At 48.9% G+C, this 267,459-nt stretch overlaps 104 protein-coding genes and 1 non-coding gene across 105 annotated transcripts in view; 45 read left to right on the top strand and 60 right to left on the bottom strand.

Moving 5' to 3' along the window:
* The window catches only part of LTR64_005270 (uncharacterized protein), a gene marked incomplete at both ends in the record, with an annotated part of 747 nt that extends 438 nt beyond the window's left edge, over window positions 1-309 (bottom strand). The window contains one exon of the mRNA XM_064899609.1: window positions 1-309. This exon is cut by the window's left edge and continues 438 nt beyond it. Within this exon, the coding sequence (XP_064752921.1) occupies window positions 1-309 (309 nt within the window).
* A 698-nt stretch (window positions 310-1,007) lies between these two features.
* On the top strand, window positions 1,008-3,788 carry STE11 (ATP binding; the record flags this gene model as incomplete). The annotated part of the gene is made up of 1 exon (XM_064899608.1): window positions 1,008-3,788. One exon carries the CDS (start codon window positions 1,008-1,010, stop codon window positions 3,786-3,788), a length of 2,781 nt encoding a protein of 926 aa, XP_064752920.1.
* A 408-nt stretch (window positions 3,789-4,196) lies between these two features.
* On the bottom strand, window positions 4,197-5,183 carry LTR64_005268 (uncharacterized protein; the record flags this gene model as incomplete). Its single annotated transcript, XM_064899607.1, has 1 exon — window positions 4,197-5,183. One exon carries the CDS (start codon window positions 5,181-5,183, stop codon window positions 4,197-4,199), a length of 987 nt encoding a protein of 328 aa, XP_064752919.1.
* Window positions 5,184-5,667: 484 nt separating this feature from the next.
* LTR64_005267 (uncharacterized protein) lies at window positions 5,668-6,262 on the top strand (the record flags this gene model as incomplete). The annotated part of the gene is made up of 2 exons (XM_064899606.1): window positions 5,668-5,766; window positions 5,813-6,262. The coding sequence occupies 2 exons, from the start codon at window positions 5,668-5,670 to the stop codon at window positions 6,260-6,262; spliced, it is 549 nt and encodes a 182-aa protein (XP_064752918.1).
* Window positions 6,263-7,011: 749 nt separating this feature from the next.
* Window positions 7,012-7,548, bottom strand: rps23 (ribosomal protein S23; the record flags this gene model as incomplete). Its single annotated transcript, XM_064899605.1, has 2 exons — window positions 7,012-7,190; window positions 7,287-7,548. 2 exons carry the CDS (start codon window positions 7,546-7,548, stop codon window positions 7,012-7,014), a joined length of 441 nt encoding a protein of 146 aa, XP_064752917.1.
* A 405-nt stretch (window positions 7,549-7,953) lies between these two features.
* Window positions 7,954-9,045, top strand: LTR64_005265 (uncharacterized protein; the record flags this gene model as incomplete). The annotated part of the gene is made up of 1 exon (XM_064899604.1): window positions 7,954-9,045. One exon carries the CDS (start codon window positions 7,954-7,956, stop codon window positions 9,043-9,045), a length of 1,092 nt encoding a protein of 363 aa, XP_064752916.1.
* A 127-nt stretch (window positions 9,046-9,172) lies between these two features.
* On the bottom strand, window positions 9,173-9,958 carry LTR64_005264 (uncharacterized protein; the record flags this gene model as incomplete). The annotated part of the gene is made up of 1 exon (XM_064899603.1): window positions 9,173-9,958. One exon carries the CDS (start codon window positions 9,956-9,958, stop codon window positions 9,173-9,175), a length of 786 nt encoding a protein of 261 aa, XP_064752915.1.
* A 523-nt stretch (window positions 9,959-10,481) lies between these two features.
* LTR64_005263 (uncharacterized protein) lies at window positions 10,482-11,119 on the top strand (the record flags this gene model as incomplete). Its single annotated transcript, XM_064899602.1, has 2 exons — window positions 10,482-10,563; window positions 10,623-11,119. The coding sequence occupies 2 exons, from the start codon at window positions 10,482-10,484 to the stop codon at window positions 11,117-11,119; spliced, it is 579 nt and encodes a 192-aa protein (XP_064752914.1).
* Window positions 11,120-13,056: 1,937 nt separating this feature from the next.
* PRE5 (Proteasome subunit alpha type-6) lies at window positions 13,057-13,949 on the top strand (the record flags this gene model as incomplete). Its single annotated transcript, XM_064899601.1, has 3 exons — window positions 13,057-13,137; window positions 13,191-13,259; window positions 13,317-13,949. 3 exons carry the CDS (start codon window positions 13,057-13,059, stop codon window positions 13,947-13,949), a joined length of 783 nt encoding a protein of 260 aa, XP_064752913.1.
* Window positions 13,950-14,076: 127 nt separating this feature from the next.
* Window positions 14,077-14,867, bottom strand: LTR64_005261 (uncharacterized protein; the record flags this gene model as incomplete). The annotated part of the gene is made up of 2 exons (XM_064899600.1): window positions 14,077-14,774; window positions 14,822-14,867. 2 exons carry the CDS (start codon window positions 14,865-14,867, stop codon window positions 14,077-14,079), a joined length of 744 nt encoding a protein of 247 aa, XP_064752912.1.
* Window positions 14,868-16,354: 1,487 nt separating this feature from the next.
* Window positions 16,355-16,669, bottom strand: LTR64_005260 (uncharacterized protein; the record flags this gene model as incomplete). The annotated part of the gene is made up of 1 exon (XM_064899599.1): window positions 16,355-16,669. The coding sequence occupies one exon, from the start codon at window positions 16,667-16,669 to the stop codon at window positions 16,355-16,357; it is 315 nt and encodes a 104-aa protein (XP_064752911.1).
* A 30-nt stretch (window positions 16,670-16,699) lies between these two features.
* Window positions 16,700-18,346, top strand: LTR64_005259 (uncharacterized protein; the record flags this gene model as incomplete). Its single annotated transcript, XM_064899598.1, has 3 exons — window positions 16,700-16,887; window positions 16,940-17,124; window positions 17,226-18,346. 3 exons carry the CDS (start codon window positions 16,700-16,702, stop codon window positions 18,344-18,346), a joined length of 1,494 nt encoding a protein of 497 aa, XP_064752910.1.
* A 622-nt stretch (window positions 18,347-18,968) lies between these two features.
* On the top strand, window positions 18,969-19,765 carry LTR64_005258 (uncharacterized protein; the record flags this gene model as incomplete). The annotated part of the gene is given in 2 exon segments (XM_064899597.1): window positions 18,969-19,718; window positions 19,733-19,765. The coding sequence occupies 2 exon segments, from the start codon at window positions 18,969-18,971 to the stop codon at window positions 19,763-19,765; spliced, it is 783 nt and encodes a 260-aa protein (XP_064752909.1).
* A 607-nt stretch (window positions 19,766-20,372) lies between these two features.
* On the top strand, window positions 20,373-21,319 carry LTR64_005257 (uncharacterized protein; the record flags this gene model as incomplete). The annotated part of the gene is made up of 2 exons (XM_064899596.1): window positions 20,373-20,550; window positions 20,604-21,319. 2 exons carry the CDS (start codon window positions 20,373-20,375, stop codon window positions 21,317-21,319), a joined length of 894 nt encoding a protein of 297 aa, XP_064752908.1.
* A 540-nt stretch (window positions 21,320-21,859) lies between these two features.
* Window positions 21,860-23,008, top strand: LTR64_005256 (uncharacterized protein; the record flags this gene model as incomplete). The annotated part of the gene is made up of 2 exons (XM_064899595.1): window positions 21,860-22,325; window positions 22,374-23,008. 2 exons carry the CDS (start codon window positions 21,860-21,862, stop codon window positions 23,006-23,008), a joined length of 1,101 nt encoding a protein of 366 aa, XP_064752907.1.
* A 626-nt stretch (window positions 23,009-23,634) lies between these two features.
* Window positions 23,635-24,411, bottom strand: LTR64_005255 (uncharacterized protein; the record flags this gene model as incomplete). Its single annotated transcript, XM_064899594.1, has 1 exon — window positions 23,635-24,411. The coding sequence occupies one exon, from the start codon at window positions 24,409-24,411 to the stop codon at window positions 23,635-23,637; it is 777 nt and encodes a 258-aa protein (XP_064752906.1).
* Window positions 24,412-25,068: 657 nt separating this feature from the next.
* On the top strand, window positions 25,069-25,913 carry LTR64_005254 (uncharacterized protein; the record flags this gene model as incomplete). Its single annotated transcript, XM_064899593.1, has 2 exons — window positions 25,069-25,164; window positions 25,254-25,913. The coding sequence occupies 2 exons, from the start codon at window positions 25,069-25,071 to the stop codon at window positions 25,911-25,913; spliced, it is 756 nt and encodes a 251-aa protein (XP_064752905.1).
* Window positions 25,914-26,099: 186 nt separating this feature from the next.
* Window positions 26,100-26,828, top strand: LTR64_005253 (uncharacterized protein; the record flags this gene model as incomplete). Its single annotated transcript, XM_064899592.1, has 1 exon — window positions 26,100-26,828. One exon carries the CDS (start codon window positions 26,100-26,102, stop codon window positions 26,826-26,828), a length of 729 nt encoding a protein of 242 aa, XP_064752904.1.
* A 521-nt stretch (window positions 26,829-27,349) lies between these two features.
* LTR64_005252 (uncharacterized protein) lies at window positions 27,350-27,574 on the top strand (the record flags this gene model as incomplete). Its single annotated transcript, XM_064899591.1, has 1 exon — window positions 27,350-27,574. The coding sequence occupies one exon, from the start codon at window positions 27,350-27,352 to the stop codon at window positions 27,572-27,574; it is 225 nt and encodes a 74-aa protein (XP_064752903.1).
* A 177-nt stretch (window positions 27,575-27,751) lies between these two features.
* LTR64_005251 (uncharacterized protein) lies at window positions 27,752-28,129 on the bottom strand (the record flags this gene model as incomplete). Its single annotated transcript, XM_064899590.1, has 1 exon — window positions 27,752-28,129. One exon carries the CDS (start codon window positions 28,127-28,129, stop codon window positions 27,752-27,754), a length of 378 nt encoding a protein of 125 aa, XP_064752902.1.
* Window positions 28,130-28,862: 733 nt separating this feature from the next.
* Window positions 28,863-29,645, bottom strand: LTR64_005250 (uncharacterized protein; the record flags this gene model as incomplete). Its single annotated transcript, XM_064899589.1, has 2 exons — window positions 28,863-28,955; window positions 29,007-29,645. 2 exons carry the CDS (start codon window positions 29,643-29,645, stop codon window positions 28,863-28,865), a joined length of 732 nt encoding a protein of 243 aa, XP_064752901.1.
* Window positions 29,646-30,264: 619 nt separating this feature from the next.
* LTR64_005249 (uncharacterized protein) lies at window positions 30,265-31,438 on the bottom strand (the record flags this gene model as incomplete). The annotated part of the gene is made up of 2 exons (XM_064899588.1): window positions 30,265-31,165; window positions 31,320-31,438. 2 exons carry the CDS (start codon window positions 31,436-31,438, stop codon window positions 30,265-30,267), a joined length of 1,020 nt encoding a protein of 339 aa, XP_064752900.1.
* A 9,565-nt stretch (window positions 31,439-41,003) lies between these two features.
* On the top strand, window positions 41,004-43,432 carry KIN3_2 (G2-specific serine/threonine protein kinase; the record flags this gene model as incomplete). The annotated part of the gene is made up of 3 exons (XM_064899587.1): window positions 41,004-41,055; window positions 41,102-41,154; window positions 41,201-43,432. The coding sequence occupies 3 exons, from the start codon at window positions 41,004-41,006 to the stop codon at window positions 43,430-43,432; spliced, it is 2,337 nt and encodes a 778-aa protein (XP_064752899.1).
* A 664-nt stretch (window positions 43,433-44,096) lies between these two features.
* Window positions 44,097-45,419, bottom strand: LTR64_005247 (uncharacterized protein; the record flags this gene model as incomplete). The annotated part of the gene is made up of 1 exon (XM_064899586.1): window positions 44,097-45,419. The coding sequence occupies one exon, from the start codon at window positions 45,417-45,419 to the stop codon at window positions 44,097-44,099; it is 1,323 nt and encodes a 440-aa protein (XP_064752898.1).
* A 1,503-nt stretch (window positions 45,420-46,922) lies between these two features.
* LTR64_005246 (uncharacterized protein) lies at window positions 46,923-47,303 on the top strand (the record flags this gene model as incomplete). The annotated part of the gene is made up of 2 exons (XM_064899585.1): window positions 46,923-47,000; window positions 47,052-47,303. The coding sequence occupies 2 exons, from the start codon at window positions 46,923-46,925 to the stop codon at window positions 47,301-47,303; spliced, it is 330 nt and encodes a 109-aa protein (XP_064752897.1).
* A 1,376-nt stretch (window positions 47,304-48,679) lies between these two features.
* Window positions 48,680-50,606, top strand: SUB2 (Suppressor of the cold-sensitive snRNP biogenesis mutant brr1-1; the record flags this gene model as incomplete). Its single annotated transcript, XM_064899584.1, has 4 exons — window positions 48,680-48,917; window positions 49,429-49,839; window positions 49,889-50,249; window positions 50,300-50,606. 4 exons carry the CDS (start codon window positions 48,680-48,682, stop codon window positions 50,604-50,606), a joined length of 1,317 nt encoding a protein of 438 aa, XP_064752896.1.
* Window positions 50,607-51,418: 812 nt separating this feature from the next.
* Window positions 51,419-52,441, bottom strand: LTR64_005244 (uncharacterized protein; the record flags this gene model as incomplete). Its single annotated transcript, XM_064899583.1, has 1 exon — window positions 51,419-52,441. One exon carries the CDS (start codon window positions 52,439-52,441, stop codon window positions 51,419-51,421), a length of 1,023 nt encoding a protein of 340 aa, XP_064752895.1.
* A 2,593-nt stretch (window positions 52,442-55,034) lies between these two features.
* On the top strand, window positions 55,035-55,541 carry LTR64_005243 (uncharacterized protein; the record flags this gene model as incomplete). The annotated part of the gene is made up of 2 exons (XM_064899582.1): window positions 55,035-55,104; window positions 55,234-55,541. 2 exons carry the CDS (start codon window positions 55,035-55,037, stop codon window positions 55,539-55,541), a joined length of 378 nt encoding a protein of 125 aa, XP_064752894.1.
* Window positions 55,542-57,615: 2,074 nt separating this feature from the next.
* Window positions 57,616-58,918, top strand: LTR64_005242 (uncharacterized protein; the record flags this gene model as incomplete). Its single annotated transcript, XM_064899581.1, has 2 exons — window positions 57,616-58,540; window positions 58,623-58,918. The coding sequence occupies 2 exons, from the start codon at window positions 57,616-57,618 to the stop codon at window positions 58,916-58,918; spliced, it is 1,221 nt and encodes a 406-aa protein (XP_064752893.1).
* A 773-nt stretch (window positions 58,919-59,691) lies between these two features.
* LTR64_005241 (uncharacterized protein) lies at window positions 59,692-60,780 on the top strand (the record flags this gene model as incomplete). The annotated part of the gene is made up of 2 exons (XM_064899580.1): window positions 59,692-60,502; window positions 60,560-60,780. 2 exons carry the CDS (start codon window positions 59,692-59,694, stop codon window positions 60,778-60,780), a joined length of 1,032 nt encoding a protein of 343 aa, XP_064752892.1.
* A 149-nt stretch (window positions 60,781-60,929) lies between these two features.
* LTR64_005240 (uncharacterized protein) lies at window positions 60,930-61,860 on the bottom strand (the record flags this gene model as incomplete). Its single annotated transcript, XM_064899579.1, has 2 exons — window positions 60,930-61,747; window positions 61,794-61,860. The coding sequence occupies 2 exons, from the start codon at window positions 61,858-61,860 to the stop codon at window positions 60,930-60,932; spliced, it is 885 nt and encodes a 294-aa protein (XP_064752891.1).
* A 440-nt stretch (window positions 61,861-62,300) lies between these two features.
* On the top strand, window positions 62,301-63,922 carry LTR64_005239 (uncharacterized protein; the record flags this gene model as incomplete). Its single annotated transcript, XM_064899578.1, has 2 exons — window positions 62,301-62,392; window positions 62,536-63,922. 2 exons carry the CDS (start codon window positions 62,301-62,303, stop codon window positions 63,920-63,922), a joined length of 1,479 nt encoding a protein of 492 aa, XP_064752890.1.
* A 212-nt stretch (window positions 63,923-64,134) lies between these two features.
* Window positions 64,135-69,570, bottom strand: LTR64_005238 (uncharacterized protein; the record flags this gene model as incomplete). The annotated part of the gene is made up of 2 exons (XM_064899577.1): window positions 64,135-69,139; window positions 69,242-69,570. The coding sequence occupies 2 exons, from the start codon at window positions 69,568-69,570 to the stop codon at window positions 64,135-64,137; spliced, it is 5,334 nt and encodes a 1,777-aa protein (XP_064752889.1).
* Window positions 69,571-69,907: 337 nt separating this feature from the next.
* Window positions 69,908-72,708, bottom strand: LTR64_005237 (uncharacterized protein; the record flags this gene model as incomplete). Its single annotated transcript, XM_064899576.1, has 4 exons — window positions 69,908-71,889; window positions 71,936-72,297; window positions 72,347-72,474; window positions 72,523-72,708. The coding sequence occupies 4 exons, from the start codon at window positions 72,706-72,708 to the stop codon at window positions 69,908-69,910; spliced, it is 2,658 nt and encodes an 885-aa protein (XP_064752888.1).
* A 1,655-nt stretch (window positions 72,709-74,363) lies between these two features.
* Window positions 74,364-76,476, bottom strand: LTR64_005236 (uncharacterized protein; the record flags this gene model as incomplete). Its single annotated transcript, XM_064899575.1, has 4 exons — window positions 74,364-75,551; window positions 75,603-75,983; window positions 76,034-76,119; window positions 76,290-76,476. 4 exons carry the CDS (start codon window positions 76,474-76,476, stop codon window positions 74,364-74,366), a joined length of 1,842 nt encoding a protein of 613 aa, XP_064752887.1.
* Window positions 76,477-79,572: 3,096 nt separating this feature from the next.
* On the top strand, window positions 79,573-80,096 carry LTR64_005235 (uncharacterized protein; the record flags this gene model as incomplete). The annotated part of the gene is made up of 2 exons (XM_064899574.1): window positions 79,573-79,933; window positions 80,002-80,096. The coding sequence occupies 2 exons, from the start codon at window positions 79,573-79,575 to the stop codon at window positions 80,094-80,096; spliced, it is 456 nt and encodes a 151-aa protein (XP_064752886.1).
* A 652-nt stretch (window positions 80,097-80,748) lies between these two features.
* LTR64_005234 (uncharacterized protein) lies at window positions 80,749-85,557 on the bottom strand (the record flags this gene model as incomplete). Its single annotated transcript, XM_064899573.1, has 3 exons — window positions 80,749-81,915; window positions 81,971-82,200; window positions 82,245-85,557. 3 exons carry the CDS (start codon window positions 85,555-85,557, stop codon window positions 80,749-80,751), a joined length of 4,710 nt encoding a protein of 1,569 aa, XP_064752885.1.
* Window positions 85,558-86,339: 782 nt separating this feature from the next.
* Window positions 86,340-88,022, top strand: GSH2 (Glutathione synthetase; the record flags this gene model as incomplete). Its single annotated transcript, XM_064899572.1, has 2 exons — window positions 86,340-86,641; window positions 86,708-88,022. 2 exons carry the CDS (start codon window positions 86,340-86,342, stop codon window positions 88,020-88,022), a joined length of 1,617 nt encoding a protein of 538 aa, XP_064752884.1.
* A 472-nt stretch (window positions 88,023-88,494) lies between these two features.
* LTR64_005232 lies at window positions 88,495-88,583 on the top strand. The gene has a single exon. It is a non-coding gene; the product is annotated as a tRNA-Gly (tRNA).
* Window positions 88,584-88,904: 321 nt separating this feature from the next.
* On the bottom strand, window positions 88,905-90,292 carry APM4 (clathrin associated protein complex medium subunit; the record flags this gene model as incomplete). The annotated part of the gene is made up of 2 exons (XM_064899571.1): window positions 88,905-89,908; window positions 89,956-90,292. The coding sequence occupies 2 exons, from the start codon at window positions 90,290-90,292 to the stop codon at window positions 88,905-88,907; spliced, it is 1,341 nt and encodes a 446-aa protein (XP_064752883.1).
* A 289-nt stretch (window positions 90,293-90,581) lies between these two features.
* LTR64_005230 (uncharacterized protein) lies at window positions 90,582-91,263 on the top strand (the record flags this gene model as incomplete). Its single annotated transcript, XM_064899570.1, has 2 exons — window positions 90,582-90,995; window positions 91,042-91,263. 2 exons carry the CDS (start codon window positions 90,582-90,584, stop codon window positions 91,261-91,263), a joined length of 636 nt encoding a protein of 211 aa, XP_064752882.1.
* Window positions 91,264-91,513: 250 nt separating this feature from the next.
* On the bottom strand, window positions 91,514-92,688 carry LTR64_005229 (uncharacterized protein; the record flags this gene model as incomplete). Its single annotated transcript, XM_064899569.1, has 4 exons — window positions 91,514-92,250; window positions 92,303-92,423; window positions 92,482-92,592; window positions 92,644-92,688. 4 exons carry the CDS (start codon window positions 92,686-92,688, stop codon window positions 91,514-91,516), a joined length of 1,014 nt encoding a protein of 337 aa, XP_064752881.1.
* A 2,915-nt stretch (window positions 92,689-95,603) lies between these two features.
* LTR64_005228 (uncharacterized protein) lies at window positions 95,604-97,262 on the top strand (the record flags this gene model as incomplete). Its single annotated transcript, XM_064899568.1, has 2 exons — window positions 95,604-96,213; window positions 96,310-97,262. 2 exons carry the CDS (start codon window positions 95,604-95,606, stop codon window positions 97,260-97,262), a joined length of 1,563 nt encoding a protein of 520 aa, XP_064752880.1.
* Window positions 97,263-98,396: 1,134 nt separating this feature from the next.
* On the bottom strand, window positions 98,397-99,164 carry LTR64_005227 (uncharacterized protein; the record flags this gene model as incomplete). The annotated part of the gene is made up of 1 exon (XM_064899567.1): window positions 98,397-99,164. One exon carries the CDS (start codon window positions 99,162-99,164, stop codon window positions 98,397-98,399), a length of 768 nt encoding a protein of 255 aa, XP_064752879.1.
* Window positions 99,165-100,265: 1,101 nt separating this feature from the next.
* Window positions 100,266-101,276, top strand: LTR64_005226 (uncharacterized protein; the record flags this gene model as incomplete). Its single annotated transcript, XM_064899566.1, has 1 exon — window positions 100,266-101,276. One exon carries the CDS (start codon window positions 100,266-100,268, stop codon window positions 101,274-101,276), a length of 1,011 nt encoding a protein of 336 aa, XP_064752878.1.
* Window positions 101,277-102,736: 1,460 nt separating this feature from the next.
* LTR64_005225 (uncharacterized protein) lies at window positions 102,737-105,667 on the bottom strand (the record flags this gene model as incomplete). The annotated part of the gene is made up of 1 exon (XM_064899565.1): window positions 102,737-105,667. The coding sequence occupies one exon, from the start codon at window positions 105,665-105,667 to the stop codon at window positions 102,737-102,739; it is 2,931 nt and encodes a 976-aa protein (XP_064752877.1).
* Window positions 105,668-106,823: 1,156 nt separating this feature from the next.
* Window positions 106,824-107,457, bottom strand: LTR64_005224 (uncharacterized protein; the record flags this gene model as incomplete). Its single annotated transcript, XM_064899564.1, has 3 exons — window positions 106,824-106,976; window positions 107,029-107,229; window positions 107,362-107,457. The coding sequence occupies 3 exons, from the start codon at window positions 107,455-107,457 to the stop codon at window positions 106,824-106,826; spliced, it is 450 nt and encodes a 149-aa protein (XP_064752876.1).
* A 539-nt stretch (window positions 107,458-107,996) lies between these two features.
* On the bottom strand, window positions 107,997-109,098 carry RMP1 (Ribonuclease MRP protein subunit rmp1; the record flags this gene model as incomplete). The annotated part of the gene is made up of 2 exons (XM_064899563.1): window positions 107,997-109,019; window positions 109,075-109,098. 2 exons carry the CDS (start codon window positions 109,096-109,098, stop codon window positions 107,997-107,999), a joined length of 1,047 nt encoding a protein of 348 aa, XP_064752875.1.
* Window positions 109,099-109,976: 878 nt separating this feature from the next.
* Window positions 109,977-111,302, bottom strand: kes1_1 (Oxysterol-binding protein 4; the record flags this gene model as incomplete). The annotated part of the gene is made up of 2 exons (XM_064899562.1): window positions 109,977-111,122; window positions 111,153-111,302. The coding sequence occupies 2 exons, from the start codon at window positions 111,300-111,302 to the stop codon at window positions 109,977-109,979; spliced, it is 1,296 nt and encodes a 431-aa protein (XP_064752874.1).
* A 571-nt stretch (window positions 111,303-111,873) lies between these two features.
* On the bottom strand, window positions 111,874-112,676 carry LTR64_005221 (uncharacterized protein; the record flags this gene model as incomplete). The annotated part of the gene is made up of 2 exons (XM_064899561.1): window positions 111,874-112,064; window positions 112,142-112,676. 2 exons carry the CDS (start codon window positions 112,674-112,676, stop codon window positions 111,874-111,876), a joined length of 726 nt encoding a protein of 241 aa, XP_064752873.1.
* A 190-nt stretch (window positions 112,677-112,866) lies between these two features.
* On the bottom strand, window positions 112,867-113,624 carry LTR64_005220 (uncharacterized protein; the record flags this gene model as incomplete). The annotated part of the gene is made up of 2 exons (XM_064899560.1): window positions 112,867-113,177; window positions 113,225-113,624. 2 exons carry the CDS (start codon window positions 113,622-113,624, stop codon window positions 112,867-112,869), a joined length of 711 nt encoding a protein of 236 aa, XP_064752872.1.
* A 157-nt stretch (window positions 113,625-113,781) lies between these two features.
* On the bottom strand, window positions 113,782-114,414 carry LTR64_005219 (uncharacterized protein; the record flags this gene model as incomplete). Its single annotated transcript, XM_064899559.1, has 1 exon — window positions 113,782-114,414. The coding sequence occupies one exon, from the start codon at window positions 114,412-114,414 to the stop codon at window positions 113,782-113,784; it is 633 nt and encodes a 210-aa protein (XP_064752871.1).
* A 371-nt stretch (window positions 114,415-114,785) lies between these two features.
* LTR64_005218 (uncharacterized protein) lies at window positions 114,786-115,826 on the bottom strand (the record flags this gene model as incomplete). The annotated part of the gene is made up of 2 exons (XM_064899558.1): window positions 114,786-115,258; window positions 115,655-115,826. The coding sequence occupies 2 exons, from the start codon at window positions 115,824-115,826 to the stop codon at window positions 114,786-114,788; spliced, it is 645 nt and encodes a 214-aa protein (XP_064752870.1).
* Window positions 115,827-115,832: 6 nt separating this feature from the next.
* Window positions 115,833-118,763, bottom strand: CSE1 (importin-alpha export receptor; the record flags this gene model as incomplete). Its single annotated transcript, XM_064899557.1, has 2 exons — window positions 115,833-118,648; window positions 118,697-118,763. The coding sequence occupies 2 exons, from the start codon at window positions 118,761-118,763 to the stop codon at window positions 115,833-115,835; spliced, it is 2,883 nt and encodes a 960-aa protein (XP_064752869.1).
* Window positions 118,764-119,974: 1,211 nt separating this feature from the next.
* On the top strand, window positions 119,975-124,180 carry TSC2 (Tuberous sclerosis 2-like protein; the record flags this gene model as incomplete). Its single annotated transcript, XM_064899556.1, has 2 exons — window positions 119,975-121,832; window positions 121,896-124,180. 2 exons carry the CDS (start codon window positions 119,975-119,977, stop codon window positions 124,178-124,180), a joined length of 4,143 nt encoding a protein of 1,380 aa, XP_064752868.1.
* Window positions 124,181-124,681: 501 nt separating this feature from the next.
* GYP7 (GTPase activating protein) lies at window positions 124,682-127,264 on the top strand (the record flags this gene model as incomplete). The annotated part of the gene is made up of 2 exons (XM_064899555.1): window positions 124,682-126,197; window positions 126,267-127,264. 2 exons carry the CDS (start codon window positions 124,682-124,684, stop codon window positions 127,262-127,264), a joined length of 2,514 nt encoding a protein of 837 aa, XP_064752867.1.
* An 8,089-nt stretch (window positions 127,265-135,353) lies between these two features.
* On the top strand, window positions 135,354-136,493 carry LTR64_005214 (uncharacterized protein; the record flags this gene model as incomplete). The annotated part of the gene is made up of 1 exon (XM_064899554.1): window positions 135,354-136,493. One exon carries the CDS (start codon window positions 135,354-135,356, stop codon window positions 136,491-136,493), a length of 1,140 nt encoding a protein of 379 aa, XP_064752866.1.
* Window positions 136,494-136,560: 67 nt separating this feature from the next.
* Window positions 136,561-137,450, bottom strand: LTR64_005213 (uncharacterized protein; the record flags this gene model as incomplete). Its single annotated transcript, XM_064899553.1, is given in 2 exon segments — window positions 136,561-136,617; window positions 136,629-137,450. The coding sequence occupies 2 exon segments, from the start codon at window positions 137,448-137,450 to the stop codon at window positions 136,561-136,563; spliced, it is 879 nt and encodes a 292-aa protein (XP_064752865.1).
* Window positions 137,451-138,083: 633 nt separating this feature from the next.
* CDC11 (Cell division control protein 11) lies at window positions 138,084-139,432 on the top strand (the record flags this gene model as incomplete). The annotated part of the gene is made up of 5 exons (XM_064899552.1): window positions 138,084-138,104; window positions 138,170-138,245; window positions 138,293-138,409; window positions 138,458-139,148; window positions 139,195-139,432. 5 exons carry the CDS (start codon window positions 138,084-138,086, stop codon window positions 139,430-139,432), a joined length of 1,143 nt encoding a protein of 380 aa, XP_064752864.1.
* A 691-nt stretch (window positions 139,433-140,123) lies between these two features.
* Window positions 140,124-141,075, top strand: LTR64_005211 (uncharacterized protein; the record flags this gene model as incomplete). The annotated part of the gene is made up of 2 exons (XM_064899551.1): window positions 140,124-140,556; window positions 140,612-141,075. 2 exons carry the CDS (start codon window positions 140,124-140,126, stop codon window positions 141,073-141,075), a joined length of 897 nt encoding a protein of 298 aa, XP_064752863.1.
* Window positions 141,076-141,573: 498 nt separating this feature from the next.
* LTR64_005210 (uncharacterized protein) lies at window positions 141,574-143,231 on the top strand (the record flags this gene model as incomplete). The annotated part of the gene is made up of 3 exons (XM_064899550.1): window positions 141,574-141,655; window positions 141,900-142,260; window positions 142,310-143,231. 3 exons carry the CDS (start codon window positions 141,574-141,576, stop codon window positions 143,229-143,231), a joined length of 1,365 nt encoding a protein of 454 aa, XP_064752862.1.
* A 1,080-nt stretch (window positions 143,232-144,311) lies between these two features.
* On the top strand, window positions 144,312-146,122 carry LTR64_005209 (uncharacterized protein; the record flags this gene model as incomplete). Its single annotated transcript, XM_064899549.1, has 2 exons — window positions 144,312-145,318; window positions 145,366-146,122. 2 exons carry the CDS (start codon window positions 144,312-144,314, stop codon window positions 146,120-146,122), a joined length of 1,764 nt encoding a protein of 587 aa, XP_064752861.1.
* Window positions 146,123-147,805: 1,683 nt separating this feature from the next.
* On the bottom strand, window positions 147,806-149,221 carry LTR64_005208 (uncharacterized protein; the record flags this gene model as incomplete). The annotated part of the gene is made up of 3 exons (XM_064899548.1): window positions 147,806-148,115; window positions 148,167-148,780; window positions 148,835-149,221. 3 exons carry the CDS (start codon window positions 149,219-149,221, stop codon window positions 147,806-147,808), a joined length of 1,311 nt encoding a protein of 436 aa, XP_064752860.1.
* A 1,305-nt stretch (window positions 149,222-150,526) lies between these two features.
* LTR64_005207 (uncharacterized protein) lies at window positions 150,527-153,119 on the top strand (the record flags this gene model as incomplete). The annotated part of the gene is made up of 2 exons (XM_064899547.1): window positions 150,527-150,972; window positions 151,022-153,119. 2 exons carry the CDS (start codon window positions 150,527-150,529, stop codon window positions 153,117-153,119), a joined length of 2,544 nt encoding a protein of 847 aa, XP_064752859.1.
* Window positions 153,120-153,574: 455 nt separating this feature from the next.
* On the bottom strand, window positions 153,575-155,053 carry LTR64_005206 (uncharacterized protein; the record flags this gene model as incomplete). The annotated part of the gene is made up of 1 exon (XM_064899546.1): window positions 153,575-155,053. The coding sequence occupies one exon, from the start codon at window positions 155,051-155,053 to the stop codon at window positions 153,575-153,577; it is 1,479 nt and encodes a 492-aa protein (XP_064752858.1).
* Window positions 155,054-155,761: 708 nt separating this feature from the next.
* Window positions 155,762-157,248, bottom strand: LTR64_005205 (uncharacterized protein; the record flags this gene model as incomplete). Its single annotated transcript, XM_064899545.1, has 2 exons — window positions 155,762-155,769; window positions 155,841-157,248. The coding sequence occupies 2 exons, from the start codon at window positions 157,246-157,248 to the stop codon at window positions 155,762-155,764; spliced, it is 1,416 nt and encodes a 471-aa protein (XP_064752857.1).
* A 1,038-nt stretch (window positions 157,249-158,286) lies between these two features.
* AFG3 (AAA ATPase afg3) lies at window positions 158,287-161,118 on the bottom strand (the record flags this gene model as incomplete). Its single annotated transcript, XM_064899544.1, is given in 2 exon segments — window positions 158,287-159,620; window positions 159,636-161,118. 2 exon segments carry the CDS (start codon window positions 161,116-161,118, stop codon window positions 158,287-158,289), a joined length of 2,817 nt encoding a protein of 938 aa, XP_064752856.1.
* A 400-nt stretch (window positions 161,119-161,518) lies between these two features.
* On the bottom strand, window positions 161,519-163,674 carry LTR64_005203 (uncharacterized protein; the record flags this gene model as incomplete). The annotated part of the gene is made up of 2 exons (XM_064899543.1): window positions 161,519-163,474; window positions 163,522-163,674. 2 exons carry the CDS (start codon window positions 163,672-163,674, stop codon window positions 161,519-161,521), a joined length of 2,109 nt encoding a protein of 702 aa, XP_064752855.1.
* Window positions 163,675-164,341: 667 nt separating this feature from the next.
* LTR64_005202 (uncharacterized protein) lies at window positions 164,342-165,154 on the bottom strand (the record flags this gene model as incomplete). The annotated part of the gene is made up of 2 exons (XM_064899542.1): window positions 164,342-164,950; window positions 165,005-165,154. 2 exons carry the CDS (start codon window positions 165,152-165,154, stop codon window positions 164,342-164,344), a joined length of 759 nt encoding a protein of 252 aa, XP_064752854.1.
* Window positions 165,155-166,265: 1,111 nt separating this feature from the next.
* Window positions 166,266-169,049, bottom strand: LTR64_005201 (uncharacterized protein; the record flags this gene model as incomplete). Its single annotated transcript, XM_064899541.1, has 1 exon — window positions 166,266-169,049. The coding sequence occupies one exon, from the start codon at window positions 169,047-169,049 to the stop codon at window positions 166,266-166,268; it is 2,784 nt and encodes a 927-aa protein (XP_064752853.1).
* Window positions 169,050-177,062: 8,013 nt separating this feature from the next.
* Window positions 177,063-177,728, top strand: LTR64_005200 (uncharacterized protein; the record flags this gene model as incomplete). Its single annotated transcript, XM_064899540.1, has 3 exons — window positions 177,063-177,198; window positions 177,258-177,473; window positions 177,541-177,728. The coding sequence occupies 3 exons, from the start codon at window positions 177,063-177,065 to the stop codon at window positions 177,726-177,728; spliced, it is 540 nt and encodes a 179-aa protein (XP_064752852.1).
* A 1,081-nt stretch (window positions 177,729-178,809) lies between these two features.
* LTR64_005199 (uncharacterized protein) lies at window positions 178,810-179,706 on the bottom strand (the record flags this gene model as incomplete). Its single annotated transcript, XM_064899539.1, has 2 exons — window positions 178,810-179,072; window positions 179,094-179,706. 2 exons carry the CDS (start codon window positions 179,704-179,706, stop codon window positions 178,810-178,812), a joined length of 876 nt encoding a protein of 291 aa, XP_064752851.1.
* Window positions 179,707-182,802: 3,096 nt separating this feature from the next.
* LTR64_005198 (uncharacterized protein) lies at window positions 182,803-183,631 on the bottom strand (the record flags this gene model as incomplete). Its single annotated transcript, XM_064899538.1, has 2 exons — window positions 182,803-183,473; window positions 183,547-183,631. 2 exons carry the CDS (start codon window positions 183,629-183,631, stop codon window positions 182,803-182,805), a joined length of 756 nt encoding a protein of 251 aa, XP_064752850.1.
* A 1,302-nt stretch (window positions 183,632-184,933) lies between these two features.
* RFC4 (replication factor C subunit 4) lies at window positions 184,934-185,873 on the bottom strand (the record flags this gene model as incomplete). The annotated part of the gene is made up of 3 exons (XM_064899537.1): window positions 184,934-185,360; window positions 185,407-185,727; window positions 185,773-185,873. 3 exons carry the CDS (start codon window positions 185,871-185,873, stop codon window positions 184,934-184,936), a joined length of 849 nt encoding a protein of 282 aa, XP_064752849.1.
* Window positions 185,874-186,317: 444 nt separating this feature from the next.
* LTR64_005196 (uncharacterized protein) lies at window positions 186,318-188,077 on the bottom strand (the record flags this gene model as incomplete). The annotated part of the gene is made up of 2 exons (XM_064899536.1): window positions 186,318-187,825; window positions 187,954-188,077. The coding sequence occupies 2 exons, from the start codon at window positions 188,075-188,077 to the stop codon at window positions 186,318-186,320; spliced, it is 1,632 nt and encodes a 543-aa protein (XP_064752848.1).
* Window positions 188,078-188,706: 629 nt separating this feature from the next.
* LTR64_005195 (uncharacterized protein) lies at window positions 188,707-190,940 on the bottom strand (the record flags this gene model as incomplete). Its single annotated transcript, XM_064899535.1, has 2 exons — window positions 188,707-190,425; window positions 190,614-190,940. 2 exons carry the CDS (start codon window positions 190,938-190,940, stop codon window positions 188,707-188,709), a joined length of 2,046 nt encoding a protein of 681 aa, XP_064752847.1.
* Window positions 190,941-191,694: 754 nt separating this feature from the next.
* Window positions 191,695-192,213, bottom strand: LTR64_005194 (uncharacterized protein; the record flags this gene model as incomplete). Its single annotated transcript, XM_064899534.1, has 3 exons — window positions 191,695-191,726; window positions 191,780-191,880; window positions 191,930-192,213. 3 exons carry the CDS (start codon window positions 192,211-192,213, stop codon window positions 191,695-191,697), a joined length of 417 nt encoding a protein of 138 aa, XP_064752846.1.
* A 440-nt stretch (window positions 192,214-192,653) lies between these two features.
* Window positions 192,654-194,193, bottom strand: LTR64_005193 (uncharacterized protein; the record flags this gene model as incomplete). The annotated part of the gene is made up of 3 exons (XM_064899533.1): window positions 192,654-192,825; window positions 192,928-193,244; window positions 193,288-194,193. The coding sequence occupies 3 exons, from the start codon at window positions 194,191-194,193 to the stop codon at window positions 192,654-192,656; spliced, it is 1,395 nt and encodes a 464-aa protein (XP_064752845.1).
* A 3,222-nt stretch (window positions 194,194-197,415) lies between these two features.
* On the bottom strand, window positions 197,416-198,999 carry LTR64_005191 (uncharacterized protein; the record flags this gene model as incomplete). Its single annotated transcript, XM_064899532.1, has 2 exons — window positions 197,416-197,541; window positions 197,593-198,999. 2 exons carry the CDS (start codon window positions 198,997-198,999, stop codon window positions 197,416-197,418), a joined length of 1,533 nt encoding a protein of 510 aa, XP_064752844.1.
* A 1,548-nt stretch (window positions 199,000-200,547) lies between these two features.
* On the bottom strand, window positions 200,548-202,338 carry LTR64_005190 (uncharacterized protein; the record flags this gene model as incomplete). Its single annotated transcript, XM_064899531.1, has 3 exons — window positions 200,548-201,518; window positions 201,571-202,021; window positions 202,069-202,338. 3 exons carry the CDS (start codon window positions 202,336-202,338, stop codon window positions 200,548-200,550), a joined length of 1,692 nt encoding a protein of 563 aa, XP_064752843.1.
* Window positions 202,339-202,763: 425 nt separating this feature from the next.
* LTR64_005189 (uncharacterized protein) lies at window positions 202,764-203,846 on the bottom strand (the record flags this gene model as incomplete). The annotated part of the gene is made up of 2 exons (XM_064899530.1): window positions 202,764-203,515; window positions 203,564-203,846. The coding sequence occupies 2 exons, from the start codon at window positions 203,844-203,846 to the stop codon at window positions 202,764-202,766; spliced, it is 1,035 nt and encodes a 344-aa protein (XP_064752842.1).
* A 2,222-nt stretch (window positions 203,847-206,068) lies between these two features.
* LTR64_005188 (uncharacterized protein) lies at window positions 206,069-209,218 on the top strand (the record flags this gene model as incomplete). The annotated part of the gene is made up of 2 exons (XM_064899529.1): window positions 206,069-206,134; window positions 206,180-209,218. 2 exons carry the CDS (start codon window positions 206,069-206,071, stop codon window positions 209,216-209,218), a joined length of 3,105 nt encoding a protein of 1,034 aa, XP_064752841.1.
* A 737-nt stretch (window positions 209,219-209,955) lies between these two features.
* ECM42 (Arginine biosynthesis bifunctional protein ArgJ, mitochondrial) lies at window positions 209,956-211,377 on the top strand (the record flags this gene model as incomplete). The annotated part of the gene is made up of 1 exon (XM_064899528.1): window positions 209,956-211,377. The coding sequence occupies one exon, from the start codon at window positions 209,956-209,958 to the stop codon at window positions 211,375-211,377; it is 1,422 nt and encodes a 473-aa protein (XP_064752840.1).
* A 2,806-nt stretch (window positions 211,378-214,183) lies between these two features.
* ELOF1 (Transcription elongation factor 1) lies at window positions 214,184-214,470 on the bottom strand (the record flags this gene model as incomplete). The annotated part of the gene is made up of 2 exons (XM_064899527.1): window positions 214,184-214,425; window positions 214,449-214,470. The coding sequence occupies 2 exons, from the start codon at window positions 214,468-214,470 to the stop codon at window positions 214,184-214,186; spliced, it is 264 nt and encodes an 87-aa protein (XP_064752839.1).
* Window positions 214,471-215,095: 625 nt separating this feature from the next.
* On the top strand, window positions 215,096-216,673 carry URC1 (putative GTP cyclohydrolase; the record flags this gene model as incomplete). Its single annotated transcript, XM_064899526.1, has 2 exons — window positions 215,096-216,293; window positions 216,315-216,673. The coding sequence occupies 2 exons, from the start codon at window positions 215,096-215,098 to the stop codon at window positions 216,671-216,673; spliced, it is 1,557 nt and encodes a 518-aa protein (XP_064752838.1).
* A 1,905-nt stretch (window positions 216,674-218,578) lies between these two features.
* On the bottom strand, window positions 218,579-219,108 carry cyp1 (Peptidyl-prolyl cis-trans isomerase-like 1; the record flags this gene model as incomplete). The annotated part of the gene is made up of 2 exons (XM_064899525.1): window positions 218,579-219,031; window positions 219,076-219,108. 2 exons carry the CDS (start codon window positions 219,106-219,108, stop codon window positions 218,579-218,581), a joined length of 486 nt encoding a protein of 161 aa, XP_064752837.1.
* A 183-nt stretch (window positions 219,109-219,291) lies between these two features.
* LTR64_005183 (uncharacterized protein) lies at window positions 219,292-220,204 on the bottom strand (the record flags this gene model as incomplete). Its single annotated transcript, XM_064899524.1, has 2 exons — window positions 219,292-219,937; window positions 219,981-220,204. 2 exons carry the CDS (start codon window positions 220,202-220,204, stop codon window positions 219,292-219,294), a joined length of 870 nt encoding a protein of 289 aa, XP_064752836.1.
* A 2,527-nt stretch (window positions 220,205-222,731) lies between these two features.
* LTR64_005182 (uncharacterized protein) lies at window positions 222,732-224,462 on the top strand (the record flags this gene model as incomplete). Its single annotated transcript, XM_064899523.1, has 1 exon — window positions 222,732-224,462. One exon carries the CDS (start codon window positions 222,732-222,734, stop codon window positions 224,460-224,462), a length of 1,731 nt encoding a protein of 576 aa, XP_064752835.1.
* A 627-nt stretch (window positions 224,463-225,089) lies between these two features.
* LTR64_005181 (uncharacterized protein) lies at window positions 225,090-225,953 on the bottom strand (the record flags this gene model as incomplete). Its single annotated transcript, XM_064899522.1, has 1 exon — window positions 225,090-225,953. The coding sequence occupies one exon, from the start codon at window positions 225,951-225,953 to the stop codon at window positions 225,090-225,092; it is 864 nt and encodes a 287-aa protein (XP_064752834.1).
* Window positions 225,954-226,793: 840 nt separating this feature from the next.
* HAM1 (nucleoside triphosphate pyrophosphohydrolase ham1) lies at window positions 226,794-227,379 on the top strand (the record flags this gene model as incomplete). Its single annotated transcript, XM_064899521.1, has 2 exons — window positions 226,794-227,062; window positions 227,112-227,379. The coding sequence occupies 2 exons, from the start codon at window positions 226,794-226,796 to the stop codon at window positions 227,377-227,379; spliced, it is 537 nt and encodes a 178-aa protein (XP_064752833.1).
* An 875-nt stretch (window positions 227,380-228,254) lies between these two features.
* Window positions 228,255-228,983, bottom strand: FAP7 (factor activating pos9; the record flags this gene model as incomplete). The annotated part of the gene is made up of 2 exons (XM_064899520.1): window positions 228,255-228,867; window positions 228,931-228,983. 2 exons carry the CDS (start codon window positions 228,981-228,983, stop codon window positions 228,255-228,257), a joined length of 666 nt encoding a protein of 221 aa, XP_064752832.1.
* Window positions 228,984-232,950: 3,967 nt separating this feature from the next.
* LTR64_005178 (uncharacterized protein) lies at window positions 232,951-233,975 on the bottom strand (the record flags this gene model as incomplete). The annotated part of the gene is made up of 3 exons (XM_064899519.1): window positions 232,951-232,968; window positions 233,031-233,097; window positions 233,155-233,975. The coding sequence occupies 3 exons, from the start codon at window positions 233,973-233,975 to the stop codon at window positions 232,951-232,953; spliced, it is 906 nt and encodes a 301-aa protein (XP_064752831.1).
* Window positions 233,976-234,600: 625 nt separating this feature from the next.
* On the bottom strand, window positions 234,601-235,776 carry LTR64_005177 (uncharacterized protein; the record flags this gene model as incomplete). Its single annotated transcript, XM_064899518.1, has 1 exon — window positions 234,601-235,776. One exon carries the CDS (start codon window positions 235,774-235,776, stop codon window positions 234,601-234,603), a length of 1,176 nt encoding a protein of 391 aa, XP_064752830.1.
* Window positions 235,777-236,787: 1,011 nt separating this feature from the next.
* On the bottom strand, window positions 236,788-237,158 carry LTR64_005176 (uncharacterized protein; the record flags this gene model as incomplete). Its single annotated transcript, XM_064899517.1, has 2 exons — window positions 236,788-236,996; window positions 237,047-237,158. 2 exons carry the CDS (start codon window positions 237,156-237,158, stop codon window positions 236,788-236,790), a joined length of 321 nt encoding a protein of 106 aa, XP_064752829.1.
* Window positions 237,159-238,231: 1,073 nt separating this feature from the next.
* Window positions 238,232-239,717, top strand: LTR64_005175 (uncharacterized protein; the record flags this gene model as incomplete). Its single annotated transcript, XM_064899516.1, has 2 exons — window positions 238,232-239,179; window positions 239,226-239,717. 2 exons carry the CDS (start codon window positions 238,232-238,234, stop codon window positions 239,715-239,717), a joined length of 1,440 nt encoding a protein of 479 aa, XP_064752828.1.
* An 833-nt stretch (window positions 239,718-240,550) lies between these two features.
* Window positions 240,551-241,780, bottom strand: LTR64_005174 (uncharacterized protein; the record flags this gene model as incomplete). The annotated part of the gene is made up of 1 exon (XM_064899515.1): window positions 240,551-241,780. The coding sequence occupies one exon, from the start codon at window positions 241,778-241,780 to the stop codon at window positions 240,551-240,553; it is 1,230 nt and encodes a 409-aa protein (XP_064752827.1).
* Window positions 241,781-243,161: 1,381 nt separating this feature from the next.
* On the top strand, window positions 243,162-244,887 carry LTR64_005173 (uncharacterized protein; the record flags this gene model as incomplete). The annotated part of the gene is made up of 4 exons (XM_064899514.1): window positions 243,162-243,357; window positions 243,402-243,664; window positions 243,708-244,433; window positions 244,483-244,887. 4 exons carry the CDS (start codon window positions 243,162-243,164, stop codon window positions 244,885-244,887), a joined length of 1,590 nt encoding a protein of 529 aa, XP_064752826.1.
* Window positions 244,888-247,059: 2,172 nt separating this feature from the next.
* Window positions 247,060-250,051, top strand: LTR64_005172 (uncharacterized protein; the record flags this gene model as incomplete). Its single annotated transcript, XM_064899513.1, has 2 exons — window positions 247,060-247,087; window positions 247,131-250,051. 2 exons carry the CDS (start codon window positions 247,060-247,062, stop codon window positions 250,049-250,051), a joined length of 2,949 nt encoding a protein of 982 aa, XP_064752825.1.
* Window positions 250,052-250,810: 759 nt separating this feature from the next.
* Window positions 250,811-252,733, bottom strand: LTR64_005171 (uncharacterized protein; the record flags this gene model as incomplete). The annotated part of the gene is made up of 2 exons (XM_064899512.1): window positions 250,811-251,876; window positions 251,928-252,733. The coding sequence occupies 2 exons, from the start codon at window positions 252,731-252,733 to the stop codon at window positions 250,811-250,813; spliced, it is 1,872 nt and encodes a 623-aa protein (XP_064752824.1).
* A 748-nt stretch (window positions 252,734-253,481) lies between these two features.
* Window positions 253,482-255,869, top strand: LTR64_005170 (uncharacterized protein; the record flags this gene model as incomplete). Its single annotated transcript, XM_064899511.1, has 4 exons — window positions 253,482-253,820; window positions 253,985-255,646; window positions 255,691-255,756; window positions 255,801-255,869. 4 exons carry the CDS (start codon window positions 253,482-253,484, stop codon window positions 255,867-255,869), a joined length of 2,136 nt encoding a protein of 711 aa, XP_064752823.1.
* Window positions 255,870-255,956: 87 nt separating this feature from the next.
* Window positions 255,957-257,145, bottom strand: LTR64_005169 (uncharacterized protein; the record flags this gene model as incomplete). Its single annotated transcript, XM_064899510.1, has 2 exons — window positions 255,957-256,705; window positions 256,749-257,145. 2 exons carry the CDS (start codon window positions 257,143-257,145, stop codon window positions 255,957-255,959), a joined length of 1,146 nt encoding a protein of 381 aa, XP_064752822.1.
* An 860-nt stretch (window positions 257,146-258,005) lies between these two features.
* Window positions 258,006-259,763, bottom strand: LTR64_005168 (uncharacterized protein; the record flags this gene model as incomplete). Its single annotated transcript, XM_064899509.1, has 3 exons — window positions 258,006-259,111; window positions 259,189-259,350; window positions 259,397-259,763. The coding sequence occupies 3 exons, from the start codon at window positions 259,761-259,763 to the stop codon at window positions 258,006-258,008; spliced, it is 1,635 nt and encodes a 544-aa protein (XP_064752821.1).
* Window positions 259,764-260,199: 436 nt separating this feature from the next.
* On the bottom strand, window positions 260,200-260,722 carry LTR64_005167 (uncharacterized protein; the record flags this gene model as incomplete). The annotated part of the gene is made up of 2 exons (XM_064899508.1): window positions 260,200-260,519; window positions 260,563-260,722. The coding sequence occupies 2 exons, from the start codon at window positions 260,720-260,722 to the stop codon at window positions 260,200-260,202; spliced, it is 480 nt and encodes a 159-aa protein (XP_064752820.1).
* Window positions 260,723-262,051: 1,329 nt separating this feature from the next.
* Window positions 262,052-263,072, top strand: LTR64_005166 (uncharacterized protein; the record flags this gene model as incomplete). The annotated part of the gene is made up of 3 exons (XM_064899507.1): window positions 262,052-262,112; window positions 262,160-262,252; window positions 262,297-263,072. 3 exons carry the CDS (start codon window positions 262,052-262,054, stop codon window positions 263,070-263,072), a joined length of 930 nt encoding a protein of 309 aa, XP_064752819.1.
* A 1,734-nt stretch (window positions 263,073-264,806) lies between these two features.
* Window positions 264,807-266,501, top strand: LTR64_005165 (uncharacterized protein; the record flags this gene model as incomplete). The annotated part of the gene is made up of 1 exon (XM_064899506.1): window positions 264,807-266,501. The coding sequence occupies one exon, from the start codon at window positions 264,807-264,809 to the stop codon at window positions 266,499-266,501; it is 1,695 nt and encodes a 564-aa protein (XP_064752818.1).
* Between the last annotated feature and the right edge of the window lie 958 nt (window positions 266,502-267,459).

Below are 267,459 nucleotides of genomic sequence, written 5' to 3'. Positions count from 1 at the left end.
TGCTAGCTCTTCTCTGACAGGATTGTGGTGTTCATCAATATGCAAAGTAAGGTAATGAGCGGAGGGGAAGTTCTTGCCACATGAGGAGCAGCGGTTAGTATGCTCTTTCGCGTAATGGACATCAAACTCTCGAGTCGACGCGAAGGACAAAAGGTCATGGGGTGGAAGGGAGCACTGCATTCTGTAGCTGTCAGCATGAACATGTTCTTCTTCAAGCTCTATGATTTTAGCAGGCGAAGAGGCGGTCTGCAGGACGTCCTCTTGGCTGGGCGTGGGAGCATCATCTTCGTCGCGCAATCGCTTGCCCATTGATTCCTGAGAAGAGAACGATTACCCACGATCGTCGTACCGTGTCGTGGAGTTCAGCTTCTATGTAAACATGCATTGAGGACGCAGATGATGATCTTGTTTACCATTCACTGGCAGAACGCATAGTTGTGCCAGAATCAAACGAATTGGTATAGGAAGGCATACACGCACAACTGAAGAAGAGGAAGGTGCATGTCGGAATGTGTTTCACATGCAAATTGCCGCCAGTAACAGCTATCGGAGCCCCGATACAAGCAGGAAGTTTTGGAGGACTAAAATGCCAACCCCACTTGAGGACCCCTGGCACATGTTTGTGCTACACGTTTCAGAGTGGTACAGTACGAGTAGTCGACGAGGACATGAGCAAGAACATCCTCGACCTCGGAAATTCCCATTGTTGTTGCTGTACAGGCGGTCGACAGGTACATGCTGCTCTTCCCTGGACTCCCGTTGTGACTGTCTTCGTCAACATAGTAATCCTGTGCAATCTGCTGGCCAGTGCACACAACGAAAATACTCGACTGTCGACAGTAATCTTTCCAACAATCTCTGAGACACCTGCCATTATCCGGAACATTGTACTCGTCCGGCTCATCATTCCTATGATTAGAAAATGACAACCACGTCTGACAAACAATATCCCTGATCATTCGTTCTGTCACTTTCGAAATCACGGCAACAGCCTGTCGGCCACAGGCATGGCAATGCTGGCCTCGAAGAGTCCCTACGGAACGCCTGTCAATGGTGGAAACAATCAAAAACTACCAACAAGAACTTTCTCCGAAACTTCTCTGCGCGTGCAACAATCTACGAGCACACATCAAGACAATCTCTTCATGTCGCCTACCAATTCCGAGTTCTCCGACCACTACGATGGCTTAAATTCAGTAAGAGCATGGGATGAAAAGAGAGTAGGAGAATGGCTGCACTCCATAAGATGTGGTCAGTACGAAAGATTATTCGAGGAGAACAATTTCACAGGTGAGAGTCTGCTGGAATGCGATCAGTCCATCTTGACCGATATGGGCATCAAAAAGATCGGAGATCGAGTGCGTATAAATGTTGCCATCAAGCAATTGAGGAATAGGTCTCTGGCCGCTCGAAACCAGCATCGCAATCGAGAATCAATGGCTGCCCTGGATGCCTTGACCTCAATGGCTGCGGATCCCTCAAAACCACAACCACGACTCGGCAACAAACGTCTGGAGAGCAGCGCGTTGAAAAATAGCTCCCGACCCTCCTCCCCACTGGCAGAGACACATCTTGGTGGACTTCGTTCCCGCTATGCTATACCGAGTCCGGCTGATAGTTCCAAGCGTGAGGCTATCAATAATGGCTATTTCAGCCAACCCAACTCGGCTTCTTCTGTCAATGGCAGAAGACCCGAAACACCCCAGATAGTCGTACAGAGCTCAAGCAACATTGGCAAGAGCCATCTGAGACAAAACTCGAGCATAGACGGCCTTACAGCTGGCGGTCTTCCAAGTAATTCACCAGTCATCAAGATTGTCCACAACGGCGGCCAAACCAAAGTCGTCAACGTTAAGTTCTGCAAGTCTGCAGACGAAGTCACTATGACCGTATTGAAGAAATTGCTTATTCCAGAAAAGCACTTCCGCAACTACTGCTGTTATGTTCTTGAAGGGCTAGAACCTAAACAAGCTAATTGTCGTCGTATTACGGATGATGAGCTTATGGCTATATGTGGTGATGCCTCTAGATCTGAACGCAACAGACTTATTCTACGGAAGATCAACGACGGACTGCCTGACCTGGATGAGGTCAAGAAAGCCGCCAAACTAGCTGTTGATGAGAATCAGGCTTTGCATGCGAATGCATTGAACGCTACAAACATGCGAAATCAGATAAAATTACAGCAGCTGACGGGTGAATCATGGTCCAATATTCAGGCACCTTTATCACCAGGCCCAATGACCGAACGTCATGTAGAGATCTTACAACGGGCAGACGAACTCGAAAGGGCTGAAGCTGTTCCTCCAAGGCCTTCCAGAGAGGATGAAAATTCGACCATCCGATCCTTCTTTGGAGGCCGTCCTCCTAGTGAGATGATTGTGAATGAACTGACGACATACTTTCCTGGACATCAGAAAGAAGACATTGAGAAGACGATGAGGATGTCTGTCCGTCGCTCCCAACGTTTGAGTCGTGCCGCCAGTAGGCTGAGTGTGGTCAGCAATGCTAGTCTAGCATCCAGCCTACAAGATGCACCGCCCGTCCCTAAGATACCCTCGATCGCGGATCAATGGTTGACAAAGCCGGGCGAAGCTGGTATTGGTGCCAAACCGAGACCATTGTCGGTTTCACGTTTGTACAACCCTTACCGAGACTCTATTGCATCGTCGGCACTGGCACCACTTCAGGAAGAGTCACCAATTTCGCCTACTGAGCCAAACAGAAAGTCTTATGTGTCGTTCGCCGATAGTACTGACTCGCTGCATCTCGATGGACAAAGCTACTTTGAGGAGTCTCCAGTCGGTACTGAAAATCTGAATGAGCGCTTGTCCATGATGGTCGCTGAGGATGGCGAAGAAGCTGATCCTGAACTAGCTAATTTCCTTCGCGGCAACAACTTTGACAAGAACAATTGGATGAAGGGTGACCTTATTGGCGAAGGTTCGTTCGGCTCGGTGTACCTTGCCCTTCATGCTATCACCGGTGAACTCATGGCAGTCAAACAGGTTGAATTACCTGACGTCGGTAAGGGTACTGAGTCCGACAAGAAGAAGCAGTCCATGGTCAATGCCCTCAAACTGGAGATCGAGCTCCTGCAAGGTCTTCACCACGTACACATTGTACAATACCTCGGCACTTCTTCTGACGAGACTCATCTCAACATTTTCCTCGAGTACGTGCCAGGTGGCAGTATAGCAGCTATGCTCAAGCAATACAATACCTTTCCTGAACCACTGACAAGGAATTTTACACGCCAGATCCTCGATGGCTTATCGTATCTGCACAGCCGTAACATCATCCACCGAGACATCAAAGGCGCCAATATCCTTGTTGATAATCGTGGTGCAGTGAAGATCTCGGATTTTGGTGTCTCCAAACAGACGACCAGCAACCTCACCAACCCTTCATCACTTAGCACTACTGTCCCCGTAGGGCCACTTGGTGGACCAGGGACAAGGACCTCTCTCCAAGGCTCCGTCTTCTGGATGGCACCTGAAGTGGTCCGGCAAACTGGTCAATCTATCAAGTCTGACATTTGGTCCGTTGGCTGCTTGATTGTTGAGATGTTCACCGGCTCGCGACCATTCCCAAGCATGACAACACTGCAGACTCTATTCGCTGTTGGCAGTCAGGGTGAGAAGCCACAGATTCCTGATGTGGCCAGTCCAGACGCGAGGCGTTTCCTCGATCTTTGTTTCGAGGTTGACCAGACCAAACGGCCAACTGCGACTGAATTGTTGAAGGAGTCATTTTGTGCGCAGAGTATCGGCATGGTGACGCACTGAGATCAACGACTTAGTATGTATGTGTTAGATTTATTGTGGGGGCTGGCTATGCGCGTGTATAGTTGCGAGATCTATTCCTGGCGAAGACGATCTTAGCATATGCGTTTGTGATTCAGGCGTTATTATGGTGTCGAGATGGATGGCTATCATGAACAAGTTAAATGAGCTCAAGCTAATGTGATGTTAGCAAGCAAATGTAATATTATGTGCAAATATGAGAAAAGGCGTTCTTACAGAAATACGTAGCTCTAGGAGCACATAGGTAACACAGAAGGCATGAAATCATAATATCTCAAAGTCGATGTAATATCTCGCGTGTCCTATCGACCTCGACTTAGCATGTTGATCTATATCCCAAAAATAACGCAGGTGGCAAGAGCGCAAGGCAAGGCAGGCAGGTAGGTCAGGTCATACATGATTCTCCGTCTGCTCGATATCCGCAATATGCAAGTAGATGCTCCTGTAATCCTTCCCCTTGACCCTTGGATCCTCGTTTGCTTCCGCCAATACCTTGAGTACCGTATCTCGTAGCACGCTCTTCGCCCCGACCTGCTCGCCGAGCTGCAGTGCCATTTCTACCACGCCTTTGCACAGCTCGATACTGAACCCGCCCTCGAAATCTTTACTCGTTGATGCATTCTCAGTGACGCCCTTGACGGGATTCTCTGAGCTGGAATTATAGCATCGTCCCGTGCTGACGTTGATGACACTCGCGAGAGTTTTGGGATTGAGGCCGTAAAGGCGGCCCATATTGAAGGCTTCGGAAACGCCAAGCATAGACACGAAGCCGAGATAATTGTTTATTTGCTTTGTTGCGAGGCCGGCACCCTGTTTGCCGCAGTGGTAAATGTTTTGTTTCTTGCCCATTGTTTCGGCGAGGGGGCGGACTTGGTTGAAGAGGGAGTCGGAGCCGCCGATCATGAAGGTCAGGGTCCCGGCGACGGCGCCGTTGTAGCCACCGCTGACGGGGGCGTCAACGAAGGAGTGTCCTTTCGAGGTGACGAGGTCGTTCATGGAGTTGCTGGTTGCGACGTCGATGGTGCTGCATTCCATGAAGAGTATCTTACGTTGAGAGGAGTCCGGAACGCCAGCGAGGAGACCAGTAGACGGATCTGTGAAGACCTGGCGGACGTGACGGCCGACAGGGAGCATGGTCAGGATGATATCGGCTTGTTGAGCTATTTCTTTGGCTGTGCCGACGCTTGAGATGTTCTCGTTGGGTTGTGTCTCGGCAAGGAATTTTTTGACAGCTGAGTCATTGATCTCGTTGATGATGAGCTTGGACTGTTTTGGTATTCGACGACGGAGGTTTTGTGCCATTGGGTAGCCCATTACACCTACTCCAACCCAACCGTAAGTTACGGCTGGCAGATTCCATTCTTGTTCCTCTGTCATAGCTGCTGTTTAGTCAGTCGACCTGCTGATCAGCTTTAAGTTTAACGTTTGATATTGTAGATTCTCAAGTACAAATGCATGGTTCTTATGGTACTTTCCATCTTATGAACAGCCAAGTCTGTGGTTGGAGTCAGCACACGATATTGCGTGAGCCCCAAACAATCCACGGGCCTCATTGTCATTTGCACGGTCCGTGAGGAATTGTTGTGTGTTGTTATCTTGAACGGGATCGTGGCTCACGAATATTGGAGGTTGGTGGAGATATTTTATGCTCCCCTCATGGATACAAAATGAGAAATTCATATCACGATGTCACCGAAATGTCCTTTTGGAGTTTGGAGAAGAACGTCTTCCGCTCTCGGCAGGAAATTGTCAGTTTCAAGCATAGAAGAGCATTCTTGGTTTTTCTTTACAGAACGGATATCGACAGAATCCAACAATACGTTGTCAAGCTTGCGAGGAATTGCTGGATCATCTAAGCAAGATGGGTGACAAGTTTGAACAGACTGACCGATTCGTGCAAGGGTTGCAAATCCGTAAAGAGGTTTTGGGGGATACTTATGTGGATAAAGCTTTGGAAGGGGTAAGATTCCACTGTGTGGAAAGTCTTCTTGGCTGATAGAAAGCAGATCAACAACCCGTTACAAAAGTCGCATCAGCAGTATATCACTGAGGAGTGGTCCAAATGGGGTCGACCAGGCTTGACTCGAAAACAGAGATCTCTTCTCAATATTGGCATTCTGATGACATTGAACCGAAGCACTGAATTAAGAGTTCACATACGAGGAGCACTGAGAAATGGGTTGACTGAGGAGGAGATTACTGAGGCAATCACTCATACAATGATGTACTCTGGTGTACCCGCTGGTGTAGAGGCGAGCAAAGTCGCTGCAGGAGTTATCAAAGAGATGAGGGATAACGGGGAACTTGACAGTGACAATGCACAAGCTGGGCAGGACCTGGGCCAGAACGCGAAGCAGGCACCTCCTACCCAGGAGGTAAGGCACGATGGAGAGCTCAACGACGCCAAGTTGAAAGCTGGGCAGGATGGTGGAGAGGAGGCACCGCTCGCCAGCTAAGTGTAATCGGTAATGAGACTGCTACTGGAACCTGTGAAGCAAGCTCGTGATCGTGATCGTGATCGTGATCGTGATCAGGTCGTCGTAACTTGTGAAATCACGCAACCGAGGTTCAGGTCGATAGCTTCGTGGGGACCATATCGAGTTATTATCTAGAGTACGAACGCCCTGGAACATAAGAATCCGGAAAGGATCGAGAACACGAACTGTGAAGAACAGGGTTTGCATAGCCATGCAAAAGCTTCAAGCTCAAATGGTGTTCAGGTATCACCTTTATACGGCGTATCACAAAGCCATGAGTAGCAGAAGCATGAGAACGTATTCTCTCTATCGTCTTCGTGACACTAAGTAATAAGCACAGGCAAGGGAAAGGGTAGATTTGATGCTGGACAACGATACAAGCTGCTCCCCCAGTGTTTTTCTCTCCAACATTAAAGCAGCAAAAGTGCAGTACGGAAGGTATGAACCAGGAGACCAGTAGGCATGAACGAATTGTATCAGCTGAACCTTCATTCATTGATCGGTGCCATACTCGTGAATTTCTTTGACCACATGAACAGCTTGATACTTGTACTCTGTGCCTCTCAACTGTATTCTAGCTTAATGCTATTTCCCCATCCTGAAGTACACATCCAGGTGGCGGAGGGCCTCCTCATTCGGAATATAGATTTAGACCTTTCTTCGTAGGGCTCGCAATCGAATGTGTAGAGGTTGGCATCGTGAATTCCTTGATTGTTGGTGTAAATCGTCTACGATCTTGGCTTCTCCTTCTTCTCCTTCCACAGAGCACTCAGGCCGACACCAGAAACCTTGACAACCTTGAATCGCACACCGGGAATATCACCCTTGGCCTTGCCTTTTCGACCGAAACCAGCAAGCAGCACCTCATCGTTCTCGTCCACGAAGTTCAGGCAACCGTCATTTGGCACTGTAAAAGTACATTGTTAGCATTTTACTCTGCTGCTTGCCATATTCTTCTCTTCTCGAGCGCTAATACCACCCTTTCGAATATTCGTTCACGTACCGAAAGCAGTAACCTTCTTGCCGTTCTTGATCAACTGAACTCTCACACATTTTCGAATAGCAGAATTAGGTTGCTTGGCCTCGACACCAACTTTTTCTAGGACAATTCCCTTGGCGTGTGACGAGCCACCGAATGGTGAGGACTTGTAGGCGGTACCGAGCAGTCGCTTCTTGTAGTGCAAGTCAGCCCATCGACCGTCCTTTCGGGCTTGGACGAGTTTTCGAGCAGCGTTAAGACCGCGTGGCTTTCCTCGGTTGGTCATATCTGCGAATCGCTGTCAGCAACTTCGGTGAAATAAAGATTATGGTTGACGTACTGGCTGTGTGTATGGAATGGCAACAGGAAAGATAGCGACAATTTCATGTAGTCGTCAAGGTCTCCAAAATTCGCGATCGCACGACTTGCTTGGCAGGCCTCTCAAGAAAGAAGGTCAACCGGCCGCAGTTTCCTGACGTGCCTGACCACGACCCTGTAGTGTCGTCAATTGCTGCTTCAAACCATGATTCCGTTTCTTAAACCGGCTATGTTCTTGCTCCGCACGCCTGCAACCTGCTGCCTCATCTCGGAACCACAGTAAATCAGCAGTTTGGCAACACAACTTACCATGCCGAGCTAATCGAAGAAGTGGCCAGAGCCGACAGGCTCTGCAAGTCTACTACCAGCAGTGATGGTGTTAAAAGATGACTCGCCACGGCAATTTCAGGCCAAACCGAATAAGCTTGAACTACCTACACCGTCGACAGCTCGTGGTCCCAGATCACCCAACCCGTCGCATCTATTGCCTGCAACAGCCCTCTTTCATGGTCCTCATTCTCGAAATGCTTCTCATACCTCTTTGTCTCGCTCGCGCGACGATCGTCCCAATGACCCATCTACACCTATTGATCGGAACCGTGACCGTGATCAACCACAACATCTCCCGCGTGCTCGTCCACCCACTTCCTCCTTCTCGGGTCCTCGACCAAGTCTCATAGCAGCAAGCCCTAAAAACAATGCGCCTGGAGGAGGTCAAACTGGTGCCTCTGCTGTGCGCCCCAAACCCGGTGCTACTATCTCATCAAAGAAAGAAGATGACTTCCGTGCTGATGCTGTTTGGGCTGAGATGCAGAGGACACTGGCTGATGTAGAGCTTAGCGCCATGAACAGCAGCCATGTCTTTGGTCAGCAGCACGCGAGAGCGCTCGAGGATCTGAGGACTGCTCAGCTAGGTCTGGCACAGGCGTGGGCAAAGAGTGAGGCAGATGAGATGGTCGACGAGGAGTTTGGTGGAGACGAGGGAGAAACGAGTGCTGTAGGCACGATGAGAGGCGGCATTTTTGGCGGTACTCCAGCTCGAGAGAAGTCCGGACATAGCAGACATGCTAGCACGGCTTCTAATGCGAGCAGAAGTGGAAACCTTGAAGAGGAAACAGAAAGAGACATCCGACTTGCGCGACGTAGAAGAGAGGCGAACGACCGGTATTTCAAACAGGTCAATAAAGGTGTTCTAGACGTGGTGAAGAAATTGGACGAGGTAGCAAATGCAATGAGACAAGTCGAGAAGGAGAGTCGTGAACTCTGGAACGAGACTTCTGGGAGTGGAAGCGAGGATCTGGGCGATGTGACGGAAACGGACCAGAGCACACAGCAACAAACGAAAAACAAAGATATTGAAAGACCTGGCGGAAGAAGTAGAGCAGAAACGGCAGAAAGTCAGATTTTCAGTCTTAGGACAGAGACAACTGACGCTCTCAGCGATAGTCCAGAATCGAAGAGATAATGTATTCAGCACTCCTCTGCAGGTCAATTGTTACCCGTGTCTGTTCTCCTAGTATCCAGCACGTTCACGATGAGAGGGTGCTGCTCTGCTATCTTTCGCAGGCCACATTTTGTCTTCCACGAATCGATTATACTTCAATGCCGAGAGCATCGACTCCATGCGTTACCAGCCTGTTACGGTTCTCCTGCCATCTCAGCCAAGCCAGACCTTGCAGAAGAGCATCTGACATGTCATCTAATTTCTCTAAAGTTGGGGCCTTTTTGGAGCCCGCTGCTCGAGACCCTTTCGCTCCAAAGCCATCCACAGTGTTACGAACGTCCTCGTGAAGGGAGAAGCTGGCGGTCTTCGCGCCTACGGACTTCAACATGTCATTCACGAGAGCGATCTTTGCGACTTTAGCTGCTTTGCCAGTGGCCGGAACGTCTTCGTCAGTGAACCAGAACTTGTTGACCCTCATAGGCAGTACTTGCTCAACCGTCGTACCAAGCAAGAGTTTCTCTTCTACTAAAGTTCGAAAGGTGGCATGAAGCATGGATTCAAGCATGCCTACTCTCAGAGACCACTCTTGAACAGCTGAATGTCCACCACTACGAAATCGTTGTCGCTCGATAAGGATGTGTGTTGGCTTCAGACTGGCGCAATACTTGGCGAAGCGGTACGCATGTCCAGCTAACACAATTGGCTCAAAGCTTTCGTCTGTTGCAACAGTAGCGATCATACTGTCAACTATCGATGGTGTTTGGCTTCGTATCGTGTCTCCCTCATTGTAATCCATGGCTTGAGACTGAGGTGACATTAGGTCTGTCCTCTGCCAATGACACAATATTGGCTTCTCATATTTTAGAGGTGTGTTTTTAAGCTCTTCCGTCATTTTGCAAGTAAGGAAAGCGTAGGCAAGATTCCGGATGCCCATATCGATAGACAATACTCGAAGCTCCCGAGCACTATAACTTGGGCAATGTTTTGCATGTTTTGTGGCAATATCATTTATACTGGCCAGAATCTCAGGCTTTGTGCCAGAAAGTGGTCCACCTATGAGTGTAGCGATCCTGTGTAGTCGAGCTCTCTTGAGCGAGGTCAAGAGCCTGGATGATTCCCGTAGTTGTCCACTCAAGGCTCTCATCTGATACTGCGATCATCGCGAGCTTGTTGGAAGATATATCAAAGGAACCAACTGTCATGAACACAATTGACATACGGGGCGGAAACATGTCTAAGGCGTGAGTGAACGGCGCTGAGATTGGAAGTACGGTTGCGCACTTCACCCAACGATAATTTGAATAAAACTGACACAATTGCGAACGTAGTCGCGTGAAGGAAACGAAGACTATTCACGTTCCCGGCACTTTCTATGTTGACACTGCAATGTTTACTGTGTTCTTCCTCGACTTCTTACTGATTGTGAACCTTTGCCTTATCGCTGAGTCAGGGCAGCAATGTCGGTCGAAGGTGACAAGCTACAACCATCACCATTAAGTCGAGCAGAGGGTCTTTTACTTCACGCAAACACTCCAAAAGGTAGGCCTCAATCATTAATATTATTGATTGGCACAGAAATATTATTTTCAGTACTACAGGTAGGCTATGGCAGTACTATTGGCATCTAACTCAGCAAATATGTCCAGGTCGAGGAGTCTTTGCTTCACAAACAATTCCAAAAGGAACTGTCATTGATGTGAGCCCAGTGCTCGTGTTCAACAAAGACGAAGTCGAGCTACACACAAGTCAGACAATTTTGCAACATTATACCTATTACTGGCCAGATCCGGCTGGAGGAGCTCAAACACAAGCGATTGCGCTGGGCCTCGGATCTATGTTCAACCATTCGACCAAGAAGCAAAACGTAATATGGTCGAGAAATATCGCAGCAGGAACTATCATCTACACTGCACACCGAGACATCTTGCGTGGCGAAGAGCTGTGCATCTCTTATGGTAATGCTCGGTTGTGGTTTAAGGACGCTGATCTTGAGAACGAAACAACTGATCTGAAGGGCAAAGATGAGATTACTCAAAGTGGACTTGACATCTTTATGGTTGGCTCTTCAGATGAGGATGATTCTACACAACGTTGATCTTACAAACCCTAAGCCATTGAACCGAGTCGAAGAACTTTCCAAGAGTATGTGTGCAGAAGAACATTTTCTACCGCGGCTACCTGAATATAAGTTGGCCAACCATCCCTTTTATCTAATCCAAACATTTCATATGCACATGCATATTGTGTTGGCGTCCATGCATAGCTCTCGACCTGTTGGAGACACTATTTCGCCAGCTAAGGTATGCCCACTTTATAAGTTCCATAATCACGAACAAAGCGAACCAGGTTATCAAACGTCCTAGCATTTTGAGTGAATACGATCGGCTTATTCTTGGAAGCAGCAGGAAATAACCTCACGTGTGGGAACCCCCGAATGCCGCGATCTGGCAGATCATTTTCATCGTACATGACTTTGGCCATCGTCGCCTTCATGTTCATCGTGTTTGACGATTACTGGAAACGGCCATCTGTGTTCAATATGGACGGCGATTAGAGAACGAATTTGATCAGTGAGGAATGGTCAGCATTCATCAACGAAACCGAGGTTCCAGCAACGCAATACCAGTATGAAGTTCATGATAAGCCACATTACGACTGGATGGTTGGAGCCATAGCATCGACGATCGTTTGCATTCTCTGTGTTGCCGTCCTGTTGGGGTTTCTGAGAGCTTGGCGGACCTGTGTCTTTTGACCCTATCGAGATGGCCGCTGCTTTCCAAGCTACGGCGATTGTCGGTTAATACTAGGGTGGTGGTTCCGCACACGAGGTCGTGATACAACTTGGCCACGAGCGCGTACATCATATAGTGGGAGGCAAATTTTGGCGCTTCGAACAAGCATGAGGTTGCTGATAGCCAGAGGTGAAACGCGGCTGATCGTTGAACTCACAATGCTTGAAACGGAGATATTCCCAATTTATTGTACATAAATTGTTACTGTCCACGCTGTAACGAAATCAAATATCCCTCGTTCGCTCGCTCAAAAGTCTTGCTCCTCCTTGAAGAACTGGGTAAAACTGATAATTGTGCCATAAATGAGAAGACCACTGCACATTTGTTAGCATTCTCGTATCCTCCTTACCTCCTGCTCGTAACGTACCCTATTATACTCATTGCCATGGCCGGAACCTGAATCAACGCACAATGCGCCAGCAGTACCGGTAATGCTACACCACAAACCCAATCAGCACACGTCCACCTACACAACCAGCATATTCTCTCAGAGTCAACTTACCAACACCCATAACGACCAGAAACCCCGTACAGAACCTTCCAAAATCAACCACCGCATACCCTCCCTCGCCCATGAAATCATCTGGATTCGCGCATTTCGAACATATCCAGTTGGGCAGTGGAGCGATCACATAAGTCGCTACGACTAGTAGGGTGAGGAAGTTGTGGAAGAGGGCGGCGCTGAGGATTACGAGGAGGAAGCCGATTGCTAGGACCTGCGAGGATGTGTGAGTGAGTGGGTGTGAGTAGGTTAGGGCATGGTGGGTGTGGTGCGTACGAAGGACAGGGCGATGATGGTCTTGAGACCCGCTGCTGCCATGGCAGGGTTGGATATTGGGATGTGCTGCGCTGAGTGTAGGAAGACGAAGACTTGTAGAGGAGAATGCACAGTATTAGGGATTAGTATAACAATATCGTTGTTGTTTTAATGGTCAAGAGAATGAATGGCAGTGACCTGGCCCAGCATCGCAGCTTCCGCCCGTTCGCTCGCTCGCTTCAATGTGGCTGGCTCACAGCTGCTAGGGTTCCGCCGCAATCGTGAGCTCCGGAGCGTCATTGCAATGATTCGTGACTGCCTGAGGCAACATTCAGTCTGCTGCGTACGCGACGAAGCCTGAGCAGTCAAATAGCCAACTACTGAATATCTTACCAGCGTCGCATCTTCCAGTCTCGTGGAGATCTACAGATTATACACAAGAGGTGTTTTTTCTGTATCCCGTGGTATAGACTACACGTCAAAATGTTTCGAAACAACTACGACAACGATGCAGTCACCTTTTCACCTCAAGGCCGCATATTCCAGGTCGAATATGCTCAAGAGGTAAGGACGAGCGACATACTATGGACCGAAACAGACCTAACCTCACCGTCCAGGCAGTCAAGCAAGGTTCAGTAGTAGTCGGCCTTGTCTCCAAGAAGCATGTCGTCCTCACAGCACTGAAGGTATGCATGAGCAGAAACCAGTCTCATCTACACAAACACTAACACCACAACCTACAGCGAAACGCCGAAGAGCTCTCCTCCTACCAAAAAAAGATCATCGGCATAGACGACCACCTAGGCGTCGCCCTCGCCGGTCTCGCCTCCGACGCTCGCGTTCTTTCCAACTTCATGAAGCAGCAATCTCTCGCCAGCAGATTATCCTACGGCCGAGCCATCCCAGTCGAGCGAATAGTGAACATGATCGGAGACCGGGCACAGACTTCCACACAACACTACGGTAAACGTCCTTACGGAGTCGGATTACTGGTTGCGGGTGTAGATGAGCTGGGCCCTCATTTGTTCGAGTTCAGCCCGAGCGGCATGACGCAGGAAATGCTGGCTTGCGCTATTGGGGCGAGGAGTCAGATGGCTAGGACCTATCTGGAGAGGCATCTGGATAAGTTTGCCGACTGCAGTAGGGACGAATTGATCAAACATGGTCTATTGGCTTTGAAGGAGAGTCTGGCACAGGACAAGGAGTTGACGGTGGAGAATACGAGTTTAGCAGTCATCGGGATTGGTGAAAAGGATGGGAAGAAGAAGGTGGAGAATTTCAAGATGTATGATGGGCAGGAGGTTGGACCTCTGCTGGAAGCCAATGTTGAGACGACGTCGGCTGAGCAGGGAGATGCTATGGAGACAGATTCGTAATGAGAAGATTTCCAAAAGACATGTTACGGCAAGGCGTTTGAGGCGTAGGAAGAGGGCGCCAAATGTTAAATTGACGACGAGGGCAGGCTCTATAGATTGAATGTCTATTTACAGTCTAAGACGTCCTTTACTCCTTCGTCCAGTCCAGGTTGAAGCGTCCTTGGGCAACCTTGTAGTCCTGCAGCGCTGCCAGGACTTGACTCGGGTCCTTGACCTCGACCAAGATGTCAGCGTTACCAGGTGCGACAAAACCTTCACTGATACTTCTTCTGACCCATTGCAGCAGTCCATCCCAATACCCATCCACGTTCACTACTATGATGGGCATTTTGTGAATTCCCAGCTGGTTCCAAGTGACCATCTCCATTACTTCCTCGATTGTGCCATAGCCACCAGCCAATGCCACAAACCCCGATCCTGGCCCACCAGCAACCACACGGTCTGCCATCATGCGTTTGCGAGCGTGCATATCCTGGACGATTATGGTGTTTCCAAACTCTGATTGCGGTATAGTATCAGCTGTGTTTGTTCTCTTCAATTGGTCTTTTGGCATCACACGTTCGGCCTGCTTGACATCTGCGCCTGGTCCGGGTGAAGGGCTGTCGTTGCGTAGGCTTGGGTCTTTCTCGGTGCGGATCAACGCGCGAGGGATTATGCCGTCGACGCTGTCGGGACCTGAGCCGGCCACGAAGGTCTTTGCAATTTCTCCCATGATGCCCATGGTTCCACCACCGTAGACTAACTTGTAGCCTGCATCGGATAGAGAAGTGGATAGATCGCGAGCAGATGCCAAGTGTGCTGGATTCTTGCCTGGTGAGGATGCGCCTGGGATGGGTCAGCTTGTTGGAGGTGTAGATGGACATGGTGCTTACAGAAGATGCAGACTACAGGCTGCTTTGCTCCATTGCCTGCAGACATTTTGAACAGCGTTCCGTCTGTGACTGCTGGGCTCACAATCACCCTCGATATCGATATGGAGTTCTATCAGAAGTTGTGTATCTTGAACTTCGTTGCTGTGCTTGTGATCAGGTTGACTCTTCCCAGTGCAGTCGATGCAACCTGTCGCGATCAGAATATCTGGATTGTGTTTTGTTCGAGGAAATGGGCACGAAAACAACGATATGCGATCCAAGAACGAATGTGAAACTGCCAAACAGAAATGGAATGCTCGTGACACTTACTTGCACTTGGTGTAAGCACCGATCCGCCCACTGCGGCTATATGACCATGTTACTTGATCGTGCCGTCGAAGTGGGCTTGTTTTGGCATTACGACATTCCCACTTAACACGTGGCCGTACTCTTCTCCACGACAAGGACAGACAGTTGGTCAAATGCAGTGAACTGGCATGATAGCAGACACTGCCGCCATCGACGACGAAGAAGACGCGACTTGTTCTGTTTGGTGCATCGTCCGTATGGATAGTTCAGATTTTGGGAAAGCGACGCGTCCATGGCTCTATTGGACTGTCTCTTTAACTGCCCCAAATCGGGGCGTGGGGATCGACCGACCGCGCGATGAAAAGCTGATTACGGGCAAGCGTGGTCTACATACACTTTGCGATTGAGACATGTCGACCAGCAAGTGCGGGAAGCAGAATCTCAAGAGGTCTGTCGCTGCACGGAATAAGCGACTGAAGGACAAACATGCTGTGTTCGATGTTGTTGCTCTTAATTTAGCGACCAGGTTCGTCACTGGTGGCTCCCAGGGCTTAGGAGGCCCCATCGAGTCTTCTTCTAGCACACTTTGACGCTATCGCTTTCTCTGCATCAGCAATCACCCTCTATCAACAAGAAAGGCACTGGCATACAATATCCTTGTCTGCTCGCAGCTTAGAGCTACTCTTAGACATTGCAGTAAATCACCCTCTCGCTCGCAACAAGCGAGCAGGTAAGCAAACCTGCATGCCTGGTTGGTGACCTAGACGAGTTCTCGTGTTAAGGTCGAGACCATGACTTGCATGGCTTGACATGGCTTCTGATCCTCTCAAAAGAGTTCAGCCCGTCCCAAGACAGGCCTGGCAGTTCCGAGTGGGCACAAAAACTCATGCTTACGTTTCTTTCAATTGGTCACTCGAAGTCCTGATACCTTGTCAGTGCAGCCTAAGACCACAGAACCTTTCCTTTCTGAGCTCGTCTCTGGCTAAGCACTTCGCTAGCGTGATGGCTCGGAAATATCGGTGGTGTTGATGGCTTGACTTCCCACGCCGCTTATCTCTGTATCGCCCATGCTTGAGGCTGACAAAAGGCACCATGTCCCAGCCGTGCTACATCGTCGTCGACCTCATCTTCTAACCTCGTCCTGCAGCGTTCAGCCTACTGAGGCAATCACACAATCTATACCGATACCATGGCAATTCTGTATCGGTATTTGATTTGTGCCGTATTTGTTTCCTCCATTCACGCTCAGGTCGTGTCGAGCGTGGTATCTGGCGTCAACTCGGTCGTATCGTCGGTGGTTTCTGATGCCTCGAGTGTGGTCTCCTCAGTGTTGTCCAGCGCAACTTCAGCAGTCGCCTCAGTAACCTCAGTGGCATCGTCTGCCTCCTCTGCTGCCTCTTCAGCTGCTGCCGCAGGCAGCTCGTCAGCAGCTTCCTCCTTGTCGTCCGTCGCTTCCTCCGCCAATTCGGTAGCCAGCAGTATATCTTCAGCCGCTTCCTCGACATCAGCATCGGTAGCCTCGTCCGTCTCCTCGGTTGTTTCCTCTGCATGTAAGTACATCCTCGAAATGTTGCGTGAAAACCGGAGACCATGCGTGATGTGGTGGGTAAAGTTGCTGCAGAGTATAACACTTCAGACAGCTATTTCAAGCTCAACGGTCACCACACGCGCCACGTCGAGCTCGACAACTACCGTTCTTCCCACTTCGTCTTCCGTGGTCACCACCCCCTCATCTGTGGTGACCACAACTGCCCCATCCACTACTGCGTCTTCCCCGAGTTCGTCTACTGTCATAAGTAGCTCAACTGAGACGTCTACTATAGCCAGCAGTACTGCTACACCATCTTCCGTTCCTACCACCGCAGCAACATCCAGTCCTGCACCAACGACTTCAAGCTCAAATGTAGTGGTCTCCTCAAGTACGTCGATCGCACCTTCATCGTCCCCCGGACCTTCCACGACTCCTGCTCCCGTTCCGACGAGTTCGGCAGTACCGAGTTCTGAGGTTCAGAGTTGTATGTTTGCCATATTTCATGACTTGTATGACATGGCGGACTCGAGATTCGACACAGTTGTTGTTTTCCAGTCAGAGACATGTGCTAACAACTGTACCTAGCTTCCGCACCTGCCTCCGTCTCATCCCCCGCATCTGCCGCCTCCTCTGCAGCCTCTTCGTCCTCGCGGGCTGCCTCATCTTCGTCACGACCTTCGTCTACGTCCTCCCAAAGCTCGATATATGTGTACTCGTCCGTAACATCCTCAGTGTCACTACAATCCACCGTCTACTCAACCAACGCCGTCGTCCTCACCACTCAGGCAGATGGCCAGACAAGTCAAATCACCCAAGTCACAGTTATACAGACAGTCGTCCCTGCAACCACAGTTTACGGTACCACTGTAGTTTCCACCACCGAGTCGCCCACAGGCATCGCAGGTCTGCAAGCACAAGGCTTGTCAGGCGATGGAAGTGGTGGACTATCTACTGGTGCAAAAGCTGGTATTGGAGCAGGCGTTGGTGTCGCAGTCGTCGCAGCGGCAATAATTGGCGCTGTCTACGCAATGCGACGACGTAAACAGAATCATATTGCCGAGGAAGACCGATATCCTCCTTCTTCGGTGCCATCATTCTACGGCGGTGTGGGAGGACTTGGAAAGACGCCATCACGCTATACAGAGTCAGAGATGGGTGGACGTTCTCCGCCAATGCGAGAAGCAGACCCGATGGCTAGGTACGCCAATCCTGGAGCGAGCACTCAAAGAACCACTTTACCACCAGGTTCGAGAACCTCAGACATTTCGAGTGTCTCAGGTAGTGAGCCTACAACATACAGACCAGGCCCAGGCATGGGTGCAATAACAGAACAACAACATTCTCAAAGACATAGTGAGCTTCCGGAACAAGACGTGCCTCGGCCGCAGCACCACGACTACATCGTCCCTGCTGCTGGCTATACTGACACAGCTGGAAATCCCTTTCACGAAAAAAGTGGTGGAGATACACCAAGCTTGTACTCAGAAGATGGTGCAAACGAAGGCGGTGTTGCACGTCATCCCAGTCACCATCAGACAGGCTCGCCTGCATTGGAATTGCCTGGTGAGAGCACAGCCGGAGGAAGTAGCACACTAATAGGGTCTGGACAAGGATATCGAGGCATGGATCAGGAACAGCCGTTACATACTCGGTCGCAGATGCAAAAGTCGCCGCCACGGACGTTCGATCCGAGTCATAATTTCTAATGAGCTGTGAAATGAATGAAATGTGGATGAAGTAAGCCTTAATGCTATAATGAATGTGTACGGCAAAAATAAAAGTCTTGCTCACAAATAGCCTGTTGCTCATCGTGCCATTCTTTGCTCGACCATGACCAACGACTTGCTTTCTCTTGACTTCCTGATGCAGACTCATAGGCAGTATAAGATGAACTAATGCGCGGAACTTTGTATGGCATGATTGTGAATGCCTGAACTACCTCTGGCGGAACATACCGCTCGCAGCTTCCTGATCTGCACACCACAAATCATGGTTCTACTGTACCACTACACAGTGTACCTCGGGTTGTAATAAATATGTTCTTCGCCCAAGATACTGGTCATGCCGCTTCAGCGCGTCTCTCATAGCAAGTCTCGATATGGCTGCATGCAATGCAAGCAGCGTCGTCTGAAGGTCAAGCCCTGTCCTCTCAGCCACTTTCCAATTCACTGAGATTAGACATAGTGTGATGAGCTACAACCACGATGTAGACGATGCGATCAGGCCGGTAGGGTATGCAGCTTCACAGAGCAGCAAAGGCCTGACTCAGTCCCTGACAGCGACACTATCGCTAACATTGAGGACATGTTCTTGCTTCACAATTTCATAATGTCCTCGAAGTCGTTCACTGTGGATGATTCACCGTCTGTGACAGCCCATGAAAGCCCGATCGCAGTCGCGTTCAAGCATCATTATCTTTTGCATGCAATACTTGGTCTTTCAGCACTTCAATTGTACACGACTGATCGTGCCCAATCAAAGTGGTATCAGCAAGCAACCTCGCATCAAGACGCGGCAATTCGACAAGCCAGACCTCACCTCTCACACACTGCTCCGGAACATGCCGAAGCGATCTTCTGGTTCTCATCTTTTACCTCAATGTTTGCCCTTGCAGAACCTCCTATACGTCCGTCACAAGAAGGCCAGATGAAGCTCGACGCCACGAAGGAACTTCTTCACGCCTTTGGCCTCGCTCGTGGTATTAGAACGATTACGCACTCCCTACCTGAAGATTGCGACATAGCCAAAGCCACAGCACCAGAGCTCTGGCAGGATAACCGGGATGAGTTGAGACCAACGTTGAGAGAGGACTACCCAGCCTTGTTGCAGCTCGAGGAGTTCATCGAAGGTAATTGCGAAGATAGTGAGCAGCTCTTTGTGTGCCTGACTCATGCTGAGGAGCTCCTGCTGTTCATCGCCGTGCTACAACATGCTCCGACGAATAGGAAGGCAACACATCTTATCATGTCCTGGTGCATGGGTCTTCCAGCAATGTTCCTTGACATGTGCAGCAAGAAAGTCTCTGCAGCAGTTGCAACTCTGGCATTCTATGGAGTGGCTATGCATACACGGCAGGAGGTATGGTTCTTCAGAGGTTGGCCAGAGATATTGCTCACGGAGTGTGAAGAGACCTTGAAAGACAAGAACGTGCAATATGGAACTTTGCTGGACTGGCCGAGAATAATGATCCGTGGGGCTTGACGAGAAACAAGCAATTGTGTGGTGTAGGTAGCTGCACTCTCTTTGACGTCCACCATTAACAGTCCATGACTTGCGACCGGGGGCAACGCAATCGTCTACGAAGGGCCGCATTATCTGAGCATCTCAGCCTCTTGACGCGTCACGAAAACCCTCTACCAGGATACCCTTTACATCAAGTATAGCTAGTGAGTGTCGTTGAGGCTCAATGCTTTCCAATTCAAGATATCTGGTGGAGTCTTGGCTCTCGTATGAATACGAGTGGGGGTCGATCGTGTCTTCGGAATCACTTCGGAACCAATTAACTTGTCTCTTTGGAGCATTGCAGGTTCGTTCGGCATGCTGGTGCCAATGCAACGAGAAATAGGCTGATTGACATGCACAGCACATACACGATGGTATATCTAAGTCGAAACGTCGCGATGAACTGCAGAGTCGAAAATATCTCAACTCATCTAGAAGCAAAACCACCTGATTCAATCCTCCGCTTACACAAACTCGTCCATATCATTCACGATCAACAACACTTTGAAGATGAGCTTGATCGTCAGCAATGGAACTGCCGAAGGGACGATATTGTACCAATACAACCCTTCAGACACAGCAGGATACGCTTTTGTGGCTCTCTTCAGCATCACAACGATCATTCACATTGTCCTTATGCTGTGGTATCGTTCTTGGTACTTCATCCCAATGATACTCGGCGGCATCAGTATGTCTCTCACCTATCCTCATCCAAACCTCATGGCTGACACAATACCACAGTGGAAGCGGGAGGTTATTATGGCCGAGCCTGGAACCACGATAATCCAAAACAAATCAAAGCATACGTCCTCTACCTCCTCCTCACCCTCTCTGCACCACCCTTCATTGCAGCAACCATATACATGGCCCTCACAAGGATCATGACAACTCTTCGCGCCGCACATCTCAGCATATTCAACGTACGCTTCCTGACTACCACTTTCGTCGTTATCGATATAATTTGCTTCCTCGCCTTTCTTGGTGGTGCAGGAATGCAAATCGCTGCTTCGGCAAGCTTGCAGAGTGCAGGACGCAAAGTCGTGCTGGCTGGACTGGGCTTTCAGATCATCTGTTTCTTGTTCTTCGTCTATATCGCGATCCGTTTCCACAAACGCAATCTTCGCGGTCCTGGTCCGCTTGCTGAAGTGCAAGGGGTAAAGTGGAGGAAACATTCATGGGCATTGTATCTAGCTTGTTTGTTCATGTTGGTGAGGAACATCTTCAGAATTGCAGAGTACACGCAGGGTCACGAAGGGGTGATTGCGCGTCATGAGTGGTTCATATACACGTTTGATGCTACGATGATGTGGTTGGTGATGGTTGTGTATGCAACCGTGCATCCTGGTCGACTTGTTAGACAGGTCAGAAAAGCAGAGAAGCAAGGCGAGATGATAGACGGGCAAGAACTGGATGGGGTGGAGAAAGAGCAAGATGCGGGTAGACAACAGTGGTCATAAATTAATTTGGAGCAGTTTCTGAAGAGTGGTTGTTTCCAGAATACTTTTCCAGAAGACGTTGGTGCTGATAGCTTGCGCTATCGCAATGAGGGTTTTGATATATCGATCGTGTAGTCTATAGCTTTTGCTGCACATGAAAGAATTGACCTGCTGCCACATTTCGAACGAGTGCTGCGCTATTCGGCCGCTACCTCGCAGCTAATGCCGGTCTACGGCTTCTGGCGCTTTCCTCTGCACGAATGGAGTTCATTGGCCATTGAGACGTCAACAATTCTTACAGCAGGTGGTGTGGAGGGTGGCTGATGCTTTTTGTGGTCTAGACGTGGACTTTGGTGACGGGTGCGTGCCATGCTCTCTGACCATAAAGCGACTAGAGGGAAATCCAGTATCGATATGCCGTGAGCTTCGTAACGAACGTTAGATGTGCTTGTTTCAATACCAGACGTCTGTGTTTGGATAGTTGATCACGAATAGGCTGGCCTAATCTCTGAACCTATTTATACCTCCACAACGTGCGTTGCCTTAGCCAGTCATTGAGATATGGCCGATATGGAGTCGATACCGAGTGAACACCTGAAGAGCAACGAATACAGCATCATCGGTGGTATAGGCAAGGGTAATTCTTCCAAGGTCTACATCGCGCGTGAGAAGACAGGCCAGACAGCATGCCGCCGGAATCTTGTGGCTCTGAAGGTATTGTATCCAGATGAAGACGAGTTCGTGACCCTCGAGGAACGTATTGCCAGGGGGGAACTTCCGCACCTTATCAGACATTCGTGCGAGCAAGTGCTTCTGCCCACCAAGCTTGTTGTTTTTGCTACGCCTGGCGGTGCATCAGAAACCCCTCAGCAAACACTGGTCATGCCAACCATAGGAGGACCGAGCATATTTGAATATGCTCGAGGTCGCGATTGTGGTCGAGTGCCTCTTCCTATGGCGGTATTAGCCATTGAGGATGCCATATCAGCATTAAAGTTTCTGCATAAACACGACATAGGACATGGGGGTAAGTGATTGGAGCTTATCGTTGAAATCCAGGGCTGACCGCTTATAGACTTTCATAATCGCAACCTTTTACTGCTGCCATCGAGCCCTATCTCACAGTGGTCAGACGAGCAGCTCCAGACTTACATGAGCAGCCGGCCGTTGCATGTACATGCAGCTGAACTTGGACCAAAACATATGAGCAGCACAATGTCTTTCTTTGCCGAGAACGATATCAGTTTCAATGGCAGGATCTTTTTGGTTGATTTTGGAAGTGCCTATCAGGGACAAGGTCCAGAGTGGCTGATAGATGACGCTCGTTTCGTCACGAATGCACCAGAAAGGCTCGAAGGGCACGCTTGGGGTTTGCCATCTGACATATGGTCACTTGGAACCACAATCATCGAAATTCTGACTGGGACAGAGATCTTCCGACCAGAAATTAACCGCTATCCAGGTCCTTGTGATTTCGGCCGCGATGAAGTTAGAGAACGAATCTATGAGCTGCTCCCACCATGGCGGTGGGAGCCGAACGAGCTGAAGTCAGAGATGAGAAGCTTGTGGCCACCAGAGCTATCGATCGCCTCTTGCACGCAGTTGAAGAATATGCTAGAAAAGATGTTGCTGCTTGAACCTGCACAAAGGTTAAGTATCACTGAGGTTGCAGAAATATGGCGCTCAATCAGAGAGGGTTTGAAGCTCTGAAGAGCAGCTCGCTTTGAAAATGAAAAATAGAGCTATAGTATCTGTTCATATCCAAGTTGATTGAGGCACTGCCAACCTGGAATGTATTACGAACTTAGTGAGAACCGGAAGGCAAGATCGTGTCGGTGAGTTTCAGCTTGAACACGTCTGGCGCGTGTCTGGCACGCGTCCAGTCGGACGCTCTCTCTGATCATGCATTGGCCGATAATCGTGCCATTGTGATGCGCCATGCCTTCGTCAAAATTTACATTGTACAACCAAATGGGTATGATGCACACATCAATGCTTGCTTGTCACGAGAGTCTTGCGGCACCTGCGGGCCGAGGAGTTTTGTCAATATCTTGATGAAGTGGACATGGGTCAATACGTGATCGCAGTGAATTTGATCGACCGGCTCTACGCGTTCAGTCCATATTCTGTGGAATTTACTACGACGGGAGGTATGCATCCATCTGTCAGACAAAAGCACTATTATATGCGAATTTCGTGTCAACCTACAGCAAGAGCTCGACAATGCTCAAGCTCCCACAATTCAAGCATGCTTCTAACTTATAACTCAAGAATCATTCGACCGCATTGGGGTGATAACAACGATGATGATAGCTGCAAAGAGGCAGTCAATTTCTTCAAAGTGTCATTGTCAGTTTTAGCTTGTCTCCTTGAACTATATCGTCCTTCATGCTGACCAATATCTCCATATCCCACGGACCATACCTCCCTCCAAGCCATTCCCTACGCTCACTAGCTAGCCAAACAATAGTGTCACCAGCTATATCTGGACTGTCAGGCAAAAGATCACGTACTGCTTTTGGTGCGTCTTTGGTGATCCTAGTTTTGATCGCACCAGGATTGACACAGAAGGTCAAAAGCCCTTCATTACCATAATCCAGATACAGTGACTCGGTCCACCTCAATCCGGCAAGCTTCGAACATCGATAACTCCCATTCCTAGGTTTAGCGCTCAAAGCGCCCGAAGACGAGACGTTGATCATTGTACACAATCCACTGTAGTGTTCACGAGTTGAAAGCATCAAGGGCAGGAACGATTGTATCATGTTTAAGAGCCCGCGAACATTCACCTCCCATGTACGCCAATACATTTCCGGATCCGAGTCCAGAATTCGTTGATCTGGTTCCATGTGGGCTGCACTGTTCACAACGACATCGAGGTGCCCATTGAAGGCACGCGATATCTCGTCATGCATTTCCATAACACTGTCTCGATCCGCGATATCGACTTTATAACCCAAAGTAAAAGGTGCCGCTCGTCCAGCTTGCAAGGCAGCTTTTTTGATCTTCGCCACTGAATCATCCGAAACACCATGCAGGTCGGCCACCGCTATCGCAGATGCACCTGCACGAGCAAAGGCGATGGCTGTGGCGTGCCCAACGCCGTCCTCCATGCTGCTCCAGTGACTAGAACACATTTGCCATCTAAATCTAGTTTAGAGGTGAGATGTAGTCGTAGGTCGTAGAATGGCGTTTTGCTATGAAATCCTGTTGCGACATGGTCATCCACCAGAGTTGTACCTACCGTAATCTTGCATCGAAGATCATGACCACTATTACTTGTCGTCTGTTCAAGGTATGTTTTTATGGTGAATCGATCGGCTGGTTGATGCCAGTAATAACGACCTCCTGTACTCGAGTACCTCTTTCGGCTTGATACGGTGAGCGGCACGAACAAAATCTGCACAATCGCGTCGTGGGCTTTCGTGTCTTCCTATTTTCATTCAATACGAGCCTTCGACGTGGTCCAACATATGATGCGGGCCTCGAGTGTTACTAAAACTACGTATCATCTGGCTCACGACGTGTAAAACGGGTCACACTTAAGTCTTACAATGTTCGTCGTACCATGCGGACAACAAGGCCATAAATCGGTTAAGTCAATGCTGCTGCTGTTATTCATACCAGCATTCCATGAACGCCCTGCCTAATGTGAGCCGTGCGCAACGAGGTTTTCGAACTTCTACTACTTTTTCGTGTGCAAATGGCTACTGATATGCATGCTTCGAAACCAACTGGCAGCAACAACCGCAGCTCTGCTCTCCACCACAATGGACCCCAATCTCATTTCTATGCTGACTCCTCCGTTTGAGAACATCGATCTCAGGAAGTTAATACCTTTGGTAACAGCAGCGGGCTCACTGTATGTACGTGGTATCCTATACAGGTGGGAGGCCTTATCCAGAACCACAAGCGTATCCGGTCGAGACGATCCTTCGGCTAACGTGAAAACTAGTACACTTGGAGTCATGTATGGAGTATAATTGTCTCAATCACTAGCTACTGGACATGTACCGTCGAAGTACAGTCTCACGACCCAGCGTTCAAGTATCTTACATACTGGCTCGTCACTCACAGAGAAAAAATCTATTCCACATCATTCGTCGCCAGTCGCGATGGACCACCTGCGCTGCCTTGGACTGGTCCCAGTGATGATGAACCCATTCTCGGAGCTCAAGACGAGGATGAAGAAGAAGATGATCTTTCACTGGCTGCCCAGGACTTCGATGCATATTGGGTGAAACGTATCGCTCGTGACAAGTCTCGACCTATAGCATACAGTCCCGGCAATGGGAGCCATTATGTCAAGTTTGGTAGGTCGTTCCTTAAATTACGCCGCAAAGGCGATCTCTCAGGACTGGGGCTGGGAAATATCTGGTTGACATGCCTCGGAAGAGACGGTGGCGTTCTCAAGAGACTGTTGACTGAAGCGCAGATAGCATACCTTGAGCGCGATGGCAAGCAGACGTCAATTTTTAGCAACCAGCAGTCGGAATGGGTACAATCGACAAGCCGTCCACCACGGGACTTGGCCACAATTGTGCTTGCTGATGTCCAGAAGAAGGCCATCATCGAGGACATCAAGGAGTACCTTCACCCATTGACTAAGAAATAGTACCGCGACCATGCCATACCGTACCGGCGGGGCTATCTCCTATCTGGTCCGCCAGGTACCGGAAAGACCTCGCTCTGTTTTGCCTTGGCAGGTTTCTTCCAGCTTCCGCTCTATATCGCAAGTCTTACCTCCATCCCGGACGAAAGTGGACTAAGCGAATTGTTTGCTGTTTTGCCGGAAAGATCGATGATTCTTCTGGAAGATATCGATGCTGCGGGCATTACTGAAATCCGAGCACCAGTAGGCGATGCGGCCTCAGAAGCTGCAAGGAAATTTGCAGAACACCGCCATAAAGAGAAAGAGTCACGTATCCCACTTTCAGCCTTGCTAAATGCAATAGATGGCATTCTGTCGGGTGAAGGTCGAATCCTCCTGATGACCACAAATCACGTAGAGCAGCTTGACCCTGCTCTTTCTCGTCCTGGACGTATAGATATGACCGTCCACTTCGAGAACATCACCACCAAATCAGCCATGGAATACTTTCAAACCTTTCACAATACGACAGCCACGTTTAACACCACCTCAGAGAGCATCAAAAAGTATCAGGCTCGAAAGCTCTCGAGTTTCGACTACCCGGAGACCGAGGAGGAAGTGGCTCAGCTCGCTCGCATATCTGCTAAGAAGATCCCAAATGGTGAATTTAGCCCAGCAGAGTTGCAGGGATATCTTCTGCTGCACAAGTACAGACCCGACAAGGCTATTCTCGGAGCTGAAGAGTGGATCAAAGAAGTACGATTGGATAGGAAGTTGAAGATGGGACCAATGGCAGCGACTGAGAAGAGTGAAGAGCTGGTAGAGCCGGTTGAGACGATTGAAGTGACACCACCCTACGAGGAGGATGTAAGACAACGCCGAAGTACAAGAGCAAGGAGTAAGAGTGTGAAGTCAAGGTCTAGACGTAAAGCTATCTGAACTGGTGTTTGACGAAAACTCTGAAAAGTAGGCAAATCGTTGAACTGTCCTAGTAGTGGTTTACTGTAGCGTGTAGCAGATAGGGCAGGGTTCTCTCGGCGTTCTTCCTGGTAGACTATTTTTTATGGTCTGTTAGACAGATACTGTAAGACCTGTTGTAGTCATGACTTCTTCTCAACGAAATTCATCTTACCATTTATTGTGTTCAAGACTAACTAGACAGTGCTCGGAAGTGCCTAATTGCTTTCAGCAATATCTCTCTCAGGCTCTTCAGGCATCAAGTTAGTGCCTAGAAAGCTTGAAGGCCAGACGGCAAGCATGCAAGTTCTGCTTCCTTTCATGCACGACGCTAAATAGCAAACAAGGCCTTACGTTGCGTTCCCCAAGTCGTTGGAAATTTTCAACAAGGTCCCTGCTTTCAAACTCGACCCGCAACAAGTGACGCAGAGCAAATCACCATGCAAGTCGCAGCTTTTCTGTCAGACTTGAAGTCTTTGAGCGCGTGTAGTCACGAGGCAGCGATGGATCTGGTCTCGAAGCACAAATTGGCAGGAAAGATGGGCGAGGAAGCTGCTTCTGGTAGTGATCAGTCGAATGTTAGTGACGATATGCAGAGAGCGAACGAGTTGCTGTCATTACACCAGAATGTCAAGATGAAGCACGTTGAGCAAGGATTTGATCCGGAGCTTACGAAGGCGAGGCAGGAAATTGCCCATATTCTCAGGAAACTTGAACAGGATCGATGAGGAATTTGGTATTAGGTGTGCCGTGGAAGGCTGTCTTTTAAGAATATCCCTAGGTGCACGAGTGTTCTCCTCAATTCAATTCAAGGCCAGCCAACTTGTTTTGACAATATTGCCGATTCGCTCATCAATTTGCTACACCTCACTGCTCCTCTCAGCACGATCTTCTTACCCTTCCGATCACGCCTCTGGATGAATCCAAGGATACACAAGATCCGCCAACGTACTTCCCAGAAACATCCTCAGCACGAACTTCGGCAGCAATAGTCTCCTCAATATCGATTTGACCTTGTCCTTCTTTCCTTTCGGCTTGTCATCTTGAGGGAAGGCTTGGGTAGCAAAGATGAAGGCTTGACGCATGATTTCGCCTGGTGACAAGATACCTGCGGGCATGGCCAACTGTTGTGTCGCTAGGTTGCCGGCATTCTGATCGACTTGATTTTGTGCAGCTGCGGCACCTTCTAGGATCTGAGCTAGAGGTACTGTAGATTGTCCAGGACTCGAAGCTCCACTAAGTGTAATGCCTGGCCAGGCTGGTGTGATTTGTGGACTTGCCATTGCTGGTGTTGTTTTGGCGGGCAGTGCTTGGTCTACGGATTGACTTTGACGGAGTGAAGGAAACATGAAGGACGCTCTGAGCATTAGACTTCTGTTCTTCGACGATGTTGAACTTTGGATGGATGCTGCTTTTAAGATGCTTATTGGGATATGTTGTTAAGAGAGCAAAGGACACCTCAACCTGAAGCAGAGGATATGCTGCTGCGGAGCTCGCGTGGAAAGTGCCATCGAATCTGTCTCGTGAACCTATTCTATTTAATACAACCAATTCTGGAAGTTGCGATATGGTAAGTGTGCGGCATATACTCTCACAGTCAATTCCACAAACATGTTAAGTCGGCCATGAACTTTTCTTTCACCTGCGCTGAAAGAAGTGGTGCGACCCAACTTTCAGACGTCAAAAAGTCTTCCTAAGCGTCGCACTGACATTGAGCAGTACAGGCACAGGGTCAGAGCTCAATTGCTAGCTGAGAATAAACCAACTGGCGATGGGTTAGGAATCATCAAGAAAGAGGTGCTATTTTGGAAATAACTCATAAGAGCGCCAATATCTACGACTAGTCCAAGCCTACGACAATCAGACCCGAGTATTTACTTCAAAAGTGGTTCGTTGTTCACATATCTTTCAGTCTGCTCGGCCGTGCTGCCCGGCAGGAAATGCTGTCGAGTGTACCGCCCCCGAGCCACTGCCCTCTCGAATCTGTGTCACCGTTGACATATGTGAGCTGCCTCGTTATTCGAGGGCCAGGACCTTGTCAAAGCCGTCGTTGTCCTCAGACTCGCTCACAATCGCTTTGCGTCGTTCTAAGTCGATATAGCAGGTGGCCTGTAGCACTATCAGAATAAGATAAGACGTTTTCTCTGAGGGAACACCTACATATCTGGGATAGTACACCTTGGGAGACGGATCCATTACCCCACCCCAGTCGTGGATGTTCACTTTCATCACAATTCGTACATCTTTCACGGCTGATGCATTTGCAGCAGTTTTTTCAAGCTTCAAGATAGAGATGAGATAGTTTGCAAGCTCTTCGGCGTTCATAGACGAGGTTTGCGTAGGAAGATCTTTGGCTCCAGGAATCTTGGTGAACACCCGTGAATAGTACCTCTTGAGTTTAGGGAACAGCGGAGGGCGCGACGTGGAAACGCCAAAGCCGGGTCCCTGAATTGCTTCAATTACTTCGAGATTATCCCTGCTAAATTTACTGACACACTCGCTCAGAAACATCAACGTGTTCTGTTCTGTGATAGTGTATTGTGTGCTCTTGCAGTACTCAATCCTTGCTTCCAGGTACAATAATCTGCAGGTCAGGAGCAAATGCCAGTGATCAGAGACAGTGAAGGCGTCGTGCTGGCCTCTGACAACTGCTCGCTTTGGATCAGCTCGATCAGTGGGATAGAAGAAGATCTTGGAGCCACTGAAGACGTATTTGCAGATGCGCAGCCGTAATTCTGGAGCGATTGTCAATAGACCTGGAGTTGGTCTGCCTGGATTAGGTGGATGCGATAGATCCATGCTGTCGAAGCTGCGAAGGAGATGTACGGCAAGAAGGTGTTCCTTTGGCAAACATCAAGGAGACTAGACGCCTTCTACAAGGTGATGAAGGTGATCACTGTCCGTGGTAAATGATTGGGACCTGCAGCAAGAGGGAAGACCGCATCCGGGTCACCTCAACGTGTGCAGGCTGCTACACTGAAAGAGGGTACGCGCATGCATGTACCGTTTGTCAAACTAGCACTTCAGGTAAAGTGCCTGGCAACGGTAGCTTAGTAAACACAGTCTCTAGTAATAAGTGAGCATCACTTTTAGTGTAATGCCCACACCACGCTGCTGAAATTTGGGCAGAGAGAGAGAGTGAAGGTTGCAAGAGTACCTAACCAGCAGCTGGCTACATCACCAACAACATAATACTTCTAGAACGTAGGACGCATTGATTACCCAGAGAATGAATGCCTGCATATACAAACCCTTCAAAATCGCCAACCATCATCATGTACTCGTGCTGGCAGCAATTATTCAAGCCTTGCCAGCCATGTATTGTTCTCCATGTCCAGTGATACACCACCTCATCCTGAAATCTCAACGATCAAATCATTTTCGTTAGTGCCTCGGTCGACGCCTCAGACAAGTCCTTCTAGGTCTCGCTAACTTCGCCAACGCCAGTGTTGAGCTCGATGGTGTCTTCGCCATTTCCTTCGTTGACAGTATCGCCCACGCCCTCGTCGACCTTAGCTTCAGCACCATCCTCAGCCTTTTCCTCCTCAATAGCATCCTCAGTTGGGGCAGCTCGTGCAGGGACGTTGACCTTGACTTCAGTGTCCTTGGTTGACTTGGATGGTTTTCGAGAATGTGTCTTGCCCTTGGTCTTGGGAGCAGCCTCAACCCCAGAACCTTCATCGTCCTTGGTTTCGTCTTCCTCCTTCTCGACTTCTGCAACCTGCTTTGCTTTGGCAGTTTTGGCTTTGCCCTTTGGTGCTGTAGTCTTCTTAGGGGCCTCCTTGACAGGCTTCTTTGGTTCGGGCTCAGAAGCAGAATCATCCGCTTCAGCTCCCTTCTTCTTATCAACCTTCTTGGCAGTGCCTTTCTTGGTGGCAGCTGGCTTTGGCTCCTTCTTTCCAGGGCGAGGAGGAGCCGGCTGCATCTCGATGTCGGATTCGCCAGAAGACTCATTGGAAGAAGGTTCAGAGCTGTCAGGTGAAATAGGCTTGGCTTCAGGCTTCTTTGTGGCCTTGGTAGTCTTCTTAGGAGCAGGAGCAGCTTTGGTAGTCTTTTGTTTCTTCTTTGGTGACTCAGGCTGGGAGTGCTCTGATCCATCTTCGGCAGCGTCAGACTGCTGGACCTCCACTTCGTCTTCGGCATCGGAGGTGGGTGGTACTTCCACCTTCTTGGCAGGAGCTTTTCGTTTCGTGCCAGTCGTTTTTGGAGCCTTCTCAGTGGCCTTGGCCTTGGCTTTGGCAGCGGGCTTCTTCTCTGTGTCAGCCTTGTTGCCTGCCTCGCCTACTCCAAGCTTCCTCATGAGATCGCGAAACTTGTTTCTAAGAGTCAGGTTAGTAGCTACCATGGGACTGCAGATGGATTTAAGCAACAACGATGTCGTCTTCGTGACGGTGCAGCATGAGCGAGTGCTCCAAGCAATGCTTATCGTTGCATTGGTGTGTAATGAGAAGGATCAGCAGGAAGTTGACTTACTTGGAACCACCAACGCTCATACCAGTCTCCTCAGCCACTTTGTCGAAGTCGACATTAGGTTTCTCCTTGAGATTCCTAAAGCAGGCGGCGAAAAAGGCATCTGATTCGAGAGGAGCCATCTTGACTAGAAGCACAGTCGACGCTGTGGGTTGTGTATTTGCGCTTCAGCTAAGATTAAGTACCTGATCCGTAAGATACGGAGAGCCTAAAGACTGAAGGAATTAAATACCTTGAGATGATCGAAAGTTTGGATGCGGAAATGTTAATCGATCTGTCAGTAGATCGGGTTGTGAAAGATGCAATGTTGGAAATGTTATGTGAAAGAAAATATTGCGACAATGTGGGAAATGCGCGTCCTTATGTAGGCTCCAGCGTCTCAGAGATGCGAGAAGATCATGCTAGAGTCATGCGGCCGCATGCTTTGAAGTGTGTGTTTGCTGAGTGTTTCTTCACTTTCAACACACTATCGACATGAAATCCAATTTCTCCACATTGCAGACATGGTGGTATCGCCTAGCATGTGACATTTGTCCCTGTCGCTATTTGTGTCATGTTTCTTTACCTGATAGCCTCGATTATGCGCCAGCATATGCTGGAATTGGCAGCTCGAGGTTGTTTTTTCCTGAGTTGTCTTCCTGTTACCAAGTCAACATGTATACCAGATGAGCGACCACGGCGTCCGGCCACCAGTATGCGGTTTTTTTCCTTTGCTATAGTATGCAGCATGTTTCTGTAGGACCTGATTTGGCTTGAGTTCTAATTAGTGGTAAGCTGTATAAGATATCGCTATTTTAGAAAAGGTCAGGTGTATTGCTTGCCACCATTAGCTCTGAGCGCCTGTACCCAGCAATGTCCACATAACCCTGAGGCGTGCAGTCGTCCCAATAGATATCCTGTGCTTCGAGGTACGATCAGATCTTCATGTCATGACAGGGAAAGCACCAAGTAATAAATTGTCTGGTGTCTCATTCTGTTCGGTTAGTATGCACAGTGCTGGCAGTTCATTTGAAGTTGCTTCGACAAGATAGGTAATTCCACATCCGTGACTCATGCTGCCATCAATTACACCCTTCTGTATGCCCAATCAGTGGGATGTCTGACAAGGCACTCTTCCGCACGCAATGCGACTTCCTGATTCATTCTGACATTTCCTCGCGACGTACCGTGTCGTTCGTAGACGGATCAGGTCGACATGCTACCTTCATGTACCAGTAGAGTCCTCTCCCTTGTGAGTCACGCCCGTCGGAGCTTGTCCCACTACACAACAAAGAACCAGAGTGAAGGTATTGGCTTGGAGTCGTGGTTTAGCGTGGCTTTAGGTTCTTGGCAGCTCGGTGGAATATTGATCCGTCTCGACCGTCCGACCACGTTGTTTTAAAAATACAGCAAGTATATCTTTTGATATAGGTTAGAGCGGAAGCATTTCATTGACCTCAATGTGTGAGACTCGGAAGCCATAGAGTTGAGGCAATTATTCTGAATACCTACAAAACACAACAACATGCGTTCAGCCATGCACGGCACGGCAAGAAGACGTTTCAAGCTGGTCAAAGTTGCAAACACGTCAATCATAGCTCAAGCTGAATGAAGGGTTACCACCATTCGCCTATCGCTCCACTACGATATTCCTCTCTGGTCTTCTGCCTACCTATGCAGGGAGTCGTGACCTTACAGGACCCCTTCCAATGTAAGCACACGCTGCAGGATAGCTCAGCAGTGTCTCACCAGGCGACGAAAGTCGCAGAAAACCTCTTGCCCTGGTCCGCTGAATGACAAATAGCTACCTGGTACATTTCAGCCTCTCCACGTGATACATTCGTCTTCGATTGAAAGCTGTAAGGCAAGCTGTGTTATGCGCTTGTATCCATCCGAAAATATGGCACGCCTGAACCAATATATGCAGATAGCGTAGCCCAATCACGAGTATGGAGGGACAGGTGCTTCGCCTATCAACCACTATCAACCAACGGTCCAATGATCGGAGATCCAGCTGGTGTCCGTGGCTCGCAACAAAGGTCATCAGCAATGTCGCCGACGATGTTCGTCCGGTACTAATCCAAGGACACCTGGCGTTAATACGTACCAAGTAATCAGGATCTTCTCGGGAAGCTGAGTATTCTCTCAAGAAACAAAGTGAGCCAACGAAATTTCGTCTGAAATCCTCGTTGACGAATTGCTCACCATCCGACTATCGACCTGCTGCTTTGTAGCAGACTCATTTCGTCGTCGCTGATGCAGCCTCTCGCCGACAAGAACTCGTCTCGGCTGTGGCATAAATTATTAGCCTGGATAGAATGCCCAGTCCGTCTTGGCAATCGCTATGAAAAACGTGTTGCCATGATCGACACGATGCAGATCTCCAGAAACACGGCGTAGTCAGCCCAGGCAAAACCAGGTATTGTAACCGAGACACTGGTCGATCTTCGTTCAAGCACGCTTTCCTGGCGCGTCGCGATATTTGTCGATCACTTCAATCTAATTTCAACCTTATTTTCCATCGTTCTTTTGTAATTATCAAGCTAGAACGTTTTGGGTAGTTGCTCATCGAATTGCTTGATTTTCAGCCGTGAGCTGGGAAGCATCAGGTGATTCAGCAGTTGGAGTTCGCGTCGAGTTCGAGTAGTTTGAAGAATGATCCGTGGAGTTGAAGGACGAAAAGTATACTCGTAGCTGTAAGCCACGTTGCAGCTGTCGTTAGCAATCCAGATCAACAGGTTGACAGCCCTTGTTCACTCGCCAACATACTTTCGGCAATAAAGTTCGCTTGTCGAAAGTCTGTCTTTGTCAATTTCAACAAATACGGAGATCTTCCATCGAGTCAATCGGAACATTGAGCTTCGAGGTAACCATCAGACAAACTGTGCGAAAATACGAGCCTCCAGTTTCAGTGACGACCCAGCGATCGTTGCACCGCCTTCTCACCCGCAAGCTTCCTAGGTTAGACTTCGGCTATGCAGGTCGCGACCGCCATTCCTAATTGGTGCTGCTCGAGCTGATCTTCGTGCCTAAAACGGCAAGCGTATATCACTGCATGCTTGTCGTTTACTGGTACATCAGACCACTTCTTTTGCCCGTTTGTGACAAGCTTCGTACGTGATCTGCTGCTGGACAACGTGGTAAATGGATACGATTTGCGTGAGCTCCCGAATTGACATGGTTAATGAATTTATGCGAGCTCAAAACGCTGACTCGAGCTCACTTGGGGTTAGTGGATATTCCTGTCTGCTCGAAGTGGTGCTCAAGATGAATTTGGCAGCGCCTCAAGGGATTGTGCGTGGTTGACACCTCAATCTATACCCTGTCCAACGACTCCTGGCCCATGACTGCCAATTCCCCGGTTACTGCCGCTGCGGCAGTCATGAGTTGACCTTTGAGGCCTCCTCGATCCACGAGTCATGCTATTTGCCTCACAATTTTTTGTGCGATCCTGCGTACGGAATTAGTACCGACCTAGAACGGAGGACTCGGCATAGTAGAATGTAGTGACCAGACGGAGGAGCTGGGAGAAGCGCTCTGTGATAATCACTGATCAATAGTGTGAAATTTGGTGCGTAACTAATAGAACACATCTGGGACCATTCCTCAACCAGATGATCTTGAGCAAAATCGCGTCCAAGCGATACAATGTTCCCCAACACCATGCTAAAACAATTTTCTGCGAAGATTGCTCTTCTCGCTCAATGACGTGATGCAATAATAGACGTGTAATCGTAAAACCGTGCCTTCTGTGCTGTGCTCCCCTCCTCATATGCTACCGTAACCATATTGCTGCTTCACCTGTAATTCATGAGGCACTCGGACTTAGACCGTCAGTGCTCGAAGTGTCTATACCGTGACAACCCTTCTCGTGTCTCTTCATGTTGCTTCTGACGCTGAAGAACTTGCCACAACCATCGTACTTGCATTTGAATGGCTTCTCGCCTGTATGAGAATAAGTATGGATCTTCAAAGAACTTGGTCTCGAAAAAGCCTTCTGGCATGTCAGACACTGATAGCGGTCTGTTGAAGGTGGGTACAACGAGGAACTAGTTGGATAGTGGTGGTGGTATTGTGTCGGTACCATCTGAGGACCAATATGTGGTAACTGAGTAGGAGAGGGTATTGGTGGAGGGAAGTCTGTCGGTAATGGTTTCTGCTGCAAGAGCCCTAAACGCGGCGTGCTCTCTAACGGATCAGGATAAGTAGGTTGGGATTTAGCGGCCACAGACGAAGCTGATTCATCGGAAAGGCGTCGCGACGATACTGGAGAAGTTGAACCACGCCACTGCGACGGCTCTGGTACAGGAGGATAGGAGGATTTTTGTGTCGCATACGTGCCAGAGTGAGTTGCCAATGTGCTCATTGGCGGTTGGCCATTCACATTTGGGGAATGTGAACCTGATCGGGGCATGAAATCGAAGCTTGATGTTCCTGGTAGAGGTGGCGTTGGAGGAAGAGTTCTTCTTGGGCTGCCGGATGCAGATAATCTTTCTGGTGTGGTTGGTGGTGAACCAGCAGGTGATCGGTGATGCTCAGAAATGGGTGAGCGTGATTGCACTACTAGCTTGTCAGTATGCATGTCGCATGATATACTTCTTCTGCTTACCGTGCTCTGCCTGTTTATCGACCTGCTCTATCAGACTTGAGATTGAAGGAAGTGAAGGTCTAGGAAGACCACCTCTCTCCATCATTGGGAATGATTGTAGATCTCTGCTTTCGTGGAGGATGTTGTGAGGGAAAGAGAAAGCTCTGGGACTCAATACTGCTGCCATAACAGTTCAATGTGCACTTGCTAGCTTATGCGGCTGATTTCGAACTTGCTGTGCTGTGAAGTAGTGTCTAGCCTTGGCGGTTGGTTCCTTGTACCGTGCGTAGCCTTGTGCTTTACAGGAGCTCAAAGCCGGCGAAGGCGTAAGAATTAGAAGATCTTGAGCAAAAGGCCGTGATCGAATTGAATAGTTGTACTCAGAAGTGACGTTGGTGAACGATGTTCGAGTACAGCCTAGGCTAAAAGACTTGAGATGGAGGCAAATAAGGGTCGATCCAATCAACGTTGGTCTAATGAGCGGCGCGGTCTGCACGCAAAAGTCCCAAGCGATACTGGTTGATGCTGTTGAGGTAGATAGTCAGGTACAGGGTATGTAGTTGAGGTTACGGAAAGATCGAACATTCAGAAGGAGGGGAGTGTGACCACATTATGCACTGGAAAGAGACTTTGGGTTGTAAACTGCCCCAAGAGTGTCTCAATCTGAATGGGGTATCTTTTTGAACAAGCGACACTTCCCTGGTTTCGCTGGAAGGAGAATTGCGAGATCAGGTCAGACAAGGTAAGCGTGGATCAGCATGATGGGATGACATCTGGAGAGAGAGAGCCAAGTAAGGTTCAATGATGTGCAGACGAGACGAAGGTCGAAGTGGGTAGCCAAAATGTGAAGGAACAAGGGAGGCCTGCTAACGTTACACATCACCACTAAGGAATGACGGCCCTCGAGTTCGACAGGCACAGCGCCGCCAAAGCAAGCAGTGAAAGGCGTCCACAGCGGTTAATAACGATGTCATGCGATGAAGGCAAATTATCAGATTTCATGCTGATTGGCTTGCATAGACGATGGCTGTTACGACAGGGCCAACACGCGGCAGCCCATGCGGAAATGTCAGAGACGCCACACACGCCAACTGTATTTAATCGATCCTGGTTCTGCCACTCGTAAGCTTGTGAATTCAACGCTGTATTCAGAAATTAAGCAGACGCCGGCTGAACCTTTGTCTGTACCAATTCGCCTAAACATTCTCTTTTCGAGAAACGGGGTGACACATCCCGTATCGACTGTGCTGGTGTTCCGAATGTGATATTACGGCCACGCAGTAAAAAGCATCACTTCGAGTGCGATCACTGTTACACTAGGCTGCCTATTCATCCCTTGCCAATGCTCGCGAACTTGGCTGAGGTTCCTGCTCTGTCGTCGACCCTTTGTCCTTGACGAAGTGCTTTGAGAATATGTGGTCCAAAGAGTCCGAGATCCATACTATCGTGGGTTAGGCGCATTACTGTGCCTTCCCACAATATGTGCTTTGCAATTTGAGCACACGCCGATCAGTCAAGTGCTTCTAACCTTAGCGTCTTCTGTCGATATCTCTACCAACTCAGTTTGCGTGCTATCGTTCATTCGGTCGTGCTGCTGTTTCAGGTCGTAGTCTGGCTTTATGTATGTCACTTTCGACCTCTTCCGCAAAACTTACTGCACGGTATCCAGGCTTAAGTTAAACTATCGTGCTTCTCGAATTCCTTTGGACTCCGAAAGGACTGGATGCTTATGAGTGTCGGAGTTACTGTCTCAATCTACGTTTAACATATTTACGTAGCATATCACGACTGAAACGAGACTGCTTTGTGCAATATTTGCTCGGTTTTAGGCATACGGGTCACTCGATTACTGTAAAGAGAAGGAGCTCGGTGTGATAGGCTGCAGAGCAAGGTCCACGATCTTGGTAAGTCGACTGCAATAAGCTTTCGGTGGTGTCTGGGATCCTAAACGATGACAAGTGATCGTCTCTCGCGTAACCCGTTTGAGCTTGCAAGCCTTGTTCGATTCGCTTGAGCTTGCAGATCAACCGCGCGATCTGCAACAGTCGGGCTGGGAGCCGGGAACGTGGCTCTTGTGACGCTCAGGAGGATCCTGCCACTCGATGTAGCTTCGTTGGTTGCGAACTGTTTACGACTGCTCAGTACACGACCGAAGATGGACGCATGAGCATGGAGTTGGTGTTTGGGCCACCTATGACCACACCGATACTAGCCATCTGTTAGATGTCGAGATAGATTTTTGATGATTCCCCAAGTCAGATGAAGGTGCAGCCAAGGAGGACTGCATGACAGGGACAACGAGATCAAGGCAGCCACGTTCAAGCCACGGTAAGAACAGCCAAAGCTCGTATTTTTCTCGAAGTGCCGCATGGAGAAAGGAGATCTCGCAGTAATCCACAACTAGATTGCTAGTGCTAGCCTCCTGAAGATTACCCAGTTGTTCTGATAACTGAGGCTGATATCGTCAAAACCTCGTCCTGTCGTCCCTTCTTTTCCTGTGATATTGAGGTGTTCTGATAGTTGTTAAAGGTAAGCCAAAGTCTGTACATTCGAACTCGTGCTGCGCTAATTGGACGATACATAACGGAAAGCATCAGCTGAGGCTACTTCTTGGGCTTCCAAGATTTGATGAAAGGACCGCCAGTTGATTCAGAGTGATTGGTGGAGTCGATCATCTGCGTATTGGTGTGGCACCGACGCAAGCCACGAACACATGGCAGCCACGTCGATCTGCGTTGTTAGCGCGATATCAGAACATAGAGGTCGAGCTAGTCGTTTTAAAGCAAGCGTAAACAGAACTTTTCAGGTGCCCATTTTCGTCTACCGGGAGTTTGAGCATCCGCAAAGCATACTCTCCTTGCAAGAAATGCTTCGCCGGATTTACCGGATTCGTATTCGCAAGCTCGAGATTGACACTCCACTGTCAGCGATGCTCGCCCATTACGGCAACTCGAATTGACTCGAAATCAATCAGGGAATCCATGACCAGGTAGCTATTTTCGATATAGATACGGCGTTCAATTTTGAATCTTTCTAAGCAAGCAATACAAGTACTTTGAACTGACACGATTTGAGGTGACGCGGATGGATGGCATGACAGATCCACATTCGAAAGATAGTGTCGGAGCGCCCGTTAAAGCCAGACTATCGAAACGATGTGGAGCTATCCGATCTGCAGGTGGACTTTTGTGGGAGCAACTTCGACCAGCTGGCGTTAGGGAGTCATTGTATTGACGCTGAATTCGGCTGAAAGTCTGAAAGCGGCTTATTTCAGACGGTCTTCAACGAGAGACGCGATGCGGCACTGATCTGCCCAGGTTCTAGAATCCTGGCTAGCTTCGTGCTTTCACCATTCATGGTAAGGCTTTACCGCATCATCACTCATGACAGCTTGCTGCAGGAAGGTTCTGTCAATCGCGTGTTCGATTGCAGGCCATGCGGCAGACTTCTGACATCGTGATTATCAAAGCTCTGACACTTGACACCTGCATATACATGAACATTTTCCGAAAAAGCGTTTGCAGCCTGGGTGAAAGTAAATATATCATGGTTTGTTGTCGCAGGCTGATCTGATGCCTCAAGCACGCATGACACTTCGTCGAGCAGCATGGTGAATGCCCGTTCTCGAGCTTTGCACCAGGATGCTTGTAGATCTCTATGTCACAAAATCGCTTCCGAAGCCAAACTACCGACGAGGTCATCTGTGCCATGGTCCAGGAACACGCCTCGACGAATTTAAGACGAAGCCTATGCAGTATTTTCGATTGATATATTTGTATCCATGTAAATTGGAAACTTGTCTTTTGTAGATTGTCAGAATGCCTGCGACTTATTGCTTGTTTGGTTTGAGCAGAGAGCAGGCACTGCATGCTGATAGTCTCGCAGGGGGTTTGTTCGCCTCGAAACTTGGTCCGTTGCAATGCAATGGTGCTGTCTCATACAGCGCGAAGATGACCAAGCCGGACGAGAACATTACTCGACTTTCTGTGCAGTCCACTCATGTCACTACAGCGAACCTCGTCCAGGAACAACATCGCTGTTTCGAATGCCTAGCTGGTGGCATTAAAGGCCGCCTAGTTCTGAGAGCTGGCTAACAGACAGTACCTGCTATAGCCCTCGGCCATCATATCTTCTAATAAACTGCCTAAAATACGAATTCAGTCTTGCCATGTGTCAGTGTTTGAATCAATATTACTATGCGCAAACTCTGTCTGTGCATTGCAGACGTCCTTGACTTCTCGATCATGTCTAGCAATATCGTACTCATCCACTCGCGCAAAGAGCACACAAGTTAGTGGGTTGTTGGTTGTGGTGAATCGGGAAGGTGACTCCCATATGCAAAGTCAGCAGAATAACATGCTATGACTTCTGGAACGAACATCAGGCGTTGTGTAATTTTCCCTGACCTTCAAGCCATTCAGGTCGTGCCTGCCCAAACTTATTACAAGATTCTTCCTACTTCATTCTGTGTTCCGCCAGGTTAGTCACTGACCTTATTTTCCAATCACACGTCAAACCTGCATTTTGATGTGTCATGGTTCTCAATCGCGCATTAAAATGTGGCATCGTCGATCGTGGTCTCACTCGTTTGGCCAATTTATTTATCGCTACACGATTTGCTCACAAAGAATACATCATGAAGGCTGAAACCACCAGAAAATTCTCCTGCAGGTCCTCTGCATCTGAGGGAGAAAGACCTCGTCGCAGTAGCAATCAATAAACACAGGAATACATTGCACAATCCTCCCTCACCATTCTCAACATGAGGTTGTTCAAAGACATCAGTCACACAACCATTACGACTCAACTCGATACTGGCCGCCCCGACCATGTCTTCAGTCGATGAGAGGTGGCAAGGCTATGCACAAGAAGAAGCGACCACGATCCACCATGTCGATTACATCACCTCATCAACCTGGTCGGTCGCCTTGCCAACGGTGCATTATGCCCAATCCGTCACTAGTCAACATTTTCGTTCTGCAGCTTGGCTGTGGTTCAATCTGTGACTGCTAGCCTTCCGCTCAAGCCACCCTCACATCCAACTTTTCAACGCTGGTGGTGATTCGAGTCAGTCCGGGCAGGGTAGGTCTTACTTGGTACTTCACCATCCAACATACAATATGGCATCCAAGCAAGGAGAATCCGATAAATATGAGGTGTTGGAGACTATTGGTATGTGCATATTGAGCATGGTCTGGACATGGCTGAGACGTGACAGGACGAGGTGCCTTCGGGACCATCAGGAAGGTTAGAAGAAAGGAAGACAACAAGGTAAGTACCGTCGTTCACCGCACGTTTCACGACTGATCACGTATAGATATTGTGCAGGAAGGAAGTCAACTACGTAAAGATGTCCGGTAAAGAACGAGATCAACTGGAAGCTGAACTCAAGATCCTCGCATCCCTGAAGAATCCTTACATCGTCGAGTACGTCCACCGGGAACATATAAGGCAGACGCAAGAATTATATATCTACATGGAGTATTGTGGTGGTGGAGACCTTGGAGCTCTGATTACTGAGTTGAGAAACAAGGGCAAGATTGCGAAGGAGGACTTCGTATGGAGGATACTTAGTCAGTTGCTGGCCGCACTATACCGTTGCCATTACGGCGTTGACTCACCCGAGCCTGGTGATTCAGCTAGACCCAACGATTCAAAACTGCTGTCATCTCGGACGAGCTCAACGATCCTTCACCGAGACCTGAAACCAGAGAACATATTCTTAGACGGAGACAAGTCGGTCAAGCTCGGAGATTTTGGATTGTCGAAGATTATGCAATCGCACGATTTTGCTTCCACCTATGTCGGCACGCCGTTCTACATGTCACCAGAGATCTGTGCAGCAGAGAAATATACTCTAAAGTCAGACATCTGGGCTGTGGGCTGTATCATATACGAACTCTGCACGAAAGAGCCTCCATTCAACGCGCAGACACACCTGCAGCTGGTCAACAAAATTCGCAAGGGAGATGTGGCACCTCTTCCAAAAGAGTACTCGAAGGAGCTGAACGAGGTTGTCAAGAGCTGTCTGTTAACCAACCCCTTTCATAGACCTGATACGGAGAAACTCCTCAATCATCCATTTGTGTGGATGGCTCGAAAGCAGCAAGAGTGCCTCAAGATTACACGATCAGTTTGCACCGAGAAAGAGACACTACAAACGCAATTTAAGAAATTGCAAGAACAGGTCGCTGAGCTCGAAGCTGACAAGATCACAATGAGGGCCGACCTAGAGGCTCAGATACGTCGTGAGTGGGAGGTTCGAGCTCGACTTGAAATCGATCGACAAGTGGAAAAAGACAGACAGGAGATCATGACGACCCTCCAAGCTCAATTCGAGCACGAGGTCAACAAACGAGTCAAGGAGCAGCTGGCAAAAGCCGCCAGCTCTGTAGAATCGATGGTCGTGCCCAAGGAGAATGCAGATCGAAATATGCATAAGGAGCAACACAACCATCATTCGTCCACAAATACTGCTGAAGAGACAGACTGGACAAACACTACTGATCTGACTGAACTATCTGATCTCTCTATCCACTCTCCATCAACATCGACCTCGAAACCAGCATCTAGGAAGGCGAAGACGCCGTTCGCTAGATCGAAGACTGCTTTTGATTCACCAGCAGACATCCAGATGGCTGATCCCTCACCAATGTCGATCACGTCTCTCAATCTTTCGCCTCGTCGTCAAACATCGGACAGTAACAAATTGAGTGGCAAGAACCTATTCAGCAAGATCGCGACAAACAAAGCACGACTTGCTATTCCAGATGATCTCGATGAGGACAAGGAGAATGACCTTGTGGATTCGGACGATGAAATTATCCCCGACCTTCCTAGCCCAACAAGGCCTAAGCTCCAGAACACTGACCCTTTCAAGATGCCACCACCTGTGAACATGCCTCCCTCAAGGGCTAGACCAGGGATGCAGCGACAACATACTATTGCGAGCACCAACAGACTCGTCACCAAACCAACCTTGTTCCCAACCACCAACAGCTCAGCGACAGCTACACAGCTGCGTGCTGGTTTCGCCGCGACGCAGAACACTCAACCAAGTCAGCTCCCACGTAGTGCCACAGAAGGTGATCTGTCGCGCAAGCCATCGAGCCCAACACAGTCTGCCAAGCGTAGACTCAGCAAGATTCCCAGCAGAGCCGACCTTGCAGCAGAGAACCTGATGCAAGCCTCAATAGCAGTGTCAAATGCAGCCGAGCGTAGTACATCGCCGATTCGTCGTGCAGCAACCATCACGAACGGAAACCCGAGCACCAAGCTCGTATCCAAAATCGGTGGTGGTACACGGGGTGGCTTGAACGACAATGCTCAGCAAGTCAACATCGTCGCCGGCCGAACACGGGTTGAGCTCGCACAGGCGCGGGCCGGAGGACGTCCTATGACTGCAGAGTGTCCACCAAGCGGTGGTATTAGGGTGATCGAGAAGGAACTACCGCCAGTGCCTGTCTGGGATCCAGAGGTGTTGGGCGAAGATGCGATGCCTAGTCCGTTTCTCAAACGAGAGATCAGGATCATTAAGGGGTTACGGTGACACTATACCTGGAATACAAGCTATTCAATGCATTGGAAAGGTTTCTGCATGGCGAGGCGTTAGTGGGACTGGGGAAAGCCGAGGACATCAACGGGTTCCCTGCATATTGCTTTACTGTATAGATACCATCAGACAAGGCGTGATATACAAGGAAAGAAAGTGTGCATTTCCTTTGTGGCTGGGCACGCATGATGCGAGAAACGACAATGAAGGATGAGGTATAGACTTGCAGTACAGTAGATGCAGATGGAGAATGAGAACTGTATGCAAATATGCCGATTCTCGAAATTTCTCCTATAATCCTCGCAAATCTGGAGATCTGACCATCAAACAGGGTTTGCTAACCAGGCTTTCAACACTTGACACAGAGTTGTCCTGCGAAAAGCTATTCGTGTCGTGGGATAGAAGCGTTACACATGCAAGAAGCACGAAAATAATGTGGCGAAAGACTCAATATATACCATGGCAGCTTTATATGGTAGCTCGGGTTTATGTTTGGTAATCAGAGTACAGTGGTGAACAAAAGTCTATAGTAAGACAAGACAGGAACACAACAGTTTCGAAAAGATTTCTTGCTGTTTCTTCCATATTTGTATTTTTTTGGTGGGTAGTAAAGTCATAATATTTGTCGACGTAAAAAAGTGGTGTCTATTCAAACAAAGTCTCATAATAAATCCTCATCTATGACCTCCTCCATCTGTACCTGTCTCGTAGGAGGTGGAGGTGTCGACGCCCTCCTGACGATGGTTACGGCTTCTGGTTGCGGTACGGCGCTTCTTCTGGCTGCTTCCTCGTCCAGCCGAACTGCTTCGAGGAAAGAAGGGGTGGGTTGTGATCGAGGAGGAATGGTCAGGCGATATGCCTCGAGCTCTTCGTCGGGAATGACTTCTGTCGCGTCGCTCCGGAAGGAAGCGTTGAGACTGGGTGGGCGGGATAAGGGGTCTATGGCGAAGTCTCGAATCCGCGGCTGGTAGGGGTCATGTTCTTGATTTGGTTGCGGGTCTTTGGCGTCTTCTTCGATTGAGTTCTGGTATTCATCCGGTTCCTCAAGCACTTCTGTATGAAATGAGTCTTCTGCTTCGGCGGGATCGTCCGCCACCTTTCTGTAAAAGGGATCGTCCGCCTGGTCAGCATCTTGCATGGCCATCTCGCGCTCGAAGGCTTCCTCTTCATCCTTGAGTCGCTGTAGGTCATTTATGTTCTTGGGCGCATATTGGGAGAATTTGGGAACGGATTGTGCTGCTTGCGTGGACGGTCCACCGGGAACATTGGACTGAATATAGCCTTCCTGTTCTAGTCTATCCAGCTCTTCTGGTTCGAGTAACTGACCAGTAGAGCCTCGAACGGCTTCTTGTTTTCTTTTTACAATATTTGGCACGAATCTGCTCACGGCTTCTTTCTTAAGATCGCGAATCTGGGGTGCACTCTCGTAGGTCGTCTTTGCTTGCGCTGGTTCAGCAGGGGCATTGTAGGTACGTGATCCAGATCCAAAGTTTACGGTTGGATTCTGCCTGTTGCGCTTGAATTCGTTAGGTATAGGAGGTGGGGTGTCTTCGGGCCAGGGAATATTGCGAACAGATTCATCCGTATCGCTGGACTCATTCCCCGAACCTTCTCTGCGTTCGTTGTGCTTTCTCTCCCCATCGCGGTGTCTTTTACCTAGGGTACTTTGAGGTATGTCACTCCTCTGTGGCCGAGAACTCTGAAAGGGTGCCTTGTCGCCGAGTGTCTCTCTTGCTTTGTTGACCGCTTTCAGGTCTCTTTCTAAGTCGGCTAAGATGGCCTTCTCTCTGGGCTTAATGTCGCCTGCAGCTTCAAGCGCCTTGAGGTCGTCGATCTGGCGCTGTATACTATTAGGATTGCGCCGAGCTAGCTTTTCATTGCGGCGCGCTTGTAATTCGGCCTTTCCTTTCTTCAGCGCTTTGGCCTTCTCTAGCTTGCGCTGCTGTTGAGCAGGGTTAATTGATTTTTCTTTATCCTTGGGCATTTTTGAGCAACAAAGTAGGTTGTGATTATGCAGTTCGCGTCCAATACCGCGCGACAATCGTGTGATGAAAAGGACGATGGATGCGCAGGACGACCTTGTGATCAAAACCTAAGTGTCAACAGGTCACCAGTTCCAACTTTGTGTAGCGATGTTTAGGCAGTTATCGCGGTAGCCTTAGGCCTGGTGTCGCATGGAGCAATTGGCAGGTGTCAAGATTGTGTTAGCTCGTATGCACGGCAGTTGCGATCTGAATCTGCGCCTGTCGAAGAGTTGTTCCAGTCGTGACTTCCTCTTCTCCTAAGTCGCGAAAATTGCTTGAGTTGAGTCAAGGAAGGAGCGGATGACGCCGACACGATGCACATTCCAAATTTACAGGCGTGACAGAGGCAGCCGATCCTCCCTATTTGAGGCGCAACTTGAGTTGTTCAGGCGTCCGTAATAATCTTTCTTACAAGACCGACCCATCGTTGTAATACAACAGCAACATCCTTGGGCACGAACACTCACCTTTGCTATAGTCCGTGTTCCTGCATGGATTGGTCGTGCAAACCTAAAGGCAAGCATTACAAGGCACTCTGGCAGGTCTCCGTACAAGGGCGACAACCCCGCTATCTCGCGTCAAAAGTGCTGTTGGGTTCGGTGATGGAGGCACTCGAGAGCACCCTCAACCACTTACAGAAAATCTCCCATGCAGAAGGTTGCATAGGTTGCATATCTAGCGATGCACGCTCTTTATTCTGCTTCGTCTCTTGCAAGGCTTCTATCAACTGCTGTTAACCCTCGACCCCTCAGTCTTCTCCCTTCACTGTCCTCTTCCTTTCTCTGTCGCAGGCGATGAAACAGCCCTGCGGGCGTCATTCTGGTTGTTTTCTTGCTGATTGCTGCTTCATGAGCCGCTCTGCCGTCTTCCCACCCGCTGTTTGATCCTGTCTAAACTCGCTCCCGACCACACTCATCTTTACCCGCCCGGAGATCGCTTACCTCACAATTATTTCTCCGCTAGACGTTTCGAATTCCCTCAAAGACAAACGATCCTGATCTAATTCTGCAAGCGCTGGGAAGCTCATCGAATGCGCTGCCTCAGTCTGCTTGCTACCATGACCAGGCTTAACCCTACACCCATATCACATAACCCTATCGCCTTTCAGATACTCTCCAACCGTTTCTGAAAGTCTGGAGAACAAACCTATCAGCTTTGGAGATCGACTTGTTATGTCAATATCTGTTGCAAGGCACTTCTTCACGAGCCCGCCGCAATTTATACTGGCTCCAGCTGCTGCCATTCGACAGTAAATGTCCGCAGCGGCATCCATACCAGACACCAATTTAGGACTGACACAATCCGAATTACTCTTGTTGAGACAACAAAGCGAAGTCGCTGCTCAAAGTCGTGCAGGAGGAAGCGCCATGGCAGAAAGAGGTCGTGGCACCAGTAGGCATTCTCAGCCTAGTTCGAGGGCCGCTAGTGCTGCTAGCAGCCATAGTATACAGGGAAGGATTACAATGGATTCGAACAGTCTTGGCCGAATAGAAGGAGCCTTGAACAATTTGATGCGCCAGATTACAGCGCGCATATCGCAGGTAAGTTTGGACTGGCGCCGCTTGGACAAAACGCGCTGATAGATGTTCTAGTTAGAGGAGGCAGCAGACCAATCAGTACAGGCCAGCCAACGTGGAGCTGCTAATACTATGCAAGGTGCTGACGAGCAAATCGCCAGAACCAAGCGAATCATGCAGGAAATGGACAAACTCGACGCGAAACTAGAAGAAGTCGACCATGTTTGTGACGTCGTCAGGAAACTCAAGAAGCGATGTGATGCGGCTGGGGGTCGCCTCGACAATATCGCCGTGGCCAGAGCCTCACAACAGCCTCGCCCACGTTGATAATTTACATCACTCATCCTACATCGAGAGTCAACGAGAAGGTAATACCTCAGTGGTTCTACAACATGTGAAAGTGGTCGCAGCATCTGGAGAATCACTTCGATTCATGTTTAACGTAATATCGGCGAATTAAACAGGTACAGCCTCACGGCAGGGGATTTGCGATATCATTTTCTTACTGTAAGATATTTTTCAGGACAATACGGGACCAAGGGAATGGCTAAAAGTGAGGCGTTCAACGTATCGGGCGTTCGACAACGCGATCGGCAACAAGACTGTGATACAGTTCGTCTGCTAGGGCATGGCGGTAGGCTATGCCATGACATTATCACGAATTATGATACAGGACAGTCAAGGTTATTTCTGGATGGATATGCTCATCAAATCACGAATCGAAATGAATAGCACTTGAGCCGAAGCATATCTTCCAGTTAGTTGTTATGTCATGGACAACAGTTCAAGAACTATTGGCACAACAGCATCCTTCCCTTTGATACCTTGAAAACCAGTGTTGGAAAGCGTTGCTGACATGAGTTCACATCACAACATACTGACTACGTCCCAGGTCGAGATTGCTTCTTGACTCCCAGTATTCGCATCCCAACTGGAAAGCGCTTTTCAGTGCCACAAGTTCGGCATCTCACAACCAGAATATCAGCCCAAGGCTTCGCACAACCTTTGCTTTTGTTCTCAACACTTTCAATCGAGGTGACGCCATCTAATTGAATCTCATCACACCCTTTACAGACAGTGCGCTTGATCTCCTTTTGTAGCCGGATGACCGACTTACGACTAACACCCTTCAGCTGAGAGACAAGGTATCTTGTCTGTTCGTGATCTGGCTCGGCGTCTCCACTAGTAGGTGGATTGTTTTCCGTAAGGCTGTCGTCTGGAATGCTCTGATTAGCAGTTGAGGTCGAGGCACTTGAGAAGTACAATGCTGCCTTGTGCAGATAGGCTAGTCGTAGATGGACATTCCTTTGTGGTATTGATCCTTTAGTCTTTTTGCTTTTAGCCATTCGAGGTTTGAGTTTGATGATACAGATTCCTGTTGCACATCCGCAATTGTATAGTGTTGATCGTAAAGTTCCTTCAAAGGAATGCAAACGAGGCTGAAACTTCTTGGGGCTCAGGCATTTCTCGCTAACAGCATCACGTGAAGCGGCTAGCTATTTCGGGAGAAGCCGCATACGTTCCTGCCTTCTTCGCTCATCGTCCAAAACATTTCCTCCTCCACTTCTTTCAGCCTCGAAAGTCGACTCCCTCTATCCAACAACTTTATTTCTTCCATAATTGACACCTCACTTCATCTTTTCCAACTACTCCAACACGTTTGCGATCACAACTGCGAATAAAAAGCACAACCTTTTGTAAACATGTCTACCGAAGAGGATCTTATTGATTATTCCGACGAAGAACTTGAGACAACCAAGGCCCCAGCCGCAACGAACGGCGCCGCGAAGAAGGGCGATCTTACTGTGACTGGCGCAAAAGGTGATGCAAAGGCCAAAGGCAGCTATGTCGGCATTCACGCTACTGGTTTCCGCGACTTCCTGCTGAAGGGCGAACTTCTACGAGCCATTACAGACTGCGGTTTCGAACATCCATCGGAGGGTTAGTCATTCCAATCACTACATCTAGCAAATCTTTCCCTACCTTCCTGCGGAATGTTCGTCCATCTCCAAGATAGCTCAGATTCAGAAGAGAAGAGAAGAAAAATCTATACCCGACCTCAAGTGAAGCGTCAAGAGAATAAGAAAAATATGGACCACAAGTATACTCCGCGCACATAGTTGCGCGACTCGCAAGATCCGAGCATGAGAGGCTTAAAAGCTCAATGCAGGCAATCTACGGCTCGACCGCTCTTGCAAGGACGAGCACAGGGATGTAGCCATGGCTGCAGTGCAGCTTTTGGCTCTCCATTTGCTTCTGAGTCCTCCGCAGATCGGTCGAATCCACTACATATGTACGAAAAGAGATGGAGCATTTGTTGCACCATATGGTTTACAGTTACCGGCATGGACTTCTCATCTGGCTTGAGGGGATGGACGAACAGCTTCTGCGTTGCGATGCATTCATTACAAATTCCTTACGAGCAAAGTCTAACATTATTCGCAACCTACAGTCCAGCAAACCTGCATTCCGCAAGCCCTACTCAACACCGACATCCTTTGCCAGGCAAAGTCTGGTTTGGGTAAGACCGCCGTCTTCGTCCTTACTACCCTCCACGCCTTGGAGCCAGTACCTGGAGAATGCTCGATCCTCGTAATGTGCCACACTCGAGAGTTGGCATATCAGATTAAGAACGAGTATGCTCGATTTAGCAAATACCTTCCTGAGGTGAAGACTGCTGTCTTTTATGGTGGTACTCCAATGGCAAAGGACCTCGAACTGTTGAAAAACAAAGAGCAATACCCCAATATCATTGTTGGAACTCCAGGTCGTCTCAATGCTCTTGTCAGAGACAAAGCTCTGTCTCTGAGAAACATCAAGCACTTCGTTCTCGATGAGTGCGACAAGATGTTGGATCAAATCGGTAAGTGGTCTCCGCTGCCAAATCTGATAATCACTAATCACATTGCCAGACATGCGCCGCGATGTTCAAGAAATCTTCCGAGCCACGCCTACCGAGAAACAAGTCATGATGTTCAGCGCGACTCTATCCCAAGAGATTCGACCAATTTGCAAGAAGTTCATGAGAAACCCTATGGAAGTATACGTCGACGACGAAACGAAGCTCACCCTGCACGGTTTGCAACAATACTTCATTAAGCTTGGTGAGGGTGAGAAGAATCGAAAGCTCAACGAATTACTTGATACTTTGGAGTTCAACCAAGTCATCATCTTCGTCAAGAGCACTCTCCGAGCCACCGAGCTCGACAAGCTACTACGAGATTGCAACTTCCCTTCGATTGCGGTCCACTCTGGAGTAACACAGGAAGAGCGGTAAGTACTCCTGAACAATCAACTCGCAATCATGACTGACACTCCTTCAGTATCAAACGCTACAAAGAGTTCAAAGAGTTCAACAAGCGTATCTGCGTCGCGACTGACGTCTTCGGTCGAGGTATTGATATTGAACGCATCAACCTCGCCATTAACTACGATCTCCCTGCTGATGCCGACTCCTATCTTCACCGAGTCGGTCGAGCTGGTCGCTTTGGTACCAAGGGGTTGAGTATTAGCTTCGTCAGTGGTGAGCAAGATGAGAATGTCCTAGCCGAAATTGAGAAGAGATTCGATGCGAAGGTTCCGCAATATCCTGAAGGAGGTGTAGACAGCAGTACCTACATGCAGGCTTAGATAACTCAGATTGACCGCAGGGATAACGGAGGATATGTATGCGACGTTCTGGCTGCGAACGTGGCTCAGAATAACAAGTCTTACGTTTCGGACGGCGCAGACAACGCACGGAGACGACATCGGGAGAGAATCTTGAGCAGAAAAGACATGCAATATTTGCTGTTTACTTATGAGGGAATACTGCTGCATGGGAATTTCAGTGTGACAAGGCAGCAATGTACCCGGCGCGCTTGTAGTCGTGCTGCAGAAGAAAAGAATCACATCGCGTCCTATCTCGAGCTTACAGCTATCTTCTCATTGCTTCTTCATTATTGCTGTGCCGATCGGTAGCCGACCTGGCTACAGAATCGACATGTGGCCAGCCATCACGAGACCGGGTTCTTTCAAGGCTACCACTCAACGAAGCCAGCAGGTCTCACTTGGAAGAACGAATGATGAACTTCGAATACAGCAAACAAGACCAAGAAGTCAAGCGTAGAAACGTCAATGCAGGAGAAAGTATTCTGTTGAAAAAGACGGTGCATGTTCAACAGCACTCTGGCATCAGCTGGAGGTTGTGATAAACATCGTCAAAGTCATTGGTATTGGCACTATAACAACAAAGATAGAAAAAGCTCTGTAAATGCAGTATACGTAAGGAGCTACTTATTTCCTAAACACTTGCTGTAGGCAGACATACGCTGAAGCTCAGTGGTGGTAAATGGCTAGTGTAAGGACTGTGAACGTTGAGCGACATACGTTGTAGCTCGAGAAGGATACGGAACGGTCATTCAGCGTGAGCTGCTGCACTTGAGGGAGAACAATGCTCTTGATTACTCCTGAGATGAACACTGTCGGATATCTTGGTCGGGTTCGACAAGAAGAGGAAATGAAGAGCGTGTAAAAGACTTCCTATCTGTCTCGATCTCGGTCTCGGTCTCGATCTTGTCTGTTTGCTCCTTGATCTCTGAAACTTTACCCTTGCCCTTGCTTCTGGCCTTGCCTTTGTCTTTGCGCTGACGTCGACCCCTGCTCCGAGTGCTGGTTTTGTTGTAACTTGATGTTGAACCCTCGTCGCTGTGCTGGCTGGAAGCAGGACTGTTTGCTAAGGCACGTTTGCTCTTTCGTTCCTTATGCTCGTCATACAGTCTGGATATTTTGTCCATTTTGTTGCGAGAGTGATGCCACTTTTCGGTGTCCACAGATTTAACCGAGACTAGGGATTCTGCACGGCTGGCTGTAGGACTCTCCAGGTGACTATCCAGTGTAAAAGACATATTTGACTTCTCGTTGAACGGTTGGTTTGAGATCATGATTTTGTTCTCGTATTTGCAAGAATGAAGCTCGCTCTGCGTACATCGCTCAACGAGTGTCCATTCTCCATCATCCTCTCCCTTCTCCTTCAAGTAGGCAACGTTCGCACATTCGAGATGAGTACCAAACGTCGTGCTTGGATAATCCGAAGTCGTGATCCAGGAAAAGACTTTGCCCTTCGAGTATTTGCGGTCTGCTTCGTCTTCGGCCTCGCGCTTCTGGCATAGGCTGCAGGTGCAGTCATCCCGATGTAGGTCATGAATTGAATGGTTTGCCGAAGTATTGCTGCTTCCGGTGCTATCTGTTGATCTGCTACGGCACATTTCCACGGCTTCTTCGAGTGATCTGAGCCTCCTCCGAGATTCTCCAAGTGTCGACCTTGAGTACCTCGCTTCACTGGCCACACTTCTCGAACGGTAATTGATGGATGAATTATATGGATCCAGGGAGGAGCTGGGTTCATCGTCTTGCTGGTCCCAGCAGTACGAGCACAAAGCGGGGCTGACGGATTGTGCACCCCATCGTTTAATGGCCGTAGACATTGTCCTCCAGGCTTTGTTCTCCCTTCTTGCCTGACCGCAGTAAGCGTATTCTTCGTTGTTGTAGGTATCATCCGTTCTACGATATTCGCGACAGAAAGAATATGGTCGAGTGATCTTGTAACACATTATTGAGGACTGGAAGGGCCGTATAGTTATTTATGCACAATGGTTGCTGAATATGGGATGGACAGGTGAGCTTGGGTTGGGTTTTATAGTAAGATCTAGGACCGACCCTGTTTGTATGTCGTTGGAGCTGTAGGCGTCTTGCCCACGAATTTGTGCACGCAATCTAGTGCGTGGGACATTAACGTCTTTGCCCACGTCGTCCAAAATGATCCGACAAGCTTCAATAGACGTAGCCTCCATCATTGCTCATCTCGAGATTGTGGTGCTGTTGATGTGACCGTCGTAGTTTCCTGACTATATAGTTCAGACGAGTAACAGCTGTAATCAAGCAGGAATTACGCCATATCTTAGATCATCACAACAACCATTCCAACATCACCTTCGCTGGTTGTTATCTTTTCCAGAAAGCAACCTGTACATCTCCTGCGTTTGAGCAAGCATCCGTAATGCTTCAATTGCCGACCTGTCACTCACCTACCCCGACCACGTTGTGCAACTTAGCACGCCCAAACAGCATACGTCAACGTAAGCTACACAGATGCTAGACCAACAGGCAGTAGTGGCCAGGGTCACTGAGTAATGACCGAAAGTGCTGTGGGTGTCCAGTCCGTAGCTTCGTTTGTAAGCCTTTCACAGGTGATACGGCGAGTGACAGAGGTCATCGTTTTCGAAGACAACCAGATAATATGCGGAAATAGCCATGCCGCCATCGTCACTACCGCAACTCTTGTGGAGGAGGAATCTTAGTGACTAGTAGTATACGTCTTGGATTCTGGGAATGTCAACAAAGTGCATACGTAGACTTCGTGGCGACAATACTGGTCGCTTCTATGCGTGTGTGAGACAATCCTTTTGTCGAGAGTCCTACTTGCAATGGTTCTTCTCTCAAGTACCAGATACCTTTTAGGTTATCCCCTAAGTATTTGATTAGATGCAGTCAACAATGAAAAATGTAGTTAGGTACGCAGATCTGTCGTTCGGAGCAGATAAAGTCAACAGCTTCATGTTGTGTAGCGTGACCAGGATGAGGAATCTCATCACTAGCTCTAGACGACCTCTATGACCAGAAGCTAACGCGTCGGACGCGTCTCGTTTTGTCCTTCACATCGCCCACCCCACCATCACGAAAACGATACAGAATTATTTGCGGAATGCCTGAACACCATCTGACAGTCACCAAAGAAGCCAAGGAACTATATCCCAGGAATGCTAAGGGATTTTTAGTCAACATGGCCGGGTTCAGAAAATAGAAGAGGGAGATATTTGGCATTAGTGAGGACGAAGAACAGCTTGTCAGGGAACGCTTACCCAGTGATAACCAGTTGACAGGATATTTCAATAGTTGTTTGGATTCTCACAACCCGAAAATAGTGGTGGTACAAGAAGAACGAGTGTTTCAGGATCTCGTAAGGATTTGCCGCGATCGTGGGCGTTATAGAGGACCACACATTTTGGACCTCAATATCACGGCTTGTGACGACCAACATGTTTTCTATTCTGAGGCATGAATGTATGCATTCTCCCAAGGTGACCGGCGAGTATTTGGTGAAAGGCAAGCCTCGCCACGCGTGAATGGAAATGGACAGGATGACCAAGGGAACCAACCAACTCTGGTGGACAACGCAACTGTTGATCAGGGCGTGCTGCTTATGGACAACAGTGCGTTGCCGCACAGCTCGACTTCCACGATTCGGTCTCCAAGCGAAAACGTATCGCAAGTTGAAGAGAACAATGCCCAATCACTGTCTAAATGCCCCCGTCTATTACATCCCACAGCAGCGGCGGGCGCCGCCTGCCAGTGTGAGCACTTGCAGAAAGTGGTCGAAAACCTCAAACATGAGATACGGCGACAGCGAGAACAGTACGAGCGCGAAGCCACCTTTTGGAAGGACTCATATCATCGAGTCTTTTATGATGAAAACTTCGGCGCCTAGATCGTCAAGATGAAAGATGATTGAAGATTGTAATAACACATACGCTGAGTGACTATACACCAGACAAACCTTGACACATAGTCACGACTTCCCATCAAAACAAGCCTGAGTAGAAGCGATGATATTCGGTGCCGCACGTAACCTCTTACCCGAAGGGGAGGTGTGTTTGGAACAGCAACATGACCGCAGCCATGACCGAGCATTGCGTCAGGGAGATCGATTTCAAAATGAGCCAGACTCATCTGCGGGGTTGATGATCTGCCACTAAAAGCTTTCCCCATCCTTACAACCGGCGGTACCATCGGCATCCTGTTGACGATGTTACTGCGGGCACTTTGCACACAAATCATAGTCACGGCTCAATGGGATAGGTCAGTATGACTCCGACCAGAAGCGGCGATCGTGGAATAGATAAGGTCGGAGTGGCTGTGGTTGTGAAGTGATTTTGTACTCCTATCGAAATTCTGAATCTGCTGCAAGGGAAGAGCCATTCAAAGCATTTTTACCAGCGGACCAATACACAAAACTTCAAAATGTCTACCACAGGATCCTGCGCGTGCGGAGCCATCAAGTACGAATACACTGGCGAACCAGCAGTAACAGGTGAGTCCCATCAGCGAGCAGCAGCACTGCGCATATACAATTGCTGTCTCTCGCATTATTACATTCAAGAACACATACTGACGTTAGTCGAAGCTTTGTGCCACTGCATTGATTGCCAGAAATGGACAGGCGGGCCATACACCTCAAACGTCGTTGTCCCACGAACAAACTTCAAGGTCACCAGCGGGACACCTAAGACCTGGGATGCCAAGGGCAACTCAGGCAAGATCAACAAGCACTTCTTCTGCGGCACTTGCGGATCTGGCTTGTATACTGAGCTCGAAGTCATGCCTGAAATGACTTGTGTCAAGGCGGGTGGTTTAGATGGTGGTGCCGCAAGCCTGGGTGGAAAGGTCGGTGTCGAGTTCTACACCAAGGATCGTGTCTCTTATCTCCAAGGAATTGATGGGGCCAAGCAGGAGCCAGTCTTTGGCTGAGTTTCGAGTGAATGCTGAAAGCTGAGATGAATAGGGATGGGTGTAGATAGAGATGTTGCCAAGTCAAATGGGCTCTCACGCTCCGAGATACAGATACCCCATCGGAGATATGAAGACAGTATTTCCAAACCCGTCCTTGAGGGACACGTAAACGTATTGCTCTTTCTGCTCATTCCTGCACCAGTGACATGTAGCCCAGATGCTCCATCTTATGAAATGTAATGCACCTCATGGGCAGCGACCTCGATACACTGCCGTCGACACTATTATAAGAATCTACCTGCTGCTTCGAGCTTGCATCTGTACGAGCCTTCATGAGCTTGAACACATCCTCAACCCTGCACTTTGCTTACTCAACTCCCAAAATGGCATAGTGCGAATATGCGGGCTGCGAGTACGCGACCGGCCGAGTCAACGCGTTGTCCCTCAATCGCTTAACGAGCGCATTCTCATGCTCAATTTCACATCGCAACAAATAACGAAACCACGATTCATGCTCACTTCTTGCTACGACAACATATCTGGAAGCCGTTCGCAAAATTGGGAAGGTTTGCGCACTACCTAAAACGTCCAGTGCAGCCATATCCGAGCGCCAGACTAGCTCTGATATCACTCTTTGTACTCATTCTTATAGACCAGTCACTGCAGCGTCTTCAATTGCTGCAAAGATCGCGCAACCACACTCATCGAGCTAGCCGATCAACTTTAAGCTCGTCTGCAACCCACTTCGAATTGAGACGTCCATTCGAATCGCTAGGCTTTTGCCCAGCCCGATTCAGGCGAATGAGCCATGGCGCAAACAAAACAAGTGAGGCGTAAATCAGGTGTAGGCCCATCAGCGACACCACGCCATACCAAAGCGCCTAGGAAGAGCTTGGGAGGAAAATCAACACCAGGCACGTCAAGCAAAGCACCAAGACGCAGAGCACAACGTGAGTCCTGCCTGTGAAGTCCTCAGGCGACGTACTAATCCACCTTGAACAGCCGGCGATCCAATACCGCAGCACAGGCCCCGCCGCTACAAGCCTGGGACCGTCGCCCTTCGCGAGATCAGACGATACCAACAATCGACCGACCTGCTACTTCTCAAAATGCCCTTTCAGCGCCTAGTGCGCGAAATATGTCAATACATCCTCCCCTTCGAGGTTGCGAGGGAGATGCGCTGGCAAAGTCAGGCCATCATGGCTCTCCAGGAAGCCAGCGAGGCGTTCCTGGTCCATCTCTTCGAAGACACGAATCTTTGCGCTATACATGCTAAGAGAGTCACAATTATGCAGAAAGACATGCAGCTTGCGAGGCGCCTGAGAGGGGCTTGGGGTGGTTTGGGGTGATCGGCCTGAAAAAGAGAAGAAATAGATCGAAACTTTACCTGCACTTGCAGGCGAGCCACGTTGCAAGAACTACATGTTATCTGATCACACAGCTTGACAACCAGAGGAACACTTGAGCATGAATTGGACATGGCATGGATAAGAATCCGGACGTACGCTGCATTTCTACTCAGCATTTGCTATCACACGACATAGTTGAATGTGCGAGCAACAAACGATCAAGCTCAGCCAGGCAGGCTCAATGGAAATTCACACCCTCCGGCTCTCTAGAACCGCTACAATCTCCGACGCGGTGGCCTGCTCTAGCAACGTGAGTTAGCAGACTTCAGCACACATCTCACACCTGCGCACACATGAAAGCAGCAGCTAACTGGCTCGATGTTCTAGTGGAATTGGCACTCTCTTGCAGATTGAACCACCTTGTCAGCACGTTTGCTGCCACTCACAACTGGCCTGTTTGCGCTCTGAAAGCTAACCGACAGATAGTGAAGCAGCATATATTCTTCGCCAGGGTCGTACCAATGCTGAACCTCCGCTATTCCAGTGATAAGAAGTGTAAATTAGCTGGGTACTCTCTCGTCACTGTCAGTCCGTGCTGAACAAGTCTAATCATCACGTCAAGGATGAAGGAGCCAGGTAAAAGGCAGTCGCCTGTGCGACAAAGCTTGAGACTGCAGCAAAAAGCAAAGAAAAGTGAGGCCGATGCAAAGTCAATCGAGCAATTCTCAACCGGGACTTCAGCAATGGATCAACACCAGCGTTTGATCGAGCCAGAAGACGCAGGAGTGGTCGATGTCCCAGACACAACTCAGAACTCATCTTCTCCTCTTTGTCTCATGGATCTACCAGTCGAAGTGCGAATGATAATCTTGCGCTATTTGCTGAAAGGCAGCTTCGAAGACTGTCACAACGGATTTCTATTCGAGATTCCGACCTGGCTACTTGACTCTTCGGGTCAACTGAGAATGTTGGAATACTTTGACTACGAGGACTACCTACGTCGACCATCGACAAGCACCCGACAGTTTAGCTTGACTCCCAGTGTTTTGAGGACATGCAAGCAGTTGGAACAGGAGGGTGTCGACGTGCTTTACAAAGAGAATGCAGTCGGAATTACGTTCTTGTACCAATTTTTCGATGAAGAACAGTCAGACGTTGGATTCTACTATCGTTCATACTGTTTAGGTGAGCCAACACTCGAGAAGGCGTTCCAGAGGTATCCGAAGCTTAAGAAAATCGAGAAATGGCATTGTAGGATCCACGTGGGCACTACAACTCAGCCAGCAGAGCGATCCTCGCTCTACAGCATTCGGTACATAGTCAGAGAGCTGAGACGCCTGCCTACACTCAGAGAACTTCAAGTATCTTGGGTCAATGCTGCAGCAGACGCGACCAAAACCGACTATGCCCGGCTTCATACTGCTGAGCACGCCATAGCCTTCTTTCACTCCGTACCTTGCAAGACCTTCAAGGTGGAGACGGATCATCCTTTGAGAGATGGCTTTATTGAAGAAGTCCGTCGATACCAGACTCAGATCTCACAAGGTCCTTCCGAACAATCTGCCGCTGTTATGAATTCCTCTTCAAGTGTTGCAGACTTTGTTTTCACGATCAACCTGGAACTAGTTCGGGAGTACCTCGGCGTGACTCGCCGCCCTATTACTTTAGGTCCATCAGCTATCCAGATTCCACGCGGCTGCAATCAAGCCCTATTGCCCATCCTTTATATGGCGCACTTCTGCGAGTCCAGAACTCCACATGTATCACGAATTGACAGAGTTTCGTCGCAAGGTCGAAATTGACAAATGCTACGTAAAGCTCAAGGAATTGTACGAAATAACCATCAAGGAGGTCAAAGTTGTTGCTGTGCCATGCGAGCACATAAGGGACGGAAGCATGGGCACTTCCGAATGGCTCCAGCACAATCAGCAACTTCTGGAAAGGTTCAACGATGAACTGGAGGGGGCATTGAAGAACTTTCCGCACGTCGAGCAAGAGAAAGAGAGTCCTGTGCCAGCTAAGTGCCATCTCTCATCGCAAAGCTAGGACGAAGGCCAGCGCGAAAGCAGACCCGTCAGGGACTTGAGCATCAGACCAATGGTCACAGCGCTAGTGTCGCAGATTGACTAATAAATTCGTGCAGAGAGAGGTGGCATCAAGCACAGTTGTTGTTTGACTTGGAAATGTTGGAAGACGTAGCCATCAAAGCACGACCTCGAACCTCTACATTGCCGTTACTTTGGTAATCGACCCAAAACTTTCAGACAATGTTCAATACACAACATCTCAACCGGTCGGATCCGCATAGATTCGCGTCATGTCTCCCGATTAAAACGAACGTGATAGAGAGTTCCTCAAACTCATCAAGAATTCCACAGGCGTCAAAAGTGGATTCCTTCTTTCCTTGTTCTCCCCCACAAAACCAACCACCCCTCTTGTTCTTCCCCATGCTCTATTTGTGATTGTTTGAGGTCCACTTGTTCCCCCGATCGATTCTCGACCACTACTCGCGATGTCTTATGCGTCTCGGGATATCAAAGACGATGTCACAGAGACATTCTAGAACATGAACCCATGTGGATCGGTTTCTCCGACAACACTTCTGAGCTCTGGATTTCGAGCTTTGCGAGGTGGGATGAAGGCCGAGGAGGGGACTGTCAAGAAAGGTAAATTGAATGTCGTGGACGTGATACACTTCCTGTTTCTCTCGAGATGAACGACGCGCTTCGTAGGCAGAAAATTACTATTGACTTCCATCTTGACCAGTAAGTAGACTCAAAACAATCACACAGAACACGTAGCAAAGCCAAACCTCTACCATGAGAGTCGTCCGCGTGGTAGGCTACCACCAAAACCTCAAACTCGAAGAAGCACCAGAACCCGAAATCACCTCTCCCCTCGATGTCATCGTCAAAATCGGCGCTGCAGGCGTCTGCAGAACGGACATCCACATCCTCGAAGGTCAATGGGAAGACAAAGCCAACGTCAAACTTCCCTACACCATCGGACACGAGAATGCCGGCTGGGTGCATGCCAAAGGCGACGGTGTGACTAATGTCGAGGTAGGAGATAAAGTCATCCTGCATCCACTTGTGACTTGCGGTCTATGCCGAGCATGCCGTTTTGGTGACGATGTGCACTGCGAGAACAGCACTTTCCCGGGCATTAACGTCGATGGTGGGTATGCTGAGTACCTTAAAACTGGTGCCAGGAGCGTGATCAAGCTTGATCCGAGCCTGGAGCCGTCCGATGTCGCTGCTCTTGCGGATGCTGGATTGACTGCGTACCATGCTGTTGCTAAAGCGGCGCGGAAACTGAGACCAGGCAATTTCTGCGTCATCATTGGAGCGGGTGGCTTAGGACATATTGGGATTCAGGTCATGAAGGCGATTAGTGGTGCCACACTTGTAGTCATTGATCGGAATGAAGCTGCGTTGAAGCTTGCGAAGGATCTTGGTGCTGATCATGTTGTGCTAGGTAAGGAGGATGGTAGCTTTGTGAAGGAGGTGATGGATTTGACGGGTGGTAAGGGTGCTGAAGCTATTATTGATTTTGTTGCTGAGGGTGGCTCGACGAGTACTGGTGTGAAGATGATCAGACGAGCTGGAGATTACTATGTTGTTGGCTATGGTAAGTGGAGGCCTATTCCTGGAGATTAAGTCTTTTTGTACTAACGGTATATCACAGGCGAGAATATCAATGTACCAACCATTGACATCATTTCTACCGAGATCAACTTTATTGGCAATCTGGTCGGCTCGTACAACGACCTTGCTGAGCTCATGATTTTGGCTGCTCAGGGTAAGGTCAAGCTTCATACGAGCATCTACAAGCTCGAGGACTTCCAGAAGGCCATCGACGACCTTTCGGCTGGTAAGGTTCGAGGCCGAGCAATTCTTGTGCCGTAAGGGACAGGATACTACGAGAAGTCTTTCGATAATGCTGAGGATGTTCAAAGAACGGAAGTTGTAGTAAAACCTCGTCGTCCACGATGCATTCATGTGAACCACGTATTGCTTGAGTTGTGCTTGAAGGAGGCGTGACATATAAAATTTTTCTAGCTAGCAGCACGATCTTCTTCCTTCTTCTCTGCCGAGACACCAAAGCCGCTCATTGCCTTCAGTAGTTTAGCCATCACCATGTCCTCATTCGCCTCACCCACAATATCAACGGCAGCTTTGAGAAGAGTCCCTTCCGCTTCACTATACTTGCCTTCGACTGAGTATATCAGTTGTCCATTTCGTCTGCTGTCAGCGAATAAAATAGCCACGGACCTGGCCACCACTGCGGGAGTTTGTGTGCCTATACCCGCAACCTTCTCGATGAACCCTTCAGGTACAAGGCCAGTAGTCGTCCACGAGGGTGCAATGGCATTCAACCGGATTGGAATGTCGGGCTGTAATATCGGCACCAGTCCGCGCATCAGTCCCAACACGCCATGTTTTGCAGTAGTGTAGTCAACGGCCCGAAATCTCTGGAAACTCGATGCGGAGGCTGTAAGGACGATACTTCCACCTGAGTCCTGTCTCCGCATATAGTGGATGGCAAGTGCTACAGTATTCACGACAGCTTTCAGGTTGATATCGAGGACGAGATGTGTTGGCTCTAACAAGTCACCGTTCTCGTCCAGTTTTTCGTCGAGGTATGTGGTACGACCGGAGATGCCAGCGTTGGCGAACACGCCGTCGATCTTGTTGTGCTTGGATTTTGCAAGTTTGAAAAGAGCAGATAGGTTTGCCCAGGATGTGACGTCTGTTCGAAGAGATGTGAGGCGTTCGTGCTCGATGGGCAGCTCGTTCATGTCGCCAGCTACGACATAGGCGCCCTTTTCGAGCAGGAGCTTCGTGGTGCCCAAGCCAATGCCAGAGGCAGCGCCTGGATTTGTTTAGTAGTGAAGATTGATTGTGCATGGGAGAATCACCTGTGATCAGTATCGTTTGACCTCTCAAGCTAGATAAATCTTCGTCGTGGATCTCGAAGGCGGCCATCGTTAAGGTAGTGCTGCTGTTCGAGGCTCATTAGGCTAGACTCACATCAGTCGTGTAGCTGGCAGCATCAATCGAGTCTGTCTCTATTGTAAGCTGTGGGACAATGACAAGGGCTGTATCATAGCAAGTAGCATTCTATTCTCCTCACTTCGCTTCCAGTTACCGAGGTTGGAGCTATGAAGCTGAGATCCAAGTCTGGGTATGTCTATAGCTAAAGCTCGTGAACGCGGTGTTTGCCCTGGAGCAGTTCAACGACAATACCAAAAGCATTATTTCCTGTTCAACCAGCGACATCAGTTGCAAGGACTCGCTCATTGAGAACATTGTATGTATCGACCTCAACGAGTTGACATCTTGGCAAAGCGCGAAAATATCGAGATCCTGCAAGCTGGACATCGCGACAACATGAACAATGGCATTCCTGCAAATCACTGACAATAATGTCCGATGCATATGAAGTGGAAGCGAATCCGAGGAAGTCGCGAAGGAGGAGGAAAAGAAGCTCCTTTCCTAAACGCGTAACCCCGAAAAGGTAGGTATGATGTAATTACGTGTAAAAAGCTCTAACCCCGTTGCTCAAAACTCTATTCAGCTTCTGATTTGAGGACCAAAAAAAGCTTCTCGTATTTGCACTGAGCCATGCAATAGGCGTAAATACAATATGCTTACCAACAGCTGCCAGATCGGCGCTCTTCTGGCCCTGACAGCCACGACACTCGCTTACCAGGACCAAATACCTATACGACCTCTCGACCATTCACAAGGATACCAATTCAATCCGCTCCTTCACCTCCCAGGAACATCACCTTATTTCGACGCTGTTGGCTTTGGGCTTCAACACAAAGCTCCAGATGGATGTACCGTCAACGCAGCTTCATATTTAATCCGTCACGGAGCGATCTACGCCAACGATGATGAATATGAAGAATTCATCAAACCGTTTCTCTACAAGCATGAGAAGCACAGGGGCGGGTTTTCAGGTCCACTAGAGTTTCTCAACAAGTGGCAATCCCCTATTGATGAAGACAATCTTGAAGAACTCACTCCATCCGGCGCCAATGACTCTGTCAAAGTCGGTGCACACATTGCTAGACGTTATCCCGAACTTGCTAAAACAGTGAGCCGAGTCGTGGCTGATACTAAACCTCGCACTTTTGATACAGCCAAATCGTTCATTAAGGAATATCCGAAATCTGAAGATATTGAGATTGTCCGCTTCAACAAGAAGCAGCTTAACAATGGCACACGAGCTCTTCTCCCTCACAAGGCATGCAGCATATTCTCCAAATCACCTGGTGCTGATGAGCAGAATGCGTTCCTCGACGTCTACGGTTCTCGTGCTGCAGACCGCTTGAGCCCCTACACTCCAGACGACTACAAGCTTGACCCAAAAGATATCCTAGCCTTACAATCTATCTGCGGCTACGAGACTGGCATCACAGGCCACACATCCCCAGCTTGTTCAGTCTTCACCGATGCCGAATGGATGTCCTACGAATACATGTGGGACATGAAATACGCATACATGGTCGGACCACTCAACAAACTCTCAAACTACCTTGGCATGCCCTGGCTGACCGCCCAAGCCGACCTCTTCGACGCCATCGATGGCGAAAACAATTCTGGCGCAGTTCTCGACGACGATGACAACACCGACCCCCTCACCGGCTGGCCAAAATCCCAACGTCTGTTCCTCTCCTTCACTCATCGCGAAGTACCGCCCGTCGTCGCAACTGCCCTCGGCCTCTTCAACAACAGCGCCTCATGCGGCTTTGACGAGTTCCCAACCTCTCACATCAACTGGGCCCGAAGTTGGCGTATGTCCGACCTCATCCCCTTCCTTGGCCATGTTGGCATGGAGAAGATGATCTGTAATAGACCTGGGGCACCGGGTCAGAGTGGTGAGTATATACGATTCATCGCGAATACTGCACCGAGACCTCTGCCATTTTGCCAGAGTGGACCTGGCGCGAGTTGTCCGTTTGAAGAGTTCAAGGAGATTATTAAGGCAGGAAATGAGAAGTATGGAGACTTTGACGGTGTTTGTGAGAATGATAAATAGGTGACGGACGCCATTTGATGTGGATGACATCATCTGAAGCCTCTATCATCTGCTTGTATACTAAAATCTAGAATTCAAGGTGTCCCGTGTACCTGTACACTTCATAGAAAAGAGCACCTTGTAGCAACCACGACGAGATTTCCATCCAATCACGCATATACAATATCAGACACAGACCTTTCAACCATCAGAGACGTCCATAGCTCTTCCCATTAAGCCTTCTTCTGAGTGCTCTCCATCAACCAAGAAGGAATCTGTGGACCTCCACGCCTACCTCTACCCCCTCTACCTCCTCCACCTCCTCTGCCTCCCCTATTACTGTCTCCATGTCCGCCTCTATTTGCATTGCCACCATCTTTCTTCACTTCTTCCTTGGCTTTGGCACCATGACCCTTTTGTCCCTGCTTGCTCTTCTCCTTCTGCTTTCTCTCGTTCTCCTCCCAGATCTTCTCCTGCCGCTCCCTATACTTCCTCTCCTTTCTCTCCTTCGCCTGCTTCACGTCTTCTTCCTGCACTTTCTTCACTGTTTCTTGGGTGGCCGGAACGTTCTCTAGCGGCTCTTGTACCGACTTCGGTTGCACTTCGGTTTCATTCTCCGCTTCATCGTTCACTTCGTCAGCCCAGCTTGACGCCATCAGCTGTAACTTTGGCTTTGCTTCCGGCTTGACAGACTCAAGTTTCGACTCATCAAACGATATTCCAAGTCCGGTATTTGATGATTCATTGTTGAGGCTGGAGAGATTTGCGTCCGGCTTGGTGAAATGGACTTCGTTGCTGGTTAAAGCATTGCTGGACGGACCATCATTTGTCAGGACTTCGCTCTGCTTTCGTTGCTGCTGTCCCGCTCGATCTGCCTGCTTGTGCTCTTCTTGCACCTCCCGCTGTTTTTCGAACATCACCTGAAAGTCCTTCTCATGGTTGGGATTGGGAAGCTCTTGTGGTTTGTTGAATTCTCCTGCATCGACAAGCTCTTGCAACCAGGGCGCAAACTTTCCTGGCTGTTTCTTGCTGCTAGGTTGAGGATTGAGCGTGAGCGGCGATGGTCGGTTCTTGCGAGGACCAATCGGTGCTTTTGACGGAGTTGACCATCTTGATTCTTGCATTCCACAACTGGATTTACATGGCTTTGTGCTGGTTCCTTGGTAATTATTATCAACGATGGGCTTTGTCTCTGGTGACGGTGATTGTGATACAGGAGTTTCTGACTCTGAGGACGGCGCCATCTCTTCTGGTATTGAGCCGATGGGTGGTTGAGGCGATGATTGATGACCAGGGGTTTGAGAAGGAAGATTAACCAGAATTTGAGTAGGATTCTCAATCGGTGGTGGAGAATTAATAACAAGTGCTCGAGGCAATGGTTCAACAGGTGGTTGGGGTGACGATTGAGCGTTCGTTGGCTGTGAAAACACATCCTCCTGTACTTGTGGTGGCACTGCTGTATCACTTCCAGTAAGTGTGTCGAACCGATCGAATGTGTCGAATTGAACAGGTGTGTTAGCAGCTGACTCAGACGCTGCTAGTGATTTATTCGCATCACGTTCTTCTTCTTTTTTCGAGAAGTTATGCTTGCAATTATCCGCCATGTGTCCTGCGTGTCTACATATCGTGCAGTAACGCTGATAATTCAGAGACTTCTCCACAGGGCATTTTTTGTAGTTGTGCACTAATGTGCGACAGAACAAACACCGATCTTGATTCTGCAGTATCCGAGCGGTCTCCCGTGTCAGTGGCGTAAAATTATCCCGAAGGATATCCATTCCTACGAGGTGATCTGCCTCTCCCTGTAACGAGTAATACAAACCGTTCGGGTTAGGTGCCCCTTTTTTGCCTCTCTTCATACGCTCTTCGAGCCAGGTTTTGATGTTACCTCGCTCGTAGAAGCCATAGACCCACGCACTGTCAGCATCTTTCTCCGTGTATTCACCTGTGTCAAAGGTATAAGATGTTGACGGAGTAGCAACTGTCGCGACTTCTAACCGCTTTTCTAGAGGCGATAGCTCCCTCTCTACCCGCCGTAGGCCTTCCAGCCCACCGAACAGATCCTCATTTCTGTTCTGCACTCTTTCCATAACTGGTAAAGGTTGACCGTGCTCATCTCTGGTCCGAGGCGACGTGACACGAGGTTGCCTGTAGGTTGTTCCACGCGGTGTCCCTCGAGGGATTGGTGTCCCACGAGGCACCCACTCTGAATCGTAGGAGCATACACTACCAAGTGGGGTGGCGACTTGCTCCGTGTCCTTATCGTTCTGAGCATTATTAGAGCCTTGGTTCTGCTGCTCGGTATGGTTCACTTCCGTGCCTTCGTCATGCGAATGACCTCTACCAGACTTATCAGCAGGAGTGATGCGGGAGAAGAGTGATTGGCTTGGAGGAAGGTCAGGGATAGGTTCTCCTCCTTCATCGTCGCCGTCGCTGTCGTCGTCATCGTTATCTTCAGTATCAGAACTCTCATCCTCCCATTCCGAACTTTCTCCTTTCTCTTTATCTGCCTTGGCTCGATCAAGTGCATCCTTCAGTAGGACAATCTGCTGTTCTGCTTCCCCAAGCTGCCTTTCCGATTCCTCAATCTGACGAGACAAAATCTCCTCCCTGGCGATTTGATGCTTAACCACTCCCAACGACTCTCCGTGGATCGGCATGTCACTGCGGCTCATTGCAATTTCATGTTCAAGCTCCTCGACACGAGTCCGCAGCTTTGTAACCTCTGCGTCGAGATCATCACGGTCCTTTTTGAGCACGTTCTGTTCAATTTGGTGCAATTTGTACTCTTCAACCCGAGTTTTCTCGCGGTCGAAGCCCTCTTGCACTGTCCTTTCTGCTTTCTTGAGGAAGAACTCAAGGCGATTCCTTTCCTGCTGAAGCGTGTCGTAAGTAGCTTGCAATTTCCCAAGCTGTTTCTGCAATTTCAAGCATCGCTTCTCGCAAGTCTGGTCGCCAGGCTGATGTTTGAATATCTCCAACTGCTTCTGGAGGTTTTCGCATGTCTTTTTGCTTTGAGCTTTCTCGTGCTCGAGTTCGTTCTTGCTGTCTTGCAGCTGGCGCTCTGCAGCGTATCGCTCCCCAGTAGACCCGACCAAGGCGTTCTGGGTAATGCCGAGCCTGTGTTGGAGTTCGACAATTTGCTTCTCTAGGTCTGCCCCATGCTTCTTACAGGTCTCAAGATCCTGCTTATACTCTTGCCTTCGAAGCTTCAATCTATCATTGTCTCTCCGAAGCTTGTCATTGTCTTTGTTCAGTGCATCCCTTTCATCACAAGTCTCTGCATGTGCATGTTTCTCAGCTTTCAGCAGCTCATCTTCCCTCATCAGAGAGTCTCTCCACCCTCCTGTCTCCTTCTCACGCTGCCAGTTTGTGAGGTCGAGCCTCTCTTGCATATGGGCCTCTCTCGCTCTGCTAGCCCTCAGATCGTTCACAAGATTTTCGTCCGCTAAATTCTGCCCAGCGCCTTCATCAGTCATAGGAGACGTCGCAACTTTAGGAGTCCCGTGAACGATATCGTAATGATGGTGGAGAAAAGGCTCGTTTCCGCGTATGTCACAATCTTTGTGCGGGCACTGCTGCAATCCGTCGTCGTCGTCAATTCCAGCTTTTGAAGTGCTGAGCGGATGTTGCGATTCTGGGTAAGATCTGTCTCCTAGAATGGCAGCTGCTGTATCCCCAACTTTCAACTCTTCCATCGCTGACCTCGACACGTCAATCTGCTTGTCGCGCGATTCCAGTTGATCCTCGCATTTTTGCACTGCTGTCTTCTTCCTATCCAACTCACCCTCGAGGTCGGAAACTTGTCGCAAGTAACTGTCCTCGGTTTTCGGGTTCAGAAAGACCTTCGAGGCGCGATCATTTTCGTGCTTGACCTCCCTTTCAAGCTTTACGATTCGTTTCTCAAGTTTGGACTTGTCCTCCGAACATGCTGTGAGGTCCCGGCGAGTATCTTCGATCTTGATTCGCTCCTCGTCAAGCTGTCGCTGTATTTCTGGTGTAGAGGCATCTTGCGATGGTTCAGCTTGCTGTGTGAATTTCTTCAGACTTGTGAGATCATCTTCCGGCTGGACACGTAGTTGCTGTTCTGCTTCAATAAGCTCTGTGCGCTGCTCAAGTTCGTGTTTGTGTCGGCTGATCACATCTTTGAGCGTCTGGATCGTTTGTCGCTGAGTGTTGAGGTCAAGCTCGTTTTTGATTCCTCGTATACGATCGATGAACTCTTTGCGTTCCTCTTCGATGTGATCACGTTCTTGCGCAAGCGCCTTCTCTAGACTTTGCACTTTTCCACGCAAAATCATCTCCTCAGCATTGCAATCTCGTCCTTCGTTCGCAAGCTGGAGTTCCAGTGATGCTCGCTCCTTCCTCAGAACATCTTGCTCCTCCACTACTTTTGCTTGCTTATTGCCATCCTGGCCAGACAGCTGCCCTCGACAGTCTGCAAGGTCTTCTTCCAATTTCTTGACCTTTGCCCGCTCTTGTTCAGTTAGGCGTACGTTGTGGTCCCGAGCAAGTTGGGCTTCACGAAGCTGTTGCTCTGTTGCTGCTAGACGGCGGACCTGCTCCTGCACACTTCGTGCCGCGTCATCATGTTCTGACGGCTCTCTATCAGGATCGATCTGCTCGCGGACTTTCTGTCTCTGCAGCACGTCATTGCTTTGCACCAAAGTAGTATTGGTTGTCGTGAGGGGTTGATTCTTTCTGGTCAAAGATTCCACTTTCTCTTCTGCTGACATCCACTTTCTCCGGAAGTCTGTTACTTGTATGCGAAGCTCCTTCGACCCTGTTTTTGGATATAGCCGTCGAAAAGTTCTAAGTCCCGTTTGTGGCTCATCATTAGTGTACACAAGATTCACATTTGATTCGCGTAGCTGGTGCAATTCTTCTTGGAGATCTTTACCATGCTTCTCGCAATCTTCCAACTCTTTTTTCGCATCACTCAAGAGTTTCTCCTGATGCTTCCCAAACTCCTTGCATCTTTCGAGGTCTTCTCTCGTCTCCTGCAGTTCTTCCCGAAGGACATCTCGACGGTGTCTGAGTCTCCTCTCGTCTCTTTGACTAGTCTCAAGATTCAGCTGTGATGTTCTCCATTTCCAAAACAACCACCAGATCCAGGATAGGAGCAGAGCAACGATGGCCAGCAGGGTCCAGAAAATGTGCCAGCAATAACTGAAATTGATACACCAAAGTGCCGTGGCGAGGTGGTATGTTCCCAACCCCAGCCAAAACAACATAAAGCTGAACAAGTTGTGTAGCCATGGATATCTGCACTCCAAATCCTGAAAGTAAAGCAGTAGCCAAGCCCAACAGCTGTACCATAGACTTCGCCTGTGGTCGTACGTAGTGTCGTCTGTAGCAACAGGAACACCAAACACCACGAGGTCCGTGGTATTATTGCATTCGCTGGAAGCGTTGGGGTCAATCGTGGAGAACCCATCGGCAATCCATTGCTGCCATGCAGCTGCAGCCGTGATTCTTTCAGTCTCTATTTTCCGTACGTCTTCTGCTCTAAAAACGTTTGAGTGGGTGCTGTGCTCCCATGATGGAGCCGGTGGAGACCATGCAACAAGACCAGTCGAAGGAACCATTACCACGCCTAGAAAGAGAAGTGATAGGGCACTGAGGACTGATAATATAGCATGGTTAGCTATCAACGACGGTATTGGCATGTTGGATCAGGTCTTTGAGGGATATCAAGTATGATAGTTAGAAAGCCACATGGCGTACTGTTGCAAAAAGGTGTTTCACCACTCGCTTCTTCGGAGTCCTCACTATTGCCCGTCGTTCCGCAAGCAGGGATACCTGAGTTGGTACAAAGAAGGCCAGAAACAATGAAGAATATTGAGGAGGAGAACGGGTATCGTAATTGAAGCTTGTACCTGCGATTCGCTTGCTTGCCACAAGGAAACAATAATTCTCAGACGCTCAATACCTACCTTGGCCATGTTGTACATTCCTGTCATCGTTAGCATACACGGCTTGTACAGCCCTATCCTTTATCGATATTTATTGCATGTTGTTGCCATTGTTAAGCATCGCATCGTTGCCATCGAGGTTCTGGTAGCCTTGATTGTTCAAATCAGTCCATATGTCCCACTCGAAGGTCATCGGCATTTGCCACAGATCTTGTGGTACGAAAGGCTGTTGGAAAGAAGTACCGAAAGCGACGGGAGACATTGTTGTTGATGGTACATTCCCAAGAAAAGGTGCATCCATGCTGGGAGCTGTTGTGAATGCTTCAGCATAATTTGAAAGGGGAAAGCCTGTTGTTGACGTTGGTGTTTCCGCTGTAAACCGTTGTTGGTTTCCCGGTCCTGATTGAGGTGATCTTTGCGCTGCCATATTCGAGGTGTTGCTACTTCCTAAGGCGGATCCACCTACTGAGGCACGTGATTTTGGAGGAGTCATTGGCCTCGTCATATTCTGTGCCAAGGCTTGAGCTTGGGCCATTGCTCTTTGTCCGGCTGCTAGACTCTGTTGTTCTTCGGGCAACATCTTTCGCTTGCGCTTCATGCCCTCTTTCTCTGCTTTATCTAGACAAAGCCGTGCTATTCTTGTAAATTCTGAACAGATTGCCCACATTCGCTTGAATGAGCCCGTACCCTCCTCAGCAGTCACATTTGACAGGAAGTTGACGACCAGATCCATCAGCTTGACATCTGTTCTCGCTCTAGCATCTTGGGGGTTCTGTAATATGTTGGCGAAAATGGTGACCAAAGCTGATACTGGGAAGTAGATCACCAACCAGACACAAGCGAAATCACTCTGTGGGATATACTTGATGAGGTGAATTGACGCTCGAGCCGCTTGCACACAGAGTGCTGCAGAGGAGAAGACTCGAGGGTTCAAAGGCTTTGCATTCAAACCAGAGATGGCATAGTCTGCGAGACGACTAGTCCAGTATCCGTGGTGGACTGACATGCGGTGTATCGTCGCTAGGCAATTGTAGTATGAGAAGTGCAGTACCACAATATGTACTACTAGCGGGGTGTGTGATGCTTTGATTTCATGCTCAGGCCGAAAGTCGATAGGAATCTTGTCCTTCCAATCTTCAAGCTCCTTGTCGAGGTCGCCTATTGTGTTTAGTAATTCACCGTCACTCTGTTTTGATGCTTCAACCGAGTATAGTCTTTTGTAGACTCTGCTGCTTATGGTAGCAAACTCGCACATGAGCCTGAAGAGGTTGACCTTGCCTTTGCCATCGGCCAGGGGGATATTGCCAACGTTATCCGGTGGATCCTCTGAAGGTAACTCGACATTCATATCGTCATCGTCTTGAGCCGTCGGGCGACCAGATCGCAGACAAGTATCCTTGTCCAGTATGTAAGCCAACCAAAAGACCCGCTTGCGTTGTTCTGCCTCTATTGGGTTCAGATTGAAACTTGCACCTCTTTTGTGTAGACCAATGCTGTGAGATAAACGAAGTGCTGCGGATATGAGAAAGAATGAAGGTTGTGGGTTTGCAGTACCACACATGAAGAAAGCACATCCTACCAGCGCTTGTACCGCAAGCAGGTCCGCGTTGGCCATGAGGAGTTCGGTGAGTACTGCCAACGCATTCTTCAGATAAAGCCAAGCCTTTTGGTCGTCCTCTTGTGGTACGACCTGACTCATAACTCGCAATCTGTACGCAATTGCCAAGGCGATATTCATACACGCCCACCAACTGCTGCTTTGGTATGGGTCATTTGTATACTGTTTCTCGGCAAGGTGCATGAAGGTCGGTTCGTGGAAAAGTGGAAACATGCAGTTGAAGTTTTCGAAATAGTCTTTGAAGAGAGACATGGCCTCATCCCTGGGTGGAAGTGGTCTGAAAATACGTCGCATGAAGAGGTCGCCGAAGATTTCTGGTTTCCAGTACATCCATTTCTTCTCGTCTTCTTCGTTCACGGCATTCTGTATCGTCTCTTGGAAGGAATTATCGCCAGTCTTCTCGTTCACCCACTCGATGCCTTTCTGGGAGAAAATGGAAAACGCCGAAGACGAACCTGTTCAGCATCAGAAACTATCGACCCGAGAGCAGAAATAACGAACCAATATATCGTGTTTCACCACTACCATTTGTGACTAGAGAGCACATCATATCAGATATGCTTTCTACGTCGGCAGTCTTGGGACTATTACTGCTAGGCGAGGTCACAGAATCCTGAGGAGTTGCCACTGTATGTTGAGGAGTACCAATCCGCGAATCTTGCTGCTGCGAGGAAGGGGTGGCTGTATCGTGGATCTGCCTCGGAGATGATGGTTTGACTGCTTGCGACTTCTTCTCAGCCAGACGTCTTTCAATCGCGCCAAGGTCGCTACGACCGGCCTCTTCATCAGTGATCAAGCCAGATATCTTGAGTAATTGTTCCATCCGGCCAAGACGATTTTCGAGGCCCTCGATGTATTTCGCGCTACAGGTATAAGCATTGTGCAATATGGTTCTTCTTCTGCTCGACTTACCCTTTCGGTGGATTGCGTTTCTTTTCGATGTGTGTAAATATGCATTCTGTCTTGTAGTTTGTACAGTGACCGCATTTTGGAAGCCTGCCATCACATTTGATTTTCTTCTTTCTGCACATGTCGCAGGCCTACAAGGACATCAGTCATGTACGCGATCGGAACAAGGTGGTACTGACACGAGCGATGCGCCGACGCTTAGGATCATTGTCATCCAAACCATCGCCATTCACGTCAAAATAATTTCCAGACGGAAGCACTTGCGGTATTAAATTCCCGCTCGCATCGTACGCGTTGAAAATTGGGTTCGAGTCACCAGGAGTAGCATCTGGATAATTGTTCATATCGTAGGTGAAACCATCCATGTTTGCAGAATGGTCCATAACGACTCGCAGGGTTCATACCAATGCCGATCGATGTAAGCGCTCATGCCGAGAAACTGAAGCTGTTGTATTAACGTCACCAAAGCAAGTGTACTGGCAGCTGTTATAGACAAGGACTGGACAATAGGGCGATGGATTTAGGCCCCCGATGATCGAGACTGGTAGTCGATTTGCAACTGTACCGCGATCTGGTGCAGAGCAGCGACCTCCAACACGAACACGTCTATGCTCAATTTCGACAGGAAAACGAGAGGATGGGTTCAACTCAAAGCCAGAAGATGCAAGCGACTCGTGAGAGACGTGAGATTATCGATGTCGGGTATGCATCTACCACTTCATTAATTTACATGTAGGTTCCTCAGAAAGTACGAGAGGCATGATGCCTCCGATTTCTGGTCATCCAAAACAGCAACTATGACATGATCATCCGGAAAAAAAGGCTCCGTGTGGTTCGCCGAACCTGCCTCAGAAAGACCGAGCGTTCGATATACTTTACTGAGCACCAACCAGCTGCACATCAGAACCTGGAAGATGTGGTAGGTTTTTGCCGTTTTTGCCATGACTCGAAATTCGGGCCTGCCAAGTTCTTGAAAATGTTTCTTCTACTCGAGTAGTCAACCTAGAATAGCATTGAACGATGTGTCATCACAAGATGCTCACCAGGTCTTGTCCATCTTCGTTAGGAAAGTCCGACAGGTACAGTCAGCAATAACGACACTTTCCTGAAGTCCAAGACCCTGTTACCATCCTTTGACTACGATCTCAGACTATCGGAAATTGTTAGGTGACACACTGCATTGCAGGTGGAGCCACAAACAACTAAACTCGGTCTGCTTGAACACGGACGAGGAGGAATGGAGCCTTCGTCCATGGACGGAGTTAAGCCCACGACCCAGCTCCTAAAGGCCGGATACGTGTGGCTTTCCTGCTAGCTATTGGCATCTGGACGTGAAAGAGATTTCTCTCTACTGAAGCAGCGTAGTCACAATGCTGAAGCAAAGATTGCACGAGGACGAGGTCTTGCTCAAACAACGACTTTGAGGGTCGATTGGGGCGCCACGGCAGCCCGCGGACCCCTGCGCGCATTCAGGGTCCTTGAACGGACCACAAATCGCTATCTCGGCCGATTGAATTTCCAAGAGGTCGTCTTACACGTGCTGAAGATGACTCAGCTAGTACCTTCCATGCATCTGGACGTTAGTCACGAGCGAACCTTCCCAGATCCCCCTGCAAGTGCATGTGCGATGTTCAGGGTATACAAGGAGATGCAGGATCAAAGGACAGATGCATGGAAGTGGACTGAAATTGATTGTTTACTCAATGCTGATGATGTGATCTCTATATCCCACGGGCTCTCCGACACGGGCAGCAGCGTGACCTTCTCCAGCCACCGACTGTAGATGTTGGACGATCGCAATAACTCCTTGCAATTACCTAGTATTATATACCCACAAGAAAGCCAGGCCATGCTGATAGGCAAATCTATATACGTGCATTGCAAAATCGCTCACTCGAGCAGCTGGTCGAGGTCAAAAACAAAATGCTCTGAAATACAAAAATATCCTAGCTGTAGGCAAACATGTCCAATTTGCAGATCGTCAGAAAGTCTGAGGAGTCTCCTGCCATTTTGGCTTTGTTCAGTTTTGCGGAACTTCAAGAGCCGTGACGAAGCGTTCAGGCTGAGGTCGGCCCGCGTGCAGACTCTTGTGTGTATTGCTCAGAGAAAGCTTCTCGGCCTCCATAGCTAGACCTTTGCTAGCATCACTGGCAACGACGACGTCCGGATGTGGTAATGCGCCGTTTGCTGTAGCGGGTATGGTGACAGTAGATTCGAGCTCAAGCTTGCGAGCAATGGCCCGGCTGACCTCGGCTGTATGCGCAGATAGTGGACCAGGCTGAGTGTGGCCAGGAGGAGCCGCCGATATGTCGTTCATAGTCGTGGATTGGGACGAGACGAACGTGGCTGCAGCAGTCTCTGCTGCTGAGGCGCCTGTACCATGCGCTCTTGACTCGTAAGTCTCGAGCTGCTCGGTTGGTGCCGAGGTGGGTAACGATACTGAAGGGGATGCTTGTGGAGGTGCGACCTGTTCGGCGGACTTAGTAGGACTGATGTATTCAGCTGTTGTTGCGGGCAGTGCTGCCTGGTTACTGGGCAAGTGGACTTGCAAATCGGCCATAGGTGCAGTTCGGATTTCTGCCGTCGGTATATGAGAGGGTGCTTGTTGCTCTCGCGCTGGCGGTGGTTGAGCATGCCTGGTTGCGCCAGCACTAGCAGATACAGTTGCTCCTGTTCCAGGAGAAGGTAATGTCGATTGCCTGTCCTCCTCCGGTAGTGGACTCGGTGAAGGCTTCGAGATATGGCCGTTCGCGGTTGGATTTGTAGCAACATCCAAGCTCTTTTTACGACCGCTTGAGACAACGGAAAGCCTTTTATCGGGGTGGACAGGCGCCTCTGTGTAATCGGCAGCGTAGACAATAGGCTTCTTTTCAGCGATTTCTCTATCACTTCTTCTGAGCTTGCCGTTTTCTGAGCCGACCACGACTCGTTCACCATTCAGCCACAGAGCTGGACCTTTGACCCAACCTTTATTACCATCTCGTTCAAGAGCAGCACGAGTTTCAGCGTCAAGGTTCGGTATATCGCCCCACTGCCAGTCTAACTGACCTCCATATTTTTTCGGTATCGATGTAGGGTCCATGAACTTCTCCAGAGTTGGCGTGACCTCAGCTTTGCTTAAGATGAATATTTTGGAGACAGTAACGGGATCGAACCAGCGCTTGATCCAGCTCCATACGGTTGGAAAGAAACTTGGCGCACCAATGATCTGTGCTTGTTAGCAGGAGGTATTCGCTGACTTGTCCAAGTCTATACTCACAAAGATGCGGTCCAATGTTTCTGGGTAGTGAGCAGTCGCAAGGACACTAGCGTCTTGCATGTGGTTTTTGAGATTCCAGAATTGCCTTAGACTAACACCATGGATATCGACGATGTTGGTAGAATTCGTCACAGGTATTTCAGGCTTCGGTCTCTCCAACGTTGAGACAAATGGGAGGATGAAGTTGAGTAGGTTGTGGTAAAGAGCAAAAAGTGGAAGAAGCTTCGGGGCAGTAGAGAGGTCTTTGTGGTTGGGCAGCTTCGCCTTGTACGCAGCTGACTCTTTCTGGTATTTGTCGACGCTCTTAGTATCCAAGCCCTTGATTTCGTAGACGTAGACAGGAATTCCTCGACGGTCGCGATGGCCGGTCCATTGCGGGTACTGGCTCCAGTCAGCGCGAGTTCTTGCATTTCATAGCAAATCGAGCTTACCAGCGTCCTTGCTCTTTCGAAGAAATCAACGTCAAAGTGCTCGTAGAGTTCCTCAACGCGTTGCTCTTTCATCCATTTTTCAGTATCTGTAAATTGTACGATTGCGCCTGTTATGTCGAACTTTCGAGCTCGTAAATACCGTCTGCATTCAAGTCAGCTCTAACATCTCCAGGCCGCTCGGCAGCCAGGAATCCCTACAGCAGTGTGCCATCGTCGTGTGTAGGCTTTCCATTCACTCCATCCGGGCTCCACCAACCGTCTTTCTGTAGCCTTTCTTTGAATTCGTCGAGCAACGAGGCCTGATGCTCTGAGAGATGGTTCAGCACACCAGTTCGAGTATTCGTAGTTGTGATCTGGGCCAGGTCCGGAGGTGCTAGACCAGACCCATTGGTCTGACCTGATTTCTGCGACGAGCCGGTAAGAGTTCGATACAGCTGGGCCATTGCGATTCGAGTCAATAGGAAGAGCGCAAAGCAATTCTCAGACACGTAAAGCACGGAGGCTGAGTAAAGATAGCACAACGAGGCACGGAGCGCACGCTGTCAGTAATGAGAGCTTGGCCGACATGGACGAGTAACGAGACCCGACTTCCATCTGCACAATTCTTTCTGACGGTCGAAGATCATGGCTTACATCCGTTACTCATCCATGACATAGTCAGGACGCGTGCCGACCGAGCTGGGATTGGGCACCTAAGCTGTCCAGGGGACGCCACTGCACAATTTTAGCTTTGACTTGCACCAAACTCGGGAGCCAACTTGCCTTGAAGCCGACTTATCCAGGCTCGTCCAAACTCCCTTCCGTATACAAAAGTGAGGTCTTTGTTTTCCTCACCGCTGTCACATCACAAGATCGACGCTGAACGTGGTTTCCTCACCATTACGAAAGGCATATATGCGATATCAGCTGTCTTACCCATCATGTCGGTGTCACATCTCAGACCTGCCTTTGTGACCTGGCTATCTGATTAGGCCGTCCGCGCCGACCTGCTTATCAAAGCCTGGTTTACGAATACGGCAAGCTCGAGCAGAGGAGGCCTTAGCTCAAACACCTGACCGCTACTAACTCTGGAGAAGCATAAGGTAACGGCCGTACTTTGATCACGAGCCTTAGTACTGATGGTCTACTAGTATTGTGAAACAATGGCCGTCTGCAAGGTGCAAATGAAAGCGAGTACTATTGTGGTTCTCGTAGGAGCACCCTCTCTGGCTCTCTTGCGATTTCACCTTGAACCTACCTAGATAGTATGCACTTCTGTCTATTTCTATTCACCTAATTCAATCGTGACTCTATCACAGTCTATTTGCAGATCCCATTGTCACAATAGCCTGTGTCGGAGGAGATACAGGTATCAGCGACGCCGTACCAGCACCTACTTTGACTTCCCACTGAATCGTTGATCGAACGACATTCCTCGATGCACCACTAGTATCTATCCAGCTCCCTTCACCATCAGCCGGACTAACTGTCACTGTCACACCGCGAATTCCAGCCACGAGCTTGCGGTTGCTGTCTCAGTGCGCATATTGCACTGCTTGCACGATTTAATCGCACTCTAGGGATTGGCAGTGAAAGCTTGCAGGAAGGTATCAGGGGAAAAGACCCGGAAGCTTCAACCCAAGCTGAGATGTAACACTCAAACGCGGGATCGTTTGATGAAGTTGAGGTCTAGCCATTGGTAATTGTGGTTTTGCGAACAGGCTTCGTGTTAGCCGACATTAGACACTGCCTATTCTCTTCAGCTACAGCGAAATCTAGGCTGTTCTGTATATGCTCTATGCTTATCAAAAAGCTTCTAAGATAGGTGCTTGAGTATTTTTATGAATGCCCTTGAAATTGTATGTCTGTAGATATCAAGAGCGTTTGACTTCCGCGACCACAGGCCCAGACTTTCTTTTGTTACAAGACAGATCCATCACTCGCGTTGCTTGGACCAGGACGGCATCTATGCGAAAGACTGATGTAGTGTATCTGCGACTCTCGTAGAGGTTTGGTGTAGTAGTAGTGGTCTTGTGCGTTGATTGTGATCGTTGATCATGTGAGTACGAGAAATTGCAAATTTATTGATTGAGGACAACGAAGTTTTACCTGGGGCCTCGAAAAAGCCTACAGCGGCGCCCATATCTCTAGCCACGATCCTCTGTCCACGTTGATATATCGAAATTCCAGAGCAATGTGAGCCTCAAGAGGCAGGATGGCTCGACATACCTCCCTTGCACCACTATGCAACGTGCTTGTCTCTTCAAAACAATTATTAGCGTATCGTGGTCAACAAGATCAGCCTGCTCAAGCAAACACCGCTATCTTTCAAGTATCTCTGGTCACTCGAACGGCAGGTATCCTCCTTCGACTGCCCCAGGAAGTCATCGCGATCTCAATCATCTTGCTTCAACGACATCTCATCGCCGACTCCGATACTGATTTACTGAAAATCGCCGATTATAGTGCAGAATCGAATTTGATTAGAGCTTCTTCAGGAGCTGTTTATCTAGCAGCAAAAGACTCGTTCTATCACCTTTCCCCACGATCAGTCATTAATGTCTACGGACTCTTGACTTCGACAACAAGTTCGCCTTTGCGGTTCATCTCTTCCTCCGGCCACCCATCCGACGATTCCCCAGATCCCAACACATATCTTGTCTCCGAAGGCACATATCAGAGACGACGAGAGCAGCTGTTCATCGCGGAAAAGAGTATCCTCGTCTCCCTTGGCTTCGACACCAAAGTCGTGCTACCATACACCTTCGCCCTAACCTATCTTCAAGCTCTATCCGCTTCGACTAAGGACCTCGCAGAGAGGACACTGGCGCATCTCAACACAGCCTTGCTCAGTCCTCAGTTCTTGTATTTGACCCATCAACCCAATCAGCTAGCTGTCGCAGCTATTTATCTGGCCGCGCGTGACCATGGCATTGTATTGGTGGACGAAGAAGTACCCTGGTGGGAAGTCTTCGATGTGGGAAGAGAAGAACTTGGCTTCTTGGTGCTCAGCCTCGCGAGCATTGAGAGTTTCGCTAAAGCTCAAGAACTTGATGGATCATGACGGCCACAATAGAGAATTCAGGTGCAATCTTGGTAAACAGGTGTCGACTGATGAAGTTCCATGTACAAGGTCCAGAAGCCGCCAGATCTCAGAAGTTGCTCTACTGCTCTCTGTTTTGCTCTCGAACATTCAATTCTGACAGACATGACCCTCCTTTGTCGTGGTTTCAGCACTAAAACAGCTGCAAGCAAACATTGTCTCAAACTGTCTTGTACAGAGCAGAGACCGTTGCAGAACCATCCGGAATTAATGTGCTCGGACGGGAAGACCGACATGCTATTGAGCTCACGTCTCTTTGTTTCTCTTATGCATGAGAGACAACTTAGAGGATGGCTATAGCAAGCACAACTGCTGCTCTGCTTTCACACCTCCCCTTGCACACACAATACTACCCAACCTCGAAGACAAGTCCACTTCAACAATCTCCTACAAGGTCCATTCAGCAAGTCAAACGCCCAGCAGAAACTTCATCTTTGCTCAACCACGAATACCAGAGATGACCTTGGCAAAGATCATCGAAATCACTCACACGGTCATCATGTCCTTGATCATCACCTACTTCCTCACGTCGAACTCATCAGAGATGCTTGGAATAACCGCCGTCACCACCTACTTCAGCATCAGGTTCACCAGGGAGGTCTTCCAGCAGCAAAGCAACAATAATACCGGTCGAGCAGCATCCCAGCGTCAACCCTGCAAAGACTTTCTTTACGCAGTCTCCACTCGCTTCCTGGTTACCCTCGTCATCATTGGAAGCATCACACGCCCCAAGACAACATATGGCATAATTCTTGCTATTCTACTTTTGCAAATCTATCAGAGGTGGACAGAGAAGCCCGGAAATGTTGGCGCTCGTGGTACGTTCAACCTGCACTTTGCAGTGCAAAGTCCTGAGGCTAGTACTCGTGCTGACTCTTTTTGTTAGACCCATCACGGTTCCCAACTGTTGTGCCGGATGATAATGTACTTGAGTATCATCACGATTTCCACAATCTGATTGAGGCTGAAGGGGAGGAATGATTCTATCCGTGCATCATCGAGGGGAGGGGCTGAAGAAGGAGGAGCGTAGGAAGGAGTGGGACCTTTAATGCAATACACGTCAATCGCACCAATCGCAGAGTGTGTTCAGACTATGGCTTGAAGATGAGGCAGGAACACAAGGCTCGCGCAGTAGGGGCAATTCAGATGAGAACAACAATACGGACAACAAGCACAAACACGCATCTGGACATGCTTGCTGCATTCTGAGAAGTCAATGTCTCTAAAATCAATACCACTGTCTCCTTCTCATCAGATATCATCGTGATTGACTCTGTAGTTGTTCTATGATCAAAATGCACTCTCTTTTCAAGTTCAAAGGAGGGATAGAGCGATGATAGCTCAACTCTGTTTCCATGCGGTTCCATGCGTGGCTTCTTAAAGTTATCAAACCATCTCTGTACGCTCAGCAGTCAAAGCTCAACAAAAGTCCCACAGTGTCGTCACGTTTGTTGCTATACAACACATCGCGCCGCAATATTTATGACTAGTCATGATCCCACTTTGATCTTGGTGTGCAGCTGCCTCTTGGTTACTTAGGAAACGCTTGTTCTCCGGATTGTAGTCGTCTGGCTTGCCAGCATTCTCGACATCAGCCTCGGCTTCTTAGCTGTCACCCACAGGTACGACTGTCTTATTGTCCTTGTTTCTTGTTCTCACCATTTTTCATCGTCGGAGTAGCCTTGATGTTTTCATCCAAGTGCTTCTCGGTCTGAGTCACACCATTTCTCAGAATCTCGTCTTCACGCGTCCTTGCATTAGGCCCTATTTGCGGAATGAGCCATGGCATCGAAACCGAACCCGGACGCCAGTTGCCTTTTTCATCCCTTGCTCTGCCAACGGGCGCTTGTGCAGCATCTGCTCGTCCATACTTCGCTCGGTGTTGTTCCATCTTGACCGTGTATTTGGCCGGGTCAGTTCGTCGAAGACGTTCGAGTTCAACTTCGTGCTCGAGCTCGATTTTCTCTTTGTCATCGATAACGTCGTCTTCATCCTCACGTTGAAACGTCTCGGTCAAGACTAGATTACGAATTGCGTCTGGAGCTTGATCGATAATGCGGTCGAGGAGTGCGTCTTTTCCTCTGCACTCGGAGAGGTCTACTTGCTCTGCCTCCTTTGGTTCGAAAATGTAGTCCTCCATCTTCTTTGACCCATGACGAATAACGTTCTTCTGATCGACGACGCGCGAGAAGAGTTGAGTTTTGAAGATGGATTTGTTGTACAAGGCTTCTTCGAAAGTTCCGCCTGCGCGAAAACGGTAGACAAAGACGGGTCTCTTCTGACCAAGTCGATACGCTCGACCAATGGCTTGTTCCTCCCAGCTAGGATTGAAACCAAAATCGTAGATGATGACTCTGGTAGCGCCCTGAAGATTCAAGCCTAGACCACCGGCGCGAGTAGAGATAAGAAAGACCTTGTATTCGGCAGTCTCGTTGAAGACCTTGGTTGCATTTTGTCGCTGTCCAACGTTTGTGCTACCATCTATTCGCAAATGCCGGCATTGCATATCCTCGAGCATGTGTTGAAGGAAATTCAACGTAGGAATGCTATGAGAGAATATTAAGACTTTCTCATCTTGTGCAATGCTCTCTTCGATCAAAAGTTGCGTCACCATAGAGCGTGTCGACAAGGTAGGGTCTTCGAGCTGGTTGAGCATGCCAATGGACTGGAAAAGCTCTAAGAACTTAGGCAATAGTGCCTCCATTGATGAGCCTTGAACATCGAGGTTCTCAGGTAGATCTAAATCCTCATTATCGCCACCAACATAATTAGTATTGAACTCATCCGATTCGCTCCTTTCCTGATCATCATTAGCCTCGTCCTTGTGGTCAAGAACGATTTCGCCGTAGACTTACCCTCAACTTCATAACCAAGCACGAAGGGTGGTTACAAAGCCACGACAATATCGCGAGCCACTGCCACAACTGTGCGGTGTTCGACTTGGGTTTCTTACCATCAATTGAGCTGACACCAGAAAGAATGTGCTGGGCCATCATTGTGTATATTTCTTGTTGAAGAGCCGTAAGAGGGACAGTGATGAAAAATTCTGTCTTTTGAGGCATATCCTTCGCGATGGCAGATATATCTACCAGGTTAGCATGGAAGCATCATACAGAGTTTAGTACACACCTTTTCGATCGATCTTTGGTCCTAGGTCTCGTTTGAGGACGTAGAGCTTCTTAACCGAATTTCTCTTGTCATACTTGCTGCTCTCAGCATAGAGACCTCTCTCGATTGGCTCGGAATACTTGGCACGGAACTGGACTAGGGTACCCAGGTAACCTGGTGCGATCCAGTCGATCATGGTATGATACTCCTCGAGATGGTTGTTCAGTGGCGAGCCAGTAAGGGCAATACGACTTGATGTCTCAAATCTCATAGCAACTTTGTTCACAGCGGACCTAGCATTCTTCATTTTGTGTGCCTCATCGGCGATGACAACACATGGTTCTTCTAGCAGGGACTTCTCAAGCATAGCAAGTTCGTCCAGATTGTCATTCTTCCGTGACGGCTTGAGCAATGACTTCAAACTCTCGTAGCTGATGATCAGTATACCCGGATTGGTATTCCATTCGACGACTGTTCTGACTTTGACAGGTCTTGAACCAGACACTCTGTAGAGCGCACCAAGTAGGTCTGGATCTGATGGAGGAGTCCACATTAATGTCTCGTCGTACCAGTTGTCGACGAGACTTGCTGGACAGATAACAAGTGCCTTCTTGCCACGCAGATGGTTGGGGATCAAATTTCTGATTGATTCACCGGAAGCTTGGTTGGCTCTAGCCAGGGTCACCAAGAAAGAGATGACTTGCATGGTTTTGCCTAGACCCATGGTGTGAGCAAGCAAACAACCCTGATGCTTGGGGTCCATGATCAACTCTCGCCATATAAATTGAATACCCTCGACTTGATGCTCTTTCACTCTTCGGGCGATATGAGGGTCGAGATAAACTATCGGCTCCTCAGTATGAATAGGCACTAGACGAACAGGTGACAAGTCTTGTGCTTGGAGTCTCTGCATTAGGAGTTGCCGTCGAGCTTCCTGTTCCTGGACACGCGCCTGGTCGTCTTTCTGCTGAGAAAGAGCTTCTTGATCTTGTTCGACGGCACGTCTTCGTCTCTTAATTGGCGATTCGTAGTCGCCAATCTCAATCTCAGCGTTACTGTCACTTAAAGAGGTATCGTCAATCTGCTGTAGTCTCGAAGAAGTACCTTTTGAGGTCGAAAACGCGAAGAGGTCCCGTTCGCTGGTGCGCGATTGTGGCAGTAGTTGAGAATGATCTTGTGTTTGCTGTTGTGGCATCTGCATGTTTGCTGGAGCGGTAATGTAATGTCGTAACAAAGGCCTCAGTATCCTGTCGAAGGCGTCTGCCTTTTCATCCGTCATCTCATAGGCAGCATCACGGAATTCCTCTTCCACATCCCAGACCTCTCTCCAACCTCTACAGCAAGCGAAGACCATGAAGAAGAACGTCCATAGGATCTCAGCCTCAGCGTTCGCTGGAATGTCTTCTTCGTCAGGATCAATCTGCTCTATCTGACTGATGAGGACCTTGAGGTGTCCAGGTACTTCATGCGAGGGTATTCGCGATGCCATCTCCAAGACGTCACGAGCATTTGTTCTGTTGTGCCTGTAAACCACCTTACACAATGCTTCGAAAGGGTCTTTGACATCCGCCCATCTCTTGGCTCGTGTTTCCTGTATGTCAGGGAACCGTTGCTGAGACTGCTCCTGTTTGACTTTAGTAGGCGTTGTTGAGTTGAGAGGTGGCGTTCTGATGCTACTACCAGAGACACCACTGTGCACGGATTCTGAAGGTGAGCTGCCCAACGTGATTGCATCGGCAAGAGTATTGCCCTGTTGGCGATATCTGCTTTGAGGAAGACGATGACGGTCGAGATCGAAATCTTCTTCATCATCTTCTTCACCTTCATAGCTAATTTGAGGTTGGCCTGGTTGTCTCGAGACATTTCTGAGTGGTGTGCTGGGAAAATAAACGACGTCATGTTGTGCTTGCGGCATTGGCGACGACTGCATGGCGATGTCGGTAGGGAGAGCGGGTGGCATTGATGCTTGCTGTGAGTTGGACCTTGATGTATCTGGGAACATATCGTCCGGTACAAGATTCGTGTCGAGATCGACGATGTAAGAATCGTCAGACTTTGGTTTGGACAATGAAGCTGCAGGCTGAGGTATTTGAGGTCTCCAATCGTCATCAGTTGGATCGTAGGGTAGAGAAAGTTCACCCTCAGAGTCTGAAGCCAATGACATTTCGTCTTCATCAACTTGGTCGGTGAAGTCTCCTGCGTCACTACTGGATGAGGACAGAACTTCGTCGTCTTCTGCAAGTCCTTCAGGTGGCTGTGCAATGTGTTCTGGCACTGTCGAAAGTAGTGGGATTGTAGGAGGAGTGTTGTTTTCGAGGACTTCAAGATAGTATTCACGTTCGCTGATATCCTCCACAGTAGCCTGTATATTGAGACAGATCCGTCTTACTTCATCGCTCTTGGTGTACTTCATAGAAGGGTGCGCAATCGAGGCACGAAATTTAGCCAGACGGGTCCGAAATTTACTAAGGTCGATCTGCAGGGCGTGCTGCTGCGGTTTTCGTGTTTTTGCCTTTGCAGCCTGCTTCCAGCGCGCCAATGCAGTCTTGTGCTTCTTGATTTGCTTTGTAGCCTGCCAAGCCTGCTTGTAGTCCTCGATCGCCTCGTCAATAAGCCGATCGACCTCCTGTTGAGATAGTGCCAACTCCGGCGCTATATCTGGGATTCCAGGCTCGGAGTCGAGGTCGTCATTGAATGAGTCGTCACTATCCAGAGTCTTCTCAACATCGCTTTCATTGTAGGGTCTAAGTATTTCATCTTCGGAGTCTTCTTTGTGTCTAGCAAGAAAGTCCTGCCATTCCCCACTCAGTGCAGCAGGATCAAAATCTTCGAGACTGGTGACAGGTTGAGCAGAAATGAGCTGAGGCACAACACGTCGCTTCTTAAGTTCAGGTTCATCATGAGGAGTGGTATCTGTCTCGGATGTGCTCTCTTCTCGCTCTGAATGCAATCGAGTCCTGGAGGTCACATTCAACTTTTTGTCATCATTGCTATTGTTCTGGTTGTAGAGGACAGATTCGGACCTCAGGTATTGAACGATCCTTCTTAACTCGCGGCGTTGCCCGAAGGAAGAAATGCCTAGATCGTCTTTAACATGGGCGTCTTCTAAAGACAAAAGGTTGTCTCCATCGATGTCGTTGGCTCTGAGGATTGGTTCGAGGACGTCCTGGTTCAAGATCGGCTTGATCTGGAGCTTGGTACGAGTTGCAGAGGTGGAACAACAGATCTGATCGACGACTTGATCGACTGACCAAGTAGATGGATCTGGTAAATCCGGCTGTTCCATCTTGTTGATTTGTCGACTCGAAGGTCGATGGTGGATTTGGAAGGACATGTCGAGGTAATAGTAGTGCAGGCGCGTCGATGACTCAGCCGCAAGTGAGGTGCAACTGAAGCAAGAATGTGCCGAGTTAGACCAGAGACGTTCAGGCTCAAAGTGTTGTATTCCTCCAATGTGCAATAGTCACGTCTAGTCGTCCCTGCCGAGGTCTCCGCCCTTCACACGATACTGGCACTCGTCCGAACACTCTTTTCCTGATCGTCTTCCAGTATCTCTGATCAGCTCGAGACTATAGAAGCTGAGTTGCATCGCCATTGAACCCTTCAACCATTCATCAAGATCTTCTTCCACTCTAGGACATTTAATCGTCACCACCTCACTCTTACTTTGTCACAAACTTCACGCTCAGGGATTGTCCCAGACCTGTACCCGATTCTATACTCCAGTCTGGTCTCTAGAAGAGCACCGACCTTCAAGCACTGTTATCCTACTTCCGAGCACGACCGCACGAATTCTGGCGGCCACAGATGGTGATAGAGTCGGTGTCGAAGCATAAAAATCCGCATTGTAGGAGAAACTGTCCAGGAAAAACCACTCAACCATCTAGTCATCGGCTTGCATACTTAATTGCCATGTTGTACACGCAATATAGCTGGTAGGCAAAGGTTTGTCGGGTCCAGTGTCGTGTCTGCTTCCAAGGAAGCGGAGCTCGCCAAGCGCAGAGCGTGTGAGAATTAGGTTTAATCTCTTGAGCCATCAACGACATTCTCATGCACGATATCAAAAACTTGAATAACCAGAGTCGATCTGAATGACCCTGGTCCTGTAACACAACAATGGGAATTAGTCTATGGGACTCGTATCCGCCGAAAGTCTCTGATGATCAACTTCAGTATCTTGCACAGACTGTAAAAGATTGGACGATCTTCAATGGCTTGACGGTCCGGCCGAATCCGTCTATCGTCAGCGAAGAGAGTAATCCTAATCATGTCCTGGCTACTAACGCTCCCGTGACATTGTACCCTAGCCCATTTCCAAAGCAATGTTTCGAGCAAGCGGAGGATCTGCAGAAGGTCTACAATGAACTCTACGCAGCTATTGCTACCGATGAGGAGTGGTTGGGTGAAGTTATGAAAGAGTATGCCAACCACTAATGCTGTTTCAAAAGCCCCATTCTACCCAAAGATTTTCTGACGATTAACAGGCTAGTCGAGGTGGACGATTTCCTTGCCAATCTATGGAAGATTCATCTTCAGGTCAAAGAGGAAGGCTATGTTCAGGATCTCTCTCTTGGTATGTTTCGGTCAGACTACATGCTTCACGTCCCAGACGATAGCTCGTCCCCATCCTTGAAGCAGGTCGAGTTCAACACGATATCATCGTCTTTCGGCGGTCTCGCCGTCCGAGTTGGCGACCTGCACAGAGAACTTGCTACCTATCCAGATCCAACCCACTCAATTTCATACCCACCTCACCCACTCTTCAATACAGCGACATCTGCAAGCATAACGTCTGGCGGCTATCCACCGACCAATGAAGCTGTCGACACTCTCGCCTCAGCTCTTATCACAGCTCATCAGTCATACAGAGACTCCAGAACCTCACCACCATTGCCTCAGTGTATTCTCTTCCTAGTTCAAGACAACGAGCGCAACCTGTTCGACCAGATGGCCCTGTCCCAGCATATACGCACCACTAATCGCGAGATACCGACCTTTCGTATTCCGACCAGCAAAATACTCAGCCAGACATCTATTCCAGCAAGCAGCGAGAACCCTTCCCGACCGCTGATCTATACTCATCCAGCCAACCCGAATGCTCGATATGAGGTTACGGTCGTCTATTTTCGTGCCCTCTACGCACCAACAGAATACGACACCCCCGCCGCCTGGGCAGCACGCCATCATCTCGAACGCAGTGCTGCCATAAAATGCCCGTCTATACTCCTTCACCTCTCCGGCTCAAAGAAAGTCCAACAAGTTCTCACCTCAACTGACCCCTCCCACCTCGAACGCTTCCTTCCGAAGACGTCCAAAGAGACCCTCGACAGCCTCCGCGCCTCTTTCGCTCCACAATACAGCATGTCTGAAGGTCCTGACTCCGAGGGTGTTCGTATCGCTCTCGACCCTGATCTTGCCCAGAAACACGTTCTGAAGCCCCAGCGTGAAGGTGGCGGTAACAACATCTACCGCTCCAATATCCCCACTTTCCTTAAGGGTATCAGCGAAAAGGAATACAAGCAGTATATTCTGATGGAGCTCATTCAACCGCCGAGTAAAGCCAGAAACGTAGCCCTGAGAAGCGACGGACAGATTGTGAGCGGAGATGTTATCAGTGAGCTAGGCATCTTTGGAACATGTCTCTGGAGGAGTAAAGTTGGTAGTCAAGAGAAGAACATCTTGCAGAATCGAATGGGTGGGTACTTGTTGAGGACGAAAGCCAGAGATAGTGACGAAGGAGGTGTGGCGGCTGGATTCAGTAGTCTCGATAGCTTGATCCTGTATGAAGAGGCAGTGTGATAGACGAAGGTTGACTATCTCGAGCCAGACTCAGGACATTGAGGACATTTCTTCGCCGAAGAAGTGCTGAGACATGAACTGCCAGCCGTCGTGGTTACCTGCTTGCTATGCCAGATAGATACTAGACCATACATAGCTGCGAAAGACTTTCTCAAGCTGCGCAGCCTGTTCCTGAAGTCTTTCCTAAACCACAACTGCTTTCACCATACCACTGAAACTCGCTTCACCGGCACCGAACAACTGCATAGCCCTTGTCTGTATCAGCCCGTCCGTGCCCGCCTCTTCCCGCCTCTGCTCTCCTATCCGCCTGCATCCCTGCCCCACTTTGACCTAGTGATACCTAGACCCTGTTCGCATCGCCACTGTAGCTGCAGACCCCCTCGCCGCCACCTCACATCCTCGTCTCTTTGTCCTTTTTGATGCATAATCGACACCACCACATAACTAGCACCAATGGATACACTCTTTAACGGCTACCATGGTGCAGTCGTTAGCATACCCGCCTCCCATCACAAAGTATGTGGTAAGCGGGAGACTCGGGTTCAAATCCCGATGGCAGCATGCTTTTTTGCTACTTTGGTTCTGCGTTCATTTGTGTAGTGAAGGAGAAGAAAGTAGCTCAACAGGCAAGTATGCGCATTATGATATCATCTGTTCATGCAGTTGCTTTGTTTTGAGATATGATTTTTTCGTTTTGAAGGATTGCAACTGATTTCCGGAAGGAGGATGATTTGCGTTTCGTGGTGAGCGAATCATTGATACCAGCGATTTGCTGTTACAACGCTCCTGGGATTATGGTGTCCTTGTTCAACTACCACAAATCACCCGGACCTAACTGAACCTGTTCCTATCAAGGTGCTCGCTGTGCCATTTCCTCCTACCCTAAAATCTGACCTCGTAGCTCCCAGCCCTGGTCATGTACCTCACCCACTTGACGCTACTATAGTTGCCCTTCTCAAACACCTTGAGGTATCTCACCAGTAACCCCGAACTCGTGAACATCAAAAGACTAAAGTTCACACTCAGTGGTGGCCGACTCCAGGCCTTCTGCTGCGTCATGCTAGTCAGACTGGCCTCCGCGCTGAGGACGTATTCGCTGCCTCCTACAAAGCGAGCAATCTTCCACATGATACAGTTGTTTTCAGGTTCATATTTGGCTTTTCCCTGAGTTGTGCGATTATTAATCGCAGCTGTATTGAGAGGAGTAGGAATGCGGATGAGGACATTTGTAGCGAAGAGTTTGGCACCATAGTTTGCTTTTATGGCGACTGAGTACTCGACTTTTGTGGTTCCTACTTCGCGGACGATGGCTTGGACTTTGAAAGGGAGGTTAACGTTCTCGGTGGCTCGGTAGCGCATCAATTCGAACTCTCCATCTGGTGGAATGAAACTGATAGTCCGGTCTTGATCGAATTTTCCGAGTTGCACGCACTGGTGGAATTGGCAATCCTCCAGAGTGACACTGCCAGCAGCGGCTTTCGTGGCTTTGCGAGAACCATCACGATTTCCGATTTCACCATACGAGGGACCACCGACTTGATTAAGGAGGAGCTGATCGTTGAGCCCGAATTTGCATTCTGGTGTGCCGGTCAAATATGCACGCATAACAATCTGACCAGAGACATCCGCACGGAGGACAGTACCTGTAGCAGACATGAGAAGGTTGACATCCTCTATTACATCAACAAAGGCTTCGTTCTTGCGGTACTTGATGTCTCCTCTGCGCCATGACTGTGCGCCGGTAGCCTGCATAGTAATTCTGGAGACGGAATCGCCTGGGGTCGTGGAAGAGACGGACCGGATAGCGGAGGAGATGTTGTCTGGAGTTATGTACATCTTGAGGACATCGACGTCGGTGTTTTGAGGGTAGCCAAAGTCCAGAATCTCTGCTCGTTGTCAGTCTGTTTCTCGACTGGCTCTTGAAATTCCTGACCATCTAGTAGCTCATAGATGAGCACAAAGTTGTTCTTCACAGCCTCTTCATCAAACTTCCCAAAGTAGCCCTTTCCCAGACTAATAAACCTGTACAGGAATTCGAAAACGATCGCAGCATTGGCATTGCTCTTAGTGACTGCCGTGATGTAGATGTTCTCGTGTTTGACATGGCTGAAGGTAGTGGAGCCGAGGGTCAGGATAGGTGAACGAACTTGAGGGTTGGATATGACCTGGATGCGGAAGATGTCTGCCAGTCGTGGGCGACAATCAGGTCTGAAGGCGCGGAATATCAGGTTCTCGCCTTTCTGATTGAAGACGAGAATGCCGCTTAACATGATGGAGGCTCAGCCGAGCAGTACCGAGCACATCCATGGAAGAAAGAAAGTAGAGGTGGGGATGGAGGAAGCAAATCAGTAGGAGAAGCTGTGCTTGGCGGAGTAGGAGCGCATGTACTTCAACTTGTTTGACCTTTGCGACAACCAGCATTGCACATTGTCATGGCCTGATAAATGCTCTGAACCTACTGGACGTGTCTTCTCTTGTTTGCGATCATGATATGAAGCGACAAAGTGATCCTCCAATCACCCATACCATATCCCAGCGAGGGAGTCAATTCGCTCGGCCATGGCGCAACCACAACTCGCTGCAGAGCCCGACTCAGCATATGTAGCCATGTCCTGCTTCGAACTCCTTCTGATCGAGCTTGTACCTATGGCAGAACGTCTTGCGCGAGAATATGAAGCTTCACTCGACCAGCCTAGTATCACAAACAAGGCATCCTCGAAGACAAATACCTCTACTACAGGGACAGCAATTCCAACGACATACGACGGTTTACCTGAGACAGAAGTGTTCAAAGACAGTGTCTATTTCAGACTAGAAAAGCTAGGCTTCAGGGTTGGGTTGGGTTTGAGCGAGCGGTTTTCCAAAAATAGACCACGTTTTTCCGACCATCTGGATGTGATCAAGTTTCTGTGCAAGGACATCTGGACAATCGTCTTCAAGAAACAAATTGACAATCTCAAGACAAATCACAGGGTATGTGGGCTGGCGATATCCGGTGAATATGGCTGACATCTGGCAGGGAGTCTACGTTTTGACCGACAGCAAATTTCGGCCCTTCTCGAGAATGAGCATGCACACAACTCAAGAAGCTACTGTACGAGCACAACCGCACCTCATATTTCCCTGTGGCATAATAAGAGGTGTACTTTCAAGTCTTGGTATGAAGGCGACGGTGCAAGCGGAAACCAATGAGCTACCGATGGCTGTCTTTCAGATCAAGACTGTTCCTCAGAAGACATGAGTGAACTTTTCCACATCTGAAACCGGCCTTGCTGGCTGAAAAGCTATGAGGACTGAAAAAGTGTGGAAGTCTATTCTTGGCTTGCCTGCTTTTGTTCACCTTCATGAAGTAGTGGCTGCCTTTACAGCTTGGACGACTCTTGACTGCGCTGAGGTATCGTTCGCATGATCTCGTCAAACTCTACCAACCCTAGCAGATTATTCTATCAGTGTTAAAAAACACTCTCTGGGAAGTCTGGGGGCCGTACTCACTATTTTTTGGCGAAGCTGACACCAGTCTCGATATTGGTCTTGAGACCCTTGATGGCCTCGTCGATCAACTTCTTCTCGTAGTCATTGGCTGTGCCTAGAGGGTTGTTGGCCTTCTCCACACCACTGGGTCCCAGCTCGCAAGGAACCGAGAAATAATCCACGCCGGTCTGCTTGGCAATCTCCTCACCACCTGGTACACCTGGTAGGTAGACGAAGGTTGGCTCGACGATGCCCTTCTCGCCCTTCATGGCCTTGATTACCGACTCAGCAAACCGGAAACCAGCATATGCCATTGACAGAGTTGCGGAGCCGGCACCGTCCTTGGCTTTGACGACCTCGTCACCACCGAATTGCACTCGGTTCACCAAAGCATCGAGCTTCTCCGATGGGATGTTGACCGACGGTTTGGCTTGAGAGAACAGCGGTACGATCGTTGCACCAGAGTGACCACCGATGACTGGGATATCAACCTTGCTCGTGTTTCTCTCGCCTGAGATGTCTTGAACAAATGTCTCAGCTCTTACAACGTCCAATGTGGTTACACCGAACAGTTTCTTTGGGTCGAAAACACCAGCCTTCTTCAAAACCTCGGCGGCGATAGGAACGGTGGAGTTGACTGGGTTGGAAATAACAAGGATGGCTGCCTTTGGGCAGTACTTGGCACAGGCCTCGATGAGACCCTTGACGATGCTGGCATTGATGTTGAACAGGTCGTCTCGGGTCATACCAGGCTTTCCTGTTGACGAAGTCAGCAGCTGCGGACAGAGAACTGTGCGAGAAGGTCATACTTGGTACACCGGCTGGGATGATGACAACATCAGCACCAGTCAGAGCATTCTTCTTAGCTGATTCTGTCTCTTCTGTCTCGCCTTTCATGTCACCCTTGGCGGCCACGAAGCCCTCAATTTTCTATGCAGCGTCAGCCTTGTTTTCTTTTCGAGCTTCAAGTGTCACTTTGTATTCTTACAGCTTTGGAGGAGATGTGTGACAGATCTGCTGCCACACCTGGAGTGTTGACCACATCGAATAGGGCGAGGTCATCGATGAGCGTGGAGATCTTGCAGAGCAGAGACAATGGCTATTCTGGTTAGCTTGACTCTATTTCATTATCACTGTAGGACTCTCATACCTGACCAATACCGCCGGAGGCACCGAGAACAACAGCTTTCACCATCTCGTCTGATTTCTAGAAAGTGTGGGGTAGAAGTGTAGTAGTCTGCTTGGTTTGTAGAATTGCCTTGAAGCTTTGCTTCTGCTTGTTCAAGAAAGATGCTTAGGTGGCCAGAGTGTTGGGCTTGTGGAAGAATTGGTACAGAAGAGAAGAAGTCAATCTCTATTCGAGTCTTTGGTTCCGCAACTACAATATCGCAGGGCAGCTGCGTTCTGGTGTAAACATTCGTTGGAAAGTACAATGCGGGGCTTGCTCCTCCCGGGGTTCAACGGAACGTTCCTGAAAGAGATGTCCAGCCGCCAATGCCCCTTGTGTCCGATTCTGTCCGACTGCACATTCTTCATCTTGCTTTCACTTCCTCGCCCTGACTGAGAGTTGGATGCTTGCTGTGCTTTCGTTCTGAGTGATATACATGCTCCGTTACGGCCCGACACTCGAAAACATGGATGCCAGCAACAGTGACGTTGCTGTTGAGTGACGAACACCACGATCCGAATCCATGGTTCACCTTCACTTGAAGTGAGTGCAGGGTCGGAGGTGGGCATGCTAAGACCGATGAGCTACCAGTACTCCAAACCCGAAGTTCTTCCAGGTAGGCAGTGTAGATGTCTTGTTCAGTGGCTGCGACGAGTAGCGACCAGAATGAAGAGAGGGGTACTACTGGTAGATGGCGCTGTAGGTCTGGCATACTAGTTCTTTCACCAGATTCAAGTTTAAAGGACGTTCTCTTGATCAAGACCGCTGTGTCTATAGTCTTGGCTAAACGATCACATATATACTTCAGGTAACAGCCAGCAGACCCGACCACAATTAGCAAACACCAGAAACGACCACGCGCAGTCTACCCTCAAAAGCACGACTTGTGAAACGTCAAGACCTGCCCGCTGACACTTGACTTTGGTTATGTTGTCACGAAGCAATATCATGAAGGTCAGTCATCAGCAAACGCGTGTCCTGATTACCATTGCTCAGGTACCTATCTGTTCTATTCTAGGCTCGCGATTTTCCTTCTCTGTCTGTCCTTCAGGCGAATCAGCAGACAGGCTTACTCACCGAGTGCGCGATCGATATTCAGATAAGTGACCCAGCGAATCACTTATGCCTTCATTAGACGATCGTCGCCCGATCTGTATGACAATGTTACCGGAGGTTGTGGTCATTGTTCTCCAAGAGCTATACAAGAATTCACGCAACGACTTCCTGGTCTCTATGCGGGTTTGTCAGGAGTGGCATGGTCTGGCAACACCGATCCTATGGACGGATGTCTTCGTCCAGAGTCTACCAAAACCAGCATCGTACTCCTCTCTAGCAGCCTTCACTATGAGCACGTCTGTTGTGCAGAAACTTGGCCAAATCAGATCTTTCACATGGCTCATGGCTGCCCGCACGAGTTTCAAGATTCGTATGGATCTGTTTGCAAGACTTAGTAGACTCATGCCACATATGACCAGCCTCACATCCTTTTCCTTCACAGCTAGAACGGACCCAGATGTCCTTGCAATATCGCAGTTCACTAGCATCCTGACATCACTACCTCCAACTACACGATACCTCGAACTTGTGCGGCAGGAAGACAGTTACGCTGTTACTCTCGTGGATAAATGCTCTGTCTTCGAAGCTCTTGGGAAAGCCTTGCCTCAGCTTCACAACTTACGCTTAGGTGGTATCACAGTCACTGGATGAGGTATCAACACCCCGACACTGGTGTTGAAGTCGATGTTTATGGAGGATGGATTGATATCTCAGAACTGCTTGAGAGAAGCGAATGGATCGAATACGAGAACAACGTACGATTACCAGAAGACGTTACCAAACCGAGCTACCTCAAGCCACAGTGCAAATTCCACTGGTATCAGCGAGCTGTCATTGAAGCGCACGAACTTCGTGGTGATCGTGGCCACGGTCCAGCTTCTGAGCTGTATTTTTGGGAAAAGCTGGCAAAGAGAGGTTTGTTGCATATCCAATCAAACAGCACGCTCGAAGTTCCTGCCTGCACTAGCCGCGAACGTCTGGTGGAAGAATTGAATATGGACCCCAACTCTGAACAAGCAAGACAGTTGAAGGACAGATTTGGTACTGCTTGAGGAGGGTTGCGACACAATATCCCGTTTAGCTTACGTGTAGGACGTATCATCATGCTTCTTAGCTATGTCCTTCCAACCATTCCTAGTTGGAAAGATGAGACTAGATACTTCCCTAGACATTTCCTTTGTGCCTTTACGACCAGCTCGATGATGGAAGATCGTCATGCTTTTGCGTCACTGGCACTGATGCAAACCAAGAGCAAAACGCTTCAGTATGCGTACCCAGGTATCGCGTAGAACTTAGCCAAAGATATGTCTTGTATGACTACCACTGGGCTACCACTTTTGAAGCCAAATAATCTGTGAACTTGCTATGGTATCATCATCCAGCCGTGAAAAGACACCGAGTCTTCTCGATATCCTACCAGGAAACACGGACATGTCCTTACGGCGTTGTTAGTTTGTGCAAGTCCATGTAGCCTGGAAGCTTCGAGGTTTGGGGAGCAGCAGCCTGCTCAACGACGGCTGGAAGATTTTAGGATGTCGAAACTTCGTTCTCTGGCAATCCGAGTAGCAAATCCTACATGTCTAGACCTGATTCTCAGGTACAAGCGTCGAAGCGTATCCTGGAATTCATCGGCCTGGCTCTGCAGCCAAAACCCCAGGTCAAAACTCCTCAAGCATAGAACTAACGTATTTCACAAAACGTGATCCCGTGAAATCCAAGCTGTCTTGGCGTTTTGTACTACGACGAATCACAACTCAAATTAACGTGAAATGCGCCGCTAGAACAAAAACAGAAAATTGCAAACAGCAATCACGCTTTCTGTCTAATCTCTCTCAACTCATTCATCAAAATTTTGGACGTCTCTACACCCACTCGCAACCTTGCAGATGCCGTTCCTTGATAATATCGATGATGGCAAGTCCTATTCTGAGATGTCGGGCCTGCTCGATGCGCGCCTTCTCAAAGCCCTTGATGTTATGGGCTTCGAGAACATGACACCAGTACAGCAAATGGTGCTGACCCAGTTGCCCAGCTTTCAATCTGATTGTCTCGTCCAAGCCAAGACAGGAACCGGCAAAACTGCCGCCTTCCTCCTGCCATGTTTGCACACACTCTTGAACTCGCGCAGGCCCCTCCCGAAGGGTCAAGTTGGCCTGCTCATTATTTCGCCTACCCGCGAGCTTGCCCTACAGATAGCCAAAGAATGCGATCAGTTGACTTCTCAACTTGGAGAGAACAAGTTAGAGTGTCATGTTGCCTTCGGCGGAAGTCACAGAGCTAGCAACTTGGCCAGGTTCATGAACGGATCACCCTCTATCCTCGTCGCCACCCCAGGTCGACTGAAAGACTACTTGTCCGAAAGCAACGTGGTTAGCAAGTTTGCTGATGTAAGAACAGTAATCTTGGACGAAGCCGATACTATGCTCGAGAGTGGCTTCCTCACTGACGTGAGAGAGATCCTCAAACTCCTGCCACCCAAAAGTGCAGGATGGCAAGGTATGTGTTTCTCCGCTACAGTACCAGCAAAAACTAGAGATGTCATTGACTGTATACTCGCGCCTGGTTATTGCAGCTTGTCCACTATTGACAAAGCTGAACCTCCCACGTTGGATAAGGTTCCTCAGTATCATGTCATCATGCCGTCGGTCATCGACACGTTCAACACACTAGCATCTCTTCTCAATCACGAGCTCACACCCGAATCAAAAGCCATCGTGTTTGGCGTTACTGCAAACATGGTCGCGCTGTATAGCAATCTCTTTGCACAAAGACTTACGTCGCTCAGAGTCTTCGAGTTGCACTCCCGACTGAGCCAGAACGTCCGCACCCGCACTACGAACGAGTTCAAAACCGCCACTTCTGGGATCATGTTCGCTTCCGATGTTATTGGCAGAGGTATGGACTTTCCCAACGTGGATCTCGTTGTACAGGTTGGACTTCCTTCAAGTGCTGAACAATATATTCATCGGGTGGGTCGTACTGGAAGAGCGGGCAATACAGGCCGAGCCATCATCCTACTCACTCAAGCAGAATCTTTCTTCATCGCTGCCAATCGCCGCCTACCTATTCAGCCACACCCACAGACTGCCACGATTGTGAGCAATGCAACCACTTATGCCCCGCAAGTCGAGCAAGCCATGTATGCTATCGAAGAGACCGTCAAACAGCGGGCTTACTCTTCATTCTTGGGCTTCTTTGCGGGCTCTGGTCTACTTAAACCATTGCGTATGGACAAAGTTGGTCTGGTACGGATGGCAAATGACATGGCGACGAAAGGCATGCACTGTCCGGAGCCGCCAGCTATGGAGAAGAAGACGGTAGGGAAAATGGGTCTGAAGGGTGTGCCAGGGTTCAATTATGCTTCTGCAAATGCAGCTGCTGGAGATAACCCTGCTCAGCCACCACGAAGGCCACGCCCTATCAACAAGGAAGGATCGAACGGGAGTCGGAATGTATTGAGCCCAAAGTCGGGCGGCACAGGAGCGGTAAAGAAGAAGCCGTTCAGAGGTGCAAGGAGAGGAGGAGGAAAGACTGGTACGGATTGACCAAACCAGTGTGTCACCGCATGAAAGACCTTGACCTAGTATTTTCAAGTGGCATGTCACTGCATGCCGATATTCTTCCCATATTGCCTCGATTGTGGTGCAGCAGTTGTCCTTTGTACACTTTTATCACGAGGAGCTTGGATCCGACCTGGACATTAACCTCGAGAAGGCCATAAGTTCATGTGATGCTGGAGCTCTTTAGTATCCTATGGACCGGGACTTCTACACAGACACGTGCAGTTGGAAGGCACACTGCTGCAGCATCGTTGCGACTTGACTGCTTGCGCCGGAACTGTCTCAGCTATCACTACAGGAAAGATGCAAACACGAGCCATAGGAAGGGTTTGCCTGCCAGCTTAGTCAGTTATAATCAACTTTTCATCGCTACGGTGGTGCACGAAGGCTTACAACGTATACTCTGAAACCACCGATGTTGTGTTCTGACAAGCTGCAATGAAATCTCTATTCCGAGGTCGTTCTAGCACCATACACTGGGCACATAGGTCCTTCAGACGAAGAATGTGGACCTGACTGTCTCCAGCACTACGAATTTGGGGTCAGAAAGCAGAGTTGGTTGTATACGTTCTGGTACGGTGCAATGTACATAGTGAAACTGACTTCTTGAAGGACATGAGGCGACTCGATGTGGCATCGACGACAGCCCGATCAGCATCGACCATTATTGATGATGAGGTTACAGTGCCTGGGAGGATTGGAGCAAAGGCGAATGACTAGGCCGACGAACAAAAATATTATCTAGTTTGGCAGGGATTGAGCACGGCTCGTTAAAAAGTCGAGCTTGCGCTCGAGGATTACTTTATTAATACTGATAAGCTCGTGATAAAAATCTGAATTGCTGTAGAAGCTCTACCAGCATTCCATGGTGATCGATGCACTACTCTTCCAATTAATGATCTCTGCAGTTATTCAAGTCGAGTATTCGACAAGATGGTAGATCATGCAGGTTTCCGTGCTTCAGTAGTCAATGTCCACAGAGGAAAGTGCAGACATCAAAGCCATGCCAAAGATGTTTGCAGAAAGAGCATCATCCGAACCATGTACCTCGCTAAGCAGAGTAGATACACTCGCTTTGTACTCAACTCCAATGATGCGATGCAAAAAGGCATCAACACCTCAACGGAATCGACCTGCCTGACCGAAACTCGAGTACTTTGCGTAGAACGACCGCGAGACGGTTTCAGCATACGTCAGTCGTCTGGTCGGCTTCGGATCGACTTCCTCGATCGTCTTTTGTTCTCTGACCTCAAGTTCTCTGTACATTCCCTCATCGTCGATTTTCAGTTCACCAATCGTGAGTCCAATCGGACGGATTTTTGTAGTAAGAAGTGGCCGTCCACTGATAGTACCTGGCCATCCGCTGGAGGAGTTGATTCTGTCCTGGACTAGCGTTGTCCACAGGATTTCCCTTCTGTCACCATCCAGTGTAACCGGTTCTTCGTTCCAGCTCCCACAGAATTTCATGATTTGTTGAGTTTCTTGGATGAAGTCGTTTCTAGACTCAGTTCGCTTCTTGGCTTCCTCTTCAAAGAACTCGTCTGGAAATTTTCCATCATAGGGAGCTACATGAATGCCCAGATCTGATGCCTTTTTGCGCGCCTTTTTAGTCATCTGACGAGCGTCTTGAATATTCTGCTGATATTCTTGTACTTGTTCCTTCATTGCAGTGACTCGGTCTTCCAGAAAGCACCAGAAACCAGGTGACATGGCGAGGGCGCCAACATCGATCTCGAAGAGAAGATAACACACTGCTGCTTGCCACAACGGACTGACATTTCCTGCTTCGAAGAATGTGAGGTCAATATCTAGTTCGTCCGGCGCGTTGAAGAGGTCGAGGATTTGGAAGATTATTTCCGGTGGAAGGTCGGCGGCTACCTTGACCATGATGGTAACTTTGACTTTGACTGATGAAGGCGAGGAGGGGTATCTGGATTGGAAATGACTTCGCGTCTTCTAGAGATCGTCAGAATGTGGTTTTTTTTCTTTTTGGACCGTAGTACTCTCTGGGACAGATGAGTGCGCCAAGCGAGGGTCCTGTTTCTATTGTACTGTTGACATTAAGGATATCCAGAGATATGTTAGAAAGCTGGATCGAAGACGACAACGCGGGCCGGGAATAACTGATGAAGTGTCACTATTTTCGTGGTCGTTTGCAGCACTGGTCTTGGACGTTGTGTTTATTCGAGCGTATCACTTTCGCGTGGTTGTTACTAGGCAACACTTCTGGCCTCTCACTTCCACGAGGACACACATCGAGCGCAGTGATGTGCAGTAATTCGTCGTCTTGCACGTCCTGAGTCGCGACCCGGGGACACTGTGCTAGAACGACATAGTCGGTAACACCCGTCAATGCTTAAGAGCAGTCACGTCCATTGACTGCTGGTGTTGTCGCCGTGCCTTCCAGCCTCGAACAGGATCCATACAGCATCTTTCGTAAGATCAACGGAGGTTACTATGGCCTCGACTGAAACGTATCTAGTCAGTGCCTACTTCATGACGAGTGCTGTCGCGCCTGCCGAATGAAGTCCAGAGGAGCTTGGTTAGAGACGAGCTGCAAAGCAAGTCGAATTGGAAGTAGAGTGACTGCAAAATATTGCCGCTATAAGCACTTACGAGCATTCACCAAGCGGCCATAATATTTTGAATCCGAAACATCGGATCAACATCTCGGATGAGCAATTTTAGCGCCGGACGAACTTGACCTAGTGTCACTCAAGCTTCATCGAGCTCAAGAACAACATCACGACTGGGATTCAGGAAGACGAACTGGTTGCACAAGCATCGCTATTGACAGCAACCTCCACCAATCGAGGTGGACGATGACAAAATATTGCAGTAAATCGGCATGTTTAGTTCCACCTCCGACATGAGAATGGGAGAGCCTATATATATGGCAGATTCTAGGAGATAAGATGAAGAGGTGAGTCGGCCTACAACGAACGAACCTAGGACGTCTTATCCTTGCCTGCAATTGTTCTCATCATCATGGTACTTGACTTCCTCTACTCCCAGATCTTCGTGACTCCTGCCATTCCGACAACCCCTCTACCTGGCCAGACCCTCATTATCACCGGCTCAAACACTGGTCTGGGCCTGGCAGCAGCAACTCACATCGCCTGCCTGAAACCTGCACTTCTTATCCTTGCAGTACGAAACCAAGCGAAAGGCAATGCTGCACGCGACACGATCTACAAAGACACCGGACTCAGTCCTGAAGATGTCAAGATCGAGGTCTGGGATCTGGACATGAGTTCTTTCGCGTCCGTGCTCGCTTTCTCTGATCGCTGCGCCAACGACCTATATCGTTTAGACGGAGTCAGTCTGAATGCTGGCATCACGATGGCGAAGCTGGAACTCATGGAAGGGTACGAATCGACCATTGCGGTAAACGTCATTTCGACTTTCTTACTTGCCATCACACTTTTACCGACTTTGCGCAAATCTGCAATGAAACACAACATCACGCCACGGCTTAGCATCGTGGGTTCTGAAACACATGTCTGGGCACCGTGGAAAGAGAGCACGACTCCGGAAGGGACGAAGATTCTCGAAGCCATGTCCGCACCTGGGACGAAAGTCTCACAGGCAAGGTACATGGACAGCAAGCTCATGCAGATCCTTGTCTTTCGACACCTTTGCAGCTTGTTCGTTGCACAGCAGCTGCCTGAAAATGCCAAAGTCATCTTGAACATCCTCAACCCAGGCTTCTGCTACTCGGATCTTGGCAGAGATTCCTCACCACTTGTGCAGACTGTGATGCGGTATTTTCTAGCGAGAACTCAAGAAGTAGGTGGAAGACCTATTGCTGCAGGACTTGTGGCAGGTCTCGAGACGGATGGAAAGTACATGCATGATGGGGTTGTTGCTGAGGGAGCACTGAGTAGATATGTCAAGAGTGAGAAGGGTGAGGAGATGGGAAAGAGGTTGTGGGAGGAGCTTAGGGAGGTTTTTGAGCAGGCGAGACCTGGTGTTGTTGGAAAACTTTGGGAGAAATGAGCATATTGGATGTCTTGCGCTGGCTCGATATCTATGAACGAGCAGTGGTACTGGTGCATCTCATAGTCGCATTATGTGTTGAGTAGTGGTCTCCCCGCCTCCAGGCCACGGCCTCGGACTCCTGAGCAGAAATCCTTTGTCGGCCACCACGTCCTCTGACATCACGCCCGATGCAGCGTCTCTAAGGATTTCCGTAGCTCTCAATCAGTATCTTCGATTCCTCGTTCCTCCAGAACATCCCTCAACGTCCTTCCTTCCTTCTCAGCTATCAGCCCCAACAATCCTAAAGCCGCATCTCTAAGATCGTTGAACTTTGTCACACTCTCCTTGTACCTAGCGACTGTGTCTCGAGCCTGTCCAAGAGCCCGCTGATCAGTTATATCATCATCATGACCTTCTGGCATAGATGCATCGTTGTGATTGGGAAATGTTGAGTTTGGTGTAGTGCATTCATGAGGCTCTACAACGGCTGTTTGACTTTGCCTTTGCAACTGAGCGATTTGCGATCGAACTGTATCGACATCTGCATGTGCCTTGGCGATTTTGGCTCGTAACTCGTCTGCTCGCGAAATGTGTGCTTGTTTTCTAGGACTCCCAGCCATGGTCTGTGTGTCCCTGACTTCGGCTGTCTCAACGCACATATTGAAGTTCTTCGTATTCCTACTCAGAAGGTAAAAGAATCGTATTGACAAATCTTGTGCGTTGCCCCGACTGTTCTGATGTGTTTACCTCGAAACCTTTAGTATTACCAAAACGGCATTTGAGCGCAGCACGCAAGACCAAATAGCATGGAAACTCTTCGATCCGGAGACTCGAGGATCGAGATGAAACATAATTGCTACTGGGGTGGTCAATTTCTGGTGTATTGGAAGGAGTAATAAAATAGTGAGAAGGCAGTCACGACCCATCGTGCTGGAGCGAACAATGAAACTTGTCATTCTTCTTCAAATGACGTCGCTTTCTATAGCAGAAAGAACTCGAATTTGTTACTGGCCAAGTTGGTGCCTCATATCAGAATGCAGAACCTCGCACGATCGCCAGGTCGAATATGCGCGCAGAGAGAATCTATACGATGCTGATTTGTAATGTGGCGTGGATCACGTCGCAGAATTCCTTTGAAATCGATAGAAGAGAATCACACTCTGTTCCATGTCTATGTACTGTCACCACTATTACACGACCTGGTCTGTACATGTTCCACGTTCACTCTTCAACAAAGATAACCTCACCGAAATCGCTGATTTCACATTGATTGTTTGCTCGCCCTCGGAAACCCCATATGCAATGTCCGTCTCGACAAAATGCTTCAGTGTTACTATATCATGCCACCCTAAATAAATTTCGTCTATTGGAATTGTCATGCGTATTATACCATTCTCGTTTCAATCATAAATTCGTCAAAAAATTGTTGCTGTAAATAAATCATAAAAAGAAAATGCTTCGCTTATCTGCACGCAATGCTAATATGCATATCCAATGATTTCAGGCGGTGTATTTTGTGCCTTTCTTCTGCCAGGAAGTGCCCAGCCAGATTTTCGAACTCCGGTGCCGACTCTCTGTAAGGTGATGCGTGGTTTCGGAGGAATTTCAGAATATGGAACGCTGCCTTCGAGATGTGCATGGACGTTGACGGCACTATTCGTGTCTGTCCTGAGCCAATACGGTGCTGCCGGTACAATGGGTGACACGGGGGCTTGATCAGCGATCGGCGCCAAGACAATATTAGATTTCTGCGTGGCTGACGATGAATCTTCCGTGAATAGTGGCGCTGTCAAGACTGACACTGTCGATGATGCTAATTGAGACAGTGCTAAATCCCGATTTCGTGTGGTGTAATTGCTTGAGGCGTTAGATCTTGCTGGGCTGTTTGGAGGTGTTTCTTCGTCGTCAGGAATCATACTCAGACGATTGCTCTTTCTAAAACTCATACGGTAGCTCAGGCCTCGCTTGACCATGCCTAACCCACTGACACGATCTCTTCTCGATTCAACGAGCAAAAGTGGTTTGCAGTGTCCTTCACATACTTCTCGCTTGCTGGATTTGCGCGTCAAACGTGCGTTGCCCACTGCAGCAGGTAACTCGCATACCGCCGGCTCTCGAGATATCAGGGGTCTCTGCACTCCTGCGGCCATTAACTCAATAGCACGTTCTACACTGATCCCGGAGCCTGTATCGCTCATGGCCAGCGCTCGTTTTGCCTCCAACTCTGGAAACCCCATATCTTGCACCAAAAGGGCCACGGCTTTGTCTGTCGGGTCTATCACGTCTGTTGCTTGCTCTCCGCCACTGTTCGATGATGTCCTGACAGCAGATACGGAATATCTCTGCGACTGATCTCTGTTCTGCATTGGGAAGAGTGTCGGTCCTAATTTTGCGCTCACATTCTTTGTCAATGACAGCGGAGAGAAGAGCATAGGGTTTGAGTTTGTTGACGGTATAGGTGTGGAATTGACTGGGGACAATGGGTCGCAATCAGGTCGAATGTCAATACGTTCATTTATCGAAGGAAAGCCTTGCAGAGACATCGATTGCCTATTTGTTTGTCGTGTATCAACTCGTAGCGACTGTCTGTGCGCCTGCATCGAATGTAACGGTCCGTTTATTACAGCATGAGCCGGATCGGAAGAGCTGCGTTTGTGGCTATGCTGGACACTTTTCCTGTAGTCTTGAGCCTTTTGACGTGCCTGTTTCATCAACCTTTCGCGGTAGACGTCCTCGACAGCGGCTTTGAGAAAAGTCGCACGACTCCTACCTTTCGTAGGTGGAGACCACCTTGTTATGCCAAGAACTTTGGCCTGCTCAAAGTCGCACGACGACAGTGTAAGAACAGCTTTAGGTCCGAGAGATAAGATGTCATGTATCCAGGCACTGAGCAGGACGCTATCAGAGACTTTCGCCTCTTTCGCATTGTCGAAAATGCCTGCCTGGCGTGCCTCGTCTTCCCGACCTCTGAAGCCTGACAGTAGGTTCTCTAAGCATCTCCAGAGCTCACTCATATCTTCCAACTGCTTCATAGTACATGCTGGTCTGAAGTAATCTGACCTGGTGGAAGATTGACCATATTGAGTGACGCCCCCGTTAAGCCATTGTGCCTGTTTTGACAGCGTAGCATCAGACGCTGAAGTCTTCCCGAAAGCGTTGCAGAAGCACCAGATTAACCAAACCGCGTCCTCGAGTTCTGCTTTTCTGTTAGGTTCATCACCTAGCAAAGCAGCAAGCGATTGGGGTCGCAATATGAATTGGCAGCGCCAGACAATGAAGTCCTCTAGAGCTTGGACAGTCGCGTAATCCCTCAACACAGATCGCAGACGAAACGGGCTCGGTTTTTCAAGATGTCTTACCGAGTATCGAAGTTCCCAAGCGGCTGGTGATTGGCGGTACAAAACAGAATCCACAAGCATAGTCTCGTATTTCTGAAACGTCACGTAGAAATCCCAACTGACCTGAGCACAAGCTTGCAGATCATCGATGTGTTCAAGATGTGACATGATACTCATCCTGACATAGTCAACGTTGTCTACCACAGAAGGTACTGCTGACTTGCTCGGACGCACTGTCTTTGGAGAGCTGGGTGACGATTTTCGGGGAGCAGAAGTATTACTGATATGCCGTTCCTGGCGGACATGGATTGTAGTCGACGACTTTGGTGTCTGTGGAGGGCTCGTGCTGTCTGCCATGGCTCGACCTAGTCTCTCGCCCCGACTCGACGGTCTCTGTCCCTGGCGATTTCTACGCGGTTCGTCTCTATACACCACAGGCAGAGAAGTTTCTGATCTGGCCTTGAGACCTGCCATACTTCCAAAGCTGATACTCTTCCCTCTCGTACGTCTCTTCAGCCTTTCGTGTAACGCATTCTCTTTGTCCGACTCCTTTGCAGAATAGTCGGACGAAGACAGGTCTTCTGTTTGACTAGACTTTGAGGATCGCCGTGACATACAGGAGGAGGCATTACTCAATTTTGTTGAAGGGATTGAGGAGGACACGCTGGATCTATAGCCAACCTGATCCTGCTCGCTCAACGCAGCAATCTTCATATTCTTACGTCGCAGGACTCGAGGGGACGTCGATGTTGGCGCAAGCTCAAACCGTTGAACAGGTGTACCGTGCAGCTCGGGGAAGCGAGTCGTCGTTGGAGTGGATGGAGGCTCTTGAAGAGATGGATTTGTTGACAGTTCCTGTAGTCGACTTGCTTGTATGGTGGCATCATCAAACATATTCAGGAAGTCATCGCTTTCTAGCCGCTCCAAGGACGGAAGCGTGGTGAGTGAGACGGTACTCGAGGTGAACTCATCGTATGTGGAGGAAGCTGTGTTTGTGGAGAGTAGACTAAACCTCTTGGTGAGGCCCAGATATGGTCGATCAAGCGTAGGAAGTCGTAATAACGACGACATATTCTATGAGAGTGCTCTCTCCAGCAGGCGGTCGTCCGTCATCAATTGGCTCGAGCAAAGGAGCTTGACGCGGTAAATCAAACAAGACGACGAAGTCTGTAGAGCACTCCATGGGTCAGCATGATGTGACTGGAGAGACTCGACAGGAATGGTGCGACGAGAAGATGGAAGCTCAAACGGCATGCTGCCAGGTGGATATGTCTTGGTTTGAGAAGGCTGGTGTATCAAGACCACGAAATGGAAGGAAGCGCCATTGACAAGGATGCTGGCGATAGTGGGTCTTACCGTTAGCTGGATCGGGCCAAACCACGACCGTTGAGGAAAAGGTCAGCTGGGCAGATCAAGCATTGGAGGCGCCACTGCAAGCTAAAGATAGGCGCCGATCAGAAGTTGGTGTTTTACGGACATGCTTTTGCTTCGCCCTGTTTCCACGTCGAAGAGTATCAGGCTATGCAGGCGCGAGGCACATTCTTGAGCGTGGCAATTGCTTTTGTTTTGAGTTTGCGACATTGCCATACTGATGCCACGATCGACGTGGTGGGAATGGTCAGTCAAGCCATCATACCGACGTCTGAAACACGTATTCTCGCTTGTGCTTTTAGCTTGCAGCGAGGCCGAATTGGTGAGGTCAAGGAGTGGTGACCTCTTCGTGCCTACCTAATCAAGTCTGCCAACTTTCCTTATTAGTTTGGTCACTTGCAGGGGGTCAGTCGTGGTCTCTGCTTACACGAAGATCGTCTTCAGGTACGACACAAAGTCGTAACCAATCTCCGCATTTCAGGTGATAGGATTTGGCGAAATTGTGGTGAAAGAGTGCGTTGGCACGATCACCCCATGAAGTTGTTCTAAGTTTCGGCTTGACCAAGTTACAAACATCGGGAGCAAATCAATCCGGTCAACCGTTAGATTCCACATGAACTATCTCATTTATGGCCACGTGTAGTAAAGTGGCGTGGTTATTCCTCATCCACGAAAGAAGGTGCCTAAAAGATAGATTGTGTTCTTGATAGCCTTTAGGGGTACAAATGTACGCAAAGTGTGCTATCCCAATCTCCTTCTTACAATGAGCTATGAACCGTGTCTATCTCTAATTCATGATAACAACAACGTCTGCAGGATCCAGTCTCTCCTCTTTCCATTGATCAGGTTGTCCTTTTTATTGCGCCGCCAGAAAACTCATGTAGATACCCCAGAACAGCCCAACAGTGCTTCCGAACAGTGTTCTGCGCTCCAGTGGAATGACTGTGAAGCTCAAAAGCGCCACAAACGGCCAGACCCGCCAGCCAGCCTGCATGAGCGGCCAAAAGTCCTGTTACAAGTGTCAGTTACCTCATCTGAGCAGACGGTCGTGCTCTACATACGTCCTGAACCTGGTTCATGATGCCCGCGCTGTTCTTTCCTCGAAAATATGCCAGAGCTGCGATGTAGCCTACTGTGTTCGCTGTTGCGCCAAAGACCTGATCAAGCAGAAATTTCTTGACTGTGTTTGTCTTGTTCAAAGACCTTCGTCCTTGTTTCTTCGGATCCATCTGCTGACCAGGAAACTTGCGTTCGAGGAAGACCTGCCATGATATATTGGGTGGGCACGAGATCAGAGTCCAGGTAAGAAAGAAGAGGAAGGTGGCAGAATCGAACGAGAAGGGTTTCTGTGAACATCAGTCCTGAGTCAGCTACCATTAGAGGTTTGCACATACATCTCTCTGCCGAGCTGTGAGAACCTGAGCGATTATGTTCGAGAGTGCTCCTAGAGCCAAAGCCTGCGCCGTACCAGTGACCAGAAGCGACGGCATTTTGGTCGGATCACTTTCTGGATGTTGGCAGCATATGAGAGGAAAATATTTCAGCCAGGAGAACGGTCTGAAAGTGGAATGTCGCGTCTTGATACACGTCCTTTCTATATTGACACATTTGCACTACTGTTCTCTTTATTGACTGCGCTCGGGTCCTGATGACGTACTTGGGGCGGCTTTCAGGCGGAAAACAATGATCGTTGGCCCCCACCAGATCCGAGGAAGCACCCCACGTGGATGAACTCCAGTGTTTCGGGATCCTTTTGCGCTGAGCACCAGGATATCCCCTGGTGTTATTCTTGTACAGAAAATTCAGCATTTGGACGTGATCGAGCTTGATATGGATGTGAGAAATCAGATAGCCCCAACACTGAGAGTCGACCGTTGAAACTTGCTGTCACATTCGCTGTGCCTCAGAGATTTACTTAATGCATTCGGCAGTCTTCGCATATGTTGGGAGATTGACCAAGTATACGATCTGCCCAGGTAGTCTGACGTCCTTCATCTGAGTCTTGTGGCTGAACGGCTGGCAAAAGCGCTCAAAACAGCCCACTGAACAAATCGTCAATGGCATCTTTATGCTTTTTCGTCTTCTTGCGAATTTGTTGCCCACTCATATTTGAGCCATAGCTAGGCAGCAAATCTTGATTGGCTGGATGTATTGCAGTATCAGGTCGTTGTAGTTTGGCGGTCGTCGTTACATTGACCTGAATGTCCGCGCTTTCTCCAAAGCCTTCAAAGTCATCGTTTGCAACCACCGCCGCACCTTCGTCTCCTGTCGGGCGGCCAACATGATCATACCTCCTTTCAATTACCTCGCCCTGATCCTCTCCAGTGACTCTCGTGCTCAGCCCTAACAACGACCCTGGCGATCCAATCTCAACACCTTCTCTACGCCCTTTCCTAGAGCTTGCTTCGTCCTCCACTCCTCCCACACCACTAGGTAAACCCACCCCATGCGCACCCGCAGCAACCTCAGCCAGCAATCCCATCAATACCACTCCCAAGTTCGCAAACTGTGAATCCGCCACGACCGTACTGAAAGTAACATAACACTTCGGCACCAGCACCTCTCTCACATGCTCCTCGAGCACTTCTCGTTGACTTCGCAAACTAGCTTCCTTCTCGAATTTGCGCCGAACTTGGTCTGATGTGGTGGCTGGTTGAGCCGAGACTGCAGCGAGGGATTTGGTGATGGTGAGAAGACGGGCTAAGGATTTGTGGAGAAGAGAGAGGTATTTGAAAAAGGGTTGAGCACGATGCTGGTTCTTGTTCCGGCGAATGGCGAGGTGAAAGAGTAGGATTCGTTGTGAGAGACGAGTGATCGAATCTGGCTGAGTGAGTGTTGTAGCGTGACCTGGTTGTTGCAGAGAAGGGATCTGGTAGTTCAATGGTGTTCGAGGCCGGCGAAGACCTTTGCGACGTTTTCGCGTCACTCTCCGCTTTGTGTTCTTGACGAGCGACGACCCTAGCTTGTCTCTAGACTGCCCGTCTACGGCTGGTTTGTTTTGTGGTCCAACTTTGTCCATGTCCTTCTTCTTGATAGTCGACTCGATTACTTGCTCGTGTGGTTATCAGCATTCACCCACTCTGCAAAGTCCCACTGCCGATACACACCACAAATCCAGCTGAACAGGACATATTGATTCGTGCTGGCTGGGTGCGGTCTGAATTACTAGAACGTGGTCGCGATGAACAAAGTAAGAAGATTGAGGCGATAAAACTCGTGGTTGTCCAGAACTCTTGAGCCAAAAGCGGAGTACGCCAAGCGGTTTCTATTAACGAGCTCCCGTTTCTGGGGTTTGCTGAGTGCTGAGGGTCTTTGTGACTGGTCAAATACTCAATGCCTTTACGGTGTGCTACGACTTTGGAAGAACCTCATACCGTTCGCTCTGATTATGCCTGAAGCGTGAGTATATATCCGGAGTATCTTGTCCATGATAAAGTCAATGAGTCTGGCTCGAAGCACTACACACAAGAATTCAATATTGCAGCTGTCTCACGTCCAGACAATCATTACCAGGCTGTTCCATACTCCCGCAAGCATGAGCAACAGCCCGATCGACTACAACAACCGCACTCTCCGTTCCGCGTCCAACACACCCAACGGCGAGGTCAGTCCCGCTACGATATTTCATTACCGCCAGGATCCACCTCCTTCAAATACAGTCTGGGCAACATACTTGGGTGGTTCAATCGTTCGTGGATTTCTGATAGCTACTGTCAACACTGACCAGAGTCTCAATGCTCGGTATCAGCATGTCAATGACAGGAATGAGCTGATGACGGGAAAGTGTAGGAGCGTGCCAGAAATACTTAGTGATGGAAGGTTGAGATTACATGAGGAGTGGGAGTGGATTTCTGGCGATTGCAGCAAAGGGACCAGCGTTGTCGAAGAACAATCCGAAAGTAATGGGACGACGTCGTAGGTCCGATGATCCAGGTACCGTTACTCAGCAATTACTGCAGCATCCAGGGCTTCTGTCAAATTTCCGCCAAATCAATTGTCATCAGCCTCGTTACGACGGCACTGCCTTGTCATCCCCGAAAGGATCATCCTGTGTCTTTGCAGCATGCCTGTACTTTTCCTCGTCAAACTGCCAAAAGCCAGCAGTAAGCTCAGGTTGGATTGAAAATCCGATTTTCGCACACAATGCCTCGACTTTGGGATCTATGCCTGTGTTGCTGAAGTATTTCGTCTGCCATTTCCTACCTTCTCTTTCCTCCTCCTTCCGCATCTCTCTCTGCCTCACCTCTATTCGATTCTTCTCTGCACTGACTCCAGCCATATCCCGCCGCTCCATTGCCTCTGTGAATTTCCTCCACAATCTTCGGCTCTCCAGCGCATCTTGCTCATCGAGTGGTGCGACATCTATTTTAGCTAGCTTCTCCACTGAGGTTGTCGCGTCGTATGTCTCGATTACCTCGTTTCTTCTCACATCCTTGATGGTGAAAGTGCCTGTCCATTGTCCCTCGGCGGTGTACAGCGGCTCCGACTCTCTTCCTTCTGCATACAGTGTTGCGAAGAACGAGTTCCGCTTTCCTCTTAGCCAACCTTTGCCAGAAAATGTGATCTTAGTGGTGTAGCCAGAGGTTGACTGGATGTAAGCTGGTGTGTCGCTGTCAAATTCTGCAAATGGTGGTGGCGGAAGAAAGCCCGTCAGATGGACTTGTGGGTTTGTAAGCAAATAGTCCTCGTTGTATTTGTCGATGTGTAAGACCACTTGACCAACCTTATGAAGGTGAATCATGCCTTTGGCAAAAAAGGTCTTGGCGGCATGGTAGCCTTCGAGAGACATCCCGGCGTCGTTGTTCCACATCCTATAGGCTGTCACTGGTGGATGATGACTGACCTGTTCTGAGATGACTTGTGTGGTACCGTAAGAACTGCCCGGAAAGCTGCCAAGAAAGTGTTCACCAAGCACAGGATTGAGCGGCTTACCCTTCTTTCGATCCTTGCGCATGTCGTATTGTTGCTTCAGTGTCGTCAAAAACCAAGTCAGTACGAGGAGTGCTCGTTTTGATGGATTTGGCTCCTGAGAAGGTGCAACGAATCTTGCTGGTTGCTCAACCCAATATGTAGGAAACTCGGCCATAGAAGTGGTCGAGAGGATGAAGGGAGGTGCAGTGAATGATGCTAGGTCTCCTTTGAACGAAGCTATTGACTACATGCTTCAGTCAGTATGTATTGATACGCAGGTCATGAGTAATGGCAGAGTATTGCCACGGCTCGTGTTGTTCGCAACCAGAATGGCTGGTGGATCGTGGGCGTATTGCACCTTTAGAAAAGATAGGAATTCTTTCTTCATGCCTTTGGGCATCTCAATCGGCTCTTGATTGTCCATCGTTGCTGCCATACTCGACTACTTTGCAACTTTGTCGCTTTTTGGTCGTCACCTTGTTGTGATTGACTCTTTTCGTGGTGGTGGTCGTGGTCTTCAAGGACTCACATAGAAAATGCCACTTTACAACATTCGTGAATACCAGAATTGAGCATAATGCAGGTACGCAATGAACGCGACACATCGTAAAACAGTAAGGAGAGCAGCTTGTCTTGGCTCCACGGATGGTCATTGGCTCATCGATGCCGTCGGAGAATCGTGAAGTCCGGAGTCCGATGTGGCTTCGACGTGATCACTCATGACATCTCCATCCCCTCAGTTCTCTTCTTGTGCATCGACCGCTTCTGAGGATTTTGCAATTGGACTTCGCGTCGCCGTCGTTCCAAGGTGTCTGTACCGGAAATTCAGAGCCTAACCCAAATATGGCCCGTTGCAATTTGCTTAGTCGAAAGTATGAGGCATGTCAGTTAACCGACGACCAGAGCTGCAGGAGACCATGGAAGAACGAAGTGAGACGTGATATCGAACCTCCAGCAGTGATTGATACTGGATCAGAGCAACAACGGTCGAACCTTCACTTCTCCTCCCAAGGCCAGAGGCCACGACCTCTGACTTCGTTCATATCAGGATCCTCCGAGTTCCCGACAACCTCCATCCATTGCTTGAGGAAGACTTTGTTGGCATTCCTGGCTGACTGCCAGCTCTCTGGAGAAACCCACTCCTCCGAGCTGGAATCCAGTTTGTCCATGAGGAAGAGTTTGAGCTCTTACATCGTCTCAAAATCGTTCCATTGACGTCCATGCTCCGGTGACTCAATTTTAACAATTGGTAAGGGCACGAACTTGACATATTAAGCTCTGACCATAGGCGTGAAAGCTCTAGGAGCTCGTGTCGAAGCACTAGATCGCTGCTTGTATGAGACGAGCGACAATAGCGAAATAGCCTTAGCATCGTATCGTCTATTGCCCTGGCAGCAGCCAGTCTTGGTAACTTTGCTGCTATGATGACTTCGAAGGTCTTACGACAGATCAAGGAGTCTCTCCGAGAGTGTTCATCTTGTGTGGAGCTGATACAGGGAGTTGCAAGTGCTTCTTCGTCCTTGGCTGCTAGAGCGTTGGATATTTCAGCAAAATCAGGTGTATCGTTGGCATATATGAAGATCGGCTCTATGGAGGTGAACTGCCAGTCGATGATGCTAGTCACATGGGTAGGATCCTCAGCGGAAACATAGATATTGCGCTTGTGCAAATCCCAGTGTAATAGCATGGGATCTGATGTTCGTGTAAGTTGCTTGTCTTGTGAGAGTCGTTCCATGGTCAGCTGAGCAATATCAATTAGGCGAGAGTGCTCATCTTCAGTGCCTCGACGAGCCAGCATATCGTCTCTTGCTTCTTTGCTTTTGTGGATACGCGAGCGAGTCGCGCACAAAAGTCCATTGACATAGTCCTTGAATGTATTCCCTGAATACACTGTTACCTCAAGACGATAAGCCAATAGGAGAACGCAGCATACATAGGCCCCAACGTTCTGTCATGATCTGCACCAGAGCACCAAAACCATGCCCTTGTTACTCTGGGCCGCAGTGTGGCCCGCTGATATAGCCGTTCCCAAAATCGACCTTGTTCGTGCTGTCAATGTTGGCGTCGGCACAGCAGAGGCTACCGTAGGCGGGAAATTTTAGACGAGCAATCTCTACCATTAGCTTTGCCAAGGTCTTCGTCACGAGCATGTGCTGATGTGTGCTCATCGTCGGCCACGCTGTGTGAAGTTGAATGCCGGGAACATGCTCCATGATCATGTACGGTGTACCCACAGGATTGAATTCGTCTGAGCTCCATTCGAGCACTTTCGGGACAGGAACCGTGGTGTGTGAGGCCACTGCACGGTGTCAGCTCGGTAGTCTCTCGAACTTTATATGATACTACCATATCTCATGACGGCTACCTCGGACTGTACAACGAGGTCTCGAGCTATGGTAACCTTGAAAGGCAACCTAGCCACCATCTGCTGACCATTGTCGAGGTGAAAGATGAAGACGCGATTGAAACCTCCTTCCTTCTTCTCGTAGCTCAGCACTCGCTCGGCACCATCGCATAGACTCACGACCTTCGCGCATAACCCGGCGAAGTCAAATCGTAGGCGGCGAGCCTCGAGTTGCTCCTTGTCGCGATGAAGCCAACGTCCACTGGTATAGTTGAAAGGGTCTGGAAGTTCTGGAACAGCTGAACATGATTTGACGCGAATACCCAGTGGACGGGTTGGACAAAAACAATGTTTGAGAAATTTTCGGATCATTGACAGAAAACGGTGAAGACGCACGATCATACTTGGACACTGTGGAAAGGAGGCAGAAGCGATTGCCAGTCTTGGAAAACGACAAGGATACAGCCTAATCACTAGATGACTTTGTACTTGAGTGCGACACTACATCGAACCGACATTCGTCTTCAACACACTAACTACGAACTTGAACATCTCAAGCTCAGAACAAATTAAACGACCAGTTGTAGGTCCAGTCTACATCACCACCATAGATGAAATGAAAAGGCCCGAGCCTCCACCTTCTCACACCTGGAATGACCGGTGCACTCTGACTTTCCACCTTATCCATAAAAACACCCCACAGCAAGCTCGCAAGCACGCCAACCAAAGCCGGTACGCCTCTCGTCCACGAGTACCACAGGATTAGCATAGCAATCGTCCACAAAATCCATTCCTTCCAATTGAAGCCGGGCTTGAAATGCCCGTCCAGAATTTTGAAGACGCCCTCCACAGAATCAACTCTCAGTCTCGGCTGCAGACTCGCCTCACCGCCGCGATAGAGCAGCGCGAACGCAGTACGTGTCGTGTGGCTTGCGAGGTAGTTCAATTTGAGTTTGAATGCTTGCTCAGGGTGAAGGTTTGGATTGAGCGAGTCGAAGAGGTCCAGTGTGGCGAGAGCCTTAAATTTCCACTCGCGGTAGGTGGGAATAGATTCATGACCAGACAGGACGGAAAGGGTGGGATACCGGATTGAGGGAAGTTTAGAGGTGCTGTTCGACCGGCGGGTATGGACTATCTGGAACATTGGGGTTACTGGGGAGAGGGAGGAGCCGCGGCGAAGTCCAAACTCCATATTGACCTGCGTCTTGGGTCGGGCTCGGACAAAGTGTTTATTTTGGTGTGAGATAGAGTGTGAAGAGAGATGATAGAGGTTGGCAATGTGAACAGTAGCACGATTGGCGAGCATGAGTTTTCGTGTTGTGCCGTGCTGGTTTCGGTAGCTTGGGACAAAGGCCAGTTGCGAGCCATTGTTGTCGGTACTGTTCCGCCAGCTCACCGTCTAGAATGCCAGTATGTGACTCTACGAAATGATCTGCATTCCTGGTGGACTTCCGTTTGCGGTGAACAGATCTGACAAAGGACATATCGCGCGACATGGCTGGTGTCCTGCGGCACGTTTTCTCCTGATCGGTGTAATGCACCAGTCAATACCATGGAAGCCCCTCAGCTTTCAGACTTCGCCTGAACAGTCTTGTCCCCAGCATCGACGATGACCGCATCATCACATCCCTCATCATCCTCAAAATCCTCATCCTCTTCGCCTTCCTCCTTATCTCCCTGTCCTGACTGTCCCTTCCCCTCCTCCAGTTTCCTATACTTTCTCCTCTTCTTCTTCTCAGCACTCCTCCTCTTCTTACTGACCTTCTCCCTCTTCTTCTCAACACGACTCTCACTTCCTTTCTCCAACACCTCAACTTTCTCCGCTAGCAGTCGGCGCGCAATACTCTCATTCTGTATCCTTGATCTCGTCGCCTGGCTCTTGACCACGATCCCTGTAGGAAGGTGCGTGAGTTGTACGGCGGAAGAGGTCTTGTTGATCTTTTGACCGCCTGGGCCAGAGCCTTTGAGGTAGCGCTTTGTGGTGTCTTCTTCAGCGACTTTGGGACGTGGTGGGAGCGTGTCTTTCTTGCGAAGAGCTGTTAAAGTACTGAGGCAGGCCACGAAGGGATATTTTCGAGCATAGTATATCACATGTTTGCTGGAGAGGCGCGATGCGATTGTTGAGATCGCACGGCGCATTGGCGGGCAAGATGCAGAGGTGGTATACTGAAAGCGGCTGAGTGCTGGCTTGTGCAGAGCTGAGATTAGTGTGTTCTGAACGCCTCAGGCATCATTTGCATTTCAAGCGTGAGCAAGCAAATATCTGGACAAGTGACGAACGATATTACAAAATTGATCATCTTGGACTTGCTGAAAGGTTATGAAATTTTGGATTTTGGCGAATGTGTCTGTCTATATCACACGAGCTAAAAGTCCGTCCCTCGAGTCGATTTTCCATCAAGGAGAAATGGAGATCTCTGGTATATCCTTACTCCCCTGAGCAGCCTCTTCACACTTCTCAACAGGGCGTTGGTTCTTCCGGAAGATGGCTCCTGTTCCATCTCTTGATGCACCTCTGCTGAGGTTGAGGTCCAGATCCTGTGTCTGGTATACTGTAATTCTACCAATCAGATTGTTCTCCTTGCCTCTGGGCAACACAAGCATGATACTCTACGAGCTCATATATGACTGTAGGGCTTGCTGGGCAGCAGAATCCATTCCACCTACGGCTTGTCCAATTCTCCCTCCGTTTCTCTGGTCAGCTTCTTTCAAATGCTGTCCAACCCATTTTCTCAAATCAGTAATATTCTCAAATGGGTCTTGGGGCACTTTTCTGACAGTGTTCAATGCAGTAAACCCAACACCAAATACCGTATCTTCCACATCTTGGTCCACAATCATGTCATCACTTTTTGGAGGTACCGGCGGGTTCTCCAACAACTTCAGTAAAGCATTACAAGTCAGTGGCCAGCCTTTCGGGTATCGCGTGACGAACGCTTGGGAGTCTGCAAGCGTCTTGGTTAGGGCGACTGCAGCGATTTTTCGGTCGATCGGACGAGCGAGTTCTTGTGTTTTCGGCAAGATAATGGAAAGGTATAAGCCTCGAAAGACATCGTTCTGGATTTTATCTGTTTCGACGACAAAGACATCAGCTCCTAAGCCTCGATTATCTTGTGATGCAAAGAAGTGGTAGAAGCGAACAAAGCGTGATTGGAAACTGGCTGCTTGTTTGCCTTGCAATCGCGTGAGCATGATATTGAGTATGTCAGTCCAGTAGGGTTTCAGTGCTTCCGGGGAGAATGAGGTAACACAGTCTTCGAGAAGGTCGCAGCCATATCCCTCGTTTGTCTTTGTTGATACCAGTTTCTGGAACAAGCCTAGCACGTTGGGTAACTGATTGTTCTTGACAAGATCGTCTGCTGCTCGTGGAATAATGGCCGAGAGCAGTCGGACCAGAGCTGGTACATTGCCTCTCTGTTCCCACAAGACAGGACTAAGCACTGGTGCAACCAGAGGGGAGAAGTTTTGTGGTAAGGGCTTAATGGGTTCCTTTTCAAACAAGGCTGCAAGCAATTGAAAGACGTATGGCATAAATTCGTCGACGCCGTTTTGAAGAATATTCGTGAATGGGCCGTAGAGGGCTGTGCATAAGGATTCGGCAGTTGAGGCTGCGCTGAAGCGGATGACTGCGCCAATCGACTCGAAGTGGTAATAGTAAAATCGAGGATTGCTTGGATTTGTGGCAATGATGTTTGTGATGTCGATGAGGTGGTGTAGTACGCTGCCTGCTACTCGACTGATCTCTTCTCGCAAGACAATAAGCACTCGCATGATGCAGCGCATCACGAATTCATTCTCTTGCACTTTCGCAGGCTGTCGATCTCGAAGTATGAGACTGAACAAGTGTTCTGTCAGGTCTTTGGCCAGAGGAACAATATTCGCAGGGTCGATGATGGGCTTGTTGGTGGTCTGATCGATCAGTGCCAGAGCTCTTTCGGTGACCACGGCAGCATAAGTGTAGACACAATAGTTGGAGTGACCAAGATGGTTGACCAGTAGTGGAATGACTTGCTGCCACTGATCTTTACCCATCAGACTTCTGAAGACATACAAATACTTGATAGCATCGACTTTGAGTAGAGGTTGAGCATTAGCATCTTGCAGATCTGCTGCCAAGTTTTGCGAAAAAAAGTCGCCGATATTGACACGCTGATTGACGCTTACAATACCGTGGCTGACTGTTGCTGTTCCTTTTGCGGCGATTGCATAGTATAAATTGACCGCTGTATCCTTTGACCGCCAATTCGAAGCAGGATTGGATTTGTGGTCTTGCAATAGCTTTTCGATAATACTCATGCCTATCGAGGTGACAGACTCCTCAAACTGATCACTGAGTTCTTTCAAGAAGTCGGATGCGGCTCTCCGACGGGTCTCGCTGTCGGAACCCTCCAGGTCCCTACGAATGAACTCTATTGGCTCGTCCTCAAAGGTCTCAACGTCCGAGTCGCGTAGAGCAACATTCGGCACAACAACCTTTTCCACAATCTGGGACTGCACATTCGGATCGTTGAAGTTCTGGGCTTGCTCGTTGATCTTGGTGACAGAAGTTAAGAACTGCAATGCCTTGCTAACTAGGATGTCGTTCTTGGGCTCTGGACCAACAGTGGTGAGCAGAGTCCATGAGCTCTGGATAAAGCCTTGCACATGCTTGGCGAAATCCTCGTAGTATTTTCCGACATACAGAGTTAGCGCTTCGAAGATATTGGCCTTCGTGGTTTGTAATGGTCCAGCCTCATCCTCATCTTCAGTTTGTAGTGCTTTGTTGTCGTATGTCAAGTATTTGAGCAGGAGGCCGGCTATGCCAGCCAGATTATCCTCGACAACAGGAGGCAGGTCCTGACATGAAAGATCGTAGAAAAGTTGCAATATTAGATCCAGCTCGACAAAGGCTGCCTTGAGAGCAGTAGTATCGCTAGCATGACTGTCGATATAGGAATCCAAGGTCTGCCACAAAGTCAAGAAAGGCGAGCCGAACTTTTGAATGACATGGTTGACCTCTGCGTACAGCTCGTCTGATCGGAATAGAGGGCGCCATCTGCCGAATATGGAGTGAGCGACCTGTAAGACACCAGTGTTCACTTTGATGTTGTCCGCGGTCAATCTAGAAACCAGATCATCAACCAGCGTGTCCCATCGCTCATAGAAGTCGCTGTCTGCTATTATACTTACGGCCTCGCCAAGCTGTGATTGTATATTCGATGGGACTGATATCATCAAGCCGATGATTTCTTTCTTGATAGCCACCACATCCTGCTCTTGCAACTTGTAGTTCCCCTCAACATCGGTCCAGTTCCTTTTGACGAAGTTCTTGAAGAAAAGGGCGCTTGCAAGTCGTGTCTGCAGAGGATGGGAGTCTGAGGCGGTGATTTGCAGGAGGAGGAGAGCGAAGCCTGGCTGTGCTTCTTGAGATTTTATCTGCGCTTCAGCTGTATCATTGTCAGTGTGAAGATCTTATCACGTAGCTGAATACTGACCCTGCTTGTTTTGCTTTGGATCTAACGTTGCATTTAACAATTGCGCCAGAGTCGTCAGCTCTGCCATCGTCCTGCCGGCTGCGATGTCAGGATGAATGTAGATATACAGCCAGTATAAACTGCAACGGCCGTGCAGGATAGAGAGCGCAGGTGTTACAAGGACGATTTCAGAGTAGGACGATAGTATTGCTGCTCAGCGTGCTTTCAAAATTTAAACCCTTAGCAACGGCAATGTTATTTATTTTCCTAAACCGGTCACAGAGGGACGGCAGCGGCGCCTCCCTAACAAGTTTCTAGTGATATGTCCAAGTGTGTCTGCCTACGACCAACTAGTGCACAGTACGATTTGAAGAGTGTTCTAATCTAATACAGCGAGAGCAAACACATTGGTCAGTACGTCTGCTGCCTGACTGTATGTGACCGTGCGCATATGGAGGTCAAACAAAAGTGTTCATGTTCGATGGCAAGTCCTGATCCGATGTTCTAGCTTGATGAAACACTACTCTGTTTCACCATGTTCTCAAGTCAAAATTAACATTCGTAGTGAGCTCGAGCTTGTTAATTACTGCAAGTACGGCTCTTCAATATTGAACACGTTTTTTTCTTTCAGTAGCCCTATATTTCAGCATAATCCGGCGCGTGACGTCAATGCGATGGTTGAAAGCTATCTCCCCGTTCTAGGTACTTGCTAGTATCTGATCCATTCCTGGTTTTGTCTTATTTCCTTCTCCTTCCGTATTGTCGCAGCTACCACCGTGCCTCCATGGATGTGTTTCTTCTCCAGGTTGAGCAAAAAAGTGTGCGGACACTTACTGCCTGGTGAAGCAGGTGAGAGTCTCTCGCTGAACTTGCCTCGCATGAAGGGCGTGAAAAAGGAAAATGGAAAATTTACAGCGCGTGCCGGCAGTAGCCGCCAGGCCTGAACTTCCGCGTCCCCCGATTTAGTGATCACCTCAACTTCCATGTCCTTCTCGCCACCACTATCAGATCTGTTGAAATGCGCCCGCATGCATCACGACTGACTTGCGAGTCCATTGCCTGACCCAATTCCTCTCACATCACAGATCGTCTTCTGACTTTTCAGCCTAGCACGACTGTCCGCAATCTGCATGTAACCTATTGAAAATTGAGGACCTGGCCTTGGCATCAGGCTTATCTTGCTCATTTCGCTCTTGAATCACGAAATGACTCAACTCCTGCGACGGGAGCTTATTCGAATTGGCGTCCTTATCTCATGAATGCTAGCCCTATCTACTGGTCTTCCTTATCTTGACCACCATGAGCGTTGGCCACCAGCTCAATGGGACCACGTCCAGGTCTGCCTCGAAAAGCAACATCAGTGATACATCCAGCCAGAGCGATCAGAAGTACCAGCCTCCTTTTGTGTCTCCCCATGATCTTGAGGATGATGTACACCAATATGACCACTCCGGCCACGAACTTAGAGCCTGGCTTTCCAGCTTTGGCGACCTTGATCATCGAAGTGACGGGACTAGGACGGATGTTTCCCGCCGGTTTAGACTTGACGAGTATCATTATCCACTAGAAGAGCCTTACTCAATGCTCCCGATGCTGGCGAGTCAATTGAGACTGTGGTTCGATACTCGGGTGTCAAATGCTCAGGAAAGAAGTGACGTTGTCTGGTTGCTACACTACATTTCAGACTATATCGAGCTTGGTCATGTCAGCCTGGATGCTGACGAGGTTTGTGGACTCTGCACTCAACTACTGTACGTTTGCTACGAGGCAAGGTACCCCCAACAAATTGAAGGCTGCTTGGCTATCTTTCTATCAATCGCTAAAGCTGGCCACTTTCCACGCAAATGCCTCAAGGAAGTCCTCGCTGCTTTGTCATCCGCGGTAGTCATCTTGGAAAAGCCACTGGCACGACTGCCCGAGTGCGTTCAAATCCTTGCGTCCGGGCCCCTTGCAAAGGATACCATTTTCGCGCTGTATTCGCAAATGTTGGCCGTAACTAGGAACCACGACGAAGAGGAAGATTCACGAAACACCGATATGTCCCGAAAGCTGGCATCTGCTCGCGGTGCAGCTCGGCACTTGAGCAGACTTCTTGAGGTTACAGTACCGGAAGGAGGGCATATAATCGATGTTCCACAACTCCTCCAAACAATCAGGCAAATGGCCGAAGCGAAGTTCATACGCCTAGCTACGGAAATCCTCGTCCTGCTCTACCATCTATTACGGAGCTCTCGGGTCGAAGAACTGGTTCAAGCACAGCATACATTTGCAATCTTACTAGACATCTTCGATGTCTGCAGAGACTCGACTATCGTACCTGACCTCTTCGACTCTACCTCGAAATCCAAGTCGCGACAAGAAGAGAACATCGCTCGTGAACGTCGCTACAAAAAGGACCTTGACAAGTCGGCGACAGAGTTCCTAGGTGCGCTTTCTCTTGTTTTGCCACAGATGGAGACCGACCATGCAAGCAGAGCTTGGAGGCATATTAGAGCTGGAGATTACCTTCGTGCGGAGGCAAGAGCTGGTGCTATTCAGTACATTAGAGAACAAAAAATATGTATACCAGGCCAAAATGCAAACTGGTACGAAGAGCTCCAGTTATTGATCGCCAGAGTCTTAATCGGAAATCCCTCTCATCGATCCGACGTTGACATGGAAAGAGCTTTGTATGATGGTGAACAAGTCAGCGACGGTTTCATCGCAGAGCAAGCGTTATTGAGAATGAGACAACGCATTGAGGTGCTTCATCTATGCATGGGAGCGATTCGCAGCTGTCCTTTCCAGACTGACGAGACTGCTCAAGAACTACCTGCTACTATGACACCTCTTGAGGCGGGCGCGCAAGCTTTGCAGAAGCTTTTGACCATCGTTAATTCTGAACCCACTGGTGAGGTCGTCCGAGTTTTCCTCGACGAGCTGATTGATCTATGTACCAGCTCTACTGATGGTTCCGAGCCACCCTACGCCAGTGTCATCATCGAGGCTCTGCTACATAGCACTCTCACCAATGCTCCAGCGGACAATACTGCTGGTAGTGTCTATTGCAAGAGCACCGAAGCCCTTCGCTCCATCTTTGTGCAAAGTCTTGCTACAACCACCAATGTCCCCAACCAAGTCTTCCAAGCGTTACTGCAGATCGCAGATTATCGAAAGTGTAAGTCGCAATGTGCAAGATTGGTGGCAATGAGTGTGTTGTTTCGCATCAGGTGTGATATAGCAGGCACAATTTATATCGAGCGATCCTCGGGAAGTGCCTACATGGCAAGTGCTTTGTGCAAGACAGACGAATCCTTGAGGGCCATGTTTTCCGAGACCGACACAGACAACCAAGACCTTCGAGGCAGATCCCGCAAGATGCTTGAAAAGCAGCTATGGATGTATCCACGAGAAGCTGAGTTAGTGGAGACGTGGCTACTTCCTGAAAACCCAACTGTTCATATCAAAGGAATCGGTGGTGCACATAACGAGCATGACCTTGATATAGCAGATTGGATCTATCTCATTCACACCAATTTACTCAATGACAAAGACTGGGAGACTTACAGTTACGCAATTGTTCACTTTGGCAGTCAGTTGATCAACACGTGTCTTTTCGAGCAGAGCCAGGAATACCTCGCTAGCTTGCGCGGCTTCTTAGCTGGTCGAGTGCGCGAGAAGGCGAGTATGTTCGAACCGCCAAAGGATACTGGTCTTGATAGGGATGATGTCGCTCTATGTGTTTACCACATCCTCGAACGCCTCATTCCGTACGCGAAAATGCAACCACCTAGCCAGAACTATGAGTCTAGCAGAAGGGGCGTGGACCTGGTTCGCGCGTTCCGAGCAGGAATAGGAGAAAATTTGTACGAAGGTACTGCTAGATCCTGCATTCACGCCCTCTCCCTCTGCTGTTTTGAGACGCCAGAAGCTATTGGTACGGAGTATCCATCTATCGTCACAGCTATGATGCAAAAAATCTCTCAACCGCACCTGCTTGTTCATATTCTGGAGTTCCTGGCTCAGGTAGCTAGGTTACCTCATTTGCACAGACACTTCATGGACGACGAGATCAAACAGATATTTGGTATCTGTATCAGCGCACTGAACAGGCTTCGCTCGACGGAAGTCACGAACACCATGGATCAAAAACGAATTAGTGCTCATGCCCGAACCAAAGGTGGCCTACTGACTCCATATCGAGCGGCGATGCTGAAAGAGGAAGGACTTACCCAGTACTCATGCGCTCTGGCGTATCATACTATGATATTCTGGTTTTTGTCCATCCCGTTACCTCGCAGGAACGAGAAGATCAAAGACATTATACCACCTCTGATCAGGACTGACCCCCATGGACAAGGCAATATTGATCAGCAGACGGTTGTCTTGATTGACATGATGCAACGCACAGCCTTCTCCGACCTTGCCGATACAGCGCGAGATGAGAGCTTCTCCGGCGATGATTATGAACGAACAACCTTTATCGATGGCAATGCAATCATTACGATCGAAACCCATCGAACGAACGGTCGATCTCAGATTACGAAACGGCAAGCTTCTGGCACGACGCACGCTGTGTTCACGCCGTTGGTACAAGAGCTCACATCTCATCACGACCGCGCCTTCCGGGACTTCCCTGATCGTGCAAGGCCATCCCACACGTTCCTGAACATGATTGGGTCTGCAATACCTATCGCACTTCCCGAGCAACCGCTCAAGCTGAATCCCAATGAATCTTATGTGAGCCGTGGAATGAGCGTACTAGACAGGACACCTGTTGTCGATAGCCACGCCATAGGTGTGATCATCTTGAAGAATGGACAAATGAAAGAGAGTGAATATCTTGCCAACACAACAGGAACACCTGCTTTTGAGAGCTTCCTTGACTCGATCGGCACGAGAGTGTCTCTGCATCCTCCTGTGCAGTTCATACCCTTCAATCTCATACCTAGCAATGAGGACGGACCAAATGATGGTGATGAGACAGTGGCTTGGAGAGACAGGATCAACGAGATCGTGTATCAGGTATCAAGCTTGATGCCAAACACAGAGGATGAATGGCAGACAAGGAAAAAGTCACATCTCGGCAATTGCAACGTGCTCATCATATTCAATCAGTCGAACAAGCCGTGGAAGTGGGAACAATTTCAGTCACAAGTGACCATGGTCAATATCGTCATTACACCGGTCAACTGGGTCTCGAATCAGCAGAATTCGGATGATGTGGAGCACGAGTTCTTCACAGTTGAAGTACTGACGAAGGGTGAACACCAGAACATTTCCGCAGCGGCAGAGAAGAAGGTTGTATCTCGGACAACACTGGCTCAGCTGGTCAGGCTTCTAGCATTGAATGCAAATATTTTCTCTGGATGTGCTAAAAATGAGAGTATAGGAGATGCAGAGTTTCCTTCTGCCTGGCGTTCTAGGTTGCAGCAGATTGTGCAACTGAAAGAACGAACACAACAACGGGTCCTCGACAACGAGGATACATTGGCAAAAAGGTATGATTTTAACAGGTGGACTTAAGCATCTGCTAGCAGATGCGCCTGGTGGTGAGAAATTAGCAAGGCGCTGGGGTCACAAAAGTTATCGATTTTATTATTCAAAGGACAAAACGTTTCTACGATGTTCAGGGCTCAAGACGGGACGATTTTCGCCCTGTCGGACTGCGGTGTTATTCTGCCACGATACTTGTATCTCCTTGTAATTTTGAGCTGTACGCTGTAGCACTACCTCGTAGCGATAGACCTACAATCTTGTTCATATACTCTACTTTCGTGAGCCTGACAGCCAAGAGATGCCCTTCCAAGACGAGCTTAGGGGCTAATACTGTAACACGTCTAACCCCGCATGCATGAGCCACATGGCATGCTCGCAAAGCAATACGTCACCTGAGGCGTGGAAAGGGCAGCGCAGCAGGCACCCTCGTACCTTCCATTGTCGTTCAAGATATGCTCACGACAATATGTATAGACCAGCATAACGACATGCTTGCACCACCATTTACGATAGTCACTGTCACTCACTATGACTCAACGCGCCTCATCGTCTAGAGATCCTCCCTCTCCATCGGCGTCCTTTTACGATGTCTCCGATGACGAAGAGGGCGATTACAGCACAATTGCACATACCAATAGCGGCCGAGGCGTCAAGTTGCTCTTCTCAAAGAGCAAAGTCTACGTCCATCCCTCGCCCCAAGCAAAAGACAATATTGCTGGCTTCATAGCTCTGGTCGAACAACGTACGGCGCCACTGTCTTCTGACGAACGACCCCCAACATCCGGCTCAAGTCAATCAAAGACCAAGAGGAGTGATGCTTCGAGATACCTTCTGGCTTGGGTACCGGAGTCATCGCTGGCTCAGGATGACTTTAGCACTTACGTCAAAGTCGATTTGAAAGATTCGCATGCGCCGCCGAAGCAGACATACCTCGTCCCTCCCTTGCCTGTGTCCTCCACCTACGACGATTCGAACGTGGGACCTTATGCTTTCTCGTTACCGTTATCACATATCTACTCTATCCTCGTACGACCACCAAGCATCGGTTGGTGGTTTGGAAGTATTGTAATTAACACAAGGTCCGGCTCAAGTTTGCCTGCGCTGTTTTTCCACGACTCAGAGTGTGAAAGCACGATCTTGCAGCGGAAGGAGAGGGCGAGAGAGTCATTCAACCCTTTTGGCGAAGGAGGCGATTTGTTCTGGGGTGGTGATGAAGTCGTCCGCTGGCTGAAGCAGTACGTAAATGTCGAGCGCAGCACTGCTGAGCCTTCCGTCTTTCTGATTGATCCGACTGAGGAGGATCTGGTTGGTTTCGGTCAAGGCAGGAAGTCATTGGAGGGTCAGTCAGCAGAAAATCAGAAGAAACAGAGCGTGGGACCAGGCATGGATCCCTTGACCAAGACACTGAAAGAGACAAGGTGGAAGTTACTGGAGAACTTTGCTAAGATCACAACCTTCGCCCGAAAGGCGGTCGACGATCTGGCACACAACAAGAACTTACCTCCACAGATGCGGAATTTGCTTCAAAATCCGGAAGTAAAAACTATTCAGGACGAGTACGATTCAGCTAGACTGTACCTCGCTCGTTGGGCTATGAGCATTGCTGAGCAGAGTGAACAGGAGAAGAGGCAGAGGATCTTTACAGCCAGAGACGTGCTCGAGACTGAAGACACTGGCGTTGGCGAATTTGAGATCTTGGATAGTGCAGATGGTGTCGCAAGTGATGGCAAACGCCGACCTGTCAACATGAAAGAGTGGAAAGGCTTCTTCGATGCCCACGGTCGATTACAGATCACCGAGGATGAGGTCAAAGAGCGCGTCTTTCATGGCGGTCTGGATCCTGAAGATGGTGTGCGCAAGGAGGCATGGCCTTTCCTTCTCGGACTGTATGCCTGGAACAGCACGACTGGCGAACGCAAAGCTCAAATGAACAGTTTGCGCGACCAATACATCCGATTGAAGGGCCAATGGTGGGAACGAATGATTGAGGAGCATGCAACTCCTGAACAGGAAGAGTGGTGGAGGGAACAAAGGAATCGCATTGGTAAGCACTCATTCTTTTCGTCATTGCCTTCTGCTCATAGCTTTGCTGACCTTGCCGTCCGTCACATAGAAAAGGATGTCCATCGTACCGATCGTCATATACCACTTTTTGCTGGTGAAGATATACCACATCCGGACCCTACCTCGCCTTTCTACAACGAACACAGTCCCGGCACGAATGTGCATATGGAGCAGATGAAGGACATGCTTCTCACTTACCTGGAATACGACACACCCACAAATGTTACACCATCAGACTCGGCAGTACCCGTTAACCCTCATCCACAGAATCTCGGTTATGTTCAGGGTATGTCAGACCTGCTTTCACCTCTTTACGCAGTCTTTCAGGATGATGCATTAGCCTTCTGGTGCTTCACTCGTTTCATGCAACGAATGTCCCGAAACTTTGTCCGTAGCCAGGCGGGCATGCGTGCACAACTATCAACCCTCGACCAGCTCGTTCAGCTTCTTGACCCACAACTTTATCTTCACCTTCAGAAACTCGATTCAACAAATTTCTTTTTCTTCTTTCGTATGCTGCTTGTCTGGTACAAGCGGGAGTTCGAATGGAGCGACGTCCTGCGGTTGTGGGAATCATTATGGACAGATTATCTGAGCTCGCAGTTTCATCTCTTCATTGCCATCGCCATTCTCGAGAAGCATAGGGACGTTATCATTGACCATCTCAAAGGCTTCGATGAGGTTCTGAAGTACATCAATGAGCTAAGCAACACGATCGACTTGCAGGGCACGTTGATTAAAGCCGAGGCGCTCTTCCACAAATTCGAGAAGATGGTCCAGGCTATTGACAAGAAGGATAACTTTCCTATAGCGCCAACATCAGAAGCAAGGCAGCGGCAGGCAAAGGGCAAGGAAGTTATCGATAACGCGAAACCCCAAGGCGCCAGTTCTAGCAGTGACGCTCGGCAAGCGAGAACGAACAGTCAGGTTGACAAGGATAAGGTCATCTCGCAAGATTTAAGGCTTTTGCTAAGCAGGAAAATCGTCCAGATCGAGGAGGGCGCTGATGCTGGTCAGAGGACGAGAGCTAGTGGGCTTAAGGATTGAGGCAGCAACAAGCCGTCTAGATGTAATTCGTTTGCTTGGCAGGCTCCAATTCCGTCAGAGGTGTGCATTTCAGCTTAATAAATGAACGTCTCATACAGAGAACGAAGACAGTTGATTACTTCGACCGAAACTGAGATTGCGAATGCCGTATGAGAATAGGAACATACCGGCAGCCAGCTACGAAGCCCAGATGGGGTCGTGTCTAATGGTTGTACACGTATACTTTCTGTACTGTATTCTTTGCGTTTGTAGCTGAACGTGTGGAGCTGGTACTTTTGTTGCACCAACTATCAACGATTTCCTTCTCGGCGTTTTGTGTGTCTCGGCTCTGGATTGTGCATAGGGGTATATTTGCAATGTATACGACTGGGGGAACGTAGGAGGGACCTGCTACAGCATGAGCGAGTGTCAGGGATCTAGTCCGGGTGCGAGTCCGAGTCCTTGGTTATGAATTGGTGATATTGGAGTGCGTGATAGGAGAGCAGGTAGCTGTAATGGACACAACGTATATACGGGTGTAATGGTTCTCCTTTCCATCCAAGTCACCCATGTTGATTATACCACAGCTCTTCGTCAGGCAGGCTGCGAGTATCATGTTGGCATGCAGGGGAGCACCTCACTGAGACCTAGTCTGATAGTGTTGAAGACGTGCATGTTTTTCGGCTATGTCGGCAGGCATTGGCACTCAAAAGACGAAATGAGCCAAGCATGTAGTAAAGCATGCGAAGGATCAGCTCGCAGACACGAAATATTCCGAAGAAACTCGTTGGAGCTAGGACAGATTCCCACCAAGCTCACGAAGCGCAAAGACTGTATCAAGTCTCTTCGGCATATCCGAGCGCAGAAAGTTTGAGAACAATTAGGTACAGTAATGAGGTGAGCTAGAAGCGTTAGGGGAAAAAACGAAGAAATAGAAGTCTCTTCGGTCCATATGGATTAGTTCTCCAGCTAGCCACGAAAGTCTGAATACGAGGTTGTGGCAGATAAGGTTTTGGTATGAATGCCTTTTTGGGATGTTCGGCGGACAGGGTCTTTCCTGTTCTGGAATGCTAATTGGAGTGTGGTCATTCGTTCCTCTCGATCAGAAAACATGTACGGTTTCGGGGTTATCACATCCTGCAAAACCTGACGTTATCGAATTCATCAATATCCTAAGCATCTGCCATGCCGATGTGGTGGGAGGTTGCGCGGAACTTCGCGGTTCCAGCACCGAACTGTCGGGGAGTTCACGTGGTCTGAATCTGGTTAGCTTGAGGGAGACGCGAGCTGCAAGACTTACTTTCTCGACCCTCACCTCGTGTTGTTCTTCTCTGACACTGGATTGCCATGTGGCTGGCACGCATCTGCTAATTCTAGATTCTTTCCAGAAGTGCAGTGAGCAAGGTCTAGCTCTAGTCATCTCACGCACACACACGCCCTCTCTTTCTTTCGTCGGGATACGAACTTGTCGACGTGATTGAGGACCGGCAGCCGGGTAAAGGCTGATTAAGATGCGCGCGAATATTGCAAGTCGATTGCTCTTGACCCCGGTGCGACACAGCTTTAGTTTCTACAGATTCTAGAATGATTGTGAGCGTATGCCATGCACGAAGACTACTTCGCGTGCTGTGTAGGAGCATCTGGAATGAGGTGAGGTGCAGCTGAGCATGCAAACTCTATCTGGTCCAGACCTTCTTACGGACTAACAGCTTTTTATCGTCAATCAGCACCATTTGCTCTTCAATGGTATCGACCCTACAGGTTGCGTTATGCAAAGCCAAGAGTCTTTGATTAAGCTAGCCAGATATTGGAAGGTTTTTCGCTTATGTCTGCACCAGAACAGTCTCTTCAGAAAGCATGAACTCTATCACTACACGGCGCAAGCTGAATGTGACAGCCAGTCTGTAACTGCCGGTAGGATCACGAAGTTCGGTATTATGGTGACTTATGTTAAGCGTGTTGAGACACTTTCTCATGCCGTGCTTCTCTTCTTCCCTGGTAAAACATCAAGGATTTACCACCAACTTCTAGCTACTGACACCCGTTGACTCTCAAGGATGGTACGAGCATTACTTCCAGCGGTTCTTGCGGCAATGCTGCCAAGCTTAGCAAGAGCAGCAGTTCTGGAAGCTCGTGCTCCCGCGGTCTGTGGAAGTGGTATCTATTCAGAGCTTAGTATTCTTTCTGGATACCCTGCTGCTCAAGCGTTGTGTTCGGCGGTTGCTCCAGTCACTTGCACAACAGCTGCTGGTAAGGTAAGACGTGATTACTTTGGTTTGGAAAGGCGGCAAGCAACATCAACGAGGCCCACTACCACCACAACGACCACAACCACCAGAACTACCACTACTTCCAGAACAACTACCACCACTTCTAGAACAAGTACTACCACTAGGACCACTACGACAACTAGACCTACCACCACCACTACTACCACTAGATCCACCACCACGACACGATCAACTACTACAGCTGATGCCCGAGCGACCGCCTTAGCGAAGCTTATATTGCAAGTCAGAAGTGTTATCTCAACTGCATGCTCCTGTATTACCACACCACCTGCCAAAGTAAGTCTTCACTTCCTTCTCGCAGGGCCCTCAGAACTATTGAGCAAGGCCGTCGCTTATTAAATGTTTCACAATTCAAATTTCATATCGTACATACTTTCGCGCTAAAAGATACTGCTCAACGAACTAACCACGAAAACAGGCTTGCTCCGTTTCTGCCACTTCAACATCCACTACCACGACGACCCCTACCACCACAACCACTGTAAGTACTCGCAATTGGGCATTCCTTCACAGCTATACTAAAAAATGGTTAGACCACGACCACAACCACGACCACCACGACAACAACAACACCTTCGCCAACACCTACACCAGTTCGTACTTGCTCATCCACGAAACGCTACTCAGGCTGTCTCAATGGCGAAAATGCCGGCAATTACTTTACCAATGCAGGCTCTGACCAAAGCACTCTCGACTTCTCCTCGCTCGATCAGTGTATATCAATATGCACTTCAGACCCAGCTGGACAATGTCAAACGGTCATGTTCAATTACAATCAAGGCGCTGGATGTTATCTGTTCAGTGCGCCTGTTGAACAGATATCTACTGGAGGAAGCTGCTATTACGACCTCTATCAGCTAACCTGTAATTATGCTACACCATCTTGACGACCTGTTTTAGAAAGGGAAAGCAGTTTGCAATAAGTAGGCCAAGCAGATGTAGCTGATAAGATAACGAAGTTAACGACATGAGATGGGATCGCTTTGGGTTCATGGTGGTTTCGAGTCAAGCTGGCTTTCCTTGGGATGTGATACATTTTTGTGTAGCGATTTGACAGTTCTGCACATAGCCCTTTGATGACAATAGTAGCAGCTCAAATGTGTGATGCTTCGGGCATCGACTATCCATTCACTCTTTATGCTTGTGTCTTTCGTCCCATGGACCGAGTTTATTGGTGCTCGCTGACCTGGTGAAAGGAAGGAGAAAAAGTTCGGCAGCATGTAGTGTGGAGAAACCACGTGCAACGAGCTTGAATATGGAGAATACTAGTCCAAATGTGGTTTGGCCCGATCTGATCTGGCTTCTCAAGTTCTTCTGGACTGTCCGAGCTGAAAAAAGATTCAGGTCTTTTCATTCCACTCTTTATCAATCTTGTACTTTCAAGACCTCATGTTCGTGTATATGCGTGGTTGACGCTCAGCTCAGGATTGTTGTGTCATGGATGTATCGCGATGGAAAAGCATTTTCCTACCTGGTCCGTTCTGTGACGACCTCTTCAGAGGACAATGACTGGCATTGCCTCCAAGAGCACATGAACTCTATACCATGCCAAGCAGAGCCGCCTCACGCCTTCTTCGGTCCAGACCCTTTCCCTAGATCTGGTGTGGGCACGCCGTAGGTGGAGCGTTGCTGAGTCAAGTCGAAGAATCCTTCCGATTGTGCAGTGGCATACTGCTACGAACTCTCGGCGCCCCAACTACGCAGCATTTCTTGTCAATGGGGTCATCTACGCACATAAACTCACCGCGTGCCTTTATCATCGGAGTCCGTTAGTCTTTTAGCTCCTTCGCGACTTTCAGACTGGACTCGATCACGGCAGGACCTTCCTGTAGGTGATTCATTGCAGCTTTTTACTACTACGCCATCGGTGGTACCGAAACTCGCTATAATGGACTGGCATATCTAGTCAGCAAAGCCCGACAGTTGGCCCTGGCGACCTCAATCCTCAATCCTCGTCAAAGCACGACAATGCGAAAAGTTCCAACTCTGTTTTCCTGCTTGCTTGCAGGTCAAGCATCGTTGGTCCTAGCACAGTCAGTGACATGTGCTCAGAGTGCTGCGGCACTGGCATCGTTAGCGGCCGGCAATGCAGACATCAAAGCGTATTGCACGTCGAATTACAAGGTACCACCTCAGGTGACATCTTATGTCACATTGACGGCGGCTACAGTAACGAGTGTTGCTTCTGTATCTACAGTGACTTCGTTCACAGGAACCACAGTTAACACGTGAGTTATCAACTTATGCCTCCAAATCACCCAAGTCCTGACGTCTTCACAGAATCAGTTCGGTCGAAACGTCTTTTGTGACAAACAGTGCACAGACCACAGTGACAGTGACTACCTTGGGCCAGCGGATGTCGAAGCGACAACTGACGAGCTCTACAAGTGGAACCACGACAACCTCCAGGTCTAGTACGACCACAACAACTACCCCAATATTGAGGACTCCTACTACTACTACTACAATAAGTCGAGTGGCAAGTACTACTACCACCACTACCACGAGTCGAGCATTAAGCTCGTCCACCACCACCACGACAAGTAGAGCCGTAAGTACTACAACAACGACCACGACTACCACACGACCTTTGTCCTCGACGACCTCATCACTAGCTACCACCACTAGCACGAGAACATCCACAACAACAAGCCGGACGTCAACTACCACAACGACGTCGCTCGGTCGCGTACAGTCTGCCCTTAGCAGCTGGCTCGCTGCAAATTCTGCGCTTGTTGGCCCAATCTGTACTTGCCTCCAGGTCGCAACACAAAAGACAGCAACGACAGTGATAACGGTGACGCCGACAGCCAGCGTCTCAGTCGTGACAGACACGGTAACAAGATTTGATGTCTTTACAACCTCGACGTAAGACAACCACTTCCCGAATCTTTTGCCTGTAGCTAACCCTTTCACAGCGTCGTACAAAGCACAGTCACAGTGTCGACTGACACCACTGCGACCGCAACAGCCACAAAAGTCGTCAGCTGCGCATCTAACATAAACAATGCCTGTACAAACGCATACAACAGCATTCGTCCCGCCTGTCACCGTCAAGACTACCCCGAGAACTCCAAATCAAACAACGGTGGTTGCCAGGGTTGCTTGAGTCGTATCGCTGGTTGCGATGATGGTCAGACGTATTGCTTCTCGGGTTACAGGTGGCAAGGGATTGTTTGTCGCTATGATTCGGAATGCTGGGATGCATATGGTGGCACGACTTACGTGTGTGCCAATTTGTTCGGAACAGGAACGTGTGTCAGCAACGAGGCACCGTACGAGTGTAAGCCAAACCCGATTCCAAGTAGTACGACAACGACAACGACTACAGTGACCACAACAACGACAACAACAACGACGGCGGCGGCAATACAAGCGCCGTCAAAGAGAAGTGAGGTCATGGAAAGGTCGTACCCATTGGCAAGGCAGGCTGATGAGGGTATTGCTGGAAAGGAGTGGAGAATGGGTGATAGGATGCTTGTAGCATGATCAATTCTGAAGAGCCAATGATTACGTATGCATACTCATTACAGCCCAAGACATTCGTGCATCTCCAGCATGCTCGCTTGCTGGCTTTACAACGGACAGATCCCGTTGACTACATATACTTTACACCATGCCGGATGACAATGCACCATTAGACCTCGCCTGCACCGGGCCAGTGATCGATATCACGTAGGAAGTTCGCAGTCTCTCGGTCGGGGACGCGATCCAGAAATGTCTACACGAAAATTGCACCATGTGCTTTGCCTACTGATATGAAGAGCACCCCAAATTGGTCTGCAGCTTATTTGCAATGGAAGAATGTAGTCGTTTCGTGGAAATGCCGGAAACATTGTCCAGAAGCTCTTGTGGTGCAGGCTCAGGGCAGATGTAGTAGTATCTAGTTACGAGTTGCAGATGAGCCCTTGCAATATCATCTTGCTATCCAGTCGCTCTAGCGCTGATTAGTGCGGTCTCCCTTTGACGATTTGTAAAGGTATTGATAACGTTGTATGTGCAACTTTTGTAATGTGTGGATGTATGTTGTAGAAGAAAGCGTTCGGGACTGGTCGAGGGTTGCAAATTCCGCTTTTTGTATACGTCAAGTTGTATACCACATTGAATGCTGTTGCGCGGAATCGTCCTATTGTAAGCTGCGTGAGCTCTTGGAGCAGGTGATAGCACCGCTCGTAATAGTTGTGCCTGAGAACAGCGGCAGCTCTGCCATTCGTTGTTGCACCACACTGCTACCCACGTACTTGCGCTCCTCGACCAACCCCAGATGCTGTGCATTTGCGCTGGATGAAGTAGCGTATTGCTGCATTCGACGGTAAGCCGTGACGCACACGTCCGTCCTCGACCTTCGTACTGTGAGCGCTCACAAACACTATTCTGGCATCAGCACGTCTGCCTCACCTGCTAGGCCCGAGTCAGGCGCCCGTGTGCCTCGGAACAAGCCCCCACCAGCCCCTCTTTCAATAGTATATATGTTTTAATTCCAGAAATTGTTCTCAGAGCTGGCCAGACAAAAACAGTCAATCACTGATGTCCAGACCAAAAAACCAAGGTGTCCTACGGGGCTTAGGGAGTTTCTCAGTCTAAGGCTTTCCTGAATTCCTAGGGAGTTCCCTTTCGGGGTTGAGCAAAGATCTGTGGCCGCGTGGGTGACGTTTGATCCTGTCGTCGGGGAGTAAGGAACCTGGGCTGAGTTTTTGCCATTTCGTTTTGAGATGTTTCTCTGGGCTAGTGTTCGAGTCCCGTCCTTGTTGGCTCTGTGCAGCACTTTTGCAAGACTGCATTCTGCCTTTTGTGTATTTGCATGATTCTTATGTCGCAGGCTCAATCAACCTCTTGTTTTTCTTATTTTAATTCCTCTCTTCCGATGGTGTTTCCTCATATAGCGCCCTATCATTACTTGTTGCAGATAAGAGATCGGTTTTTCTTGGCAGATTTCCTGGCGCTACCAGTCTGGCGCATTTGTAAAACGTCTTTAGAAGCGCTTTGTACTTCGACTCGAACCTGCTGTTAAATGCTTGCTCATTCCTTTATTGGGATTGGTCACTTCGTTCACGACCCAAACACTGCATGCTCCTGGCAGTAGCCGAGGACACGGACTTCTCACTTACGTGACTTGAAACTGGTTCCAGTGCTTCACCTCTAGCGAAATAGCTGCCGGGTCAAGAAGATATGGTTCAGACGTCGCAAAGCGAGTCTGCACTTGCTTGACTTGGTACTTAGTCGTTGTGTCTCATCGTCGTGGTGAGCTGAAGAGCTGGAAGTCGCTGAACTGCCTTGAGACACTAGTTGAGCATTTCCAGCCAATACAGGGCTTTCAATCTCCATAGACTTGGCTGGTGAGCGCCGAGGACATCATGGCAGTATCTGAAGCTCTCGCCGCACAGACACAGCGATTTGAGCTTCTGCCGTGGCGTTCAGCTAGGTCTTAGGATTCATGTGAAGCACCTTCACACCAGCATCACGATCTGTCAATTCGTGCCACTGGGTCAAGGCGATGTGAGGTGAACGTGTAGACTGTCACGCATTGGTACGACACTCGCTACCAGAGAGACCTGAGTGAAGTGCAAACAGACTCAGCGTCTCGCTTTACTCCACAAAATGATCTGCAGCAGGGATCTGAAATTACTTCACTACTGGTTCGAGGTGAAGTGTTGGTAACGATGCCCACTATGGCTGGTTTTACACTGTGATAAGCGGCAACTTTTTGAGATTACACATCTCCACCTCAACATCTTCACAAAGACTAGAATTGTTTGAAGGACATCTTAGCGACCAAGTATAATTCTGCTTATAACACAGCATCGGCACAGTATCGTGTCATGCAAGATGTCATCCTTCATCTGCCTAGCTGGCTCACCGGGACTTCCAGCTCCACAAGATCACAACTCGATGGAGTCACTATCATATTCTTCGTGACCGGAAATCCAGGACTAATTGGTTACTACGAGCAATTTCTTCAGTTGCTCTGCACGACTGGTGTAGGGAAAGACAGTATTGTAGCGGGAGCGAGCTTGGGTGGATTTGACAAGGGGATGAACTCCGTGTGGAGACTGGAGGACGAAGGAAGTGAAGGAAATACTAGCGATAATGTACAGCACTTTCAGTCTCAATTTCAACATCCACCAGGCTTTGAGCCGAGAAATGAAGGCATCTACGATTTGCAAGACCAGATCAAGTTGAGTCATGCGCGATTGAGTTACCTAGCCAGGTGGGTAAGAGATAACCATGCTAGAGTGGCTGATATGCCGATTCAGGTGATATTGGTGGGACATAGTGTGGGCGCATACATAGCGCTTGAGGTTGTCAGAATGCAGCATGAAGCGTCCCTGTCAATGTCCAATGTTGCTCCAATTTCCGTCTCAGATTTCAGAATTGTCGCAACTATGCTCTTGACACCGACAATACATAACATTGCGCATTCGCCATCGGGCAGGATAGCAACCCCTGTACTGAGTAACATCCCTTTCTTTCCGACGTTAGTACAAGCTGGAGCTGGTCTTCTGACCAGCGCAATGCCGGCTTCGTGGCTAGGTGGTCTCGTTGGCCGGATCACGGGCGTGACCGGAAGTGCGCTAAATATCACGACTGATTTTTTGCAGACGCCAGGAGCGGTAAGACAGGCTCTGCACCTGGCTAGGTGTGAGATGCTGGAGATTGGAGAGAATCAGTGGTCAGAAGAGGTATGGGGCATGAACGAGCAGGAGAGACAGATGAATGAGGGCAGGTACGAGGTGTGGAGGTCTCCAAAGCACTATTTCCTGTTTGCGAAGGAAGATCATTGGGTGGCGGACAAGACACGAGACGCGATTGTGGAGAGTGTGAATGGCAGGTCCGAGGTCATCGTAGACGAAGATGGCAAATTGGGGTTGGTGCATGCCTGGTGTTTGAAGCAGAACGGATTGGTAGCAGGAATTGTCAACAAGTGGATCGAAGATGCCCTCAGGGAAGAAAGAGTATAAGAGCTGTTTCAACGAAGGAGACATCATTCATAATTGCTTGCTGGTAAGATAGCCAGCGTTCTATATCTTAGCGCCAGAATTGCGAAAGAGATCTAATAGAGGATTTGATCGAGGCTCTGGATGCCTAGAACTGACAGATTCCGCATCAGACTGCGTAGTTCCAGCTCGGAGTAATGCCAGCAAGTCCACAGGTTTGCTTGCTACAGGAGCAATAGGTGGTGCTGGACTCGGCTGTGAATGTAACTGCATTGAGAGTGGTCCAGGTGATGGAATGAAGGTCGACTCTAAATCTGGCTCCGGAATTGGTAGTCGTGCATGAGCTTCAGCTGCGTCTCTAGACCTCTTGGCTGCCTCAGCCAGATCTAACATGAGCTCGGCATTGGCTTTTCTTGATGGCTCAGTCGAAGTACCTACCTCGCTATAGATGTATACTGCACTGGCCTTTGTCTCCCCCGTTTCGGGATCTTCTCTTGTGATTTCGACGAAGTCACCGGATATTGCTGTTCGACTCCTGTCGGACTGTCGCAGCTCTGCCTCAAAGTTGTCAAGACCACTTCTGTTGAGTACGATCGCTCTGTAACGAAGCTCTCCGTAGTCTCCTGGCGTGAGCTGGCAGATGAACAAGGTACCAACCACGCCAGACTTCTGCCAGCTATTCGAGGACCAATCGTATATGGTTACGTAAGGAGCGATCGAGAGGATATCTGTGACTTCAGAATTCCATTTCTGGATAACAGCTAGGTTGAGCTGGGCTCTTGTTCGTGCTATTGGAGGAGCGACTCTTGGTAAGTCAGAGACGTAGCCCTGATCTGAATCATAATCAGACGCGACGACTGCATGAGAAACCATTTCAGGCTGTAGTGGTGGAGGTTGTTGAGTGGTTGAATTAAGAGGAAGGTATTTCGGGTAGTCGACAGATGCTTGACGTCGCGCATGGGCCGGGCGTCGCATTGCCATGGCTGAGGGATTAGCGCCAGGCCGCAACCAGATCTTGGAGTGAACGTGGTCTGTTTGCCCTTCAAGTGGCAGGACACTGTCAGTGCGATACCGAGAAGAGCTTTCGATGTATTACAACGCGCCTGGAATCGACCAGTGTTCGTATAGAATCAATTGACCTCGAAATGGCTTGACTCGACGAAGGACAACTTTGTAGCCTACCTAGATATGTAATCTTTACAAGTTAGATCATTATAACACGTTAATCGTAGTGAAGAAAAACTATCTGGAAGGAATAACGCCAGCGATGCACTGTCAACATCGTTTCCTATGTTGCTCGTCGCTGCTGTACCTGACGAGCTGGTGGGACCTTCCTCGTCAAGAATCCGCCAGTCAGAAGGAGCAAACTTAGGCCAAGCCTGCGGCAAGAGCAACCCCAGACTAAATTTCCTAGCGCATGCTTGGTGGGCGATCTGGCACGGTCAATTAGGGGTTTGGGATTCAAACAATTACCACTTCTTACTCTTGATTACACTCATCGTCAGACTACTTGCGCCAACACTTGACCTTGACCCACAGCTGTTCTGCACGATCCGACTTACGCTGGTGTAAATCGAGGCGACCTCCTGAAGCGATCAGAAGATCCATCAAACCATGTCTTCTCCATTGAATGCGGTATGTCTTTCTTTCATACCTCTCACTGCTATTACGACAGGGAACTGACGATGATGCTGTCAAAGGCCAAGATCCGCAAGAAGAAGAATGTCAAGAAGGGTATTCAATTCTCGATGATGGTATGCGGTGCAAGTGGTACAGGTATGGACGGTGCGACTTTGTGCACAACCACGACTGACCTCGATCAGGAAGGACAACATTCGTGAACACATTATGCGGGAAGAGGGTACTCGGCCAGAAAGAAGCAGACGACGCCGAAAATGCGCACCTGGAAGAGGGCGTCAGGATCAAGCCAGTCACTGTTGGTACGTTGGCCATATCCTCTTTCGCTGACTGTTATTGACCATGTCCAGAACTTGAGCTCGACGAAGAAGGTACAAGAGTATCGCTGACCATCGTGGACACTCCTGGCTTTGGCGATCAAATCGACAACGAAGCCTCGTTCGGAGAAATCGTTGGCTACCTCGAACGACAATACGACGACATTCTGGCTGAGGAGTCCCGAATCAAGCGTAACCCAAGATTCCGAGACAATCGAGTTCATGCCCTCCTCTACTTCATCACACCAACAGGCCATGGCCTGCGCGAATTGGACATTGAGTTGATGAAGAGACTGTCACCTCGTGTCAACGTCATTCCCGTTATTGGCAAGGCCGACTCCCTGACACCTGCTGAGCTGGCTGAATCGAAAAAATTGGTCATGGAAGACATTGAGCATTACAGGATACCGGTCTACAATTTCCCTTACGATATCGAAGAGGACGACGAAGACACGGTTGAGGAAAACGCTGAGCTGAGGGGACTGATGCCTTTCGCGATTGTGGGCTCGGAAGATGTGCTTGAGATTGGTGGCCGAAGGGTCAGGGCAAGACAGTATCCATGGGGTATTGTTGAGGTCGACAATCCACGCCATTCCGACTTCCTGGCTATCAGGAGTGCTCTCCTGCACTCTCACTTGGCCGACTTGAAGGAGATTACACATGATTTCTTGTATGAGAACTACCGTACCGAGAAACTTAGCAAGAGTGTGGATGGCGGCGTTAGGTATGTAACATGCGCTAACATTGAGACATTACTAACCTTGTTCCAGTGCACAAGATTCGTCCATCAACCCAGAAGACCTCGCCAACCAATCTGTTCGTCTCAAGGAAGAACAACTACGCCGTGAAGAGGAGAAACTTCGAGAAATTGAAGTCAAAGTACAGAGGGAAATCAATGAGAAAAGACAAGAGCTGCTGGCTCGAGAGAGTCAGCTGCGTGAGATTGAGGCCCGTATGCAGCGAGAACAGTCTACACACGGTGCTGAGCTCAACGGCGATGCTCAATGAACGTGATCACGTAGCGTGTGTGTATTTGTTTCTGCTTCTTCGAAAGACACTGCAAAAGCGGGATCTTTGTGCTGTAGTAAGCCTAGCAAGCGAGCACGATTGTCAAGACCAAGTGGTGCGGTAGTATGGTAGTATGGTGACTGAACCTTGACGGTTGTCACTGGTAGGAGAGCTACATATCTAATGCCTTTTCAGAATCTGTCTCTCAATATGCGTATGTGAACGCATTATCTTCAAATGAAGGAATTCACACTGTTCTGCTGTGCTGAAGTTACTATTCGCTTTGTGTAGGCCCTGTGTAGATGAGGCTTGAGGGATGGAGGATGAAAAACGCAAATTTATTCAGATTGATTTTCGAATAAAAATGACGTGAATGACCCGTATGAAACTAACCATGCCAATGGCCCAACACATTCGACTCGTCAACAGCGTGATGGATGACTGCAAAACGTAGCGTGCCATACATCTTGAACCTGTTCTTGCAAACTGGTGTGATGTTACAGGAAAGGAGCTGGGCAACCCTGCTCTCCTACTATTTTGCTTTTCACGTTGATCGATACATTCTGGAAAAATGCCGTGCTCGCACTGTGCCCGAACTCCTAGAATGCCACAATTTCCACCGTCGCCAAATTTCGTTTACTCCTAACGTCTTCGACGAATACTTAGTCAAAGACCTGAAAATTCTCATGAAATGCCTCACACAAACCGCAGGAAGAAGCACGTAGTGGCCAAGCGCATCGAGATTCAAGACGATGATGGCTGGATACGTGTGACAACTACGAACACGAACGGCGCACGACGAAGACCTAGAATGCTGCAACCCCACACTGACCATGACAGCAGCCAAATTTACAAAACAGGACCGGAACCAGGAAGCACAGTATCTAAAATACGCGCTCACTATGAGAAGATTGATAGTCTGTGGAAAGCCTCGGAGGCATACCGAGCGTTGGTTGACACGTTGAAGAGTCAGGTCTTGCAAGCAGAGATCACGGACGGCAGCATCGACAAGTGCATCGTGTTTGGAACAGCGAGTTTCTGCGGTCTACGTGATGGCTGGATCAAGAGTGCGGACACGGCACTATGTCAGCTTGCGGTATTGAAGACGATTCAGAGCACGATAGGTATGCTTACTGCGTTCTGTTGTCAAGCTGAAGTAGACTGACATGACCTGCACAGGAGAAACACTAGGCCAAATGCCACAAGCGATGGCGCAAGAACCGGCCTACAACGATCTTGATATCGAATTCCTCAGGACGTTAGATGTCGAGGTTGCAGAGACTCCCCAAGGATTCGAGCAGGTCACGCAGAAGAGCTTGGTATATACGCCGTGTTCTGAAGGGCATGTGTTGCGACAGGTCCTTGAGGGAAAGCCAGCTATCTTACTGGGAAAGAGTGTGGATTGGTATGCTCGAGAGAGTAGGGATATGCAGCCTGTACGTGCTGAGAAAGAACCAATGCAGGCGAACGGGCAAGATGGGGACAATCGAAGAGACAAGCACGACCTGCGAGACGGGAATGACATATTCAAAACCTATAGAAGAGGCAGCAACGCCGTCCGTCTGCCAGATTTTGCCTATAGAGATCGCCATCCATTCAGAGATGAGTATCTGTACTGGAAACTGCAGTTCGATAATGCCTGAACGTGATTGAAGGTGGAGACTTTCTGAACACTCACATCAACCACGTTGACACGTGTATTGGTCATCGACGAGTGAGGTTGTACAAAGTGATGCATAATACGCAGACTTCATGGTAGACTAGTGTGCTTTGGACTCTCTGCTGTGGCTGGATACACGAGATAGATATCGCTCGGGTTGACAGACAGTTGGCGACCCAATCAACAATTACCACGAAGGCCAGGTGGCAGGGAGTGGCTGGGAAGAAAAGAAACAGCGCCCAAGTAATTCGCTTGAATTTTTTGGATGAGTTCGAAAATACAATCCTGGCGATCAGGACTCTTCGTATTTTCTTCGATATCGATCCAAATATACATCTCGCATCCTCAGGCTGATTATTCCAGACGACCTCGGTCGCGTCTCTGCCAAATATTGAAACACGTAGATTGAACCATACTCTATTGATCTTAGCTTGGACGGTCATCGTCCTGGCAACAAGCTCTGCGGCAAGAACAACCAATCATGACTCACACGTCCCTTTCGTTTATTTGGTGTTTGGGTGGAGAAAATGGCCAACCTCCTAAGCCTCTGTCTCCATCCTCTGGTTTATCTGCTTTCCCCTGCCATTTCTTTCCTGGTCTGTGTTCCTTCTCTCCATCTACACACAAGCCATCTTCTACCCCAGCATTCCTGATCTTTTCTCTATTTCGAGAACATCAGAAAGCATCTCTGCTGAGAACGAAAAGGTCCCAATCCTTTTCCTTCTTCTCCCCAGAACCCCTTTCAAGACGTCAGTCTTGAGCTCTCTTTTCTCTTAGGAGAGTCGAGAGCTTGAGACGATCGACAAGTTGGCAACCTGGACTTCGACGCCCGCGTCCCTATCCCGATCAGTGTCTTCCCGTCAACGTACCGGAGTGACGCTACTTCCGTAGAAACTACCACCGAGACTAGGGTAGAAGGGGAAGTCAACCAAGGGGCCAACACCCAGCGCGTCGGACGGGAAGATACTCGATTCCACCGCAAAGAAGAGACCGTCTACGCAGGAAGAGGCCCAGAAGAACACCCAGCAGTTACTGACGAATTTCGTGTCGTTGAAGAACAGCGTGTTTCTGACCAGCAATACCCCAGCCGATTCCAAGAACGACAGTATTCTGACCGACAGTTTGAACAAACTGGTCGATTTGCTGAAGTAGATCTTTCGAGAGAAAGGTGAGCATCCCCATCACTCTGTCCATGCTGCCACTAATTGGGTTGTTAGATACCAAGAGCCTGCAGATTACAAGCAGACCAAGCAAGTCAACGTCGACGTTACCACAAGCCGACCACCAGCAACCCACGACTACACTCGAGAGCGAGAGTTTGTTCGTGAGCGACCACTCCCGGAAACTCAAATCGACATCACTGAGCGCGAATATCGCCGTCGTACTCAACCGAACTACGATATCGAATACGAGCGTCGCCGACCAGTTCGAGACGACACAGTTTACCAGAAAGAGACAGTAAGAGAAGTCAAAGTCGACAAAGAACCAAAAACCAAGATGGGCTACTACGACGACCACGGTGAATACCACAGCTTCCGACGAGGTGTCGAGCGTGCTGCTGACAGAGTCTTCCACCCATTCTCTGGTGGTAGCCACCACGACCATGCTGTTCAGCAGGATAGTGGCACGACACGAGTCAGAGAGGGTGTCACCGAGACTGTCAGATACGTGCAGCCACGAGGTGGTGTTCCAGGCAACACTGTCACCATTCCATGCCACTTCATCCGCATTGGTGACCTTTTGATCCTCCAGGGCCGACCTTGCCAAGTTATCCGCATCTCGCAGTCTGGTCAGACTGGCCAATACAGATACCTAGGTGTTGATTTGTTCACTCGAGGTCTTCACGAGGAGTCATCATTCTGCAGCAACCCAGAGCCATCTGTCGTCGTCCAGAGCATGCTTGGCCCTGTTTTCAAGCAATACAGAATCCTTGACATGAGAGATGACGGTGCTATTGTCTGCATGACTGAGACTGGTGATGTCAAGCAGGGCCTACCTGTCGTTGATCAGGGTGGTCTGTTTGGCAAGATTGGTCGTGCCTTTGACGATGGTCGTGGTAGCGTCAGAGCTCTTGTTATCAACGATGGTGGCCGTGAGCTCATTGTCGACTACAAGGTCATCCACGGCTCTAGACTCTAGATGAACCTGGTGCGTGAAGGGATGTTGTGGTTGCATGCTTGCAAGTTGGTGATGATGTTGTGGCCTTTGAAGAAGTTGACGACCCCTTTCTACACCTGGATAAGTTGCGGAGGAGTTTGTTAATATTGAGCACAGTGAGTTGGTTTGAACATAAAAAGAACCTGGGGTCATGTATCGGGAGCCCTGCAGGAGTCTTCATTATGCAAGCTGCCCTTCTCATGCGCAGCTGATGTTGTTGGTGATTGTCGTCACACAAATTATGTTGTCCTGCTCGACTGGCCGTCTGTATGAGCACGTTGTTGGATCAGTTCGAGCTCAGAACATCACTGGGATGTTGAACGAGAGTCGTCTCCTTGCTTTTATTAGCAGGTGAGCCTCTTGGACCGTGCTGGAGAGTTGGTCTTGGTGCTCCTGAATCTCATTATTGGACCATGCTGGCGGGAGGTTGAGTTGGGGTCGATTTGCTGACAATGTTAATCACGAACACATTAGCCACAGTGTGATGTACATTGCCTCGCTCTGACCAAAGATGAGTATATAGTCTCCTAATGTATGACCTTGTTAAAGAATGTGCATTTACCAGCAGTCGTCCAATATAGCAACTAGATCGATGCTCCATGATCGGTATGACCCCCTCAGCGATTGTCTTGCCCAATCCATTACAGTGCTTCTCAACCATCAACGTATTGCAGAAAATTCGCTGCTCTTTTGCATGTCACGATGACAGACGTGCTTGTCAAAACTGTCCTGTGATTGACTTGCCACTGGCAGTGATTCAACCATGAAGCACGTGTGTCGTTACCCTTGCCATTTTCGACACGAATATGCCGATGTGCGCGGCCATATCATTGGAGCATAAGCAATCAATCATCAACATTTCAAGGCCTCCCATCATTCTTCGGTGGCGCTTCTCTTCTCAAGCTCTGTCTATCTCACCTCGTGCTGGCATTCTGCCAAGCACACTGTGCGACCAGTAATGTTTCGGATGCGTCGTCACGACGAGCTACCTTATCTAGCTTGTCCATACTGATTCCGTCTCTCATACCTCGCATGGTAGACTCTGGACACGACAACAGCAATATGTGGTCACAGATATTTATCGCCGCCACAGTTTGCCTGACTGCCAGCCTGGCTCTCTACATTAACGATCTGCTTCAGAAACGTAGGAGACTCAATGGCCTACCTCAACCGCCAATGCAGAATTTGCTCATAGGTCACCTTCACATAGCAGATCTTTGCAGGAGTCTTTTTCCTGATGACATACATGTTCATGCGTGGACAGACTTCGTACGAGAGAGATGGAACCTTCCGGAGACCTTCTACGTTGACTGGCGTCCTTTCGCTCCTCTATGGCTCTTCTCTGCAGATCCCGAATTAGTGGCCGAGTATATCAACGTCAAGCAGAATTTGCCCAAGAGTCCCATGGAGACGGGTTATCTCGACAAATTCTTGGGTAAGAATAACATGGTGGCACTCGAAGGAGAAAGATGGAAGAGCCTGCGATCGATGTTCAATCCTGGCTTCTCAGCATCCAACATCATGACATATGCTGATGCTATTGTCGAAGCTAGCCTTAGGTTCATGACTGTGCTGGAAGAGAAGGCTCGGAAAAACGAGCTGTTCGAGCTTGAGGAGTATGCCACCAGATTGACTATCGACATCATCGGACTGGCGGTCTTCGATCTTGATATGGATGCTCAAAGAAAGCTCCATCCCATTGTTCACTATTTTCGGGAAAGAGTGCTAATGATGCCTCCTGCTACTGCTATCTATCCGTGGCAAGCGGTGGAGCCTTTGAGGCCTTTACGCTTGTGGTGGAACTCGAGGAAGCTCGATAGGGCTATCCTAGAAGAGGTCAATCACAAGATCGTGCGGAGAGCGAAGGACATACAAGACGAGGCCGGTGATAAGAAGGGCTCGAAGAAGAAGTCGATCATTGACCTTGCGTTGAATGCATATGAGAAGGAGATCTCTATGAGTGATCCTTCTGGGCAGATGAAACAGATTACCAGTCCCAAAGACGTGCCGAAGAGCTTGGAAAGGGATTTGATCGACACTATCAAGACGTTCTTCTTCGCAGGACACGAGTACGCTAATCACTGGTTCGTTCTGGAAGTCAGCTAATCAAGTTTAGCACTACATCGTCTACCATCAGCTATGCATACTACCTACTCCACAGAAACCCTGACGCAAGAAAAAAACTCGACGAAGAACTCAATACCGTCTTCCCACCAGGAACATCCGCCGCTGAAACTATCCGAAAAGACCCATACATCATCAACAAACTTGAATACACCACGGCCGTCGTCAAAGAGACCCTACGCATCTTCCCACCAGCAAGCACACTCCGCTGGATCAGCCCCCAAGGATCCGTCCAACACACCACGATGGTCAATCCTCGTACAGGGGAGCGTTTCCCCCTCGAAGGCGTACACATCTGGCCTACAGCCTACATGATAGGTCGAAACAAGCGCTTCTTCCCACAACCACGACAGTTCATTCCTGAGCGATTCATTCCTATGCAGACCCCGTTTCCTGCCAGTGAGCTCTTCACGCCAGCTGGAAAGTATGCATTCCAGGCTTTCTCTGTCGGCCCAAGGAACTGTATCGGACAGGAATTGGCGATGGTGGAAAGTAAGATTATCCTTGCGTTAACGGCGAGGGAGATCGACTTTGTGCTGGAGTATCCTGGCGAAGAGGCGGATTTGCAACCACTTATTCCGGAAAGTACTGCAGTGGAGTTTGGGAAGGAGTACGAGAAGGGTGTGAGAGAGGGAAGGATCAAGAAGAATGTGGTGGAGGGGCATAGAGTCTATCAGACGTTGAGTGGGAGTGCTAAGCCGAATGGACATTGTCCTGGGAGAGTCTATTTGAGGACGCAGACGGCGTGAAAGTGATTCAGACCAGTGATCTCCTACTAGAACCACTTTGCGGGTGTTCTAATGGAGTACTAAGCAGAAACTGGTCTAAGATTGTGGTCAGGCTTGCGTGTGCCAAACGTCTGCCTTGCACACAGGTGATGGCTCTACGAATCACTAAAAAATCATCTGCAGTATGCTGGCAAACAAGATCTGATCGAAATCTGATGCCAAAATATCAGGAGGCAACTCGTACCTGATCGCTGGTCGTGTACCAGGGTCGTCACCATCTCGCTTTGTTTCTCCTTCGTGTCCGGAGCTCTTCAATATCTGACCGAATCTGATAACCGCTGACACTGAACCTCAGGTTCTTCTTCGATCCTCTGCTCCCACTTCTAATCATGTTTGCACCAGACATCGATCGGCGTTGAGTTCTGGAAATAAACCACACCATGGAAAGCAGTGACATCCTCGAGAGTGAGTACAGCGACTGTCTGTTCAACGTCGAGGCTGAATCGACAACTTCCTCGGTCTTGCACCTCTACCCCTTTCATCACGATGTCGCAGTTGACGCAAGTATCATTATCAGAATCCGAAAGGCAATGTAGTTCTCGTTTAGGGTCCATGACTCGATGAGGATGGTCGTCGACTGGGGCATACATGACATAAAGCTGATCTGTGGCAGAGACCCAAATGAGAGGCTGGGTGTATTCACCGAATTCACAACCGAGGGGAATTGCTTATGTTTCAGTATCTCTCATCTTCACTGCTGGGACAACCTCCTCAACACCCTCTCGTCCTGAATTCTGAGCTATTTCCTCAACTCCTCGGCATGCCGCAGCCAGAGGCTTGCATTTGATCCATTTCGGAGTGGCAGCTGTTATCTGGACCACCAGGTCTTTGTCTTTCACATCGTAGTAGCGGAGGGTGTTGAGTTCTTCGTAGAAGACTTGGATGATGCAGTTGCCTGGAGTCTGGAGCGTCACGGCGTACATTAAGATATTGCAGTCCACACAGCTTCCACCCATGGAATATGATACACAACCTAGCTCGGGATCGCCGGATATGGTGTGCCAGGTACTGTCGACTGGGACATACATCACATATTGCTCGCTCTCATGAAACCAATTTACGGCTTGGGTGTTTTCAGTCTTTGCACAGCCTGCACGCTCGAGTGACTGTTCAGCTATCGGATTTGCGGTCGCTAGGAGGGGAAGTGAAAGTATGCTGCAGGCCAGCAACTTTATGGCATACATCTCGAAGATAACAAATCGTTGACTCGGTCGAAGGTGTGTACGAGGTTTTGCACTCTCTAGGGAGCGTGGAAGAGGATTGAAGAGGTAAGAATTTGGTTGGATGTGAGAAGATCGAATGGAACTGAACAGGGAGGAGTGATTATATACTTTGGGAGCGCCGGCATGTACTTTGCAAAATGTGACTCTGCGATCTCACCGATCAGCGACCGCTGGCAGTGGCAAATTTTTCGAACATTCGAATGAGCCTTCACTCGAGATACATGTGGGAGAGTGTCCGCTACACCAAAAGCATCTCAGATTAGCTTCAGTCCTACCTCGAACCACGTTCGAGGTCTGCAAGATGACTGTGATCGAGAACCTTCTCGGAATTGGGCCTCGAATTTTACTACAACAACAATATTCTTATATCCTTCACTTCACATTGGCCCCTCAAAGACCATCAATATTTACCAGAAGATATTCATTCAAACCTTGATCGATGAGAAGGATTATGCACCATTCTCTGACCCATGACGTCTTCAATAATCTCGTCTGTGAATTTGAGGTCCTCCTCCACGGGCACAGTATCCTTGATCTTAAGCAACATTACTGGCAGCGCAATGATCAGACTGCCTGCAAGCAGAACCCAACATGAAGCAAAAAGGTTCATATACGGTGTCCTTCTTCTGTCCAAACTCCAGATAATGGCTGCACCTGCGGATTGTATCCCTTTGTAGAAGCCTGCAAAATTAGCAAGCTTGCGACTGTTGTTCGTAATAGCGCCCATGAACCTGGTAACAGTTAATCAATCATAGTGGCTACGTTGACTCGGAATTGCTTACCAGTATACACAAGTTTGCCATGCTGCATCGTAGAAACCGTAAGTAATGTATAGGAACATTGGTCCAATAAAGCCATTGTCTGTCCAATCGTACTTTCTCGGAGCGTGATCTCGGGTGTACTGCATCTGGAAGACATACCCGCCGCCCCAGACGGCGAAAGTAAGTATGAACATGACCAACCAAGCTATCTTCGCTCGATTTGTTCTCCTAACGTTTGGGAAATCTAGTGCAAAGCCAAAGATAAGAGCTCCGAACATTTGACCCAACCAGTAAAGAGCGCTGTTAAGTGCTCGAGTACGCACATTGAATCGTGGTAGGTTGACACCGTTGAATTGATAAGTGTAGAACCAGTTCGAGGCAAAGAACATTGGGAAAAGCAGTATGACATAGACGTCAGTTCGAAGTGTCTCCCATAACCCAACGATCTCGCTTCTCCATGTAGGGTGTTTCATCAGGATGATTCTTGAACCGTCAGAACGTATGATGTGCTTAGCATCGACCAGCGTCCAGGAGAGGCAAGCTCCAATGAAGGTGAGAACCAGAATAGCAATGTATGTACCGTCGGTAACAGGAACATTCGAGTCGACTTCGTGGAAATTTATACCCAATGCTCCCTGGAATTAAGATTAGCGTCTCTAATCCACTTTGCTTTCTTCAGGTTAACCTACCAGACTGCCGATAACAGCACCCAAATTGAATATTATCCAAAACCAAGAGATGTATCGACCTTTGACCTTTTCTGTAGGATAGGACATCATGATCGCGCCCTGAGCCGACCAGAGAATACCTGCACAGCAGCCGAGCAATACGCCAGCGAAGACAACATAGCCATCCTTGTGAACGTGGTTGTAGTACAGGTACGAGCTGATGTAGACGCAATATCCAAGACCACCAAACGAGAGCGCAATCCTGATACCGAGGGCATTGACGACGGTGCCAGCGAAAAAGCCAACAACAGCGAAAGTAGCGTACAGTGCGGAATTTGAGGCAGCACTCGCTTCCACGTCATCTTCTATCTGCCCCGCGCCGCCGAGACCGTTGATGGCATTGAACATACCTATAGAGTATCAGTAACACATCAATAAATATCATATTATTCGTACCCGGACAGAGGAAGCACACGAAGGCGACCAGAAGCAACTGCGACTCAGGTGAGGCATACCAAGGAAGTCTGATAGGTCCGAGTTTTATGCTTCTGTACTTCCAGCCGGCTGGTGTTATTGTTTGTTCATGATCAAGCGAACGAGCCGTCCACTGAGTGTGAGTTGGGCTCTTCGCAATTCCATCCATTGTGTTAGCGAACGTGCACCGTAGAAATGAGATGAGCTCCAGGTCAACAAGTATAGTCTAAGGTTGCTGTCAGTACGTCGACTTCGGACAGCGGACTCAGCAGTAAGAAGATGGTTCGAATACGTTGCGGCAGCCCTGCGCAAGCACGAGCAGAAGAGATACAGCGAAGAGAGGACTGAGCTAATGGGCAAGTCGAATTTTGAGCACAGCCAAGGGACGATCACGTTGCGAGGAGCGCATGTCGCCCCCATCGTGGTAACACAGAAGGCAGGCCTCGTCTCGCAGGGGTGTTGTGGTTGCTGCTAGCTTAGATGGGCTGAAATGAAAGAGAAACACTTTCGTGGGAAGACAGCAAGGTGGTTCGAGCCTGCCAAGCCCATTTAGCTCTCTCAAGTGCTCCACACAATTCCCTTCGCGTGTTCAGCTGTCAGTATCCTCGCCTCGCTTCAGTGGCAACAATCCGACGTGCAATCTTTTAGGTATTGCAAAGACCGGATCTGGCACTGAGATTGTCAGAACTCAGATATGATTTCCTGTCCTCGATAGGCTATGTCTGAGCATTCTTACACCTTGCCATAGCTTTGTCACATATCAAGCTGAAGACCGCACTCTTTGGGCACATCACTGATCTAGAACGACTCGACGGAGCCATGCCATTCACTTTAAGGCTGATATTGCATGACCAAGCAAGCCACATGGGTTAGTGTCAGGAAATGAGCAGCTACGAGCACATCTGATCCCATCCACACTCGCTTAACTGCCTCGCCAAAGCTTCAGTCTGTTCGATGATTTGCTCGTTACAAGTGGGTGATTCCGCCTGTACGGCTCTCACGATTGAATCATCTTGCTAAGAGGTGGTCACTCTTTCATCGTAGCACAAAAGGCTGTAACACGCCGAAGCATGTCCCCCGAAACCAGCCTGTCGTCCCGTCCAGTCCACATGCTCGGTATCTAATCTCTCGCGCCTTTTGTCCATACTCTGGTATGGACTGCTCAGCGCGCTCGCTTCCGATCACAGCATGTATGGAACTTCGCAGGTATAGGTTGAATGGTCACACCTATTCGCAGTCATGAGTATAGCCTCTGCAGTTCTTGCATTGAGCAAAACAGCCTCGAGGCTAAGCGCTTTTCTCCTCAGACTTGACGGAAATGAACTTTCAGCTGATGATTCACTCAAGAATCTAGCAGTGGATGTTCAATCGCTGGCCCGAGAGTGCGATTCTATTTTCATTGCCCTTAAGGAGTTGATGAGCAAACACAAGTCTCAGGTACCACCACACAATGAAATCGACAGTAAGGTGTGGAGTTGTCTTGCGACTGTGGTACAGGCTACGAGTCGAACAATTCAACAGACGGAGCTGGTTGCGAAGAATATCGCAGGATATCCCGGGAACATTACAACTCCATCTCAACATGAAATCCAGATGGGAAGAGGCAAAGATCAGATAGCATGTATGCAGACGGAAATATACAGGCACAACAGGAACTTACATGCCATGCGCTTGTTGACCAACATGTGAGCTCTATCCTAGACTGATCTTCGGCAATACTGATCTGACATGCAGGACATTGAGGACACCCCAAGGTCAGGAGATCGCCGAACTACAGGATCTTGTCGAAAAACTACACACATCTTCGAAAAGCGCCGCTCAACCTCAGCTGTCTTGCAACGAGTCCACGTTGGTAAAATGCGCACAAGAATTAGTCGCAAAGTGCAGGATCACATACGAGCCTGAGTCAGCCACGCGTTTTGGTACTTCGCAGCAAGCACTACTGAACTACGACGTTCAGGTCTCGGAATGGGTGAATACTTTGGATTCCAATCGCCACTCCGATCAGTCAGACGTACTTTCTGATGAACCGTCTGTCTTTTCTGACCACGACCGGTATACCTTTCCAACAAGTGCCACTCCCGATAGTCATATCTCTCGAAAGGAAATCACTGTCACTGGCGAAGATGACGGTTTCGATGATGATTGGGACACTGACCTTGCTCAAGCAGCACTTGACGCCGGCATGAAAGCATTCAATCTGCAGGACTGGAAAGAAGCCGAGTCTCTACTACGAGAAGCCCTACACGTCCTACAGCAGCTTCATGAATCACGACGCACTTTCTCCGACATGTTTCTCTTGGAGTTCAAGATTGCTCTCTGTGCATATCACACACAAGAAGCAACGACTGCCGCAAAGGCTCTTCTAAAATTGAGCCAGCAACCAACAGTTTCAGATGAGCAGCGGATATGCGTATTCGATGCTTTGCACCTGTTATCACTCCTTTATATTCGGATGGGACAGACCGAGCAAGCACAAACGGAGTGCAAGAAAGCTCTGCAAGCACGAAGAAAATTGCTAGGCAAGCAGAGCGATGCGGCTCTCGAGTCAACGGCACTTATGTCTCACATCTATGTATTGCTCGACAATCGTGCTCGTGCTACATCGTGCCTTGCAATGCTGCCAGAAAACAAAAGGGACACGATTCTCAAAAGGGTCGGAGAGTCCTTAGGTCTACCACTGGAACACGTTAACCCTGTGTCACCCACAGTTTCAAGATCAGAGTTGCCGACACCTCCGATTCAGAGTGCGGTTCCGATGTCGCCGTTCATATCGTCCATGAATAGCGACACGCATGGCTCCGCAACCGCAACACCTTCGCAGACAGTGAACTTTGTTCCACAACGCCCACATCTACGTTCTTTCTCCAACCAGACAAGCTGGAACAGTGGGCGATCCTTCACAGTAAGATCGAACTCGTCCACCGAGGACAGAGGTGGTTCTAGCACAGCAAATGACGACAGTACTAGTAGATATCATGCTGTCTGCCCGGAAGTACTTGGTATCACCATGCCTCCACTGGCGACGCGCGCAAAAGCAGCAACCTCTCAGATCAAACCTTTGGCCCGAGCCGAAATCCTCAACAATATCGGATGCAAACCCAGAGACTCGCTAGAAGATGCTGTTTGCGACGGCAATCATACAGCTTTTACGAGCATCCTCGAAAAGAAGCTAAGCTCATGGCGATCGAAATTTCGCAAGCCTGGCCAACCAGAAAGAGTCACAGCACTACACTATGCTGCACTTTTTGGCGAGATCCACATGGCTCAATGCCTTCTGACCGCGGGCTTCAACATTAACGAGATCCCATTCGGATACACAACCAAATTCTCTCCACTGAAATTCGCTGTTGGTGCTCGACAGGTGGCAATGGTCGAATATCTGACCGCAAATGGTGCCAGACCATCTGAGCCAGATACGTGGTCAACGCTGGCAGGACAGTTGATGAATCGTTCGTGGCTAATGAAGACTATCTCCGAACCAGAGAGGGACACGCTCGCCACTCGAATTGTGGCAATCATGAGGATATTGCTCAAGCACGGGTGGAACATCGATGAACCGTATGACGACTCTGGCAAAACTGTGCTCCATCAGGCAGTCACTTTCTGGACCGGCTCGTATAGTAGTGATCTGAAGGTCCGCACCACTGTGACCTCATTCTTGACTGAACAAGGTGCTGATGCTTTCCGGGCAAACGCTGAAGGTAAGGCACCGTACGAGATGGCTTTGGCTTCAGGTCATCATGAGCTTTTGCTTATTCTTGATCGTGCTCCGAAGAAGACAGAAAGGATGGATCCAGGTATGATACTACCTGTTGAGCTTCCTGGCTGAAATGTATAGTACGCTACGAAATGTCATCATCGTAATTACGACGATTGTTATGAATGGACTTCTGCTCTGTTAGTTTTAGTAACAGCGCTGTTTGTAGTCCACGCCCGTTTCTTATTGAAACAAATATATTTACTGTTCGCTGGACTGATGTCCTCTAACCACTAGCCTTCAACGTCTTCTGGTATCATGTCATCGCTGTGGAGAAGACTTTGGCAGGTGTCTATACACGAATTGATATAGACGGTCATCGTGATTGAGTAGTGCTTGTTGGGGGAAGAGGATGCTGCGGCAGAGAATGCATACTTACAGTACATGGCTAACAAGACAGAACAAGATAGAACAAGGCAAGTGTACGCTACGAGATCCTTGTAGTCTTGAGCAACAATATTATTATGATCACTCTTAACTACTTCAACAATACCATGCTACGTGTGTTACTGCCACCTTTGCGCGCTTCATCTTCCTTCCGCCTCCGCCCACCGAACCCACCTTCTCACACATTCGTCCACCCCTTTCAATCCAGCCCTCGTAGCCTCAACCTCAAACCACTCCTTGTGCTCTCTCCCGCAGTCTTCACATACTTTACTCACGCCCATTCCCAAACCCCTTAGCTCAAGATGCACCAGCCTCTCCACACGATTGACGTGCGGCACCCTGGCGCCGTCAGGACTCCTTGGATCAGCTGCCTCAGAGGCGTAGTGCGGATAGTAGCGTACCAACGTGATGTTCTGATTACACTGTTTGGTCCATTGAGTCATCCTACGGTGGACGTTCTGGGCACGGCCGATTTTGAGCAGAATCTTTGGTGGATTCGCAGAATTGTTGTTCTTGCGTACCGAGGCGTAGCGGTCGAGTTGAGTTGCGCGTTTCCGGCGAGGATCAGTGGAGGGTGTTATAGTGCTGCGATTTCGTGATGTGTGTTGGTAGTCGATATCTCCGTCGAGAATGGTTGATGCGACGTCATCGTCGGGTGTGCTGTTTTCAGTGGTCGGTGTCAGCCAGAAGATGTATATGTATCCGGCTTCGTCGTCCTTGGCAAATGGTTTCGCCAGTTCAGCAAGAAGGGTGGATGTCGTTGGTAGGTCGAGATGCTGTGGAATGAAAGAGAGGAAGTTTTGTGTCTGGGTGTGTGGTGGTGATGAGGCATGTGCTACTGGTTGTGGACGTGGTCTGGTAGGCGTGAGTTGTGCTTGACTATGTCGACGGCTCTGACTCTGCCTTCGAGGATCATAGTGTTCTTGCATCTGAGGTTGTGCAGGTCTCGTGCTGTACGACTGTGGCCTTGGCCTTGTTTGGCTTGAACGTCTCTTCCTCCTTCGTACAGGCAAGTCCTCATCTTCGTCATTGTCCGCTCTGATACAACAACTCCATGATGCTTTCACATTCGATCTGCCGTAGCTCTCCTGCTTCTTCTTCGTTTGCCTTTGCGGCTGTATTGTCTCTTCTACCACGTCAGCGGGAATGCTCATCAGTGGTCCTTCGATACGCTGCCACTCGGTGGGCAGAGTGTCTCGTTTCTTCACCCTTCGCTTCCTGAATTTGTGCCCTACCTCACTCTCAGCCTCGAGGTCCAGCACGCCGACTTTTTCGGCAAGTGTGTCGATGCTACTGCGCTTCTGAAGTGGTACTATTCTAGTAGTCTGGTCATCCACGCGCTGGTTCTGCTTCATTTGGGCGACGAGGTTATCCGCCTGGTCCTTGTGCTGCCAGCAGAAAAAGGCAGCAGCATCTCCTTCATTCAGAATGGCGACAACACCAGTGCCATTGCCGTCGCTCTTCCGAAAAGGTGAATTCGCAGGCGAAGAACCTGGCGTGGCTGCCAAACCTCGACGACATGGCCTTCCAGAGCTTGTAAGGCCTTTACACGTGGTAGCGGGATTCTTACTATCCGATCGTTCAACAAGTGCTTCTGGTGTTAAGCCTTGAAAAGACATGTTTGCGAGCAAGATACTGATTCTCACGTGGGTGTTCAATCGTCTTTCTGACGGAAAAAATCCTCGACTTTACCTACCAGTGAAAACATGAAAGAGACAAAGGACTCAAAGAAGAAAGAGAAGGGCTTTCAGGGTACGTTGTTTGGATATCGTTGTCCAAGTAAACTGATTCATGGAATCACAATAGACATGGCACTGTTTGTTGGTACTTGTGCTCACCTGAAGTCCAACAGAACAGCATATACATCACAGTCATATCAAGATGAAGAGAGATGATAGGAGGGAGACTCTGACTGTCAGAGCGCTGAACGAATCTGTTGATTCCATCGAGGTAGGGTGGCTGGGAGAAGGATTGTGGAACCGCGATAAACGTCGTAGATCAGCTCTACAGCGGCAACTTCTTGGGAGTTAAAAAATGGATGTCGTTGATGGCTGGGAAAGGCTAGTAGCTAGCGGACATGCTCACACTCATCGCCCTTTGTTAGTTCATCATTTACACGTAGCATCTAAGTCGGAAATGGTGATTGGCATTGATACATTCAAAACATTTTTACAGGCTCAATGCTATCTATCTAGTGATAGCTAATCTCCCACAAACGCCGTTTCACCACGTAGTCCATCAGAAGGGGTATATAATGAAGAGAAAACCTGATATTGTCAACATCATCTCGTCTCAGATCGCCAGCTCCGTGTGCATGCAGTTTTAGCTCATGTTCCTGCTCCAGTCCATGTGTGGCAATAACTCACCAAGTCTTCCGTCAAATAGTGTCGTGTCAACATATCGTACCTCTCATCATGTCACTGTCTACCTCGTCATCGTCGCTTTTGCTCATGATTCGCTCGACTCTCCTATTCAACGCCTGCAGCTCAACAGGGCGCCAGTCCAGCAAACCCATGACGGCATCCTGGCCGTTTTCTAATTCCATAATCCTGTCCTTGAGTCCAGCATTCTCTGCTCTCATCACACCAAGTACATTCCAAGCCTCGTGTGGATCGACCCCGTGGCAGATTCGACATGGTTGTATCTGGGCAGGGACGTTGCCAACAACTGTCTCAACATTTGTAGTCAGTGATTTTAAGTGCTCGACCTGGGAAATGCTGACACTGGGAGTGGTAACACGACAACGGCCGCGTCTGAGAGTAGGCGATGGAGATGGACAACCAACAGAGGTTCCTGGTGAGCGTTCGTTCAGGACGTCGTCGTTTGAGAAGATGGAAGCATTTGTCCCGCTCATGTCTGTGCTGGCGCTGTTGGTCGACTCAGCGGACGAGATACGCGATGACCTGTTCTGCAGCTTAGGTTCCTGGCTGTCTGGCGACGTGTAATCTGTAATGACCCTGATACTGCGCAGGGCGGTCTCGTTCGCTTTGAGTTGTTCGTTCTCTGTTTGTAGTGATGATATCAGCTTGTCTTGTTGCGCTGACCTTTCTGCCAGTTCTAAGAGTTGTGCTTTGAGATGCTCGTTTCGTGTCACAGAAGCTTCGAGCTCATCTGCCTGAATGTTCCTTTCAGACGTGACCTTTCGTAATGCTGCTACTTGTTCTGTGTGGGCGGCTTGCAGGATTCGTAACGCGTTCTCGGCATTTTGTTGCAATTTCTTGAACGCGACCTGTGAAAACTCATCCGGTGTGCCATCTGGGAACAGGGTCGAGGCAATGCTTGCGGCGGCTAGTGCCTCGTGATCAGCTTTAGACTGTGCCTCGGGAGGTTTCCGAGTGAAGAAGCCGAACCGCGAGGTTGAGCTACTGGCCGACTGCATTGCTGGTCTCTGTGGTTGGATATGTGTCGAGTGAAGCGATTCTCGACTCTCTGCGAAAGGTGTCTGCATCAGACTACTTGAGACAGGTTGTTCGGCGGCGACGAGACCGATGTTGACAGGATCAGAAGACCCTTCGAACCATGTAGCTAAATTTCCAACCTTGGTTTTTGTCCTCGTTCTGGTCTGCTGTGCAGTGGTATCGTCTAGCACGACTTCTTGGGTTTGTCGTTTTGGAGAGGGGGATCGTGAAGAAGTCACGAAGGGCAGATATGTGCTGGAACGCGTCGGAGATGGCGAGTCTCGTCTGGGCAGTAGAAGAGGTATATCGATTGCCGAGCGTGAGCGAACGTGTGACCTAGAAGGTGGTGGTAATGAGGGGATATTGTAGTCATCGAGCGTGGGCCATGTGACGGACTCGGGATCGTGCTGTGGCATTTTTCAACGACGATCTCAAATCAAGGGAGGTGCTCGTTCGCTCCTTCGCTCCAGCTCTCAATTACACTTTCAAACCGGATGTGAAGAAAGAGTAGGTGGGTCAGAAGTCGTTCCAACGGATAGACCACAAGTCGAGGCTATGTCGTTCTTGCTCGTGCAGATGTTCTGCGACTGATCTTGAAGTCTTGCGTGTTGAGGACTTTTTCGGGCTGACTGACAAACAACCTGCAAGGCCAATCTCTTATTGCAGCTGTCGAAATCAGTCAGTGGGTGTGAAGCAGAGACTCTACATGACGTCCTTCCTCGCTGGCTATATTCTGACCACACTTGCAAAATCCCATGGCTGGACTTGGAGTTCTGCCTATCAGCGCTTCCTTAAAAGAGTTGGCAGGAAACAACACCCCCACTATGAGCTCAAATGCCTGGAACTTTATGCACCTACCCGCGCCTATTCGTACCTATAAAGCTTAAAGACACCAGCTGCAGAAACTTTTAGCTCAGCAATGACGACTTGCCGAAAGATTGTGCTCTGCATCCGAAGAAAAGGTGGCAAGGATTGAGATGACGCGGAACGCGCTACAAAGTATGAAACGTGATTGCACGACCGTTGCCACCGACACGTTGCGCGCATGTGGGGAGATGGCGGCAAGCTTCGAATATCCCAGCCACGCTCAGAAACACAACTGGCTTGTTCTCAATGTAAAACAATATTCTGCATCCGGACAATAAGCACTAATTGTGACTGTACAGGCAATGAGGAGGTAGAGTGGCTCAGCGCAAGTTAGTAGAGACGTACGAAGAAGTTGTACTGAAGTAGCGAGTACATTTTCTGCTGCATAAGGCAGCCATTTCAGCTCAGGTATATACAACGATAAAAAAATGCTATCAGCACATCGTAGAGACCGCTTGATCAAAACGACTTTTCACTGCGCCCGTGTATCCTCGTGCCACGGAAAGATATCCTCAAAACAACGCCGCCGCTATGCCATGCTGAATATCAGACTGAAAACCAAGACAGAATCACCGACTGCAGCAGCCTCATAACGAAGCGCTTGATGAGCTCTGATCAATCTTCTTGTACGCAACAGGCGCTGGCATGCCACCTCCTTCTAGTGGCGGTGGTGGTGGCGCACTCTTTCCTCCAATCTCTCCTGTCTGCCCACTGAAGTACTTGCTGAACTCACCTGGGTCGTCGAACGGTCGTGGCCCAAGCAATCTGACTAGATCGTCTCGGACGAGCATCTCTTTCTTCAGTAGCTCTTCCGCTACAGCGTGAACAGCATCCTTCTTCTCTGTCAGTAAATCCTTGCACTGCTTGTATGCTTCATCGACAATACGTCGGACTTCCATGTCAATGTTGCGGGCTGTTTCCTCGGAGAAGGGCTTGTGTAGGCGTTGTTCATCGTCCTTGTAGTTGAGATAGCCGATTTTGCTGGACATGCCCCATTCAGTCACCATGGCAGTAGCCATTCGAGTCACTTTGTTGAAGTCGTCGGAGGCACCAGAGGTGACAGTGTCGAACCAGAGTTCTTCAGATACACGACCACCTAGGGTCATGGCCATTCGGTCCATCAGCTGCTTGACGTTCATAAGGTACACATCGTTGCCACCGGCTGGGAGGTATTGTGCATATCCAAGTGCACCTTGACCACGTGGAATAATGGAGACTTTGAGCAGAGGGTCAGCATACTTGAAGAACCAGCCACAAATGGCGTGACCAGCTTCGTGGTAGGCAACAGTCTTCTTTTCCTCAGGGTTGAGAACAACGGACTTCTTCTCGAGACCACCAATGACTCGCTCAATGGCTTGTTCGAAGTGAGTCATCTCAACAGACTTGGCATCAGCTCGAGCAGCGATAAGTGCAGCCTCGTTGACACAGTTGGCAATATCTGCGCCAGAGAAGCCAGGAGTGAGTGCCGAAAGTCGTCCAGTCAGATGTGGGAGGTCCTCGTTGGTAACGATCTTCTTAAGATGCACCATGAAGATTTGCTTTCGGCCGTCCATAGTAGGTCGATCGATCGAGATGTGTCTGTCAAATCTACCAGGTCGCATTAATGCCTTGTCGAGCACATCAGGTCTGTTGGTACCAGCCAATACAACAACTTGTTCCGAAGTGTTAAAACCGTCCATCTCTGTCAAGATCTGGTTGAGTGTGGCCTCTCGTTCGTCGTTGCCACCACCAAATTGGTTCTTTCCTCGGCTCTTACCAATGGCATCGATCTCGTCGATGAAGATGATACAAGGTGTGGACTTTCGCGCATTGGCGAACAGATCTCGGACACGAGAGGCACCAACACCGACAAACATCTCCACGAACTCGGATCCAGAAACGGAGAAGAATGGTACACCAGACTCACCTGCCGTAGCTTTAGCTAGCAACGTCTTACCAGTGCCTGGAGGACCGGACAGGATGGCACCACGTGGGATCTTTGCACCAAGCTGCTGATACTTAGTAGGATCCTTGAGGAAGCTGACGAATTCCATAATCTCCACCTTGGCCTCGTCCATACCAGCAACATCGTTGAACTTGACTTTGATGTCCGTCTCGTGGTTGAACTTCTTGGCTCTGCTTTTGCCGATACCAAAGATTCCACTCTGACCACCAGCACCTGCACCACCGGCTCGCCTGCTCATCCAGAACAAAACACCGATAAACAGCAAGGTGGGTCCGAACGAGTAAATGGCAGCAGAAAGACCGACCTCATCGGTATATGCGACAGGTACTCGCTCGTTCTGTGGAATACCAAGCTCATCGTGTGCTTCGTCTAGCTTCCTTTCAAAGCTCTCCACACTACCGATGCTGAAATAGTAGTAGAAGTTCTGCCGTGCAGCAGGAGACTCAGGATACATGTTGGCTACTGCCTCTTTGTGTACCTCAACTCGAACTCTGTTTTTGTTGACCACGGTCAACTTGTCCACAAGACCCTTATCAAAGAATGTGGTCCTGAACTCTTGCCATGTGATGTCTCTGGAGGCCTCACCCGGAAATAAAGATCGATAGAAGTAGTAGGACAGGAAAGCTGAGATCAGAACCGTACCAGTGTCGAGCTTGAGCTCAAAGGTACGTGGTCCACCAGGTCCAGCATTTTGCTTGCTGCGAGACTTGGCTCTCTCTCCTCTCGGGTCTTCGCCCTCCTTGTCGCTCTGTTGCTGCTTGTTACTCTGGTCGAACATACCCTCGGAGTCTTTCTCTCCCTCACTCTTCTTGCTCTGCACTTTTCCATCTCCATACTCATCCCGAATCTGTTGTGCCGTCATTCTGCTCATCTTGGTAAAAACGCCTACGAGCTTTACGGTTGTGCCCAAATCAATCTTTTTGTTAGGATTCTTCTTTTTTTCCTCGAGAATGTCGCGTAGCTCTTGCGGTATACCACCCTTTGACATGACTTTGACAGCCTCGTCAACAGCTTCAGACTGCGACTTGGGCAAGCCGTTCTTGACCATCTGCGCAACATCTTGTATAGCTTTCACCTCTTGCTCGCTGAGAGGGACGAAGCCAGGTTGCTTAGGATCCTGCTGGGGCTCGCCATCCTTCTGTGAGTCTTTGCCAGCTGCTTCAGCGTCAGTGGGAGAGTCGGACTTGGTGTTTTCTATTGCCTGAGTGGGTGTGTCGCCTAGCTCTTTATCATCGTTGTCCTGCTTCTTGTCCTTCTCGACTTCTTTATCGTTCTTGTTGGGAGGTTTGGGGTCGCCAGGATTGACAGTGGCATACGTCCTGGATATCGGTGGCCGTAGCAGCTTTGATGTGTATCGCTGTGGATGAGGACGAGCTGTGGCAAGCAGACTTGCTCTTCTCGAAGTGCATATCGCGCATTGATATGCCGTCCTCGATTGTCGTATTATGTTTGGGCGAAGGAAGCTGGCGGCCATAATGGAGATTGTGGGAGGGCACCAGAACCGCTACTGCGGCGAGTCTATGGAGAGTGAATGGCAATCGTGAAAGAGATCCAATACTTGAAGAAAATAGAAAGACTAGGGACAGTTTCAAAGGAAGGCGACTGTGAATGAGATGGTGTTCTGGATTCGCCGCCTTGCTGAAATGGAAGGAAATCTGTCAAGCATGTCATCTATTCCGCCTGCTACATCGATAGCGTCAAATCACCATCGTCACGAGTCTGAAAAGGCAACTCATCCTTGCCACGCCGCTGCTTACATAAACTACCCGAGCTCCGGCCTCACTCCCTGTGTATTCCCCGTTCTCATCTATCCATCACGTCCTGCATCTGTTTCACGTCTTAACTCCTTGTTCCCCGTATCTTAAATCAGTTTGTCAGGTCCTTCTACCGGCAAACATCCTTGGAATTCTCCCTTCGTCAAACTTAATGGCTTCACCCAGTTGAGGTCGATATTTCGAATCTTCGGCAAGTCTTTGAGGTGGTGCTCTGTCGCCACGTCCAGCTGGCTCAAATAGGCTGTTCGACTCACCGTCCTTTTCTGAAGCGGCACTCTTGTCAATCGCATACTCTGGTGGATTACGGTATGGTCGCGAGCCGCGATGGAAGAGCCCGGAGTCATCTTCAGTCTGCATGGCCAATGTGCTCATTATGCTGCCAACGGCTCTAACAGTTGTAGCGTGCCGTTTTGCCTCTGATTTGCTCATGGTTGCTGATCGAAACGAACCTCCATGTTCCCATTTGATTTGCATTTCCGATGCTACTTCCTCAGTCTTGAGTGTCCTCTGCTCGTACTCCTTCTTGCTTGTTGCTAGCCACTTCCCCAGCTCCTCAGACTCGACTCCTCTCTTATCCTCCCATCCACCGTTGTACTTGTCCGAGATTGACAAAGTCTGTACCGACGCAATTACTCGTCTCAATCTGTGTCGTTCTTCTTCGTTTGGCATTCGAATCTCCGGCCACATAGGACTTTGCAAATCAACCAAAGGGAACTTGATGTCTGTTACCTGTTCAGCTTCAGTTTCAGGCAGCCGAAAATTCTGGGCTTCGGCTTGAAGCAACCCAGGTGGTGCTGCCCTAGCCTCTAGGCCAAGCTCTGGCCGTTTCTCCTCGAATGACGACGCAGTACTCGACCTTGTTCTGGACTGTCTTTCTGTCCTCATTGGCAACCTACATGTCTCTGTCATTCTGTTTCGATGAATAGCAGCCTGGCCGAGATATGGCCAATCAGCTTCGGTCCTGCCGTTCACACTTGCAGCCATCCGACCGGTCATACTGTCTACTCGAGGCTGATGTGTGTCTCTTGACACATAGATTTGCGATCTGGCTTGACCGATCGAATTCCTCTCCATTATCAGATCTTCTATATTGGCAGATGGTTTGTGCATCGACAAGGTCCGAGGCTGGAATCGGTCCTCGATGGTCACGTCTGGTGCAGGCGTACTGACAGGATGCATGATAGTAGCAGCAAGGAACAACTCTGGGTGTTCCTCGAATAGTCTTGCACGGTCGCTCTCCTTAACCTCGCACTTTGCCGGGCTCAGGTCGTCCGGACCAAAAACATGAAATGTCGGCCCACCGAGCTCAGTAGTACCTTGTTGCCCCAGAGGAGATGGGGTGGAAGGTCTACCTCCTAACTGTTTTTGTTCGACTACCGCCTTATCTGAGTTTTGTCGTTTCAAAGTCGGCTTGAACAACGGGGCCTGGGCCGTCGTGGACGGTAAGCCTGAATCCTGAGACGACTCCGAGTAGTACGAATGTTCTAAGCGGTTATACCATTCCAGATCGCGAAAGAGGGGTGGTGTTGCTGATACGTGATGCTGCGGGTAAACCGTATGGTAGCCCTGCAGCTGAGAAAGCATTGGCATCATATCATGATGAGACGGGCACCCATAACCGTCGTCGTGCAACATAGCTCTTGGAGCAAAAGGAATGATTGGAGCAGTAGGAAATTCTCGGTAACGATATGGTGTCTGCACATTCCTGACTATCTCGGCCTGAGTGGTAAAATTAGATTGTGGTGGAACAGTTGCTGATCGAGGAGGATCGACAGAATTGGGTCGTGGTGAAGATGACTTGTTCTCCAGGTCTGCTTCAGTTTTGCTTGTGTTTTCTTGTTCTGCTGGCTCCGACAAAACTAGTGGTTTGAAAGTCTTGACACCTTTGTTCCGGTTGGCTGATGTTATTCGACCGAAAGCCCCAAGAGGAACTGGAGCTGGCTTGGGTATTTCCTGTTCCTCTGCGTCTTTACGTGCTTGTTGTCTGGCGGAAGCTGCCTTGGCGGCGTTGTACTCTGCTGCTCGGGCCTTTGCCCCGAGCATACTACCAGCTGCCTAGTGCCGGGTCAAACTCAGCAGCCGACAATGTGCGAATGACTTACCTGTGCAGGAGTTGGAGATCTCATCGCTGAAGGTGCTGTAGGAATAGCAAGGTGGGGAGTGTAAGTGTCAGGCCGTCGATAGTAAGGAATGCCCGCAATCGGATCTACTGGTAGGTCAGAGGGTAGAAGAGGGTGGTAAGATGCTGGCTGCATGGTGAAGTCGGCTAGTGGAAGCTCGTGGGCTGAAAGTTGTCGTCGAGATACTGCGGATGGATTAGATTGTGCCTGCCTGGCTCGAGAAGCTCGAACTTGAGCGTTCATACGTCGCCTGCGATGTCGTGTCTTGGGGCTCAAGAAGTCTGAATCATATTGATCCATATGTCAGGACTGAGGAAGATTAATGCGATGAGTTATAGCATGCGTTAGAAGACAGCGGTTGAAAGACTGAAACAAAAGCACAAAGTTGTGAGTGGCAGTCGCAGACGAGCGTTCTTTCCTGTAGCCAAATTCTTTTATCCTTAAAATCATTCAAGACTGGTACTGCTAGTTGCCTGCAGATACAAGTTGTGATCAAATGGAGTGTTTGTGTAAACACGTCTTGCTTCGGTTCACCATCACTAGTGCAGATGGCTGCCTTTCACTCTGTACCTGCACTGTTTTAGTATGACCACGTCTCTGAAATATGCACCTGGTTGTCTGCGTGTCTTGGGAGGATAGCCTCAGCACGAGACAAGTAGTGTACAGACAGCATGACTGAGAGGCTAGAAAGAAAACATCAGTGTCGACAGAGTGGTGTATGAAGTTGACAAGATATGAGATATGGTGGCTCAAACCAACGACTTGTGAAGCAGAACCTTTTCTCTATAACCGTTCGTCCTGCTTATATCCTATTGCTTCCTAGTGGTCCGCCAAAACTCAAAGGTCTCCTGTATCCATCGTCACCACCGGGCACAGTCTCGTACTGACCATAAGATGTATTACTAATGCCACCACCATGAACCCTGGCAGCCTCAAAGCTATAACCTGTATCTCTTTCGTCATGAGCAACATCCAACCTCGAATCAAATGCTTCCTCATCCTCTTTGTATCCATCGCCAACACTTTGAGGGTATGATATATTGTTCTTCTGAATTTGGCCAGTACGTGGTGCAAGTCCTGTGCGCCTGTACTCCATCAACAACTTGAAATTGAAATAGCTCGTCACTATGAAACAGCACATCATGAGCACGCTGAACACAATATCCGCCTCACTGATGCGGCATTTGCTGGCGCTACCGTGAGCGAAATTGTCGCAGCCGCTCTTCGTACTATCTCCACCTCTTCCCTTACCCGAAATGACATACGAGGCAAGACTAGCCCAAGCACTGAACCAGAAGATACATAAGAGACCGTCAACAACGCAATGGGCGTAAGGATGCGAGAAGCGAGCGGTACGCGACCAGATAGGGGTGAGGGACTGGTAAATGACCATGGGAATGGTCAGGAAGCACTGCATGACGTTAATCAGTGTCTCCGTGTCAGGAAGAGCTGGGACAGTATTTACCAGCCCAAAAGTCCATGCCAGACGACCGTCAACACCTCCGCCTTGAGTAAGAGCAGCCAGAGACAGGCACCATGTCAGAAAAAGCAGAGCTGCACTGGTAATGTAGATATAGTTCTTGATCTGTCCGAGCCGATCTTGTTCAATGCGCATCTTGTCGGTTGTAGTTCAGGCTGGACAGGACATCGACAGCTGATCACGAACTCGCAGCCGCTGTACGTGGGTTGTCGAGAGGAGGACCTCCTGGGTATCCGAGGTCGGTCGTCTCAGCTTTTGTGTCAAGGGACAAGTACAGTTCACAAGGCAGCCGCCACAACTGCGCGGTTGTCTCGCGATATAGTTGCTGCAATGGGCGAAAGGAGGTCAGTCCGCAACTTCGTGGCCTACTGAATGCAGGTTCAAGATCGAGGAGAAGGCGTGTTGTTGGTCGAACAAATAGGCTGAATCAGAGCTGGAGTCGATAGGTGTCCGAGTAGAACAACATACTGTGCTAAAATGAAAGAAAATGTTCAACTGCGCCTGCTGAAACTGTTCCCAAAGCAGCAAACGAGGCTGACTACCTCAGACGCCTTTTGGGGCCAACCGTGCCCTTTTCAGGTCGTGTTCTCGCCTAAATCAGCCAAGGTGGACACGGCTCGCGGCTTCTCCTGCAAGATCTAAAAGCCTAGAAGTGGGGGTCAGGAGGCAAAGGTTCGCAATGATTTCACCACATCTACTTGAACACGCAGTAGTACTTGATCACATATCGAGAAGATACGTGACTACTGGCTGATAGGATGTGTGTCCATTCAGATCCCTTGTGAGCAGAGGCTCTTGCGTCAAGCCATATATGTCACTTTACTCTCTCTTCGTCGTGCTTATCACATGAAAAGTCCTACAATTCAAGAGCGAGCCATGTCACTATCAAAGTGGTGTCCTCAGAAACTTCCACTCTTACCCGTGGAAGAGCAGGTAATTCACTGCATCACCGACAAGCATACACAGTACATATATCGAGCATGTGATTTCGAGGTCTAGGCCTTTGGCTCGTGCTTTTTGCAAGCTCGTCAAATCGAGCACAACCAGAGACTACGAGCTCAAAAGCAGCTGATCACCGCGACAGGATACAAGCATTCGACACGATCTAAGAAAGCATAGAAGTGATCCTCGGTGACCTTTTCAACACTATGTTAGGTATTGGCTATTTTTACATATAGAACATTCATTATCGCTGATACACACTCAACTCGATCCGGGATCCAATCCTTTGTCGACTTCTACACGATCAAAATTCCTTCCCCAGCAATATAGCTTCGCCCTCATCCCATCCTCGCTCCCTGGCAAACTCAAGTACTGTCTGTCCTTCGTCATCCTTCGCGTTCAGGTCTACATCGCTCTTTGACTTCTGAACGAGCAGTCTCAAAATCTCGGCGTCACCTCGCTCAATTGCTTGCATGACACCATTCCATCCTCGGTATACTAGGTTGATATCAGCACCGCGCTCAAGCAGAATCTCAATGGCTTCTGTATCTTCTGGTCCACAGCACCTCCGCAAGGCTTTGACGATCGGTAGATGCTCACCTGGAGCATTGATGTCCGCACCAGCCTCATCGAGAAGGAAGTGTACAATATCGATGTGTCGCTCGCGAAGTGCAGTGGTCATTGGACTAAAAACACCGCCTGTCTTATCTTCGACGCTGAACCCAGCTGCGGCAAGTAGTTTGACTGAATCGAGCTGATCAGCCACTACGGCTTGCTCAATAATACCCTTCGAGTGATAGTTCTTGGGAAGACATGGCAAGATCTTGGTCATAATAGTCGGACTCCGGATCGACATTACAAGTGGCCAGTCGGACCCTCTGATGGCTGGGTTCGCACCATGAGCGAGAAGGATGTCGACAAATTGCAGATTGTTATCACGTATCGCGGTGGAAAGTGCTGTTGCGCCATCAGCCTGGCTGTTCTTGGCATTCACATCAACTCCAGCGTCAAGCAGATTCATTAATGCTTCCTTGTTGTTGTGTGCCACAGCTACTTCTAATATTCCTTTTGGAGTATGTATATCTGCACCAGCAGCCACAATCTGAGGCAAGAAATGTAAGCGGTTGTGTGATACACATTTGAACGCTGGATACTCGGATGCCGGCACATTCGGATCTGCACCGTTTTTTAGTAAAAGCGTCACGATTTCACTGCGATCGTCTCGAATTGCGCTGCAAAGTGGTGTGTACACGCCGTCTTTCTTGATGTTCGGATCGATTTTGTACTGAAGCAGAATCTTGACTGACTCGATGCAATTCAAACTTGTGGCCAGCTCCATTATGCCTGGTGCCATTCTTGGCTTGGCACCACGGGACAACATGAGCGAGAGAAGGGCTGGATCATACGTTGAAGGCCACAGAGGATGTTTCGGTCCTGCGAGGTTGGGATTGGCTTTGTGATCAAGCAGGAGTGTGGCTAGGTCGACACGTTTCGCAAACAAGGACTTGACAAGTGGTGTTTCTCCATGGGTGCTCTTCTTGTCTGGTTCGGCTCCTGACTCAAGTAGAAGTGACACAACGTCGGCAGAGGTCGTCTTGTTGATCGACTTGAGAAAGGGAGTGTCGCCATCGGGAAGCATTTCGTTCACACCACATCCATGCTTCAGATATAGTTCGAGCAAATCGATTTTGTCGCCACTGATAGCCATAAGTAATGGCGATTCTCCTTCAGCGGTAGCAGAGAGGTTTGGGTTGGCACCGTACCTGACAAGTATACTTGCAGCCTCGTACGAAGACATTTCTGTTGCTGTGGAAAGAGGACTGAGCACTCCACCATCAGAATAATTTGGATCTGCACCATGCACGAGCAGTAAACGCAGACTGCCAAAATCTTCGTGCAGGACGGAATTGTTAAGCAATCGTAGCTCTGCGAAAATCTCTGCAGGTATCTGCTGCTCAAGCAGTTCCTCAAGAGCTTCATGATTTCCTGCTTGCACAGCAGCAATCAAAGCGGCTTTCACTGTGGTCGGTGTGGCAGGTGGAGGCCTCTGAGTACGACGGACGGTAGGAGGCGAAGCCGTTTTAGACAGTGCACGAGGCTGAGACGGGGATCTTCTCTCATAGTCGTAATTTTTGAGCATGTCTTCAAACTGGATCATTGACTCGACCGTTGTCATACTCGTATCCGATATCGTTCCCCGGCGAGACTCGTCGCTGCTGTGGTGAAGTTCCTGGATCGCTGGCGTTGTCAGACCTCGCTTCAGCTCCGTACTAGTAACGCATCTTTGTGCTGAAACCTTTGATTCTGGTGTGTGTAAGTCAGACTGTCTCGAACGATTGGGAAATGCTGCAGAGCTTGGCGTGGTGAGACCTGTAGGCTTGGTTGGTAACGTGGGACCTCCCAGCAATGAGCCTTCCCAAGCTGGAAGGGGTGGTAACTGATCAAGGTTCGGAACGATCACGTTCGTAGGAACAGTCCTATCTGTACTCGTAGCTGATTTATTCGATGGCTGTCGGTTTGAAGCTCGCGTTGAAGACGAGGACGCTGAGGGCGGCTTCTGACCATTGGCTGCCTTCAAGGCTGTTGCCAGGCTAGTATAGGCACTGCCCGTAGACGATGGAAGGTTGGCGTCACCAAGGATCCATTTGAATGCGAGAGAACCCATACGAAGACTATCACGATCTTTGGCAAGTGCAGCACTCAATCTGTGGACTTCTGTGTCGATTCCCATCATGCCAAATCCTTTTGTAAGCTTGCTGAAGCCCTTCTTGCGCTCATATATGAGGAGTTTTGACAGCAAGAGGTCCAGAAAATTAAAGTTGTCGATGGTCGAGCTAACCTTATCAGTAAGCTCTTTTGCAACGTCGATAGGCAGTTGGTCTTCTGCTCGAGCAGCCTCTAAAAGACCTGCTTGTATTGGCCATAGTGTCTGACAGACTTCCAAGAAATTGATCGCAAGGCCACGGAAACCGTGCGTTTGATGGCTTTTTGAGGCTGTCAGGTATTCGACAGTCCGAGTCGAATTGATGTTCGCTAAATTGGTTGCTCTCTGACATAGTTCAAGAAGTACTGTGGTAGCGTCCGACATCCTCGTTTTCACCTTCGTCACGCATGAGACAAAGTCAGATGCTAGGGAAAGAAGAAGCTGAGCGGCATAATTCCAGTTTTACCAAGCAAGTCGCGCTGAGGTTCAAAATGCCACACGTCTAGCATCTTACACTTGACCAGTCTCGATTGACGGGGACTCGCGACCCTGCAATTAGAATGCATGATTAGACTGGGGATATCGGGACGGGATGCAGGACCGACACGATTCAATTCCAGTCTTTGAATGACGAGGGATGGCACTATCGAGTTAAAACCCGCTTCACAGCAAGGTAGAAAATCAGAGGGTAGGACGGCCACCGCGTTCTAGCTGGACTAGTAGGGATTCGTTGGCCGCATACTGGTCGAGTTTTGAAGCAATGCGACCCAGGGAAATGGACTATGGTACTAGTCTCTGAATGTGGACTTCCACGTGCACCGTGCAGCCAAATTCGTGTTTTAAGGTTTACGAGGTAATGCCGGTTATTTGTACTAGTGTCGAAGACTCCTGCCACTTTGATGCTGTTGTTGATTCGAGTCCTCTGGATGCACTTGTGTTTCCCACAGTTCTCACAATACGTAGCAGAAAGGAGTCCAACGGACAAACGCGGTGTCTTAGAAGCATCCAACCAGTGACGGTGACGCACGACATCACGCGAGCATGCTTGCAGCATTCACAGTTTGAAAGTGCCTCCTGTACAATGCAAAAGTGCACGAAAACGCGGTGTGGTACAAGTTCACTGTAAGTCCGCTCCCATGAATCTACAAATCATATTGGACAACTATTGAAAGACGTTTGAACCCGCCAAGGTAACCCACTGGACCCCAAGGCGCCTCTCTTAATGCTCAGGTCGTCGTCTACTTGTCATAGAGAGCCTTTATTACGAGGCTTGTTGGTTGCGGATTCTGCATTGCATTAGGGGGCTCAAACCTTTTTTTTTTTGAGTTTTCGAGAAGGCGAGATGGACGTTGGTGTCTCCGCAGATAGCAGAGGTCGTACTTCAGTTCTGAATCAAACACTGGCCATTGAACACCAAACTGGTCTCTAGTGATCGGCATATTCGTAAGAACGTTCACAGCAGGACTTTGGCTTGTATCTCGCTTACTTGACCCATTGGCACTTGCAAGCACCATTGAGGAAAATCTGGGGTGCGAAAACCAACGTCGATACGCCCCTGATCGGCCAGACGGAACGAGATGTCCGCTACTCGTACATCCACAAAGTTTGTACCCACTAACCCAGGTTCAGCTCAATGATTTGATTTGTATCCACTGAAGCTACTGTACGGTAGCAGAAAGGACTGGCTAGTACACAGGTCTTACTTGTGTTGTAAGATACTCATTGGTTCAATATTGGCGCTACCTTAGCGGGTGCAAAACTTCCTGGTTTTCCAAGTATTGGCAACAAGCGCAGCTTGTGCTTCACGTGAGCAGAGATCTTGAGGAGCAATTGTAGACGAGTTGCTATAGACCAAAGTGGCTAATTCCGACGGATAATAAGACCTAGCGTATGGATCTCCTCAAATTTTCAAGGACTGGTGTGGTTGTTTCTGCAAAGCTAGTGACGACTTGTAGAGCTTGGAGTAGAAGGAGACGTTGCTCAATATTGTTATTACCAGAACACGAATTTCGGCTTGACTGGTGGGAAATTAACCAGAATACCAAGTACACCTCAGATGTGGTGCGTTGAATGTGCAAGTGCGATACATCTACGCCTCTTGTTCGGCCCTGGCATGTAGTGCAACCACGATAGGTGAGCCGCTAACGCTCCGTGTGCTCACATTGTGTGCACAGTAAACTATAGGTCAACGAATGTTACGGAATATAAAGAAATCCCGCTTAGTAGTATATAGCTTATCAGATGAGCTCTTGTTTCGTAGTATTACATATATGTCTCTCAAGTATAGCTAGTCGTCGCAACCAAGAGAAGTACGATTTTAGAAAGGTAAGCAAGGCTGCGCGAAAAGTCAAATTCGGTGGCTGTTGTAAGGCCTATGAGAGGTATGCCTCAAGTATCAGGCATCAAGTCCTTATATGTACTAGGATCACACCGCCATCACCCTTAGATAGCCCTCTAGCCTCAATCCCATCATATTATGACGACTATCACTTCTCATATCATAGGCTCCGCCTATAGATCATTACAGCTGTAGCTTTGTTCTATTTTCGTATCCCTCGTCAGCACGATCACACCTTGCATATATGGACATAATCTTGCGGGCTTTCCTGATCGACAATGGCTACAAGTTCTCGAGACAATTCATGCACGGAGGAGTTTCCCGTTTGTCCATGAAGCCGAGTCACAGGGTCTGGAACGTCCTTGCTCTACCCTGTCAGGATTTAGTAGCTTCAACTTGCGAGAGCTCAAAAGAAGCCGGTTGTTCGGCAAGTGCCCACCACGCTCGTAGGACCGACTGTCGCCCTCCTGGCTCCTCACACTTTACGACTTGTACACCGCTTAACCACCCATGGTTCGTACAGTCCTCGTTCAACACAGTCCTGGCACTTTTGATAGCGATACCCGGGTGCGGCTGCCTGGCTGAGAGGTATAAAGTCAAGCACAGTAACCTTTGCCGATAAGTATCAGAATGGTGCGCAGTATAGCATCCTCAATGTGGCTTCACTCTAGGTTACGATCACGCTCTGGGTTCTCTTTATTAGACTACCAGGCCAGTCATTTTAGCTAATGTGTCCATATGCGAAGTTCTTGGAACCTTTGTCATGTTCCAGCGCGTCCGATGATTAACTAGCACTTCCTTGCGGTTAACAAGCTCGTTGACAATCGCCTCGTTTACAACGGCTTGAAAGGGCTGTCATACTCTACCACTTCGATAAGAGAGGTATACCTGTGATAAACCTAGTCGTCCAGGTCTGGTCGTACCCTACTCCACGCTCACTGTCGATCCTATCTACTGGGAGTCTGACCATGATGGCTTGTACTTGTTCATCATAAGCGCATACGCAACAACAGGTACGCGACTCGCTCTGTTAGAACAGGACAAAGAACGACAGCCCTCTTACATGACCATCCCGCACATCGTACACTTCTCAATTTAGAAATTCTCCTGGAAAGCAGTGAACACCGATGCGACGATCTCAGAATAAGGCTGGATCCAGCCACACTGCGCAACCACATGTGAAGGCTGAACCCAGTTACCCTCAATAATCGACCTTTTCTTGGGGCTCTTCCGTATGCATGAAATGGAGACTATGCAGTCAAAGACCCTGGACTAGGACAACACGTCATCGCATGCACGAGCGTTTGCTACACCTCTCTCCTCCATCACAGAAAATGGCATGAGAGTTTCAGATTCTGAGTGAATGCCTTGTATAAAAATTAAAGCGACGAGCAGGGAAAAGAGTTGATTCACCACTGCTTGAGCGTCGGATGCATGGCACATTTGAGCAAACAATTGCCTGACTCCATGCGCACAATGGCTGTGGCTTGAGTACTGATATGCATCGATGATCTTAATCTGCCTGAGACTGGCTTTTAAGGCCACTGCACGACGACGATCATCGTCTCGATGGCGCCCCTGGCATTGTACGACAAATGTTAGAATCCCTCCCATTAAGCAACACAAGTTTTTTGCAGTCCCTCTCAGACTGAAAACTGTCACCGGAATGGGAATTTCGCATGTGGATCGACTATGTGTGCAAACAAAAAGAAGGAAAAGAAACAGTTGTGAAAAGTGATCATACTGTCATGTGAGGCCATCTCGGTATGCGACTGGTTGATCTGAACTCGATTGCTTCTCGAGATGTCTTTGTGCTGTTGATACCTTCTGAAGGAGCCGATTGGAGGGAGACGAGAGACCTCCTTGTAAGGCGCCATGCTGAATACGCACCATCCTTGGGAGAGCTATAATTCAAGCAGATGATAAGGACCGAAAGACTACCAGGACTTCATGATGCAACTTATACCGAATATAGCAGTATTCGCAGGAGTGGCAAAATCTCCTGCATCTGGTGCAGCAAGCACTTCCGATGCTCATAATGGACTCGATGCAGATCTTGTCCCGTCGTATTGGTGCGATCCAGGACTGGCTGCGACACCTGACGGCTTGTAAATTGAGATCTTCTGTGGATCGGCTCTCGACTGGCAGATGATGATGCTCGTTATGGTCGGATTATTCTCGTCCTAGACTATACACCCTTTGCATGACCCGAGCAGTTGCGTTTGATTTGCAGCATCGGCAATTCAGAACTGACACACCCATGGGCACATTCAAGGATGTGAGTCGTATGTTGCCGATGTTTTTCGCATCCCACCGTAAGGATGACCGACGTGCGCTACTGTGGAAATGTTGTTACTGGTGAAGCCTCCCTTGCTTGAGTACAGGCTGTCACTCACGAATAGCAGCTCGAAGCGACATTACAAGTACTTGATGCAACGATTCTGCATGCAGTAAAGCGACCCTAGGCCCTGTTGTCCTGCACTATGGCTGCTCAATCCTACAGCCATTCGCCAGAGATGGTCCCTCCCGTCCCACTCATGGCCTCGATTTGGAATGCCTTGACGGGCGCAAACTTAAAAGCAGTGTATCGTCGAATAGCTCAAGCGTCCCGGAGAACGCGCAATTTTGCAGCTCCAGCGTGCACTCGACTCATTGATGCCTCGAGGCTGGCGACATGACACACCGGTACTAGCTTTATCAGGTGGCTGCAAATCCAGAGTGCGTTTCTGGCCTGCCTTATTGAGCAGTCGCGATTAAGTCCATATGCCTACGCGTCACTAACCTCCTCACCACTTGCCAATCTGCAGGTCACCTACTCGTCATGCCATACACCATACAGTCTGACGCAATACCGCTGATTTGCCCGTTACCGACGTAAACTTTGAACCCCAATGGCCTGAGGCGAGTGGGTTTTCTAAAGCACCCTCGACTACCATTGATCACAACAGCCAGTATGTATGTGGGTGTCCCAATCTTCGTATCCAGGGACCTGCTATCAGAATCGAGAGCCTTATACTTACCAAATGTTAAGAGGTAGCGAACACAAGCATCATATCAGTCAACGAACGATTTTGAAGGGTTGTTCATTGCGATGCTGAACTTACTCTGACTACAAGATAGCAGAACGCTGTCAATGGTGCCACAATACTTCGTCACGTCAAGAGGAGAGTACTGCTGATCGGCATACAGACTAAAGAGCACGGCAATATCTAGAGGGTCAGGGTCGAACACTTACGTCGTTTGACTGAGTAGCTGGAATCTCGCAAGCCCAGATACACCTACAAAAGTTGTGCCAGCGAGAAGCACTTTCACAACCCTGGCGTACTGGCCAATTTCGCTAATCAACGACACGTCTGCAAGAGAAAGCGGCAACCTACGTCGCTGCGATTGTCCTACCTAGTATGGAACATGACTGTTTTTATGGGACTGGTGAATCTACCAAGAATTCAAGTTTGTGTCTTGCATGGATATTCCCTGTCGACTGGTTCGATCCGCATAGCAATCTTGTGTTTCCACAGAGGTCTTGCGGCTAGGCTGCCATGATCTGTTGTAAACACTTCAGAATGACTAGAGTATGGAGTTACAGGTCTGTCCAAGTTCCAAGCCTGAGGAGCAAATTATCTACTTGAACACATCTCGTGTCCACATCACCCTGCGGAGTACCATGACACTCATGGTATCAGAAGCATGGTAGCCTCGTTACGATATGAGCTCTATTCGGAGCTAGGGTCGTCGCTCCGGAGCTGTTAGGCTGCTCTAACGCGACTATCGAATGTGAAGACTGCACTATGAAACGAGCAGATCTAATGCTCGTCGTCAAAGACAACCCATACACCACACATAGCACGACGATAGATCGAGCCTGAGGACGACTGTGGCTTCCATACCGCCCCGTTGAGTCACATAGCCTATCGGCCAGGCGCGCAAGAACAGTATCTGCAAAGAGCTGTAGGTGTGGTTAGCGCGAAATCGATCACAGCGCTACACCGCACAGCTGCATCATCTGTCATTGCCGCTTCTGCTCTTCCACTGCAGGAACGATACGAGAGATAATAGTGGAGCAATTTGAAGCTTCAGACCAAGTCAATATACTAGTGTGATAGAAAAGCTGCCCAAATATGTACTCCATTCCGTGAAGAAGAGACAGACTGTCAACGCCGTTTGCTCTTACAGTTGAAGCATATTTCCCAAACGGTATGCGAAGTCAGTCGACGGAAGAGGACATTGGATTGCTCTAGGGCTTTCGCGACTCTTCCTGTTTCTATCGCTCGCATGTGAGTGCCTTACTTTAAGAACCTTGCTTAGGTGGATTCCAATGCCGTGTTGATGCCCGATGACTGAAATCTCAAGCTCTTTGAATGAAAAGCAACACAATTGGGAAGGCTAGAGAGGCAGACAGTGACCTTGAAGACCGACCATGACGACAAAACCAAAGCCTGAATGCCAATCTTCTGCAAGCTAATTCGTCCGGGTCAGGTCTCGTTCGTCCATCTTACCAGCAGGCAATGGCTGCTTCTTCGACTTTATACTTCAGTGGTGACAAGCAGCGATTGTAAGCTAGCGGTACTTCGCTGCACAATAGGACCCTGTCATTCCAAGATCCCAGCCGTTGGCCACGGGCAATTAGCTATCATTCTACTGGTGCACTGGGCCACCTGAAACGCCGCAGATCGAAGTGTTGTCTTTTGTGTTCGAGCTACAGTTATCCACTTGTGACACTAACCGTATTCTGCGGTAATGGACGATCTTCCGACCACTAACCTCCACATTTCGAAGATCGACACTCAGAGCACTTCACGTGCGCTGGATACGTCGGTGTAGTGAAGGCATTCTCAAAGCACGACTTATCTTTCCGCTTACTCTGCTCGAGTTTGCCACATTGCCACTCAAATCACCTTATAGCAGCGATCTGGACGTCGACTTCGGAAGGTCGACACGTTAGTGGATATCACTTTGAGTTCAATGTTGAAGGACGTTGAGACACTCCCAGCGGAAACGCTGCTGACGACAAACTCCAACCCCTTGGCCAGACTTCGACCCTTGTCTTTGGGCTTGAGCTGGAATGGTATGTTTGTAGCTCGATTCTTGGCATTGTACGCTCGTCGTTGCGAGTTGTCAATGCTCAGACGACTAGAAGCTCAACGAACACATAATGTATCGCATGCAAGAAGATACAACCTCGCTGCTGGAGGCTATCACGGTATCACAGCAGTGGAAGTTGGAGTCATGGGGTCTTCCACGCTATCATAGAATTAGGTTTCGTGGGAAATTGCAAGGGAAGAGCCGCTGCTATACAACGTCATGTGGAACTGGTATGAGTCCGCAGGGAAACCTCGAAGACAGAACCTCCATACACTGCTCGACAACGCACTAGTCTTCACTCACATCAGTGCCCAATATCACAACTCTATCAGATGCAGCGTGTGTTTGATCAATACGGATCGAAGATCTCTCACCAGTAGACAAAAATGTCGCCATGGGTGGGGACGAAGACTCATTCCGTTGTCAAGGACAAAAGTATCATGTCGTCGTGACTCAAATTGCGAAAATACAGAAACCTCAGTTATGGTGCCACGCTACCTAATGCTTGTCATTCTCTCAAGGTTGGCTCGCCGATCAGGCATTGCACAGGTGGACGAAGTGAACACGGTGGAGTAATTTCCATTGCGACAGGCTCAGGACTTTTCGATGTGGACCACATTGAAGCCTGTCACATTGAAAACGAGCTGCGATATGATTTTAATTACGAGAAGTATTTCAGGCTTGGCTTCTAGGACCCAAAGATTGGACACAACACACGTTCAGGAAGTACATATAAAGCTGGGACTCATCCTAGAAGTAAAGATACAACTCAAACACGCAACCATCCATCAACAGCTTAGACACACAATCACCAGTCCCAAGTACATACTTGACAGAACCACCTTCATCACTCTTTAAAGCAAACAAGATGCATTTTGCAAAGTTGTTCCTGTCTAGCATGGCCTTTGGCGCCACAGGTCTGTTCTCCTGAGCCTCAAACCAATGCTGTAGGACTGCACCTGAACTTTTTTTTAGTTATGGCTATTGCTATCCCTCAACCACAAGCAGAGGAAGCCAGCATCGAGAAGCGACAAGTTGCAGCAGTTGCCACCAACCTCGCAAACACGGTCAACACTCTGGCTACCACAGTCAACACTGCAACAACTGCCATTAGTGAGTTGCAGTCTTCCAAGTGGCCATCAAGACACAGAATCACTGACAGCTGTTTGTAGGTTCTGCTATCTCCGTCAATGCAGACGCGGCTGTTACTGCGAATCTAGGTAACATAGTCGCCGCACTCCAGACCGCACAGGCCGCTGTTAGGGCTCAGCTCGCAGGTGCCGCAACAAGCATTACCCTTGCAACTGCAACTTCTCTGCAGAACACCCTCAACCAATTGAACACGATCGCGGCTGGTCTGCAGACCACTCTGGCCAACGTTGAGACTGGTATGTACATTCAACTCTCCCATTCCGTTGTGTATTGCATCAATGTTCTTGTCTGACTCGCCACTAGCGACCGACGTGGCTGTTGCGTCCGAGATTGCTGCTATCAGAGCTGCACTTACCGGAATTGTGACACCAATCACCACCTTTGTCAATTCTGTCTCAGTGACTGGTCTGGTGGCTGGACTTGTTGCTACACTCAACGGTCTCGTCGGTGGGATCATCGCCAACATCAACGCCATCATTGCTTCGTTCTGAAGAACCAGCTGTTTGACTGTAATCACTTGTCGACCAGTCCCTACAGCAAGCGGATGCATACGCGTTGAGGTGGAGGACTGGTCATTGGAGTGTTTGTATCCGAGGTATCGTGATGGTTTTTTACGACCATAACCACACTCCTTATCTAAGAAATTCTTACTATCGTAGGCCATTGTCTGGCAGTCTTCCACATCCGCATTCCTGCGGGTAGGTAGTCTTTATTCTCCGAATTCATACCGAGTTGAATCACGGATGAGTAATGATGTATATATTGAATGTCATTTGTGTTTGGAAGAGTGACATGCCTTTTGTCGTCAACGTTCCGAGAATTGATGGGATCGACCACCCACTCCTCAGCTCGTAAGGGCAGAATTGGTTGGATGAATTGACATGAATATTCGGCAAATCCAGGATGTACGAGGCTTCCAAAGTCTTGCCAGAGTGTTTTCGAACACGTAGTGCGAAGACACTCCGGATTTGCAAGCAAATTGTTTGAGATTATCGCGACATTTCCAAGGAGACCGAGTAGAGACATAGAGGGTCTAGCTCACCGGAAGCACTGTTGACGAGGAAATGTAAGCACGATACTGAACAAAGGTGAGTGGACTTGCCACTGTCAAATCATGGGTTCTGTCCTTCTGATCAATGCTAAACAATCTCCTCTTTACCTGTTCAGCTGGCCGATCAGTATTCAGTTCGCACCTCCATCACTTGCTTGAAGCGCAGATCCATATTGCTGCGCTTGTGGGACTTGCGTTGCAGTGTTGAAAAATGCATGAATGGACTGGTATGTGGTTACCAGCTTCCGACGTCGTTGGCACCTCATCGCATCACGATGCTGTCGTTCGCGGGCATGTTCATGTACATACGAGTAGTGTCGGCCGAAAAAAGTTCTGCACAGACAGAACAAACAGTGATTTGAACCTTTATCTGAACTCATGCCGGATCAAGCCCGAAATATATAACAAAACGCCATGCTAGAACGCTGCGTGAAACACAAATACCATCGTCTTGATCTTGGACTGGTGCCAAGCCATTTTCTCTCGTTGATCTGATTCCAGTTCTTCTTGTTTACTGTTTTTCACTTGACCGACTTTCTGGAAGTAGCAGCAACACTGCTTGTGGGAGTCCTCTCTCTTTCCCTCTCTTCCGCCTCAGAAGAGATCACCCTGACCTGTGGATCTGGAATTTGGATATCCAAGCATAGATAGCCTGTTCTCCGCAGGCTGATCAGCTTGACTGCATCCACACTTCCCACCGTGCGATTCCAATCCTCCATCCAGGCTTCTAATTTTTTCAATCTGCCCTTGATCCCCCCAGGCCTTAGGTCCTCCCAAAACCAACCTGTCAGAAAACCGAGGATACCATCAATCCAATTCCCAACACCGAATGGATTGTAAGCGTGGATGAGTGTGGTATTGATGTGCTGGACAATGTAGCGGAATTCTTGTTCAGGAAGGAGAGGATCGAGAATCTCAGGGTAGATATTGCTAAATGTCGGCGCGAGGTCACCAACGATCATCCAATCACGGCGAATGCGAATGATACGGGTCGAAGTGTAGACAGGAGAGTGTAGTGGAACGTGTGGGTTGAGGTGTGGAAAGCAAGGGTGCGAGGGTCCCCAGGGTGGTTCCTCGTCAAAGGGTGTTTCTTCGTGACCTCGCTCGATGTCGTCGTTTGTGATGGTTGAAGCAGGAGCTTGTGTAGTTGTTGCTACAGATGGGAGTGGGAGTGTCTCCTTGTCAGTACGAGTGTGCTGCGACGAGCGCATCGAAGCTAGAGAGTGCACATGATGCAGAGATCGTTGTGAATTAACACGTCGTGGAGGATGAGTAGGTTGATCCTGCTCGCTGAAGCCATAGTTCTGGGCAAGCTTGGACTGTAGTGTTGGCTCTTGTGCCGATTTTTCCTGCGTGTTGCGTCGCGAAGGCGGCTTCGTTCGAGGCGGACTTGCCGGAAGTGGTTTCTCGTTGGACATGGAGGGTCTGTAGTCGAATGAATGGGCACTCGCGCGATTCGACGGCAGAGCAATACTCGTACGATGGCCAGTCTCTGGATCTGGCGCGAAGGAGTCTTGGAAGGTAGGAGAATTAGGAGAGTTCTGTCGCGATCGCCGTTGTTCAGGTAGTGTTAGAAGGGTATGCTGTTCCGTCCCTGGCTCACGCTCAGCTTGTGATAGTTGCACTGGTGTTGGTCGTGGGATGTGATTGATCGGATTCAGCAGTCTTGAAGTATTCGCGACAGTGCTACTGCCTGCTTCCTTGTTCTGCTGCCGAGCCAGAAAGGTTTCTAGGAAGGACCTCCTGTACTTTGGTTGTGGTCGTGTTGGAGGTTGCACCGGCGCAAATGCTGCAAGTGGTGGGATTGCTGGCAATGCTGGCAGTGCTGTTCGCTCCCCAAAGTCTAGATCATCGTCTCTTACAGCTTGCTTTTCCAGCGCTCGAGGTGATAATGTTTTGGATGCTGTGCGAGCGTGAGCCGTGGTTGGTGCTTATGAGAGATAGAGGTAGTAAAGATGGAAATTACAGGTGTTGGTCGCGCCTGCCGTGCTAGCAGAGCCAGTCTGCTGGCCGCGCTGCAGAACGTCGGAGATTTGTAATTGGCCAATGGGCGCATCATGCAGGTGAACTATAATTCATTGTGCTAGGTAATAAACCACAAGCAGAAGAAACATGGTAAATGGTACAAAGGGGAAGAGCAGAACATTGAAGCTATAGTTTCTTCTGCACCTCGCCTTCTTTCGCAAAGAATGTGTATCTGAATAACTCAGAAAGCTGCTTCGACTTCCTGGACCGCTGCCGCTTTTAGTGTTTCACCAACTTGTCTTGGAGACTGGCTCCCCCATTCATCACAGCTCCTTTTCGACATGTGAGCCACATCTACAAGCTTTGCCTCGTGGTCTCATCCTTGAAATTTAGGGGTATCTTTTTGCACCTCCATGAAATATTGACCAGGTAGCTCCGATCTTGATTGTCATCATCAGAAGGCTTGATGGCCAGACTGATGCTGGTTAAGGAAGTCAACCTTCAGCTTGAACAACGTCTCAGGGGCTGCGTTTGAATAGTGTGACTCGCATACTTTGGGTGACTCGATGGTGTCGACAGGGGTATTTAGACATCCAATGCAGCCAATAAGCAAGCAGAAATTATAGCTTTTTGAACGGCTAAATTGTGCCTCAAGAGCTACGAGTAGAAACACGCCTTTTCCATCACCGGTCCTAGACTGCTTGTTCAGCTCCAACTGCTCTTTTGCTTCAGCAGCCGGCTGGTCCTGCTCTTGCGTCTATCTCTCTGACAATCAGGAACCTACTCGCTATCAATCCAGAGACTACTCGTCCCAAACCACTGGAAAGTGGCCTTCCAGAAGCTAAATCGTGGAGCTAGCCATATCCCCGGAAATCTGATCCATCTCGATCGCGCTCACAGCCAGCTGTACCGCGGCGTGGTGCCGCCTCTCCTGGGGTCGTGAAGACAAATGTCAAGTATACGAAGATCAGTTCGCCAAAACACTAGAAGCAGGAGCTAACGTCTCTATGATCGATGAGGCTCAACGTGCGAAGATAGAGTTCTTCGAGAAACTACCAACCTCCTAGCTACTGTGCCAGTAACGTTGATAATCTAAGCTATACACGCTAGAAATGAAGCGGAACTTAATCGATTCCATCGATCTCCCAGACCAAGTCCCGACATCTTGAGATTCACGCGAGACAGTCTGCCCAATCTAGCCATTCGAGCAGACTGCAAGTGAACAGACGTCAACTTCAGCCTCAAAGGTAGCACACAAGTCCGATCAGTATGATCGCAAGTGCCATCACACTCTGCTGCTTCGCGTTCATCCTTTGAGCGATGGACGATGAAATCGGACTTGACGCTGCAGGTGGTCCACTCGATGATAACGCTGATGAAGTCCTGGTTGTGACAACAGAGATTGATGTCCCAGCAATGTTGTCAATGCTTGAACTCGATGTAGAAGTTACTGTTGCCGAAGCCGCGGTGGTGTTTGCTACACTGTTTCCCCTCTCTTCGGTTGATGTGATTGTCGGGCCAGCAACGGTGCTGAATATGGGGTCGCTCATCGCAGTCGTGACCGTCGCGTAGGGTGCTATGCCTGGTGAAATACTGAATATTCCGCAGAGTTGTGCGATTGCGCTGATTGTTGCTGCATCCGTATTAGCAACTTCTGTAGGAGAGACGAAAACGTTCGTACTGTCGTAGTCATTTTGGTTACATGCCTGCCTTGCGCATGTGCTCACCCTTTCGAGATATTGGTTATTCAGACACAAGCAGCTCCATTCGCTCTGAGAGCACGACGTGTTGTCGACATTGGCAATACATGGGAGCTACACCATCTCTCGTAAGCTCGAGAGCTCAAGGATTGTGCTTGTAGAAGTGACAGGAACTTACGCCACATATTGGAGATTGACCATGAACTAAGGCTGTAGTGCTCCACAAAGCAAGTGCCAGTTTTTGACCCTTGACGGAAACCATTTTCGAGGCAAGGTTTGGTTATTGAACGTGAACGACTATAAGTAGTCAAGAAGTATTCGAACTGAGACTTCAATCAAACACCTTGCCGTATGAAAGCGATGGGGAAAGGTCAGGCAAGTACCTGCAGTATGTCACAAATGAACGGCAAGGCAGCCTTGAATAAAATAATCGCGGTAGGTACCACGTGGCGGTATATAAAATACGCCATGAACGTTCGTCGAACATATCCAGTAGCAACGGCGGTCCTGTTGAGATGACGATATCCACTTGCGCGGCGTGCAATCCTAATGCTAGAGACAAGAATAAACATCAAATAAGTATACCTCTACATGCTGAGGACCAACGAAATAATGACAAAGCATTGCGGAAGGACTGATCAAACGCAACGAACAAGATTCAGTTGAACCAAGGACGAAACGGATGGTCCCAGGCAAGTCAAATAAATAAGCTATGATGCTGCAGATCTAGCAGTAGGCCTTGACTGTCGAGGCAGTCGCTCCCGAAACAAAGTATTCATCCACGTCGTGAAAAAGGTCGACACCTATAGGCGCATGATGGCCTGATGGGATCGAAGTCTCCTTCCTCGCCTACAACGTGACCATTAAAGCGAAGATGGAACCTGCAACAGCACCAGAAACCAGCACAACTCTCGTGGTATCAAGTAAGCTCACTGTGCTTCCTGATGCACCCGATCCGCTCGCAGCCGAAGCAGCCGATCCACTTGTCGTGCTCAATGCTTGAATGCCAAACGTCGTGCCGGTGACCACATTACCGTTCACGGTCGTGGTCACAGTAGCAGGAGCAGGAGTAGCCGTGGTCGAAGAGCAACCGGACCACAATCCTGTCCACGAAGAGAAAGGTCCCCAACCTGCTGTCCACGTTGTCCAGGAAGCAGTTCCGGAGCAAGCAATACCGCTAGCTTTTGTGCCAAAAGGACCGAATCCACCTGCACCACCCGGACCACCAGGGCCACCACCATGACCACCAAAACCGTGGCCACCCCAACCATTGCCCCAGCTACCGCTGCCTGGACCCCAGCCAGAGGGAGCGGAGCCGATAGCAGTTGAGACCGCAGAAGCCCAGGAGGCCCACGCGCTGGAGTTCCAGCCACCTCGTGGGCCCCAGCCAGCACCAGCTGTGATGGTTGGAAGGAGTGAGCCGCCTGATGTGGCGGAGAAGGTGGCCTGTTGGGCGTTGGTTACTGTTGCACCTGCATTGGCGCAAAGTTGGGCGATAGCGCCATAAATTTGTTCTTGATCTGTGGCATTTGTGCAAGATGTGCTATTGATAATGTTAGATATGTTCAGGATTGAGCTAGAGGCTGCACTCACGCGACACAGGTGTTGATCGCAGCGATTTGAGTAGCGTTGTTGCAAATGCAGTCCCAACCGCTAGCCCGATCGCAGGAAGCTCCATCCCACGACCCCATACAATCATTCCATGAGCAGGAAGGCAGCCATCCCTGGGCAACAGCCGAGCCTGCAAGGGCCGCAATAGCGAAAGACTTCATGTTTCTGATTAAAAAGTATGTGTGGTAAGAAGTCAATGAAAGTTTTGTCTGTGGTGTTAGTAGGACAGAACAAGATAGTCAGACAAGGAACAGTATTCTCATATATGCGCAACGGTTCACGTCAGGCCCGTAAACGTGGAGATGAGCATCATAGAAAGCAAAGTCTACTCAGCCCTGCGGCGAGGCAGAACAGTGTGCAAGCTGTACTGTACTCAGCAACATATGGCCCAGAAGGATTTGATTGCGTATGCCTTCGCAATTCCCCCATCGAACGTAAGGGTCATGGCTACAGGAGCGGGAACGCGAGCAGAACTGGAGTACCTCCTCGTAATCACGACGTTTTTGGAACACAAGCTACATTTCGATTGGATGAATTGGGAATACAAGCGATTTTTGTGGTCTGTTTTGTCCGTTAAGCAAGCTTGGCAGATCACCTGTGATTGGTCATGCTATTTCTGTGACCGCTGTAGCCCCTCGATGAGATCGCTAGATGTCGCTAGCGTGATCCTTATTTATCACAGGAATATCATTGACGAACACCAGCCTCGGTCTCAGCCACGACTTCATGTCTACTTCACCTCTTGTGTTGGTCTCGCCGTAGTGACCTCGTCGACGGACTTTTGGTGAAGGCACAGTCGCGTGTGCTGACATGAAATCTCGCTATTCACGACCCTGCGTTACGATCGTAATATTGGTGGATCTCAACGGCCAAATGGTCCCCGTTTACCGATGCTTGGCTTTCCCCAAGCGCGTGTCCAAGCATCTTCCGCTTCTATGGTGCAGATCTGTAACGACCCACAGGTCTTGTGCTGTCTGACGTGGTGTAACGGACAATGTGCAACCTTGCTTATTTTTGCCGTGAAGGATCGCAATCACAATCGGATATTCAGGCAATGCAGGAGCTTCCTATCTTTGGGTCGTTCTTCGCGTCGAGTGAGCAGCTTCATGGCACTTCAAACTGCTCAGGCCTCATGTTGAGCCTGCAGAGCTTGGCAAGGCAGCCACTAATTTGGAGGAATGTCTGAAGGCCTTCCAAAACTCGCATGTGTGTAAAACCAATCTCTTTAATAAAGTCCAGCTTTGCAGTTTCGGTCAAGGTAGGCATCGTTTTCGTGACTCGAAACATGGTGCTTACGATATCGTGTGATGAATATCCCAAGTCCCTGATTCTGTTAGCTCAGTCCACTCCACGACACGGACAGCGCAGCCTACCATAATTCTCGCAGTGTATCAATAGCGTCGTCGATCCTGCACTCGTAACATGCCTTGATCATGGATTGGACCTTGACAGGATGTGGGCTATCGACTACTCGGAAGACATTATCACCACTGACAAAGCCGAATCCAGCCCAGGTACTCTGGAGGTTGTTCAAAGCCTGTCGCATGTCTCCCTCGGCACTGAAGACAAGAGCAGCCAAACCGTCCTCCGAGTATTCGACCTTCTCGGCTTCGATAACCTGCAACAAGCGCTGCACGACTTGCGCGTCGGTGAGTCGCGCATATCGCAGTATGGCACAACGTGACTGTAGTGGCTCAATGATCTTGTTTGACTGGTTGCATGCGAAGGCGAATCGAGTTGTGTTTGCATATATCTCCATGGTCCGCCGAAGGGCCTGCTGTGCGCCAGAAGTCATACTGCCTATGTGTCAGCTCAGTAAGGATGCCCACGCTCCGAACTCACCTGTCTGCCTCATCCAGAATCACAATTTTATGTCTTCCTGGTGGAAGTGTAACCTTTTTCTGAGCGAACCCTTTGATTCTGTTACGCACCACATCGATGCCTCGTTCATCGGAGGCATTGAGCTCGAGCACGGCCTCTTTGTAGGCATCTCCCAGCAGTGTTCTCGCTAGACAGAGTATTGAGGTTGTCTTTCCAATACCTGGCATGCCTGATATAATTAGATGTGGCATGTTTCCATCTTTTGCAATGATTTTCAGTCTCTCAATGGTCTCTGCATTGCCGACGACATCGTCGAGGTAGACCGGTCTATACTTTTCGACCCTGTCAAACATAAGTATTGGCAGAATAGGTAGTGAGAATGCCTACCATGGCAATTCATATTCTGGACCTGCGCCATTAGGTACTGCTTTGGCTTTTCGCGACGCTGCAGTCGATGATTCTGCTTGAGATATCTCGAGTGCAGGCATATCTGGATTGCGAAGCAGCAATCAGCTTACTAGAAATCCAAAGCCAGCACTAGAGCTGTGCTGGCACGCGAGAAAGTCGCGTCGACGCGTCAGTCGCGGGAAGTATTACGGAGAAGTGAGGGGCTGGTCATGGTTTATGCTTCGCCGTAGACGGTATAAGGTGAGAATCACCCAGAGCTGTAGAATAGCCAGACGACATTGCTCGCTCGAATCAACAGTCTATGAATACAGGCGTCTTTCTCCTGTTCTTCACTGATCGTCCATTCGGCGTTTCGGCAAGAATTTCGGGACAAGCTACTCATCAGAAAACGTGTCAGCACTGCCGAATGAACCGCAGTGAGTTTCCCTATTTGAGCCTAAAAGTGGCACATAGATACATATATATTCGTCAAGTTGACCCAACTCATAATGTTAACAGTGCACACAGACATCCATTTTCTATAGCTATGCTTTCTTTTCTTCTTCCGAGCCAATAACGCTTCGACTCTTCTCTACTTCGTTGTCACTTGTCATAACCTGATCTTCGAAGGCCATTTGCACAGATTGTCCTTGCGTTTGCACATCCGGTCCTGTAAATCTCTTTCTCGCACCCCCAAACCAAGTCACCACCGCGATTGTACCGATCACACCAAATGCTGCTGAACAATAATTCATGTTATCTGCTGTCACAGGCCCAACCTGCGGAAAGTTGAAATCGATTCCAGCGAAAAACAAGAACAGTAATCCAGCAGCATTTAGCCAGGGACCATATTTGCCAAGACTGTATGCTGTGCCGGCGATCAGTCTATGAGTCTTGAGGTTAAGTAAGCGCGCAAGTAGTGGCATGCCGTAGCTAAGGTAAAAGCTGAAGGTCGAGATGCTAATGACAGTACTGAAACCTTCATAGGAAGCGAAGTAGAGACTGTTCAAAACCATTTGAGCAGCCGTGCAGAGTAGGATGGCAAAGACGGGCACAGCACGCTTCTTGTTGACACTGCTGATGATCTTGCTAAAGGGTAGGCCGTGATCGCGAGCGAAAGCGTACAAAGATCGTGAACCTTCCGCCATCAGGCTGTTGGCGCAGACTAGTACAATGACTGCTATCAGCGATCCGAGGAAGGTCGCTGCACCTATATTGCCTGTGCTGTCTGCGAAGATCTGGAGAACTGGTACACCAGTGGCCGTCCCTGCAACTGACTCAATATCGCTCGTGCAAAAAAATGCCGAAACCAGGAAGATAAATCCGGTAATAGCTCCTAAATAAACCGACATGACTATCACTCGAGGCGCTTCCACAGAAGGATTCAGCATCTCTTCCGTCATGTGGGTCGGTGCGTCGTAACAGCACATTCCAAAGAACGATTGAAGCAGACCAATCATGACGGCCATGCCACCACTAGCGAAACCAGTATCATTTTGAAACTCTGTGAAGACGAAGCTGGCACTCTGCTTGTTTTCATTCGTCGCAAGGATGGTAATGATCACAATGAAGAAGGAACAGACATTCCATACTAGTATGCCAGTGCTCAACCTTTCGAAAAACCTTGACAGGGTGAGGTTCGATGCAGCGGCGAGCATTGCGATCAGGTAGGTGAGTAAGACTGTGTGCCATCGCTCTATCACGTAGTCCGGGTTGTTTAGCACAACCATGCCAAGCACAAAATTTGCCGCGATGAAGTTGTTCGTTGCCCCCATCGCAACGATGCCAGTGATCATGAACCAGCCTGTCACGTAGCTCATACTCCTTGCAATCGACTTCGGTGCAAGGATAGCGACCCACGAGTATTGCCCACCCGCGATAGGGTAAGCAGAGCACATCTCGGCAAAGGAGTAGGCGACAAAAAGTGAGCAGATTGAGATAGCAATCCAGGACCACACCATAACAGGTGGACCACCAGATGTGATGCCGACAATGAGTACACCTGCGAGGGCAGTCCAGCAGGTGACGATGCTGAAGGAGAAACCGAGCATGCCTAAAAGAGAGAAGGAACGCTTCAGTTATGTGGTGGTCAGCAGATCATCAAGACCAAGCTCCGAGCGATATGTTCATCGTCCAACAGATAGCTATTGTCGCAAACATTGCCAGGCAATGAGTAATTACCTTGCTCATAGCCCAGATCTGCAAGTTTGGCTTCACTGCTGACTGTCCTAGCTAGGCCGGCTTCATGTGCAAGACCTAGCTTCTTGCCAGAGACATGTTGGCCAAGTCGTCGCACAGTCTCCATTTCGTGAAGCAGTGGTCAGCCAAAACTTCTGTTGAAGACACCTGATGACTGCTGCTGATGTAAAAGCCAGAGGAAAGCACTGGGAGCAGCGGTCGTGTGCACAGGAACGTGTGGGAGATTTCAAGAATAGACCAAGTCCGAAATTCAAGCTTGACGTGCATCCCCATAGAAGCTAAGCGTAGGCTACCAGCCGTGTCACGCACGAGCTCAGATACTCTAATTCGTATCTACCAATGAGATACAGTACGAGACATTGGTGGTAGGAACCTAAATCTTGAATGGTGATCTGAGTGGTGGTTTGCTTATCTGTAATTAGGGTCTTTTGCATCCAATCCACTTCCAAACTTAAGCTTCTGCGGAAGTGCCTGGAGTTGATGCTTCTTTTCCGGCTAGGCCTTAACAGTATAGCAACTTCGTTCAAGGATAAATCATGTGCGCCAGTTTGACACCGTGGAATGAGGTCCGAAAAGTCGCAAAACTATGATAAGGTTACTGCCACATTTGTGTTGGACCGAGCCGAAGATCACCCCGCTCATGGTACCAGCAAGGTGTAACATTCAATGTGATACCGCATAATCGCCGTCTAGAATCACATTTGTCCAAATTCCGTCACGGGTCAGAATCAGGTATTAATCCTCCTCCACCACGCGGAGATGAGCACTATGCGGCGTCACTGTCAAGTCCGACGAGATCGATCTTGGCTTATCTCGACCAGCTTGCCTCGGAGTTTCAGGTTGATTCGTCCGACTTTCGTCATTCTCAGTGGCTATGTCGAAGATCGAAAGCTCTCGCATGCGAGGTGTCATTCCTGAGGTCTTGCGTGGTGATGGGAATGGCTGTCTCAACTTCGAGACGGACTGCATAGCGAATAGCCCTGGTTGCCTATAGGATGGTGCTCCAGCAGGATAGACACTTTGATTCTTAAGTGATGACGAGCGTGCGTTCACGTCTATTACCCTTGGCAGCTGAGCGCTAATGGAGGCAGCTTCTTCATATCGCAATGGTCGTCTTGCGAGACTCGAAGCCGATCCAGGGGCTTTCCCATCTGCAATTGCTGACATTGCAGAGACGGATCCTAAACAGAACGTGAGATCGCCGGAAGAGCCCGACCGATGAAGTAGAGGTGGTTCGATTGACGATCTCGCATCCAATAAATTGATGTTCATCCCAGACAACACTTGAGACCTTCTGTCATCACATTCAGTCACTTCCGACCCAATAGAGACTGATTCTCCTTGTCTCAAGTTTTCCTTTGAGACCCAGAAAGACGGCTTGTCTTTTTGTTGCCAGTCCTCGTTCGCCTTTTGAAGTTCCTCAACGGTCTCGCTGTATGATCGCTTTTTAGAACTCCAATTATTGACCTGACTGTGGAACTTGTAGTAGAAAGGTTTGTAAGGCGGCTCGACCGGGACGTTCGTTTTCGTCCTTGACGAACGACTCCCTATCTCATCACTTGCGACACAGTCAAGACTCTTGACACGAAAGCTCATGCCCTTGATGAACTCAACGATAGGAAAGTCTGGTGCTCGTGGTTGCCAGCATTGCCTGCTGCCCTTATCAAGCTCTTCGAAGTCGATCTTGTGGTACTCTTTGGAGAGCCAAGGATGTGCAAGTGCTTGTTTTGCGGTCGTGGCTTCACAACCGTCGTCAGTCAAGAGACATTTGACAAATTGTCGAAGTTGACCACTTATTCCTTTCCATTCTGGCGAATGTTCGAAGGAGTGCAAGGCATTACGCATTGCTCGATTGTCGAGGCAGTCGTCCTCGAATAGATTGAGGCCAGAAACTAACAGGATTAGAATATTACCAACCGACCACATATCCGTTCTTTTCAGGCTGTCCATTTGGTGTGCAGCTCGAGTCGCGTCTTCCGCCGCGCTCGAATATCGTGTGAGTACAATCTTCCGAGCAGAACTGAAGCCGGTCAATACCACTCTTGCTCCAACTGCACGATTCATCAACAAAATATGTTCGGGTCTCAGGTTTCGGTGTACAATGTTTCTTTCGTGTAGATGCTCCACAGCCAGCAAGATCTGTCGGATAAGTGCTGCGATTCCCAACTCAGTCAATTTGTGATTATTGACTTCGAGATAACACATAAGGTTGCCTGCAGTGGCGAGATCTTGGAACATGTACAGGCTGTTGTCACTGAGTAGGATTTTATCGAAGGATATTATGTTTGGGTGCGTCAAGGTGGATAAGATCTTGTTCTGCCGAAGATATGCTGCAAGTTTCCTCTCAGTGGTGACCATGCGCTTTTGTTCTTCGGCCCACGTTCGGAACGCCTCAATCTCCTTTCGCGTCTCGACCTCTGCAGCAGATCGTGGCAGATGAATGGATTGCCTAGTCTGCCCTTGATCGTTTAGTCTTCTCAGGTCAACCACTTTGCAGGCCAGTAGGGTACGAGTCGTTTGCTCAATAGACATGAATACACATGCAGAAGCTCCTGAACCAACGCATCGATCAGTCACGGTGTATCGTGAGCGAGAGGTCTTCAGACGTCAGTAGCTTGCTGCAAAGTGAGGGATTTGCTCACCTTCATCTCCTGCTCCTGCACAAGATCGAAATGTGGATTTGGCCCACTTGTTGACTGGTAAACTAGGGTCGTTTTTGAAGTCAACCGGAGTCGGTCGCCGTCACTCAAAAGAAATGCATTGTTCTTCTTGCCCATCAATGAATCATTCCAATACACACCATTTCGCGAGAGGTCTTCGGCATATACCAATGACTCACAACCAGATTTGGCGTTCTGAGCAATGGTGACATATATGTGAAGGTGTTCCTGTGACATGTAGGGGTCGTTGAAGGTCCACTGACTGGGTATAGTTAGCTTCGACCTGTCGCGTGGATTCTGTCGCACCATTTGCTCGAGTCTCGTCCAACAATCATCTCGTGAGCGGCTCTAACATTTTGACCTGAACCAGTCAGCAACCCCTTACACAGATCGTTGTTACCGGCTACTGTTCGAAGACTGATCGTCATCGCCGAGAACTACAAGCGTCCCCACGATCCCCAACGACGAGAAACCGGCTGGTGAACGTAGGCGTAGTAGCATATTCACTAGATGCTAGAACAGACTGCAGTGGTTATAGAGACCAGAAGAGGAGTGTGATGTGTGAAAATAATGAATTGACGAGGTTTGAGACACGAGTTCTTTGACGTTCTTCAAAAGGACAATCGGCATGAGCTGAACTCATCCAACTCCGTTCCATCAAGGCAGCCAACACACGCCAGAGATGAACTGAATGCATGCTTGAAATCTTTTGGCAGGGGCGCGTCCGACGCGCTACTTGATTGTAATGGGTTAGAAGACGGATGATGTGAGGAAGGCACGACCGCTGAAGTTGACCCCTTCGTTAGTAGTGCAAATGCTAGGTCGTACGAAGTACTTCCCGACGCTTTATGGTTCAACGGTCGACCGTACTGAGATCTACAGGCCACTCCGTATGTTCAGGACAGTCAATATGATAGCTGGAGCTAGTATCCGGCTCTCATATTTCGGTTAATGCAGACAAGCTGAGTTACCAATGAAGACGTAGTGTGTTGTTGAATAAGGCAGCCACAGCGACAGAGTAAGGACACCGTATCACACATGTCTCCCATCGCCAGAACTTCGTTTATTCAGTCAATTTGTGTTTCTGAAATGTGTCTATATGATTGTAGTCAGCTCGGCTTGGTCAATGTAGACGAGGACGAACCTACCAGGAATTTGAGGCATCCACTTGTTTCTATCCCGCGTAAAGAACTCTCCTTTAGGAGGCAACGCGTCCGGACCATCATCCAGCGTGCCTGTCATGATATAGCTGCCTGTATGAGCTTATCTCCTTAACGATAGAAGGATCTTTCACGTACCGAAACTTGTCTTTGTTCGCCTCGCCATACTCGCACAGAAATGCACCACAATTATCACAAAACTCCCTATGCACTCCGTTGTCTTGGACGAAAAGCTTTGGCTTGTCTGAAGTCGTGTATTTGAACATGTCGATGGGTGTCTTAGCAGTTAGGCCAAATGCCCCTCCCAGTGCAACCTTGCAGGAACGGCAGTGACAGAGGGTCGTGCGGGCGTCGTCAACATTGTTGAGAGCGAGTTCGTAGCGTATGCGGCCGCAGGTACAGCCGCCTTTGAGGTCGGGCATGTTGTCGATCGTGATTATAAAATCTTTCGAGTCAGTCAAGGTCTTACTATAGTACGTTCAGGATGTGAGAGTTGTTTGCTTGAGCAATTCATGTGGACCAAGGTCTGCGTGTTCTCACACAGACGTCATTGGAGAAAAATCTTAATGCTTATTGGAAGCTTTTCAAATCCTGAGGCCCACTTTAAGTCGCTGGGAAACAGATTGAGATGTACAGAAAGATGATCGTGTCAGGATTGCGAGCAAGGCATGATAAATGTGACGATCGTGTTGGACGAGCACGAAGGCGCAGGCTGAAGAGCACGTTTGATGACTAAGAACTCCTTTTATGTTAACACTGATTCCGCTGTTACAGCCTCTTCTCGAAGAACGTCAGCCCCAAGGGTGAGGTGGTAGTAATTGGGAGTTGTCTTCAGAGCAATGCAGATCTCCTCCCCGAGTTCTCAGCTAACTTCCATCGTCCCGTTCCTAGATAACGTGGCTGTCCACTCTGCCTTCATGATGTTGCGGAAATCAGTGAAGGTAGTGTCGCTGTTTGGTACGAATTTCTGGGACTTTCCATTGTCGTCTCTCCAATTAAAGCCATCGTAGTGCACGTTGTCAGTTTTCATGTAGCTAATAGCGCAGTGTCAGTCCAGCCATGCTCTGTCTGGAGCAAAATGACAGCGATCTCACTAAAAATCAGGCTATCAAGACTGCGCGAGGAGGAGAACTTACCGATAGCACCGAATTGTGCAACACACAGTAGCTGTGTCGTTTTGAAGTTTGTGGATCTGGTATTGCTCGGGACTAATCCAGGTAATTTGACCTTCCGACAGTGTCGCAGGTTGTCCAATCCAGGCTGTGGTTTCAAGTGATTCGTACCAGGTGCATGTGATAGCCCCGTGGAGCACCTGAGCGTGGTCAGCATACACGGCTTCTAGCTGCAGGACACCCACCTTGATGACGGCACATGCATCTCCGTGGTCGTGTATTGGCGAATGATGACTTGCGGGCCAGATCTCTAAGACATACGGTATACCAGGTGAGTCGCCCTACGTTATTAGCGAAACCACAGCTTTCATATCAAACACGAACCTGATTATAACCCAGAGTAATCCTCAAGTATGTACCTGCCAGATCATGGCCTAGTTCTCCTGCGTTTGCCTTCTCTTGCAACTTTTCAAACGCCCAGCAGCCAGGAGTAATACAGCTATGTTGTATGGCGTCTGAAAAATTTGGAAAGTCATCGTCATTGAGGACAATCTTGGCCCCAGCGATATTCCCGTAGAGCTTTTGGCAAGCATCCGGAAGGTTGATTGGGGCTGTGAAGAAGCCATTCTCGATATCCGAAAGTGTAATCTGGTCGGAAGTCCGCACAAAGGGTGGCAGATCCATTACGATAGGTACAGGCGAGACGACAGGGCTAAGAATATTGCCCTTGTCCTGCGTCACCTCTATAGTTTTGACTGTCTCGAGCCAGCGGTACTTCTCAACATCATTCCACACCATTACTCCCTCCTGATCTTTGTGCTTGAGAGTAGCCTCTATCAGAGTCATCGTTTTGTTAGTAAAGTGTTTGCCGTAGCGCAGCCAGCCGTTATTGGAATCAACGGAGAGCCAGTAAGTTGTTTCAGCAGCTATATTTAGGAAGCTTGCATCTCTTGACTTGAGATCAATGTAGTCTATCTTGTTTCGTCCCGCGGCATCCTCGTAGAACAAGAGAATATCCCTGGGGCCAATCTCGAGATGAAGTGATGGTCCACCTGCAAGGTCGCTGATGATGGCAAAATGAAGGACGTTCTGAGCTGAAGATCTTACAGCTATGGTCCCTTGACCTTTGATAGGCAGTTCGTCGGTTCTCTGTAGAGTGATCGGCTGAACTGTGTCACCGTGCTCGGTCTTCACCAAATGTGCTGTTCTTCCTGGTGCACTCTTAGCAAACTTCCCAAGCTTGGGCTTAGCAACAAAGAAAGGATCGAAGAACTGTGCTGGGGATGCCATGGTTGTGGTTGCTACAGAGTCAGAGAGAAGTCTGGAGGTTCACAGCAATTCATGAGAATAACCATCTACGACTTCTCGTCACTCATATGTATGTAAGCGAGCCTTTACAGCAAGCCTATACGAAGAGCTGAGGCAGCACATTGATGTGTCGGCCAATGAGATAAATGACATATTCAGCTGAAACCGCTATGCGGAGCTACTGGAACAATAGCCACGACAGGTCAGACAATCAGCTAGCCACGACAGGTCAGACAATCAGCTAGCCACGACACTCACAAAACAGATGAGCTGCAGCAAGACCTGACAAGTGCATGAAGCATGAACACAAACAACTTTATTGTAAGACACGCTGATGTGCAACCGAACGAAGTGTTTGATTGAAGATAGTGTTGTCTGGAAAAATTGATGCCCCCGATCATAAAGAGAGGAGCAGAAGCTGAACAGACAGAAAGTTAGACTTGTCGAAACGAGCAAGACCACGTGCTGCGCGCAACGATTGGTCAATCACTCTCGCGCACGTGAGAGATGCTGTCGCGCATACTGCGAGGCATGCTTGGAAACATCTGTCTATGCTGCCACGGCTGGACTCGCACAATTTGAGCTCAGAAGTAATCGAGAATCGTGCCTATCTGGACCACCTCCCGACAAGCACCACATCTGATAACGCTTCTAGCAGAAGCCGTCGATGAATCGATTGTGCACACCATATGTCTGAATTGTCGATCGAAAGACCCAGCAACAATGCATGCTCTCTCTCAACAAGACCTCTCCTCATCACTACGTGCTAACAAGTGTAGCTACTACAGCTGAGCGCTCTGTGTCGCCTAAATCAGAGGAAGAGGTCTTGTGGTTGAACAAACACGGCGAGGACACAACCTAAACCGATCCGGATCCATTTGTGGTTGAAAGACCGTTGCCTCAAACACGATTCTAGCCTAGGGTAAGAAGTTATCAAGCAGGCAATCAACCAGACTTCGAACACTGCTGCTGCGAAAGACTAGTCCCTTCGTTGCAGTGGCCACTCTACCAGAGTACGAGCCCAGATACTCCTCAAGCACGTTCCGCGCACAGACCTGCTGCTTCTCTAATCCCCCGATGCCGAGATACACTGGTGATCTCAATATCCCTCTACAATACAATGATCAAGAGTTTGGATGAAATGCTGCCAGTCGGCCGCTCGACAAGCACATAAGGGCTGGGATTGAGGATAAACCCATCGACGAGCTGAACACAGCAGTCAAACTGTAGCCTGGTCTTGAATTCGAGTTCAGCGTATGGGTCCAGCTTGCCATTATCTATTGTGGTTCGCACCGTGGAGATATGCGTTTTGAGTTTGAGGAAGTTGTCAGATGGTAGAATTGTCAAGGCTTTAACAATAAAACCACTTTCTCGCTGGTGTCAAAGTCATCTCAAGATAGTGTTGACCCTCAAAGAGCTCAACGGTCCAGGTTAAAAGCCATGATTGTGGCGTCCTTTGCTATTACTGCTGAGAGCATGTCTATCATGTGCAAGATGTCCTCTTGTCAGTGAAGCCTCCGCTGTTTTTCTTTCACTTCACCAGAATTCTTTCACCCCACAAAATTTGTTCACTGGGCCACAAATTGATTCGACCAAATGATCAAGTAAGTTTGAAAGACTTTCGACACAACCCTGCTTTCAGTCCAGCGTAGGCAAGATCGAGCGTTCCTCCTTATCGAAAAGTTTCATTCCCAGTGCAACATTACATTACCCATGGAGCTATACGTGAAAAAGCGTGGCTGCTTGTCTATCTTAGCCAACGACTTGCGGTGGGCTTTACTCTGGTCTAATCACTGAACTGTTACTGTATGGTCATGGCGACAGCGAGACAGTCGCGGTCGTTCACGAAGGTCTGCTGTTGAAGCGAAGTCAGCTACACGCTAGTCGCAAGTCTTTCGAAGCAGAGCAAGGCACAATCTCGACTGCACCTCTGAAGTCGAACTTCCCAACTCTCGAAGCGAAACACCTTGAGGACTTCATGCATGGGCTGTACACGAACCAGGCACCCCAACCAAGAAAAGAAATGAGACAAGTAGACACCCACAATTTAGATCTCATGTTTGGTGTATACATCCTGGCTGATTGTCTTCTGGTGGCTGAGATCAAGGACAAAGTAATCGACGCACTCTGGCGTTACTACACTCCTAGAAGGATACAGGGCGACGTCTTTCTTGTGCTTCACGATGTTGGTGTCAGCGACGACAGTCCTCTTTCCAACTTCTTGACAGAAAAGTTGATCAATAGCATTATTTTTGACTACATTTACTCGACACAGCTTCAAGAGGCGAAGATGGACGTAGAGAGTCGTCTGAAGAGTCTCATGGTCCCTCATGAGCAGAGCGGCCAGTACCTTGCAATCACCGCGAGCATGATATGGAAGAGAAATGCCAGTTTCAAATGGCCGAAACCATATGGACTGCCTATATGAATCCGTGACGGCTCGGGCAGCATCGAGGGCTAGCTAACATCTACAAGTTTGCCAGAATTCAGAGATTTTCACGAAGGAGGTCGAACAGCTGCATAGAACTGGCCGTTTGACAGAAGAGATAGTCTAGGTCAAGCGCGATTATCTGAGAGGATTGGAATAAGCTCGACAGACTAAAGCGCCTCGACGATACGAATGCGTCGAGCACAGTATCGAAGATAACAAGAGACTCCCTGGTACTGTTTCAAAATTTCGGTTCTCAAGCAGTCCCGACGAGGATACTCAAGCCGGCTTGACTCTTCTCAACCAGAAGACAACGAACGTTTCGTGCAGTAACGTCTCGGATCCTACGTTCCCTGGTTGCATTCTTCTTTATCGCAGTGCTATCTGCTTGGCACGTTCTATTTTCGCCAGCACATATCTTGCTCACTTTTTTCATGCCCTTTTCGCGAACTTGCGATGTCAAATGTTTCGCGTTGATCTTTCTGGCTACTGGAGAACATGATCAGACAGTCAATATAATGTAGTTGGAAAATCAGGAGCTAACAATGAGATGGCTAAGGTCATGATTCAGCCATGCTGGAACTCCATTAAAAATTCATACACGCCATAAAATCGTCTCCGTTTCAGAACTTGGCACGACTTGAATGTTTTTGATAACCATGCTATGTTTAAGGGTTTCCAGAGAAGCCCAATCGAACATTAAAGGGAGATACTTCAGACACAAAGCTCATTAAAAGAAAGACGCTGAAAAGTGAATCACAACGGTCTGCTCGTCCTTAAAACCTGGGACTTCTCCGCTCCGCCGTACTCGATTCGAGCTCGTTAGGTGATGGCTCGGCCCACATTTCAACAGGTTGAGATTGAGGTTGTTTCTGCTGCACTGGACGGCTGGTTGCCATCTCCTGAAACAGTACGTCAGCGTGAGCAATGGTCATAGGAGCCTTGGAACTTACTTGAGCAGGAGGGTGGTCCATGTACTTCGGTGGAAGTTCAGCGGCCTGTGCGTGCAGTGCTGCTGCGTCGTTCTGGGACATCGATGGTAATGCTGATGCCGCAGGTTTCTGCTTGCGTCGTCGCCGCATGAAGAGGAACACAGCAAGGACGATGAGAGCAAGACCTGCGACGCCACCGACTACGCCACCAGCGATGGCACCAGTGTTCGTGCTTTTGTTTGAAGTACTCGTGGCACCATTCGAGGTATTGGTGCCATCGCTGAGATTGCCCGTTTGTTGATCTGAGCTGCCTGGTGGCTGATCTGTCGTGTTGGTTGAATTTTGTTGGTTAGCATCTTCTGAGCAAAGAGAATGTACTAAGACCGGCGAATTTCGTGTCTGGGCAGTGACTGGAGAAAGTCCAAAGCTGCCAATGACAGGGTCGAGGAAGATGTAATTCATGGCTAGCCATGGCGCTCCCCATGCGACAGTGCCACTTGAGGTGTTTGCGCGTACCATTGAAATGAGTTCAGTTGAAGCCGTTGGCTCTTTAATGCCGTTTGCATTCACGCTGCTAGGCGGAAGAGCAAATTCGCTCGCTGGTATGGTGGAAGTGTAACCATTTGCGAGTGTTACGGTGATCGTGCCCGATATAGCGTAATTCCATTTGTATGCCCCTTCGGCTGCATCCCAAATGGCGTTGGTGACGTTTGCAAATTTGTTGGCGAGATTTGTCGGTACACGTACATAGTCTGACCACGGAGTGTGGCTCATCCAGAACTCGGTATCGATTAATTCTGTTTCTCCAGCATCGTCGTTGTATGTGAAACCTGTCACCCTTGCACAAGCACGACAACTTGAGAACATAGTGAAGTTCGACTCTCCTTTCCTCTTGTTCGCATCATATCCGCCTATAATCAAGGATCCATCGATTGGATTAGCGGTTGAGGCGCTTCCAAACCACATACCCGAATACCTGCTTGGTGCGAGTGTTGCATTCACCATGGAATCAAGAAAGACCGATTCAACGCCGAGACCGATGAATCCTTGAGAATTGTTCAGTGCTGCAGATAGCAACGGTTGACCATATATTGTGCTATTATTGACCAGAAGATTGTCATTGAAGTAATCTCCTCCGACACCAGTTCTAGACCCATTAGTGCTTGTTGCAGTAGAGAAGACGAAGGTGCTTGAGTTGGCCGCGTTGTACAATCCACCGATCTCGTTGATGCAGTCGAGCTCTGAAGGTGAGCTGTCGCATGATGTCCAACTCGGGACACGGGTATTGTTCTGACCAAAGTCCGGCACGACCGCTACATGTTGTGCAGGAGTTCCAATTCCTATATCGATGCCTCTAGCCTGAACATAAGTATTTGCGTTGACGGTAACGTTCTGGATAGGTAGATATAGTGCTGAAGGGCAGGCCATTTGATTTCGCAGCTATGCGGTGCCTCGACGAGCACGCGCAGGCTGTTCGTTAGAATCTCAGTCTGGTTGCAGGTCGCAAGATTCCGGTTGTTTCGAGGAGCCTCGCTGCCGGAGCGAAACACAAACACAGTGACCGAGGTGAAAGGCGATGAACAGGACAAGCCGCTCTCGGAGAATGGCTAAGATGCAGAATACACGATCAACGCACGAAGTAAAGTTGAACTCCTGCACTTCGGAGGGCCTGACCGGCTGCATTTCGGTTTGTAATCATGTTCGGTCAGGGTAATGCGCGGTGCATCTAGCCCTGGTAGAATCTGGATGAGGTTGAGGCTCAATGCCAGGTTCCCGTTGACTGTGAGGGGCTGGAATCGTGCGTATGGGCCTCGAAAAGGCGCCGTTTCAGCTTACAGCATTAGTGTCGTATCAGCCAAGCTTTTTACATGAGGTTCTGTTGCCGTGCAGTGGGCTGACACAAGTAAATGGGCTTCTCGGCGAATCATTTCTCTCAGTCGAAGGTTGGGCGTGCATTTAGAGGATGCCAAGCGGTTTTCGCCCCAAATGGCTGCTCAACCTGGCAAGTGCTCACTCTGAGCGTGAGCTGCAAGCTGCGTGCAGAGCAGAAACAGTCCCGCCTTTTCACAGGCTCGATGTTCTGTTCAATCGTCGCGTAATCGACATTAGAACCATTCCGGGACCGAAGACGGAGCAAAGTTGCTATGAAGTGATGGACCTGGGAAACAGTACCTATCCATGCTTCTGAGTTCCTGCACATGTATCAGTAAGTTACGGCAATAAATAGCTCAATTCTCTTGTCGCAGCAGCAGGTACAGACTTTCATGCGATTAGAGCTCCTTCGCCAGGATGAGTTCCTGCAAGCTATGCGCAGTAGGGAACGTCCAATGTGCGCCACGAAAGGCTAGAAGTGAGAGGCATGCTGACCTCAAGGACGAAACTTCGAACCAGCGCCATGTGTAGTGACTTTTCAGTGATATTGCCTGAGGCAGTAACACTTCGTACACAGGTTCTTATTGGTTGGTCATCCATTTTCGGCGGATGAAGGATCAGGCAATTTCACTGAGAAATTACTAGACATTTGTCGGGTTAAGTTTCTATCAGGGGTTTTCGCAGGCCCGGATTGAACTGCTGCATATCTTTCTCGAAGTAAACATGGTCTCGGCACGTTGTCGCTATCATGCAGCATGCTCGGCCCCTTGTTTGCAAGCGCGACACAAAGTCCCCAACTCCATGCCTCTGTGATAACAGCGTGCGATTTTGTCCACAGGAAAGACATTAGTGTTTCGAAGTTTGTATTTCAAACTCCCTCACAGACTACGGTTGGGACATTCGATCAGGTACGAGGGCCATGAATGTTCCTTACCTGATATTCACGTATCATTTAGCCCGATAGCACGTTATGTTTAACACACGAAGTGTACGAGGATCTAACTAGTTGTCCTTATCGAAATCGAATCGACTGCATTTTTTCACCTGATATAACAATTTAGCTACAACCTAGTTTTGACCTCAATCTCTCGTACCGCTGTTATCTCAAGCCTTTCCAGACTTCAATATTTGTCCCATGTACTCCGCTAGAGCCAGCATCTTCTCTTCCTGGAATCGTCTGCCGATGAGCTGGACAGCCACATGGGCTCCATCGTACATCTCCGCGTCATAGTCTTCGTAGCACTCTTTGTCTTGGTCGTTGATAGGTCGGTAGTCGTCTTCGTACTTGTCAACGTTCTTGTCTGCGATTGTGACGGGTACCACAACGGATGTATAGTCCAGCCCATTGACGAAGACAGAATATCCATACCATTTGTACTTCTTCGGTCGTGCTGCTGGATATGGTGCTAAGGGTGCGATGATAGCATCAATAGGTCTGCCCGTACCAGTGGTAGACACTGTGGCATTCCAGGCGTCCATGTATTGCTTCTTCCATTGACGGAGGGCGACGTTGTTTTTGGCAATGAATGAAGCTGTTTTTTCTTCTTTAGCAACATCTCCATAGGCTATTTTGATCTGGTCAGCGATTGATTCACCAGAAAGGGCGAAGGAATCGTGTATGTCTCTGCCACCATCAAGAGTCCATGTCTTGAGGGTGGCGGTCAATCCATCGGTATGTGCTGGCGACTCCCACGAAATGACTTTGTGGCCAGCTTTTTCGACAGCTCTGACTACCATTTGAAGTGCTCGTGCTACCGGTGGTTGTGGATTCACAATATTGTCCGTCTTCATCAGTCCGAAGGTCAGCTGGCCTGTCGAGCCATCGACAGTATCCCAAACCTCTTTCTCCTGACTGTCCCTCCATGGAATTTCCACAACATTTGGGTCGTGACGCCAAGGTTCTTGAGACAGGATCGACTTTACAACAAGCTTGAGAGATCTCGCTGTAGTGCCCAGCGGACCAACGACCGACAAAACACTGTTCTGGCCATCCATCGAGTTGGCCATGCCCTCGTAGGGCATCCTTCCCACACTTGGTCGAATGCCATACAAGCCGTTAAAGGCGGCAGGAATCCCTGGCTCGAGTCAGTAAAACTGCCGCAAAGAAACGGAAGTAGAGACACTGACTAATTGAGCCTCCGATATCTGTACCGAGTCCGACTGGTGATCCTTTTAAACCAATCAAGGCTCCCTCACCACCTGAACTTCCACCTGAGCAGAGGAATCGATCCTTAGGATTCCACGTGTAACCAATGATGTTGTTTACAGTCTCGCCAGCCATGAGTGTATGTGGAACGCTCGTCTTGCAATAAAGTATCGCGCCCAAGTCGCGCAACTCCCTCACCATCTCACTCTCGTAAGTCTTGTATTTTGGATCACCACTTTTGCCTTCATGCGTGCCAATCCACCCAACATAACCCATTGTGGTCTCCACATCTTTAACATGGAATTGATCCTTCAGTGAAACAGGCACGCCATGCAGTGGACCTTTTGTCTTCTTGTGCTCGGCGTAGTGGGCGTCGAGGGCTTTCGCGTCGGCAATGGCAGCATCAAAAAAGGTCTCGTGTAGGCAGTTTACCTGAGACGTCCGTCAGTCGATGCTGATAGCGGAAATACTTGACTTACGAGCTGATGTGCTAGTGAAGCTCTGTGGCAGAACGCCTGCGTAACATCGACAGCAGACCACTCTCCTGCTGCTACCTTTTCGGCGATTCCAACAGCATCAGTCTCAGTGATATCGATTTCCTTCGACTCTAGGAACTGCTGTATGTATGATCCTGTCACGTCTTTCTGCTCTTCCACCGAAGGAATCTTCGATAGGCGCCAGCGTTCTGGTATCGAGTCGAGAATGGCCTGTCTCTTTGCAAGAGCTGTAGCTTTCCAGTCTGTGACCATCTTCGAAGACTTTTGGTCGGGGGTGCCGAGGCAAAGGAATGCAAGGAGTATCTGTAAACACGAAGCGATTAGATTCCTGGCTGTGTGTTGGACAACAAGGTTCACATCGACTCGTTCAAGTCCGTGAGGAGCACATGTTGGAGAACTTGGTCGGCCTGCCTATGACCACCTGCCTATTCGGGAAGCTTAAGCCCAGTGACGCTCGTAGGTTTACTAAACCTGCCTTGGCATATTCGAAGTAGAATTTCTGCAGCTCCTTCAGTCATGCACAAGAACCAGGATCGTAGCTTGATCGATCGGAACTTCGAAAGACTTCACTCAACATCCTGGTGAAGCTTGCACACCATCGAGTATAGTATGTCTTTGTTAGCATATCCACCATATTCGCACCGTCGTGCACAATTCTCTAGGCTGACTTGCTGATTTCAAGTCCTTGTGCGCATCTGCCGGACGTTAAGGTTGATCCTCTTGTTGGTGAGCCATCCTGTCCATTGCTTGAATCGTGCTTGGTTGCTTTCAGGATACGCTGGCCAGTTTCGCAGATCTGGAGGACACGTGTTAGCAAGAACCTTTGGCACAGCATGCCAGGCATATCTCGACCGTCCAGACATGAGGACAGCATCGCCGCTCCTTATTCGAATCACAGCATGCTTCGAACCATCCTCATTGGCAACCAAAAATAGCGCATCACAGCCCATACTGATGCTGACAAGAGGCTGGTCACAATCCTCACTAACATCACGATGTAGACTTAGAGTATCGCCAGGTGAGTAGAGATTGAGGATGGCTGCTTGAGGCTCGATCTCAGGGAAAACGTTAGTGATGAAAGTGGCTATGTCCTCTGGAAAATCGAGTGGTTCTTCAGCTGGATATTGCTTGTTGGTCCAGTCGTATTGGCCACCAAGAGTTATCCAGCGCAATTTCTTGTCAAGAACCTGCTTGATGGTAAGAGGTTTGTGCAAAACAGGGTCTTTTGGCTGCAGCTGAGTATTCTGGTTGATGGAGAAGAGAGATAGTGGCTGGTGTTTTGCGTCCTTCGACAAGGATTGATATGGAATATCGTAGAATGGCGTTAAGTTATTGTTGTGCTGAGGATTGCTGCAGTCTCGGTGGAAAAGCTTATCCAGCAATACAGCTTGTACAGGAACGGATAACACGGAGGGAGCAATAACGAGACCTACCGCGATCAGACAACTACTCCATGCTGATGGCTACAGCGTCTCACCAGGTAAGTCTTTCAGCTCGAAAAATTGCGACTTCTGCGCTTTGTCCGGAAGCTCATCATTGTGCAGGAATGGTTGGAAAGCATGTATCATAAACGATTGTCTTTGTACAGAAGAAATGGATGGGAAGAGTCGTTCATCGTCAGCAATCAGCAGAGAGTCGATAATTTCAAGGTCATTGTTGGCGTGTATGTCCTCGACGCTCGCTGTGCGCCATCGCTTGAAAAGCACACGTAAATGTGGCGGAGGTTGCGCGTGAGGATCGAGATCTCCAGTCTTGGTCATTCCTGGATTTGTTTCTGACTTAATGCTCGTTCAGCGCAGGCAATGAAAGGTTAATAATCATAGAAGCACATGAATGGAGAAAATAGCAGACTCTGTACGCCAAGAGCAATTCAGCTCCCAACGACAGCGAACAATAAGCCCACTAACGTCAATCACCCACGGGCGAACATCACCCCGTCGCGAACATCTATTCTATATATAGCAACAACCACATTAATCGTGGTGTTGTAGCTTTATTCTACAGCCATATTGCTTGCTATTTGGCGTGTACGCTTCTTGACCTTCCGTCGAGTCTCTCTGTCCGTCATAAGGGCAAAAACGTCAGGTTGAGTGGCCTGGTATAGCTCAATAGTGTCCTCATCAATCTGGCGATGCCTCAAGACATCAGCAAATCGCGTGGTAATGTCAGAGTGGTTCTTGCGTATTCTTTTGTATAGTATATTGTCCTCCTCCCTCTGCTCTTCCCTGTGGTGCAGAGAGAGTTGATATCGATGGGCCTTGACCTCCGCTTCAAGCTCGTCCATATGTCGTCTTAGACGGTCGAGATCTTGGCGACGGTGAGAGGGCAGTGCTTTGTTAAGAGATGTAAAGATTGGTAGCCATTCTTGCTTGCGCTTTGGTGTACTAAACTCCACAGTCTTTTCTGGCTGGAAATCGGGAGTGACTGGGCGATAATTAGCAACTTCAGGTCTGGTCAACAGCTGGTGACGATTCCAGGGCCGTAAGCCACTTCGACGCCAACCGCTGACGATGTATTCAGTTGTAAATGCTTCACCCCTTGCTTGCGCCCATAAAACGTTAAATTGGGCGCGAGTGACCTTCCTGTTTCCGTCGGGATCAAATGCTTTTAGCAGGCGGGCATATGACGCCTTCAAAATAGCAAATGGCTGTTGATCGAGAGGCTGGATAAGATGAGAGGAATGGGGCAATATCCAGATAAGGATGACGTTGTTTTGGTGTGCTAGCTATTGTATATTGCCAGTAATATGTGATAAATGACCGTCTAAATATAGAACTCTCGTCTTACCCTCCCTACCCTCTCTTGCACTCTCTGATAGGAATATATCCTTAAACCATCGTTTAGTGTATGCCTCAGTCGTCTACCCACTCTCTGTAAACCCCCAGTGCTAATTTGGGAGTGTTTCGGATGCTGGAAACTAATAATTCAGTGGTGTTTGGGGTGCTGTACCCCTGTGGATAACTAACGGTCTAAGGAAGCCCCTAGCTGCGTTAATACACTCTAGACTGGTCGTCTAATCTGTGGAACCACCTTTAGCAACAATAGGGGGACCCTGGCGACGATTAAAGACGGAATGTTCTGATTAATGGTAATTTCTTCTGGCCCCGACCTCGTCCATATTCCATACATCCTGGTCGTCAACTTGCTGACCCTGTAGCGCAAGCTGGGCGGCTGAAAACCAGGCATCTAAGATTGCTAGATTGCTGGCGGAGACCCTGTTTATATCGAGATATAGCTCTTTTCTGCTTTTGATATTGGCGTGACGATTTATGAACTTGGTGACCCAGTTGATACCGATTGGTCCGTCTTGTCCATTGAGATCCTTGCTCATTAAATAGGCAATCGTCCGTATCTGGGTATGGCTTGTAGGCATAAACTGTGCTTGCTGGTTGGCGATAAGCTTAGCTAGGACCTCTTCTTGTTGGTATGTCAATCGCGTATTTGACGGGCGAGTAAATGCATGGGAAGGGCGACCATCGCGACGATGTAACAACGTTGTACGCGCGACGTCGTTGTTACGCGCAGCTTGCGAAATATTACCATCTGTCGTGGTTTTATTGTCAATTAAGGCCTTGCGAATACGTTCCTCTCTTCGAATTGCCTGCATTTTAATTGTGTGGTTATATATATAACTATGAATAAAAGTGGTCACATTTGTGAGATGCTGTTCGTTTGGGGGTGGTGTTCGTGCGGGGGTGATTGACGTTAATTGATTAAATTACCACGCGCACGTGCCGTAGCTGCGTGCCTAACGAGCGCTTTTGCGACCCTGCAAATGCTTGTGATGGATGCCTAGCCTGAAGTGTTCGACTTCAATACCTGGACTTCCATACGCGTTGGCAGAATGACCTCCCATTTCCACGATCCTACTTCATCTGTAAAGATCGCCGAGGGGAGTTACTCGTGCGCTGAGTATTCTTGTCTCGACTCATGATACGATATATTTGGAAGATGCTGTGACGCATCTATTTCGACCTCCAGGATGAGCACTCCTTCGTCTCCAGCGACTCCAACAACTCCAGGAAGCCCTCGCCATTTTCGAGCAAAGGTACGCCAGCAATGCAATGACTGCAGCTCCACCTGACTTCCATAGCTACGACATGCGACCTGGGTCGATCCTCAGACGGCGACCAAGTCCAAACGTACCTTTTCCCTCACTCCCGTCTCGGCCGACAACAATGGCAACCTCGATGGTTCAGCATCACCTCTTCTTTCTCCCGAAACACCGGACGAAGCCCCCGAGCGCGATCCAGACCGTTTCTACTGGATGGATAACATACCGACGTGGAGGGACAAGGTGAAAGAGTACGCGCAAAAAGCGTGGGCTTTCATGTGCTCGGAAACTGGCATCAGCATCTTCAAATGTGCTTTAGCATATCTGCTTGGAAGCATGGCTACATTTGTTCCTGCCTTCAGTCGCTTCTTTGGCCGACAGGACTCCAAGCACATGGTGGCAACAATCACAGTTTATTTCCACCCAGCAAGGTCGCTAGGGAGCATATTCGACGCCTCGATACTAGCTGGTATCGCATTCCTCTACACAGCAGTCGTTTCACTCGTCAGCATGAGTATCAGCGTGCTCTTCACGGACTACTTGCACATACCAGCTATTGGTCATGGCGTGATTCTCGTGTTGTTCGTGGGAGGAGGCTTGGGTTTCGTTGGCTGGGTCAAGCTAAAGAAGGGAGATCCATTGGTCAATATAGCATGCTCTCTCACTTCCTTGTCACTCATCACTGTCTTGACCAAAGAGGGCGCTGTGCAGGACGGCAACTACTCTTTCAACAAGATCACGCAGATTCTAAAGATGGTTATTGCTGGTATCATCTGCACAATGTTGGTCTCCTTTCTCATTTTTCCGAGCTCCGGACGCATCAATCTCCGGAAGAACATGACTGAGGTATCCGATCAGTTGTCTGACATGCTGGGCATAATAACCAAAAGCTTCATCTCAGGCGACGAAGAGGAAATCGCGGACAACCAGTATAACGCACTCAACGATCGCTACAACAAGTCCTCTTCCAAACTTGCACTGAACCTCAAAGAAGCTAGATATGAACACTACTTTGTTGGAAGGGGAAGACTTGCAGAGTTGGAGTCAAAAATTGCGCAATGTTTACAGAAAGTCGGTCAGAGTATTGGTGGCTTACGAAGTGCTGCTGCTATGCAGTTTGTTGTTGCCAAAGAGCCATTGGACAACTCGGATGCGAGATGGGCGCAGCAAAGCAACGGTACCATGAAACGACCACCCACCTCTATGAGTGGCATGCAGTCCAACGCCGAGGTTCCAGCTTCCAATACCACTGTATCCAGTCCCAAGTTGGCTCGACACGATAGCCTACCATGGAGATCACCACAGCAGATCTTCGAGCTCTTCATCGACCATCTTGGTCCTTCAATGCGCTCTGTCGCATATACGATGAAAGAGATTCTTGATGAACTGCCCTTCAATCCTGATGACGATTACAAAGTTTCGATTAATTCCCGTTTCGAGCTCGCATTGGAGCGGGCTTTAATTATGTACAAGGATGCACGTGCAGACGCAGTGAAATTGGTATACAGTCAGAAAGAGATGGACAAGACTAGACCTGCCGAGGTCGAAGCTGACTGGGAAGAAGCTGCTGCTTGTTGTGGTCATTTCTCCTTCTCGTTGCTAGAGGTCGCGCAGCAAATCAAAGAATTTCTACACTGTTTGGATGAGCTGCAAGTCGAATTGGAAGAAGCTCCTTCTCCACGTTCATGGAGCTGGTTGCGGTTTTGGAACCGCAAAGACGGATGCATATCGCACGATTCGGCTGATCTCTATGAGACTGATTACAACAAAGTGAAGGACATTTCCGATCCTCAATCTCGAGAAGCACGAGACAGGCAGTACTGGGCCGAAAGCCAGAAAGCCTGGTGGAAGCAAAGTCTGTTTCGGCGAGTCTACGATTGGATCGTCATCCTTAGACAGGAAGACAACAAATTTGCCATCAAGGTCGGCTTTGGTGCTATGCTATATGCTCTACCAGCATACATTCCTGCAACTCGCCCTGTATATGCTCACTATCGGGGTGAATGGGGTCTGCTCTCTTACATGCTTGTCTGTTCAATGACAATTGGTGCATCAAACACGACAGGAATTCAGCGATTTCTAGGTACAGGTCTGGGGGCTCTACTAGCCATAGCCGTCTGGCAAATCAGCAACGACAACCCTGTGGCGCTCGCATTTTTTGGCTTTCTCATGGCATATTGGACAGCCTGGATCATTGTTGGAAAAGGCAAAGGACCTATGGGCCGCTTCATCATGCTTACCTACAACCTCTCTTGCCTGTACGCCTATTCTCTCTATATCGCTGACGACCTGTACGATAATGATGGCGACGAAGAAGACAATAATTCTGATCCTCTTATCTACAGCATATCCGGTCACAGAGTAGTGGCCGTCCTTTCTGGCTGCATCTGGGGACTCATCATCACTCGCGCCGTCTGGCCTATATCTGCTCGCCAGAAGCTCAAAGATGGTATATCCCTTCTCTGGCTTCGTATGGGCCTGATCTGGAAACGGGATCCACTCAATGTCTTTACGGAGGGAGAATCTGATTGCCAGTATATGAACATCAAAGAAGAGAATGACCTTCAACGTTTTCTTGCCAAGCTCTCAGCCCTGGTTGACGCGTCACAGCACGAATTTGAGTTACGGAGACCATTTCCTACGAATACCTATAACGAGATACTCAAGTCGACAGCGCGCATGCTAGAGGCTTTCCATGCCATGAACCTGGTTATTCGAAAGGACTTCACAGCCTCAGCCGGAGAGCTTGCTCTCCTCAACGCCACAGAATCTGAAAGAACAGAGCTTTGTGGTCGTCTTTCACATCAATTCTCTGTTTTAGCTAGCTCCGTCAAGCTCGAATGCAGTATCTCCACAGATATCTTGCCTTCGGTTAATCACACACGTGATCGCTTATTAGCGCGAATATTTGCCTACCGGAAGGAGGATATTGAGCAGAAGACCAAAGATGAGGATTACTCGCTGCTGTATACCTATGCACTCGTGACAGGACAATTGGCAATGGAGATCAAATCTTGTTTGAAAGAGGTCGAGGATCTGTTTGGAGTTCTGGATGAGGAAAGCCTGATGCTGCAGTAGGGCTGGCACAAGGCACGGCATGGAGTCATGGCTGATTGGTGGGATAGTCTGAAGAGCAGTACTTTGGCTTAGTATCGTTATCTTTGAGCATATCTATAGGACCTAGGTGAACCATTATTGTTAGACTGTAACGGTACTTGTCGTTTGACTCGTTTTTTTGCAATGTTGCTGCCTGCCAGACGACGCAACAATTGCAGCGTGAACAGCGAGGGAGGAGCGATTATAAACAAGGCTGGAACTTGCACTTTTATTCACATTCCGGAGCCACTTGAGACTACGGATATGCAATCACCTTGCATCACAGTGTATAGACTCTTGATCACCGTGTCGTCACCCAGTAAACAGCTCGACCTCCATCGACTGAGGGCCGCTGCCTCATCTAGTAAAGACATGCTCGTGCCTAAGCGAATGCGGTGTAATTTGAAGTCCAGGTAACTTAAGCTGTTGTGGGGTCGCTAATTCCGAAGATATTGCGTGTTGATTGGCCGTACGAAGTTGAATTTTGAGAAGAGAGCAAAGTATTAATCTTTCGACCTCTGCGAGAATCTTGACTCACCAAATGGATTCCACATTGAGACTTGTGCACACTTCAGGCAACCTTGGCTAGTGACTAGGTGATCTGTGTCTTGTACATACGCGTTCTAAAACTTGGGAGACGTCGCGCGCTGTTATCACTCAGCTGACCTCAATCCTTCTTTATTGCGCTTCTGTTGTCCCCCCAAAAAAACCTTGTCAGTATGCCAAACCATAGGCCGCTCCGTGTGGTCAAGCAGATAACGACATCGTTTCAAAAAGAGCAATGTCGGTGCTACTCTGCCCCAGTCGACTCTGCTATACCAAGCAATAAGGTCAAATATGTCCCAACCTCGGGTACATACCCGAAAGGCTTCAGAGTTTCCGCTACGCACGTCGGCGTCAAACCGTCCAACACAAGCAAGCCTGATCTGGCATTTATAGCCTCTGACATTCCTGCAGCTGGCACCGCAGTCTTCACAATGAACAGATTTCAAGCTGCCCCTGTACAGGTGAGCCGCGATATTTTGAACTCTCGTCATGGAGCTGGCATTCGAAGTGTTGTCATCAATTCTGGCTGCGCAAATGCAGTGACAGGTAAAGGTGGCCTTGAAGATGCTCGGGCCATGGCCAGGACAGCATCAAGCATGTTCGACAATCAATCAGGCAACGATGACAGCGTGCCTAATTCCGTTGTGATGTCCACTGGGGTCATTGGGCAGCGACTACCTATCTCAAAGATCATCAACAACATTGGTACTGCTTACGCGAACCTTGACAATAGCCATGAAGCTTGGCTTAATACTGCCAAGGCCATCTGCACAACTGACACATTTCCTAAATTGCTCAGCACAACCTTTACGCTCCCTGGTCCTGCCCACAAAGGTGTAGAATACCGGATGGCAGGCATGACAAAAGGAGCTGGTATGATCCACCCTAAGATGGGAACACTGCTAGGTGTCGTCTGCACTGATGCACCTATCACTCCAAGTGCTCTTCGAGCTCTGCTGCAAACCGCAATGCAGGCCACTTTTAATCGTATCTCTATCGATGGAGACACTTCCACAAACGATACTCTCGCGATGCTTGCCAACGGTGCTGCCGCATCTGCAGATACGCCACCCATTCAGCCGAAAGACGAGGCCTGTGAACATTTCCTCCCCATACTCAAGTCCTTCTTATATCGTTTGTCTGATCTCGTCGTCCGTGACGGTGAAGGCGCGACCAAGTTTGTCGAAGTTCGCGTTCGAAATGCTTTAACAGTACTAGATGCCCTCTCTATTGCGAGCTCAATTTCACGATCTCCACTAGTCAAAACAGCCCTTTATGGCAAGGACGCGAACTGGGGCCGTATACTGTGTGCCATCGGCTATAGTCAGCTTGAATCTCCAGAATCAATCAATCCGGCAACTACGAATGTCTCCTTCATACCAGCAGACAATAGTGCGAGTAAAGATGAGGGAGTGTTGAAGTTGCTGGTGAATGGAGAGCCAGAACTGGTCGATGAAGAGCGAGCGGCGAGATTATTGGAGGATGAGGATCTTATTATCGACATCGACTTGGGTGTTGGAGAACAGGCGGAAAGCTATCGATTTTGTGACTTCAGTCACGAGTATGTCACTATCAATGGGGATTATAGAACGTGAGGAGCAGAACGAGAAAAGGATACTGCTGATAAGATAGTCTTCAAGTCTGCTAGAAAGATGTGGATTACTAAGACCTCGAGATTTCATCTACATGAGGCGGTTCAGCATAGGAACATATAGTCGACGGGAGACAACGGTCGCCTATGTGCAACCTCCAGTGAGTGTTCTTGCACAATCAGATCAGGACCGACATCGGTTGAACATGGAATAGACAAGCGCCTCAGTAAAGCTATCGCACCTGCTGTACAGCATCAAGACAACCATACAAGCTTGGATATCCGGCACGCCACGAATTGTTGCTCCCATGTGTCAGCTCAAGACGTCGCTGAATGCATCTTACAGCCCAGAATATGCTGTAGTCATTTCCAATACTCTTGAAGCAGGACCGACCTCAAATCGTCCATGATGTGCTCAGCGTAAATTGTCCCTGTTCTCGTCCTCACTCTGCAACTTCCGTGGCGACAAGACGTTCGATGCGTAGGAAAGCCGAAAAATTACAATACTCATTTGCATGTACCCGACCTCAACATACATGCAGCGACGATGTGCAATGCCTACACCCATGGTGTCGGTTCAAGGGAAGATCCTGGTGGAAGGACGACAGGTGACAGGTGTTGAGCATAAATGCTGTATAGGTCGGCTACCAAGGAGGTCATATTTTCAGCTTTTCGTGGTCGAATGTGAGGCTCCACCATCACATACCAGGAAAAGTATTCACAATTGATGATCTGAGCGTTGTCAGTATTGTTGCACCTCCCGGGTTGGCGAGCATACTTACTCAATGGTTCATTCACAAGTGTCACATTACATAAGGGATCGTCTTTTGAACGTCATTCTCCTGGTGCACTGTACTGCCGCGATTCGACCTATCGGCACAGTGGTCATACAAACCAACAACACCTCTTGCCTAACCCCTTGCACTGCTTTTAATCATACCTCAATCCGGGAGTCGTGTTCGATTAGATTGCCTTCCCAGCAACAAGACATAATACGAAGGTAGGTTCTTCTACAGCTGGCCACGGTTATCCAATACTGTTTCCCTGCTATAGAAGGGTATCTTGGGCAAGTTTTCGTCGTGCAATGGTAGCAGACCGCTGGAAAAGAGTGGCTAGAAATCGTCAAGGGCGTATGCTAACATGGAAAGTGCAGGGAGAGAAGATGATAACATCAACTCATACTAGCAAGAAACCATAAAGCAACCGTATGCATTTTGGCTTCAACACATCGAACTGAAGGTATTGTAGGTGTGCATGGTGCCGATCATTCAGGGTCACTTGTCTGAAGCACGTATTTCGTTTTTTGCCAATACATATCTGAAGCAACTGCTCACAGTGGAAAAGGCAAGCAGGACCACATCCCACCGAACTAGTGCTTCCGACTTATTGGCACCTAATTGTTGAGTACAAAAGCAACTGCGTGTAAGCAAGTCGCATCATATGCATTGCTTCGAAGGACAAGAGGCTGAAATTTCTCGGAGACATCATTTGCTTTCTTTTACAGAAGGATTTCATCATTTCGGATAACATTTGGCATTTTTGGTGAGTAGAAAAATGACGATTCGTGCGGCGAACTTGGTGAACCAGGCAAACACCTTCACCATAACAATGCTTATCTTGGTAAGTCTCCCTTGTCTTAATCATGAGAACATACAGATTAAGGTTGCTTAGTAGCCGTGGTATCAAGCTCGTCCCCATATTAGCTCCGTTCTGCTGACATGGCACATCTGCTCGCACAACTACAAAGGGTTCAATCATTGTGCCAGCTAACGTCGCTTCGATCTCGTGCTGGTAATGGTAGAAGCATCGCTGACCGTTGGACGCTGGTAGCCTCTATGAAGCACTAATGCGCTCCTTGCCTTTGAGGCCAGAGCATGCTTTATCTGTGAGGACGATGGCTGGCTTTCCGATGTATCGATGATAGCAGATTGGTAGGAAGATCGAGATCGCGTCGGTACTGACTCGTTATCCTTGCCGACGCAGATCGTGATGGTACCTGCCTTAATCTGAGAGTATGGACCTGGGCGTGCTCGAGGTTGTTGAGACATTTCGGACACATCATCGCATATTGTGATTGTGCCTGCACGCAGTTTGGAGGGCCTCGAAGGTCGTCGCAAGAGTGGTGCTCGATCGTGGTATTGATGGGTCATATTTGGGCGTTTCTGCACCTGCGAGATTGAATCGTCAGGAACAATGGTACGGTTGTCTATATTGTCTTTGCTGGGAATGGAAGGTAGGTTTCCTGGAAAGAAGCCTCTCTTTGGTAATGGTTTCGATACAGATACAGCTTTCTCCTTCCTCTTTGTGCCAATGAAGCGGAATCCGAAATAAATCGGCTCTGATCGACGAAATGTCATCGCGACAAGTGGTAAATTGGTTAGGTGGAAAAGGTGGTTGAAGAGTATACTTTAAGATAAACCTGAGCGTTGTGATAATAATTGAAGTGGTTGTCTCTTCGTTTGTCGCAAGTGACGAGCATAGAATAATGTCCAAACGAGCAGACACAAGCCAACCTGAAATTCACCTTTTGCTCAATTAGCATTACCATGTCCTCTGAAAGAGGGCTCGTAAAATCGTTGTAGTTGTCATAGCTTAAAAGCTAAATCATAGTCGACGCCGGTGAGAAGAATCCTCCTCGCCTATGCCTGAACTCCTGTCGTGAATACCTTTTCAAGGCCGATGCTCTAGCAAAACCCACGAACATCCCCACTGGGACTGTTTGCGATGCTTTCGTTGAACAGTTCATGCACTTGATAACGGTTTCCCGCTTCTTCCAAACACCTTGACCTACAGCCCTTTTCGCGAAGACTCTAGTAATCATCATCGTAGCCAGCATCCTCGTCGTCATCGTTCCCTGCAGCAGTAGCTCTCGGTCGTTCTGCTGCATAATTACTGAAGGCCTTGTCTTCAGCATTTGGCTCATTATCAGCAGCAGCTTCTTGCGCAACACTTTCGCAAGCATCGATCCAGTCAGAGTAGACATCCACAGGCGCAGAGAGGTAGTTGATTGAGGATTGGAATTTCTGACCACAGATCTTGCAATAAAGATCGCCTATGCTATTTTTCTTGTCTAACTTGACCTGAACAGCTTTTTCATGATTGCAGAAGAGGCAGGTAAAGGCTGTCGACAGTGGTTCTCGTTTCTTAGGCCCAGCTGGCTTCGCGGCTTTCGACTTGCGCTTTCCCTATTCCTATATCAGCAAACTATCTTTCGCCGTCGTAGTGATGCTTATCTACCATCGTATGAGATGTGTGAACAATAAGAGCAAAAGTGAATAGTAACGAAGTTCAAATTTGCAAAAGACGCGCGCATGCTCGATCGATATGCGGCGCAGCGTCACTCTGCCTGATCACGTGACCTGGGGACTTGCGCAGGTGGACTCCCTCTTATCTCGTTTGGTGACGGAAACCAATAGGAAATCTTCTTATCACTGACGCCGGTAACCGGTTGCATGCTCGTGATAAGAACGAGAGCATGTTCCGAGGCCACGTTCCTTGTCGTTCAACGTACTTCTGTTCAACGTCAAACGTGGTCGTAGTGGCGCAGAGTTGACTCTAGAGATATTTGCCTCTTGGGGTCGACTTACAGAGCATGATCAGCAAATACCAATTCCGCATCAATTCATCCTATTGATAACGCTCTTCACGAGCAGCATTCCGTATATTTTAGCCAAGCGCATTCATACCCAGCCAGCCATATCAGCTGCTATTCCTCAGACAACATGACAGATCAAAATGCCGTCCTTGCTCAAATCCTAGTCGCTCTCCAGACATTAGAGACTAATCAAAGCGCATTGGCTGCAACAGTAGAAGGCATTCAAAGTCGGATAGAGACTTCCTCAACTGTCAACCAACTCAAAACACAGCAACTCCCACGCCCTACCGACTCACCATCAGTGGATCCCAAAGATCTTCGACAGGAGACTAATGGCCACATCCTATCCTCATCACCGCCACCTCGGTCCAGCATTGATAGCCAGCGCCCCTCGATCTCATTAGGCGAACCTGTCAAGTCGTTACCAACTCAGCGACGTTCATCTATCACATCCCGTATTATCTTGACAACCTATCCAGGCCAGTCCGGCATCGACCCCGTACCCCTAAACTGGGGCGAAGCTGATCCACAGAAGCGTGGGCCTGTTGTTGTCTCTCGACACAGCAAAACGATTCGAAAACGGAATGCTATCGGCGCTCACGGTGGATCATATTCAATCTACAATGCCCTTGCCGTAGCAGCTCATCATCTCGACCTCGAGCATAAACCTGACTTCACCAACACAGAACCAGCTGTGATCATTGGTCCATTTCCTGCATGGAGCGACAAGCGCAAAATTGTCGCGATGGATCCACTCGGCCATCTGGCGCCCTGGCTTTACAGAGATCTGATGCAGCCGCCGAACGATCTAGATATCCGACCCACCATTGCAGTAACAAAGGCACACATGAAAATTCCAGAACTGGAAGATAGTGTGCGAAAAGGTCGACTTGTACCAGATGGGAAAATCTGTTTGAACAGCGCAGGTGAACTTGCGGTGACTAAGTTCGCAGTCGAGCCCGTATGGTATCTGCCCGGTGTGGCTGAGCGCTTTGGTATTTCTGAGGCGGACCTGCGCAGAGCACTGTTTGAGCATACCGGCGGATCATATCCGGAACTAATCACGAGGAACGATATCAAGGTCTTCTTACCTCCAATTGGTGGACTGACAGTGTATTGCTTTGGTGATCCGAAAGCGATGTCGGATCCGAATGTCAAGCTTGCCTTGCGAGTGCACGATGAATGCAACGGCAGTGATGTCTTTGGTAGCGATATCTGTACCTGTCGGCCTTACCTGATTTTCGGCATCGAAGAGGCGGTCAAGATGGCGCAACAAGGCGGCAGCGGAGTCGTGATTTACTTCCGGAAGGAAGGAAGAGCGCTAGGTGAGGTCACGAAGTACCTAGTCTACAATGCGCGGAAGCGTGGTCTTGACAGGGCTAGCGAGTACTTCAAGCGCACGGAGAACATTGCAGGTGTGAAGGACATGCGATTCCAGGCATTAATGCCAGACATCTTGCACTGGCTTGGTATCACCAAAATTGACAGAATGCTGAGTATGAGCAATATGAAGCATGATGCGATTGTGGAGCAGGGCATACCGATCCATGAAAGAGTAGAGATACCAGAGGATCTGGTGCCTGAGGATAGCAGGGTGGAAATTGATGCCAAGATTCATGCAGGCTATTTCACGACCGGAAAGGTCATGACGGTAGAGGAGTTGAATGCCGTCAAGGGCCGGGCGTGGGAGGACATAGAGCATTAGAACAGTCTTCACGTCAAGATGGAGTCGACAAGCAACAGCGCGTTCCAAAGTTAAGTCCCTGGCCATCATAACACAGTGCTGTATCCCAAGAAGACAGCGTGCTTTGCGTGGCGTTGAAAATCGTTGAAGGTCACAGCCTGATGACATCTGAAAATGCGTATCTGAAATAAGATTGGGGATAGAGCCATAGCTAGGTAGGGCTCGCTTTATCGCAACTATTTCAATGGGGACCACAATTCTAAGTTTATGCAGAAAGGACCAGGCGGTATGGTACATCAGATCTTGATTATGGCTGAACAACGACCGCACGTATTTGCCATGGTGGAATACCTATTAGACCGAGCTTCTACTGCTGGCTCTTGACCCTTTGTAAGACTCGTTGGAGATCTTTCGTCTTTGTGTCCAGTATAGGCTCATTCGTATCTCTGCCAGTCTTTTGCTAGGTATCTTCTGTCATGCATTTCCATACAAGGCACAGGATTTGACGCAGGAAGCGGTACAGCCGTGCGCCACCGCACAGCTTGCGTATTAGTAATGATGAAGGAAAAGCGACACACAGTCGCGTCCAATGCGTCTTCAGGGTGAGAGGAAGTCAAAAGCAAAAGCCATGAAGGCTTGACAGGATGGAATGTATTGGAGCTCGGTTGCAATAAAACGTTGACGATATCGAGCGCGGCTCATAAAGATTGTAGAGAGAGACTGTGAATAGGCTAGCAGTGCTAAGTATCGCTTCAGTCTTCAAATTGTCTGATAAGTCACGGTGCTGTATGCTGCCCTCCAGCCGCAGGATGAAGAAATCTTGTTGCAAGTGCAAATATAACCACAAATGCGAAGACATACTGTTCAAGCATTTCCATAGCTCTATGCTTTAAGCTCAAGAGCGAAGCCTCCTCCTGGGAACAGACTTGCTCGAAATTTGTAGAGTTGAATGCCAGTACGTATAACTCAACGAGAAGTACTCCAACGGCGTCCAATATTCAGGCAACGCTAGATCTTGACTTGTATCTCCTGCATTGAGAGGAAGATGTTGGCGAGAAAAGTCACGAATTGCTTCCTCGTCGCGAAATATCACACACAGGCTCCTGATGCTACTCTGAACGAGCTTGGCCTGATACACATCCAGCATTCGCTGTCTTGATGAGTCTTGAAGGATGCTAATGCCATTACACAAGAACTCTCGCGTACGAAGTCGTGCGTGAAGTGTACTCCATTCGTTTGAACTTGATCGTCGCTAGTTCGTGGATCCATTATCTTCGTCATTCTCTCGGGAATGAGGCAATCATTTCATGCATTCTTGAGGCGACTTCATGAACCTTTTGATCGAAAGCGGTATGTAGCAAATATGTCTGTGTTCGGGAATGCCTCGACAGTTGACCCATCGTTTCACTGCGAGAGGTCTATCAAGCGTGGCTCGGTCTGCAGCTCTTACTTCTTGACCATATCGGAAGTCTCGTCCTGTTGCTTACGACAGGGCACAAGCATTGCCATTGGAATCGCTCGAAGACGTTACCTGTCGGCTTCAGCCCACGCTTTAATCGAGGTATTTGTGCTCGACACTGTCATTGCTGGCCAATGCAGAGTCTTTGACATATAGGAGACGACGTCACTCAACATGGCTGTGTTCGGAGCACCCACAAGACGACTGGTGTGACAGTCCGCTCGGACAGACTGGTCTTCCACCAAACATGGCAGATGACCTCGTTCTGATCGTTCTTGGACGATAGACATATGTCAATATTATGTTTGAGGTTCGAACCGAAGTGCAGTTTGTGAGATCGTGCGCCAGCATCGTAGCCCTCCTCTTGTAAACCAGGCAGCGATCTCAACAGTCGGAATGGGCTGACCTTTGGTCTTGTGCAGATGCTGAAGGTGTATGTGTCGATGCAACGTACGCGAAGCATCATCTCAATCGGCCTCCTTTTCGACCACACTCGCCTTCACAATCTTTACCTCGTCCAGTGGTCTATCCTCGGCATCCGTCTTGATTAAGCCCATCCTCTGCACGAGTTTCATCCCACTCTTGACCCTCCCGAAGATTGTATGCTTTCCGTCCAGCCACGGTGTGGGCGCAAGTGTGATGAAGAACTGGCTACCATTCGTATTCGGTCCACTGTTTGCCATACTCAGAATGCCTGCGCCAGTATGTTTCAGCGTCGGCTTGATTTCATCCTCGAACTTTTCTCCATATATTGACGAACCGCCCCTGCCCGTTCCTGTAGGATCGCCGCCTTGGATCATGAAGTCAGGAATGATACGGTGGAAGATCGTGCCATTGTAGTAGCCGCGTTGAGCGAGGGTAAAGAAATTTCTACATGTTTTGGGGGCGTGGTCGTTGTACAGCTCTACGACAATCGAACCCTGTGACAATTAGATGTGCCAAAGCAGTACCAAGGTATGCATACCATAGACGTCTCGAGGAGGATATCTGTCGCCATGGCTGTTGAGACTCGGTGAGCTTGTTGAAATCTGGTAACATCAGCTCAAAACGCGTACGTGTAACTGCGACGCTCGAATTTGCAAAAGAAACACTCGAGAGATGCCAAAAGATGACGTCACAAGACGTGAATAATTTTGGAGTGTTTGAGCTTTAAAAGTTGAAACACCTGTCTGTATTCCATCTAAGCGCCTCGTCCTTGCCTCTCTTTCTTCAAGGAATTAGCAGCACCCTTCAAGTCATCGTTATTCTTAGTCGTAGTGCCGTCTGATCTCGATTTTGGTGCGCTCTTTCCCTCCTCTATTGGATTCAAAACCTCGCCTTGAATGGCTGTGGATGCATCACCTCCAAGATCAGCCACACCACCGGCTCCCTTATTGACCTGGGTACCACTGTAGTGTACAACCTGCAAGTGCTTCAAGTCCTTAGCCTGCCTCAACAGGTGGATGTTGTCCTTGAATGCTTGGTGATTTCGAAAGTCCATATGAGCTTCAACACTATCCCAACCGATAAATGCCTGATAACACTTCCCCTTCTCTGATGTACCTGGGATCTCAATATCCTCTACGACCCATCCACCTGCTGAAGCTTTTTGTGTGGTTGCCTCCTTCTCGATGATGGAGACCATCTTCTTCATGTTCTCGACGAGTGTATTCTGGTCAGCGTCCGAGTAGTCGGTAGGGAAATATAGGTTCAAAATCTCAGTCACTGGTGAGACGTGATCAGAGAGGGCCTCATCTGGTGGATGAGGTGACAGGTGAGCATGGAATAGCTTCGCTTTGTCCAGCACAGCAATCTGGCCGAATCTCTCCAGAAAGGGCTTGTAGTGGCTGTAAGGATTAGCAAGGTCTTGATTGAGACTGGAAACCTTACTCTTTCTTTGTGAAGCTGATATGGGCGTCGACATCTTCCCAGTCAACGAACAACCGCAGCGTCATTGGGTTCTCAACCTCTCGGCCCCAATAAGCCCTCTGGAAGCCAGGTTGCTCGGTCAAGGTATTGAGGGTATCCCTGAGCACTTGACCTGCTGTGCTGTTGGCATCGTCAGGATACTTGCCCTCCTGGAGAGGAAAGATTGCAATCTCCGTGGCACCCATGTTGCTAGACTTGAAGTAATATCTCGTAAGGTACAAAAATCGAAATAGGTATCGTGAATTTTATGTCTCCTTGTGTGAGAAGCGCCCAGTGATCGTAGAATATCTATCCCACCAAGTCTCGATCTGTACTGACGTAACACGTAAATTGAGCTGATGGAGATACCCGAATACCTCTGCATCATCAACCTTTCAGTGGAGAACACCCCGCAGGCTCAGGCATCAGTACTGCAAGATTGGCTGCATTTTCTGTCTACAGGTACAAGAGTATAGGTTACATCTGGCGGAGGGAGGGGAGTACTGTAGAAGACTTGCGGAATGCTGTCGCGACGTTAAGCTGTTCAGAAGCTTGAAGAAGATTGTTCAAAAGCCCGTGGGCATGGGCGAGATTAGGCAAGGAGCTGGATCTCAAATCATCCTTTTGTCCTTACTCCAACGCGAAACACTCTTTTTGTCATCTGAAGCAGTTTTTGCAAAAAGTGCTTGAGTTTGGAAGACAACCTGTACACTGTACGTTCTTGCCCACTCCCATTTGAGGCATGCGTTTCGTCACCAGGCATATCCCGTGATCTTAACCTGAATGTGAAAGCGCCGTCGTGTGGGAGACAACACTACTGCATCGCGAGGTCGGAAGCCAGTAGGCTCAGCGATGTGTTACCGCAGAGCAGAGTTGTGCGCCTCTCCAGAGCTCACAGCTTTTCAGAGGCTGCACGTGTGACGGTATCTAGTTCGTTGATACCAGCTTCCCAATTCGCCGACGGACCCTGTAATGAAGTCGACGAAATGAGACGCGATCCTGCTCAAGTATAAGCACTAGCACGGTCCCGGCATAAGCTACCACAAATTAGACCTGGAAACGACCAGACCGCTCGGCTGTGAGCCTTTGAAAAAAGCATGAGCGTATCCCAGCTGCATGAATCGCGAAGTGAACCTCATCGGGGTGATCAGCTCAAAGCCTGACCACGATCTATCATAACCTGAATGGATACGAGCAAGCACTTGACGCTTCTCGTGAGTCACTATTCCATTGTTGAGAACTCCTTCGGACCTAATCCTCACCTCAGGTGAGCTTTACTGTGGGACAGCGAGCCTCATACTAACAGAGGAGCTATTTTCATATTTGCGTCTCACTCTCAAACAAGGTCCCACAAAATGCTGGACTCTGTACCTGCCGACTAGCGGGAGATTTCACTTTTGCTCCTTTTCTGCTTGCCATGTGATCGGTCTCGACTGTAACAACAACATTCAGACACAAAGCCGGGTATCAAGTAGTCTCGCACATCTCGCCGCTCGAGGGTGTTTACAGCTTGCTCTGACTCTAGATGCCTACCAAGGTTGGGGAAAGACAGTCTTGAAGAGAATCCGTTATGTTTCAGATATACTTGGCTAGTCTTGCGAACTCAAATGGCGATGGTTAGGAAGACATACCCGGAATAGTTCCCAAAATTCCCAAACTTGAGTACATCAGATCACTTGCCGCCGATGCCATCTGGCAGTCGCCTGTCTATGCTGCTCATCGAGATGACATGGACATTATGCGTCGGAGTACAGGTTTAACCACTCTCCGTCCGGAGACTCAGCCGATGTTGCCCAGTCGATGGCGGAGCTACACATTCAAACAATGGACCTCTGGAAGGATTTCGTCGTCTCTTCCACTTCTGATCACTGGTGCTGTTGGACTTCGCGAATCAGGAAAAGTACGTCCAGCTTCCTGGCAAAGAGATATGGACGGTGTTTAGAAGGAAGCATTCAGTCATACAAAAGAAATGTCCTGAAATCGATTTGCGGTTGCGGAGAGCTGTCATACATTGTCCGGGATAGTACTCGAACCCATCGAGATGCTTGGCCCTATCTCTTCTCTGTGACAGAGCTGATTACGTAGTTACTGGTGAGCAGCTCTGGTTGCATGATCCCTGCTGTAGTGGCAACCATGAGTCTGTTGAACATCACCTCCCTACTCAAATAAATATACTCAAAACATCAGTGCCACCTAGAGGCCTTTCACCACTTGTGTAGCCACGCGAGGGACTGCATAGTATATATTGCAGGAGTCTTGCTTAAATCCATAGCTGAAGGGCCTCGTTAGGCCGCGAAGTCGTTGTCCCAGAATGTATTGCGGTGTCGACACAAACATGCAATCGTTCGTAAGCCTCGAAATGCGTATGATCGTGCGTTATAGATCTGAGCATCCACTAGTCAAATCAGAGTCGGTCGACTTCAGTAAATACTTGTCTGAGAGATAGCGGCAAAGTTGCCTGCACCCAGGCCTGCAGCAATTCTGCTTATGCGACCCAAGCTCGTGCCTACTCCACTGCTTAGTCACGAACCTGCTACGGTACGAGCAGAATCTATGCTTCCCGGCTACGTAGGCTGTCTACGACAAAACTTCCACGCAGAAAGTGATCGAAGTACGGCATCTTTCATTGTTACATCATGTGTGAGGAGGTAGCATCGCGGAAGGGGTGAAGAGGGACGAATATGTCGTGACCACCTCAATGCGCATGCTTTGCACGAATGACAAGTTATGAGTATGGCGCAGAGTCCTGCCGGAACCGATGCGTCGCACGAGTCAGAGAACGAAGACCAGGTTGAAGGTCAAGCGAAAAACTCCTCATCCAAGGACAAAGATTGCCCGTACTGTCACCAGAAATTCACATCCTCCTCGCTAGGTCGACACCTCGACCAGTTCCTTTCCAAGAAGAAGCCGGATGGCATCCACAACGTCGACGAGATTAAGAAGCTTCGTGCTGGTATCACTAGACGAACTGCAAGAGGTAAAAAAGGTGAACACAACGAGAACCACGACGCAGAGAAGTCTGTTGAACCTTCACCTTCCGCGAACCCGCAGCAACCTACGTATCAGGAATCAGTGAACAAGGGCATTCCAAATGCAAATGACCTTCGCTTCAATAGAATGGGATGGCAGTCGACCGGAGTGATCACCGATCAAAACCACCAGGCTGCAAGTCCATTGCTGGCTCAGAGTAACAATTCATTAGCAGGTCAGAAGAGGAGTTTTTCTACATATGCAGCCGATGTACCTGCTTCGTCAGCGGAAACAGCACGTGCAATGGAGTTGGCTTTGCGTGAAGTTCTTGACGCCGTGAATGTAGCGACAAAACGAACGGACCCATGTCCGGAACCATTTCCATTCGATTTGACCTCAATGACCTTCTCGGCGCTTTGCCTTGCGCTACTTCCCGCTCCCGCAACGCTTTACCAACCCACTACTTTCGCTACAAACGCAACCATTCCTCTCAAACCACCAGGCTTCGAACAGCTTCAAACACTGCGACAGAAGATCCAGACAGTTCTTGACCAATGGAAGTGGGATGCGCTTGCCTACCTCCAGCGAAGTTGTGTACAAAAGGGTCTCAATGTTGGTGAAGAGGCGGCACGTTTGACAGAGGACACGAAAGAGCGCATTACAGATGCGATGAGACATCTAGACAACGCCTTTCAGTACTTCATGAGTCATTCCCCTGAGCAGCAGTACCAGCTATGGTCCATCGAGCTACTGAGAGCGTATACAACTGAACAGATCAAGCTCAAAGAAGCCAATGAGAGGATAGCCAGAATCACGCAAGAAGCTGGCCAATTACAACAACAAATTGACTACCTCAGTAGGTGTCAGTGGCCAAGGGAAATGGCATTATGGCCGCCTGAGCGGAATACCTTTAGCTCTGCGGTGCAGAAAGAATTACAAGATGGGAAGTCCCTTTTTACAAGCCTTGATACAGTCAACGCCTACGGAAGTACAAAGAGTGTGGATTTCATGGTCACTCCTGAAGATAGATGGGACTTCGACAAGCTCGTCAACAAGTGGAGACGCCACATTCGAGAGGATCGAGCTAGAAGAGGTGGCACGGGTTCGATGCTGCCACCTCTTCCTGACAACCTTGAAACAAGCCGCACAGGTACACCCCCAGCATCCTTACGGAAGGCTTTATCCGAAGCTGGTCACAATGGGCAGAAACCGCATTCCATATCAAACTCACCCATCAGCCGAAACGGAGCACATCCAGTCAGCTCTCTTGGACTCACGACGGTAGATGCTATGCCGTTCGCGAATGCACAGAGACCATTTGCAGGTACGCCTTCCGAATCCCGCACTCATACACCTACCCGTCCGTTCAGTAATCATCCCATGCCATCGAACGTACATATTATATCTGATGTCGACGATCACATGGCGAGATTCGCTTCCTGGGAACAACGCCAGAGGGAGTTGGAAGCAAGAGATAACAGTGATCCAGGTTGAGCAAAAGATCGATACAGCATTCATGCAGAGACGGCATGTGCCTACCCACATTGGCAGCGACGTGGTGTCCTGGGACCTTTTTACGCGGGACCGGGAGCCGCTGATGAAGAGAAATCCGTTCATCTCAACAATCTAGCCGTGAGGCACGAGAAATATTGGTAGACCGTGTGAACTCAAAGAAACCACATGGCTTTGAGGGCGCGCTTTCCACTCACGAACTCGGATCCTTTGTTGATCGATACTTGCAAAGCCAAGCCGTAATAAGTAACCTTCACGTGCGAGACATGATTTAATCCCCCGATGAAATACAAATGGGGTCAATATCTATCACCACTTGTAAGTCCTACAGGACAGCCTTCACTGATCAAAGATTTGATGTTCTGAGAGCGAGCGAGATCTTCGAACAACGCATAGCAAGCCGAATTTTTTGTTTGAGCGGATGTGACTTATGAATATTTAATCACTTTCAACACCGGCAGTATGGTGTCCTCGTCGGTGCATGACAAGTATAATCTAATTACCATTTTGAATTATCTTGATATCATGATTCCACTAAATCCTGCACGAATACCGTCGTGAGAGAGAGCATCTAGGATTAACTTGTACTACAGATCTTGGTTTCCCTCTTCAATGCTTGACATCATCGTGATCGGTAGTGGTAGTAATGTCCTTCCAGGCCTCTAACAATTCCAGCGTTTCCTCGCACTTTTGCTTGATAGCATGGTAGGCATCCCCACCTAAAGCCAATCGTATTGGCACACCCCGTCCGCTTCTCTCACTAAGTACGTCCACCATAACCTTTGCTCCCTTCTTGACATCCCCAGGCTGATTGTTATCGTACTGATCCATCATTTTGGTAACCTTGTCACCCATAGTGCCTTCGTACTCTGGGATGCGCCTCTGATCCGTCTTGCGGTTACCCGGATTCAGGAAACTCGACCTGAAATATCCTGGCTCAATGCAGCATACTTTAATTCCGAAATCCGCAAGTTCACCCGTCATGGTCTCACTAAAGCCGGAAACTGCCCATTTCGAAGAGGTGTAGGTTCCTATACCCGGAGCTCCTCTCCAGGCGCCAATCGAAGAAATGTTGGCGATGGTACCTGATCGCTGAGCACGGAAATATGGTAAGCATGCTCGGGTCACATTGAGAAGACCAAAAACGTTAGTGTCGAACTGGGATTGTGTCTCTTCGGGTGTGAGCTCCTCGATTGTACCTTGAAGAGAATAGCCAGCATTGTTCACGAGAATGTCGAGGCGATTGTGAATCGAATAAGCCTGTTTGGCGATAGCTTTGAGATCGTCGAGAGATGCTGTGACATCGAGCTCGAGGGTGTCCGCTCCAGCTTCTGTAAGGTTTGCAAGTTTCGAGACGCTACGAGCTGTTGCGATCACTTTGTAACCTTGTGAGAGTGCTTCCAAGACTAGAGCTGCGCCGAAACCGGTTGAGCAGCCGGTGATCAGCCAGACTTTGGATGGTTCTTGGTACATGGTGTGAAATAGGTTCCTGGTGTTCTGGACTGGCTATGAAGATAATATGGTAACTCGACTGAGGGTAGTGGAAGACGACTAAGCTGGGACTATGGAGGTGTTTTATACCTCATCTGCCCAAGCCATGCTTTTTTAAGATCATCAGTGTTCATGGTGGCGTGACACATTAGCAAGGCTGTTGGCCTGCAAGTACGCTCAAACGCCCTGCCCGGCGATATCGTGGAAAGGGTTTGCCAAGGCTGATGATTCGCTGTTTCGGGGAAATGGACACGCGAAGCGGCCGCATCTGTGCCAAGCTTTCGGTATTTGGCGGAGTTATGGTTGTAATCGTGCGGACCATGCGGACGTGGATCTCGCACGCCTTTCTGAAAGCAGGATATCTTCTTCAGCCTGCTCGGATTCTTTGCCCTTGCCTACCGCCGGTAGAAACCCTTCTTGTTCTTCTTGTCGAGCTTCTGTCGTGCCATTCGAGTTGCAACGGCATCCCTCGCCGGAGTGAGCATAGGTAAGATGTCAAGGCCATGCTGTTGCAGCCACCAACATACACGTTCTCAATGCCGTACGGAGTCTGTTAGACAAGACTGTCAAATATCACATCGCAGCCCAGAAGCGTGTTGACACCAGAGTCCTGCCCATATCAATTGCATGTCTGACGTGGTAAATTGGCAAGGCAGAGGAGGGCATGACCTGCCAAGCCTTTACGGTTGTGCACTGGAGCTGCTTGGCATCTAGTGTTGATCTTTGGAGACAAAAACAATGTTTCCGCCCGCCTGCTTGTGAAATCTCTTCAATATTCGTGATAGATGCGACCTTGAAAACAACTCCAATCGATCATTCACAATGACAGAATCTGACACGCGTCCGACTCATCTGACGTTCCTTACGTCGAATGCTGGTAAACTACGTGAATTTCAGGCCGTGATGGCTGGTGTGTCGGACTTGACAATCACGAACCGTGGAGACGTGGAGATTGACGAGATCCAAGGCACAATCGAGGAAATTGCTCGACACAAGGCAGGTACTGGAGCCATTATGACTGGCCAAGCAGTTTTGACAGAAGACACTGCTCTTGAATTCAAAGCGCTCAATGGGTTGCCTGGTCCCTACATGTAAGTGTTGACGTCGCGCACATTTTGTGTTACTTGAGATGTGGTCCAGCAATGAGCGGATTGTGGTCTCAAGAAATCCTATGCGCGGTACTGCGAAAGAGTGCTCGAAAGTAAATACAGAGAAGCAGTTCCCTCCTGCTATCCTCTTTGGTGTGTTCGTTGATGCGTTGTATCTGTCTGTGTTACTCCTGATCGATCACAAATCGCGTTCATTACCAAGACTAGCCGCTGTTGGAGGTGACTTTGCCAGTCCAGTCAAGCAAGACTCTCCTTCGCAGCTCACTCCTCGTCGGTTCACCTTTGTTGCCACATTGTAGTGACGGACTAGCGTGGCTGATTTCTGTATTTCAGCAAGCACTTCCTCTTGCAGATCGGTCATGATGGCTTGAACAACCTGCTCGCAGCCTACGAGGACAAGACTATCACATCGGTCTGCACATTCGCATATTGCGCAGGACCAGGTCAACCACCAATACTTTTCCAAGGACGAACAAATGGCAAGCTCGTGCCAGCGAGGGGCCCAAGCAATTTCGGTAAGAGAATTGTTATCGACCCGACCACATTTCAATTGTGAAAGTACGTGCCTAAGTGATTGACATATCCTTTGCTGCAGGTTGGGATCCGTGCTTTGAATATGAAGGGCAAACATATGCAGAGATGGATAAAGAAGTGAAGGTAGAGCTGCTGCGTACTCTGTTATGGTGTTCTGAATACTGATAGATCAGCAGAATAAGATCTCACACAGAGGGAAAGCTTTGGCTAAGCTGAAGACATGGTTGGCAGGAGGCGAGATTGAGACGTTGTAGCTTCCAGATTTCCAGCATAAAAGAGCAGCCTGCATACAGTGGGTGTTTCCATGGCCGGAGAGAGAGATACTCATTAGCTCATCCATCTATTCGCCTGATACACATGATATCGTTTCGACCTGACCTTGGTGCTGAGTGGGATGAAATATGTGCTTGCTGATCGCTGACAGCTCCTTGCAGCGGCCTGAGGTTGCGCAGTCCTTGGTCCTGACACTGCAATGTGCTCGCACGCCTTTCGCTTCTGTTCCTCAATTCTGGCCATGGCGCATATCTTTGCTCAATACCAGTATATTATCGAGTTCCACAAATGTAACTTGCAAGCTGTGGCCTCGAGACTGTCGATGATGTTCAATAACACTTCTTGGTCCTTGTTCTTGATGCTGTCCTCAACCTTCTTCTCCATCTACATCCCGCGGGTTGTCTTTCACCCACATCTTGCACCACTCCCATATTCTCTCCGCATTCTCTTCGATCTGCTCGGCCTCTTCGCTGATCAACTCCACGACTGCTCCCTCGTTTGGCCAAGCCTCCTTTGCTTCTTCAGCAATCACCCCAAAGATTTCTGCATCGATATTCTCTTGCAGCTTCTGGCCAGTATAGCCTCTCTTCTCTCCTCCTTCAGCCTTCCTGTCGCTAGTCAGGCGCTCATAGAAAGTTTTTGTATCTTCGCAGCGCAGCACAACGACTAGGTCAATCCATCTTTCTGGAAAGATGTCGCAGACGTGCCAGTCGATAATCCAGCCTCCTTCGCCTGCACCGTTGGCGATGAGGTTCTCAATATGGTCGAGGAGCTTGTCTTCATCAACAACATGGGTTTGTAGTTCTTCGTCGTAGGACTCGTAGAAATTTTCTTCTTTCGCAATCCTGTTGACAGAGAGATGTTTCAAAGGGATTGAGGAAGACGGGGAGTCAGAGGACTTTGAGATTTCAACCAGTTCTTGCGCTGTTGTGGTTTTGCCGACACCAGGTGTGCCGGTGATGATGACGTTAGGGTACTTTCTAGACATCGCTGAACACCTGTCAGCTATGCTGGTCGATCTCTAAATGATTTGAGTGCCATACGAAATGTCTAATGCGACAGCATAAAATTGACGCTTAAACAGTGCAAACACCATGTTGAACACTAAGATAAGATACTGCCAGCGACTTGTCAGCAATAACCGGCTTTGACCTCAGGATATCCATACGTACGGCAAGAACCACGCCCATACGATATCGCCTTTGTGCTCAACTTGAGTCTGAAAATCCTCTCATGCCGTTCAGTCCATCTAACTCAAAGCCATGAAAATATCAAAGAGATTTTTGTACTAAGCAAAACGGCGATAATTCACAAACGACGCTATACCCCGATTGGAGATATGTCACTTGATCGCCGCGCTGGTGACGCTATAAACGCATGTCTATAGGATCAAGCTGCACCGATGTGCTTATGTCCTTGCAAATAAAACCAGTCTAGAGCAGCTTCGTTTGGATTGATCTAAAACACCTAATTAGAGGGTCTGAAGCTTACATACGCATTCACTATGGTCCAAGAACGCGGGCAGTCTGTTTGACTTGTGTACGATAACTTCATTATCTTTCAAAAGTATGGCATGACTGAAGCAGATTGCCCAAATTATTGGCTGGGACGAGAGTATGACGCTTATGCCAAGCTTTTATCTCCATCGAATTCAGAAGCACTCCCTCCTTCTCCTGGTTTTTACCGGCATTTCTCCAAGCAACAAAATGAATGCCTCGTGGCGTTGATCTCAGGGTCTAGGGTTAAGCTGTCCAGTATATTCATCTGTTCATAGTACGATCTAAGTAGGTTTATAGATCTCCAAGATTCCACCAAGCTAAACTGTCACCACTTCTAGCAGATGCAGGTCGATTTTCCTGGTTACAGCCTTCGAAGAATGGAGAGAAGTCGTTCCAGAGCCATCTAGGAACGTTGCTAGCGGATGGACTACATGGACGCGCCCCTACATTTGTCGTCGTTTCTGTCGAAGAAGAATGGAATGGCACTACTAATGACCTAGACGTAAATGTTGCTGGCGTGCTTTGTCCACCATCTGAAGTGTTTATATTAACTTCAGGAGACTCTGAGCAGCTGATTTTCAAGATAGACGAATCCGGATAGCTTTGACATTTAGACTGCTGTAGCGATCGATGAAGCAGTCCCTCGCCAGTCTTTCCTGTATCAAGGTTGCTGCAGGCCAGCTGTAGGATTTCCCACCAGAGTTGCATGTCTAAGTCAATGCCAGATAGTGCCCCATCCTCTACCTCAACCTGACTAGATGCCATCGCAACACGGATAACGTGTTCCAGCTTACCGTCCTTGCTAAGAGTCAGTCATCCCATTACTTTAGCTGATCAGATCTTACCAGGAGCTCGCAGATAGGAGAGTACGCAAGGAAGCTTTGCACAAAGCTTCGACATTTTATTAGTTCCGAGATAGATTTCTGCTTCAGCCTAGAGTCAGCTGCACAGCAGAAATAGAGATGTGTGATAGCTGCGATTATGGCGACCTGACCAAATATTGGATCGTTAAGCTGTAGACCACGATCCACAATCATATCTATTATCCTTGCGATCCAGGTAGCATGCAGAAGCGCGAGTTGTAAGCTTCGTCGCCAGAACGTGTTGACTGTAGCGAATTTCTCGTTCTGTTGTGATGCTACGATATACAGGAAAGGATGGTTAAGCACCGTTAAAATGGCATGATAGGTGAGCTGTAATGTCAACCAAGGACTCCAGTATGACTTGTTCGCAAGGATCTCTGCAGCACTGCGCTGGAAGAATTTCACCGACTGATATCGGTGATCTGTAGGGACTTGGCACTCCACAGTCGTTAGGTCTGCAATGATCTGCGCGTACGTAGAGCTTGTGCGCCATGGTTCCTGTACTTTGTTCATACAACAATTCAAAACGAATTTCCTTGTCCTACTCCATATCCATCCTACCTGGATCATAGAATACCAAAGAGTATTGTCCATGCGGCCTGATCTATGCAGATCAGCGTCGGGTAAAGTGGGCGCAGCCTCCATCAAGTGCTGTAAAGACTCCCAAGCATTGTGATCCGTGGCCAACGATATCTCAAAGCTAGAGGGAGACCCCACTAGCATCCAGACCTCGCAACCGTAGTACTGTTCAAGGAATTCTAGGCTCCAAAACAATCGCTTCTGGCGTTCGGTCCTAATGAGTGAATCGCCGGAACTCGATGGCATACCAACCAGAGCTGTCTCGCAAAGCTGTCTCGCAAGACTTAAGTGAAACCGACCAAGTTGTAAATCACCGGCTACAATCTGCATCAGCCAATGAAGCATTCAAGAGACGGACGCGGATACCTAGGAAGAAGGAATAAGAGATAATACAAAGGCTCTCTATTGTTTCAAGTGTGACCGTGCCATTGGCTATACGAAGCATGATAAGTACCCGTGTGTTGCTCAATCGCCGCGGTACTAGGCTCTTCTCGCCAACAAAGAACGAAGTTAGAGCTAAGATCGCTGTGGTGAGCTCGTCATTTATGCTTTGTAACTCACTGACATCCTCGCGGTCGAAGAGCCATAGAGGTTGCCGGTGACATCGGTCGAAATATGTATCTATCACTGCTGGGGTCAAATGTATAGGTCTGAACGGACTGGTGCGATCGATATCAGCAATAGACCATGAACGCGTCAGGTAATAGTTACCCGGGCGGCGTGAGAACACGAGGAATGCAAGGAGAGAATCCTTGTGTGTTCAAGTCGTTATGCACGCCATTAACTGCTTGTGAACCCATCTCGATAGGTTGACGATCATCATTGTTAATGTGATCTTGGTAATTGGTATCACGTAGAGCGTCTTCGTTGCTGGCGCTGACGATCTGGTTTAGCCTTTCCTCCACGTAAGCCAGTCGATCTTTCTGGAGAGTGTTTTGTCAGTGAAAATCCTTGGACAGGTTGAAGATGCATGTACCATCGTCTGGCCACAACGGGATCGTCTCGTCAGACCCTGATATGCACAGACTTTTCCAAGACGAGCACAACTCGAGCAAGCAGGTCTCTCGCCAGGACATCGCACCTTCTGCCGCCTGGTGACATAGCGCTCAGTTTTTATTTGCGTACACGGGTAAAATGCTCAGACCTGCAATTATCGCACGCCTGGAGAAGTCGTTTCTCCCTCCTAAATCTCGTTTGCTCCATCCCGAAGGCAAGAACTGAAGTGGTAAGGTTTTACGTCAGGGCGATGGGTGACAGTTAGTAGCCCAATCCGTATCGATATCAGTCCACGGCTGAAGTATGTCCTCAGATTGTATACAGGAAGTATCGAAGTAGAGGAAAACCAGAGATAGGTCGCCGCGGGGGATTAATGGTTAAATGCTAGAGGGTGGATCTAAGCCATCACATGACACCATCATGAAACCTGTGCAAGCTCAAGACAACAAAAGCTTTAGCTTCGTCAGTCTTTCTAACAAGCCCGAGTTTTATCATTGCCTTCATTCATTGACGACATGCAGCGATGTGTTTCTGTCCTGTGTGGCAGCAGGTCCGAAGGAAGCCTGTTCGAGAACAGCGATCGTCAACGTACACATGCTATAGCCAAAGAAGAGCTGTATCTATTACCTCCTCAAGCTCTCTACACGTCTGTCTTCACCTTCCTAACAACAGGTTTCGATACTTTAGACACGAAAGTTGAAGGTCTCCTCCTCCTTCCTGAATTGCTGATGGCACTTCATCGATGGTGACCATTAAACTCAAAATCCTGGCCAATCGTTGAGCACAAGTACATCGACGTATCAGTTGTGTCAATAATAGTATTTCTTCTTGTAGCTGCAGGACTAAACCACCAGAAAAGTACAATCACCATGCAATCTGTGCTTGATCACAATCCAGGCTTGCACAAAAATCCAAGTCCTCTCTGCTTGGCATTTCTGCCGCTGGTAATGCTTGCCTCGCGGGCCAGATTTCTTGCTTCCTGCTTTCTTCTAGTTTACGATGATCTTTCAAGAGCGCACGAACGGTAGACTGGAAGAAGAGTGGGCCTTTTTCCATACGCGAATGCATCTCCCCATTAATAAATACACCAGCGTTGAGATTCTTCTGTGCACTGTTGCAAAGCCACTTATCTTCCCTCAAAATTCTTTTGAACATTGTGTCAATTTTCTCGAATTCTGCGTCAGTAGCCTCATTATGTCGATAGACCTCATACTCCATAGAGCATTGATGTGCCGATTTTGGCACACATCTCATCATGTAGAAGAAGTGAGGTCTGAAAGTGATTAGTCCGTGAGGCAAAAAAAATAGCATAGAAGTTCGGTTTACTTACGACACAGTCATGCACGCATTCGGGAAATAGAAGGTGCTGGCTATTTTGAGTCCTTGCTGTACATTTTGCTTACTGGTATTGGCAAAGTGTTTGATATATCCACCTGATGTCTCGACAGAATACATCTTGAGGTCTGCTAGATCAGCAGCATCTGGATGTGCAGTCGGACAGTGATAACACTCATTGTAGTTGTCCGCAAGCGTCTTCCAATTATAGTCGCCGATCATGTTCCAGGTGTGATCGAAGTGATAATTTGCAAACTCATAGTTCTCGAAACGTGGTTGGATATCAACGTCTTGAAATTCATCAGACCACGCCACTTCGGGCTCCTCGGACGAATCAAGATTCACCCAGATGAAGTTATTTCTATCAACATAGACATGAACTTGCAGGAGACCATTTATAGTCTTATCGAAGCCTGTCATCTCCTGATAACCGGGTGCTTTCGCCAGCTTCCCCCCAAGTCCATAAGACCAGCCATGATACTTACACGAGAAGATCTGAGAGCGACCGGTCGCTTCTGTCACAATAGGGAATCCACGGTGTCTGCAAACATTGTGAAAGCCATTGATGTTACCTTCCTTGTTCAGACAAAGAAAGAATTCGAAGCCAGCCTCTTCAAACCTCACCCAGTCTCCGATATTGACAAACCTCAACTTATGGCTGACAAGCATCCATCTCTTAGAGAAGATTGCTCTTCTTTCGAGCTCATAAAGATGACCGGAGCGGTACCACGAAGAAGGAAGTGCTCTTTCTGTGCAGGTCTGCTTGTCTCCCGCAGAACTGGAAAGGCTCAAATAGCGCCTGATCAAAGCTGTCATATTTCGTGCAGTTTTCTCACCACAAACTCCGATTCCAATAGTAGGGTATAAGAGCTCGACAACGAGAAATCTCTAGCACGATATCACAGACTGTGTGATTGAGCTGTCACTCCTCGAACCGAGGCACAGCAGTATCCGAACCATTTGCGCTTTGGTTGATCTTCGATATTCATGTCGCTAACCCAAGGTACGGGTAAGTAGGTCGAATATATGCCGGTCACCTGACCGGTGCTATTGATCGACTCCTTCCGCTTTCTGCATAAGTTAAACATAGTGCATTGTCGGACCTCGGTGTGAGGATACAGCTTGAACGGACGAGACAGCTTCCGTGACGCAAAGGAAAGTACAGTCTTGGTAGCAAGGTTTGTTGAGTATAGAATCCAGCTACACTCACTGCAACTGTGTCAGTGGCGAATCACTAGTCTTGAGGATGACATGAAGATAGAGATTGTTCACTACTATTCGATGGTTGCACCTGCGCAGCGGCTGAGCGTTGCTAGATTCGTGTACTTGCAGCTCCTGTTATCAATACGCTGTATAGGAAGGCATAGCGCTTTCTCCAATCTGCCCAGCTACCAAGTGGATGGTCAAAGGTCTGCCGTGAAAACCATCTCATTGAACTTCGCTAGAGTTTAGAAGCAGATAGCGTGAGTTCAGTATGCGGTATTCCGAAGGTGGAGATGTCTTCACTAGTACTCCCGTCAATCGCCAACTCTGCCAGCACACGACCGATAGCAGGTGCGAATTTGAAAGCGTGGGCGGCTCCCAGGGCGAGAATGATGTCTCGATGATTTGCTAGTGGACTGATGATGAATTGTCGGCCTGGAGTAACAGTGTACTGACATGTCACTGTACGAAGCGCTTTACGAGTCTTGTCAGGAATGAGCTTGTCGATGAAATCTGTCAACTGCTGGAGTAAAGTAGGAGAGTGCACGTAAGTACGCTGCTCAGGTGTCATATAGTTTTCTGCCTGGTCACGGCCAGCTTTGATTGTCGGCTCACCAAATGTTGGAAACCCATAGAACCACAACTTACCCGCCCAGATCCATAAAGGAAACCGGCCAGGCTCAAAATCAGTAATTCTAGTTGGTTTATAGTACGTCACTTGCTCTTGCGTGACGGTCAAAGGAATCTCTGCTTTGAGTGGTGCAAGGAGCTCGTTCGTCCAAGCATCAGTGGCCAAAATTACTTTGGTTGCAGACCATGATCCTCTCGATGTGTTGACAATTACCCTCTCACCTGGTATTTCTGGTCTTACACGATCAACCCGTGTGAATTCTTTGAGAACGGCACCATAGCTACGTGCAACGTATTGCATAGCTGCAACTGATCTTGCGGCGTGGACAATGCCTGAATCCGCGGTGTAGACAGTCTCTATGCCATCCTCTAATTCAAATTGAGGCCACCGTCTGCTAACTTCGGAGATATCGAGGAGTTCGTAAGGAATGTTGTTGGCTTTCAAACTGCTGGCGTAATTATGAGCTGACACACCACTGTCCTTGGTGATGAAGGTCAAGCCACCCGTCACGGTCACTAGCTTTACACCAGCAGCTTTCTCGAGGTCAGCCCAATCTTTGTAAGCGGCCTTTGCAAGCGCTACATAATCGGGTGTGTCGTACGAGGTCCTGACGATACGTGATGTGTCGTGTGAGGCTCCACGTACATGTCCTAGCTCAAATTGCTCAAACGCGATGACTCGGGCACCTTTTCGAGCTGCATGATAGGCAGCCGCACTTCCAAGGCAACCCAAGCCGACCACAGCGACGTCGAAGTGTTCCGTGATCTGTGTTTCTTGAGTCATGTCGAGGTGATTTTGACGAGGAGTCATGCTCTCGCCTCCGGGTATATGATCTGTCCCTGCTAGGCTCGTTCACCTTGTGATGAAGCATGAGTCGGGAATGAGTGGCTACATGAAGGACCTGTCTCCTTTGAGTTCTTTTCTGCATGAAAAAACTGCCTATAGGACGTCTCAGGATATTAGCGGCCGGCGCAAGCCATTCTTGCCAGCCGGTCACATGAGCGGTCGGTTGAGCCGTCGCTAACTCCACAGAGCAATCATCTGCAGCCAGGACTAGGTCCGATCAGTTGACATCGAGTCGCTGAGAATCGGGACACGATACTAGCACATGTGTTAATCGAACACCGCGCCTTAAAGCTGATAAATTATGCCGATTGCAAGTCCATGCATTTGGAATCAGCTCCGACACGTTCTGCACTCATGAAAGGCTGCATTTATACAATTCCCACACGCATCCTGGCTGCACTCATCTCACTCGATCTTGCAAAGTCTCCGAACTTCCGCTGAAGTAATTGACCACGTACTGTGCGCTTCTGAGGGAGATTAATCCGGTGATGGTGGGCTCTTGTGAGAAGAACATACTGGCACATCTGATGGAATTGCTGATATTCAAAATCCCGCGATTCGCCCTGCCATACGGCATAGTCTCCTCCGTTAGAAGTATGCCGTACTCGTGGATCGGTCAATTTCAAGCACTCGTGCTGTGATCTTTTTGATAGCATTCTCGAATCTTAACCACCAACCCATTTCGGCTGCTGCTGTTGTTGTCTAATGGTGGCAAGAACGAGAATGGCCAGATATGTGTCAAGAGAAAAAAGAAGAGACTGAGAACAAGACTACTGTCAATCATTCAAAAAAAATTGGAGTTCTTATCCAACTAGCCGTCCTAGCTGAATTTCCTGCGGATTTAGCCTGGACGGCAGTTCTTGACCATGTCGTTAGTGCCTTGCCTTGCCTTGCATTAGCATTGGCTGCGGACGATTGCCGATCTGAGTGCCAGCATTGTCAGACGTCCTAGAAGTCCTTGTCTGGTGACCCTGAAGTCCAGCCTGACACTTGACCTGATGCAGTATTCGTGTCCTGCTTTCCAGCTTTGTACCCGCGCAAGAAGCCCGCCTCACTGTGGTATTTTTCTGTCGAGAGACGGAGAGCATTATCGCTAGAAAGGATTGGGACGGGATAACTCTCCAGCACGGATCGCTCTTGTAGTCCTAGGGGGGTCTCTGTAGATGATCAATTAGCAAGAGGGAAAATGTGTTCTAGTTAGTCATACCACTACTGAGAACCCGCTGCAACTTCTTCTCAAGCTTTGTTGGTACTGCAAGGCCTGCAGAGATGGCATTTACGACTGCTATAGCCAACACTGCAACCTCGATGCCACTCATGTTGTTGATATTGAGAAAATCTGCTTGATAGATGTGAGAGCACCTGTAAAAGATTAAAAAGGGTAGAGAATGAATATTTGTTGGACTGCATGTCCAGGCGCATCAAATGGACATTCCTCGAGACGAGGATTGTATGAATCTTGAAATACCTTTAGTTGTTCAGCTTCGGTAAGGGTATTACTCGCATACTGAGATAAGCTTGGTTTGACGGCAATACGTGATCATGTCCACAGCAACTGCGAGCTCTTGTTCGTTCATTTTTAACATTCTCGAAGTGTTGCAAGTCATTGTGTAGTCCCAGACGCATAAGGCACGAAATCGGTAGACGAGGCCACTGAAGGCACGTCTCACATGAGGCAATTTGAGCACTGGTCGATGGCTTCATTGTCAGGGATGTGTTGCATCAATAAGTCAAGCGATAGTCTGGTAAAGTTCATTGAATCGAAGCGAAGCCAGCAAGCAACGCGCCTGCAACTGCGTAACTGCATGCGCCAGTAAAGAGCAAGTCAAGCGAAGTAGATGATGTCGATCGTGTAGCTTGTGCTGAGTTTTGGTGGTCCTTGGGCCTGTGCAGCGGCAACTTCATGGCATGTATCGCTCCTCTAGTGCACTCAGATTTTCTCGTTGCTTTTCTAGCACTTTTTGACACCCTTTGCGCATGGAACAGTATCATCGTTTGCGTTGTGTTTGTCAAACCTCGGCAATGGATATTTGCTTTCGCTTGCAGATCACAGCAGGGAGACAAGCTTTGCGTACAGCTCTGCGGAGTGTCGTCCTCAGATCTTGGAGCGTCCAATCAGAGCCTTACCAAATAAACACTTCGTTGTTGGAGTATACCAGGCTAAATGCTGTAACGGCGAGCACCCGCAGAGTCGAAATTGCGGAGGACAATGTATACAGACGAAGCTCGTCGCTTTTGCATGCTATCACTACATGATTGATCATTCGACGGTTCGATACGTCGAGCATACAGTTGCGGACAGATCGGCCATCAGGGCAACGCAGTCCATTTCACGACATTCCTTCAGACTGAACTACTCATATCGCCGGTGACTCCCCACAATACATCGATCATGACGGACCAGGCACTCTCTGTAGGCATCGTTGGTGCTGGCCTTGGTGGTCTTGCAGCCGCGATCGCTATCGCTCGTGCAGGTGCTAAAGTTACAGTGCTTGAAGCAGCGTCTGAGCTTGGTGAGATAGGAGCGGGCATTCAAATGTTTGGTAACGTTTCTCGCTTCCTCATTCGAACAGGTGTCGCCCCCATTATCGGCGACAATCTTGTACAAATGGACGAGATCAGGACTTGGGGACATAGCGAGGATGAAAATAATGGGCACCTCATTGGCCGCATCGACACAAGGAAGGTAGTCAGAGACCAGGGCTTCCCTTGGTGGGTAGTACGAAGGGACCATCTCCACAGCGGTCTGGCGGAAGGTGCTAGACGTCACGGTGTAGACATCATCGTCGGGTTTCGTGCTATGAAGCTAGAATCGCATGGCAAGGGGAAGCGCACCAGGATCACAAGCGAGACGGGATCATCACATACGTTCGACTTGCTGATAGGTGCTGACGGTATCAAGTCGTTCATACGCAGGGCGGTGTTCCCAGATCTTAAACCTCACGTTGCTTCAAATATCGCGGCATACCGTTCCGTAGTGCCATATGTAGAAGTCTACGAAAAAATTCCTGAGGCAAGATCTAAGATTGGAAACACCATGGATGCTTGGGTTGGTCCTGGAGGCTATATCCTGCTGTATCCTTTGACAGCAGGAAAGGAGCTCAACGTTGTGACAGCTTTCGAGCAACCACGACCAGTCACAGATATCGAAGAGGTTGATGTGCAGGAGTTTCGCGACCATTACAAAGGATGGGATCCTTTCATCCTCAAAATTCTAGGACTTGTCAAGGAAACAAAGCGGTGGCCATTGTTGGTTATTCCACCAGTAAAATCATGGAGTAACGAAGACAAGAACGTGATACTCATGGGTGATGCTATCCATGGCATGCAGAACCATATGGTAAGCTGAGCTCTCTCATGCTATTAGAAAAGGCTAACAATGATAGGCGCAAGGCGCAGCAACTGCGATGGAAGATGGTATATTCCTGGGCAGAATCATATCGGAGGTCATGCGTGGTACCATTAAACTTGAAACCGCGATTCACCTCTATGAGAAGAAACGTATACCTCGAGTGTTTCACAAACAACAATCGGCTTTCGTGATGGGTGAACTATGTTGCGTCAAGGACGCGGATCAGAGAGCCCGCAACGACAATCAGACTCCAGAAGTCAAAGCATGGGATCGGTGTCCCACACATCCTGAAGAACTGCCACCAACTTATCGAACATGGCAGCTGTTCGTGAGTCCCCAAGCTGTGCCAAGTATCTTGTACTATGATGCGGAAGGAGATGCGGACTTTGCAGTGGACGAGTGGTTGATGTCCCACGATGATGTTGACGCTAAGACATTGGTCAGTGATGGATTGAGGCAGAAGTGGTGGAGCGCACTTAGAGATAATGGTATTGAGCGGTGGCAGTCATCACTTGCGAAGTTGTGAGAATTAGAGATCCAGGCAAGTTTGTAAGACCATGGCTTAGTGCAAATTCGTTCGGGATTAATGATCAGTCGACATGCGTATTTTATTTCCAGTGTAGATTGGGTACAAAATCGATTGTAACAGGTTTAAGAATTGCCGCTGCAAAGCACGCACATCCATGTTAAGGCAGCAATTCATCAGTGTTTTGACGCAGAGAGAAATCCCAAGAGTAGTCTGCGCAAACTCCACTCAGGTATGAGCACTTGCTCCATTACAAACTCACCACATCTGGATATGTAATTGTGGTTTTACGATTTATGAAATGGTTCGTCATGTGCTTACTGCAAGCTGTGAATATTTGGTTCTTCTCCTCACAACTATCAAGAACTCAAGCAGACAAAACATACTTACTATAGCTTTCCTTCGCTCTCCGCGGAGTCCGGAACCTGGCACGGAGACAGCGACCATTCGCCACATCATCGCCTGAGCTTGTCTGAAAAACAGACGTTTGTTATAGCACAAGCCTTGAACGATCATGTCGTCGACGCTAGCCCTGCCCCTCATATCGATCTTCCAAACACGATATGGGCCAGCCATTCTTCCTTTGTGTATCTGTCGTACACTACCAGATGTCGGTCGTGAAAGGTGAAGACGGGTCTTGCGGTAAGCAAAACACTACATGGCGCAATCAAGAGCCCGCAGTCACATCTTCGAGGTTTAAGGTTACAAATGGTACCCTTTTACGACAATGAGGTTCACAAAAGCAACGAGATACAAAGCAGTCTCTCATGCTTGCTCATGAATTCCGTCCTTCCTTCAAGGAGCTTCGCTTCACATGGCGTGTCATTTGTCCTTTACCTAGGGAGCCACAACGACCTGTCGGTCATTCCCTGTCTACGATACCTCTGAATTTGTGATAGATATGTTTGCATCCGGAATATACGATACCAGTGGTACTCTTCGCATGTGAAAGACATTGAATGAGCATACAGCGCGTCCATGTATTCATTCATTTCTTCATCTGTGATCGGGCGATGATGGCACCTACTTTGAACGAATTGGACAGTCTGTCCACTTGGAGGGTAACACTTGGCCTGTTCTTGTTTGAACATCTCGTCTAAGATTCGCTGCTGGAGACCATCCACCTTGTCGAAAGGGCCGCCTGGCCGGAATATCGCCCAACAAATCTCTCGATCAGTCTGAGTATATGAACGAAGATAATCCTGGATGGTACTTCGATGCGGTTCAAGCCAATACAGACCAATATTGATGGGAACTGGTGGTGGACCACGCGGCACCCCGGAATGGTTCAGAGCAGTATCTGCAGTCTGTGTAGGATCTGTAGCCTGTGTGCCTATTCTATCCATATCCTGTGACCGCGCTGGAATTACTGGATAACTCATGAGCATGTTGTAGCTGTTAATCATTTCCTGGGTTGATGGTCTATAATATCCTTGTGCCCCTTGGTAGCATTCAAATATCTGTCTGCCATACTCTGCGGTGTCTTCTAGTAGAAAGGATCGAGGCAATGGAGCTGTCTGAAGAGTGTAATTCTCTGATGGTGGTTGTGTTGGTGTTGGTGGTGAAGGAGCTGGCGGTGAAAAGATGGCACTACGGCTTGGACTCATGGAAGAGTTCATGTCGACCCTGTTTGAGAATGGCGACCTCCGCGTGGGGATCTCCTCTGGCACATCGTCGACGACATCCTCCTCCGCCTCTTCCTCATTGTCGTAACCACTCTCGTACTCGTTGCCATACTCATCACCATACCAATTCTCGTCGCTTTCGTCAGGATCCTGCTGTTCTCCAATCTGGGAGTTATATATTCGCCGCTCCGTTTCTGTCAAACAACTTTGGTTAATTCCTTTCCTGAGAGTAAGGACACATCGAATGGGACACCTAGCCTGGCGTGGTTGCAAGAACCAGGTTTGTAGGCAATCGCGACAAAAGCTTTGACAACATTCAGTACACGTCAATGTCGCCTTGTCGTCAGTGAGTTGATCTTGGCAGATACCACATTCGTCGTGATCAGGACGCAATGGAGCTCCAAGACTGGCTTCTATCTCATTGAAGATCGAATACATGGTAGTGAGTGTTTGTGTATTGGGTTCTATGAGCAAAGAAGGACGAAAATTGTTGCCAGGCCAGATGGACTTTTATGCGGTGCAGTTTCTTGGACGTGGTTCGTGCGTTGAGACTGCCAGCTTTGTCTGGGCCTACTAGCCTGCTGTTGTCTACGGCATTCTTCATACATGCAAGCTTGCTCGCATCATTGTCCAGCAGCGCCACGAACTTCGTCCGAGACAACTGGAACCGTATGCTATATGCCCTGTTGGCAGCTAAACAGGATTAGCAAGTTAATTGTGCGATGGAACATATTGCCTGAGTGCACAATCACTGTGTAATTCGAACAACAAACTTTGGAATGAACCTTTGTGAAGCTATTGTAGCAAAGGCGGTTGGATACACGGTTGAACCTTCGCTCGTTACTTGCTGCATTGATAGAAGAAAGGCTCAGAGAAACAAACATACTTCTAGTACTTGCCAGTCAGAGAAGGACTCTTCGACTTGCTCTTCAACCTAGAACCTTGGCTCACACAGTCTCAACCAATGATTGAGTTAACGAGACTTTGCCACCGACGTTACACACTACGATCTTCTCTGACCTAGGGTTGAGGGTATTGAAGGACTCCGAGCCATGCTGTACAAGGAACCGCCCGCTTTGCCTGCTAAGAGGAACCAACTAATGCTTGAAGCCGGCGAATGTGGGACTTCACTGAGACTAACGACTTGTCGCTCCTATTCCTGAGGTCTTCGAATTCGAAAGCATGGGTTTTCAACGCTCTAGGTGAGTAAAATCTCAGGATTAATGCTCCTGGTCCAGCATTATGGCTTAATTGAAAACTTATTCCTCGATGAGGCTAGCTTGGGATAGTGCGCCTCGAACCCTACTCAAGTACCCTTTGCAGTCCTCCGATCTCGTATCTCGTTTTTACGCTGACGGTCTGGACTTAGACGAGAATGCGCCAACCATCTACTGACTCAGAATCTGCTGACTCGTGCATGTTCGCTAGGAACATGGTACACAACCCCGCATTTCGACCAGTTTCACCCCTAGAATGATCAAAATTACTGTGCGAATAGGATTTGCCCCCTGACCATAGCCCCGGTCCCACGTGGAGATGATTCAGCAAAACGGTCCAGAGCTGAACCAGATTGGCTACATGAAAGTTTGAGTCGAGCTTACGCACAGCACCACTACCTCGGGTTCTCCTTGAGCACACATGCCGTAAGTGATTTAAGAAGGCACGAACTAAGCCTACCTCACCTCCGACCTAATTCATACAATGTCAGGCTTGTTGCGAAGGCTTTTCGAATATTCAACCATCCGTGAAGCTCTTGCGTTTTGCACCTCCATATCCAAGGGCAGTCGATCATTACGTTGGACGGTAGAAGAACATCAGAATGGGGAAACTCGTTCCCAATGTCTTCAATCTTCTCGTTGTGGTTTACGTGGCTCTAGGCTCGACAGCATGCTCGTATGGCATGGCAGTGATTGGTACAACGATCGGACAACCCTCGTTTTACAAGTCTCTGGGGTTAGCTCCACAAGGCCAACCAGGGTACAGCAGAACAGCACAATGGATAGGAGCATTCAATGGTAAGGTCGATTGTAGTAAGTTTCAACCATAGCTGACGACACAGGTGTTAATGCTGCTGGTTCTGCTGTGGGAGCCGCTCTCTGTGCCTATCTAGCAGATAAGTACGGACGAAAGCGTAGCATACAAGGAGGAGCTTTAGTCCTCATTATCGGCGCTGCCATCTGTGCTGGATCCATCAATAATGGCATGTTCTGCGCTGGTCGACTTATCAATGGTTTAGGTATCGGTGCGCTAGTGACAGCAATTCCTATATACCAAGCAGAGGTCAGCACGCCTGAGTCCAGAGGGTTCATGGTGTCTATGCATGTGAGTAGTTTACACAATCTTCGGGATTGTGCTGATGGGATAGGGCGTGATGTTCGCCATGGGTTACTCGTTGCAGGCGTGGATCGGCTTCGGTGTATCGTTCATCTCGTCGAGCGGTTCACAGTCTTCCTTTCCTTGGCGCTTCTCTATTGCCTTTCAGATGGCACCTGCACTGGCACTTTTACTTGGCTCAGCATGGCTACCATTTAGTCCGCGTTGGCTCATGCTGCAAGATCGATTCGATGAGGCCCTCGACGTCCTGAAACGTCTACATCGCTCGAAAGATGACCTCAGTGACATGATGGCTGGAAAGGAATACTACCAGATGAAGAAGCAACTTGATCTGGATCGACAGATCAAAGCGACGACCTCACCATTCGAACTGTTCAAGACTGCTCCAAACCGTCGTCGTGCTCTTGTTGGATTCGTGCTGATGTGGAACAACCAATTCACAGGCGTGCTGGTTATCGCAAATTATGGAATCATTCTTTACATCAGCTTAGGCATGACCGGCTACATGCCGCTCCTGTTGACAAGCTTGTGGGTAACAAGTACCTTCCCAGGAAACATCTTCTGTGCTTTCTTTGTGGAAAGGTTTGGAAGGCGCAACTTTCTGCTCATTGGCCTAATTGGCATTCTGGTGTGCCTTATCTGCGAAATGGCACTACAGGCGGAGTTTGTGGGCACAAGCAATCGTGCTGGCCAGAACGCGGCGATATTTTTCTGCTTCCTCTTCATCACGCCATTTTGGAGCACATTTATGGATGCGGTAAGCACTGGGATACGGGTCTTATGGAATCAAAACTAACTTTGTTCAGACACAATTTTTGTATGTCGCAGAGATCTTCCCGACTCATATTCGTTCCCAAGGTACTGCCTTCAGCATGATGGGTATCTACCTTGCAGACATCATCCTGCTTGTGGCAGGGCCAATTGCTTTGGACAAAATTGGTTGGAAGTTCTTCTATGTGCTCATTATCCCGACAGCACTACATGTTGTGTTCGTGTATTTCATGTGCCCAGAAACGAAGGGTCGATCTTTGGAGGACATCAATGCACAATTCGGCGAGCAGGTTGCTATCCATTACTACGGTGCTTCGGAACAAGAAAAGGCCGAACTTGAGGAAGAAGCAATGCATGTTGGCGAGCACGAGAAGGGTGCGATATCTGTTCATGGAAAGACCAGCATCGTGCACGAGGAGGGGGCTATGCAGAGGTCCTAAGTTTTGTGAAAACGTGCAGGAGGACACACAGACATCTGCGTCAAAAGTTACCCGGTACTGCGCTGCTCCTATTACCCTGTTGTCTTGTGACACTGACAAGCAGCAAGATCTATAGACAGGAGGATCGAGTTTTCTTGCACAGGTACTTGATGGACCCGTACGAAAAGTTGCATAAGTGACGTCAAGAGGACATCTCAGCATCGTTAGGTTCTGTTTTTGAGGAAGACAATCCGCAACGCTCCTATGTCTCCCTTTATTGGGGAATAAAGAGGCAGTGCAAGATAGTAGCCGTGAGGGTTCCCAACTCTACGGATGAGGTTACCAGCTGGAAGATCGTGAGCGGGGCTTGGAATGTGGCTCGTGGCCGAAGGCGAAAGTTCATGCCCGTTTCTGATATTAGGAGCATCTCTTGTGTCAAGGTGTGATTTCAAGTTTCTAGTATAGTGCCGAAAATGCTCATTATCCACCCAGATCACTATTGCCGGTACAGTACAAGAAGATATACAGGTGAATTTGCGGAACGTGGTCCTCACGGGAATTTACGAACCAATAAATTTCGACGAAGAGAAAGCTCAGTATGAGGCAGAGATCTAGGACTATATGCTTCAATAATATCCTTGCGCATACAACCCATCAAGTGGAAACATCGACTGCTTCAACGACTACATCAGCTACCAAGCAGAATTTACTACATGTCCGGAGAAGTCGTTGTAACATGTCCAGAGACAGCTCTGGCGCCTCAGAATGCAGCCATTCATGAGACTGGTATTTCTTGACCCACGCCTTGCCGCCCATAATGACCTTCTAAGGAATAGCAAATTCCTACGCAGCCATCAGTAAGCAAAGCAGCTTTGTGAGGTATCAAACAAAAACTGACTTCCTAGAAATATGCTGGCAGGAATTAATGCGTTGCATTGTCCGTGCCTTGGAGAGCTGGATCTCCACACACTTTACATAGACACAACGCAGGACTTCCCGAAGTTGCCACTACCACTTGTGGCAGTGATGCTCATTTTCGTTATGCTTATGGCTAAGCTTGTATTTGGAGACTGGGCTACTGCCTAGGGGGTGGGTAGCTTCTATATGGCGTTTACGACGATGCCATGGAAGCGGAACAATGCAGGATGCGAATGTATCGTGCTGTCCTTTATGCAAGCTTTTCTGCCATGGATGCGATAGAGAACAAGGAAATCTATCTCGTGGACGAGTGCTCGAGGGAGGAACAGTACCCGGGCTAATATCGCGTCTTGTCTCGCAATATTGATCACAATTCGGGAGTTCTTCCGCTGGTTACTACCTGCAGCCTTCAGCTTAGCTACATATAGCAGGTCTTGGACACTAAAACTTCTATTCGGAATTCAGAAGTGCTGCCTAAAACGAGTGTGGGCGGTGGGTTTTAACGACTGGTACAGTCACGTGTGACATGACGTAATTATGATCTCCCCTAAGATCTAGGCGCGATCCCGAGCGCTAGTCTACGCCAATTTGAACTGTTAGCGCAGATTTCTGGCTTCGAACTCAAATTTTCAAGATTTAGGAAACATCGGCAATAGCGATAACCATTTGAGGCGATCTGATCGTCCTTTCTCTCCTTATCGCCGACTTTACATGTGCCGTAGCGTCCGCTATGGAGGTGTCTATGTCAGACGCGATGCTCTTGGGTCACGGCATAGATTCCATTACACTTGAAGCTGCGTTGAGAGCTGATCCGCGACCAGGTTTCATTATTGACGCGAAACGCGCTCTACGAAACACGCCACTTCAGCCAATATTCTGTAATGAGGCTCTCCTCAGCGATCTTTCGCTACACAGTGCGATTAGAGGATCTTCTAACAACGACTACTACCGTCATTTTCAAGGATGGGTACTGGCAGGTGATCAGCCGAGTCTAGAATATTCCGGGACAACATGGACGGCCTATACTCTACAACAGCGATACCGGGTTGTTTCTGGCAACACTTGTCGACACAAGTCAAAGCCATCTTTCAGGTCGGACACGCCTTCGGATCCTAGCGTGTCAGCCCGTGACCATTTCCATGAAATCACGGCTACGGCAATAGACGATACTGCCAAACAGATACTCAGCATTCGTAGCACGCGCGGCGAGCCCAAGCTGCCATCGTCTCTGGGAGACACCAAACTCGTCTTCTCGCGTGAGGGGTCTTCGTTAAAATGCACGGATTGGACAGCGGCGGAACCAGTAGGAGCACTCACACCACATGAGATATTCGCTCGTAATACAGATTGGGCATCAACACCTCTCGGGCCCATGTCAAGCTGGGATCCTGTCTTTCGAGAACTGGCCAACCTCGTCATGCGCAACCCGCACCCTTGTACGCTAGTATGGGGCGAGGAGCTCAGTATGGTTTACAACGAGCCTTACCGGATTGAGGTTGCTGGCAAGAAACACCCCGCGCTCATGGGTAGCGGGTTCTTTGTGGACTTCCCCGAACTCTGGTCTGACAAGAAGTCCGTCTTTCAGGAATGTGCCCAGTCAGGTCAGAGTATACGAATGGAAAATGATCGCCTGTTAATTGAGCGTTATGGTTATCTAGAAGAGACGTTCTTCTCGTGGTCTTGGGTTCCGATGTACGATGGCGCCCAACGTCTTCTTGGTTTCTACAACGCGCCATTTGAAACGACTTATCAAATGATCAGTGGCCGAAGAATGGAAACATTACAACGCTTGGGGGAAGCTGTTTCTACAGCAAGATCTGTACGACAATTCTGGAAAGCAGTCATCAAAGGCCTGGAAACCAATCCATACGATATCAATTTTGCCACAATATACGTCCTTGCAGAGACCGATGGGAGCGATACAGCCTCGATCTCGTCAAATCCAAACATAACATCAAAAGCCTGTGTGCTTGAGGCGGCAATCGGCGTGCCCAGCAGCCACCCTGCTGCAGCTACACGAGTCGAACTCCAAGATGATGCTGGATTGACGCCCCAGATGCGAGCTGCCTTACAAACGAAGGAGCCTGTTTTACTGTCCGCAAGGGATGGTACTCTTCCAAACTTCTTGTTAGAAGGGATAAGCTTTCGAGGGTTCGAGATCCCGTCCAACGAAGCTCTGATCATGCCACTACGTTCAACTTACGAATACAACGCATCTGCGATCCTGACGATAGGTCTTAACCCACGCAGACGGTACGACAAGGACTACCAAACGTTCATCACCATGCTTGATCGCCAGCTATCAACATCACTGGCCTCCGTGCTGTACGCAGAAGACGAGGCTCGCAGGAATCGGACTGCAGCCGAGCTCGCGACGCTCCAACGCGAACACTTGACAGAACAGCTGGATCTTCAAAGAGGTCGGTTGCGGAGAATGACCGAGCTTTCACCCCTCGGAATGTTCCTGATCAGTCCTGACGGTGTGCTTCTGGAAGCCAACGACCGATACTACGAGATGACGAACCATCCGCACGACTCTTATATTCTGTCTTTCATGGAGACTGTGGCCGAATCGAGCGCTTCTGTTGCCCTCGAGATATGGCATCAACTGACGGTCGAGAGAAAACCTGTGGCCCGTGATCTTCTACTGAGCCACAACTACAATACTGAAGTCGACGAAGCTGGCGTTCCTATTGAGCCATGGGTGTTGGTCTCAGCTACTCCTGAAATTGGTCCAGACGATGAGCTTAGAAGCATCCTGGGATCGATCACGGACATGTCACATTATCACTACGCCCGGCGGCTGCAGGAGCAGCGTCTTCGTGAAGCCGAAGAGACCAAGCAGCAGCAAAACGCGTTCATTGACATCACTTCACATGAGATGCGAAACCCTCTCAGTGCGATTCTCATTTGTGCAGAAGATATCAAAGACTCGCTGCAGAATCACGATTTCGATGTCCAGGATGCTCAGCTCGTTGCTGACTGTGTGGAAGCTGCTGATACAATTACATTATGCGTGCAACATCAGAAGACCATTGTCGACGACGTCCTTACAGTCTCGAAATTGAACTCCAATCTGCTTGTTATCTCGCCACTCGCCTCAAATCCGGTGCAGGTAATTCAGCAAGCAATGAACATGTTTCGCAAGGAGGTACAGTCCAAGCAGATCGATCTCAGCCTACGTTTACACCCATCAATGAAAGATCTCAATATAGAATGGATCATGCTTGACCCTGGACGGGTATTGCAAATCATGGTCAACCTTCTCACAAACGCTATTAAGTTCACGCAACAGTCGTTGACGCGATCGATCTCGGTACACGTGGGCGCATCTTTCAGTCCGCCGATGCCGAACACGAAATCGTTCGAGTATGTGCCGAGAAGGAGTCCACAGGTAGACATCAGCCATGGCGAGGGTTGGGGAGCCGACTCAATCATATACTTATGGGCCAGAGTCATCGACACTGGCTGTGGGCTCACGATCGAGGAAAAGCACAGGCTCTTCGAACGCTTTGCCCAAGCTTCGCCACGTACACACGCGCAGTACGGTGGCAGCGGACTAGGCTTGTTCATCTCAAGGCAACTCGCCGAATTACACGGCGGTCAGATCGGCGCGGCGTCTGAAGCAGGCGTCGGGAGCACTTTTGGTTTCTTCATCCAATGCCGAAAGACCATCGATCCCGGAGTCCGCAAAGGATCAGTACTGCCGGCCACCAGGAGCATCTCCAATTTTCCAACATCGACATACGAAAGAAACAATGCATCTGAAAATCAGCTCACGAATCGAACCCAGAACGTTTGTGTCGTCACGCCATCGCCGATAGTTGAGAATACAGATGCGAAGACCATCCACGTCTTAGTGGTGGAGGACAATCTCGTCAACCAGAGGGTTCTCAAGAAGCAGCTCGAAAAGGCCGGCTGCGTGGTCGAGACCGCTGACAACGGCATCCACGCTCTAGAATACCTGCGGACCACAAATCTCTATGCACATGGCACAAAGCCGATATCGATCGTGCTCATGGATCTGGAAATGCCCGAGATGGGAGGGTTGGAATGTGTGACACGCATCAGAGAACTTCAGACTCAAGGCATTATTCGTCGGCATGTGCCCGTCGTGGCCGTTACAGCAAACGTCAGGGCAGAGCAGATACTGGTTGCGAGGAAGAGTGGCATGGATGATATTATGTCAAAGCCGTTCCGGATCGCTGATCTGTTGGGGAGAATTGAGGTGATGGTGGGACATACTCCGTCACAACAGCATCCTTGATTAATGTACGGATTGTGGTGCTGATCAGAACCTTACATTTTCCACAATAACTTGGCAAACGAAGTTTGGTAAGGCAAAAATCAGACAAGCGGGCAGTTTCTGTCTGTGACGATCTCTGTCCGGACTACTGAGCGCCTGAGGTGCTCAGTGTACTACAAGTTGCACAAATTGCATCACGTACCATGTCAGTGACGATACTCGTTCCAGGCCGCTGTCTACCAAAGCCACATCTCTGTTTGACGTCATATTCGACACAAGGTAATATGTCGAACATGTGTTCCATCTATCCTGAGTGCACGAATAAAATGGTCTGTTCCGGACACGTTCCAATACTGGCGTTTAGGAAGCAGGTCTTCAGTGGCCAGTCCTGGCCACAATGCGTCTTGACTCAATCTGACACCTCCCAAGCCTGCACGATGGAAGTCAGTCCCACATCGACGAGACTGGCTATTTAATCAGCAGATTCAGCATATCATATTACTGCGACAACACGCTACTGCGCATTTAGTACAGTGACAAGTCAATGCAAACATAGACGCGCATATTGATTTGCTTCGTACTACTCTACTAAAGCAACCCCAGAATAAATTCACGACTTAAGCACACTTGGGTCATCTCGAGTCAATAGACAGCTGGTAACTTTAGCTTTGTCGAATACTCTCAAGAACCACCACATGACAATAGTACAGTGCTCACCTGAAGCTCATACAATGCAATCATTTATTCAAATACTCCATCAATCTATACAATTCCTCGGGCTCATATCTTGTAAGGCTCCGAACTTACTCCTTCCTTCAATGCCTTCAATCTCAAAGCCAATAACTTTGACTGATACCTCGTCATCGGCAAAAACCCAACCATGATCCAAAAGTTCTTTACGCCAGTCTCCCTAAATGCGGTTTTGAACTCTCCCTCCTCATCAATTCCCCAGATCGAGCCACACTGTGAAGCTATCTTCTCACCGAGTGTATCACGGATCGAGTCGATTGTGTTCGAAAACCCAGTAGCAAAAACCACCAGATCGAACTCATGCTCACGACCCCCGATGATCACCTTATCCTCGGTGAATCGCTCAATAAACCCAGGCTCAACCTTGATCTTACCATTGATGATATCGTCACAAGCACCGGCATCAAAATAGAACCCACCATTTCTTGTCTGACCAAGTGTGGAATTACCAGTCCCTCTTTGACCTCGCCATGTCCTCAAACCTCTCGCGTTCAAAGCATCAAGCAAAGGTCGATCAAGATCCTCAAGAACCTTCGCATTTCGTCTGGCAAACTCTTCTCCAGGACCAACCGGCATGTGAAAGAAGATGCGATCCTGCTCTTCGAGATTTGGGCGATTACCCTTGGCATCTGGAGCATAGCCTCCAATTGCTCGAGGCACTGAATGAGTCAACGACATGATATACGTTGGCGAGCGCTGAAGCAACGTAACGTCTATGCCTCTTCTCGAGCAATCGAATGCCGTGTCGAACCCTGATGAAGACGTACCAACAACACATACCTTCTTGCCAACGAAATCAACAGAACTGTCATGGTTGACTGAATGCCGAATCACACCCTTGAAATCTGACATCCCAGGAATAACAGGTGTCATAGGCACTCCGCAAAGGGATGTTGCCATCACGACTTGTTTTGGATGCAGGACTCGAGTTTCACCGTTCTTGTTGATCGTGACGGTCCAATTACCAGCATCATCCTGCTCAGCACCAGCGACATTTGATCTAGTCCAAACATTCAATTCCAAAGCAGACGCATACCATCCCATGTATATACCCTGCTTCTGGGCTGGAGTGTATGTCGGCCAGTGTTTTGGATAACTAAAATATGGCAAGTCATCAGGCCAATGTGGAAAGTGAAGTGAAAGATACTCATAACGCTTCTTCCATACATCACCAATCTCTTCACTTCTTTCAATGATAAGATTATCCATGCCCAAGGCTTTGCAACGAGCAGCCAGAGCAAGGCCATTCTGACCACCACCGATGATCAGGATTTCTGGATTTGCAGCATCAATATCGAGTACCCTTTGTTTCTCCCAACTGATAGCACCGGTCATATGACCGTCGTATGGAGAAATCTCCGGGAATTGCTTCAGAGATTCAGCGACTGTGTACATCGTGTATATTTTCCAGCCTTGCTGCGAAAGGACGCAATTGATGACAGCCGAGGCCTCAACAACCTCGGTCTCGAAGGACACAACGAATTGCAATTGTGCATAATCAGGATATGGACGTGCGATAATGGGCTCTGGCTTAAGAAAGCTGAACTTTGTGGCTTTTGTGGTTGGGAAGAGGTCTTTCGCAGCCTTGAGTATGGCTGGTCGGAAGTTGAATGTTCGATGGTCCCATGTGAAGGACAACTTATCTCGCCAAACACCATACTCGAGAAATATTTCGGCAAAAGCTTCGGCATTGCCTTGTTCCATGCATTCTGCGAGGCTCTTCACCACGGTTTCTGCTTCTTTCTGGGCATCACAGTCATCTGGGATTTGGACACCTAGGACGTCTGTGGTTGGCAAGGAATGGTTGTATTTGAAATCGTACATGAAATTATCTGCCACTGGGGGCGCAGGTTCTGCTTCAATTTCGACATTATTGGTAACGACCTTGGCTTTGAGATCGACATTGTCCAGATTGTGCTCTGCAGCAGCCTCGTTTACTGTTATGATAGACATGATTGCAAGAATGGTATTTTTCTATTCCAAACGAGCACGCTTTGCAGCAGGTATATCAGTATCGCAAAGTCGTGGCAATCAACTGCATACGGGCTATTCTATCACTTTTGGGCATCATTCCGCCGATCGGGTTTATTGGAGCGGGCATGATATATCCGATGTTCGCATGCATTGCCGAGGTCGCCGATATTTACACCTCTTGGCGATGGAGCTGAAGTTTTCACCGATGCTTTCGGGCGGGCAATCTCTTCTTCTCTTCATCTCCGACTCCGGTCAGTCAAACATTGCCGGACGATCCACCTCCAGAATGACCAGCGAGGGTCGATCAAGGCATCGAATGGCTTCAGACGATGATTCTCGAGTCGCGCAAGATGAGAATGATTCGAGACCACGGAAAAGAGTCCGCAAGCAACGCCCACAATACAGCTGCGAAGGTCAGTCATACTACCTTCAACCAGTACAATGACTAATCTATTCCAGAATGTCGCAGACTCAAGATGAGATGTGATCGACAAGGTTGGCTCTTACGTGGAGGCCAATTCACTGGCTGATGATGCAGTACCATGCTCGAATTGTGTCCGACGGAAAAGATCGGACTTTTGCAATAGCACTGCCACATCTCAGTCACAGCCTGAACCTGTAGTATCAGCTCGGCCTGCCGTGCAGTATGGAGCATTGTACGTCACCTGTTCATGACTGACGTGGATATAGAGCAGATCAAACCAACACCAATCAGGCACATCGACAAATGCCCACCACTCACACCAAGACTGTATCCATCAGTGAGCCAGAACCGACCAGACCAGTAACACAACAACATGCAAGTGAAGCAGAGCTTGATCGACTTGCGACTGTCGCGAGCACGCTTGCACCCTACCCAGTCGCCGCGCAGATCTCATTTGCGCCAGCGGAAGCATTCAATGAAGCTGTTCGGAATATTTCGAGTGTATTGACCAACAGCACGACTAATGTCACTCATGCCTCGCTCGACGACGATGCGAACGAAGCACATGGGACACTGATGCTCAGTCGCGAGGGTCGATCGAAATATTTAGGGCCGACAGCTGGAAGCGAATGGCTCAAAGATGTAAGCCAGCAGGTCCTTGAATTCATCGGCTAATGTATAACAGTCGGAAGTACAAGATGCATCTGAATCACCATCGGTCGTCGATGCACCTTCACCTGCACCAGCAGCGCAACCACAGCCGGGCTTCACTGGTCCAGTAGCCTTTCCCTTCAGTGCATCAACAGCTCGAATACGAACAAGAGATCTTCTTGCACGACTGCCTCCAAGAGATGAAGCATCGACACTTGTGGAGTCTTACTATCGTTATTGTGCCTGGCAGTGAGTTGTTTGCACTCTTCATTGCCAATCTGACGTTGTTCAGCCACGATGTTGCTCCAAAAGAAACATTTCAGAAGACCTTCGATCGAGTATACAGCTCCTCAGAAGGACCATCACTCTCACCAAGTCTGAACCCGCAAGAAATAGCACTCGTTTTCATAGTCTTTGCTCAAGGCACAATGTACAACATCGAAATGCCACACTGTGACGCCTCTGTAGAAGACTGGCTGAATCTCTCTGAGAAGGCTTTGGTAAAAGGTGAATTCCTCTCGAACAATATGATCCCTGGACTGCAGACACTGCACCTCATGTGCCATCTTCACCTTCATCTCGATAAAGGCCGACGCGGTGATAATGCATGGCCACTATGGGGTCTTGTGATGCGACTGATCCAGGCAATGGGCATGCATCGTGATGGAACATGCTGGAATCTTGCTCATGATGTCGTCGAGGAAAGACGAAAGGTGTTCTGGGAATGTAATGCTGCCGACATATTCCAAGCTCACTGCTTTTCAAGACCAGCAGCTATCAACCCCGAGCATTGCGACACGGCATATCCTTCAGAACAATTGAACCTTGAGGGTGAGAAAAGCTACTTCAGACTCCGGTTCGAACTATCCCAACTCTCCTCCGAGATCCTAAGCTTGTCTATGAAGATACGAAGGCCATCTTATGCAGATGTAGTGGACCTCGATCGCAAATTGGCCGAATTTGAGATGACAATACCATTCTCGCTCCGATGCAGAGCAGCTTTTCTATCCATGCCTTCGAGGTATCCTCGGTCGCAAGCAGCCATCGATGCATCACCTGAACCTTCTCGCAGATCAATGAGATTATCGTTCCAACAGATGAATCTCGCTTTCAACATATCTGAAACATTCATTAATCTACATCGACCCTACTATGCTAAGGCACTGTACGAAGACATTGATGATCGACTAAAGTCTGTCTACGCGCAATCATTCCTCGCAGTGATCGAACGTTGTACTATACTCATCTCAATCACCACTGATATATTTGCTCGATTTCCTGCTGTCAGTTTAAGGCAATGGAATTTATGGTTCCACTGCTACAACTCAGCACTTTGTCTAGGCACACTTCTTATGAGTGATCCTGCTAACGTGATGTCTGCTTTTATCCTTGAGCAGATCGATGCCGCTGTGGGTTTATTCAACTCTCTTATACAACATGGAGCAGGCACTCCTCGGTATAGAAGAAATCTCGAATGGCTTCTGAAGCTAAGAGCACGAGGGAAGGCCAAGATTGCAGCAGTATCAACGCAGAAGGATCGTCGTCGTGCTCAAGGTCAGCCTGCTAGTGAGGAAAGAGAGGAAGCTGAAGATGTTGAATTGCTTGGCTGGCGAACCAGACTGATAGAAAGAGCTGGACAAAACCAGAAGATCATCCGCACAATTAGACTGGCGGCAACAACGCCTACTGGCTCAGCTATCACAAACCTGTCAAATCCACCGCCGAATGTCGACGAAGGCTCCCATTACCCAGATATCAGCCTTGACCCTACAATAGCTGGGATGCCTCTAGTGACACCTGATTCGACGAATGATCTGGTAAGCTCACACAAGAACACAATAACACGACTGACATCCGTTAGCTACAAGATTTCTGGGAGCCGATGCTATTACAGAACGTCTTTGAGCCAATGCAGCACAACGCGACGGTATGTGATATTCGTAACGCAGTAGACCTGACTAACTCATTCAGTCCTCTGTGAACAATAGCTATCCTTGGTGGGATGACTCTATCACGCAAGGCATGAACCAACCACGATAACGCAATGTGGGAACACTTGAAAAGTCTTATCGGTCAAGTCGTCAATCATGCATTGAATTACATCTTATCCATCGAAATCGTCTTCACTCAATGACCGTTCACCTCATTTTCGACCCCATTCGAATGCCCGATCGCCTGAACGACACTCTTCAAAGGCTGTAGTATGGGCAAGCCAGCTTCGTCGAAGTATACTGGCATACCAGTTCTGAATGAATGTTGCAGTGCAGCACAGATCTTTCCAGCTTCATATGCATCCTCGGGATAGCACGTCAAAGGTGCATCATCAAGCACAGAAGCTGCAAACTCGGCAAGGTCATTTATGAATGACTTGTCGTACAACATAAACGCATCAGGTGTCGTGGCAGTGCGTACACCATATTCGTCTCTTATCTCAATACGATTGATATTCGAGTTGCCGCCAATGATGGCGTGTTGCTTTGTGCCGCAGACTCTCGTTGCGCCTTCATATCCGTTCCTCAGTGTGCGACCAAGATGTGTAGTGAGTACCTTGCCATTTGCGAACTCGACCATTCCCCAGCCGTTGTCGCAGTCGCCAAACTTCTTGAGATCGCCATATACGGCCTGCTGACCCATAGCAATGACCCTAATGACTTGCTTGCGTGGATTCGTCAGACCATCCTTGACATTCAAAAAGTAGCGGCCGATATCGATGTCATGAACGCCCATGTCCATGAAGATACCGCCTGATTGCTCAGAGAAGGTAACGAAGAATCCAGTCGGGTCTTGTTGATCGATACATGCGGTCTCGACTGCGTGGATGTTGCCTAGATTACCATTCTCGACCATGGCTTTCGTCGCACGGTACGATTCATCATCTGCGAATGTCAGCGGGTCTCTGTAAAAGCAGAATTTGCTTACATCTTCTCGAAAAGGGTACCAAGAACTTCAGATGTGGTTTACTGGCAGCCTTTTCGAGGACTTCTGCTGTAGTGATCACATCGACAGAGATTGGCTTCTCGCACATGACATGGAGGTTCAAGTCGAAAGCCTGACATATCAATGGTGCGTGTGTCGCTGTCGCGGTCGAGATGAGGATGGCTTCTGCTCCTCCATTCTTCATGCAGTCCTCGGAATCTGCGAAGTATTTGACTGAAGGTGGGAGATTGGCAGCAGCCCAATCAGCACTGCCTGGCTTGGTGTCACAGACTGCTACGAGCTCGATTCTTGGTTGCTGAAATGCGAGGATACGTGCACGGATTTGACCCAGACGGCCTAGACCGAGGAGAGCGACTCGCAACTTAGGTGCTGGTGCCATTGTGATGTTTTGAGGATTGTGAGGTGTTCAAGATTGATAGATCGTTCTTCTGCGACAAGTTCGACCAATATGAGTGCCCATGGACATAAAGACGGCTTTCGTATTGTCCATGCCTCAGCCAGCATCGGTGATAACATAGTCGGGCACTCTTCCGCTCGTAGTATCATTCCCCAATTGGCAAATGCGAATGCCCGTTCTCCATGTGGAAATCCTACTCTGGTTGCAAACAAAAAATATCCGTGAGATCTAAAACGTCCGATGCGAAAACGTATGGAGACAGAAACAAAAACCGGTGTCAAGGCAGCCCAGGCCGGGATAATGCCGGGTAAGTAAAACTCTGGGTGTATAGTTCGGACATATGTATGATAAAATTCTTTGCAAGAAAGCATCAACTACCTTGCAGAGAGTTACGAGGGACAGGACGGCTATTCAGCGTCCTCACGTTGACTCAGTCTCGTATCTGTATAATATGTAGAAGAAATTGAGCGATCTTGAGCAGAATTGAGTAAATTTATTCGCGATATCACAAGCTGGAAATATGTATAACATGGTACTTCAACGGGTATAGGGCTAGATGTGATGTTTCATATTGGCAATACGCAGCGAAAAACATCGTATCCGAGGTGCTCGCGGGTAGAAAATATTGCTAGCATCCATGACACGGAACAAGACACACCGAATCATTTTGCACCGAAGAACATCAGCTTGTCCAAATGTATGCTCATAATTTAGGCCGCTGTACGGCACTGAATCGATGCTTTAATAGGAACAAGGCTAGCAAAATCAGTGTAGGCGTCAAATTCAAACTATGCGCTATCTACGCTTTCTCCACCTGTCATCCAAATGCGCGAGGCCCTTCTCTACACACGATCGTGATGCTCAACACCAGGCTTATCCTCCCTAACTTGATGCTGCAACGCCACATCAAAGGCATTAACATCAGTATGCTTGAATTGTCGTGCAGGAATCCGTCTCTCGAATAGCAGATCCATCTCCGCGAACGTTCGTCCTGATGGCTCCGGCAGTCTGTAGTAGTGATATACACACATCAAGAAACATGTACCTGCCCAGAAGAAACCAGCAAAGTTTCCCCAGTTCCATGCAGTCGGATTCAACATGTATGGTGTCAGCACGTTGACAATGATCGCAGCGATGTTGTAGGCGATACGCGAGAGCGCGACAGTCTTCACCTGCAATCTTCTGGTTGACATCTCCGCAACGAGTGAGAAAGCGACTGTACCGACAGAGAACTGATAAAAAGCGGCCCATACAATCATCATCGATCCAGTAGCAAGAGCAGCTGAATCCTTGTGTGCTTCAGGAACAAGACCAAGGAATCCGAGAATCAGAAGGGTGCAGCACAATCCGGAAAGACCGACAAGGAACAATGTGCGACGACCGACGCCCCAAGCCATGAATGCCCATGTGACGAATGCTCCAATCGTGTTCAGACCATATTGACCCATTGCGAAATCATATGCAACAGTTCCAGTCAACCCAGCCTGAGCGAAGAAGTATGTCGAATAATTCGAGAAAGTGTTGCCAGCCAAGTTCTGTGAAACGAACAGCATGCAAACGATCTCTGTGCGTCGCAGATTGACACCCTTGAAGCAGTCGAGATAAGAGGCTCCCTCTGTCATGTCCTTCTCGAGCTCATTGGTATGTCGCATCATGTCAACAGTCTCTTCGGCGCTGAAGGTGGGGTCCGTCTTTGGTGAGGTCAATCGGAGAAGTGACTTCTTCGCATCTTCGTAACGACCTTGTCGAACAAGCCACCATGGCGATTCAGGTGCTAGGATGATACCAGTAACGACAATAGGAAACCACATCCATTGCAATGCATACGGAATTCGGTATGCCCATTGATCATCGCGACCGAACATGCTTCGAATGACAGCAATGGCGATCAGTTGACCAATACCCCAGCATGAGTTACCCCAAGTTGTGAGGTAACCTCGGAGTGCGACTGGACAGACCTCACTAGCATATGAGATGGCGACTGAACTGGTTAGCGGATTTCACAGCCTTTAGCGGACAACTTACCTGACATGAAAACACCAAAGGCGATACCAGCGAAACACGCACCGACAAGCAAAATGTGGATGCTGGGTGCAAAGAAGAAGATGGTGATGATGCAGGCTTGGTAGGCAAAAACTGTAAGGATAAACTTCTTGTAACCAAATTTCTCCACACCCCAACCAGTCACTGCGATCGTCAGTAAATGCGAACATCGTCGTCGCCTGCCACTTACGAAAAAGACCAATGATTTGACCACATTGAGCACCATTCGAAATACCTGCCTGCCAAGCAGCTGGGACTTGATAGGTACCATCTGATTGAAGTTCGCCGTATTTGCGATTGAATGGTGGAAACGCGTAGAAATTGCCGAGTAAAGCAATATCGTATCCTTCCATGGCGCAGCACAGTGAAATGATCACAGAGAAGATAATCGCTTTGGGATAGAGCCTGACACCTTGGAGTATGCTCATTTTGTGCTCCTTCTCAGTCGCAGAAGCAGCATTTGTGAACATGTTCTGCACGACCACTCGTTGGGTTGTTGTGTGTCCGTGCTTCTCATTCTCGAGCGAGGAAGACCGAGTACGTTCGATTTTCTCCATTGTGAATTGTCGACTTGTCGCTATTGCGTGATTGCTGTGAGCTGTAGAGATGGAAGTGATCCACGTTGCCACGCGACGAAGAGCTCAAGATATAGAAGTTTGGGGACCCCGGATTTGTGGAGGTAATTTTCTAGCTCGTTAACCTGAAGCGACGGTTGCCAATGATTCTGTCCCGAACACATTGCCGGCGACCGGTTTTATTGATACGCATACAAAATGTAGGCGAGAAAAGTCCGAAGATCTATGCCCGGTGGTATCTGACCAATCAAGAAATGTCGGCGATGAAGCTGCCCAGATCGGCGGATGTTGTAACGTTGGTAAGCTCCGCGACGGTATGCATCAGCGGTGGACGAGCCATGTTGTATAAGCCCGATTGCGGTATGCGGCGATTGTTGTTCGAGCGGAGAGTACAGATGGTCCATCGATCTTATCCTTGTTATAGCCAGACAGCATGCTTGATACCACTTTCCAAACCTTCGTTGAGTCTGGCCACCCGCGTCCACACATCAGCTCTATCACCGGAGATACTATACACCTCTACCCCGCCACCTACTTGCCCAACAGCAACGACATACTTACCATCATCACTGATTCGCATGCCGCGGATGACATCAAGATCCGTCAGCACATGCTTGATTCCTTCGACTTTTCGACCATCTCCTGACAGCAGAATGATTGCGATACTGTCGCCAGATGGTAAGCTATCAGGAACGTCGGTCAGATGCGGCTCACGGTTCCTTGATATGCCTTCCCCATCTGTTACTGACATACAATACCCGGGGTACCCTAGGATGCACACATATCTCGGCTGCATCCATCATGTACTGATGAGCCAGATGAACATTTGATGGAATGACGTTAGGGTCGAAGCCATGAATTGGACTAACAACGCCTGTTGGGTGGGCCGAAAGATCAAACCCGATGACTTTGTGAGAAAGTTCTCCGACAACATGAATCATCTTCTCTGCTAAATGTCAATCGACGTCAGGTACATCTCTGACTCCCTCACCGTCTGGACTGATTACTGCATGTCGTGGTCCCGTTCCTGAAGGACATTGCAGCCAGCCCTTAACTCCTAGCTTCATTCCATTCCGATGCATGACCCACACCCTGTCGGAGCCGAGGTCTGGCACATACAGCAGTCCTCTTCGATCTTCATTCACTTGATGTGGGTGACATTGTCGTTGTCGACCTATGTTAGGCCCATGCTGGACTGATTTGTAGGGAAAATCAGGGAATACCTCAGCTCTGGTATCATCGGTAAATCGTATGTTATTGGCACCCTTGTTGATTGGATACAGAGCGATTGATCCACCAAAGTACTTCATACATGTCAGCAATGATGGAGGCGATGGAGATATACTCACTGTAGCAACGGCCAAAGCCGATTGATCACGCAGTATCATGACTGGAACATCAGTAATCGCCATATCTTACTCATGGAAACCTACAGTGGCCTGGTGCGCCCAAAGTCGCTTTCTGACTTGTTAGTTCGCATGTCTTGAGTCTGTGATTGATCTCAAAAGTGTACACAAGACCTTCATCGTCTCCTTCAGAAAGCCCTATCAAAGAATCGACATCATCGCGGGAAGGTACAGGCTCGACCCACGACGCGTTGTGTGGCGCTGGATAATCTGCTGCCACCTTGAGACTTTTAAATTCTTCATCGAAAATCAGTGTAGTAAAATTGGCTCGGTCGCCAGATATTAGTAACTGGCGTTGCATTCTCGTTGCCCTTTTTGCAACGACAAAAGGAGTAATAATCCCCCGTTGAATCTAGCGCTTCTCCGCGTTTCGATTAGTGCTGTGCGGAATATGGAGCCAATGTTATGAGGCGTTTCGAGGAATTACAGATTCGGTCGCTTAAAACAGTATGTTTGTAGAGCATTGAAATATTGGACCTGAAATCTGGTCTCGATGAAGGTGTTCATTGCACAGAGCAACCCAGGAAATCGACGTACCAAAGTCTGGGCGGTGCGCTTGCAAGAACCCACATAACCTGGCGGTGCAGCATCGATTAGCGCAGGTGGTACGGCTGTACAGCCCGGACCTGAGCTGATCGGCGAGTCCTCCTGATTCAAGGTACCGGAGTTTCACTGACAGAATATGTCCGATGATGCAATGTTTCGGCCTGAAGTTTTCGAATGAAGCACAACAGGCTGAGCAGATTGTACAATTTGGTTGGGACATCGTCTGCAGCTGTTTGCACTGAGCAATCTCATCATACTAAGTTACAACTTCAAACGACAAGGGGAAGCAACGACCCAGTCATAGAACAATTTTTCGTCATGTCTCCTCCGACGCATTTCAAGCTCAACACCGGCACACAAATACCTGCTGTCGGACTAGGTGAACGGCGAAGGTGATTGACACTTGCAACGACTGACTTCAACCAGGAACATGGAAGTCTGAACCAGGAGAGGTTCGAAAAGCCGTATCATTTGCCTTGAAGGATGGATACCGACACATCGATGCAGCTCTGATCTATGGTAAGCATTGTTCTCTCGCCTTGGTTCGCACATTGACGTAACAGGCAACGAGAACGAAGTTGGTCAAGGTATCAAAGACAGCGGCGTTCCTCGCGAACAAATCTTCGTGACCAGCAAGCTGTGGAATACACATCAGCCAAACGTGAAAGAAGGCTTGCGAAAATCACTTGATGCTTTAGGCCTCGATTACCTTGATCTGTATCTGATTCACTGGCCTGTACGACTCGTGCCAAATGACACAAGTGATACCCTCCCAACCAATCCAGATGGTAGCCGCGCTGTAGACAGATCATGGGATCAGAGTGAGACATGGAGACAGATGGAAGAAGTGTACAGAGAAGGTAAAGTTCGTGCCATTGGTGTCGCAAACTGGTCGATACCATACCTAGAAGAGCTCAGCAAGAAATGGACAGTGGTACCAGCAGTAAATCAGGTCGAGCTACATCCATTTCTGCCGCAGCATGAGTTGCGAGAGTACTGTGCCAAGCATGGAATACTGCTAGAAGCGTACTCTCCCCTAGGCTCAACAGGCGCACCACTCATGTCAGATCCTGATATTCGACAGATAGCCGAGAAGAACGACGTGTCAGCGGCCACAATTCTGCTCAGCTACCACGTCAGCAAAGGTGTTGTGGTAATTCCAAAGTCTGTCACAGAGAAGAGAATAAGCAGTAACAAGGAGACCGTCACATTGTCGAAGGAGGACTTAGCTGTGCTTGATGAGCTAGCTGCGAAAGGCAAAGCCAAACGTATCAACACACCTCTGTTCGGGTGGGATCTTGGTTTCGCTGACTGGTACGGACCTGTTCAGAGCAAATGAGTCACGCAATCGGAGTTCTTTCGTCAGAAATTAAGCAGTACACGATGCACAAGCCAGAGACCAGAGTTGCAATAGCTAGTCCAGATGGCACTACTTGAAGCCTGTTGTAGATCGCTGACATGGTGAGGGAGGTCGAAGGAATGGCGCGAGCTGTTCGTCGTTGAAATAGGTGTGGGCTCAGTGTCAATATGCTATTGGAAACTGCGCAGTCGTGCAGCAGTCAATGGCTAGTTGGCTCTTGTCGGAAAAAGCGGACAGATCGTTGTAAGTACCTGTTGTATACTGCGCTTCAATTGGTGTTCTGTGCAAAATATGCTCCTTGAGATCGTTTGAGCCGAATGGAATGCTTTGCTCGTAGCGGCGAGCACATCACCATGATAGTGCAAGTTCTGTTGCGCATTCATGCAGCCGGACTGTTGACACATCACTTCTCCCTCCAGCATCAGCCAGACCATGTTCCGTGCCTTTTGAGGTCTTCAACTTCGCTTATCGGAGGCAGTTTCGCAATGGTAGCCAGGTGTAGTTTGGATCCTTCGTATACCTCTCGAACCGCGCATGTCTCCTGGCCCACTGAATTGCACAGACTTTCTTATCATTTTCGAGCACTGGCCACACAGACCATGTTGACGCTCATGCTTCTTTCTGCACGGTAGAGTGAACCTTTTCGCGTGTTCTGTCACTCTGCTTTTCACCTATCATACCCAAGATGGACATATGCGTGTCTGCTTCATCAAGCTCAAACTGCTGTCCTAGGAGCACAATGAGTGCGGCAGGAAATCGCGATGAAGTCTGAAGTGATGCTGGTGATGAGGTACTTCTGAGGTTGCTCGCTCCTTGGTATAAGAAGACGAATGCAATGATCACGTATCTTTATGTACGTGAGTGATCGCAGCTAATGATTCTTGCCTCTAAAGTGTGAATTCTTGCTACGAACAACGTGGCGCATTGTGCACCTAATGCTTCTGTTCTCGATGTGGTCTTTGTTTCTCTAGCTTCTCGCGGCACAGCAACTCGGCAACCAACTGACTGTTCAGTGTAGAGACGTCTATATCATCTGGTCTGAGACGCGAAGGATATTGTGTCCTGGCTGAATGGCCATCTCGTATCGAGGTATCGCATCAGAGACTTCTAGTATTGAAGTTGTCTCTGGCTAGAGGGCCGTCGTTCTACGCTTCTGTCACAGGAAGGATCGGACGACAAGCTTGTAGCAGGCGTAAGTCGCATGGTGTCGCACACCGTTTCTTTCAGGCAGATTGCATTCTCGACGAGGTCCAGCATTTTTGCTGTGCCACGATGGCACGGTCATGGTGTCAAGTGATCGCGCCAAGTTGCTCACCGTGAGGTGGCGGTGAGGCCATCGCACGATCGAATATGTTCATCTTGCATGATGGCGACGAGTCCTGTTGAATTTCAAGGCAGCCAACCTTAGTCCAGAACACGAAAAAGGCCGCCAAAACGCGGAAACCCGCACTGAGCTTGGAGGCTCCATTACCCGGGTTGGCTATTCTAGGCGTGTTTCTAGGCGCGTCTTAGGTCGGTGACGTTCGGCTGCAGGGAAATAGCAGACCCTTTTGACGGGCTGGCTTCGAATTGCCACCTTGCACGCAAATAAATGACGAGCAGCTGTCGAAATGGCCAGGTACGCGCGTGTGGTGCTCATGTACATCTGACGCGGCGACTAAGTGTTCGGCAAAGTGGTAGAGAAGGCATTGTCTGTCATCGAAACGCGCCTTCATGCCATCTGGCAGACGACATGATCCTGAAGATAGATGTTACGAGCAGAGCCGCTTCCGTACAGATCTAAAGCAGTTCCTGTATCAAGATACCACCACAAGCGATTCAGCTGTCAAAGTCAGTGCTGGACATGGCCAAGACCACACAACGAATGTTTCTCGCGCGTCGGCGACAGAGAGGAAAGAATGTCCATCGAACGAGGTCGCTCAGGACGAAGACAGTAAGGGTCAGCGGTCACTAGTGGTCACACTTCGAGTGTCATATTATCTCTTCAGCTTCACACAACTGAAAAGACTTGGTATACGAACGGCGGGCAAGGCAAGTAAATTCAGACTGGGGCACAATCCATGGCAAGGTCTCGGGTTTCCGAAGCCGACCGCCGAGACTGTGCGAGAAGTACATAGACGACTTTCCGACTATCACGAGCATTTCAGCTTTGGCTCATTCGTCAACGCTCGTGCGTGTTCGGGACCCGTCGTCACGGTTGACAAAGTCATCCAAGTTATGCTTGCTCAGAATGCAGGGAACGAGAACGCTATAGACACCCACTCTCGACTATGCAATACATACACATATGTCGTGAACGGAGACAAGTACGCTGGTAAAACACCGAACTGGCACGAAATCAGACATTTACCTATCGAAGAACTTCAAAGAGCTCTGGAACCAACAGGATATTACCAGAAGCGTGCTGCGAGCATCATGGCAATACTCGAAGTTGTACACAGAGAAAATACTGTCCGTAAAGCCCATGGCTTACAGACGTACCAATACGATGATAACCCGCCAGACACAAGAGATTTTGTGGATGGGATGTTGTCGATGGCTTACATCACAGACGATGCAGATAATTCGACTGTCGCTGTGCTTGATCGCCTTTTAGCACTTCCGAATATTGGACCGAAATCAGCAATGTGTATAGCTGCATTTCAGCTGAAACGCCCACTCTTTGTTGTCGATACTCACATTCTGCGTTATACAAAATGGCTAGGCTGGATCCCGCAGACCTGCAACGATAACAACATAGCCGCAATGTACCTCCATGATATAATACCGGAAGACATTAGGTACGACTTACACAATCAGATTTGGACACATTGTGCAAAGGAAAACTCCTCAGGATCTCGTGGTCGTCGTATCATCTGTCCATTCTGTGGCTCAATTCCCCCGTCTCGTGCAAAGCTGGAGCAGTTTGGCGAAATTACATGTCCCGTCGCAGGATTTCTCCCTCCTCTGAGTCAAAGATGGCCCGAACGTGCTTGGCAAGAAGTAGAAGTTGTTGAAAAATCCGTTCCAACGGTCCTCCAAGCAGTAAGACACCGACCTCGGCACGGGAACACGGCTACATTGAAACACTTCTCGACAGCATCCAAAAGCAGTGATACGACAAGAAGGGCTATTGACCTGGCCTCATTGCGAAGACGAAAACTCAAGTATCTTCGAACCATGGCATTTAGTGATCTGACCGTTGACCAAGCAGAATCACAAGGCTATCTCCTCTGGATGTTCCGACCCCTGGACAATTCATTCGGCGAGGAATGGGGAACTTTCGAAGAGTTACCGAGATTCAAGTGGGAGAGGCCTACGGTTATGGATGCTGAAGTCGCTGTGAGTTACAAATATGCATTGGACGTGCTAGAAGGCAGAGTACAGCATCCTTGGTCTAAGATATCAAGTGCGAAAGAGCAGGTCTGACTTGTGATTCACTAGCACGAAAGATCATGTTGATAGAAATGCAGATAACGTAGGACAAGCTTCGCAGTTCGCTATTGCGCTGCAAACTTCGTGGCTAGCGAAAGGCTCAATTGCTCAACAGCCTAGGCACTACAGTAGACAAATACTCCCGTGGCATTAAGAAAAGTCAAGCATCTAGTACGAGCTAGACTATCACGTAAGTTCCCAGGCCTAGGGTGAGTAGGTCTGATCACAGGCAGTAGGTGTCACGGCTTATCATGCGGCCAGATCTACTGCCAAGCACATGCCTGGACGTACGGCTGTGCACACACCAAGGGTAGGACAGGTCTGAAACTAGTAAGGGAGGTTTAATAATGTGCAACCAGCCAAAGATTACTATTAGCATCATATACGGTTACGGGTTGGGTATCACGTAAGTTCCTAGGCCTAGGGTAAGTAGGTCTGATCACAGGCAGTGGGGTGGTATGTTGGCTAGTTAGTAACAAGAAGTGTAAACACGACAGGAAGGTACTTAGAAGGTACTAGTGGAATTAGTAAGAGAGATTAATTACGGAGTAACTATAAAATATTAGTCGCGCCTAACCTACGATATATATATATCTATATATTTCTTAGTATATTTATAATATTGCGATATTAGGTCTTAATCTAATATTACTAACATTCTAATATTATATCTAAATCAGGTCGTTCGTTACTTGTGACTTCGTTAAACCTTTCTCTTAGCTAGGCCTGTTCGGACACCCTTCCTTGATTAGTGTATTTTATACCGTAGTTATATACTGGTCGTAATACTATCCCCTTCGACGTCCTTATTCACCCTTGAATAATAAATAGGTATATATCCTAGTTTCGTTCTAGGGCTTAGGGCTTAGGGCTTAGGGCTTAGGGCTTAGGGCTTAGGGCTTAGTTCTTAGTGCTAAGGGCTTAGTGCTTAGGGACTGTCTCATAAACAAAT

Source organism: Lithohypha guttulata (genome assembly GCF_036872675.1).
Source record: "Lithohypha guttulata strain CCFEE 5908 chromosome Unknown scaffold_4, whole genome shotgun sequence".
NCBI lineage: Eukaryota > Fungi > Ascomycota > Eurotiomycetes > Chaetothyriales > Trichomeriaceae > Lithohypha > Lithohypha guttulata.
The sequence above is the reverse complement of the archived record's forward strand: the minus strand, read 5'-3'. Positions and strand labels throughout refer to the sequence as shown.